At 40.5% G+C, this 253782-nt stretch overlaps 6 protein-coding genes across 15 annotated transcripts; 4 read left to right on the forward strand and 2 right to left on the reverse strand.

Annotated features, from left to right (window-relative positions):
- The first annotated feature begins 8041 nt into the window (after nt 1–8041).
- Nucleotides 8042–67909, forward strand: neto1l (neuropilin (NRP) and tolloid (TLL)-like 1, like). Of its 8 annotated transcripts, none has more exons than XM_061758805.1 (12): nt 8063–8776; nt 9175–9231; nt 9533–9667; nt 9790–10038; nt 43466–43507; nt 44660–44787; nt 53426–53508; nt 56217–56362; nt 59998–60111; nt 61098–61227; nt 61315–61725; nt 65207–67039. In XM_061758805.1, exons 1-12 carry the CDS (start codon nt 8749–8751, stop codon nt 65334–65336), a joined length of 1653 nt encoding a protein of 550 aa, XP_061614789.1. In that variant the 5' UTR covers nt 8063–8748; the 3' UTR covers nt 65337–67039. The 8 variants fall into 8 exon arrangements, with proteins under 8 accessions (XP_061614792.1, XP_061614791.1, XP_061614789.1 ...); XM_061758801.1 differs by lacking the exon at nt 65207–67039 and adding exons at nt 63379–63453; nt 67318–67909 and having other exon boundaries at nt 8068–8776; nt 61098–61725; XM_061758802.1 differs by adding an exon at nt 63379–63453 and having other exon boundaries at nt 8068–8776; nt 61098–61725; nt 65207–65345.
- Nucleotides 67910–68624: 715 nt separating this feature from the next.
- timm21 (translocase of inner mitochondrial membrane 21) lies at nt 68625–71985 on the forward strand. Of its 2 annotated transcripts, XM_061758642.1 has the most exons (7): nt 68625–68717; nt 68819–69128; nt 69305–69367; nt 69471–69568; nt 70156–70229; nt 71126–71231; nt 71742–71985. In XM_061758642.1, exons 2-7 carry the CDS (start codon nt 68846–68848, stop codon nt 71832–71834), a joined length of 717 nt encoding a protein of 238 aa, XP_061614626.1. In that variant the 5' UTR covers nt 68625–68717; nt 68819–68845; the 3' UTR covers nt 71835–71985. The 2 variants fall into 2 exon arrangements, with proteins under 2 accessions (XP_061614626.1, XP_061614625.1); XM_061758641.1 differs by having other exon boundaries at nt 68657–69128.
- A 136-nt stretch (nt 71986–72121) lies between these two features.
- si:dkey-118j18.2 (uncharacterized) lies at nt 72122–78994 on the forward strand. The gene is made up of 6 exons (XM_061758643.1): nt 72122–72579; nt 72656–72822; nt 74234–74315; nt 74403–74562; nt 76046–76178; nt 77383–78994. Exons 3-6 carry the CDS (start codon nt 74296–74298, stop codon nt 77574–77576), a joined length of 507 nt encoding a protein of 168 aa, XP_061614627.1. The 5' UTR covers nt 72122–72579; nt 72656–72822; nt 74234–74295; the 3' UTR covers nt 77577–78994.
- Nucleotides 78995–96038: 17044 nt separating this feature from the next.
- Nucleotides 96039–224336, forward strand: sema5a (sema domain, seven thrombospondin repeats (type 1 and type 1-like), transmembrane domain (TM) and short cytoplasmic domain, (semaphorin) 5A). 2 transcript variants are annotated; one of them, XM_061758495.1, is made up of 22 exons: nt 96039–96282; nt 135004–135212; nt 151743–151842; nt 154455–154500; nt 163986–164048; nt 171381–171479; nt 174780–174993; nt 176813–177098; nt 178162–178297; nt 181596–181800; nt 185504–185711; nt 187157–187274; nt 189123–189304; nt 189745–189888; nt 194103–194250; nt 202206–202431; nt 212329–212538; nt 214560–214730; nt 214920–215075; nt 216501–216545; nt 217946–218157; nt 223296–224336. In XM_061758495.1, the coding sequence occupies exons 2-22, from the start codon at nt 135065–135067 to the stop codon at nt 223413–223415; spliced, it is 3237 nt and encodes a 1078-aa protein (XP_061614479.1). In that variant the 5' UTR covers nt 96039–96282; nt 135004–135064; the 3' UTR covers nt 223416–224336. The 2 variants fall into 2 exon arrangements, with proteins under 2 accessions (XP_061614479.1, XP_061614480.1); XM_061758496.1 differs by lacking the exon at nt 96039–96282 and adding an exon at nt 117620–117635.
- LOC133470236 (cilia- and flagella-associated protein 45-like) lies at nt 165582–166658 on the reverse strand. Its single transcript, XM_061758341.1, has one exon. It carries the CDS (start codon nt 166656–166658, stop codon nt 165645–165647), a length of 1014 nt encoding a protein of 337 aa, XP_061614325.1. The 3' UTR covers nt 165582–165644.
- On the reverse strand, nt 167376–169196 carry LOC133470475 (uncharacterized). The gene has a single exon (XM_061758904.1). It carries the CDS (start codon nt 169172–169174, stop codon nt 168254–168256), a length of 921 nt encoding a protein of 306 aa, XP_061614888.1. The 5' UTR covers nt 169175–169196; the 3' UTR covers nt 167376–168253.
- Nucleotides 224337–253782: the final 29446 nt, after the last annotated feature.

Here is a 253782-nt window from a genome sequence, read left to right on the forward strand (position 1 = left end):
AAGTTGACAAAGAAGCCACCACATAAGAATTATACAGAGAATTCAGTGGCTATATTCTTGTTCACGCTATTCGCTACAAAGCACTACTAGCCATATACAGTACATCACATTAAAGTTATTTTATTTATTAAGTTGGTTTTTTTTAATGGCCTCACCTTTAAAAGCACAACAGACTTTGTTCTACTGAACATTTATAGTCAATTTAAGCCTTTTCTTCTTTTATATACTCTATAACTTATTGATCTACTATCCTCGCTGAGGTCAGCTTTTAGACCGACTTTCTCCAACCCCATTGTGCCACACTACCATTCAATTTGCTCTAATCAATGATATTATTTGCACTGAATGAATAACGTAGTGGGGAAGGAAATTGATTGATTCAGATAAAAGATCAAAAAACGTAATGTACACTGTATAGCGGTGTTGATGGTATAAGGGGAGGCAATATGTCGGGAGCCATCTGTGAGATTAATTATTGAATTAAGTGCCATATTGCAACACTTGGGCAGGCCCACATTTCTGCTATTAATCCATATGGCCCCTTGTTCAGTTTCTGTGTTGTTTTATTTCCAATATTTGAAGGCAATTCCAGGGAAATCTGTCGTAATTATTGCAAATGATACCAACATTATTTAAAAAACAAAACAAAGTGAACATTGTTTTCATCAAAGTTGTCTCCCTACATGAGCGACTGCTATATTCTTTTCATTAGGAGGAACAAGGGCAGCAACACAAAGTCGAGCGTCATTGCCAGATTATTATGTCCAATCATGTGCAGACAACAACTGTGTGCTCACGAGGACTTTATTCATCAAAAAATGCAAGGCAACATACACCAACCAACATCGGGACCCTTCTCGGACTTGCGGTACAATACGGCATACGGCCGGCGTGTGTGAATCAGAGTTATCGTAAAAACGTGGTTATTTATCTCTAAGGTGTAAATGACCAAAAAGGCCTTCACGTGAAAATGGTCAAATGTGCTAAAAAGTTGGGGAAAGCTGCCTTTACAGTATATAAACAAATATTTTCTATTGTGCTTTATTTGTTTATGTACCGCTACTTATTTATTTCAAGGATGGCCCCTTGGGATGCATCATTTCATTTTCAAGAGGGTCCTTTCAACACATACAGATAGTCACCAAGAATTAAATGAAAATCAAAATCATAATGCACATACACACCTACACACACAAACACACACATTGCTCCCCTAAGCTTACCCTCCCACCCACCAGCCAATATTTTACAATATGCATGCATAAATAGTGTGCACGACATCAAGACACAAGATCAAGAATTTTTGGAATGCCAGTGCTAAGTAAATGTTTTAATAATTTTGGAATTGATTCATTCTTTTAAGCATTATCAATTATGTGTGCAATTGCAATGCCTTGATTTTAGTGAGGTTAGCACAGTCATCAACATGAATGTAATTATACTAATAATTTCTTCAAGGGGCTTAAATAATATAACATAATATAAAGATGCAAAATACAAAACAATCACTAAACCTTAACATATTATATCATGAATATACAGGGCCAGCAACTTGCCACCACTCAAAACGACTTAACATCGTCGGACCCTGTTGGGTATTTCGGCTTCTCCCACATTCTAAAAACTTTCATCATAGGTGAGGTCGAAGACTCTACATTGTCCATAGGTGTTCGTGTGAGTGTGAATGGTTGTCTAAGGTTCGGGTTATATCCCGCCTATTGCCGAAAGTCAGCTGGGATAGGCTGCAGCTCACCTGCGACTCGAACGAGGACAAGCATGACATGCTGTGGCGACCCCTTAAGCCGAAAGAAAAAGATCTTCGGGACTAAGTCCACGCAACGGTCACTCGCACATGATTCCCTATCTCCTTGTTTTGCCATTGATTGTTCTGGCCTTTTATCTGAAATTACTTTCTTCGGGTTTGTGATTGGCTGAGAAGGCCTTAGGCCGACACACCACAAAAATAAAGAAATGTGTTCTCGCTCCTAGAGCTGCGAGAAAAGAATGCTGTCATTTAGTTTCTTTAGAGGGACTTCTCGAAACCTGTTCTCGACACATTATTCCAGTGGAACTCGCGGTGTTTTTGTACACTTGTGTGGTTGATCGTTTGAGAACGTCTTGTAAAGAGTTCTCATGAAGTATGAAATGTTCTGGTTGGAATTAACCAGTTTTTGCCACCTCCAGACACATTTCTCTCTCCATGAGTGTAAAAAGGCCTCAAGAGTTATTTTCTTAAATAAATTGAAAAAAGTTATCTGTGTGTACAGTATGTGAGCTTGGACTTATTTCTATCATCGTGAATAATGTTCTTATCCAGATGAAACTTCCTCTGAAGACAAGCATTAATTACGTGGGACGTTTTCCAACGCAACATCCTTGAGTGGCGTCAAAGTGAATTGAATGTATCAGAGCAAATTGAGAGGAAAGTGAGCTGCAATGTTTTAAGAGTTGAGGAAAACCACAGTCTTTTAAAGTCTCAGTCCATGGAAAAGGCCAGCTGGACTATAAAGTCCACATAGCGTTGTATGGGAGTGATCTGACTGCCAGTTACTTTGTCCTAGTGTTGCTTAAACACATGGCCATTGAAAGGAAATTCCATTCACCGCTGTTTCAAAATGTTCGCTGCAACAGTTTCACACATGACGCTGGAGGCGGACGGCTTAGTATTCTGGCTCGACTTTCTCAGCTCATCCAAATAAAACTGGGTCTCAGTGGCCACTCCAACTCCCCCATCAGGGGTGTTGTGTCATCCCGCAGTGGTTGCTTTACCCCCTGCCAAGTAGCTAATGAGGTCAAATCACCGATTACACATAGTTTAACCCAAGAGTGTGGGACATGGATCAGATCACAGAGGGCACGCCATCCTGAATCCAGGACACCCATGAAGTGACATATCACGGCTTCTGTCCATTCGGAGCAAGCTTGGAAATGTGAAAAGTTTGGAAAACAAAGGAGCAGGACCCAGCAGACATTTTGGTTCAAAGATAGGGCAGCTGCTCCTCCTGGGTTCAGATTAATTGCTGAACGGATCAGGACACAGACAAGATGCAACACTCAGATGACATTAGGATGCTGAATATGGGCCAAAGTCAACAAATTAGTCATTTCAAATTAGGGATGCTCTAATGCCACATTTCATTGCGAGTACAAGTAGGAGAACAGTACTTAGTATCAGTAATGATACTTGATAAATGCCATGATGTCTTCCAATTGTGATGAAATTGTGTTTTATTTTAATGAAATATTATATATTAAATATTGATTTGTGCTTATGGTGACGCTGAGTTCTCAGGTTAGATTTTTCCCTGGCTTTTCGCAAATGCCTGCTCTAGAAAATTGGTGGTTTCATCAGTGGTGGTTGTAGCAGGCCTTAGCTGCATGGTTTGTCAAGAACAGATCCTGTTTTGGGAAAATTGGAAAGCAGAAGTTGTACTACATGTTGGAGCAGTTTGACAGCCATAAACCTCCAAAAACTGGCGTTGAACAGAAAAAACTCTTGGCAGGCAGCAATTTTGCAATGCTGCTCCAGTGTTAATTGGCAAGCCATGGGAAAGGTAATGATATGCTTAGAAAAACTGCAAAACCTAAGCTGTCAAATGCTGATGGCCTCAATCTGTTCGAATGATACCTGAATTGAATTAGAAAAAAAGAAGTATACAACTTTTCAGTACTCTACCAATGCAATGGGGCGGTACCTGTTTGGTTGACTTTCGTGTAAAACTCTTTTCCATTCCATTGTTGTTTTGTTGATTTGTGTAAGCACTGGCAGGAATTTAATAGGAAACGTACAAAAACTGGAATTGTAAATCATCATCACCTTTTTTCCAGCAGCATGAGCAATATTGCACCTTTGAGCGCTTCCCCAGTGAGGCACGCATAAAAAACAAAACAAAACGAGATCATCACCCACGCTACCGACTGGATGAAAGTTCAACAAGATCCTTTAGAGCTGTGATTCTCAAACCTTTTACACCAAGTACCACCTAAAAATATACTTAACTCTCCAAGCCCCACCACAGTGACCAACATAGTCCTCAAAAAATATATTAAATATTATTGTAACCCAATGCAACATTAAGCACAATTTGAATATTAACACTGTGCCTAAATATAGGAAAATGCACTTACATAATGATTTAATTAAAATGAATCACATAAAAATGTAATGAAAATTGTACCTAAATATTTAAAAGCAAACCATTCTTAAAGCTTAAATGCTAATGTATTGGCCTTAAAAGTTAAATACAACTGAACTGTACTTAGAAAATGTACTGTAGGCATACATAAAAAGTACAAAAAAAATAAAACTGAAGAAAGAAATACTTAATTAGATTTAAGAAAATATATATGAACTCTACTGTAATAGTAAGTGCAGTTTGAGCATTAACACTGTGCTTAGATACTGTGGAATCTTAATTCACAAACATAATTCGTTCAGAAACTGAACCAAATCGCAAGCAAGAGCATACTATAGCCGTCAATATAATAGTGCAATCTGGAGAAATTGTTCTGACGTAAACTATTGCTAGATATTGATGAAAATTATTTTACATAGTAAGTTATACCTTAGTTTATGTGGGAGCTTATGTGATTGCAAGACTGGATAAGATTCACATTTGCGTTTTTACTTGATTGTACTGTAATTTGTTGACAGACCATCTCATTGTGATACAGAAAGGAAAAGACAGCACTGGCATAGCACAAAAAGAACAAAAAGTTGCAATGTGAACATAGGACAATCTCCTGAGGGGAAACTGTGCATGCTGTCCTGTAGGAATTACAGTGCAGTCTTTCTACACTTAAACCCATGATTGAGAACGTGGTCTCCAAGTTTGGTTCTTACATACTGTTTCTCATCAGGAACGTCCATTTGTCCTCGGCCTCTTTTGCTTCTCCCCCTCTATTCCCTCTTAACTCCCCCGCCACGCAGCCTCACTCCTCTTCCTCTTCTCTCTGTCTGTTGACCCTGTCCAATTCCTTGTCCTTCCATTGTCAGACGTCGTAACATTGTGTTGTGCTCCAGCTATATTTATACTTGCCAGTTGATGGTTCATGAGACTCAGAAAACTAATGGATTGTTCCTTGATGTGATGCTTCCAAAAATTCACTTTGTTAGAGAAAGTCGAAGTACTGTACAATAAAAAGTCTAATGGAAATGTACTGAAATATCGTTGACATATGACAACTTTTTCAACCATTTTGCATGTAAAGACATGACGAACTAATGTTTAAAAGTCGTGGCGGGTGAGACTGTTAAATAAAGACCCATTATAACACATTTTGTTCAACATGATAATGTATGAAACAGCATTACATAATCATTTACTGTACATGGATGTATTTAGATCAAGTACCACCTAAAAATATACTTCTCGACGGACTCCATCTACCGAAGACAAATTCCTTGTGTGTCTTGTAACATACTTGGCCAATAAAGCTGATTCTGATTTGCAACGTTTTAGTAGTTTTGAGGATTTCAGTTCTGATCTAAGAAATGTACCAAAGCAACTGAGAAAAACTGTAACGAGGACACCTGAGCATAAAAGTTAAATTGCTTACGGTCCATGAGATCCAGGTGCAGAGCAAGGATAAAGGCTGTCTGCGGCCAAAATATTCCGATGTAGCTAGAAGTCACATTGAGCCCTTGTTGCAACAAAAATAAACTACAAGATATTGCGAATGAACCAACAGCTTCATACATTGCTGTTGAGGCTCATTGGAGCTACATCATGACTGTTTACTGTCACCTGTTAAACTTCCAGGAAATCTATAAAGCTTGCGGTATCGGTAAGTAAAAGGTGCAGTTTATTAATTTCGATTGAGCCAAACAAACAAACAAAAAACAAGTAACAAGAATCTCATCCCTCCTAATATTTTATGTGTGTGGTGACGTTAATGAGCCTTTATGTTTGGCTAAACAGCTACATGAAGCTTAGTAATAAATTGCATTTAAGCAAAGAACATGGAGAGATAGATAGATAGATAGATAGATAGATAGATAGATAGATAGATAGATAGATAGATAGATAGATAGATAGATAGATAGATAGATAGATAGATAGATAGATAGATAGATAGATAGATAGATAGATAGATAGATAGATAGATAGATAGATAGATAGATAGATAGATAGATAGATAGATAGATAGATAGATAGATAGATAGATAGATAGATAGATAGATAGATAGATAGGCAGGCCACAGACACATATTGTGGACTCCCTTTTAAAAGGTTCCAGAAGTGCTATTCGAAACCCAAAAGTGCTGTGCCTTTGTGACATTATAGAGAAAGCAAAGCGAATAGGCATCGTGGTATTTAATTGCAGAGCTGGGAGAGGTGGGAGGGCGGGACTAAATCCCAAGTCCATTAAATCAGTCTTTGCAACAGATTAGCTGGAGCCTCATATATTAGAGAAAAATAGTTCTGGGATTTCCCACCCCCTCATGTGTTCACAAAGTGATCACGGCACCTGTGCGGTGTCCCTCACTTGTGTGAATGTTAACAGGTCAACCTCAGGGGTGCCATATAATTATCATTATTAATTATGGCTTTTCATATAGTTATACACAAACACACAACACACACAACATATTGATGGAGTTTTGAAATCAGAAGCTAAGGATAATAATTTATTCAGCTATTGTTCAAGTTACTGTAAAAAGGGATTTTAGCAAGAATCATGGAATTTGACACACAATTTGCTTTCACAAACCACATAAAATCACGTGGCGGGCCGGATCTGGGCTTGAGTTTGACACCTGTGAGCTAGACCATAACGCCGCTTCGATTATCAGTCTACAAATACAGTAGGAGTCCACGTTTCCTCATTCCGCAATTTATATTAATGTGCCTTTTGTTGAAATGACTTTCTTTGATTGGTTAAAATGTTATAGCGGCACCTGTTTCCTTGGCATCCACTCCAGGGCCGAGAAGTGTGTTTTCATTAGCTATTAGTGTGGACAGATTGCTTTTTGATTGTTTCTTCTTCTTCTTTATCCCAGCAAGGGGAAATGATTTGTTTAAAAAAAAAAAAAAAAAAACTTTGGTAGTCATAGCTTGAGACTAGTTCATTTAACGGTGTTATTTATTTTTTTATTTTAGCAGATTCCAAGTGTTGCGTGAATGCTAAGCAGAAACATTAGCATACAGGAAAAGAGATGGACACAGAGAGAGAGAGAGAGAGAGAGAGAGAGAGAGAGCGAGAGAGAGAGAGAGAGATTCCCTGCAATCCCGCTCAACGCAGTATATCTGAAGGTGGATACCGTCTGCTGGGTTCCAAGATTATTTTCGGAGCTCCCGACTCCCTCGGCCCCCTCGGATCAGCTTTGTCATCTGGTGGGAGAGCCGCTGTACTCTCTGGATGATTGGGGATACATCCCAAAAGTGACACGATAAATACTGTATCCCTGCTTGCTTTGCTTTAGCTCTCTTATAAGAAAGGGGCAAAGTGGAAATCTGAGGTTTCTGCTTATGATATGGTACGATTAGTAGACAATATGGACAAATGTTCAAATTCAAAGTATAAAACTCTTAGAAATTTACTAAGCAAGAACATACTGTAAAAAGAAATGATTCCTTCTTGGAAAATCCATTACAATGTATAGCCGCACATCCCAACATAATTGACTTTAAAACAACGTGTAGCTTTTCTTTTTCTAATCTTCCAATGTCCATATGTATTGTCCTAAAGTAATGCAATGAAACATTGCAGGATTGTATTCTCGTTCACTGCAGTTTCTTTCCTTGATTGAATATGGACAAAATTAACAATCTACTAATCACATATACTGTACACAATACAGTATACAGTATAAGTAAAAATCAAACAGTGAAAAAGTTGCTGAAACTGTATCTCAACAACCATTCAGGATTTCGCCATCTTTTGCTTTTGCTTGTTTATTCGTTTTCTTCCATCGCCTTGCTTGAGAAGACTTTTACAGTTTACATGGATACACGCACGTGCTTAGTCCACTTCTACCTCAACTCTTCACGTAAACTTTCCTGTTATTGTGCACAGTTTGATTTGTGTGCGTTTTTTGCTGCGCGCCTGTGAGCCTTGTGGTGCATTGGTCCGCTGTGAATGAACGTGCGCGCTTGGAGAAGGAGGAGGAGGAGGAGGAGGAGGAAGAGGAATAAGGGAAAAGGGGGGTCTACAAGAACTCCGCTTGGCTGCGGAGACTCTCACTCCACACAGTGCATCGCAGCAGACTGATGCACACACTCGACATCGCCGGATTTTCTGCAGCAACACAAAATCCACTAAAAAAAACAACTTCTTTCCCCCCCTGCAGAGGATGCGGAGATGAGGCTTGCATGGTTCTCTATGCTGCTGAAACCTCTCCTCCTCCTCCTCCTCCTCCTCCTCTCTTCCTCCTGATGAGGGGAGCAAACAGGACGAAAACCAAGCTGACTCATGTGTTCTTTTTCAAAAAGAAGATCGCAAAGGTGGAGCGATTAGAGCTGGGCTCATGACGGGACTATTAATCCTTTCAGTGCACCAAAGAGGTTTGGAAGCGTTTGGATGGAAAACGGGCGAATGTCTACTACTAGAACTGTTTTTGGTCTTGTATGAAGCCGGCGATTAGTTGTTGCCACACATTCTTCCCTAATGACTGCATTGAGGAGAGGATGAGTGGTTCCTCAGCGTGAATCACCCCCGAAACTCACCTCTTGTTTTCTCTCCTCAAGTACTCCCAAATCTAAATGGAATTAGTTGAGTCTGCAGGCGTTTGTGAAAGGAACAGACATGGTACATGGACACAGCTTCCATCACGGTAAGCGAACCATTTTTTTCCCTCGTGGTTTTAATTGACATAATATAAACTATGAATCTAGAAAGAGTTATTAGCTGGTTTTCACTCGAAATACAAATCAATTCAACAGATTTATGGACCCCAAAAAAATGTTGTCTCATAATGTAGTCTACAGTTTATATCATTGATATAGGAACATTTGCAGTACAGATTTTTATTTTAATTATTCCTATTAAACGTATGATATTGTATGTTTTGGTCTAAAATCGTATGGCATTTATTTTACTGATTTCAATTTCATTCTAAAGCTGTGATGTGTTCTGTGCTGAATCGACACTTCAATGAATGGGAAAATGATCATCATAATCACAACACATGGAGGTGACATTGTTCCATCCAAGCTATATTTTTCATTCCAGTTGTTGCAAGTCTTCTCCTACTTGGCTTGTCCGGCGCAACAAAGAGAGATACATCAGGTAACCTTCAAAAACCTTTCATTCAAGCATTACACCAACAATATGGAATTATGACCCAAATCATTTTGTGGTACTTGGCTTGTAATAAGGAGAAAAGTGTGTCTACCATTCCCTTGGCCACCCCATCCTACTTTAGCGGTCTATAACGTTGGTGGTGGACCAACTAGAATACCTGTCACCTTGGGTTAGCTTCCACGTGGGTGCTACATTTCAAAGTTGTGTGCGGTTCTTATTTCTGGGAAATTTTCTATCGTTCTACATGGCCCAAAATGATTTGTGACCCTTGAAATTTGTGTTGCAGTAAAGAACAATTCTGGTGTGAAGCCAGCAGGTCAGTGTGGAACGTGGGTGAAAGAACCAGAAGGAGGTCTCTTCACTTCTCCCAATTACCCAAACAAATACCCCCCAGGCACAGAGTGTGTGTACATCCTTGAAGGTAAAGCTCCTCTCTACTGTTTTAGAGATTAGTTGACTAACCTCCAAGGCACAAAGGAGCTGAAACAAGTTCAGTATCACTTTACCACTTCTTGCGGTCATTATTTCCACCATGTCTTTCAGCCCCCCCAAGGCAGTGCATCGAGCTCCATTTTGAGGAGAACTATTCGATCGAGTCCTCATGGGAATGTAAATTTGACAACATCGAGGTTCGCGATGGACCTTTCGGCTTCTCTCCCATTCTCGGACGCTATTGCGGTCAGCACAGCCCGTCGGATATCAGGAGTAGCGGCCGGTACCTGTGGATAAAATTTGTAACAGATGGCGAACTGGAGGCGGTGGGATTTTCAGCCAGTTACAACTTCACTGCAGGTACTGTAAGTCCACTTGTTCCTGTTACTGCATGCCTCAAAGCTGAATAACAAATCTGCCTGGTGTAGAATTATCGATTGCCTGTCTCTTTCCATTGGAAATATACTATCATTGGCTGAACGCTCCAGGGACTGGTCAGGCTGTTCTCCCGCTATCTTTCTGCATCTGGAGTCAAGTGTGGATGTGTTAGTTTGTAGGAAATGGAAAAAAAGCTTAGGCAACACTATCACCAAGCAGGAAACCCTTATGTGTTTCACAAATGAGTTTTGTTCCTCCTATTCTGTTTCCATTTTCACAAGGAAGTGCTGAATTTCTGTCAACAAATCAACAAAGGGAAGCAAGTCCAACTCTACCCTTAAGTTACCTTATCATTACAGTTGGTGCCTCCAAAAGTTGAAAAGTACTTCTGGTACCCTACACCAAGAAATGCCTACTTTTCTGCTTGGTGGGATCAGGTTTTAATGGGAGCAAACCTTGTTTTCAACAAGTTATGCTCATGTTTAAAAACATTCCTAATGTGTGTCGTATTTGGTTGATATTCTGTTACTAAGGCCATTGATGACAAGAGCATAACTGCAAATTGTTCCCTTCACTTCCACTTTTGTCTGGCTTTCATAACACTGTCAAGTTCTCTGTGTTTGAATCCAGACAAGCAGAGGGACATATATCAAAGTGCACCTCCAGGGGGATTTTATATGTGGGAAAATTTAAGTGCAATTTGTTTTTTTTTTATTTATTCATCATAAATAGCTGAGCAGTAACCCTATATGCCAGAACAACCCAGAAGCATGCTAGTGGGAGAAAAGCTACCCAGGTGGAATGAGAAGAGAGCTTTATCTTGAAGGTCTCGGTGAGGATTGGTGGTGATTCCTCTCCTCTCTTATGGTGACATTAACCCTGTGGGAATGGATGATGGATGTCACATTATATATTTGGAAACAGTAGCCCATATATAATAAGTGCTGTTTTTAGTTAGTATAGCATTCCAACTGTGAGAAGCACTATTTAGCTAAAGGGTGGTTATGTCATGCAGACAAGCCACCAAAGTCATATCATCCGCAGGGGATACATAAAAGCTGTTTTGATAATGACTTGCTAAGTGAGAGTGATGTGTCTAAAGCCTTTCAAAGAATTGGGAGACTTGTCGTGGTGGTTTTGGCACAGTGACGATGTGTGTCCTCCACAGCACAGGGACAAAGCAATTGTTGCGGAATATTCGGAACACTAGGAGCAGACAGGTCTCACTTAGATAGGTTACATTTTTGTGAGAGGATAAATGCATCGTGACTACAAAGGTAGACAGCGTGATGTAATTAAGGAATCGCTTCACTTTATGGTGAAAATTGTCTGGCATCTGGAGTGCTTTTCACCGTACCAATAAACACCATTTAATTCACAAATGCCCACCTCTAGTGGATGAATGAGAAGGGGGGGTGAGGGGGGGGAAGCAGTAAAGTTGCCATGAATCAGCTGCTTTTACTCTCCTACCGCAGTTATATGAAAAAAAACATTAAAAAAACACTGCTTTGTATTTCACTGCTCTGCATTCTGCCAGTATCCTTACACAGGATCGCAATGTACATTGCTATAAATCATCCTTATTTGTATCACCCATCACTAGTTTCTTCTTTCTTCTTGGAATATTATCACTTTGAAGAATTCACCTCATGCATTATTTAGTAGTTGGTTGTATATTTTCTTCTTCTGCATACATTAATTGTGCTGCTTTGTGTCCCTTGTATCTACACTTAGTACAAATATCCCCCTTTTTCAATTCCACTTGTTCGTTTGATAGCACAGCCTCAGCCTTTGTATTGTTTTCAGTAGTTTGATGATGCAAAAGAATGAAGCCGTTTTTATAATGCACTTGGCTTTTGTCCCACCGCGGGGTAGGACGCACGACGGCGGCCCGGCCCAACCGTGTCCATATTTGGCACTGGTTGCTAAGCGACCGAACAGCATTTCTCCATGCCATTTACTGTATACCTCTTGCTGTGTGAAATCACTCCCGCACCGTATATCCTGTTGGATGGGCCTTCTGTCATGACAGCGGCGCAGCGCCTCAATTGAACATTTTTCAATTTGAGCGACGGCACTGCAACGGCGAGCGACCCATCTCGCGCGTCGCTATGCGGCGTTTACACAATGCGTATGTTGATCAACGTCGCACTAAGTGTAGTGTAAAAAAGACCTTAAGTCGGTTCTTTGTCAGTAACGTCCCACCCCGGCTGAGGTCAGTAATCACAAGAGGCAGCTGTAGCTAAAGTTGCAAGTGGAGTTGATGGATCATTCATATATCCATCAATTGTCTGTACAGCTCTTCCAGTATAAGGTCTTGGGTAACTGAACACTGACATTGGGAAATAATCAGATACCATTCAGCAGTGACCTGTCAATCAAAAGAAATACAACCACAGTCATATCCTAGCCTACAGACGATGTAGGCTGTCTTTACTTGACCTAGCATGCTCAGTTTTTTTTGTGAATATGAGCATATTAGGGGCTTTCAATAAGGGACTGTCAGGGACTTCATTCAGGTTTACCTCACACACTAATGAAACACTCTCATTTACAAAGGCCATAGATTTCAAGCACATGCTGTACTTCAGGCAAGGCAAGTTTATTTGTATAGCACTAATCATACATATGTCAAATCCATAGCGCTTTACAGAGGAATGATTAAAAACTAGATTAAATTAAAAAGATGAAAAGCAAGATAAGCCACAACATAAAAGTAAGACCAATGAGGGAAAGACTAAAATGATAAAACACATTGACATTAAAAAAAAATGAAAGCAAGATAGTGAAATCTGTGGGTATTTATGCAAAAACAGGAGTGAACAGGAGTGAATACAGTTTTCAGACCAGATTTAAATGTACTGACCGTTTGAGCAGATCTCAGGTGTTTAAAAAAATTGAGGAGCATAGAAACAGAATGCTTCTTGACTTTTCGTTTTGGTTCTGCAAGCACTCAAGAATGCATGAGAGAGAAAAAACAATGGCCGACTGTAGACCCTTCTGAACCATGGTAAAAGTCCATTTAGGCCAAACTAAATGCTTCATAATGTTTAGTACACAGTAATGTATGTTTACTTGCTGCCTTTTTTGGTTAACAATTTAGTGTTTTGTTTCAGGTCAGTAAATGTAAGCGCATTGATGTCGGACATGGGTTACTTGAATAGACACACACACACACACACACACAAAAAGAGATATTGGTGCTGAATTGGATTTGGGCATTTAATACCTGCATTGTAAAACCAGAGTGCATGCGCCTGGATAAATATATAGTGGTTGGTAGGTAGGTCTTCTAAGGTTATCTGAGCTATTATTTAGAATTAGGGTCATGTGATATTTCCCCTCTGGCTTTCCTGTGTGGAGTTTACATGCTCTCCCTTTGCTTGCATGGGATTTCTCTGGATACTCTGGCGTCCTCCCACGTTCTAAGAACATGTTTCTGAGCATAACTGACAATTCCAAATTGCCCGTAGTGTTGCAATGGTAGGCTAATAGCTGAAGGATGGACCACAGCAAACGAAAGACGTTTGAACAAAAACAGAGATTTTATTTGAACAAAAAGAGCACATGAGTGTTTGACACAAAAAGAAAAGGTAATGAAAAACAGCGATGACGAAGGGTCATTGAAAAAACAAGAATGGGTGGATAGCAGTAAAAACGAAAGGTCGAAGGAAAGTATGGGCAAAGCAAAACAGAATCTACCTATATAAGATCGAAAAACAGATAACAAAAAAAATCACATTTATCATACAAAAATACAGCAGACCAGTCCAGGGTGTACCCCACTTCTCGCCCGAAGTTAGCCGGGAATGACTCCAGCTCACCTGTGACCCTAATGTGGACAAGAGATATAGAAAATGGATGTATGGATGGGTCATGTGAAGCACTGCTACTCAATTCATTGGCGCAATTCCAAGCAAGCTCCATCTGGACTTGAAATCATTATGGCATGAAATGAATGGAATTATATTTAGGATTACAGATGGATGAGACTATCATAAAGAGGCTAGGGCCATAAGATTGGACCTTGATAGGCTCAAGCTGGAAAACTGAAAACTGAATCGAAGAAATTGACTCTTTACTCTGTGGCGGTGCTGAGCACAGCAGCACCACTCCAAAGAAAGTTATTTCAGTCGTAGTTACTTCAAGTCCCTTTTGCTTTAATTCCCATCGTACACCTGGTATTTCAATGTGTGGATGGAATAAATGGAGTCCTTATGTATCCATTCCCTTTTCCATAATGAAAGAAAAAAAAATGTATTTTTGTTTTTTTAAGCGAAACCACATTTTCTTACAATAAAGTACATTCACAGCAAGGTCTTCCTTGCATCAATATTTGTGTCATTCAAGGTACATTATAAAGGACTCAATCAAGTTTTGTGACAAAGTTCTGTAATTGTCCCAATGAATACAGACCTTTCTTTGTAAACTGGATTGTCTAATTCTCCGCTTAACATTGTCCTACATTGATACAGCATGTGCGACCTGGTGTAGAGAATGCAATTCCATTTACCCTGCCTCAAGGCTGGTTGGAGTACAGCTCCACAGAAAAGACTTGGATTAAATTCATGAACAAGAAATGGAGACAGAAGTCCGCCTGTGATCTTTTTCGAGGGTATTCTCCCAAGATCTCGCGAGTTTGACTTGGTGTTTGAATGTGGGAAAACTTGTTGGCTACAAACCACATAGGTAGGCCACATACAAGGAAAACTGCAACACTGTTACTGTCTGATGTTTTATATATATATATATATATATATATATATATATATATATATATATATATATATATATATATATATATATAATTCATATCCAATTCTAGGGTTATAAGTAACTCAAGAAACAATAATGATCATTTAAAAAAATGGCTGCTATACATTCACATTCCCATTCATTCAGTTATGCTCGTTGTTGTTCTATGCAGAATTCACAATCACTTCTGCGAATAAAAAAAACCCCAAACATTTGCATAAGCCATTTTTATGTCCAACAAGCTGTTTGAGTCACAAACTGAGGGCACCATGTCCCTGGACAGAGAACTGGACAAGGAATTCATATGTTCATTTATGAAATTGATTCACAACTCTGTATTATACAGTATATACAATACTCTCCACATTGGAAAGGATAAACAGCACCACTCCTTCCCTTTGCTCCAATGTTTATAGTCATTACTTCTCCCTACAATTCCAGTCACATTCTCGAGAAGTTTTTTTTCCTGATTATTCTGAGCTGCCCACTGTTTGTTTCATTGTCTTTCCTCGACGGGGTAAATGTGTAGTTCTTCATTACTAGCAGTTTATGCGTGCTCCTCGTGTGTAATGCAATTTCCCCGAAGTAAAGCGATCAGCTTGAACGGCTTGGCAAAGATAAAATAACCTGATTTTATATTTCGCTCGACTTTTGGAAGTAAGAGCAGACTCGGAGAATGTTCCTGGCTTGCTTCATCAACTTCGTATTACACAAAAACAACAAAAAAAGATTCATTGTGGCTGACGAATAGTGAAGTAGCTCAGCTGATGATACCTTTCACTCCAGACTGTAGCTGTTTTTAGCAAATGGAAATTGATGGGGGAGTTAACATTGCAGGCACACCACCTGCAGCTGTGGAAGAGGGCTGCAGTACACCCCCAAATCCAAAAGTCTGAAAACACTACCTCCTTTCTTCTCCACTGGTTTCTGCTTCATGGATTGCGCACCACATCCACAAGACGAAGACTTGCCTCAGATTATGTTGCTCTATATTGTTATTACACAATCTCACCCACCTCCAAATTGAATGTTTTTGTTTAGGTTTTTTTTTTTTTTCCGACTCTGCATCTCTGCAAATAAGCACTCACAATCTAGCATTTTGTACACCCGCACAATTGAATGAGCAATACAATACAAGAGCTGCAATAAAATTTAAGTACATCAGTGGTGTTCCACTCCGATCCTGTAAGTGTCAGTAAAGCTCATTAAAAATAATGCAATATATGGCAAGCTTTTACCCCACATGTTCATATGCTGGATCTGGTGGCTCACCAAAGTGGACCACAATCACACTGTATTGTGGATTGTAATGGTAAAAAGTGAAAATGGATCCCTAAAACCTGACCTTTACCGAGATTTGCACCAAAACGACTTCCTTGGCCCATGTGCGCATCCCCTTTAAATGTTGGTCATGCAGCCACAATACACAATATAGGCAATATTTACACATTATGTAATAATGTGTTCCATATTGCTATAACAAACTGGGACACGCAAGCTTTGTCTTTCTAATGTGTCTCTTCCAGCTCAGAATGCAGTACAAGTTATTCTCAGTAAAACAGCAGCTCCTGTCCCACTTACAATAAACATTATAAGTAGGACATTTAATATAATATGAAAGTCATATTGAATATTAACTGTCTCAATTATCACTGGAATGATTGTAATAATCACTTATAAATGAAAGTTGTTTGATGATGTCCTATCAGTTTGTTGTCTGTCTTATCTGTGTCACACATTCACTTTTCGGCTTACCTGCAGAGATGATGCATGGTTTTTAGACAGTTATGAGACAGCAGTTCACCACTGTGAGTCACCGTTCCCTTTATGAATTAATTTTTTTTTTTTTTTGCTCAGCCCCACTTTTACTTCATCCGACTCTTTTCGCATCATGAGTCCATATCGCACCTTGCTCCCTCGCTCTCGGCAGTTAAAATGCAGCCTCGAACGTTTTCCACCTTATCAGATAACGAGCCTTCACTCTGGGGACAACCAGTCAGAGTTTATCACCTCTGTGGAACTTAACCCACCGTCCAGCAGTATGCCTGATATTTATTTCCTTTGGCTCTTTCGGTTGCTCCCCGCCAATTACCCTGCAGATCAATCAGAGGCTTGGCGTCCCACCTTCCTCTCTGGTGGTTTGTTAGCCAGGCCTGCTGTTCAGCCACAGATGTTGTGTGTTTGTGCTTTTTTTTTTTCAGTGGTGGACGGGTGCTGCTGTTGTACCTTCAGCTAATGTAAACCAATGTGGCTGCTGGGGTTTATTTGTGCTCTTGTTTGTGTTTACCTTTGCTAAAAAGCTGTGTATCTACAACATACACACACCATATGTATCAACCTGTACGGTAGGACGTGTTCATGTGCGTGTCTCGACTTTATGCACCTCCACAATCTGTCACACAATTTGGTCGCCATCCTTTGCTAACCCACACGGCCACAATAGAGCTACCTACTATGTATTCATGCAGCGTTTACGACATTGCGCACACCATGCGTTTGCGTTTTGCTCTCGCAACTGCATTGGAAATTAGCTCGTTGATGTGTTGTGCATTTTTTTCTCAGCAGGCATAACAGCTCTGAGCTCAGTGTTTGTGTGTTTTCATTAACCTATCAGCATGGTGGATCTTTGCGCTCTCGTGCTGCGATGCCTCACTCGTTGCATTGTGCCTTATGAGTCAGCATTGAGACTGAGATGTGTGTTTGTGATATGGGATTAAGTGGATATTAGTTTCCTTTTTTTCTGCTATGGCATGATTCCCTTCCAGGATAAACAACTTCCAGGAAAAAGTAGCAGAGTTGACGAATGTTTAGTTTTCATTATCCACACTTTGCTCCCCCATTTTCTTCCCTCCCATTTTTGGCAGCGACATGGACTGCTCATTGCTAGCTTATCATCTAAGAGCAAATGTCCGATACCTAAGAGACCTTAATCACATTTGCCATCCGGCTAATCCAATAGGTAATGGCCAGCTTTTGTCTTGCAGCAGGGAGAAAGATGCCAGTGTTTGTGGCCACACCATGATGGGATTGTTGTTAAATGCAAGTCATTCACCACGTTTCAAATGGATAAATCAGGAAGTGGAAGCCAAAAAAACAACAAACTTCATAGGCCACATCATTATGAACCAATCATGGGAGTTTGGAATAATTTATCCACTAAATATTGACTATGTGGACTACGGCGAACTATAGTTTTTAGTTGTAGTTTGGAGTATTGCGGAACTGCACTGCATCATACCGAGACATGTTTCTAATATTTTACAGTCACTTTATTCAGGTATAAATGAGGGGGGGGGGGGGGGGGGGGGGGGAGGGGGGGGGGGCAGTACAGTTCTGCATCACTGTTTGTCTTGGAGATGATGGCAAGCCATAAATCACTTATCATGGCTTTACTGTGACTCGCAATCAGAATCAGAGAGATTCTGATTCTGGGGGACGGTGGTCAGGTGCCCTTGCCCTTCCTCGTTGGGACTGGTCGGGGCGCTTCGATCGGGCTTGGGACCTCCCCAGGTCCTGGGTGGTCGGGCTCGTTGACTCGGCTGTTAACTGTTGTAATGTTACTGATGTTCAAATATCAAGACTGTCTCACCATTGTTCTGCTGTGGTTTTCACCCCAAGTCCCCCTGTCCACTCTGTCCCTTTGTCTGTCCCCCCCAAAACCCTTTTCTGTCCAGCTGAATTTTCATTTGCATTTTCCAGCTGCATTTTCATTTGCATTTCCAGCTGATTACTGATAAACATGGTGGTAGAGTTGCCAGGAAAACAAGACTACTTTTTACACCCACCTGCTTATTTGTTATCAACTGTCACTACTAAATAGCTCTAACAAGAAAGGCCAGATCCTTTATAATACAAGTATTTACTGTTTGTTGTCAGAAAGCTGCTTGTCCCATTTACCAGAGACGTCAGATTGTGCAATGTTTTTGTTTTGACCCTTTTCAGCTTGAAAGTGTCACCGTGAAACCTTGAACCCCGGCGACAATTGGTCTTCTTACCCGTCAAGGCTCATCCATCTGTGATTATTGAGGCGCAGCACATTTTTATTTCAACCATAGCCCCAATGAGTGTCCAAAGTCAATTAAGAGTGTCTCCCTCTGTAAGATGACGGAATCTTTCTGGCAGATTGCCAATTGTATGCACCCGTTAAAAAAGGTGGCAAAGTCAATTATCGGAGCTTGTTTTTTTTTTTCCACACCAACATTCTGGTTGAGCAGTATGGCCTTGCTGGCTTTTCAGTTTTCATTTGGCAAGCACGATTAATCACAGCACTGCTACACAATGAACGTGGCCACACACCAACTGCTGCTGCCTCTTATTATTCCCCCCACGTTGGAAATTGTACATCTAGAGGCAGAGCTGCAGGAAAAGAACAACAAAAAAACAAACAAAAAACAGCCACAATACCGCAATGTGCACATGTACAAGGGAATTGTCTGCTTGGCATAAGAGACCAAAATGACTAGTGGAATAGCACGATTGCTGTGTTGATAGCTGATTAAAGCATGTGACTACTCTATGTCCCCCTCAAGGCTTTCATTTGAATATTTATCGAGCTGACACGGGCTTTTCTCTGCACCGTCTATAAAAGAACACCAATTGGCTGATTATCTTTTGGCTTCTCTGACCATAACATGCAACACAGAGCAGCAGTTCTGGGCAAACTAACAGCCTCTAACGGTGTGGTGTGTTCAAAACCTTAAATGAAAGACACATTCCTGGAAAGCCCTTTTTTCCCTCCCGGCTTGCTTTTTATCTTCTTTTGTGCTTCAATGGGTTTTTCTAAATGTGTAACAAAATCTCTGATCTACGGTAGGGGGAATAGAATCAATTTTGACAAACTGGATTACTCAACCGTTCATCGTTATTGTTGCAAGGTGTGCACTCAAATAACTTTTGAAACAAAGTGCTACGACCTTAGGCACAAGATTATTTTTTTCAATGTTTGATGCAGCAATGATCACCATGCTGAGATGCATTAGCTGGAGTCTCTCCTTGTAAATAACAGAATAAAACCTTTTCTTTAGTGCAGTGTTTCCCAACCTTTGTTGAGTCAAGGCACAACAGAACTACTCCTCCTTAAGTCGTCACTTACCTTGGTGGAGCTAAGTTGTCAGGGGTTTTAGGCCCCTGGTAGAGCCACCCAGGACAAACAGGTCCAAGGTGAGGGACCGGACAAACCACAGCCACTATGAAGCCACTATGAAGAACATCCATCCATCCATCCATTTTCTGTACCGCTTTAGAACTGTGAGGCAGATGTGCTAACCAGTCGTTCAACAACGTTCTTTCCATAGAGTTGTTGAAGAACAACTCTATGGAAAGAAATGTTCCCTTGCCCGGACGCAGGTCACTGGCGTCCCCCTCTGGAGTCAGGCATGAAGGTGATGGCGAATGCCTGGTGGCCTGGCTTGCACCCATGGTGGCCTGGCCGGGTACGGCCCGAAAAAGACAACATAAGTCCTCCTTCCCATGGGCCCAGCACCTGTTGGGTGGGCCAACAAGTTTAGGTGCATTGTGAGCTGGGCTGGAGCTGAAGGCAGGGACCTTGGGGGTCTCTACAGGTGAAGGGATGAGTCCTGACTGTTGTTTGTGCCTGTGCACCGGACAGCAGCTTACTCAGATTACCCACCCTTTTTGGAGTGCTTGGAGGGAGTGCTGGGAGATTGCTACTGCTGGGAATGCCCTCATTGTGGGACTTCAATGCTCATATTAAATTAGCTTACCTGTCTTTGTGAGTTTTGTAGTGACTGATGAAGTTCTATGTCGTTGTTGTGTCTTTAATGCGCGAGTTGCAAACCATGCAGGTTGCCATTTTCTTTTTGCAGACTTCATCGGCAACATAAAATCCTTAAATCCAAATTGTATTATCTCTGGAGCTCCTTCCATTGTTGTTCATGCAGGTGGCTACGTCACGCTGGCAAGTGCGCAACAACACAGACTGTGTTGCCAGGTTGGCGCAAATGTGCCCCAAAACGTTTCTTACTTAATCATGTTGAAGCGGGGCGGGTCTTGCCGAGAAAGGGCAAAGGATTTCTAAGGATGTCTGTGAAATGGGATGTTCCCTTACCAGGTTGTCGCAATTGTAATTTGTTTCGTCTTTTGTAAAAGTCTTTGCGCTTTTGTTAATCTGTTTTCTAAAATGTAGAAGTGTTTTGGCTTTTGTTAATTTGTTTTCTGAAATATAAAAGTGTTTCCCAATTTGTTATATTGTTTTGTACTTCCAGGCCATTGTAACCCTGTCACCAGACGTACAATAAATACACATATCATGCACACTTATTAATTCCAGCAATAACTATGAAACGCCAGTAGGTAACAGACTGCAAACCCCTTCATGATTCCGTTTCTTCAAAGAGTGAGTAGTTTTACTATAAAATTTTCATATACAATAGTTAACTACGCTTTATACTTTAAATGACAGTTATCAATGTTAAAAGGTTACGTAAATATTGCCTGTCCAGTTAGTAAAAATTTGCTCACTTACCGTATTTTAAACGGGAAACAATGTTTTGAAATAGAACTAAGTGCATGTCAACCAGCTTCACGGAACATACATTTATTTTCAACTTTGGATGTTCCCCCGTAGTTTATTTATTACACACATGGATGGAGCGATCCAGATTTCACCGTAAGGGTTCTCTGATGTTTGAGTCTTAATGAGTCAATCAAAGCATGTAGGCGGGGGGCACTTGTCCAAGTTTAGTCCAGGGAACCATTTCCATTGTGGATGCTACTTCAATGTGCAGAAGCATACAAATCCACACTAATCCAGGATGGTTTGTAGCTTCTTCATTCACCTGATATTTTATATCCAAGCATCATACTGTATTTCAGAGCGCTAGATATAGAATTTAATTGAGATGTGGATCCTCACTTCTCAACCCTCCATATATTTTCTCCCTTTCTTAAATCATGCAAGATAAATTTGCTCCTCTTCTACGACGAGTGTCGCCCTTTGGGTAATACTTTAATTCAAATCTTTGCCAGCTGAAATGCTTCCCAGCTGAAATGCTTCCCGTGTTTCATATTTTTGTACTTCCTTCCTTTTTTTTTTTTTTTTTTTGATGGTTCTCACAAATATTTGTAGTTCATGTAAAAATAGTAGTCATGAATTCATAATAATGACTTGTAAATAGTTGTAAATATTTTTTTTATTTTTGGGAATACAGTGGTAAAACTTCAAGCAACTTATATATATACAATTTGTTTTTACAAAATAAACCTCGCTTCACATGTCTGTTTTTCAACACAGACAAAAATAATGTCGTAAAATCCAACAAGCTTCTAAAAGTGCTGTTTAAATCCATCATAATGCAAAAAAAGGCCATCCTCTCATCGAGAACACCTCAGTGAATTCATCTCCTCAGCCACGGAAATGACTTGGAGGGGTCATCATTCACTGAAATAAAGACTGAACAAATGAATCGGGGGCTTAGAGGAATTTAAACTGTCTCTAAAAACCTCATTATCTGTTTGCAGCTCAGATGAGACATAGACCATGACGTGGAAACCAGTCGAAGTCCCCAACTTCTGTCGTGCTCCGCTTTTAAAGAGGCGATGAGGCTTTGTGAAAACTTTAGAATGGAACATGTGAAGAATGGGTAGCTTTGGTGCTGCTTAAATATGAATTTGCACAGGTTTAGGGCTCCAGGCTACTGTATGTTTCTCTTGACACACTATTTGTTAAGCATCTAAGCTTTTGTTGGGGTTTAGAATATTGGAAATGGCCAAAAACAGATTTCTTTGTTTTTAAGCAATAAGGTGTCATACATAACTTTTTGTGCATCAATGCCCTTTATGAGCAGCATAACCTAAAGTTTAGCATGCCTTCCTCATAATTCTTAGGTTCTGGGTTTGAATCTCGGCGCCGAGCTTCCTGTGTGGAGTTTGCATATTCTTCCCATGCTCGCATAGGTTTTCTTCGGTGTGAATGGTTCTTTGCCAATACAGCCCTGCGATTGGCTGGTTACCTATTGAGGGTTGTACCCTGCCTCTTGTCAGCTCGGATGGACTTTAGCTCACGACTCGGATGAGGTCAAGCGATTTAGAAAATGGATGGATGCCCTTTTTTTGTTATAGATGGTATTATATATCCATCCAACCATCCATCCATTATCCGAGCCGCTTATCCTCACAAGGGTCGCGGGAGTGCTTTAGCCTATCCCAGCTATCTTCGAGCGAGAGGCGGGGTACACCCTGAACTGGTCGCCAGCCAATCGCAGTGATATTATATAAATATAGTTAATATTATAGAAATATGGCATTGTTATGCTTTTAGAGATGCTGCTGTACTCAACCACTATTGAATAGGAGTATGACGAATTTCAGTATTGCACTATACTGTATCGTATCTCACTGTATAGGATCAATATGTCAAACAAACACTGCATATCTAAACAATTCACCGCTGCCATGTTTGTTTTGTTTTGGTGAAAAGTCCCCAAACTCTGACCAATGGAGCTGATTACAGGTTCATTGTTTCATAAACCAAGTGCTGACAAATTTGGATAATGAGCAGAATGTTTGAACATGATGATTAACGGTAAAGGGTTATGTTGGTGGACTGAGTCTGATTGCAGCAGGTCAAAGTCAGGTGAGTAAATGAAACGATTAATTCGGTTTTCAAATATGACTGTGCTGCTTTCATAACATCATGAGCCTAGATACGAAATCCTGTGATGAATAGATTATCGGGTGTGGGTTGTTTTATTTTTATAATTGGCAGAATTTTAAGGGGAAAATCCCTATTCATAACTGATCATTTATTTGTTTATTTATTTAAATATACCGTAGTCTGGGTTTTAATTTTTTTTTTAAGCACAGCAAAACGGATTGTGTTTTCTTTTTTCATTTTATTAATAGTGTTATAGGTTTTCAATCAGGAGGCTGGAACCAAATTTGCCGTTTTGAACTCAAAATAGGCCATTTACGTGAATCGTATAGATCCGATGAGTTTTTCCCTGGGGCGGTCGCCGTCGCAGTCGTCATAGGCTGTTTCATACTCCTTGAACGCTGGCAGGTAGCGGCAACAGTACTTTTACTCCGTTATAATGATCTAAATGTCACTCACTACTTGTATTTATCAATTTTTGGTTATTTATCAACAATTTCTTGTATGAGACTATGACTACGACTTCCGCATTGGACGCTGTTTGCGCCAATCTAATTTTCGCGCTAATTTTCTCCGGGCACTCCGGTTCCCTCACACATCCCAAAAACATGCGTGGTAGCTTAATTGACAACTCTAAATTGCCCATAGGTGTGAATGTGAGTGCGGATGGTTATTTGTTTGTATGTGCCCTGCGATTGGCTGGCAACCAGTTCAGGGTGTACCCCGCCTCCTGCCCAATGATAGCTGTGATATGCTCCAGCACGCCCGCGACCCTAGTGAGGAGAAGTGGCTCAGAAAATGGATGGATGAATGAATGTTAAAATCAACCAAAAAAAATAATCTGCGGATATTTATTTTTTTGTCACCTTTTTCATGCCTTTGGTGTTTGCATGTCTGTTATCTGGTATATTGTATATTGTATGTTAAAGCAGAGTTCATTGTATCTGTATTTGCTCTTCACATCCCTAATCGTTTTGTGCTTTTTTTTCTTCCTTTCATTATCCTGCACGAAACAAAGTGAAGGTTTTCATTACCTCAAACTGAATTGACCTCTTTTTCCTGCTAATACCCCTTCTGATATCTGATTACAACTCTCACACCAGTGTAGTCGAGGCGCATTCACACCGTCGACCAGACCCGAAAAGCCAATTTGAGAAAATTAAAAATCTCTTTAAAGGATGTGCTTATCTCCCTCCTTTTCCAGCCGACATCTTTATGTAACCCAACTGATGCATGACCGCTTCCATTAAGGGCCGATCCCTAAGTTGGTATAAATACTCTTTTCAATTTAGATAGCCGCCATCGCTGAATGGGCCCCTGTGTTGGAGTAGCAACATCTCAGAGAATCACTCATTCCTCTTTTGATTAGGATGTTGTTCATTTGCTGAAGCTCTGACTGCATGTTTCAAAGAGTCACCTGCACTCATGTATGCTAAGATAGACATCACTCCATTTTAACGGTTTCTAAAATCGGAATGTGTGTAAATCTTTCAGCACAAAATCCTGGATGTTTTGTTATGTTATCTTCTTTATCCAATTCTGCGCTTGTTTACCCAAGGCAATGTTAAGGAAGCTTGTAATTATGCCTTCACACTTATCCTTCTGATGTAGACAGCCGAAAAGTTCCTGTGAGAAATAGATCACTTTTTTTAATCATGTAAAATCAAGAAAAATTGGATGAAAAAAAAGCTGTTTAAAGTTTGGTTTGGATCACTTTAATCATTATCATTAGCAGTCTTTTTTTAATTGTAAAAAATCATGTCTCTGTAGTTCTTTTTTAGGAATAATTACCCTGTTGTTGGACTGTTTCTGCCAAATCTCCATGTTGCCAAGGAATCTGTATCGTGACTACCATATCATTGCTGTCTGTCGCAAACCTGAACCCTAGAAATCGATACTATTTGTCACTCCCAACATGAGTTTGTTATAGTGACAGATTATTAACCAATCCATCATGTTAAAAATCACTCGTGATAACTCCTTAAATATGCCGTTTTTGTAATTTCCTGAAAAATAATGGATTTGTGGATGCGAGGATTCAGCACAACTGGGCTTTAGGGCCTACCTGGTTTGAATCCATCAAATGGGGGCCCCGAACTAGTCCAAGTATCACAGCTGTGAAGTGTTTGAACAAATCATTTCTGTTTTTGGGTTGGTACCCTTGTGCCTCAGAAAATTATAATAATATTGATGATGTATTGCCCTATAATATGGGGAATAGCGTGTCTGTCATTGCCATGGCAACACCTCATCACCTACTTCAGCAGCCCGTAACTTAGTTGACCAGCCCAAAAAATTCTCTACTGTAATGTTACTGAGTTTCTTGAAGCACATGTACACATTTGCCATGCATAACAAGTAAGTTAACCTCATTAGCTTGGATTTAAAAAAATATAATTGCTTAGCTGGAGGGGAACCTGGAAGTGTTGTATTATTATTATTCCTTAGTGCTTCCTTTTGGTCTTACATGCCCACCACATAAATCTGTTGAAAAGGGTTATTTTTTCCTCCCATTGCCATTACATTTGTCATGTGTCACATAGAAACTAATTTTGTGTATATATTCATACTTTTGATAGCGGAGAACGAACTTCAAGCCATCTTGAAGTGTGTTTTTATACGTGTCCATTTAGATTCAGTGTAACTTTTATGGATCCTTCCTGTCAGCAGTAGCTAAATGACACTGTATGACCTATTACAGCTGTAAAGCCATGTGACGTATAAAAATCCATTATGCGAATTGCGCTTCACATGGGTCACAGAAAGAGTGATTTGCATAAAGTTGATCCCGCCTCAATTTGATTAGCACAGTGAGCAATCGCCTTCCCAGCTTTGAACACAAAGTCTAAATAGGTATTAGTGTTATGATGACATCAGCGCCATTGTGTGTGACATGAACTAACCATCTCACGCTATTGTGCATAATAATTTGCACACATATTATGCAAGCTATCTTGTACCATATGCATAAAACCATTGCAATATTTATTTTGTCCATATTACCTGTACAATAGACTTTTAATGCACACATCTCACAATACGCCTTACTTTATTCTATTCTCTTCCACCTTATAGAGATTGGATCTATCTGTCTGTCTGTTTGTCTGTCTGGAAATGATTATTTTCACTGTGGTTATCGTTGTGGTTGTAACAGTGATTCTCAAAAGTGTGGTACGAGTACCGTTAGTGAGCTCTCTCGTGGTACTTGAAAGAATCTCTGAATTAAATATTAATAGAATGTACAACATTTAAAATGTGAAATACAGTCAAACATATATTTAAAAAAATTGTAGCTGTGCATACAGCTTGTTTAAACTTCTACTTCAGTATAGTACATTTTTCATGGACAGTACATTTTTTAATTTACATTTTTTCAGTAAAGTTATTTAACTTTTTAGTACAATACAATATATTTGCATTTATTTTATAAGAACTGTTTAGTTGTAGTCATTTATTCAACTACAACTTTTTTGTAATACGTTTTATTTGAATTAATTTTAGGTAGTTTTTAAATGTTCTTTTATATTTAATCGCAGTGTTAATGTTCCAACTGTGCATAAAGTTACAGTGGCTTAGAATAATACAGGTATACTTTTTTTCAATAAAAGTGATTTATGAGGAACATTTTGGCCTACTACATTACTGTATTTCAATAAAGATTCTGATTCTAAATTCTAATTGGATAATGGAGATGGTACTTGGTAGAAAAAGTTTCAGAACCACTGGTGTGGACCATCACTTCATTGTACTGAAATCCTTTTCTAATATGTTGGTTTTCTTTTGGAGCTGCTTGTGTTGGAGCTATTGGCGGTGCTCAACTAAAAGGCTGCCACAGTGATGCAGAAAGATCTAAGCGCTATGACTCATTGTCATAGAACACTGTTTCTTACAGAATGCTACTTTCAACATCAACAGTCTCACACACACATGCATACGCACACACACACGCGCACACCACAGACCTTGACACCATGTCATCAGATTAACAGAAAGCATTTAGTCGTTTATATCATATACAGGGAGTGCCTACTACTTTCCATCACCTGAGTCCGTCTGTCATTCGGCCAATATTCCAGTTTACTCTGTCTATAATCTGAACATCTCGCTGCATTTGCTACTTGTGATGCCGTTTGTGTCGTGTTACATGAGTGACCAGGCTGCAGCATTCCCGAGTGCTCCAGCTTCTTTTTTGTTTCGTCACACTTTAAAACGCTAAAACAAAGTGAATACTTTATCATGTTACAACCGGCATCCTGTACAAGAATAAAGGCTGTTTTTTTTTTGCAGCTGACAGTTTAATGCACGCAGTTTACGACGATATAAAAATGTGAAGAACAGCTAATATAGTAAAAGTACACAGACAACCTACACACACTGACATCGTAGCAACTTTACAAATATTTACTGACACAATACATTTCAGGAACTTCTCTTATTTAACAGCATGTTTAGGAACAAAATAAAACATAAAAAATTTTCAAGATTAAGACTCATAAATAAAATTCAGTGAACCTCTAAAGTCGAATGCCCCTAACACCGTACGAAAAATCTAAATATGCCTCCGAAGTTGGTCAATGTTGCAGAAGACATCAACATACTGTACCTCACGAGAACTCACTTTAGCAAGCATCAGAGGAAGAACACTGCGCCCATTTCACATTTTCTTTGGCTTTTTGTTCTTGATGGCCATTTTGCTACATTTTCTTGATTGACTATGGGGACATTCATTATTATTTAACCAATTTTTATCTAAAAAAAAAATTTATGTTGACTTTTGACCGCATAAAATACCATCCATCCATTTTCTTCCGCTTATCAGAGGTCAGGTCACAGCAGCTTTAGCAGGGACGCCCAGGATTCCCTCTCCCCAGCCACTTCATCCAGCTCTTCCGGAAGAAGTCCAATAACAGAACACCATTTGGGTTCTGATCGGGGGGGCGTTCCTCCCAATCACGCCCTTACAGGACTCACTGTCATTGTCCACATGAGCATTGAAGTCCCCCAGCAGAACGATGGAGTCCCCAGTGGGAGCGCTCTACAGCACCCCCTCCAAGGACTCCAAAAATGGTGGGTACTCTGAACTGCTGTTTGGTGCATAGGCACAAACAACAGTCAGGACCCGTCCCCCCACCCGAAGGCGGAGGGAGGCTACCCTCTCGTCCACCGGGGTGAACCCCAACGTACAGGCGCTGAGCCGGGGGGCAATAAGTATACCCACACCCGCTCGCTGCCTCTCACCGTGGGCAACTCCAGAGTAGAAAAGAGTCCAACCCCTCTCAAGAGGACTGGTACCAGAGCCCAAGCCGTGGTAGACTATATCTAGTTGCAACTTCTCGACCTCACACACCAGCTCGGGCCCCTATGGCCCCGCCCACAGGTGGTGAGCCCATGGGAAGGGGGACCTACGTTCCCCTTTTGGGCTGTGCCCGGCCGGGCCCCATGGGTGCAGGCCCGGCCACCAGGCGCTCGCCTTCGAGCCCCACCTCCCGGCCTGGCTCCAGAGGGACCTGCGTCCGGGAAAGATAAACCTAGATCCATTTGATTTATTCTTCATAGGGGTTTTTGGAGCCGTGCTTTGTCTGGTCCCTCCCCTAGGACCTGTTTGCCATGGGTGATCCTACCAGGGGCGTGAAGCCCCAGACAACTTAGCTCCTAGGATCATTGGGACACACAAACCCCTCCACCACGATAAGGTAAGGCAGTTAAGCATCTTAAAATTTCCCTTGACAAGCTTCTACAGGTTATAAAACTATTATGACCCAGGATCAGATTTTCTCCATTATTCAATCAGGGGGAAAATGATTTCAAAATATTAACAAATTGCAATACAGTCAACACCCCCACACAAATTGTGTCCCACAGATTGAACAAAATCTCAAAGTATGTGTTACAAAGACAAGAAGTAAAGTATGATATATCTTAGACATTCTTGCCCCTAGAAGTTGTTCTTGTTTTCTAGCAAGTGATGCGACCTCTTGCGTAATGTGCTAGTTGAGCTTAACCAGCATTAATCTCGTCATTTGGCTCTGCGCGCTGTGTCAAGCATAAATGGTATTTATTTCACTTATTTCCACGGTAGCGCTATATTTTAACTGTGAAATAATGCATGGGATAAAAGGACAATGAATGACCGCAGCGAGTGTAAGAAATGTTAACTCATTCACTGCCAGTTGTTTCCTCAGCAGGAAACCCCTAGACTGCCAGGCATTTTCGGGCAATTTCACTCATTTTTCAAGCCCCACAAAATATTGTGTACTATGACGATGTAAACACCAAAAACATCAGACTCTCTTCTTTCATCAGAAAAAAAAGTTTGTCTCTATGTTATACCGGTATTTAGTAATCAGCAGTCAAATACAGGCTACTTTCAGCCAAATCTGTTTTTGGAGGAAAAAACTGAGAAAACAGCCTTTTTATGAAAGCAGACAGATCAAGCAGAACAATGACTTCGACACCATTATTTTTTTTCTTTAGTGAAAATCTCAAACATCTGAACATAAAACAACACTGACAAGTACTTTTGAAAGAAAAATAATTGATTTACATGTATAACTATGTACAGAATTTACATTTGACAAAAATGCATGAACAAATGGAGCTCCCACATTTGCACTTTTTTCCTCCAAATTCTCCTCCTCTACCGTTTGCTCATTAGTCCAGGTTTCTATTACCTTGCGCATAAAATCTAGCAAAGTTTTATCCACATCTGGATTTTCTTTGGTGGTGGTGAATGGAATCTTGTGTGGTGGTCATTGTCCTTGCAACCAGTCCCTACTTCTGCTCGAAGCACAACTTGTGCAGTTTAGAAATATAACTATTACTAAAAAAATACATTGCTGAAATTGCTCTAGTAGCTTTCAATTACCTTTTTTGTCTGCACTGCGTACTGGAATGGGAGTCGAATGTCTGTTGGACACATAACCTTTAAGTTTTAAAAAATACATACCATTACTAGAGAATACTTTTTATTGATGACGTGTTTTGCAAGGGTAAAAAAAAAAAAAAAAAAAAAACACATTACTTTGTCGCAATCCTAAAAGACATTCGACTCACAGGTGTTCCATTATTGCAAGATGGACGAGCTGTAAATGGAAAATTCAAAGCAGTACTGGCAACAGATGTTACATTGTAATGTGAACTGGTGGAAATAAATAATATTTTTACGTAACAAGGATTGAAGGCGCATGTTTTCTCGCTAAATGAAGCTAACGTGATCTGCAATAGTTACCTTCGTCTTCGTCGGAGGAAGCTCGGGATGAAGCTCTGCTGCTTCCAGGCGAACCAGAGGGAGTTCACTCATCTGACGATTCCGGATCCCATTTATTCAAATCCTGGTCAGCAGACGATCAGCTGGAAAGCAGCCGAGAGCATCTTGCCGTATTTATGGCCCGGCATTTTGGGCGACAGCCTTGCAACAAAGCGATGGGCTCGGAGCGTCATCCTTTATTCCCCCGCATGATCTAAGGCGTCATTCCTGTCGGTCGCAGGAATATTTTTCTTGCCTTGGTGCAATACATTTCTAGTACTGAAAGCTTTTTTTTTTTAGATTTAGATTTCATTTCGTCTTCTCTCTTTTCCGCCATTATCTTTGTCTCTTCTCATTGTGTCTTTCACCCCGCCGGCCCGCGCCCTCCTTCTTCTTCCTCTTCTTCCTCTGAGGTAGGGACGTTCACCTCAAGGCATTGTTGCCCTCTATAGTGTGCCATTCCTCATTGCAGTTATCCAGAGACTTGACGATCACACATAAACTGGACAAGACCTCCCCCACCCATCCCCGTTAAAAAACGCCATTGACTTCTTTAGACGGCATTGGCAGGGAATAGATGGATTCTGAATGACGTCTTTTGACGGCATTGGCAGGGAATGAGTTAATGTCTGTTGGGGCGGGTTTGAGGTCATATCTTTTTGTTTTTAGTTATCAATGCTCAACACTTACAGACTTGTTGCGTAAAATAAAGTATGTTGTGGCGCCCCTGTGTAGAAATGCCGAGGGCTGGCATTTGGTGAGCATCCGTTTTGTGTTGGTGGCAGGCAAACGTCCTCCTGCCAAATAGATCTGAGACATGCTTAAAGCTGCAAAGACGAAAGGCCTCCAATTGGTTTGAGAAAAATAAAGACATTTTAACGCTTTTGCTCTCACACTTTCTCTTTATGTTACACTCTTTGGGTTTTATTTTCATAAGCAGCATGTCTGCATCGGGCCACCAATGCCGGCATATCCTGATTTTCGTGCATGTGCAAGGCTCACTGCACGTGTTTGTCAATTGGGCAAAACTGCCATACTGGGCGTTCCGGCACTGCTTAGGTTCATGCACCTCCCAGAGTGACAATTTGGTGGCAGAAAGTGGCTCTGTATTTACACCTGCTTAGACCATGTCTGGCACAAGGGAGAGCGTTGGTCTAACGCGATTTTGGTGAATTTGACAGGGGCCCAGGCAGACAAATACTGAGCTCTGCGGACGTATTCCAGTCGCCAGCGGTTAGGGCTGCAGCGATCGAATATTTTAATATTCGAGTATCCTACTAAAAACGTTATCGAATAATCGAGTATTCGGATAAGTTATATTTTGGGTGGTTAAAGACCAATTATGAATACACACACAAAAAAAAGCAATTTCACTTAAAAATGAATGTTGTTTTTATTTTTTTTGATAGTCAACTGTTTTATTTCTTAAATTCAGATTGAGCAGAAAACTGTATTTCTTGTCTAGAAACATTTACAGTGTGGCAAAAAAAAAAAAAAAACTGTTTAAACTTAGCATTTTTTTTCTTAGCATTTTCTGATGTAAGGACACTGGCCATGATATAAAACTACAGTGTGCGTGACTGTAATATGATGTAACATATTCAGGGTGATTGTTAAGCACTGTGAGATGTGTCTCATTTTGACAACTAACTATTTCCTGCCATTAACAGGCAGTTACTGTTTATACCAATAGTATTGTCATGCCCTGGGAAGTGGTCAAGGAAGAAGGGAGTCGCCGATGCACTTTATTGAACTCGCGGCAACACAGGAATATCACAAACTGCTGCTGTCGGCCACAACTCATGCCCAAAATGACTTTTCCTTACACTTAGATCACGCTACTCACCCCCGCCCACCCTCTTAAAGACGTGCAGACATTATTACTGATACAGTATCAAACTCAATTAAACTGGGAGGTCTGGCATTAAATTAGATAAATAAGCGGTTCCCAGAAGTAGAGAAAAGCCCTCAAGCATTTTTTTGTATTCGAATTACTTGAAGCATTCAAGTATTCGTTGCAGCCCTACAAGCCCTGATAAGATATGTTTTACGTGACATGATAGTGTTTTAGTGTTTGAATGTCATGCCTGATTAATTTCAGACCTCTCAAAGAAGCCCAGTTAGCTGGCTCAAATTCAAGTAAAAAAAAAAAAAAACCTGAATTCAGTTTGAAATTCCATTTCAAAAGTGTATAATGTTGAGTGATCACTGAAATGGAGTGTGTATTAAAGCACATAATGCTGGATGCAACAAATAGTCAAATTATAGTATATAGTATATATATTGTATGTACTGTATGTATACATGATGATAAAATTGCTGTAAAATCGGAATTTCTGTTTTTTACTCTTATACCACTGTTATTGTCTTTAGGTCAGGATGCAGGAACATATAGTGTACTTTTGGCCCACTCAGTTACTTGTTAATAAGTTGGTAAACCTCCTCCCCATTGTAGGTGACATTTGAAATGGACAATAAACAAAATGGACGATAAACAACCTTAAAGATAGATCTGTCTGAGCCTTAATCATGAATGCGAGATTGGATTAATGAAAATGCTGACAATGGGTCAAATAAAGTGGACTCTCTTTCTCTCTATCGCTCTCTCTCTCTCTTTAACGGTCTCTCTCTCTCAATCAATCGATCTCGATCAAACAGATCAATGCTAAACTAAAATACAAACAAGAGAAGTGCACAGCTCTTGTTGTTATTTGACTAAAAAAGGTCACCATGTCAAACCTGAGAAGTTAGGAACTGCTTCTGGACTTAAAGGATGGCTGCATGTCCCTAAAGTGTGCTCCTATTTTATTTAAATGATATGACAACATCAAAAATGAAATGAGATCACGCAGTAGATCTGGCAGATAAGACTATGTTTGTATTGTTTTGAGGGGATTTATGCGACCAAATCTTTGCTGTAATCATCCGGATTATAAAAACAAATCACTTTTTGTGTTGTTGTTATTGCGGTATTAAAGGACAGAAGAATTGACTTTCAACATGTTGCATTACAGTAATGTCTCATATACTGTTTCCACAGTAAGGTGGATAATGGTATGTTGAACATTGGACTGGATTTGGTTATTTGGTCTTCGTAACACATAGGTATACTGTGCTGGATTAGAAAAACAATAAATCAATCAATCAATAAATAAGTAAATAATTAAATAGTCTGTCAAATCAAGTCCAATACCATAGAAAATACATTTCAACACTTTACCTACAGTATTATATCTAAAATTACAATCACGTAAGACAGAATGGATCATTTTCACCATCTGCATTAATAATAGCTTAATATCCAGCATTTGATCACCCCTCAACAACATGCACAATGTTTCTATAGCAATCCAAATTGCTCCAATAATCGAACATTTTGTGTTGAGAGGAAATGTTTCTTTTAGAAGCTGGCTCCAAGAAGAAGAGTTTAATCCATTTTTAACAACAACAATAAAAGGAACTTGTTTCCTGCTTTTCTCCTCTGAAGATCTATATGAAAGGTACAGTATGTTTCCCCAAAGAACTGCATTGCGTATTGAGTATCCCAGTCTAAAAGAGGAGCAGATCTATTGCCATTAGACCTATCATTACTCTGCTTTCATTTAGCTGGATTGGTATCTCACTAAGGTGAGGCGCCAGAAGCCAAAAAAATCAATGGTATGGTATCAAGATATCAGCATCCATTCCAAAGCCAGTGTGCACCATCATGCACTCTAACGTATCATCTTGCTTGAGAACAAATACAATATGGACTATGCAGACTAGATCCACAATCTTGTCATGGGTCACTTCATCAGGTACAGCTGCACCATCGAACTGAACTTCATACAAGAGCCTTTAAGAAGAAAAAAAATGCTCAGTTTAAATTTTCCCTCAAGAAGATATACAGCCAAGGGAGGATCGTAGCACTTCTTCACCATCCAATCAGATTCCCTTTTCAATATATTACTTGATTAAGCCCTCACTGGCACAGTAGCTAACATCCGCATGCGCCACACTGACCATTACCTTGTCCTTCTTTCGTCCTCACACCCGAGTCGCGACATCTTCATCTAAAGTGGGTTTGGCTGTAGTTTATCACTCCAGCTGGTCAAATTGAACAAGATTGTTGGCATAGACATAATTGAGCCTCTGATCCAACCCCTGGTCCTTGAAAATTGAAAAACGAAGTCTGTTCCCCCTCTTCACTCGGTAACAGTGAGATGAAACACAATCTTGAGAAAGCAATCAAGAGTCTCAGACATTGTTTGTGGAAATGTCCCTTTATGTCGCTTCGTCTCCCTCGGTTGCACTGTGACGCACTTGTGCACCGTAATAAAATGGCTCAGCGGTGATGCTGTGTTGATTTATTGCATGGCTGCCCAAATAGAAGCTGGATGGAACGTGTCTGTCACTTAGACAGAAGCACCTGCGATACAAGGGAGCCACTAAGAGCTCCTCGAGGAGCTTGGTGCCCAAGATACCTTTTCTCTCCTCAACTGAAAAACCTATCATTCTGCCTTACTTTACAGTGTAGACTACCAATGCTCACATTGGGAATGTGCATATTGGTGGTTGGTGGTCTGCTTCCAGCCTTTAGTGTTGCCTCCCAGGAGCTTTCAATGAGGCGTACATTTACGGACTTGATCAATGGACTACTGTAGATGGAGAGAAACACACAAACACACGCACACACACACACACACTTTCGTCCCTCCACCTTCACCTTCATGGGGTGCTGTACTTAGTACAGCCTCCAGAGTGCGGAGGAAGAATGGTGCTTAAGTCGACGTGTATCAATCAAAACTGAGCCTTATTATTGTAAAGTCAGATATTATGTTAAATTCGGTCCCATTTGACTGTACTGTATACCTAACGTTTAGTGTATATGAGAATATCAGCAGGTTAATGAAAGACTTCAATTCAGTAAACACAAGGCGAATCTCTTAGGTTCTGATCCCAGTAACTGTAAACAAAGCTATATTTGTGATTACCAGGCAGCTTGTTTTTAGTGTGGAAATTGAAAGATTGGACATTGTATACTTCATACCATTTCTGCTCTATACACTGCTCTTTCTACTCGAAACATATCTTTTGTTTTTTCCCAGTTTTTTTTTTTTTTTTTTAAAGCAATATAAAGTAGAAAGCATTGCTACCAGAAAATGGGCAGGAATAAGTGCATAATGCTGTGCATTGTCAACTAGTCACCTCAACAAATGTGAGCTTCTCTTATTGGGATCAATAATCAGAATCAGAATCAGAATCAGAATCATCTTTATTTGCCAAGTATGTCCAAAACACACAAGGAATTTGTCTTGCATCCCCTGAAGCATGAGTTCACACACAAGGGCAGCGATCACATTCTATGACACTCTGCCCCCTAAACTGATATTTGTGACAACTCAGAACCTCCACTGGTGCATTTGGGGCTCAAGGGCGTGTTAGTGTTATGATCGTTTCAATACAACCCAAGGTCAAGCTTTGTCTTCACACAAGTGTGAAGAACAATGGCTTAAGCTCCCCTTGGTGAATACCACAAACAATGAAACTGATATCACCAGCATATTTTCCTGTGTTTCAATGTATAATTGGTAGTCGGTGTCGCCTTTAGTACAACATTGTGGTTCATATCGTTCCTAGTCAATGATAATCAATAAGAAACTGGCCATGACAACCGGCGTGTCCACACCAGTGCACAGCAGATCCTAATCCCTACCCCATTCCAAACAACCTGTTTTGTAGGGCTCTCATCGAATAAAGCCTAGTTGAAAATGCTTAATCTATGTTTAATCTATGTTTTTAGCCCTAGTATTAGGCAAACCGGCACAATATAGAGGAATATCTCTGCCAAAACCAAACCAGTCTATTGTGGATCAGCACCAAATTGGAAAAATGTATACATATCTACATATCTACTTCTTATTGGCTGACAGTGATCGCGCTGCCCATTTGTCAGCTCGCCAATGGCTAATTGAAACAGGATGTGGCAAAGCGAATATTGCCCTGCATCAAAAGCTCATCTTTATAAAAGTTGAGTGCTTTCATTCTGCTGTGTATTAACAGTGTTAGTGGTTTAGTTTTTTCCCCCGCTTCGTAAAATGCTTCAATTCGTCACCAGTGCAGACTCGGGAGAGGAGTCAGCCTCACTGTGTTTCCCATGTGCGTCGGATTTTCTCAAATCGTCAGCCCTAGCCCTGATTGATGACTAGGTACTTTTGATTGTGCCCACTGTGTTAAAGCTTATTGGCTTCCCAGTGACGAGGACTGGCTAAGTGTGGCTAAAGGTTTAGTCACGTAAACACATGTAATGCTGAGGCCAAGTACAGACAAGTGTAGCTAGAAGATTTTTATATGGTTTAGCCACATTGGCTGAGAGGTTTCATGACCCAGTTCCAACCCTGGCTGATATTTTTGGGGGAATTCAGCTCTTGAAAAATCCTGGATCTGCACAAAAATGTACCCTTAAAAATGTAATTCATAGGTATTAGGTATAAGTGGTATAGGGATGACCATTGGTTGTATTGGTTTTTCACTCACAATTTGCACTTGGCAAGGTAACGAAAACATTCTACCTACTGTAGATGTACTTCTTACCATGATGGAATGCGGATTTACACCTCTGTAAACTACAACTGCTGAGCATTATTATGTTTGTAAATGCTATGTTTTTGAAACCGCTCTTCAGAATTGAATCTTTGATGTGATTCATTGTGCAACGTTCCTAATGAATAGTGTGTGTATTTTGGGTGTTTAAGGGCTTTATGTACCCAATCTTTCTTTTCCCCTGTTTTCCTTCTCAATGCCTCATGTTCTCACTCTGTCTGTTGCAATACTACCTGTCGTGATTAATCACAGCACTGTATTAGCTTGATCTACCACTTAAGCAGACATTATTAATCAGATGCTTATTTAAATGTCACAGCGGAGCCACTGGAAAGAAATAGGACCACTGGGAAATTGAGTTTTGTGTGCATGAGAGAGATTTCTGGGATATTACAACACACATCCAACCCTGAGACTCATTCACTTTTTTTTTTTTAACTTTCATTCATTCAGAAGTGGAGCATTGGCGCTTACTGTTCAATTCCCAGTTAGAGTACCTCATGAATAAAACATGGTGTTTGGCCCGTTATACCATAAAACTGGTGTGCTTCTAAGGAATTTACTTTGCTGCCTGCTTACTTAAAAATATGAACACGTTGCAGATGGTTAATCAGTGCCTGATAATAATTTGAATGTCTGGCTGCTAGTGTGAATAAACTCTGCAATGCTGCGAGCGTGGTAAACTGGATTTTGAGCTGCAAGCTATTTGTTTCCCTCTGGAGGCTTTGCACGATGACTTTGAATATTTATGTTTGCCATATTTTCCTACTAGTGCACATTAGCCTCTGCTTATATGTTCATGTCTGAACAGTACGTGTATGGCAACATGGAAATCTGTGTCTCTGGCTTTAAAGAGAGCGTTTCCACTGTTGCAAAGGGTAAATACAGTAAGCTTCAGAAGATTACACTCTTAGCTGAGCTTTATGAAGAGAGCAGAGGGTGTGGCAATGTGTGGATGTGCTTGGATTTCCCCACAAGTGGAGGGAGGGAGCTGCATGCAGGGGAGCATGAATAGAATGGTATAGAACACACGTGCGCAGGCACACACACACACACACACACACACACACACACACACATTAAGGCCAGATGTCATCATATCACTCACTTACTATGCTGTTTTTGTACTGGAAATGCTATCATTCCTTCAGAATAGATGCAAGTTTTGAAGTTTAATATGCACCTCACGTCTTGCAGTGTGGCAAGGTAAGGGTTAAATGGGGTACTTGTGTGTTCACACATCCCCCATACCACTACCAACACACACACACACACACAAACACACACACACACAGTGTATAGGGCCAAGTGTCCATCGGCAGCTCTCGGGGCTCGGAGCGAATCAAAACGTGCAATATGATGTTTCACCTTCCCGGGGGCGCTAGACTTACTACAGCGCGTAAGAGGAAACGTGCTTAAGACTTTGATAGAATATGCGCAAGGCTAAGATACGAGAGGAAACGCCCACATTTTAGGGTTACTCCACTCAAAGTGAACTCGTGGCCAGAAGACGCGCATATGTTAGACTTAAGCGGACGGCAGAATAGGGAAAAGTGCGACGCTGCATGCCTTTTCTGATTTAAGCCCATAATGCAATGACAGAAACTGCCACTGCACACGTCTTTTGTAAACCATCAAGCTATGGGATTGATTGACTCAATTAATCAAAAATGGAAGAGAGGCAGAGGAAGTGATTGATGTTGAAATAGAGGGTTCCTCATTGAAATTCAGCAGCCCTCGTCTGAAAAGGTCATGGGTCGCACAAGTGGCATTTATAAGCACAGTAGCCTCTGTTGCCATGTAAGAATAGAGGTGCGTTGGTTCACGTGCATGTATTCCAATGTGGTGGTTCGACCTTGTGATGTCAGAGGGTTAAGTGATGCAAGCAACCAATCATAAATCTCTGGCAGAAGCACCACACATGACCTCAAGGTCGCTGTTTCATTAGCTGCCTTTCTCTTTGATTTTCTCATCCTTCATGCGCGTCTTCCTCCCTGCTGCACACATCACCCACATATCTTGGAGGAGGCTAATAGACTTCTGGAAGGGCATCCTTGCAAATACAAACACAAGAAGAGCATCAAACGTCATTTTTTTGCGTACACGCTTGCTGGTAACTTTATTAACTACACCGAGGAATGTCAAACAAATTTTTGTTATGGGCCACATTGTTGATACGGTTTCCCTCAGAGGACCATTATGACTGTGAAACCAAAACATTTTTTCATCACGTCATCGTATTATGCTCATATACTCATTGTTGGTAACAACAACAAAAAATGCTAGCAATATCTCACCATTATTATTTATCACATATGACGATTTTAAATTTTGGCTTAGATTTTAGCAAGAATCATGGAAGTTGACACAAATGATTTGGTTTCGTGGGCCACATAAAGTGATGTGGTGAGCTGGATCTGTTAAGTTAAGTTGCAACATTACGGGGATAAAAATGATCATTTTAAACACTCAGAACAAAGTCAGTTCTGATAAAGACACACAACAACAGCAGTGTTAAATGAATAACAAAATACGATAATACGTGTTGATGGGATAATAGTCAATTGCAGGGCATGTAGAGACAGACAAACATTCACACTCATTGAAAATGTCACTAAGTGGGAACTGAAGCCACAGTGCCTGCACAGAAGTCAAGCGAGTGATCCACTTTCTGAGACATCAAAATTACATCCATCCATTTTCTAAAGCGCTTGTCCTCATTCACACTCACATTAACCCCTATGAGTCGTTTAGAGGCTTTAGTTAACCTGCATATGTTGGAATGTGGGGAGAAGTCAGAATAGCGGAGAATACCAATACAAGCACAGGGAGAACAAACGCCACACAGAAAGGTCGAAATAAAGCCTCAAACCCTGAATCTCTGAACTGTAAGGCAGACGTGCTAACCACTCGGACCACCGTGCTGCCCAACACTCTGGATCTGGACTTTGATTGGCACTCTAAATACAACCACAAAATGAACTAATTGTTTCAGCATTATTATCTATAAAAAGCAATCTTCCTATTCGACGAGCAGCCCAATTAACAGATTTAAACAAGTAACATCACAGTGGTTGTGTCCACTTCTTTTCTACATCCTAAGTGTGGGAGGAGGTTAGGCATCGCTTGATGGAACTGAGCTGAAATCAGGCCAAGAATATCTACTTTTTGATTACAGCTTTTCGCCGGCTAGGCTCACATTGTCATCATTTTTTTTTTTTTTTTTTTTTTTTTTACTTGCTCTGCAAGTCCGCTGCGCACACACACGCACACACAAACATACAGACATTGACACTGTGACTCATGTCTTGACAGAAAAAAAGTTGAACATATACAGAGAAAAGCCACGTTGCTCCAGCTGTGCAATCAATGCTTTCTTCCACAATGGGCTCAGTTGATAGTTAGAGGATCTGAAGTTGACGAGGAACAGCCACATCTAATGCCTTACTGTGTTAGTGTACGTGTGTTTGCACATGATCTCATAGCTAACAGTACGACTGCTTTGTCAATGGACTGGAATACTGTACAGTGACATTTGCGTTTGATACTGTGGTTTTGATCTTACTTTTCCTAATAGAACGTTACAGTGTGATAAAGTGCCACTGTTGTAAAGTTTTCACTTTTATTGGATAATAATCAGAACTGGGATCATTTGCGTGAAATGCAATTCCTGGATACCACACAAGTATGCACTCTAGTGGATGTGAGCAGCATAGGAATGACATCAGAGGACTTTGATTGGCACTATGTACAGTAAGAGCTACAGTATCATCTTCCAGTAATGCCATGGCATAGTTAACACACTATTACTGTACCGATCTTACTTTTTTAGAATTTGAGCATCTCAGCATTCACACTTCAGATTCAGATTTAGACAACTTTATTGATCCTGGTGCAGGCAATTTGTTTACAGCTTGAAGGTCCAAGTGCCCATTCATCTTTAACAGACAAACGCAGAATAAACAACGTCCTACAGGACATGGCAACTCGTTTACGGGACCAGGTGAGAGAAGTGCATAAATAAGAACAATGAAATAAACACAATAAAACATAATCAAATCACATCATGTAAAATATATATATTTTTAAAGATTCAAAATTAAAAGATAAGTGATTCATTTAAGAAGAGTGGATCTAGTGTTTAGTAGCCTTATAGCAAAAAGAATGAATGATTTTGAATATCTGTTTGTCGTTATTAGGGGCAAACAGTTAACACCAGCCAGAGAGCATCAGGACAAATTCTGTGGCAAGAACATGTTATTTTTCTTTCATCATTTTTATGTTTTTTTTTCAGCCGCTTGTTTCTCCCAGTGAGAGCCCACTGTCTCTGTTTGACCCCAATAATTTTGGAGCACACAATGACAATGCTGTTCAGACAGTTTTTGTCTTTGACTGACATCCTATTGGACCCACAGATAAAAGAAAAGGTTAAAAGGCTAAAAGGCTTTCAATAAATGCATTTTACAAATTAAATTTTTCATAAAACAGTATCACAGACAGAAAAAGAGTTGGGTTGAGTTAAATGAATTCTTTGTGGACCCAGTTTTACGATTGCAAGTGTTCAAGTAATATTTTAACTTGGAATCGAACACAGTGCCGAGGTTCTGACAGCATATGATTCAACAAGCTCATCTTCTTCTTCATGAATAGTACTTGCTTTTGGTGTTTCTTTGTTCTGTCTAAAAGCGATGATTAGCTCTTTTTGGTTTTTAGAACCTTAAGATCTAGGGAGTTATCGTCACACCACTGAACAAAAGCTGGTAAAACATTACTGTGATCATTATCTAGCCTTTGGCCAAGAGTCTTATTATCAGGGAACTTCACAATGTGACTGCCCTCCTGTGATGTTCTACAGCTGTCAGTGTACATTATAAAAAGAAATGGTGACAGGACACATCCTTGAGGTGAACCTATAAATGAGAGCCTGGTGCTTGACATGGATCACTTCACCCGAATCTGCTGGACTCTGTCAGCAAGAACATCGAAAAGCTACAATAAAAGCTGATAAGGAAATTGAAAATAAGATGCAAGACGCTCGATTAAAATTTGGAGCTGCATCTTCCTAAAAGCAGAAGAAAAGTCTGCGAATAGAATTGGTGCAGAAGCCTTGCTCTCTCAAAGTGTGTACACTTGATCCAGAATAAAAAGCAAACTGTAAAGGGTCTAATTTGTCATCTAAAGGATAAGAGGGACCAACAGCTTTTATTACTTGTCCATTGTGCACCCTGCTTCTCGTCCAAAGTCAACTGGGATAGGTTCCAACTCATCCGTGATCCTAATGAGGATAAGCACTGTAGAAACTGGATGGATGGATAGATACTCTATACATAGAGGATGCACAGTGGCGCTGGCTCAAGGGTCGAAGTTTCTGTCAGGTAAAGACTACTTGAGACTCTTTGTGAACAAGATCAGGTGGTAATGGTCCAGGTGCAAACAGCGGCCAAGGTTCTTGATTTACTCTATTGCAATATTATACAAAATGTATGCTTCAAACCTTCTCCGTCAAGGTGACTTTCAAAACCTTACCAGATACTTCTCTTATCTCATGAGGCTGATAAAATGTATGGGCTTGGCACACTCCCACTGTGAGAATCTTCATGATGGATTATATGTATCGTCTTTAAATGCCCTCTACATTTTTCTGTAATACTTCTAACACTTTGCACCACTTTTTTTTCCCTATTAACCTAAAATGTATCAGAAAGAATTATGAATTGAAAATGAGGAACGGTTTGTGGTTCTACAGTAGAACAGAGATTGTGAGCCCTCTTTCAGGTCCCAAATCAGTGACCTCTCAAGTGTTCTAGATAAATGTAAAAAAAAAATTCTAAAATCAAAATCTTGTATAGAAAGTCTTCCCAAAAGACTGGCTCCTTTTATGGCTGTAAAAAGAGAACCTACTCCATTTTTCTATTACCAACTATCCACAGGTGCGTTCAGAATAATAGCTCTGTAGCTGTGTAATAGCTTATTAATTTAGCTAATTCATATTTTATTAATCTTCCTTATTTCATGAGGAGGACACCTGGGAAAACATAAAATTAACATATTTTTATTGGTCTGAATATTGTGCGGCAATGTGCGTATTAGTTTTCTATAATGGCACAGGAAATCCTTCCTGGCATTTTTCTATCTTGTTGCCTGACTGTGTTTCATAAGATCCTGTTTTTGTGATATTGCATTCCAGTTCAATCCCCCCTCTGCTCTCTCCTCAGATCCAGACTTTGCAGACTTGGGAGTACCACCACCTCTACCCTGTAGGTATAATTCTCTCTCTCTCTCTCTCTCTCTCTTTCTCTCTCTCTCACTCTCTCTCTCTCCCTCGCTCTCAAGTTTTTCTCATTTGCTAAGAAATATTTCTTGAAATCATCCTTTGTTTTCTCTGAACTGCAAGCACAAAACCCAATTTTCAAGCTACATCAGCAAAACGTCTGACTCAGTGCTCAAAACCAAACATTGTTGTCAAATCAGACCCCAAGTCAATGAAAATGAAAAACACTACTGAACAGTCATTACACACAACAGAAAAAAGGAAAACTCACTGATCAGAGCATAAAGCTGTAGAAATAATATTCATTGTTTACAATTGTAACGCATTTTGCAAAACATAACAGAAATCCTGTTTAAATTAAAATCATAAGTACTAGGCCTCCAAGTATAACGGAAAATGTATGTACTGAAACACCGTTTTGTGTACAGCACTGTATCGAGTCGTACTGTAAACGTACGTAATTTACAAAAAAAAGCAATTACATGTTCACCTCTCTGAATCTTCAGACTATGATGGACATTGTCAATCTGCTTAGGTTGAGCTGCACTCGCTGCACTCCCTTATTGTCACACCATGCAAAAGCACATGGGCTACGAAAGTTGCCCGTACTTCATGTGAAATACGCAATTTTTCTGTCTTATACCTATTCTCTCTCCTCTTTCTCCTCAGCCACCTCTTATGCTTACTCTGCCTCTGTCTCTTTGGTCATCTATCCATAGTGAAACTTCAATAACCAGTCCTCCCTGAACTGGCTTATATTGGTTTCTTGACATCATTAGTCACAAGTTGGATCAATTTTGAGTTGCTGTGTTTATGGTGAGACACCTGTGCTTTAATGGAGTTTCACTTTTGCAACCTGTAATTACCATTATCCAACACGAGTGCATCAGAATGCAAAACGTGTTTTAGTGGGTGAAAATACGTCTCAGAGTTGTGTCTAACCAGGTGAAAAGTGCTTAAGGATCTATCAAAAGGGTCACCAATTCAGCAAGTAGGTTCAGGACACTGAGCATTTGGTTCAGACAATAGGGTTTTATGTTTTAGTAACTGATAAATACTGTATTTAGTTGAACTGACAAGGGTGTCTTTGCCTTGTCACTGTTGTGTATGTGTGTGCGCGTGTGTTTGTTTATTTCAGCATGTCAGTACGACATGGTCGGTCCAGAAGGTATCGTCGAGTCTCATCAGATCACCAGAGACGGGAAGGCTGGCGCTAACGAGGCCGTCGACTGCAAATGGTACGTCCGGGCGCCGCCACGCTCCAAGGTGAGTCAGCTGCCCTTCTTAGTAACTTTACTTCACACACATACACTCGCCGCCCACTTCGCGAGGTACAATTGCACAGTAGTAGCCAAGTGCCATGTCAAAAACAGTTCCTGCAGTCTACAAAAAAAAACAGAATGGCACTCAGACCTCCTCCAAAGTTGAACACTCAGTCCATCCATCCATTTTCTATACCTGTAAGGTCTTTAATAAACTGATAGTTAAGTAGGTCAACTTAAAAATAGGAATATTGATTTATAAAAAATACATATAAATAAGGGCGGCACGGTGGCCGACTGGTTAGAGCGTCAGCCTCACAGTTCTGAGGACCCGGGTTCAATCCCCGGCCCCGCCTGTGTGGAGTTTGCATGTTCTCCCCGTGCCTGCGTGGGTTTTCTCCGGGTACTCCGGTTTCCTCCCACATCCCAAAAACATGTATGAATTGGAGACTCTAAATTGCCCGTAGGCATGACTGTGAGTGCAAATGGTTGTTTGTTCCTATGTGCCCTGCGATTGGCTGGCAACCAGTTCAGGGTGTACCCCGCCTCCTGCCCGATGACAGCTGGGATAGGCTCCAGCACGCCCGCGACCCTAGTGAGGAGAAGCGGCTCAGAAAATGGATGGATGGATGGACATATAAATAAGTGAAAACAAATCCTGAGTTTACACCATAGTTTTACGGAAAACTTTCATGAAAAATTGTTTAAAAGGGTTTTTTTATGTGCAATCCTAACAAACTTGATCAACGTGGTTGCAGTTCGCACTGATGTAGCACTGCACTGCATCATATTACAGTAAGATGTCTTTCTAATATTTCCCCCTTTTTGATGTTGCCATCTAGGTGAAATATTAAAAATCAAAATGTGTCATCTTTATTTGTTGTTGTTGGTTTTTTTGCATTGTTTTTGCTGTTGATATTCATTTGACAAATGATATCCTGAATGGTATTCATAAGGGTTATCATCAAGATTCTACAAAGTTGTTTTTTTTCTTTCATTTCCATTCAGCCTCCCAACACAAGCACTATGATGAGGGTCAGAGGGTTGCATCAGGAAACCTTGATATTACATGAGGGCTGTCTGCAGCTGTCAGCAGTATCCCAAAGTAGGAATTCATGGCCGCAGGGGGGCCTTGCCTCATTGAGGGTCAGACAGTTCGGTCGAAGAGGTTCATGTAGGGTCAATTCCTCTTTTTTAGTCGTCAGGAAGAACAGATGGAGAAAGGAAAAAGTCGTTGAGGCTGATTACATACCGTTGCTGTGTTCCGCTCCCCTAACACACACTAGGCATACTATATCGTGTGGGATCTACAACCCCAATTCCAATGAAGTTGGGATGTTGTGTTAAACATAAATAAAAACAGAATACAATGATACAAAAAAAAGACAAGATATTTAATGTTCAAAGTGATCAACTTGATTGTTTTTAGCAAATAATCATTAACTTCGAATTTTATGGCTGCAACACATTCCAAAAACGCTGGGACAGGGTCACGACTGGCCTAACACGAAATACTGGAAAAGAGGAGACACAGGAGTCAAAAAAGGGAAGCCAGGAACAGTGTAGCTTACTTGACATAAGTGGGCCGTGGTACCGCTGGATGTAGATGCAATACTTTAGCGAGGATTTCCTGGAACAGGCAGGCTTAAAATACCGGTGGTGTTGAGGCTGATTGGAGACAGGTGCTGAAAACAGAGAGGGGAGGGCGGGGAGAGAGAGGACGCAACGCGCCCTCCAGGCTACTATAATGGAACTGCAGGGAAGTATATGACACAGATACTTCGAGCCGTCGAAATATTTAAGTCCCCAGCGGTTATTACCAGTTCATTCTGTATACCCAGCATGGTCCTCTTCCGCACAGAGATGTCTCAGTATAGACTGTTAGTTAATTGCGCCACATTTAAAGCGAATGAGATGACCCGCTTTGATTGGTGGCGAAAGAAGTTGGCTGTAAACACTCCCACAGTGGCGCATCCCGTCCAACATCAGATCAATTGCCCTGCGCTGGTCTACGAAAGTACCAACAGCGGTCTAACCTGCCACTGCTGCACAGTTGCTCTGCCCGCTGTGCTGTATTTATGCCGTTCACTAAAATAGTTGTTTTCCTTACTTTGACGCTTACGAATGGAAATGTTCACCCAAGGACCTAGTACTAGATCCACAAGATTTAAATGGCGGTGCAGGCCATGGGATGTGGCTGGCAGTTCAAGTTTCACCACTGTTCCTTGGTTATGCTGCTCTGCTCTTCTGCACCTCCCATCTTCCAATTTTAATGCATTACACACACTCATTGTATGGGGGCAGGCAGGGGTGGGCCGAAGAGGCCAAAAGGCCAGTTGTGCTTTGCCTCCCTCCTTCCTTCTGCCCCGCCCCACCTATCTCCCACTGTTCTTTTAATGCTTCACATACTGTGCATGCTTTGGTGTGCTGTGCCGCTTGGAACGGAGGAAGGCCTCAGGTCAACATTCCACTATAGCCTTCCTGCCTGAGCCCCACCAGCCTCATATGTCCTCCAGTTTTATTACACTCCATTCCACTGAGAGCCACATGAACACAGTGCAGGGACAGGACAGCTGGGCGGTGAGTGTGGGCAGTTGTTGGCTTCAGGAGTGGCCCTGTGTCCCTCGGCGTGGGTGGTATCCTCTCGGCCGGGTACCACCAGGCTGGACGATGTGGCCCGTGCGTCCCTCTCAAATGGCTGAGGCAGAATCTGCTCGTCCTCATTGTGCCTGCTACGGACACCTCCATTGACTTACATGCATATATGACAGTGTTCATTCACTAGTAAATCTCCACAGACACACACCTATGGGATTTAGTTGCTTGGTATGGGGCCACTCTCTAATTGCTATGCAAATGCAATCTACCGTTTATACTGTTCTCTGCTATTGTTTTGCTGTTATTTCTCTGGCTGTGCCCTCCCAAATCTTCTTCTGTCTGACTGCATTTCTAATGAATACCCATTGCAATAAAAATGAAATTACCACAAATAAACAGAGAGATAGTACGGTATATCAAACTTCCCTGTTACACAACAAAACTGTTAAGGCATTAAAAGGTATACAAATCCACCATACTACATGACAAAACTGCCAAACACGACAGGTTAGTAAAATAAAAACAAATATTAAAAAATGAAACCTTACCGTGCTGTAGCCTCAGTTCTATTGCACATGCCCTCACATTGCATGATAGTGTAGCGTATACGAGTTAAATAAAACATAATTAATTTAGGAGAAAAGAATAAGCCGGAAGCGACGCCTGCGATACTTCCGGTTGAGCGTAATTTTAAATTTAATTTTTAAAATCAAACAAATTTTATCTAGTAAAGGGGCACCATGTCACTTATGTGGATAAGATTTTGGGAAAGTGACGAGAAACCTTTTTATCAGTCTCGTAATCTGAAGGTTTTCTACGCTTTATGATATTGGTCTTAAATAAAAACAATTCAAGAAGTATACAACAACACCACAACTCTCATTTACAGCGCTGTAGACTTTCCCCTCTCGTGTTGCTAATATTGCACTGCTCTACTACCACAGTGTTCCAGAAAGCACAGCTACAGTCGATAATGACATCTTATACCAGAGGCTCTAATTAACTGCACCAAAGAGCTCCAGAGAGAGCAAGGGAACCCCCGGAGTAAACCTGGGAATAGAAGGGATGAGCAAAATGTATAAGATTTAATGAAGCTTATTTGAAACATAATGTGAAGCAAAGGCAAAGGGATTTATTGTAGTCTTCCTCCAAAAACGTGGCAATACACAGTTGTCATATAAATGTAACTAATTTAGCACACCTTTAGTGTCTAAGGGTCTAATAAAAAGTCATTTAGCCCATGGAGCACATTAAATGCAAGTGTTTGTGTCATTTCCCTGAGCCTAAAAAGTAAAGGTAAGTTCCCAAGTTGTAAAAGTCAAGGGTACAAATGGAGGATCTTTGTAGGTGGCACCCCAGTGATGAGCCATTGTGCTCCCAAATGCACAATGGTCTACTTTGCTACTGTGAATCTGTTTGAATTAATTTTCTGCTGTGAATTTTAAATGAATAGTTTGTCAGCAGCTGTAATGGGCTGCAGCTCACCAGAACCCCAATGTGGACACCCAGTATAGAAAAGGTTGGCTAGTTAGCCAGCTATATACTGTATCTGCTCTGCTTTTTCTCCAACACCGTCAATATTGCCTCATTTTGTCCTCAACTGCCTGATACCTTATGCATATTTACGTGCATGTCATTCATCAGAAATATGAATCTTGGTTCTGACTGCAATGAACAGTGGGAACGCACCATTACTGGGGCCTTGTAGCAAAAGTGTCAATATATTCTTCCACCAGTCAGTGATGGATTCTGCTTCATTACTGGCTGCGGCCGAATCAATAAGCAGGAAGCCTATTTTCGTGCTTGAACCAATCTCTCGCCTTACCAATGGGTGATTGTATCTTTTTGATCCATTGCCATCATTTGGGTTTGTGATGCAATCTAAACTTAATAACTTATTTTTTCCTCATCCATGGTTCTTTTTGTCCACTGGCATGCTCCATTTTGAAAAATACCAGCTTTGTTTTTTTTTGTTTTGTTTTTTTAACCAATCTCAATATATACAGAAATACCACAAAAATGATTAAAATTATCTACTGTATCAATTTCTTTTTGGTATCAGAACAGCTGCAGAATCACTGGAATAACAGCATCTCTTTTCACCTTAGTGGTATAGAAGTGGAGGACTGTCCTTGACACCTTTTATGTTGTGTTGTACATAGCTTTGGTGCTAACATTGCATATATACAGTAGATGCACACAAGAAATATTTTGAAACATGGGGCTTGATCTTCGTGACAAGCGCAAGTCCAGTGCTGCACTTGGCGCACTTCTGTGTGGGGGCAGGTTAGACCGATTGTTTGAATTTCGTAGACGAGGGCAGCCGGCACGTTAAAAAAAAAAGGGTCTGTCTGCGTCTCATGGGCGTGAACACAGCTGGCTTTATTCGCCGCCAAACAAAGGGGGTTCATTTATTCCCTTGAAGTGAGACGCAAGGACATTCTCGCGAGGAGAGAGCAATCCGTCTGATGCACCCCACATGTCCGCTGAGCTCGTGGATCTGTCTGCCTGCACCTGGATCTAATTCACCACCGTTGGACTTAGACGTGCTTCCACTTGGCAAGGATGCGGGCTAGACCCGGTTTTGATAATTTCTCTGCCCAGCGTAGCCTCAGCGCATTTAAAATGGAACGTCTGCGCTGGTCTGGGCATCATCAGATCTGACCTCAGCCCTGTCCAATCGAAGCGGGTTCGATCCGCCTCTTTAAATCGGCGCAAATACTCTTGTATGGTGTTAAGAGAACTCGATGATCCATGCGTGACTGGAGTATTGAGCATTAGTGGTATCCCCTTTTTAAATTCACAAAATGAGCTGGTGAAAAATCGCCGGGGACTTAAATGTGTTCGTGGACCTCGTTTGTTGCCACCCCTGTACGTGGTATGATTTTTAAAAAATGTAATAATAATAATAATAATAATAATAATAATAATAATGTGTTCAATGAATTGACTTCTAAAATGATTGCGAGGGTTGAAATACATCTGTCATCCACCACACGTCAGAGAAGCTCACATATCTATCTGCCTGCATGTGCACCGATCAGATTCAACAAAATCGCGTTAGATCCCCCGTGTCAGATGTGGTATGGGAAGGCATACGTTTACACGGACTTGCTTACACCAAAATCTACCTCTGCCTGGCGCATCTCCAAGGGAACAGCCTCCCAGACAGGTCTGCCAACATGCAGAAAGTCTTGCGCTTGCACGAAAATCAAGATGCGCCACCATTTCCGCTCAGTCGCACATTGTGCAGTCTATGAAAATAGAGCCCACGTTGTTATAACAAGTTACTGTAGGTTAGCGTTCATACATTTATTGGCTTGACCAGTTTTTATTTATTGGTTCACTCCACCTGGAATTTTTGAAGGTATTCTATATTCAACCCATGTTCCCTACTATTTGAATTATTCAGATATGAAGTGAAAACAATAAGGTCTTTTTGTTGAGTTGTTAAAGAGTACATGTCTGTCCTTATATTCAATAGTTCTATTATTTACCACAGTCATCCCATAATTATCTAAGTGAATTAAAAGTAAACTTCACAACTATATTCTTTAAAAATGGCAATTGTTCCTTACTGCTAATCCTTTAACCAGTTTAACTATTACTGACATTGACTTTTTTTTTTTTTTTATCTTTTCTTTTTTACCCAATTCCTATCATATCAATGAGGGGGTTCACCACCACCTTGCTGAGAAACCAACATGCTCAGACTCTTAAATCCATAATGCTAAAAATTCAACAACATTAAAATGTAATATACTTAAAAATCCTTGCCGCATCGTTCCCAAAGGGCAGAGAAAATGTCTTTTGAAGCTCTTCCATCATCTTAAAGAACTAATAGTGATTTAATTCCCTATACTCGGTGGCGTTGTTTTAGGAATGTACACGCCATAGGCAAGACATATAATGCATGGATGGATACAACATTGCATTGAAAAGCAGCTCACATTAGGTGGGCCTGTACAAACTAATAGTATCAAGAACAAGAGCTGTATCAAAGATAGATTAGTTTTGATTGACAACATCAGAGTGGTATAAATTTAACAACATGTAGGCAGAATTTTGAATACACACAGCTCCTGTATTGGGTCTCCCTAGACTGCTTATGTGAAGCTAGTGACACAAATAATCCAAGCTTTGCTGACAATGCAATATGGAGTTTATTGACAACTAGTGTATACTGTATACAACATCACTTTTATGTGTGTGTGTTTTTTGTTCTGCTTTTTTGAGATCCATCTTCCTCGTCGTGTTACCGAAGTAATGCTGATATTGCAGGCTCCATTATCTAGCCCCATCTACAGCTTTCGTCTCTGGACATTTAAAGTGTCACATTCTCCTGTCACACTTGGTGAGCGGCTCTACTCATTAACCGTAATGATGGTGAGTTCGACGTGCAGCCAAGTGGAGCCACGGATGTGACTGGCCGATTTTGTCTTGATGAATGAGTCATACAGAAACTGGTGTAAGAAGGTAGTGTAGAGGCTTCACTTTCTGAGTCAGATTTTTTTTAGAAGTCCCTGCATTATTACTTAGAATGTAAGAACCACTGTTTTTACCTTGGTTGCTTGGTTAGAGTTTTGGGTAATTAGCGAGTGTGTTAGAGAGTTTGTGATAAATGTTTCCAGCTTGGCGGTGGTCTGCGCTCTACTGATTGCCATTCTTGTTCAACATTGTTTTTGGTTGACTGCTTTAGGTTAATAGTTTGTCTGGCCCACATTTAACAGTGGCCTCCGCTCTAACAGTCTCCCTGCCTCAATTATTTGCTGCGTGCATTGTCATCTTAAATAAATAAATGGCTCAAACCCAAAAGACACCTATTGTTTTTTTGCCCCTCAGAAAAAAAAAGTGGCATTAACTACCTTTACTATGCCATCTAATACGACCATGTATTATGGAAGATGTCATTATTACACCTTCACATCAGACATGGCATCTGTAAAGCCAAAGTGTAGAGGGGAAAGCGTTGCTGTATGCAGCACAGAGAAATCGGGAGCAGAACCTCCCAAACTCAACTTTGATCTAGAAAGTCAAAAATAATTGGCAAAAATACATTGATACATTAATATTAAAAACCTCTGATGTTTATTAGTTTTAATGTTGGCTCAACTCTCTACAGTCCTCCATTCATTCATATAAACACACATAAAAACAAACAACCATTCACACTCACATTCACACCTATGGGCAATTTAGAGTCTTCAATTAACCCACCATGCATGTTTTTGGGATGTGGGAGGAAACCGGAGTACCCAGAGAAAACCCACGCAAGCACAGTCCGGAGGGTTCTTTTCTTTTCTCAGTCTTTTTTGCCACCTGTCCCAGCTTTTTTGGAACGTGTTGCAGCCATAAAATTCTAAGTTAATGATTATTTGCTAAAAACAATAAAGTTTATCAGTTTGAACATGAAATATCTTGTCTTTGTAGTGTATTACAACATTACAACAAGCTGGCAATTATTATTTTTTTGACTTGAGTTCGTTGTCACATTTCTGTGGGGCCAATTATGTACTACTCGTGCACTCACTGTCGTTGTCTCGCCATGCTGCACTATTTGCATATACTGGCCACTCATGCCAGAGTAGCATCTGCTCCATTTGCACACTGATTGAGGAGTATCTGTAACATTTGCACAACCAACATTGTCCCAGATTATCGCACTACTCGTCACTTTAAACCGCATACACTCCTTGAAGTCTCAGCGCCCCTTGCACAATGGTCATTGCACCGGTCTATTGCGATATTAGTCATTCGAACTGCTCTAAGTGCTGATTCTGATTCTGATTCTGATTCAATGATTCTGATTCTGATTAAATTAAGATGATTCTGATTCTGATTCAATTAAATATAGGTTGAACATGATTTGCAAATTCTTGTATTCTGTTTTTTTTATGTTTAACGCATCCTAACTTCATTGGAATTGGGGTTGTATAATGTTTAGTCGTGTTTAATTCCAGGTGCTGACCAAGATTTTCATATATTTCATGTTAGAGAATCATGAGTGTCTGTGTTTTCCCCTTGGCCTTCCTTGCTTCATCCAGATCTACCTGCGTTTCCTCGATTATGAGATGGCCAACTCCAACGAGTGCAAGCGCAACTTTGTGGCAGTGTATGACGGTGGCAGGTAGGACTATCCATCCATCCATCCATCCATTTTCTGAGCCGCTTCTCCTCACAAGGGTCGCGGGCGTGCTGGAGCCTATCCCAGCTATCATCGGGCAGGAGGCGGGGTACACCCTGAACTGGTTGCCAGCCAATCGCAGGGCACATAGAAACAAACAACCATTCGCACTCACAGTCACACCTACGGGGAATTTAGAATCATCAATCAACCTACTATGCATGTTTTTGGGATGTGGGAGGAAACCGGAGTGCCCGGAGAAAACCCACGCAGGCACGGGGAGAACATGCAAACTCCACACAGGCGGGGTCGGGGATTGAACCCCGCTCCTCAGAACTGTGAGGCAGACGCTCTAACCAGTCAGCCACCGTGCCGCCCAGGTAGGACTATTTGAAAGAAAAATTCAATGTGGTCTCGTATGGCCTTTGTAATTGGTGCCTAATCATACTGTTATCACGAGATAAAAGCTCAGTATGTATGAGCCTTATTGAGATGAAGAATGTAATATTGTTTGATGTCAAGATAAGTCATCTTTTATCTTTTACCTGCACCCACTGATAAAACTTACTGTATTTTCATGACCACAAGGCGCACCGTATTAAAAGGCGCAGTCTCAGTTACGGGGTCTAGTTCTGTGTCTAACACATACAAAGGGCATACCGTATTATTGGGCGCAGGCATGGTAAAACATTCGCTAGCTTAAAACATACGGTAGCATGCGTGCACGCTAAAACAATGTTTTTAAAAAGGCAGCGGGAGCAAAACTGAGTTCGGTTGTACTTAATTGAAGTATTTAACAATGTACTCACGTTATTTTTTGATCAATCCTCATCCACAAATCTATCAAAGTCCTCATCTTCTGTATCTGAAATGAACAGCTGGGCAAGTTCTCCATCAAACACGCCAGGTTCCCTCTTGTACTCGTCGGAGTCAATCTCGTTGCCGTGTGGCTCCTCAGAAATGATGCCGGAATTTTATGAAAGCTCGAACAACAGTGCAAGCAAACACGTTAGCCCAGCATCCACAATCCATTCACAAATTGTGGCGTAACTCGCACGGCGCTGCCTCCTAGTCTTGGTAAAGCTGTGTTCGTCATCTGTCATCCATGGCTCCCACGCCGCTCGCAAATTCACTTTGAACGCCCTGTTTACACGGATGTCCAGCGGTTCGTCAAGCCTCCCCGAAAGATCTGGGTTATTGCACTCAGTCGAGTGGTGACTGTAGAGACGCTTCTCCTGGCTGTTCTTTGACCATTAATCCATTGCTCGAGTTGGTCTTCCAACTCGGGCCACTTAGCCTTGTTTGCACGTTTTGTTTTTCTTTTTTTTCTGCGGAAACTCAGCTTCGTTTTCTTGACTTGGCGAAGCTCGTTTTCCTGCTTCCTCCACTTGTGAACCATGGATTTGTTGATCTTGAATTCTCTCACGACTGCGGCTGCTCGATTCCCATGTTCCTCCGCGTAACTAATAGCTTGCAGTTTAAACTGTGCTTCATAAGTGTGTCTCTTCATAGGTACCATTTTCGGGGGTCCTTTGCCAATATATACCTCCTGAGGGCGTGCCTTTAGCGTCCTCTATCACACGCACCCTCTCCCCTTTGACGTCCGCATGCTGTCCTCAGTCACGTCCAGCTTCCTCTATATAAGCAGCCGCTCGGCAAGAAATGCTCCCAGTCAGTCAAGTGGAGCGCTCATTAAAGTCACACAACAACATTTACAGATTTAGGAACTCGGTGCACACATAAGGCGCGCCGCCTTATAAGGCGCCCCGTCCATTTTGGGGAAAATTTAAGATTTTTAAGTGCACCTTATGGTCGTGAAAATACGGTACTTTTATTGCTCAAAGACCTTCAAAACACTGCACCATCTGCCTTTAATTGCAACAGGGCCAGTCATTTATTTTGCACCTTTAGTTTATCGTAGGGAAAAAAAAATTTAAGTTAATTATCCCCGAAAAATACTGGAAATACAATTTGTTCCAACTTTACACGTCATAATACAGTCATCATAATACCGTAAAGACAATCGATAAATAAATAATTTTGCATAGTTCATTGTTATGTAATAATAATAATAATAATAATGAAAATCCAAATAATAATAATAATGAAAATAATGCAACATAACTGCTTTTTCTTAATCTAAAATGTATAAAACTATCAAAAATGTATAGTTAATGGTTAATTTTATGAAGTACAAGTATAAATGTTCATGGAAAGTCGACCAGTTAAGATAATTATCATTTGTTGTCTGCTGTTGTTTATTGTGAAAGACCATCAATTTGTTCAATAACTATTAATATAAATTGTCTTCAATTTGGAAAAAAAATCTTGCCCAACATTGGTTTGCACGCTTTTTTTCCCTCAGCTAAGCTTTTTCCTAAAGCTTTAATCAGCTTTACTTGCAAATCAATAACATCTTCTTAAGCTAATGTATGTTAAAATCAGATAAAGAATGATTAAGTGTGTGCTTGAAAACTATAATGATAACTATAATGAGGTGTATTTTATCTAGAGATCCGCAATATTCAGCTGTGATCACAAGATAGATTAGAATGGCATGCACCGTCCAAACCTCAGTAAAGGCTAAATTTGATCACTAAGGTCCATGCATTATTCACAGAAAAATTATGGAAAATAAGGTTTGTTTGTTTTGATATTATTTTATTTTATGATTTTTTTTAACAAATCCTCAAATTCTTATGTCACCCTAGTTCGGTGGAGGACCTGAAGAGCAAGTTCTGCTCCACAGTGGCCAATGACCTCATGCTGGTGTCGACTCTGGGCGTAATCCGGATGTGGGCGGACGAGGCCAGCCGGAAAAGCCGCTTCCGCATCCTTTTCACGACCTACCAAGAACGTGAGACTCTACAACATAACGACCCATGAACATGATCATTCATTCATTCTCAAGTTCCTGTAGACTAAAAATGAATGGGTTACTAATTTGGCACACCACAGAGAAGAGTTAAGAGTTAATAACTAAAAAATCACCATGTTCACCTGTCAACTTTCAATCGATTTCCACTACTATGACCTGGAAAAATTGATGTCACTTTATGACCTGGAAAAATTGATGTCACTTTATCCCACATCTTTCTTCTGCCTGTACATAACTACATGTTTGAGCTGTGAAAATATATCCGCTTAAAGCCTCTGGTGGCCCGAATATATCCCATCGTGTCATCACGAGGTTTTTCCACGCTGCGACAGCGGGGCACTTTTTTTCCCTCCTTGCTCTTCCGCCTTCTCTCTGTGACATGCGCCCACTCACGGCCAACAACAAGGCACTCTAAAGTGGCCACACCAGCCCAAAACTCCAGACCTTACGCTGGGTGCAAAGTCAGAATTTTTGATGTCATGCATAAGGCCAGTTCAAACTTTAATGGTTTGTGCACTTTCAAGGTGAAAATGATTTAATTCCTGACTGTGCCACGTCAGCGGCGTTCAACTGTAGACTGTAATGTGAAGGGAGTGTCAAACATGTACTGTTTGTGTCAGATACTTAGATAGCTAGATATGGATCGGAAACTAGTGCTTTCCATTTAGTTTAATTGCTAATCAAATAGAAGCATAAAATAAATAAAAAATAAAAAATGTGATGCCGCACTATTGTACTGAGAGGTGCCTGTGGGTGATTGTGAAGATTACAGTACTGACATAATTGAGCTCAGCTAAAGGCTATCACAAATGTAGCATACGTGACTGTTTTGAAAAGAGAGAAAAATGTGAGCTATTGTGTGTTTGTTTCCCATATTTGAGCCAAACACCTGTGAGAGATTAGAACACACTCACACACAGTCTTGCCTCTTTGCTTCATATTACCAGGAGGAACTGCTCGTAGTTTGAGAGAGGTTACAGAGGCCTTTTTTTTCTTTTTTTTTTGCAGGAAAAATAGATAAAATATATTAGAAATGCATGTATGTACTCGTATATATACCGAGGCAGCATGAATTTAAAAATACATATACTGTCAGTTCGGAACTCCATTCATGAACAGAATAGTGTGCAAAATACAACAGTAGTAGAATTTAGTATATAGACATGTCCATGAGATCATTTAGGGACTTGGTTGTGTTGTGTTGTGTTTTGAAGTCAGTGTCATCATTTTTCATGAGACCTTTTCACCAAGCAGAGCCAAGATGCACTGTTGCCACGGTAACACCTCTGGCTAAAGACCACAGCCTTTAGAGCAGCATCGCCAACTACTGAGCGGCGAATGGACATCTTCACCAACAAGTGACTCAGTCTAGGCTTCTGCTTGCTTCACAATTTTTGAACCAACAAAACAGTTGTTGGGCAATATGCATTGTTTAGTGTCAAATTTAAACGTGCAGCAGTTATTTCATTTATTCAGTGACAATAACTTTCACTCTTCATGCTGTAATAAGATTTAGGCGTGAATAGGTTCATACAGATATGATCGTGATTCATGAATAATAAGTGGACATATTTCGACAAGTTGATAGAATACCGCGCATCACCATATATACTTCAAATAACAAAGAATATATAGTGAATGTTATGTTTTTGAGAATATCTGTGAGTGAGAATATGACCATATCAGGAAAATGTTAAGTGAGGCGACTTTATTTTTCTCCAATTTGTTTAAACAAAGAACTTAAAGTGAAGCTTAGATGTTATCGTATGTGTATTAATGTAAGGTATTATACTGTAAATCCTCTCCATTTCATGAATGAAAGTATTTGGGGGGGAAAAAAAAACATCTTGAGCTTAATGTACTTGATGTCAGACGGATCTGCTGTATCCTTCAGTCCACAATATTAGGTACTTCTGCACTCTCACAGCACTGTCAAAGGTGACAAAGATTGTAATTGTCAGTTGTTAATAATAGAGGTGTATTCATTTCTCATATTTCACCCAGCTCATGCAGCAAATTCCGCAAACCAAAATATTAGAAACACCACAGCAGTTTGCTGGGAGCCAATGAATGATGGCAGCAATAAATACAATCTAACCCTTAAAGACCATCATAAGAAACTCTGTCCAGTATCATGGACACTGAACTAAATGTGGTCCAATTTATGTGCATTGGACTAAAACAGTCAATAAATAAAAGTGTTATATATAGTGATATTAGGACAGCGGTGCTCGCTGGTTTAGTAATGTATTTAATATAATCAAAAAATCGGGAGGTAATCCCGTATTAACCAAAATGGGAATTTAGCCAATTTAAACCGCAAAGCAACGTCAATGTTTCCTCTAAGGGCTTTGCTGCATAAACCTTGTTTTTGTTCCCAGAATTAAGCTCTCTCTGCAGACACTCCAATTATTTTCACCAGCATCTAATTTGGTCATTAATTTATGCCTCTGGTATCAACTGGGACGCACTTATGAGTTGGCAAAAGGTCACTTATGTGACTGTACGTCTTGGTATTAATTTGGTAGAAGATCAATGAGGATCACTCGCTGGTCTCACCCTGATCTGGCTTCATGAGAGGAGGGTTCAGTGGTGAAAAGCAAAGAGACTGGGCCCCCTCTGCTGGTTATTATCAGCTCGTTATCTGGCTTTTTGCTAGAGTCACAGAGTTAGGTATTTTATTGGATGTTTGGTTATTTGGGTTATGCTTGACACTAACACTGTTTGGATATGCACACAGCAAAATAACTTTTGAACGTTCACAAATTGAAGATATGGCAATATATCAAAAACATCCACATGAGCGAAGAGGTATTGTTGGCTATTTGTTAATTGGTTGGTTGGCGGGTTGGCTGGTTAGTTGGTTGGTTTGCTAGTTAGTAAAAACTATGCAGCCAATTTCAATTAGACTCCTTAAAGGAGAGGCAATTAATAACCCTTTAAACGTTGGTTTAAATACACACAAAAGGAATTTATTTGTATCTTTTTGCCATTTGAGACATGGTGGGACAGTGACAACCAGGTCACCTTGGTTTTATATTATGCTGCTTCACGATGATGTCGCCTGTAACATTAGCACACTGATTTTATGACCACGTCTACTTGATTGGTTGTTCCGCCCTTGCGCTGACATCAGACAGGCAGAATCGTGCGATGGCCGTCTTATAATTATGGCAAGGCCATGCTAAGGCAGGGAGGATAGGGTGAGAGGTTTGCTGAGGATAAGATGGGGAGACATGAGCACCACGCAAAATTTGGATGATGACAACAGGTTTAATTTGAGTTGTGAAGTGTGCAGATAATTTCTTGGACAAAATCCACACACATCAAGTGAAAGTAATAATAAAAATAAAAAAAAACAACAGATGGGTTTGGGGGGAGCAGACTTATTTAAAAAATCCAAAAGACTTTCCCTGAACTGATTTGCACATTTTTAAGCAGCTTACAGATTTGGGGCTGTTAATGAAGATGGGTTTGAAGTGGGGGGAAAAAAAGGTTTTTGGATAGAGTGTGCAAGTGAATGATATTGTTTCATTTTAGTTTTTAATCTCTTCACTTTCAGTACAAAAAGTGTGTCTAAGTGTTCCTCCATTGTGTGCCATCTCTATTTACAGCTCCATGTGATCCAGATGCCTTCTTCTGTCACAGTAACATGTGCATAAACAACACATTGGTGTGCAACGGCCATCAGAACTGCGTATACCCTTGGGATGAGAATCAGTGTAAAGGTGAGATGTGTTAATGCAACATCTTTAAGCTTAAACTTTAAAAAAAAAAAATTATTTGTATTTAGTATTTTTAGGTGTGGGCCTATACAAGGTGCCTTTTGCCCACGTAATTATAATTATTTCAATGTAGTGATTGGCACCAAAACACAATAAAGACTGTTTGTGTAATGCTCCACACAAACATGGAAGGAAACTCATGTTTCAATGTGTTATGATTGACATGCGCAGACTGATCAATTAAGAGTGAGTGCTATAACTGACCAGTGGCAGGTGTAGCGTGTGTAATCATTGTATACACTGTATATGCAGACTAACCAATTAAAATTAAGTTCCATTACCAACAAATCATTGGTACAGAGTATAATGACTGACATATGTGGCATTAGAGACTAATCAATGTATCCTACCAATTAGTGGAGCAGTGTATGTGTAATGAGTGACATGTAAACTGACCAATGAGGAATGAGTCCCAGAACCGACCAATCAGTGGTGTAGTTTCATGGATGAAATATGCAATTTGTTATCTTACATTGCAAAAGTCTAAAGGCCCACGACCAAAACAAAATGTCACAAAAAAAGTATATAAAGCATAATAAAATAATTGTGTTTACTGTACTCACTAAATTCCGAAGATAGCTGGGATAGGCTCCAGCACGCCCGCGACTCTTGTGAGGATAAAGCGGTACGGAAAATGGATGAAGATGTACATCGGTTGCACATGATTAAAATGTGTTAAAATTACATATTTTTTTTAGGCGAAGAGGGGTAAATTATGTCATTTTAATCATGTGCAACCGATGCACATCTTCAAATTAAGTACGTAAATGCAAAAGACTTTTTTCAGTGTATACGTAGTTGGCATAGATAGATTTAATATTTTTTGACCAATTAAGTGAAATTGGATAGTTTCCCAGCACACCTGATGACCTGTCGGCACACTAATGGTGGGAATCACAGTTGTAAAAAATGTCTCTGCCCGTGCACAGAGAAGACGAAAGCCAACATCCTGGACAACCTGAACAACACAAATGGGACCATCATTGGCGTCACCTGCTGCATCGTCCTTCTCCTCCTCATCATCTCCGTTATCGTCCAAATCAAGCAGCCTCGCAAAAAGTACATTCTGCGGCGTGAGGACTTTGACCCCACCATGTTTCAAGAGGTCTACGAGCCACCTCACTACGAGCTGTGCACTCTCCGTAGCGCCACCACCGCCGCTGCCGCCTCAGCAGACCTAGTGGACCTCGCGGAAGACTTTGAGAACTACCACACCCTCCGTCGTGCCTCCTCACGCTGCATCCATGACCACCACTGTGGCTCTTCCTCCAACCCGGGCTCTTCTCATATATCCCAGCTGTCCCTCAGCGGGCGAGGGAGCCGCGGCAACCTGAGCTCACGGGACGCGGCGGCGGCCAGCCTCCTCGCAGACCTCCCGCAGCCACCCATGTCCGTGCGGCCTCTGCTGCCGAGCGCGGGGAACCGGAGGAGCATCTTGGTCATGAAGCACAGCTACTCGCAAGAGGGAGCAGACAATGGATGCGACCTGGATGACGACCTGGATGAAGTTCCAACCACCAGCCACCGGCTTTCACGCCACGAAAAGGCAGTACAGCGGTCAGTATCCATAGATTTTTGATGAGAGAACACCAGCCCTAATTTAACTGTGGAATATTCCCATTTTATTTTGGATCATCCTCTTTTGTTCATCATTGTTCTTCCTTTAGTCTTCTTAAACAGTACTTTATTTTAATTTTTTTATTATTTTACCTCTCTTTACATTTTAAAATTGTTTTCTTGCTCTTGAATGCTCCTCCTCAACTACTTTCAAAAAACATAGGAGATATTGGGCATCAGTGGGAAATTTCAGGATGACGCTAAAATGCACTTCACATTACAGTTGAAATTCATGTTTCAGTACATTTTGCATAACTTGCAGTTCTCCAACAAGGAGCCTAACATTAAAATTACCAACAGGTGCTTGATTTATGAATCCGCCAATACATTTCCTGGATCAGTTAGAGTTTATATTTTAACAGCCCTCTTCAGCCATGCTGTTCACATCTTGACCTCAGAAGACCACGATGACGCATAACACTCAACAAGTACCTCACCACTGCAAAGCTTCAAATAGGATGTTGTCAGAGGGAAGTGCAACACTGAGCTTAGACTGTCACACAGTGTCATCGGCAGGTTGCAACAGCGATACGGAGAGACTGGAAGACTCACAGAAAGGCGTAGAATTGGACATCCTTGGAAATGTAAAAAAAATAAATAAATAAACACCTGTTGTCAATTTTGTTATTCAGTTCCTTGTAAGAGAACAGTAGGTTCTGTAAAAAAGTACTGAAATGTTAAACAGTTGGACATGTGTATTCAAATGTTTAGAGAGGATTCAATTAAATTGAACCATAAAAGTTATAGTGATCTTTGGGTACATCCTGAAATTTCACCCAAAAGCCAAATATCCCAAACCTTTTGTGGGTAGGGACACCTGCCCCGTAAACTTACAGCGAGTAAAAATGTGGTGTTAGTCGGCAGCTTTAACAATTTTCACTTTTCTAAATTTCTTTCTATTCACTCACAAGTGTACCTGTAAGATCTCTGCTCAAGTTGATCCCAAAGGCCTTTAATGGGCTAAGGATGGCCTAAAGGGTATTGCAACAAAGGGCCTTCCCTCGACTGTTGCTACAAAATTGAAATCATGGTCTTGTCCAACGTTTTTCTTGAAAGAATTAAGATTCAGTGAGAACTAACGGAGGGCAGTATAGCAGTGGTCACTCGCAACCCAAATTACGAGGATAACTATCGAAAATGTGTGGATGGACGGATGAGAACTAACGGATTGAGCACAGCCCCTCAATCAATAAAAAAGTGTCCCTATACTTTATAGGGACTCAATTAGCATCATGATAATAACTTTTCAGGAAGCAGCTGTAGATTTAATCATATACAAATCTTTTTATTTTTTATTTTAATACAAGTACAAGTTTAAAATTGACTGTTTGATAATAACAGAATCAGTGCATAATGTCAAAATAAAACTGCAGAAATTTTTCTACCGATAGAATATCATATATTGTTAGACATTTACAAAAGAAAAACACAATATTTTTGTTATTTTACTCCTGCATGCACTTTTCCTCACCGGTCCTGACTCGTGATATTATTACTAGACAACTTTGCATGCTGAGTCTGAACACACCAGCACATGTTGCATTGTGACGTGTCTGCAAAGTGACATTAAAGTACAGAGGGGTGACATTTCAGGTTCTGCCTCATTGGCTCTTTGAGCAAACATGAATCAGAGTACAACACAACTAGGGTCTAAGAGACAATCTCAAGGTAAGCCCCCTAATTCAATCATCTCTATTTTGTTGTGTAGTCATCATTTGCACAGTTTGCTTTGATGAATGTTTTTTTTTTTTAATGTAATTCAGTTTTATTTTCATTAAAATGGTTTTCTTGCTTGCAGCCGTCTTTCCCTTTTAGTGTGTTTGCTCGAATATGTGATGTTGGAATTTACTGCATGATTTGTTACGGTGGACAAACTCTGTAGATGTTTGATCTGCATAGACTTTTTTTTTACTTTCCAAGCTCTAATTCCATTTGTTACTGGTTAATACTGTATGTGTTAACCTCTTCCCTTCCCCCAACAGCAAAATTAATGAGTAACATGTAAAAAGTGACAAGATATGAGGTTTTATACTAAACAATCATACAGTGAGAAAACACACTACGTATTTAATTAAACCAAACCAAATGTACCCATCTTTGTATTTGAAATATTTTGCATAGATGGATGAGGAGAAATTGGGGAAATACTTTAAGACATTCCATCCGTTGGTGAAATTTCTATAGCGCTTATCCTGTTCAGGCTCACTGAAGAGCTGTTCTCAATATCCTGTAAAGTTCATTACATAGTAGAATGCTCTAGATCAGTGGTCCTCAAACTTTTAACATCAAGTACCGACTTAAAAAAAATACTTGGCTCTCCAAGTACCACCAATACGGTAGCATAGTAGGCCTAAGCGTTCATCAAAAACTGGGCAGAAGTTTTATTTCTTAAGAAAAAGCATATTTAATGTTATTGTAAACCACTGTAACAATATGCAGTTTGAACATTTCATAAAATAAAAACATATATATCATGAATAGTGACTTTATTAAATAACAATTGTACTTAAATGACTAAACAAACTGTTCTGAAGGATCACATGTAATTGTATTGTAATGTACTTAACACATTCAGTGCCACTGACTGCTTTAGAAGTCAAATATCCATGTTCACTGGGAGGGCTGGCACTGAATGAGTTAACAAATGTACTTTACTGGGTTTAAAAAAAAGAAGAAAAAGGTCAAGCCACTGTAACAATATGCAGTTTAAGCATTTAGTTTAGTTTTTTTCACGAACCACTAGAGAGAGCCCACATGCCACACTTTTGAAGTAACCAAAGTCCTTTGGAATGATATGAAATATCGTTTCATCAAAAATGTCAGGAATATGAATGATTTTCTAAATCTAAAACAACAGAAAATGCTAACGATCAAAAATGTTACAACTAAAAATCTAACACAACTTAGTACAGTCTTTCTTAACTTGTTTGTGTCATTTCCAACCAGCAAATTATCATTCATCTAAAAACAATTGACTTTTATCTTAAATTTGGCAAGGGTATGAATTATGTTGGGTTTAACCTTTTATACTCATCCACACAATCGTTGCGTAGCTTTGCATGTGTTTAGTTGTCTCATGAAATATAAGCATTTTGTGTGTGAAATAATGTGTTTGCTCCTCGTGCATTTTATCCTCGTGCATTTTTATACTCACTGGACACTTCATACACGAGCATATACAAGAGTTGTATCAAACATTGTACATTTACAAAATAATACAGATATCTTGTCAGAGAGGTATGTGTTTATTATTGTTAGTTTGTCACATATGCAGTCGTCACATGAGCCTGCTTTATCTTTTAGCATGAAAACAATGTTACGTCGCAACTATATGTGAACGTGTACGAGTGTGTGCGTGTCTTGTGCCTGTGTGTGCGTGCACTTATGTTCTACATTATGTTGCATTGTCTCCATTATGTAGACGTCTTGAGAGTAGTGCAATCCCAGATGAGTGCAAGAGGGCATCACTGATGTTACAAAGTGGAGTGGACACTTACACCAGCATGATGCTGAGGCTGAATGGACACTTTGAAACTATCCAAATGATGTGATCGTGTGCAAATATGAGCACAAAGGACTAGTTGAAAATACTTCATGTTGTTATTCTCTGAAGGAAGTTTGATGTGCATCCCACTTTTTTTGTTTTTGTCGCCATAGAAAGCACGCGGCATCTATGTCTTCTGACTAAATTTAGGATATTTGTTTCACTGTCAGTGATGACCAACTTTACATGATCTAACATTAAGCATGAATTATCCAAATCAGTAGTAGATTTATAGATTTATAGTTTTGTTCATTAAAATTGGAATATTTACTAACACATATCAATGTTAATACGGTTATTTTGACAATAACTATAAATCAATGCAAGGCCAAACTTTTGCATGCTTCTTAAATATCCATTGAAATATAACTAGAACATGAAACTATCAGAACCTCCACCCGCCCCCCGAGCCCAGCCTACTAATATATTAGACAGACATTCCAAAAACATTTGTAGAAATAAGATACATTGCATGCTGATTGCTGAAAACAATTAGATAAAGACCCAAAACTAATTGCTTTAGTTGTTGTTTTTTTGCCCTTTGACTTTTTTTTTCTTCTATATTTTTTGTACGTTTTTTTTGTTTTATAACAATCATCACAGGAAGCTTAATGTCTTTGTATCAAACCGGGCTTTTCTACTTGGGCAAAATAAGAATGTTTTTTTTAATGTTATTCAAACGATTCTTCAGGGCTGTTTTTTATGCTTTGTAACAATATTAATATTAAATAACAATAAAGCACCTTCTTTTTGTTGTTTTGTTGAACTTGTCTCTGTAGTAAATCTATCCTGCTTGCCTCTCATGTCTCACAGACATCATTCTTGGTTTTAAATGTTTGTTTCTTGTTTTATTTTTTAGGTATTCTACCAAACTGAACATTGATGGGTATTTTTATTTTAATCCAAAGTTAATCAAAAGTTGAACCTTGGTGTTGTTGGGATTATGAGGGTAAAACAATAACGACAGGAAGGGATCATCTATTGTCAAATTGGTTTTTGGAGTTAAAACCTGCATCATACACAAATGACTTACTTACACACAGTACAAAGCAAACATACTTGTACATAATATCCTAATTTATAAAATACACAAAAAAACATTTCTTTTTCTGCCATGTATCTGTAAGCATTTATTTCTATGCACATGTATTCTCGCATTTAGAGGAAATGAAAGTCTATAGACGCATAGTATTTCTTTACAAAGTGGCCTTCACTCCTGCGATTGGCTGGTGACTGGTCCAGGGTGCCCCCCCCACCTCTTGCCCAAAGTCAGCTCCAGCTCACCTGTGGTCCTAATGAGGACACGTGGTATAGAAAATGAATAGAGGGATGGTGGCCTCGAACTAGAATAGAAACTGGCCCACTTAGTCACCGAATGGGTCATCCATTTAATAAGTAGACACCTCATTTCCCCCCGCTAGGTGGCTGTAATTATCGGCATCACCATGTGTCACAGTAGACATCACAATAAAAGCAGACATGGCATCTGTAAAGCTGATGTTTGTGAAGAGAAAATGCTACTTGAATTAGCCGAGCAACATAAGAACAATGGGAAAAAAATTGGAAATGTTTAAAACTTTATTTCCTCAAATAATGGCCTCTGCTCTAATAGATGTTGTCCACTTGAAAAAAAATGAATACCTGCCATCATATAAAGGCCTTCATTTTTTACCTCAGGGGAAAAATTCATTTTGTGCTTTTTTGTCCCCCCCCCCCCCCCCCCCCCCCGTCACTTGACTTTTTGAAACTGTATGAACATACTCTCTCTTCCACGCCATGTGCTCAAAAACACACAAAGCGAAACAGTGGTTCGTCTGCCAGTAAATTGATGGAAGCAGATATCTCGGTTAAAATAAGTAAGTCTGGACCAATTCATCACAAGCAGGTCTGGCAGCAGATTGATTAAAAAAATAAAGAAAAGGAAAAAAGCGCATGCAAGGCTCAAAAAAGAATTGAGTTGAAGTAATGGTGTTTTCATTTCTCTACAGATACGTCAGACAGATGCATCATTCTTCTGCATCTTGCCAAGTTTGACAGCATTTGGCGGTCTCTCTCCCTTGTGAAACTTCAGAGAACTAATATGCCTGAGTAATGTAGTGATGTGATGGGGCGGGGGGCAGGGGTCTGTGATGTACGCATCAAGTATTTTCTTTGCTTCAGACCACACAGGTGTATTGTTCCTCTACCTGTGCATCACATTTGACAAAGATGAACTAGCTATGGAACATTGTTAAACGACTGAAACCAGAAAATACCTTTAATGTAAAGTTGTTCATTATGAAAAAAAAAAATAGAATCAGGTTTTTTAAAATCATTTTCATGCTTCAATTAAACGTTTCATGTTGATTTATAGGGAGCGTGCTGTGTGATGTCTTCACAGTCTTGAGGTTGATGTGTGAAACGAAGTAATGAATTTCATCAATGACCCTTTATTTACTTGGCATGTCTGCGCATTATAAATCCTCAGTTTGTCACTCTTTATCATTGCATTGTGTTTTTATTTGAGAGTCATTTCCATATTGATTTGATAATATAAAGAAAATGCTGGGCAGAATATTTCAATAAACAAATGTTTGCTGATTTATCGTGATGATTCAGTCACTCTGCAATATAACCACTCATTTTGCAATATATATATATATATATATATATATATATATATATATATATATATATATATATATATATATACACAAAGCTGAGGAAGCCATGAGTTGTTCTGTTCTGTAAATGGCAACAGGTGGATACACAGGTTTATCATACTGTCATCTTACTAATGGCAAAGCATTTAATTGTTCTGGCTGTCACTATACAATGCTGGTACAGGTGAAGAAAGATATATTTGTAATTATTTTTTTTAATTTAATTAAGTATTTTTAATTGAGTGAAATTGGATAACTACCCATGACACCCCTGATGAACTCTCACGCCACATTAGTGTGCCACGGTAATCAGGATGGAAACGTTATACAGTACATATAAATGTATATATACTTTATTTTTAATTGTAGTTTACAGTGACATAAAACTACATGAATGGTGTTTTTCATTACCTGACAGTGGCAATCAACCGAAACACTTCCCAAATTTACAGCGTATAGTTATGGAGTCCCTGAGGTGATTTGAAAAACGCTTTGCGTTCCCTCGCAAAAAAAAAGAAGAAATAAAGAAAGAAACAGAAAGCTGTGAGATCTTGTAAAAACTTTGCGACTTGGGTTGTTTGTTGTTAGAATGGTCGGATGGCATGTCTGTGACAGCATATGGGAAGTCGTATGCGCCTGTTTCCCCATTACAACTCCATCTCCCAAGAGTCCAAGTGGATGACGTCAAATGCTTGCGCCGAGATTGTTTGACACTTTCCATGGCGCACTTTTGGCCCAAGTAGTAGGTTAGTATCGTTAATTTGACATAGTATATATATATATATATATATATTCATGTATATAAGTTATATTAAGATACTGAATCATAATAATGGCGTACATGCAGATATCGAAAGTCCTTTATCGGATTTTAATGCCAAGAGCGACGCGGACGTGCAGATTTTCAGCGGGCTATTGGTTCGACCACACACACAGGACGGAGTCTCAGTCGACAGCGTCGAGACTGACCTTCCACGGGAGACACGAAGTCGAAAGTGTTGGGTGGAAATATCACGCTCTGTGCTGCTTTTTGCAATCACGCAGAGGTTTTACTCTTGACTTCAGAGCAAGAAATAAAAGCGAGGAGCGAGGCGGTGGACAGAAATCAGTATACAAATACCAGAGTGGGAGCCCAAAGCCATCAGCTACACACAAAGGTAAACAAATATTCAATTTTCGACACACTTTTGACTGAAGCCTCTCTTTGATTCAGCCTGCACGATCAATTGTCCAAAGTCAGAAGTGAATACTGTATGTTGTTAAAAGTCGTCATCACTTTTTTTTTTTTTTTTTTAACTATTTATTTTCTTATTTTTTAAATATATTTTTACAGTGAAAGAAGCTGGCCGAGATTTCACCTATTTGATAATTGTACTCATCGGGCTTGGAGTTACAGGTAAGTAGGGCAATGCAACAAGTAGACAGGAGATTGTCTCATATTAACAGTTACTTGCTAATTGCTGAGTCATATTTAATGAAGACATTCTTGTGTGTTTCAGGTGGTCTTCTGTATGTGGTCTTCCAGGAATTGTTTTCTTCCTCCAGTCCAAATAAAGTATATGGGAAAGCGTTCAACAAAGTCAGATTAGACCCAGAGGTACTGAACACTTTGTCATCTTAGAAGGACCATACATTTGTTGCCATGTAAGGTTATGTACATGTTAAGGTTAACTTCATCGTTTGTTATGAGGTCAGATACAATAAATGAGTGATTCTCAACTTGTGGGTCAGGACCCATTTCGGGGAGGTCGAGGACAGCTTGTAAAAAAAACATTAAATGTATTCCATTTATGATTTATTCGGAACAGTGCAGAGACGTACCAAGTTCCCACGTGGAACGTGTTAGAAACGTGACACGAAATGATTTTACGTCCGTGCGCTCTAGCCACTAGTGTACTCTGTAAACAAATACAATTCAGCTCAGCCTTTGGTTGATGGGCGTCATGGCAAGCAATATGCCTTTAGCGGTACAGCAAACTCATTTTAAATGGCATTTTCAAATATAATGCAGGATACATGTGTTTTCAGAGGTTATTTTTTTTAAACAAAAGATAAATCTTTATTGTTCTTAATTTCTATAAAAATGGGTCACCACTTTGCAACAATAGGAAAATGCAGGTGCCAGGGTAACACGAGTTGAGAGCCACTGCAATAGATTTATATTGTTGCTGATTGAAATTTCAGGTAATTGGTGCATTCGGCGAACCAATCAAGTGTTATGGTGAGACGACTCGTCGAGGAAGAAGACAGCAAGTCAGGTTGGGAATATGAATATGCAGGACATTCACTATGCATACATATCTTGTTAATGTCAGTTGTCGATAAGGGATGAAACGGTTTATAGGTTTACTGATAAATCGTGACAAAACGATCCTATAAGTGTGTGTCACAGTTTTGCCGACTTAGTGACTGCGTTGTCATATTAGTGCGTCGTCAGACCCTCTAGTGAATTTTTCCCCAAAACTATCAAGACTAATCTTTTTTCAAACTTTATTGGAGACTTGTGAAGCCTCTGAGACTCCTTGACAGGCGTCATCATAGCAGGAGATGTTCACCCCTCTACGTCCATAAAGCAAGTGCACGTGCACAATAAAGATGACAGCACTGACAAAGCCACAATCACAGCCACACTCACTGAGTCTAGTCATTCATGAAAAATACAGAACTGGGAATTATTCCTGAAGTCCAGGTTTCCCTGACTTCAGCCCTAGAGTAGCAGACAGCTCGGTCTTGAGCCTCGCGCAGGCATAACTCCTGCATAAAAAGGCTTGTGTTGACAAAAAGGTCCTTCTATAATCTTGAGTATAACAAACTTGGATTCAGTGTTGGGGCCTTTGTGAATATTGTCAGCTCAAATCAAATCAGCTTGAAATAATTCTTGGAATTGCACTTTGTTATGAATGCCATTATGTTTGTGTATGTAGTAGCCTGATGGAAAGCTAACATTTTTGATTGAATTGCTTTTGTTTGTTTACATATGTCGATTGATCGACCAAGTTTTTTTTTTTTTTCTCTCCATTTCTTTTTTTAATATTGTGTTATGATAATATTGGTCATTATAATCGTGAAATGCAATTTTCATACCGTTTCATCTCTGTTTACAATCGTTTTATTTTGTAATTTGCAATACATTCTGTGTGTTTTTCCACTGTAGTCATATGGAGTACTTGAAGGATGGACTGAAGCACATGAGACTGAAGTTTTACATAGAGGGATCCGAACCAGGCCTAAAAGGCACAGTGCACTCTGAGTCAAAAGAGGTTTGTAGTACTCCTCTGGTCTTGAAGAATATAAGCAATACATTTGGATATCATACAAAAGTTCCTTTATTTGAGTAGTTCAAAAAGTTAAACTCATGTTACACTGATTCCTTTTTGTATTTGGAAAATAGTTTTCAGGAGGCCTAGTCCTACAAATTTTTATATTAAAAATATTTTTGGTTCTTATGTTATAGTTCCATATCTTGATGGTGCATTTTGGGTTTTTGTTAGTTGTAAGCTATCAAAACCAAACATATAGAAAAAGAAATATTCCACTCTGTGTAGTACATCTAATATTAGCTTCACCTTTTGAATTGAACTACTGTAATTGAAATTTTCTGTGATATTCTAATTGTTTTATTGAGATGCACCTGCACATAATACTTTATGTAACATACAATATGTAACACATTATATTAATACACCTTACTATTTGTTATGTTATATGCACAGCTTGCATATGAGTGTTGTAAGCAATTTGTCACTATAATGAAAAATCATCTTTTACAGAATCCTGAATCTGGAGAATATGAGTTCCGCTACATATTTGTGGACATAGATACCTACCCAAGACGGACCATCATTGTAGAAGATAACCGATAAAAACAGCATCAAACAACAAAATGAGAGGACTACTCAGTGGAGATATTTCATTGGCAAATAATTGTAAATATTATGTATGTTGTAAATGTGAAAATAGCTGAGGGTACAAATGTAACATTGGTGATTAAAAGCATTTGCATTAAACAGGAAAGTATTTACTTGATTTAAATCACAAAAATGTGAGATTTTCATAATACAATAATGGCCACTTAAAGGCAACAAAGCGTCGACGGACGTACGAAAAACTAATAGTCTCCTGTTGTTAGTGCTTGAATCTGTGTTTGGCATCGATTAGTGCAATACCGACAATTTTTATTTTTTATTTTTATCAAATAATCAACAACGCCTTATACAACTTAACTTGCGTTTCATGTAATATCCGGCCACCGTATTTAGCCTTCTGAGAGCCTCGTGAATGTTCATGGTCCTTTGTTCATTCTGTAGAACGTTTCAATTTCTCGCCACGATTTTATCTCTTTAGTGTGAGGTTGTGCTGTTAATATGAATAAAAAATGACTGCAAGACTAGCGTTTGTTGGAAATAAACTAGCCGTTTTTGTTGTCTTCATAAAACGCAGTTATTCACGCGCATTCCTGTGGTTAAATCGAGCGTTTTCCGATTAACCCTGAAGGCAACAGCTGAATCCCAGCCCACTTGGCTAACAATAATGCTAGCCAGGAAAAACTACAAGACGAGTTAGTTTCCCCCCCACCCCCCTGTTGTTCGAAACTAAACATTCTGGCAAGTAAGTAGCTCTTGTTGTCGCGGGACTGCGTTGAAAATGCTAGCACATGAGGTCATTTTCAGGTGCTTCTCCGCAGAATGCTTGGGTGAACCGAGGCGGCCGTGGCAGTTTGTGGCCTGCTTTCATGGCATTTAACCTCAGCCGCTTCCTGGAGCTCCGCTGGCATCAATCGCATCACCCAAGAAGACGCAGCCAGGCTAACTAACAGTATATTGTGCTTCAATGCTATGGCACCGCATTAAAGTAAGTCCACCATATTTGTTCTGGGCAAAGTTTAGTGGTCAGGTCGCTAAGGCTGCTAGCTTGTCTTTCCCAACAGCTGTTTAAAATTGTTACTGTTGAGTGTCAAACCTGTATATTGTGTTCTTTTCATGTTTTTTAAATTAGTTATTTTAAAATGGTTTTAATGGCATTCATATTCAAGAATGCGGGGTTGTGTTTTTCTCGGATGGTCGGCTGGTGTGTTCGAGAAGGATTGGCTGTGATTCAGTATTTTTGTTGTTGTTCAGTCAAGAGACTTTCTAAACATTGTGTTTCTGAAAATGTAGGTGGAAGCTGTCCTAATACAGACATAATGCTTACATCCTCTTAGAGCAGGGGGTGGGCTAACGTTTGTGCTGAATGGCTACATTTAAGTTTTAGGTGAGGTAAAAATAAATAAATGTTTATTTTAATAATAGAATAATTTCAAGTGTTTATAATGAATTTCAAAATTATTTGTAACCAATATTTTGTCAAATACAAGAGATAATGAATGAACAAACTGAATGCAGTTTAGTTTACAAATTTTAAGGATAAACAAATATTACATGAATCTTGATAATGTAAAGCTTTGTGTGTCAAATTTCTTGGTGCGTCTGTTTGTGGTCCATGAACCATACTTTGCCCAACAATGCTCTCAGAGGTACTTTATATTTGCGAGGTTTAGGGGGTTTTCAGACAATGTTTGATGTATTTCACTGACTTTTACTCTTAACACGTGTAAGTTTTGTAACATGTACTATTGCTAAAAGCTTTTTAAATAAATAAATAAAAAACAGACAAAAAAACATGCTTAACATTAATAATTGAGGGATTTGGGGCAATGTTTGCCTGACACACACTTTTACAGAAATGTAATTTTAATTTCTTTTTACAACTGCTGTTGTAATGAGTTGCATTACAGATGGGTTAATTTTTTTAACACTGTTGAAGGTCACAAGTGTAAAAAGAAGTTAATCTGTAAATGTAAAAAACACAAAACACTACCGCAACATTGATAATGAGTAGCAATCCATATGGTGATGCTGGGTTCTAACTGTTCCCCTTGCTCTAGTAGTGTGCATTCCACATAGTCGTCTTCTTTTGTAATACTTTTGTTGGAGGGGGGGAATCAAGTTAAAGAAGAGTACTTAAATGCTCACAGTACATTCTTCAGAATAAGTGCAAAAAAAAATTCCGCAAACAGCTTTTAACACTTAAATCATTTTGGTTGAATTGCTACTTTCGCACATCCATCATATAATCCTCAATTTTGCATTGTCATTTCAGCCCGACAACACATCTCAGCTTTTCCAATGAAATTGCTATTGGTTGTGTAGTTATTGTAAAACTGACAACCCATAATGTTATTGATGTTGCTTCATTTGCTTTAACTAGTTGTATTTCCATTTAGAAATTTGCTGAATTATTTGTCAGCTATGAAAGCCACTGCCCAGTGATAGAAGTCCCACCAAAATGGAGCTGTACTGGTATATGTGCGTATAGTTAATAATATCAAAATAGATAATTAATGAGAATGAACAATGCACGGGTGACCTTCTCTGTCCTCTTCATCGTTACAGAGTGGTCATAGTGTTCATCATCATCAAGATCTTCTTCTACGTGTGCTGGTACCGCTCGAGACAGAGGCAGCTCGCCGCGTACCTGAGCAACCCCCGCAATACCCAGATAGTCATTGTTGGAGGGCGGGCATACCTCCATCAGATGTGCGAGAGACAGAGTGTAAGTCCGGACTCAAAAGAACTCATTGATGTCACATGCACAAGTGCTGTTATACCTCCAGGCAGTGTTTCTGTCGACAATGACAAAATTATTTTATTGACGCCCCTTTTCTTTTTCATGCTGACAGCATGACAGTGACAAGCAAACCAAGGCTCTTTGATCACTGAATCATGATGAAACGTGTGCCAGAATTCGTTGATGAGACAAGACTAGATGAAAATGTTAGTGGATGGTCTGTCTGATGTTCAAAATGCACGCTGTACAGCTATAGTTTTCAGTATATTTATGGTTTAACTAAAGTGGAACCTAGGTTTACAAATTTATTTTTGTACCGAATTGTAACGTTTGCAAACCAAGGTAATATTTCCCATTGAAATGAACGGAAAAGCAATTAATCCATTCAAGCCCCAGAATGAATTTAGTTTTTACATTTTTATCGGTATGTAGTTAAAAATAAATATAGTTCAGTATAAAAATAAGTGGAAACACATTATCATGAAGAAATAACAGTGTGCTCACTAGACGATCACTGTGCAACATCTATGGCCCAATGTTTTTGCACAGTGACTTATGGACATTCTATTGATGATGTAATGACAGGGCTGTGAATTGGGTCTCTGGCAGTGTGTGCCGAACTAAGCCCCAGCACTAACACTAGTATCGAAGCAACGCTGGCACCTGCTCAGTGAGCAGCTATTTCTGAGGCCCATCCGGCTTTACTTGGGTGATTTAATATTTGAGAGAAGCGTATGAAATTTCCAATTTAACGCATGCACTGCCAGCCTTCCCAGTTAACATGGATGTTTGACTTCTAAAGCCGTCAATGGCAGTGAATGTGTGTTAAGAAGTTTATGAATTGCTTTCTTCTGTTTTAATCACATGTCCAGTTGGATTTTTTTATTATCTATATTTTAAGAACACCATTGCCTTTCCCTGCACATTACTGTGTCTGAGGAACACCAGTGAACAGCAACAGACACCATCATGTGTGTCTCATTTAAGGCATTTCCTGTATGTCTTAACCTTTGCCCACATTTCAGTAGTTCTGACTAATGGTCCCAGTCAGTGTTAATTTTTGCAGTACTGGTGCTGAATTTTGGAAATGAAAATCTTGTTAATCAAATATACTCTAAATAAATGCCGATATCCGTCAAGTTTTTTTATCTGTTCATAAGTGTGGAGTATTACAAGTACAATCATCTTATTCCACCCCAAGAATGTTATAGACGCTGGCTTGTCAAATTTGCAGTTTTGTGGCTTGAAGCAAAGTGTTGCAAGAACATTCAGTATTGTAACAAGAAGATAAAGAACAGGATGCGTGCAGTAAAAACAACCTAGCAAATCCTCTAATAGTGTTCTCTCATTTTACATAAATATTTCAGGCATTGTATAACACATGTATGCCTCTTTATTGTGTGTACTTACTACTACTAGTCCATGTGTATGTGTGATTGACTTTTAAATATTTTCTCTCTCTCTGCAGCAAACCTCGCTCTGGCCAAGCTGGTACGGCGTGCCCGATGACCTGTCACAAGAAGAGCCCTCCACAGCGCAGCCACCTGCTCTATCCTTCTCCCACCTGGACATGCCACCGCCGTATGATGCAGTCTCTGGAGGTAGCACACCCACTTTCGCCTTGAAGCAGGAAGACCGATTTAGTCTCCTGGCCCTTTACAGCTTTCAAAATACAGTACAACTACACTTGACCCACATTTGAAGCTAAATAGCATACCCTTGACATTTCCAGCAAAAGTAAAATACTTGGAGAATGGAATCGATACGTTGTCATCTGCAAAATCAATAAGTGTAAACTAGGCTTTACACGATCAGGATTTCTGGGGCCGATCAGCGAGTTTGAAAAACCGATATCTGATCACAAGATGGAGCAATGTGTCTATTTAAATGACCTGTTCATTTATTGTATATACTTGTGTACTCAAAAAAGTATATTTACAATGAATAATGTATCTTTGTTTTCGGATGAAAAGATCCCTATAATTTATTTCACAATGATCACAATCTGTTCACACAGCGTGCGGAATCTCACCAAATTAAAATGGGGAAAGAGATTTACTCATCATGAAAAACAAAACAAAAAACAAAGGTCCTCCTTCCATTTTGACTTGGTTATGACAAGCCATGGGATCTGATTTTTTTTTTTTTTTTTTTTTTTTTTAATATATATAAACACCAAAAATTACAAAATGTCAGTATTGTATAAATATACATATTCATGATTTTCATGCACAGCCATGGTCTATAAAGAAGAAAGCAACTCTAAATTACAAAATTGCACTGTTGATCAACTTACATTATATTATGGTACTTGTCCATATAGCATAAAAACATTTACGTGATGTCCAGTGGGATGCATTGTGGTAGTCTATGACCTTGATTTCCCAGTTCTCTCACATTTGAGCTGTCACGCTGTGTTTGAAGCTGTCCACGATCTCTGCTCACTTTTGCTGACACCCTGGAGGCGATATGAGTCTAATTGATTTGAGTCATAAAAGTCAGCTTCTTGGTTCAGCTGGAGAGATGAAGAAAAATGAATCTAGTCTTTGTCCAGTAGCAAAATATATATTTGTACTCATCACAGTCATGGGTAAATGACACCAGAGCCCTCAGAGTATTTGTTTTTGTTTACTTCAAAGCTTGTGTCTTATTTTATTTGAATGGAGAGTATTTTGAATGGAGAACAAGACTGGTAGTTTTTGATTGTGTTATTGTCGTTGTTTTTATGTTTTGTGTATAGCTGCGGCTGTTGTGAAGGCTCTATTATAAATGATGTTGTTATTTTCAACACTCTTTCCTTTTCAGAGGATGACCTGAAGCCCCCTCCCTACAGCGAGTGTGCCCACGACGACGAGGCCGATGCATCTCTGCCCTCCCATCACACACCTCTCATCTCTGAGGGAGGGGACTCTAGTAGCTCCGAGGCACCGCCCCCTTACACGCAGTCTCCCCTGCCACAAGCCCAACAACAACAAGGCTCAGCAATCCACACGGAGTAGTACTCCGAGAACATGTCGGCCTAGTTGAATACCAATACCAGTTTGCCTTTTCCCAAATACTGCCTTGCTACCTGCAAACCTCAGGCTTGATTAGTTGGATCACACTGCACACGAGCTTATACGTGTGTGTGTTCAGTGTTTTTTGGAGCCCAGTTTGGTTTGTCTTTTTCCTATTTTTAGACATCTGATGATTTTGGTCGTAACGGATGACATCAGCAAGCCCATGTGCCTCAAAACCTGCCCGTAGCAACCACGAGCGTGACAGCTCAGATGTCAAAGCTCCAGCAGAGTCAGACACATGAAAAGAAATACTGTTCTCACTTTCAAGTATAGCACGAGTGTAGTGCATTTCATGCCTCTTTGAACCTTGTTTGCGGAAATTGCCAAACACAAGACCATTCTTCAGTTCCACTTTTGGCTGAGACATTTTTTTGACAGAGTGGTTTCTTTCAAAGCATGTCAAACGCAACAAATCCATCGAGAAGACAGATTTTAGGGCCAATTATTGCATGAGAGGGCATCCAGAATTATTGGTACAGTAATATGGTTTTGCCTTTATACATTACCATAATGTTTGAATTAAACTGTAGAATCTCACCTGTAAATGAGGAGACATTTTATACATTTCACAATTTAAAAAAGGTCCCAGATGTCTTAATCACTCGGTGATAAATTTTTTTTTTTGTCTTTCTAATTTGGCAGGATTGTGAACAACAGTTTTCTCTGTGGTGTGTCAAATTTAAATACACTTATTTTCACTTTGCAGGGCCTTTAAATCGATTGTGGTGGTGTATAGAGACAAAATCATAAAAACTCTTTGTCCAAAGACTTCTGGTCGTAGCTGTTTGTTTCACGCAACACATTCAAGCTTTCAAAGTACTATTTGTCAAATGAATATGCTGCAACATATTCTGATGACTGATATTGTGACTTTTGAACTCAAAACGGGAATGAAAATACATGGTTTTATCTGTATCAGGAGTGGTCAAGGGCTTCTACTTATTTTATTTTTTTAAGGTCATGAGCATTTTAAATACTGCAAATTGAAAACAAACCAAAAATGTTTTAGCAATTTATAATCCACATGTGAGTCTACCACAGGCTTGTACGCTCAATATCTCATTACATTACTATTACCATGCTATTTGCTTTTGGTTCACTGCCTTTCAAACTAAACTTTGCTTGAAGGTCTGCCCCTTTTTTCTTTTTCTTGTACTATACCGTTTTGTATTGTGATGACAAATTCATCTTTGTGGTCCTTTTTTAAAATGTGAGGCCTGCGATGAGCAAAATGTAGCTTTGAATGCAGCCACATGATGCACAACTGATTCGTATCCCATCGTCAGTGTTACTGTCTTATGTCACCTGCATCCACTTGTACTTCCAGTTCATTCCTAGTACAGCTCAATTGAATTGAATCTTGTGGCTTTGTGACTTATGTGGGTGGTTTTTTTACTTTATTTTTTTTGGGGGGGGGGGCTGGGGGTGCATCTTCTGCATTAAACTTGTTCATAATACTTTATTTAGTTTGGTTGACCATTTTAGAAGTAGCACATGGTGATATACACTACACTGCCACAACACTAGCTGCACCTTTTTCGGTTGATTCTCAATCACCCATAGCAATCAGCAAAGGTTGAGTCAAAGATCCTGGACTTGTCTTGTTTGTTAAAACTGTAAAAAATTGAATCCAAAAGGCTTCTTCAGTAAGATTTTAAGTGTGGCGTGTCCCTCTTTACGGTCCCCGGGCTTTTCAAGTGGCGTGAGAGATTGGAGGACAATGTTGTAAGCAGACGATAGGTGATCGCGCAAACCTCTGTTTAAAGAGTGCTTTTCTAGTTTGACAAGCAGTATAAGGTTTTTTTGCCACCCATCTTTCAAACCAGCAGTTCCCCAGAATTGGGACCTCGTTGTCCTCAAATGTCCCATTCATGCAAATTAACTACTGACTGGACTGAAGAAACTGGTCTCTGATGTTTTACCATGCATTTGTGTAGAGGTCGCCTGGTATGTCCAATGTAGAGGTCATTGCACTCCGCACTGCACTCACTACATAAACATTACTGAGTCTGCGTCTGGATTTCGTCCTTAGGTTACACCAGCCTTTGCATTTCCTTCCCCTTTAATGTTATATCGTAACAATTCAGTACTGGTATTACATTGTTCTCCAATTGACTTCATTGACTTCAGTTTACAGGGTTTTTATAACTCACCCAACACCCCAGAATAAATCTGTCACGATAATCTTTGGGAACATCAGATAATCAGACCTTTGGTTATTTAAACTGGAAGAGGGGAGTGTGGATCAAAATCGGCCCAGTTATCGGTATGTGTGTACGTTTTTGGGATTGTCTCTCAAATGTAGCTAATGCTGCAGTGCAAGTCTCAAACACCATCAGCTTTGATGATTCAATTTCTGACCGTGTCAGCGCCTTATGTTGTGACCAACGCATCTATAATACCAACTCTGATGAGCTCCCCTTGTATTATAGCTCAAGTTCCAATAGAAATACATTATCTATTCATCCATTAACGCGTAATTTATCCAATATATTTTACGGCATTTAGGTACCTCAGTTGCTGTTGCATTTATGTAGATGCTCCACTAGAGGCCAGTGTTGCTCCATTGGCTATTTACAATTTATCCTGTTGCTTCGCTCTCATGCTGCCAATGCATATTTATTGAATGAGTCTCACTCTTGATTACCTAGCCGGCATGACAAAAAAGATTTCTCTAAGATCGAAAATGCAGGTATTCCAAATATTGTGGCTGATGTTTAAGTTAATCTAAATTACTACTTTTTTTTTAAATAGTGTGATGACCTATATTTGAATGCATAACGAAAAAGCTTTTAGCCTTTCATTTAGTGAGATCAGCAGGCCTCGAGTAATTGTTTTCATGTGAAATATTTGCATTTTGAGAACACAGCAGCGATCCATCTTGTGAATTGCTTTACTAATCATAACATTTCGCCATGCTAAGCAGCCGCATAATGGATAAAGCACACTCAAGTATATTTATTGAGCCCCTTGCAGCATTATTGAGGTCCCACGTCCACATGTAAAATAGAAGCGCTCGAGGTAGCGTAACTGATTAGTTACGCTGTGTTTCCTGTCAGAGATGTATTGCACCCGCAGACCTTGGCCGCATACAGTACGTGCACTAGTTGCCAAACTTTGAGGGGGTTATGCAGTGGCTGTGGGGAAAAGCCATATCTTGTGATCTTAAGATTGAAGCTACATCATGTGTGAAATGAAGAGCACATTTTAAAGGTTTTAATTCCCTGCTGCATAGGCCATCACCATTTACATGCACATCATATATTGTTGTTGTTGTTTGAACAGCTGCATTGTTTTAACCCAAGAAGTTGGAATGGTGGTTGTTTGAGGGAAGTCCCACAGCAGAATAAAGGACTCCCCAGCGGGGATGGTCTCCAGTAGCCCCTCCAAAAGCTCCCAAAACGGGGTGTACTTTGAGCAGCCACGCAGCTCACATTGACCACCTGACCTCCTTGGCCCCTCCCAAAGGTGGTGAGCCCATGGGAAGGGCTGTTTCTGGCCAGGCCCCAACGGGTGCAACCCCAGCCACCAGGTACACACTTCACATTTCTGTTGCCTGTTACTTTTCTTTCTTGGTTGGTTTTGTCTTCTGTGGCTTGGTTTACCGAGAAACCTTCCTATCATCCGTTTGTGCAGAAACTATTATTCAAGGATCAGGAACAGTGGCGAGGGTGCAAAAGAATATATTTTTTTTCTTTCCTTTTTTTCTTTTAATTCAGTGATTCATTGAAATTGCCATCCTTCAAAGTGTCAGAATGAGTTTTTGGGCTGTGGTTTTCTTGAGAGTGCTTTGACTAACCAGCTGTCAAAAAAAATTACGAGGGTTCATCTTTTATTATTGGTTCACCACTGAGGGCTTTGTGGTGATGGCTCAAGGGTAAAAAACCACATAGGCTTTTATTGAAACGTTGTAATGTGCAGTGTGGTTTATTATTTGTGTTGTCCCTGCTTATTTTTTCCCCCTGTCAACCCTTGCCAAATCATGCCATATTTTATACGAGAACGGCGCTTTCTCTGTCCCAGGAGTCAATTTGTTTTTTGCTCCAAATAGAAAGTTGCGACTTTGTGACTTAAATCCTCCGGTGCCTTCGTCTTAACGATGAAGGGTGAAAATGAGAAATTGTCTCCTCTCGGAGCACCTGTCAGCTGTCACCACAGTGGCCTGTGGAGCAAATCATCCATCTATGCCAAGACTTCTCTGTCAGCATTTTAGCTCCAAAAACTGAAAATTGAAAATACACGTGAACAGAAAGATGTGGAGAAGGAAGAGAAAATGTTTTTTATTGGTGGCGCAAGGGAGCCTGTTTCTCACCATAATTCATTTAAATGTTCTACTAAAACTACCAATGAATTCTCGAAGATAACAATATACCCTAAATTTAAATATAGCGAAAACATTTGTATTGCATTTCTAGGTGTTTCAGTCCAACTATCTGGCATCCTCAATGTTTGTTGAGGGCGTTTTGACAGCCATTTTATGCTGTACTGCTCCGCCAAACACTAACTTCCAATTTCATTGTTTTATTCTAACGAGACAGTGCACATAAATGAACATGTTCATTATATACAGAGAACTCTATTTGGAAAAAAAAAACCTTGAAAACAATGCCATTGTTAGCTTAACACTAATTTTCATCCGTGGTCCCCCGAATGACTGTTGCAGCATCCAACTGTTGCCATCTGTAAGCCTTTATTCACTTTACAAATAAGGAAATGGGCAACAATGAGCTTGTAGTGTGCATAAAAATTCCATCCATCCAATTTCTGTACTGCTTATCCTCACAAGGGGTCGCGGGCTTGCAGGAGCCTATCCCAGCTATCTTCAGGGGAGAGGCGGGGTACACCCTGAACTGGTCGCAGGGCACATAGAAGTAACCAACCATTGCTAACCATTGCATCCATTGCGTTGGAGTGAACGTTTAACAATGAATTCACTAGAGAGAGACACTCTACAACACAGCTGTCAAACCCATGGCCCGGGGCCAGATCCGGCCTGCCGCATCATTTCGTGTGGCCCGCGAAAGCAAATAATATGCGTCGACTTCACGTCTCTTGCTGAAATACCAAAACTGCAGATTGAGATATTGCCAGCATTTTTTTTTTTCCCCTCTCATCTCATGTTCTTCTCTTGACGCTCCCTTCTTTTGGAATAAGTGCTGCAAAAAGAGCCAAAGAAAAAGCAAAACATGCAGTTAATCCTTTTGATGCTAACTGAACTGAGGTCCAGTTGTTTAGGTTTTGTGTGACTTTAGAGGGACATTCCCATAAATGGTGGTCAAATTCCAGATCTAGTATGTTTACGTTGCTTAAAAGGGACTGAGAGCTCGTCCCATTTCTCAGTTTTAGTGGGGGTTCACAGCATTATTGAGTCCTAATGTTTGTGTCATGTTGCCAGGGAGCTTCTGGAGCTTCTTCAGAAAGACTTTTATTGACAGCTAGTCCGACCCATTTACATTGTCCGTGCAGAATTCCACCCTGTGTGCCAACACTGCCATCGCAGCTATCACTGGGACAACATGTGGATTGTATTAGTAGGAATGTATTCTCACTTGACAGCTCTACAGCTGGACCATGTGTATGGCCGAACATCTGAATGGCTCTTAATCAGTTTGACGGTGCTGTGATTCTAACTTCCACTGCCAGGGTTGACTTTCGGAACGTTTATAAGAAGACAGCCAGGAATTGGCTTTGGGATTAAAGTGCGTGTGCACGTGCGAGTGTTTTCAGATCAGCTCTCTATCACTGTAATTGGAACGGATGAGTCCAGTCCTACACCGTCTCGGTTTTCCTTCATCAACATGCAGATATGAAGAATTGTCTAATAACACATAAGATGAAAAGACTCCTGCCTTTTGTTTTCCTCGACCTTTCACATCTGTTTACAATATTCAACAACATGCCCAGAGCAGTCGTGCTGTTTCTGTTATCATTATGTGTCTTGTGCATGCGGTGGGTTTGAGAAGGGCTGATTTCAGTCTGATTGGATGCAGACTCATTTCATGTCTTCGCACAGTCCACCAAATGCCATCACGCATCCAGTGTGAGTGAAGCCAGATCACACGCATGCGCACACACACACACACACACACACTCACGTCAGGTCTTTTGACTTCCATACCTACATTATCTGCAATGCTTAAATTGAGTCTCTTCCATGCACAAAAACAAAACCTATATTAAAACTTATTTCCAAGGTATAATACACAAACAGCTATGACTGCTGACTTCCACTCTTCAGGGAAGACTTTCTACAGGATTTTGGTGTGTGTCTGTGCAAATCTTTGGTCAGTTTCCCTAAAGAAAAAGGTTTTTTGTGTTTGAAACACTGAGTATTCTCATTAGATTCCTTTACTTCATTCTTTCCCTTTCAAATGGGCCTTTGCGTTGTCTGGCCCAAACAACGAATCGAAATGAAAAGCACTTTGCGAAGGCATAACAACTGCCAAAACCTAAGTATTATTTATTCATTTTGCATTTCACAGTTCTTGGACAAACATCACAACTGTCACGTTAATCTAATATTCTATTGTCTTCTTAAAACAGTCGAGTACAGAACACTCCCAAGTGAAGTTAACGTGAATCTAAGCACCACTTCCTTCCTGTATGCGACAATTTCCGATCAACTCTGCAGCCGGCTAAATCCTCCTCCTCCTCTAAGCTAACTGCGAACAATGTGCTTTATTTCATTACACTGTAAATCCAATCTCATGCTTCACGCTCTGCGCAGGAGTTAGCAGGCAGTGTGAATGAATGGAATGACACGGGTAAAAATGTCAACTCCTTCAATGGTGATGCCAGTGGGTCACTGGCATGGACGGCTGAGGGATTCTGAGCAATTACCTAATCAATTAACGGGCTGATTGGCCTCTTGTAGCTCTCCTTTTCTCAAGCCAGAAGTCAGAAAAATGTACATAAACACATTAAATACGTTCTAGTTTTCATTTTCTTCTTTTTTTGTGTGTCCTGTTAGGTCAAGCAGAAAGGAAGAGCTGTGTCCCTTTTCTGCCGGAACAGTTTTACTGTGTCACAGTGGACTTTCTTTGTATTCTGATGGAAATGTATTTAGAATTACATGTGACATGCTTATTAGATTTAATAGACGTCTGACATTATTTGTAGAACTTCTACCTTTAATGAAACCTGTCTGGTCATAGTGGCTTACCTTTTCAAGTCTTGCTGCAAGAGCTTTCCAGATAATCTTGATATCTGCATTAATCAGTGATACAAGCCAATAATTAGTCGGTATAGTGTGGTCTTTGCCTGATTTTTAGTAGTAATTTGATCGCAGCTGTGTTCATATGGCTACTAATTTGACCTTTATCTTTTATCTCGTTGAGTGTTCGGAAAGATAGAGGCGCTAGTATTGGCCAGAAGATTTTATGCCTCTCATTGATTTCCTGAATGGTTGTTCATTTCAAAGAATGTGCCTTTGAGCTCACGACCTTTTGTTTTCACAAAGATTTTTTGTTGGAAGTGTTCAAACTTTGCAATGATGGGACGTGGTCGGTTTCCTGGACGGGGGCCTCCTAATCGATGAACACGGTGAAAGGTAATCTTGTCGACTGTATCTTGCTGCTTCAGCGTGGACGTCATGAACCTTTTAATCTGCGCCTCGGGGTCCTTTTTCGACGTTTTCTAGAATGCCCGAGAAAATGAGATTGTCACGCATGCTTTGTGATTGAATGTCCAGTGTAGCTTCTTTGATGATTTTATACTCTAATCTGTGAGTTTTTAATTCTGCTGTTTCTGACATCATGTTTGATCGGAGAGCAGCATTATCTAATCTTAGCTCCTTCACCTGTTGCTGTGTAAATTCCGAGATGTTTTTGAGCTCAGTGATTTCTTGGCGAAGCAAATCGAGTGTAATTGACAATTTCTTGTCAATTGAGAGGAGGACACTGGCCTGCGTTTCTGGCAAACCGAGCAAATCTGTCGAGATAGACGAATCTGTCTTCTTCCAATTCAGCGGCTGCTCAGTGCAGGAACTGGGATTCTCCATGACAGACGGGTTAGCATTGCCGTAGCTGTCGGTCAGAATCTCAATTGGCTCTCTCCTCGTTATCGCTGTTAGCGAAGCTGATAGAGAAGAGAAAAAAATTAAGCGAGAAACAGACAAAGAACGTTTGTCTCGTAGTAGCTGCTTTTTCCGGGTCTGTGCAAGAGGCAACGCCATGTTTTCGTCTCCGGAAATCACGCAGTCTCTCGCGTTGTCACAGCATGCTTGCGTTCCCCGACAGACGATCTATTTTGCAATATACGCAGAGCACTTGGTATACCGGCACAATCTGAAGGATTCAATCCAAGAACAACATTAGAATATTTTGTCTCTTTGAAGATGGCACCCAGTTTTGTTTGTAAGGTACATACAGTATGACTTCAGCAATATATGATTTTTTTTTGCCTGCATTATGCAGTGGTGTGCTGTTGTGTACGGAAAGGTGTTGCTAAATAAGATAACCAAAAATAATAAGAAACAGCCCTCAGTATGATGAAGTGCAGTTCTGCGTATGAAAGCCGGTGAAACTTGGACATGGTCAGCCTGCGAATTTGTCTTCAGAGAAGTCTTTCATCACACCTCCTTCACATATAAATAAAAAGGCATTAAATATTACAGAATTCTTCACATCTGTAGCCATGTGCAATGTTTGCAGCTGCCTGCTTCTAATGGTGTAACAATGACTTTCGTCGAATGACTCATAAGTACCACAAAGGCATTGTTGCTGTAGAACCAGTCAACAAAGAATAATAATGTATACTAAAGCCTTTGTTAGGTTCATAATGCTATAGCCGATACATTAATAAATCTACTAATACTCAAAATTTTACATCCTGATTGCAGGTACCAAATAATGTTTATTGCACATTTTCAATTATATTGATTGAGAATAATCAAAATAAATCTGCGATTTAACAAAGTTTTTTTGCTTAAATATAGATTTTGTGGGTACGGTGGTTGACTGGTTAGCACATCTGCCTCACATTTCTGAGGACCGAGGTTCAAATCCCGCCCCCCCCCCCCCCCCCCCCCCCCCCCCGGGTGCAGTTTGCATGTTCTCCCTGTGCCTGCGTGGCTTTTCTCCGGGTACTCCGGTTTCCTCCCACATCCCAAAGCACCTTAAAGTCATATTCAACTCATTTGACATTACCCTTAAAAATGATGGGCTGACAGACATGATTTTTAATGAGTGAAACATCGATACTCTCATTTCTTGAATACATTTATTGCAAATGACTCATCTTCATTTCAATCAGCACTTGCAGTACCTTATCTTGAGCAGCTCGCTGTTACCAGCTGTTCAGTTGTTTACTTCCAACACTGTCAATAGCCAACCTGACTTTTCTCTGTATCATATGGGGGAAGTTTACCAGCCGCTTTCTCCACCGTAAACCCAACAAAGAGCCTCACTTTGTGTCGTACCTCTACTGGAATCTTACATCACATTGCTGTCCGCTCCCAATAGCTGTTTTTTTTTTTATTCCACAACAGAAAACGTATGTGAATTTGTGAATGTGTGTGTGTGCGTGTGTGCGCTCGAGCGCAAGCACTGCACACTATGAACAATAACATTAGCGCAGATGCTATTACTAACATAATGAGAGGTATCCTGGATGGAAAAGCTAGAATAGAGACAGTGCAGGGTCATTATGGCAACAAACAAAATGGAGTGTTTCTATATTATTACAATGAAATGCAACATCACAATTTCAAGCCTGCTGTTTTAAGGTAATACTACTGAATCTGAATCAATATCATCTTTATTGAATACTGTTAAATGCCAGATTTTTGTTTATCTGTATGTATAGGGGTTTGTCACAGATAAAAAAAAAAATTATAATAATAAATTAAAAAAATATATTTTAAGATTTGAAAAATCCTTGTGTGTACAAGGCCTTAGGTCTCTTTATTGTCATGCACAATTAGCCCCGTTTAAACTGATATCAGTTCAATCATTTGTGTTATGTGATTGTAATACCGTATGCTGTCTTTTCAACACAGTCTGATGTTCCACATGGAATCATTGCTTTCATAGGGTCTTTACTTCACACGAGCTCTTTCCATTCATCCCTGTCGCACTACCTGATGGAAGTGTTGGGCTATTTGCTTTCATCTTATCCAACAATGACAGACTGGAAAAGGTGGAATCTGACTCACTGAGGTCATCTTCAAAGCCAAAGCGTTTTCACCCCATTTTTACATTTGCATTTAAACATGAAAACAAGCACTTACACGTAACTAATTTTGTTTTGATAATCCCACACTATGCAAGTCAATTCTATACTTAAAATAAAAAATAAAATTAGGATGTTTTTCTTGCAATATTACTTTATCCTGGTAACATTTTAATAAAATAAAAACATTCTCTCAATAATAACTCATTGTAAAATGTACTTTTCTTTAGTATACAAACTATTGACTGTATGGAGTGCTTGCTAAATCAATTTAGTGTAAAATCAAGTGTTACATGGTTAAATGAACAAGTGGCTTATTGCAAGCGCCATTCATTTGCAGTCTGACAAAAGATAAGCAGAGCTGCATTGAATTTTGTTGAAGTTTTCTGACAAGCAACACATACTTGATTGCTCAGGGAAATTGTCCACGTGGTGATTGTAAGGCATCATTTTGTTTTCTGATGTGTCTGTTATTGTCGCATGCACACGTACTATAATTATTGACAAAAGTAGTTTAGGAGCTTGGTGCTTCCCCCATGAGGGAAAATAGAATCCACGCTGTCGTGTAGCGGCTCCTGCGTGCTTAGCAGTTTGCAGTCACTTTTTTGCATTTGGGGCTTTCAGTGCAGCCACCGCTAGCTCTATCCCTAGTCGTCGTAGTAGCAAAGTCGCCCTTGTTAACACCTTGCTCTGTTAAAAATATGATTATTTACTTAAAAGTATGTTTGTTTTGTAAAATAACAATTTATTCTCCTAAAAAATACTTTTCTTCTTTATTGTCAAATATTAATTTTCTCATAATATTATGGCTAGCCTTGTAAAATTACATTTTCTCATAATTGCGCATTTTTCTGTTCAGTGTGTCTGTCATATTCCCTTGTACCAAAAATTTCCGCTGTAACATTGAATCAAGATGACCAAAACTTAGAAATACTGTATAACTATAGTAATAACAATAATACATTCTTCTCCCAACAGGACAATTACAACACAGATAAAATATCAATCAAATATCAAATATATAAAATTAAGAATTAAACAGTTTGCATCAGACCACCAACTATCCAGGACAACAGAACAGTAATGGCAGAATAACAGTGGGAAAAACTGTAGGAACAACAATCAAAGTAAATAGGTCTCTTTACAAAGGAGGGTCTTCAAGTGAGTGTTAAATTGAATACGGAGTCCATGTTACTGATATCAGGAGGGAGAGAGCTCCAAAGTCGAGGAGCAGAAGGTGCTGGACCCCATGGTGGACAGATGGGCTCGAGGGACGGTGTGGCTGATGGAGGAGGCAGACCTGACAGTCCGAGTGGGATTGTTGATGCGGAGGAGGTCAGAGAGATGTGAAGGAGAGAGGTTGTCATTCGTGGCCTTGAATGTGCGGCGAATCCCTTTATAGTTAATACGATGTTTGATTAAAAGCCAGTGGAGTTAACTTGGTGGAGAATGGGTGAGATATGTTTAGTGTATGGGGTTCTGGTGATGATGCATCCGGCAGAGTTTTGGACCAGTTGGAGTTTATGGATGAGTTTATGGGGGAGACTAAAGAGGAGGGAACTGCAATAATCCAAACGGGATGTAACAAGCGTGTGGGCCAGGATGGTGGTACTATGGTACTGTTATGCTTGAGTGTTGGGTGGAAGTAGACGGATAGGATAATGTTATTGATGTGGGTTTGTAATGACAGGGTCTCTGAACCTGAAGGGAGGGGGAAACAAAGGAGTTGTCGATGGTGTAGGTGAAACTGGGATGTTTGGCAAGTAAGGATTTGGAGCCGATGAGGACAATTTTGACACTGGTGAGTTTGAGAAAATTGGAAGAAAACCAGGATTTCATTTCCAGGAGACAGGCATAGAGGGTTGCGGGCGGGAATGTGGAGGTGAGTTTGGACGAAAGTTAAAGCTGGATGTTGTCCATGGAACAGTGGAAGTGAATGTTGTATTTGCAGAATATATGGCCAAGTGGGATCAGGTAGATTATAAACAGGATAGAATCAAGGACTGAGCCTTGGGGAACACCAAGATGGTTGTGATGAGAAAGTTTTCAGTCGAATGAACCAAGTACGGTCATATGATTTGAACCAATCGAGGCGTGTGTCAGATGAAGTAATGGAAGCCAGTCTGGCGAGAAGGATGGTATAGGAAATGGTATCAAAAGCCATACTCAGATAACCTTCCTTTCTGAGTCATAAAAGACGTCTGATTCCAAAGTACATACATTCACGTTTACTTTAAAACACAATTCAACTTCCTCAACTACACTGCTTGGCCCAGCACCGTCTTCTAACCTTGACGCTGCGAACTAAGGCAAATTAAAATTAATTAACTTGTCTATTGTGGCGCAAAAACAATCACCCAAGTGTCCCCTTCTCTTGTCAATGTGGCTCGTTTCTCCGGAGAAAAATGGCTAAGATGTCACTATCTTTTGCAGCCGATGCCTACAGAACAAGTGTGCAGATGATAGATGTCTGTATTTCCAATTATTTCTAATGAGTTCCTCGTCCATATTGCAGGCTCATTAGGAGAGAGGGGATCTCTGCATTACGGAGAATAATAGGAAATGATAATACCCCGGTAATGACTGGATAATTGTCTTTTAATGCACATTCAGCGTGCTATTTCGGCCCTGCTGATTCTTTTATGTTTTCCTTTATGGACCAGTAAATGCCTGACATATACGGTACAAGTCATCTGTGTGAGATCTAAAGAGACACATTGAACCAAAGTAAAGTATGTTACTCGTATGGCGACACGTTGACCGACTGGTTAGCACATCTGCCTCACAGTTCTGAAGACCCGGGTTCAAATCACCTGTGTGGCCTTTCCATGTTCTCCCCATGCCTGCGTGGGTTTCTCCGGGTACTCTGGTTTCCTCCTGTATCCCAAAAACATGCAGGCTAGGTTAATTGAAGACTCGAAATTGCTGGCAAGGGGGCGCGGGACTACGAATCCTGTCTGGTTCGCCGCTGCCTTGCTACATAACGCTTGTGGGGCCAGACGGCAGAGACACTGTAGACCAAATAACACAAAACACAGTACAGTTCACGGGAGATGTTTTTTTTTTTATTTTATTTTTTTACTTGTGGGCATAGGTTGATAGCTAACTGCATGCTGAACTTGTAGAACTGGGTCAAGTTAGTATGAATAAGGAAATGGCAATCTGTCGAATTGCCAGTGCATGAAATACGGGCGCTTGGTGTTCATATAGTGGGGGACGGAACTCATGCCAGAAAGTATACGCCCAGCAAAAACAGCAAAAAAAAGTCACCGCAATTAGAGACGCTAAATAATTAATACAAATTCTATTTTTAATTACTTAACATGCTCGCCTGTGCATGGATTTTAGGATGACTGAACTGTAATTGTATCTTTGAGTTTGTTCGTTTCTTCGTTGTGTTCCTAAACACTCGTTGCCATAGATAAAGTATTTTAAGTTATTTTATGTTTATGTAACCCTCTGCTTGTGGCTGCTGGATTCAGTCTCAAACTGACTAATTCCCTTATCATGCCATTCTCATTGGTTTTCTTGTCAACCTCTCCCGCTTTATTTTTAATTGGATCACTTCTCTGGCAGGCATTTCTGTCTCGTTTTTATTCATTGACAAAAATATCAATCCACTCCATCATCGTCTCCGTCCCCGTAAATAACTTTTTATGTAGTCATCTCGTTTTAGTCCGAAAAGGAAAGTTATTGACAATGACTACGATGAAAACCTTTCGGCAACAAAATTAACACTGCCATAAAATTACTGACTGAGAAAATACTATCTCCATGTAAATGACAGATATCAGCAAACAGCACTCTTTTCCTTCAACTGCGAAAGCCCTTGTGGGTTTCAAGTGACCGCATATGTGATTGTCCTGTGCAGGCTGCAGCTTCCTTAATTTGACATTAATTAAATCTCCAAACTTCCCCTTGGGGCAAAGACCTCACGCATCCAAACGTTCAAGTCCCATGACTGAATTTTGCAAAAGAACAGATGAACTCTCTCTGGTCCTTCACGTTGCCCACACACCGATGGCAATGGAAAGACTGAGGCGCTCTTCTTTTAGGTAAACATCACAGAGCAAAAGGGGAGGACAGAGACAAATAGCACGAGCTAGAATTTTAACAGGAACAAAAAAAAAAGAAGACAAGAAATATGACCCCCCCCCCCCCCCCCTGCGACTAAGCTGCTCCATTCCATTATGTCACTCAGTCCATTTATTCACTGTTTTTGAAAGCCGAGGCACCTGAAACACTATCATGCAGCTACTGTATAGAGCACAACTGCATTGTTGTTCAGATCCTTGAAGAAATCAATGACAATCAACAACGTATTTTCTCAAACATTTTGAAATGAGGTGGCACGTTGGTCGACTGCTTAGCACATCTGCCTCACAGTTCTGAGGACCGGGGTTCAAATCCCGGCCCCGCCTGTGTGGAGTTTGCATGTTTTCTCCGTGCCCGCGTGGGTTTTCTCCGGGCACTCCGGTTTCCTCCGACATCCCAAAAATGTGCGTGGTAGGTTGATTGATGACTCTAAATTGCCCGTAGGTGTGAATGTGTGTGCCAATGGTTGTTTGTACCCCACCTCTCGCCCGAAGATAGCTGGGTAGGCTCCAGCACGCCCGTGACCCTTGTGAGGATAAAGCGGTACAGACAATGGATGGATGGATGGATTTTGCAATGAAGGAGTTACAAGGGCATATTGAAATGTTAATTATATTCGTTATATCAACAGCAAATGCCTTCTTGAGGTATCACCTTACCGTGGTGGAGAGGTCTGTGTGTGCCAATCAAACTAGGAGCCAAGTTGTTGGGGGCTTTTTGCCCAAGGTACAGTCTAGATACTCATTTGGATTTAATGCAATGTAGAAAACGTACAGTTTGCTGGAAAACCATTACAAGCACAAAATGCAACATTAGCAGTGTGGTCCATCATTGTTGTTTTGGCTATGATGTCCTTGCACATGCATAAAGAAAACACTTTTAGCAGTATTAACCACTTTTTTCCATTATATTTGTAACCTTGTGTCTTTTTTTTACTCATAAAACTTTATTCTCTTCAATTTTCCTTTCATCCATCCGTCCATCCATCCATTTTCTGAGCTGCTTCTCCTCACTAGGGTCGCGGGCGTGCTGGAGCCTACCCCGGCTATCTTCGGGTGGGAGGCGGGGTACACCCTGAACCGGTCGCCAGCCAATCGCAGGGCAGATGGAAACAAACAAGCATTCGCACTCACATTCACACCTACGGGCAATTTAGAGTTGGCAGGGGATTGAACCCCGGTCCTCAGAACTGTGAGGCAGACGCTCTCAGCAGTCAGCCACCCTGCCTCCAATTTTCCTTTCAGTATGGCCTTAATATTTCTTTGTGTATTGCTGATGAATTAACCGCTTAATAATTTAATGCTGAGTTTAACATTTCCCTGGTGCCACACATACTTCCAGTAACAGTTATGGCATCATTGTCCAATCCTTCTTCAACGGAGCGTGACAGTGAAAGTAGACTGTGTGGACTTCTCAAGGCCGAGGTCGGTGCTGCAGGAGCCCCATTGTGAAGCTGAGGGATGACGTAGCTTTGTGGCTGGAATGGCTCATTGAGCGTGGAGCTGAAGATGAGAGATGCCTGCGCACTTTCACAGCTGGAATGGCCTTTGTCATTCTCCTTGTTTTCACTTGCTTCATGCATCCCCATTCTCACTCCGCAGCGCTAAGGGGAATTTTCTTGAAGGTGTTATCCGAACAACTTAAAGATGAGCTCACGGCCAGGGACGGACCCACCTCCCTCGAGAATTTAATTTCATTAGCAATAAAACTTGACAACCGCCTCCGTGAGAGAGCTTGTGACCGAGGAACTACGACATGTAGTTTCACTCCACCCACGAGGGCTGCGCCTCCCATGACTCTGCCGCGCACTGAACCCCCTGCCACTTTCTCTCCACCCCCCACTGGACCAGAGGAGCCTATGCAACTAGGCATGACCCGGTTAGACCCGCAAGAACGACTCCGCCGCTTCACTCAGAGGTTATGCATCTATTGTGGACAGCCTGGTCACTTTATTGCCACCTGCACTCTGGCGCTGATGACAATTTCATCCACGAGGGCTTGGCGTGTCAGCTCCAGCTTCCCCTCCAGCCCCTCCCATCCCCTAAGAAGGTTACGGCCGTGGACAGACGACTCATCTCCCCTGTCACCCACCAAACTGTACCATTCAACCTGCTCATTTCTGGGAATCACCGTGAAACCCTCCAGTTATTTGTCATCCCTTCCCCTTGGACGTCACTTGTCCTCAGCATCCCTTGGCTCAAATAACACAACCCTGCCTTAGATTGGACCCACTTGTCTATCACTGGTTGGAGTCACTCCTGTCATTCCCACTGTTTTCTTGCGGCCGCCCCGTCCTCCAGCACACCTCAGCCACCAGTAACACCTACCGATCTCTCCCGGGTTCCAGAAGCGCATCATGATCTATCTCCCGTGTTCAGCAAGGACCTCGCCATCTCTCTCTCCCCCAGCGCCCCCTATGATTACGCCATGACCTCTTGCCAGGAGCCCCTCTTCCTTTCAGCCGCCTCTTTAATCTCTCCCATCCCAAAAAAGAGGCGATGGAAAATTATATCAGTGACTCCCTTGCTTCAGGACTCATCCGGCCATCTTCTCCCCCCGTGGGCGCTGGCTTCTTCGTGGAAAAGAAAGCTACCACTCTCCGGCCCTGCATTGATTTCCAAGGCTTCAATGACATCACGGCAAAAAAACAAAGCACCACTACCCCTTATTGACCCCTCTTTTGAACCCATCTACGACACCCAGATTTTCACAAAATTGGATCTACGCAATGCATATCATCTTATCCGCATTAGCGAGGGGAATGAATGGAAACTGTAGTTGTCATGCATGTTGTGAAAATACTCACAGGCTTCAGCAATGTTTCCAATACAAATGTATGCAACGATATTAGAATTTAACTTGCACGTTGCCGTGAATATTTGTTTATTATTTCACATCTCTAATTTCCTTTGCATCTCCCACAGCAGGGGGAACGCGTGTGAAAGAGCGGGGTGGCTCACCCGCACTCGAAAGCTGCAGGGGAGGCCACTCACATCACCTCCAACGTGGGAAGTTGCCACTGAAAAGGACCCGATTTGAATTTATATGTGAGTGCGAAGAATACAGCGCTTGCACTGAAGCGTGTTGCCTTATTCAACAAAGAAGTGTACTAACAGGCTGCTACTGATGCCGCTGTGCACAGCATCACACGCACACACTTTGCGTTGCAGCCCTAAAGCTGTGTGTGTACGAATCTTGTGGAGTGGGGAGCCTGATGGCGGACCATTCACTGAGGGATAAACCGGTAATTTAAACTGAGGATCCTGAGCTCAGTAACTCCACCAGGGACGTTGTTCGCATTGTGCTTTTTTAGTAGCAGGAGTATTGAAAATCCGTGTGACGCTTCGATGAGATGTTGGACTAGGAACAACAGAGACATTTGGTGCAGACAAACTACTAACATTGCAAGATCAGCTTTTACTTTCCTTCTTTTCTCTGTGTTGCATGGATCTCGCTGACAAAATTCCAGATGAGAGATTTGTGGTTGTCGATAGGCCCCGAATGGCAGCAGCGCTTCCGTCAGACCGCCCCAGGGTAGCTGTGGCTGGAAAAGTTTGATCGACAACCCCCACCCCGCCACCCCATCAACAACTATGTTTTAAGGTTTGAACATTTATATCAGAGATTGAATTACATATCAAGGTACATACCACAATTTAGCATTACTATATTTTAAAAACAGTTATTTGATTCGTTATTTGACACAACACACTTTGACCTCGTCGAGCTTTTATTTCGGTACTTCCGTCTAGCTGGGCTTGAATTTGCATATTAGTGAAACATTCAGAGTCAACATTGCAAACAGCACCCCATGTTATGCCTTTTATTTCCAGATTGCACCCATCTCACCAGTAGTTGCTCCAGTGGTACTAGCTGGATGAGCTGCTCCCCTCGCCCACCAAAAGGACAGCCGTGCGCGGCTGCTGAGGACGCGCCGGGAGGAGACGCGCATCCCCCCACCCTAACCCACAGATCCACGCGCACAGGCTGCACTGATGCGCACGCCCGACATCGCGCCCCTCCTCACCCGCGCACTCGCTGGAGTAAAGTTGTCTTCCTCTCCTCTCTCTCGTCTTGGGTCTTCCATACACCTCCACTCCTCCCCTTCCTCTCCTCGGGGAGAGGCACATTGTCTTTGGCGCAGTGTCCGGTTTCAAGCCATGCTGCGCGGCGCGCTCTCCCGCGTGGCTCAGAAATAGAAGCAAGAGGTCCGGGAGGAGGTTCTGCTGAGAGACACTTTGGCTGAGGCTGAGCTCCTGTCCCGAGCACAAACTGAGGATATATGCATATTTATCTCTGTTCTTCATCACTGCTCTTCTCCGCGGACGAGACACGCAGCGTGGATCTCAACTAAATGACTGCGAGTTGACCAGCTCACCTGGTAAGAAACCCATTTCCAACATTTAATCCTCCTTGGCTCTTTTTTTTCTTAGCATGCTAAATATTGCGGCTGCAATTCCTCTCATATAGTTTTACCCATTTACTTTTTATACTTGATTTAAAGGTGCACGTGGTAGAACTTGCAAGTTCCCAAATGACATACATTTCACTAAACAGCCACACGTAGTCAGTCTCAAGTCCGTTTTTTTTTTTTTTTTTTATAGAAGTTTTTAAATAATGCATCGCCACCTGTGGCCGCTTGGTGGCACTGGGAGAGTGCAGCCTCCGCCAGCATGTTTGACCCACGCAACAAATACTGTTTGGCTTCTGCTCCTCTTTTTAATATCTTATGATAGCAGAGTACAGTAGGGTCATGATAAATTTGAATGAGAGACAGACTCAAGTACTAATTGGTATGTCATGGAAAAATAAACATTTCCCACTGTTCCGTATTGTGGCTTTAACAGCGTTGTGGAGTGCTTTGCTTTAAAGTATTCATTTATTAATTTGCTTTATGTCTTTCAACGCTGTTCTGTGTTTGATTTCTGTTCTGTGTTTTGATTTACTCTGTTCTGCATCCAAAATGTTGTTGCCTCAACAAATCTAGTGTGTAATTTCACTCACAAGATTTCTTTGCATGCGGAGACCCACTTACGGGGCTCAACATAAGAATCTTTCCCGTTGTGCCATAATGCTTCCGTCTTGTTCGCTTCTGGAAAAAAAACAACAACAGTGTGTCCTCCACACCAGATTGAATGACTTCACTTGACCTATGTGAATGGCACCACACATGAGGCCAGGGCAGGTCACAGCACGGGAGCACACACTGGATGACTGTTTCAATGTGGTCTGTTTATTTAAAGAAACTTTTGTAGATGTATTTTTGGAACATAACATCCTTTGTTTTTTGGTCCCGCATTGTCCTTGCCGTGCTCGTGACAGTTATGATAGACACAGCCTGCACTAATATAACAAGCTCAGACCCATGAGGACGCTCCAGACCTACAGCCAGATGGTGGAATTACTTTAGACTTCCAGGATCCTGCGCCTTTATTAGATGCTAACGCTCTCCAGGGAAGGAGCGGAAAAATGCAAAGTGACAGTGTGAAATCACTGAATGAAAGATGTCAAAATATGAGAAATCAACACGCCTCTCCTGGATGATTGTAATGATCGTTACAGCCTCACATTCCTTTGCATTGCGTCTAATCAGCATGATGGATATTTGAGTCCCGACATAGAAACACAGCAATTAGTTTCGCCGGGAGAATTCCTTGATGACGATGACCCTTGTGGCCCGAGTGGGCTTTGCGGTCGCTATGACAACCACATGAATGACGAGCCTATTGTCGCTGACCTTTGTGAGATGGCTTTCCCTCAGGGGGGTTCCAGTCCTACTGGGAGTGAAAGTGGAGAGGGATTATCACGCACATGTAAACTACACAGTCATTACCCTCTGGCCCCCTCAGTGCTCTTTTAAGGTATTTGGGTGGCTTATTTATCTGACATGCACCATGGGGCTTTGGGCTTTTTCTTAACCTCCACACTCACAACACACACACACACACACACACACACAGTCCTAGCCTTATCACTGCGCCAAGGAGGTTGTTTTCATCTTTTGTTTGTAATGGTCCATTAGCATGTGACCGGTTTTAATTGAACTCAGATTCACTTTTCTAAAATGTGAGATAGAAAAGGTATTCAGTTCATGAAACTGTCACCACAATAAAGCAGTCAGGCCCATTCCTATGTTGCAATAAGTTCCAGTTCTGATGTTATGGTTATCATTTCACTTTTCGCCTTTCTCGGTGGTGACAACCTTTGTTGTCATCATTTCATAACATGACTTTTCGCGTGATGTCAAACCCCAAATTTTGACTTTTACTGTTGAGGCATATTTCTGACAGAAAATCTTGGTAGAACTCCAAATTGTATCACTTTTTTTGACTTTGCCGATGCTACCATACACTGCGCAACATTTTTAGTAGCTTTTGCAGCTCGATGTGCTCAGGCGTCATTTTGATCATCACAAAGGCAAATAATTTAAAAGTCAAGTTTTTTGCAACATTGTTGCCATGTAAATGTATTCCTTTCACTTAACTAGGTCAAGGGGTGTGTTATGGATCCAGCAATGGATCAGATCTGCATTAGATAGCGGATAAACATTTAAAAAAATTTTTTAACTGTAATACACTCTACCCTCACCCTCTACCGTTATCTGGCATTATGTTATATTATGTTTGCCCTTGTCATTGTTGTTTGTTCTGTGTAGTGTTTAAGTTGCATCAGCCAGCTACGCAGTTTTCATTTTCATTAGATCATTGTCATAAAAACGTATTCAATCTTAACTGCTTAACCAACTTTCCATCAAACTTTGAATTGAACTACATGGAATCTCTTGTTGCAGAGTCTCCTTAAGTAAAACCAGACAAAAGTTGAAGCGGTTTGCCACTTCCTCCCTGCTGTGCTTGCTCCCATAAGCTGCCATTCTCTATTTATATCGTACACTATAACCGCTTTGCCGTTATCTCACCCCTCCCCTTTTCCCTGCTGCCACTGATGAGTTCATTCCACTTGAAAACACTTATTCCAAATATCTTTCCTATGCCACAAGCACTCTGTGGGGTTGTGTGTTCATTGACGAGAATAACAACATATTTGCTATGTTTCTATAAGGGAAGAAAAGCTGTCCGGTTGAAAGCAAATGGGTCTCTCATCCTTGCTGTTACTTAGCAGGATAGTACAATGTTGCCACAGTGACCGGTCCATCAGTGGACTGCCCAGCCATTAAACTGGTGTTCTAGAAAGGCCAGAGTCCGAACAGTTGCCATAAAGATTGGTTGGAAGCTATAAAGTACCTCCTCTTCATTTACACTCACCGGCCACAATATCAGGTACACCTAATGGGGTACAGTAGAAGCTCTGTGTGAAATAAAGATTCCCTTTATAAAGATAATAATGTTCACTGTCGATTGACACGTGTATGAGGTCATTGGGGTTCATGGTTCCAGCAAGGAAGCGGATTGTATCCAATGTGATGCTGGCTGCACTATTAACTCAGTTGTCACCACCGTGTCTATCCAAGAGTAAATGTCTGTGGTTTGTAGCAAACATGTCCATATGTCACGGAGAATTAGCGCCACTTAAGCAGCATTGACCTGCCAGCACTGTTACAGCGTTGAAGTTCTGTCCCGCACTTGACAGCTCAACCTTAAACTCCCCTTCAATAGCAGAGGAATCTGTCTTTGAACCAAGATTCCTGTAAAGAGGCGGAAGGCTCTATTTGGGTCATCATTAAATAATCCCTAAAGCCTCTTTTTCAGGGGAGGATCAAACCAAGAGGCTGTTGGAAAGGTTCAAGAGAAACTGATCAAAACTTGCAACAGGTTTTTGTCAAGATGATGATGCATTTTGTATTGATTGATTGATTGATACATTACATTGTATCAATATTAGATAAAAAAATAAAAAAAATCCGATGCATCTCATTGGTAAGCTATTTTTAGAGCAGGCCTGGGGGGCAACTCATGTGGTCCTTTGGGACTAACTGGTGCTAGAGCAATGGGCACATTATTTAAGTCAATACAGTCATTGAAAAAAAATCATATAAAGATAATTATGTACAACTTTGATTGATACCCTCAAAGAGCTATTTATTTAACATCATGGTTTACATTATTTCTTTTTTACATGACCTGAGTCAAGTGGAAAGTGCTCATGTTTGCTTATCGACAAAATGTGTGTGACGTGCCAGTTTGAATTAATAAGGTCAAACACTCCTGTGTTCTCTTCCCTCTTTTTTTGGGTGTAAAAGGAATAACTTTAAAACCCAAGCAACAGAATCATTTGATAGCAACACTTGACTAATAGATTTCCCTAGACACACAACAGATTTACCCGCTCCATAATTCACTGAGGTTAAAACGGGACTGCCTCCTGAGAGACTCTAACATGTGGTGCTGTGTAGTCACTTCAATTAGCAGCCATCACCTTGAAAAGCAAGCAATTCCTTTTGCATTCTTGTGTTTTTAAGCAAGTCTTTTTTTCCCCTGCACATTAGAAGAAGGGTTAGTCTTTCGCGGATTGACATTTTAGTCGCCCCTGACTCAGGGGAGTCCCTGAGACGAAGCGTCTCATCTTTATAGAGCATATCATTACATGATAAGGAGCCCTTTTTGATGTGATGTGTTTAGAACTTTGTCTGTCGCACCGCAGCAAACCAGAAAGCCGCTCCAATTTGATCAGTGAGCGTGTGTAAATAACCCCCCCCCCCCCCAAAAAAAATCCTGTAATCTTCGGCAAATTAAAACATATGACTTGACTTTGAAATCACTACGAAATGGCTAATCAGAGCAATATCCTCGGAAGAGAAATAAAAGTTGTATGAGGAAGCTTCCCTCAGCAGATGAATGGGGAAAGGAAATTGCAAAGCATGCTGCATTCGTTTTATCCCACCCCAATGCCGAAGTTTGCGATAACATCTGAAAGATAAAGCGGCTCACTGGTTGTGATGCAGGAAAAATGGAAGGCAGATACAGTAGGAGATTAAAGGAGAGTTCGAGAAAAGGAAGATTGGACAGCAGTGATAGAAGTGTCTGAGCAGATAAACAGACAAAAGGGTAGAGCTGCCTCTTTCTTGAATGTAAAAGATGCAGAAAAAGGATGTTAATCCTCCCGTACTCAGAGGATAATATCTGCGGTTGTCAAGTTGACACGTTGTCCCGATCAGGCTGGAGGGAAATTCTTCAACATTTGAGCATGAGTTTTTCTCAAGGGGCAGCAGTCTAGCCCATCCCTGATGTAGTGCAAGGGCAAAGAAATAGACAGGATAGCACCCAGCGTCCAATGATAAATGGAGGAGAACGCTAATCGAAAACAGACAAGAAGAAGAAAGTCCAGCTTGAATCAAACAATGATGTCACCTAATTACAAAATTCAAATTTCGACTCCAGCCTTTTGTGTGGAGTCGGCATGTTTTCCCCAAATTTGCGTATGCCTTCTGCGGTTACTCTGGCTTCCTCCCTTCCTCCCTCAAAAACAGGAATATTATGATAAGACTCTAAATTGTCCATGGGTATGAATTTTTGTTTGAATAGCTGTTTTTGTCTGTATGTGTCCCGCAAATGGTTGGCAATCAGTCCAAAGTCACCCGAAATCATCTGATATAGGTTCCATCTTACCTGCAATCCTAATGAGAATAAACACTGTAGAAAAAGTATAGATGCACTATTGACCCCTTTTAAAATGATTGTCAAATTGACATTTCACCAAGACCCACCCACACTCATTACTTTTGCTAGTTCCATCCTGCTTTCAGATCCAACATGAAAAGAAAAAAAATGAATGGCCCTAAAAGCAGGGTCATGCTCTCGTTATTGTTAAAATTGTGGAAAGGCAATAGGCTTATACAAACATTACAACCAAGAACATGTAATTAGCCTAGTTAGCTTAGCTGGCTAAAACTGCCACGGACAGTTAACCTCACCTTAGCAGCATAACGTTAGCATCTTGGTTGATGAGCTAACGACAGCATCTAATTATTTCACGAATAATGCAAATACATTGAGGGATGAAAGGGATTAAAACAATATGGAAATATAGAAAACAAAAATAAATAATCCAATTCAGTGAACCACTGCTTGAAAAGTGGTGGGCCATTGTTCTGTGCTGCACTGTGATTGGCCAGTCTGCTCTTGAGCCGAAGTCCATTTGAAAAGCTCTTTTCCAAAACGTTATGACTGCATTTAGATTTTTGTGAGAACAATAAAATACTCAGATCTGCACATTTTCTTTACATTTGCATCTCATTTTAGAGTATGCGTTGGCTTTGGCAAGATACAAAATATTTTTTATTTTTATTTTTTTAAGTTTATCGGTGTTTATCTCATTTCGTGAAAGCACTCCTTGCTTGGTAGTTATATGAAAGCTTGTGAATTTAGCAAAGGGAATTTCTAATATTTCTGGTGATTACGGGGGGGGGGGGAATGTGCTTGTGTGATTATTTTCTATGATTTGCTTACAAAATTTTCCTGAGCACACTTTAAAAATGCAACATCTTTATGATTGACAGTCTTCAGCACTGTGCATGCGACTCATTTAGAGTTCAATGCTGTGCAATGCGGTCATTCCTGTGAACATTTTTTAAAGTGCGGTCTCTTACTGAGCCTCGGCGATAAGTCCGCCTCTTCCTGCAAAACAAAGTAGAGGGATACAGATGCGTGGCGATGCCAGCACTCTGTTTCGACTACTCATGAAATCTGAGAATCTTTCTATCCCCTCGCCGAGTTGTGCTGACTTGCTGCCTCCATGGCCCTGCTGGGACTGATGTGGACTGTTTAAAGCTTCTCTTGAGTTAAATGTCTCCCTCATAAGTTGTCCTGATGTGGAGAAAAATAGTTCATGCTCTAGTGAAGGTTGAATTTTGTGTTGTTGTGTGATGCCCCAAAACAAGAATGGCGCAATGAAGCCTGCAGCGTTACATAATGATTCCACAGAGACTGACAACAAAGAGGATATGAACAAAGTAAATTGACATTCATTGAAACCCACATTTAAAACCAGACAAGTATTGAAGACCATAGCAAAAATGTATTTAGATATTTGAAAGAAACAATTTTTTTTTTGCAATATTATACTTATCATATTATAACTATCATGCTGGGAGATATCACACACCGCCCATACGAACATATGATTAATTTTTCATCCTGTTTTCAAATGCATACGAAGTCTATTTCGGCTGGAAACAAAGCCTTTCCATTTTCACTTTCTCAGGCTATTTTGACCCTAGCTTGACCAAATCTGACCCCTCCCTCGACCAGAACTCAGCTGCCACCCTTCTATGAATGAAGTAAAAAGCACAGACAAAATAGTCCTCATTTGCTCATCTTCATCAGCAGGGGTCTTAGAATGGAGAAGGTGATTGCCAAGCTAACTTCAATGTGAAAAGCTAAGATCAAGTTCAATTAATATAGAAGACTAAATGGCTTTAGTTGCAGCTGTTTTTCAAGGTTGTTTCTCACTCTAGCTGACATACACAGCGAGGAAGGAACTCCTACGCAGCAGATCTATTTCCTTCAGACTCGACCTCGCGCTTTGCTGCAATGATCTTGTTGTTGAAATCAGTGAAACCTTGTAGCATATAGAGCCATTTTGTCCTACTTCCCCTGAAGGCTTTTTGGGGCAAAAAGTTATCCCTTTACCCTATCATTTAAGGGTAAAAGGAGTGTCTTTACTTTTTGTTGTCATTCTGAAGGCTTACAAGAAGGGAAATTATGTTCTGCCGTAATGTGCAAGAGAATACATTTTGTTCTTTTTCTCTTTCTTTGTCTTGCAGCTGGATATGATGAACTGGAATGGCAAACACTCTTTGTCTGTCCAGCTGTCTGTGTAACGGTGCCACTATAGTAAGTCAAATGGCAACAAATTGAAATAGTATATAATAATCTCATTTGCGTCAGATTAAGCACTTTTTATTATTTTATTATTTTTGGTTTTTTTGTCCTGTTCGGCTGTTAGGTCAAGCAGAATGGAAAATCTGTATCCCTTTAGGTTTATTGAGAATCAGACTTGATCAGTCGAACAGAACTAAGTTTCTAGAAGGGAGAGAGAAACAAAGACAAAAGACAAAGCGCTAATTGTAAACAGGATGAGAGAAGTAAATCATTACATTTTCGACAACAATGAAACATTAAATATAAGTGTTGCATGGGGATGTAGTGCTACACCCTGTGAGGGAAGGACAGGACAAGATTGAACAGGAGAAGAAGCATGCAGGACAAGGGTCGTGAACCCAACAGTGCAACTAAAGTGTGGTGGCATTAATTATGTGAATTATAAAAGTCTACAGGACGAGAGTATAAGTGAGGGGATATACACGCGATTGGCATATTCACTTTACTTTGAAAGGATGTTGAACCTTAAAGGAGTGCCTCATGAAACCTTCCCACTTCCACAAAGTTCTACGACTTGTCAGACCACAGAACACTTTTCCACTTTGCATCAGTCCATCTTAGATGAGCTCGGGCCCAGAAAAGCCGGCGGCATTTCAGGGTGTTGTTGAGAAATGGCTTTTGCTTTGCATAGTTGAGTTTCAAGTTGCACTTACGGATGTAGCGCCGAACTGACATTGGTTTTCTGAAGTGTTCCTGAGCCCATGTGGTGATATCCTTTCCACATTGATGTCGGTTTTTGATGCAGTGCCGCCTGAGGGATCGAAGGTCACGGGCATTCAATGTTGGTTTTTGGCCTTGCCGCTTACATGCAGTGATTTCTCCAGATTCTCTGAACCTTTTGATGATATTATGGACCGTAGATGATGAAATCCCTAAATTCCTCGCAATTGTACGTTGAGGAATATTGTCCTTAAACTGTTCGACTATTTTCTCACGCACTTGTTCACAAAGAGGTGAACCTCGCCCCGTCTTTGCTTGTGAATGACTGAGCAATTCAGGGAAGCTCCTTTTCTACCCAATCATGGCACCCACCTGTTCCCAATTAGCCTGTTCACCTGTGGGATGTTCCAAACAGGTGTTTGAGGAACATTTTTCTTTTTTTCCACCTGTCCCAGCTTTTTTGGAACGTGTTTCAGCCATAAAATTCTAAGTTAATTATTATTTGCTAAAAACAATAAAGTTTATCAGTTTGAACATTGAACATCTTGTCTTTGTAGTGTATTCAATTAAATATAGGTTGAACATGATTTGCAAATCATTGTATTCTGTTTTTATTTATGTTTAACACAATGTCCCAACTTGGAATTGGGGTTGAACAAGAAATAAAGTATCTTTGTTCCTCTATTTATGCCAGTGAGGCATTAGTGACAGACAGAACAAATACATGCTCTTCTATTAGATGGCAGGAAGTACATACAGTAATTACTGTGCATCTAATTTTTGTGACATTTTTGTTAGTTGGTGTGCCAAGAGATTTTCCAATTGTAAAATATGTGCCTTTACTCCATAAAGGTTGGAAATCATTGGTCTAGTCAGGTCATGTTTTCTAATCAGTCAGGTCAAACCAACATTGCAACATGACAGAAATAATGGGTGCTAACTTACTGTAATTGAATTACTTTATTGTAATTAAATTACTTCTAAACTTAAGAGCATGATTCGACATAACCCCGGCATGTTTACGTACAACCGTTAGTGCTAGCACTAGCTTGCTAGGCTACATAACATTTTGTTGCCTGCTTGCGAGCCGTATCGTATTAAAAGTATGTGAACATACCTCAAGCAAGCCTTAAATAAACGTAATCTCCTGAGCACCGGACGGGTTGTTTTCCCCATTTTGTTCTTATAATACACGTGTCGCGATGTCGTCGCCACGGTAATGAGTGTATCCGGTCGCGTTTGAGATAAAGCCCCGTGATCATAAAAGACGGGATGCAAAGATTTTATTGCAGTCGTCTGACATCACAATCGTGAAAGACCAAATTTGTGTTGTAGTCTGATCCAGGCATTACGTGTTGTCTGTCTCAGACGTGTTGTCTGTCCCACAGCGCCGACGTGATTTAAAAAAAAAGAATTTTATTGGCTGTCAGATATTTACAGTAGTACGTCAAAAGACACGCAACAAGGCTAAAAATAAACTAGCTTTTGGATTCAAATATACTGTACACGATGGCGACGTGGAGTAAATCTCTTTTGCAGAACCGATCAATGACATCATTTATCGGATTGACGAATTATGACATTAAAGCCAATCAGCCGATCATCATAAAATGCAAATTATCGGCCGACACCGATCAAGCCGACCAGTCTAGTCAGTCTAAAGTCTAGTTCTAAAGCATCTTCTTTTCGCCACTATTTTCTGCTCCTTCGTCCGCCATTGCTTTTCGCACCATTCTGTTTGTCGAAGTATTGTGTGACGTTTGTCGCCTTTTGATGACGTATAGATCTGCTGAGCATGGACTGACCACATTGACTGCAGTTGCATCGGATTCATATCTGATTTATATCCACATACGAAAGAAGCCCTGGTTGGCTTTGGAAAACTTTAATTGTAATGTTCAAATTGACATGAAACAATTATTTACATGTCACATTCTCACAAATCTAATTGACCTGCAGTATGAAATGAACAACCCAAAAAAACCTACCTTGTGCTTTGCATTTGGCAGATGTATGAAACATTCCAAGAGTTGTAACAACCTAAAGAGGTGGATGATTTGTCTCCCACGCTGTACATCACTCAATACTGAAAAGTTCATACAACACTTCAGTCATCGCAAGAGGGCTGTAAATGCTTTTTCTTGCCCTTCCATCAATTGAGGTGGGTCAGCGTACAGGGTCAAGTGTGCACTTTTATGGTCTAGAATTAAACAACATATGAACTATTTCCCTCCAAACACCCACAGAAGCGCCATTTTAAAAAAAAAAAAAAAAAAAAAAAAAAAAAAAACAACTGTAACCCATCCTCATCCCCGTCCTAATGGAGTGAATTAGCAGCATTCAGGCTGCTGTTCTACACAGTTACCATTGTGATAATTAGTGGCTGGAAGACTACACTTAGTTGTTGGTAAATACGTAAAATATGAAAGGAGCGGAGTGTAATTGCTGCGAATGTTGGTGCAGAATGTACCCAAAGGATAAACGTCTTTCTTCTGTTTGGTGCTACGCATTGTGACATTTTAGGACTTGTAAGACGTCCACACACACACATTTATCATTCACACACACTCTTTGAATGAAAAAGAAACTTGATGGGATGATTGATGCACTGACTCTCGAAGCCAAGAAAGCACATGTGCGACAAAAATGAATTTAGGCATATGACTAATCTCTACAGTATATATGCAGTAAATGGAGCTTAGGGCACCACATTCAAGTTGGACCTTCTGGTTTCAAGTTGGTAGGAGTAACTGAGATGGCGCTGAGTACACCTTCGAGCCACATGTGGATATGTCCCAGCATGCAAAACGCCATCGTCATCATTAAAGGCGAGGGTGGAGGGGATCGTTAAATCATTATTTATGTGCTTTCTGCTTTTTGTATCGCCTCCAGACTCAGTCGCACCATACAGACACTCACTTGGAAGGCCTCAGAAGAATAACACAATTGTATGAGCCACCAAGTGGGTTCGGGCTAAAAGAAAAAAGTGGAGAAATTGACTCCCGGGCAGTTGTAAAGATGCCAAAAAGTGTGTTGTAAAAGTAGTGGTATTCACGTGGCGTTACGTGCTTGTTCCACAATGGACCTCCAGTCCTTAACACATTAAACCCATGGTAATGGGACACCTAGTCTTTACTAGGAAGTGAGAAGGAAACATAATATGTAAGACATTACATAAGATTTTACAATTCTCCCCATTCATCAGCAAGATGTTGGCCCTATGATAGCTATGATAGGAAAATACGGCCATTATTGTTTGGCCTCGGTGCAGAATTGCTTCCAGTGCTTTGATTGCTTTTTGTTTGAACTGACAAATAATAGTTTACAGGTACATTTTAGACTAATCCAGAATTTTATTTTACAGCAAAATACTTTGCTTTTTTACCACTATGGTGATTAGCAAAAGGATCATAAAGGATAAGGATCTTATCCAATTTCCTGATGGGACTGTCTTTACAGACAAAATCTTTTTTCGTGCAGATTTTAGCAAATTTTTTGTCATATCACATCTTTCTACAGCGGTGTAATGAAGGTGTGATTGAAAAGAAACAACTGGTTGAGGAGTTCAAAATTAATGAGGGAGGATTTTAAACAAGCGGTTGAGCTGTGTTGCCCCTTGGCAGCCCCCCCACACACCTCATGGTGTTTCCTCTCCATTTATAAGAAGGGCATTGTTGCTTTTCCAGCTGTCGCTGACCACCTCTGATGTGCTCCCCCATGTTTTCTTCTCCCTGTTCAGTTATTCCATAGGACCACGTGCATTCACAGGATTGTGGAATTGTTAGGTGTATGCTATTTTGAGCCAGTCCTCACTTCCCATCCCTCCATTCATCTCTTTCTTTCCTTCTGAACTCATCATCTTTTAATCGCCTCCATTATCTTCCTCTCTGACGGCTCATTTTGTTCCTGCCTAACCTCTTTAAACATCCCCACTCCTCAACAATCTCAAGCAACTCGTTTCCGTCTTCTCTTCTCATCCTTTTTTCTTCCCATCCTTCCCCAAGTCTTCTTCATCATCCAGCTTTTCTCTTCCTCTCATTCCAAGCAGCTGCGCACCAGTGAACTAGCTCAAGTGACCCAAGACGACCTACTGGCCTTCGCTCCTTTCTTTTTTCAGCACATCCGAGTGAGTCTGTAGGCCGTTTATTCAGCTACTTCCCGAGTTGAGAAAAAAGAATCCACAAAAAATAAATCATACATTAAATTTTTTTTAGAATAAAGTGTAGTTTGATATATACACTATTTGATTGTGATGGAAATTGGCATACCTCTTGTCTTTGCTTCTGCTTTTCCACCCCTGTTTTTTTTGTGTGTTTTTTTTTTTTTTAACAATTTGAAGCTACTTAATAATCTTGGTTATAGGACAATGTAAATGTTCAAATACAGCACAGCTTATAGGTAAATAAAATGGATTCTGTGCATTTGGCTGGCGACAAGTCAAGGGTATTACCCCGCCTCTCGCCCCCAGTCAGGTGGGATAGACTCCAGCTCATCTACGGCCCGATCAAAGACAAACGGAAAAGAAAATGGATGGATGGATGGATAAAATGGATATGAAGTGAGCAACATTTTTCAAGTGCAACCAGTCCAATATATTTAGCCACAATGCATCCATCCATACATTTTTTTATTGTGCCTGTCCTCATTAGGAGTAAACTGTGGACTGGTTACCAGTCAGGCAGGACACATATAGACAAACAACGACTCACACTCACATTCACATCTACAGACAATTTATAGTCTTCAATTGACCTAACATGCTTGGTCGCCGCAAGCATGGGGAGAAAATGCAAACTCCGCATTACACAGGACGCCTTGAGCTGAGATCCGAACTTGAGATTTTGTACAAATAAATGACAAGTCTCAAAGTAAAAAGCACATAAACGCAAAAACGTCAGGCACATTGACACATAACCCTCCACACATGTTGGAGGAGACATTTAAATACACAAAAGGCGGTGCTAATACAACTCGCACTGAAACGTGTAACACCAAGTGAGACAAGTGAGTAGGGGTTTGCGCACAAAGAGGCTGTTCAGCTCTAAGGGATATATTTGGGTCAGGTAGACAGCTGTGCACACACAATACACACAACCACACACACCCCCTGCACAGACAAGCCTTGAGCTCGTTGAGCAACCACACAGACAAAAACACACACATGCGTCAAGAAACATCTGTTTTCGGCCTAGAGTCGAGCCCAGAGCCCAGACCCCAGGCATAAGTAACAACAAGAGGGGAGAACTCGCAGTAAATAGACTCAACCATGCTTTGGGCCAGTCCAGTGTTGTGGAAATGTAATGACACAGAGTACGTGCAACCAAAATCAATACCTGCCTCATATGCGAGAATATTAAATTCAGTTGGCCAAAATCCAATTAACTTTGTTGAGTTTGTATTGTTCTTGTGTGCACGTCACATGAATATGCATTGTGTGCAAGGGGGAAAACTTTGGTCGTCTTTGTTTTTAATTGGAGCAGCAAGAGGAGGTAGAAGCTAAACATAGAGTGTATGAATGTATCGCAGCTAAAAGTGATGCTATCTAGCTTTGATGTGGAGCCAGCAAAGGCGTCACGAAACAACTCAGTGGTTCACAGCAGATTTAGCCCAAAGCTTAAATTAGACCTGTCCCAGCAATAGACGCAGGCTTTACTGTCTTCTGTGACACTTAGTCACTCGGGGGAAAATGGTGGCACTGCTATTCGTGGTTAGATACTGTTGCATGTGTGCTCCCGACGCAATATGTATTCGCATTGCACTATTTGATGTCCTTGTATGAGAGGAGACAATACACTTATACCTGCTCTCAGAACAGGATTTCGTAGAAAAAAGCAATCCACTCTACTGATTTTTCTTTTTCTTACTTCTGTCATGCTTTCATTGCCCTTGCCTTTTTTGTTAGCAGGATTACACTAAAACTACATGCAGATTGGTGATTTAAACAAAACATTACATTCTGGGAAAATCTGGAAAAAAGTAGACAATGCAGTATTTTTATTAGCAAGAGTTTTTTATTTTTATTTTTTTTAGTCGTGTTTATCAAAATTCAGGCATATTCACAAGATTGGTCACCTATATAACTGTATAGAATCTTTCTATGCGGGTAGGTCTGCACGATTATGGCCAAAATGATAAACACAATTATTTTGCTCAATTATTGTAATCACGATCATTCCTCATTTTAGGGAAATCATCTCCATTTCTATTACACTACTTTTCAACAAACAATATGGAAACTGTTTTCAGTGCAAAATTAATCTTCAAATAAGACTAAATGACTGATAACAAATTAAAATGTACCCAAAAATTTCAAATTGACCAACTGAATAAATATGCTATTGCAGAGTGCAATCACAAATGTTCAACTCAATGGAAGTAAATACAGTTTATGCATAAAAGGCAATAACGTTTGGCTGCAAGCACCGACTTTTCATTTGAAAATATAGTGAATTGTCAATGGCTCCATTGTTCCGCTTGACCATAGGTCAGTTGTGGTCGCATACTGCAAAGAACCCGACAGTTGTGATTTCCCTCTCTATTTACTCCCAGCGTTTTTCACTGCAGTCAGGCTTGCCTCCTGTCAAAAAGACAATGTCAAGCCAGCTGCTACAACGATTGCTCATACCATGCATGCCGGCAAGCGCCGCGGGGACCAACTTCAAAATACAAGACTCAAGTATTGATACATTGGACAAAAATGTCATTTTAAACATTTAGTTTGAAGTTGGCCCTCACAGTGCATTGTTGGCATGTTACCATAAGGCATAGTATGAACAATAGTTGTGGCAACTGGCTTGACTGAGACTTTTCATCTGCAGGCTGGCCTGACCCCAGTCTTTGTTCATACAATGTATTTAATGCCACTTTGGAAAAATAATCGCACAAGGGGCTCGGATGTTTTTTGTCCAGTGTTTTGTCATTTTTCTACAGTTTTTTCTGATGGCTGAACAGATTTGTTGTGTTACCTTGCAGGGCAGACAACACTGCTGCACTCTTTACATACAGTATGGCTTCTTGTTTCACATCACTTGCCATCAATCAAAACATGTTCAGAAAACGTATGTTGATCCCTTTTCTAGGCACGAGCTCCTCACCACGATGCTCCTCGTCTCCAATTTTTGCTGTACTTGTTTCTCTTGGCATGACTCATTGTCGTAATCCCACCGAGAGTGACTGAAGCTTCCACTCCAGGGTGCATTGGGTGCCGCTTGCTTGTTATTCAGACAGCTTGATGAAGTATTAACCACACGTTCACCTCCTGGTGGTTGGCTGACTAGGTTGAGTAAGCACTTCATATGCAGCTGTGCAAAAATAGCGGACGATCAGGTAAATTTAATCGTGGCAGCCAAAATCGTGATCGCGATTAAAATTCGATGAATTGTGCAGCCCTGTTACTGGTATAAAATTTGGGGTTGTATTTTTGCAGAAATAGGCAAGCACATCATACTATCTTTTTTTAAAAATTTGGGAAATTGTAGTGTTTTCGTGGCATAATGTTCTGTTTTTGGTCATCTGTGTCATAACCTCCATATTTGTGGACATGTATGATTTTACATATCACTAGCCTCGGGCCTTAACCTTGTATGTCCAAATTTGGTCAATTTCATATTTTTTTCACAAATCGATACTAGTGGTCAGTCCCCTTGTGAGTCTGTTATTTTTTTTTTTTACAAATAATTGACCAATATAAAGTGTTGAAAAATCTTTTACGATGCAATGTTAATGGCTCAACAAACATGCTTGTTTTTTTTGTTTCCTGGAAAGTCATGCTTTTGGAGGTATAAGCTTTCCGCCCATCGCCAGCTATATATTTTTTGATTAAAACAGTGCACTTCCAACTTCCTGATTATCACAATCACAGCGTAGCCCTCAGCTTATGGTCCATGAAAAAAAAATGCAACTGTTGATTCGTTTTAGATTTTCCCATTCCCAACCGGGTGAGAGTGTACCCCGCATCTCACCCGCAGTCAGCTGGGATAGGCTCCAGCATACCCGGGACCCGAGTGAGGATAAGCGGTCCGGAAAATGGATGGATGGATTTTCCCATTCAAATCTCTTAAATATGAATGTCTGAAATGAAATGTCACACACCCACCTGCTACTTAAGCGCTGCTGAGTGTTGCAAACTTCACACAATTTTAGTGCACAAGCCTCCAAGCAAGGTTTACAGGTTTTAGTAATTACATTTCTGGAGTTTCACCTACACTGAAATCATGTTAAGTATCGGGGATCAGTGGAAATGAGCAACTTTATAAGTCTGATCTGTCCTGAGTAAACATACACTACATACTGTCCATAGTTCTGAGGCAAAATTATTCAAGTGACTTCTTTTAGTCACATTTGTTTGGCACTGTTAGGTGTAATAACTTTCCTCCAATGACTTTAAATTAGTTGGGAGAGCTGAAAGTCGCATTTTAATATTGTGTGTGTGTGTGTGTGCCTGTGTATGTGTGCGTGTGGCTGTGTGTATGCCAAACACGAGTCCCTAATAAATTATTTCATAGTTAATTTCAAATTTGCCACAAGGGTGCTTCAAAAGGTGACTTTGTGTATGAAATAGTAAGTAATGAGCATAAGCTATTAAATTGACTACAACTGGAATGCCGAACATGCTGCATGTAAATAAGTGCATATACAGTGTGTGCGTATATATATATATATATATATATATATATATATATATATATATAAAATCAAACTGACTCTTATATCTGTTTACTGGCCTTGTGTGGCCCTTTTCAATAAAACCTACTTTACATTCTGCACAGTAATGCGTCCACCCGGTGTGGCACACTGATGATTTAGGGCGAGGTAGTAGAGTGGATTAAGTGTGGGCTTCACGCTTTCTGCCTCATGCCTCTGAAGGAGGGCATAGTGTCATCGATCACTGCGAGACAGTGTGGAAACATTAAAGTGAAATGTGATTAGTAAGAGTGCAGCGTGACATGTCACGGAATCAGCAGCGATGACACCCTCAGCCTCCATTTTTCATGCCTCCGATGTCACTCATTCTGCTTTGACAGAGGAAACTCGAATTGTTAAACGCGTCTCCCTAAATACCCTAAATGAATATTTATTGTTAGTCTAAGTCTTTGACCCCAATTTAAAAACACTTTATTCCCAATTTTGCTGCAATTTGCTGCCTTGCAACCTCTTTGTGACCTTGTGGTGATTGGCAGCAGTCACCTACCTGCACAAGCAGCTTTGTCGCAGTGTTTAATGAGCACATGTCGAAGGTCATTAAGCTTATATGGACCCAAGCATATGTGATAAAGGCAACTATTGATGTGGGGCTGCTGATTAGCGATGATTAGAGGGTGGCATGGCCCACTCAGTGGAGTGGTTGTGTCGCAACCAGAAGGTTGTGGATTCGATCCTGAGTCCTTGTGACCATGTCAGTGTGTGCTTGTGCAAGATACGTGACGCCGAGTTGCTCCTGATGCCATTGATGTCATCGGTAGGTGTATGAGGAGACAATGTTGAAGTGCTTAGGGTACCTTGAAGGCAGAACAGTTTTATACCGCTGAAAGCCCATTTTCTATGATGAAGTAAAGTTGTTTTAGGATTTTCACCATCTAGCCGAAGCATTTGTGCCATCTCTTAGTGGGAAGTAAGCTTCAGTGTGCTTTAGATATTGTTTATTATTTGGTTGCAGTTTACCGTGGTGTAGAGCAACACTGCATCAGACTGTGTGTAATTATTTGAACTGCTCATAGAGCTAAACGCTGCGCTCAAAACTCTATATGCTCAATCATCTATAATTTATTCAGTGATTCATTATTACAGGGGTGCTCTCTGAAATATTGAATCATTGAATATTTTATTGAATATGTTCATATAATTCTTATATGGATTCTCAATATTTATTGTAGGTGTATGGCATAATAACTTAACTCGACACAATTTTATTTGAAGTCTATAGCGATCTCACAAAACCCGCAGCTGTCACTAAGGGCTGTACACAAAACACAAAACCGATGTTCTCCTCCAAAGAATGTCACCGCCAAAAACAATCCATAATGGGCCCACATGGCGTACTATGAACATTAAATGACAAAAAATGGCGGAAAAGTGCAAAATAAAGAGTCAAATTAGCAGAGCTCTTTTAACAGGCTACCAACTCAAAGGTGCCATCTTTGATCCCCACCACAATGAATTTAAATTAGCATATTCCAAGTTTATTAATGAACAGCCATCCAGCCATAAGTTTTCTCTTCCACTTATCCTCATTAGGGTCACGGGTGAGCTGGAGCCTAACCAGCTTACTTTGGGCAAGAAGCGGGGTACAGAGAAACAACCATTCACACGCACATTCACACCGAGGGATCATTTAAAGTCTTCAATTTACCTAACATGCATGTTTTGGGAATGCGGGATAAAGCAATACCAAGCAAGGCCAGAGTGTAGATTCGAACCCCGAACCTAACCTAACCTATAAATGACCGTAACATACATTAGAATATAATTCAATCAATCCTTGTGAGAAAACCTTTACAGGGCCGCATTGATGCAGTTTAATGTGAAGATTTTGTTACTGTTGCCCTCTACTCTCGCTGTCTTTCCCTCAGAGAGTGTTATGCTGAAGCGATGCTACGTGAAGCAGCCTAGGCTGGCATTGCGTCGAAGCAAATGCAATTATGGCCTCCCAGTAGATTCCTAATCACCCTGCCCTGATGTTAAAAGTTCTTTTTAATGGGTTTTGAATTTCAAAGACACAGCAGCAATTCACTGGCTTCCATTTTCGCGGCATGCAAATAAGCTTATTATCTGGCCATTTTGAATGGAGACTTCAAGATAAGCTACTGACTTCATTGTAGCAAGGCCCCCAAAGACACAGCTTTTAAGCGAAAAAGTTACGAGAAGCATGTTTATTTAGGACACCTTTATATAGAGAAAACCTTACATAAGTTGTTGTTGGAGCAAATGTATCAGTAGGGTGTTTGTCATGATCTCACACCTGACAAAGTGCTAATTTAGTACTTTTATACCATGTGATCAGCAAAGATATAAAAAAGCAGCAACAAACTGTAAAATATAAACTTGCTTAGGCTTGCAGAGTCCAGCTCTGAACAGATGTGCATGTGGATGAGAGGCTGGTAAACAATTTTGGTTCTAGTTAATCTCAAAGGTGTTTTCGACTTTAGGGCTTTGAAGTTCTTCCATGCCAAACTTGGCTTCTTGTTTTGTGCACCGGGGCACGGTCATGCTGTAAAAGAAAAGAGACTTCCCAAAAGTCTTCCCGCAGAGTTGGAAGCAGAATTGTCCGAAATGTCTTGGTAAGATGAAGCATCAATTAGAGCTAAGTGCTCTAGGCCTTCTTCAGGAAAACAAGCCTCTAGCATTATCCCTCATCAACCGAACGTTTCAACTGGCAAAATGCAGTCAGTCATTAGACTACCAGATGGAGAAGCGACATTTAGTCACTCCTCAGAAGACATTCCCACTGCTCCAGAGGCTGTGACTGCATGCTTTGCTCCACTCCATCTGATATTTGGCGTTGTGCTTGGTGATGTAAGGCTTGCATACAGCTGCTAGGCTGCAAGCCTTGCAATCAGTGAGAAGGTTTGGAATTCTTAAAGCTTCCACTTTACAATTTGCTTGGTATTTCTAATAGGAAACAAATTCTGTGAAGCATTAAAGGGCACTGTTTTCAATTGAAAACACGTAAATCAAATGTCTATTTGGCAGTTTGCTAACCCCAAAGCTGCATTTTGGAGCCTGTCAGTCAGTGAACATATCTTAATAATGTTTTGAGAACTATACTGTTAATGTTTCCATCTAAATGCTGAAAGTGTAGCAAAAGGACCTCACCTTGTTGAGAACATGTCCATGTAATAGTGTGCACATGCAGAATGTTTGAGGTGTTCACTAAATGTAAACATAGTGAAAGCAAATACTTGAAATTACATTCGTACCTGAATAGACATTATAGATAATAGATATGATACAGCATCTACTAAATCAGAATTGGGAATTGCAGTGTAAATCCAGCCTATAGAGTTACGACCCATTATGCCTTTTATTAATGTCGAATCAGTTGGTTGTGCTTCCTATTTGTATCGCAAGACTGAAATCATGAACAGTGCAATTAAATGTTTATGCGTCTCTTTCTTTCCGCTGGAGTGAAACCAGACACATAAAAAGAGTTCATCCAAAGTTTGGCTGATTTTATTGCCCTCATATGGGAAAAGAGACATAATAAATGCTAATAAAATGTGCAGGTTTTGTATAGTATCTAGGCATCTCCTGTCAGAGTGGTCTTAAGTCTCCTCAGTTGCGTGAAGGAGTAGGAGGAGGCGAGACGAGAGGTTCCTACATCTGTTTACTTGGTCGAGCAGAGATGAGATCACAGCGGGTGCTTGCTGGCTCGGTCCCCAACTCTGCTCCTGTCTTGTTCCACGTTACCCTTGGGATACAGTTTACTGGAGATGGAGACTCAGGCAGAGCCGCACGCACGCGTGCACACACACACACACACACACACACACACATTGTGCCACTCTCTGTTGTTAATGGGACAATTTACAACTCAACAGACACGTACAAAATACACGTGAACACGGTCATCTAATTAATTGGTTCCACTGGAGCAGAGACCTAATTTACTATCCCCTCTGTCACATTTCTTCAGTTTATACTCCTCAAGACAACTTCCTTATTTATGGCTCTCTTCCTATCTGACGCTCCTTGGTGTACTGAAGAATATGTATGTTTTTTTTTTTTAATCTGGCAAAAAGATGGTGGTTGTTGTTGTTTTTCCAGGCATTTAATTACCGAGCTGTAGGTGTTGGCAGTCGGTTGAGCTTGTTATCTCAGATGTGCTGATTGCAAGCAGCATGTGAGAAGATCGACTATAGAGCACTTGTGCTTGCTTCGTGTCTCCCTTAAGCTTTGACCAATGAAGTGTCTGATGAGCAAAGAAAACGTGGTGGACAATGTTTTCCGTGTTTTCCTTTGCTGCTCTAGTTTTGATGTAGACTGAAAAGAAAATAAATTAACACATTTACATATAACATTTACTATAGAAGGGAAAACACCTTTCCTCAAATAGTGGCTGTCACTTTAAATACATTTGATACTCCAATTATTCACCGGCTGTGTCATCAACATAAGACAAATAAATGACTACCAAATCAGGTCGTTACTCTCATACCTCAGATGATAGACACTTTTATAACAGCTGAGCCCATTTGAGCTGCGTTGTTAACAAAAACAGCAGCATTGACCAACGTCTCAGGTGAATATAACTTTTGAGTCTTACTGTATGTAATCAATGAGTTCCTTGCACAGTATTATGTAAGACAATCTTGTGTGCCGACAACTTCTTGGTGATCCAGTCGCTAAGGCTATTTTCAGTCACGAACTAAATTATTTCTCTACTTATCTTGCCTAATGCTTGTTTATCAGGAGGCATGAGTTATTATTATTTTTAGACATGATCTTCGAACCACAGGGCTTTTCTAGCCAATACTCAAGATTAAAGATAGAATAACAACAAACATCCAATCTGGCAGTTGGTAGAGTATATTAATATTTTAGGACCTCCCTCACTATGTGGCAGCACATCTTTACACCACTGCAAACTTCAACTTTACTTTAACTTACTTTAACTTTATATAAAGCAAAGTTAGATTCTCATCTTAACAACAGTTTCATTGAAGAATTATTTTTAGCTGTCTCTTCGTGCAGGTGGTGACTTTCCTACTTCAGTCCATAAAAGGGCCAATGATGGGATTTTTGGTTGCTAGATCCATTGAAATTAAAAAGAATCAGAATCAGAAGATTGTCATCAATGTTGGAAGCACTGAAGTCTTCTGTGCTGAGTCTAAAAAGATTCTCAGGACCAACTCTTTTTACATCACACCATTTAATTTAATTGCTTTGATAAAGTCCCTTATATATTGTAGTTAGTTCTTGTTATAGTTCTCTGAAGCATGGCCAAGTACGGGCATAAAATTGCACCTGTGTTAATTGAAGTGTCCACTGCTATGCACTTTTTCAGCGACACTCAAGAGAGTGGCGGGAAAATTTGGGTACCGTAAAGATCTATAAAATAGGGCCCAACTCATATATCATATTCTAATATGCCCTAAGGGACCCTTGTCAGCGCAGGTCCCCTTGAATCATCATAACTTCCCATCCCCATGTGGTACCATGCAGCGAGTGTAATGAAATACACAACCATTTATCCATAAGGAACGTCATACATCATTCGCTCTCTTATATTCCTTAACCTCTGAAGCACATTTGATTGATTAGGATCTTAGTAATTTGGAGCATTCCGTGCATAAAAGAAGAAGGCTCTCGGCCTTGAAAGACTCGTTTTCTTTTACACAAGTCTACATGGCATCAAGGACTATCAAGGTAGCATTTCAGTGCTCTTTGCATTACAGTAAACCCTCATTTATCACGGGGGCTATGTTCTAGAAAACCTATGCAATAAATGAAATCTGTAGAAGCGACCACTTTTATATATATATATACATATATATATATATATGTATATATATACATGCACACATATATGTTTTTAATTAGAGTACTGGAGTAGTACAAAATCAAGCTTAATGTTGCTCTTTACTTTGTTCCTGTAGATATTGTTATGAGTGTGTGCATTAGCTATTCATTGGGCGAAGGTTGGTATTTGTGAATTTATTTCACGAAACTCTGACTGTGGTTTGTGTTTTAAAATTTGGCTTTCCGGTCATGTTCTTTGTATTCTCAAGTAATTAGATGAGTTACCAAATGTATGACTTGAGATTAGTCAGTAAGTTTTATTTTTCTGCAGAATAAGAGCACAATTGACCCGAAGTGAGTCATTGCTTCCACATTAAAATCATATAGTCAATGAAGCTAACGCTATCAGAGATGTGCAGGTGGCTAACTGCACTACACTGAGCTACAAAAAAAAAAAGTACTAAATCCACAATAAGTGAACCGTGATATAGTAAGGGATTAGTGTACATCGCCATCTCTTTGGGAAGTAGCTGGTGCCATGGTTGCCTCGTTATTTGCTTTGCGTTTTCTGCACACCGGCGTCGAAGGCAGGTGTGCATGTGTGACTGGCAAATCTGTCCGAAATGTGCGCTTGCTCAACAGCTGTAGACAGTGATAGTGTAATTCTGCAGCCGGTGAGACGTTAACTTACCCGTTAGCCAAGCATGTAATTAAGCTTTAAAAATGTCACCATGCACAGAGGTGGGCTTTATGTACCTTATCACTGCAGCCCCATGTTGGGTTGAGGGGATGCACTGATTAATGTTTGTTTGCTGTTGAAAGTTCCAACTCCTCTTCTTTTCCTTTCGGCTTGTCCCATTAGGGGTCGCCACAGCGCGTCATCCTTTTCCATGTAAGCCTATCTTCTGCATCCTCCTCTCGAACACTAACTGCCCACATGTCTTCCCTCACGACTTCCATCAACCTTCTCTTTGGTCTTCCTCTAGCTCTCTTGCCTGGCAGCTCCGTCCTCATCATCCTTAACCAATATACTCACTATTTCTCCTCTGGACGTGTCCAAACCATCGAAGTCTGTTTTCTCTAACTTTGTCTCCAAAACATTGAACCTTGGCTGTCCCTCTGATGAGCTCATTTCTAATTTTATCCAACTTGGTCACTCCGAGAGCGAACCTCAACATCTTCATTTCCGCCACCTCCAGCTCTGCTTCCTGTTGTCTCTTCAGTGCCTCTAATCCGTACATCATGGCTGGCCTCACCACTGTCTTATAAACTTTGCCCTTCATCCAAGCAGAGACTCTTCTGTCACATAACACACCTGACACCTTCCTCCACCCGCTCCAACCTGCTTGGACCCGTTTCTTCACTTCCTGACCACACTCACCATTGCTCTCGACGGTCGACCCCAAGTATTAAAGTCCTCCACCCTTGCTATCTCTTCTCCCTGTAGCCGCAATCTTCCCCCACCACCCCTCTCATTCATGCACATATATTCTGTCTTACTTGAGCTAATCTTCATTCCTCTGCTTTCCAGTGCATGCCTCCATCTTTCTAACTGTTCCTCCACCTGCTCCCTGCTTTCACTGCAGATTACTATGTGATCTGCAAACATCATGGTCCACGGGGATTCCAGTCTAACCTCATCTGTCAGCCTATCCATCACCACTGCAAACAGGAAGGGGCTCAGGGCTGATCCCTGATGCAGTCCCACCTCCACCTTAAATTCGTCACACCTACAGCACACCTCACCGCTGTTGTCCTGCCCTTGTACATTTCCTGTATTATTCTAACATACTTCTCTGCCACTCCAGACTTCCACATGAGGCATTATACATATATGGGTTCACAGTCATAAGGGCCCTCTGAAGGAAGTCATAACTACAATGTGGCCTGTGGAAAAAATGAGTTTGACACCCCTGCATTACAGGCTGATACCTGCTTTGCTTTGATAGAGGTTACCTTGTCTCTGTGGCTTAGGTAGGCACGGTGGTGGAAAAGTGGTTTGTTGTGACACCTGGCTCCCTGCAAACGCCCCTCCCTTGGCACTGAGAAGCAGCGCTGACACCAGCCTGAAGGTCTGGTTTGGGAGCCACTGGCTCAGCACTCCATCAGCGGCTGGATCAGCCACAGGATTTTTCACAGGGAGACACAGTGTCATTAAACATGTCTTAGCAGCAGGAGCAGCATCTTGGAGGGGGTCGATGCACACATTTACAAGGTTCAGGTCATGAGAAGGAATGTCAGTTGTCTTTTCATCATTGAGTAAAAAACAACTGACTTCAAAGTGTCACACGCAGCCTGTGATTGAAAACATTTAAAGGTAAAATATCATCTATCAGTTTCCTGTGCTGCTTACCATACTATCCACTAGTTGTTGTTGCAAGTGAGCTTGTGCCTATACCAGCTGACTTTGGGCGAGAGGCAGGGTACTGGTGAAGGTGACAGTTATATATATATTTTTTTCTTTTCTTGACTTTGCTTTGATTGTGGATAAGTATTTAAAATCAACTCCTCTCATTGAACAACATAAACATGTTGGTAAACATTATTTTCCCCCCACACCATCATGGAACTGAGGGATGCACAATACAGTGCAGAAAACCTTTCCATAAATATTATGGTTTTACCCAATATAATGCTGCAATTTTTTTCACTCTACATGAATGAAGTTCCTGCTCATTGAACAATCTGACAATGTGCAAATGTCAGGTTTATTCCATAAATTAATGTTAATTCCTATCAAAACTTAACATTGTCTGAATTTTGCAACCGTACCACAGCCTCAGCCATGTCAGGCACAACTAGAGTGGGTACGGAAAGTATTCAGACCCCCTTAAATTTTTCACCCTTTTGTTATAATTGCAGCCATTTGCTAAAATCATTTAAGTTATTTTTTTTCCTCATTAATCTACACACGGCGGCACGGTGGCCGACTGGTTAGAGCGTCAGCCTCACAGTTCTGAGGAGCGGGGTTCAATCCCCAGTCCCGCCTGTGTGGAGTTTGCATGTTCTCCCCGTGCCTGCGTGGGTTTTCTCCGGGCACTCCGGTTTCCTCCCACATCCCAAAAAACATGCATTAATTGGAGACTCTAAATTGCCCGTAGGTGTGAATGTGAGTGCGAATGTTGTGCCCTGCGATTGGCTGGCAACCAGTTCAGGGTGTACCCCGCCTCCTGCCCGATGACAGCTGGGATAGGCTCCAGCACGCCGGCGACCCTAGTGAGGAGAAGCGGCTCAGAAAATGGATGGATGGATAATCTACACACAGCACCCCGTATTGACAGGGAAAAAAACAGAATTGCTGAAATATTTGCAGATTTATTAAAAAAGAAAAACTGAAATATCACACAGCCATAAGTATTCAGACCCTTTGCTGTGACACTCATATATTTAACTTGGGTGCTGTCCATTTCTTCTGATCATCCTTGAGATGGTTCTAGGCCTTCATTGGATTCCAGCTGTGTTTGATTATATTGATTGAACTTGATTAGGAAAGCCACATAGTTGTCCCTATAAGACCTTACAGCTAATAGTAGGAATGGCAGAGGATGCCCAATCTAGGTGTGAAAAACTTGTTGCATCATTCCCAACAAGACTCATGGCTGTATTAGCTCAAAAGAGTGCTTCTACTAAATACTCAGCAAAGGGTCTGAATACTTATGGCTGTGTGATATTTCAGTTTTTCTTTTTTAATAAATCTGCAAAAAAGTTTTACAATTCATTTTTTTTCTGTCAATATGCGGTGCTGTGTGTAGATTAATGAGGAAAAAAAATAACTTAATTGATTTTAGCGAATGGCTACAATATAACAAAGAGTGAATAATTTAAGGGGGTTTGAATACTTTCTCTACCCACTGTATATTACAACGTGTTTCAATGCAGAGATTTAGATAATAATGATCAGATTTGCTTGACACACTTTTGTTTGTTTGTTTTGTTTTGTTTTGTTTTAACAGTGTTTATTATTTTGATTGTAATGCAGCCCTATGGGGGGCACAAGCAAGTGCAAGCTGTAGGCCGGTCCCAAGCCTGGATAAATGTAGAAGGTTGCGTCAGGAAGGGCAAACGGCTTAAAACTTTGACAAACAAATATGAGCATTCATCCAAAGAATTCCGCGCGTGGACCGCGATCGGGCGTGGACCGGATTAGCAACATCTGCCACCGGTGCCGTTAACCTGCAGGGCACCGGTGGAGAATCAGCTACTGTGGGTTGAAGACGAAGGAGGTGGAAAGCGGGTTCTTTGGAAGAAAGAGAAGAGGAAAGCACAGAGCCTAGTACTGAATGTGGGGACTTTGAATGTTGGGACTATGACAGGAAAATCTCGAGAGTTGGTTGACATGATGATTAGGAGAAAGGTTGATAATATTGTGTGTCCAAGAGAGCAGGTGGAAAGGCAGTAAGGCTAGAAGTTTTGGGGCAGGGTTTAAATTATTTTACCATGGTGTAGATGGGAAGAGAAATGGAGTAGGGGTGATTTTAAAGGAAGAGTTAGCTAAGAATGTCTTGGAGGTGAAAAGAGTGTCCGATCAAGTGATGAGGCTGAAACTTGTAATTGAGGGTGTTCTCTATAATGTGATTAATGGCTATGCCCCACAGGTAGGATGTGACCTAGAGGTGAAAGAGAATTTCTGGAAGGAGACGAAGTAGTTCTGAGGATCCCAGACAGTGAGAGAGTCATGATTGGTGCACATTGTAATGGACATGTTGGTGAAGGAAACAAGGATGATGAAAAAGTGATGGGTAATCAGAATCAGAATCAGAATCATCTTTATTTGCCAAGTATGTCCAAAACACACAAGGAATTTGTCTCCGGTAGTTGGAGCCGCTCTAGTACAACCGACAGTCAATTTACAGAACACTTTGGAGACAGAGACATTGACAAAAAACAATTGTGCAAAAAGATGCAGAGTCCTCTAGCACTTAGAGCAGTTTGAATATCCAGTACGGCATCCAGGAAATGAACTTGGAGGGACAGATGGTTGTAGACTTTGATTAAAAGGATGGAAATTGCTGTACTGAACACATTTTTCCAGAAGAGGCAGGAACATAAAGTGCCCTACAAGAGCGGCGGTAGAAGCACGCAGGTGGATTACATCTTCTGCAGGCCATGTGATCTGAAGGAGGTTACTGACTATAAGGTAGTGGTAGGGGAGAGTTTGGCTAGACAGCATAGGATGGTCGTCTGTAAGATGACTCTGGTGGTGGGGAGGACAAAAGCAGAGCAGAAAACCATGTGGTGGAAACTGAGAAAGAAAGTGTTATGCGGCTTTTCGGGAAGACGCGAGACAGGCTCTCGGTGGACAGGAGGAGCTTCCAGAAGACTGGACCAATACAGCCAAGCTGATCAGAGAAACAGGCAGGAGAGTACTTAGTGTATCTTCTGGCAGGAAAGGAGAGGAGACTTGATGGTGGAACCTCAAAGTACAGGAAATCATACAATGAAATAGGTTAGCTCAGAAGAAGTGGGACACTGAGAGGACCGAGAAGAGGAGAAAGGAATACATTGAGATGTGACGTAGGGCAAAGGTAGAGGTGGCAAAGGCCAAACCAGAGGCATATGATGACATGTATGCCAGGTTGGACACTAAAGAAGGAGTAAAGGATCTATACAGGTTGGCCAGACAGATGGATAGAGATGGGAAGGATGTGCAGCAGGTTAGGGTGATTAAGGATAGAGATGGAAATGTGTTGACTGGTGCCAGTTGTGTGATGGAAAGAATACTTTGAGGAGTTGATGAATGAGGAAAAGCGGAGAGAAAGATGAGTAGAAGAGGCAATAGTGGTGGACCAAGAAGTGGCAATGATTAGTCAGGTCAGCCCTGAGCCCCTTCCTCTTTGCAGTGGTGATAGATAGGCTGACAGATGAGGTTAGATTGTAATCCCCGTGGACCTTGATGTTTGCGAATGACATTGTGATTTGCATTGAAAGCAGGGAGCAGTTGGATGAACAGTTAGAAAGGTGGAGGCATGCACTGCAAAGGAGAGGAATGAAGAGTAGGCAAAGTAAAAACAGAATATATGTGTATGAATGAGAGGGGCGGAGGGGGAAGAGTGAGGCTGCAGGGAGAAGAGATAGCAAGGGTGAAGGACTTCAAATACTTGGGGTCAACATTCCAGAGCAATGGTGAGTGTGGTAAGGAAGTGAAGAAACGGGTCCAAGCAGGTTGGAGCGGGTGGAGGAATTTGTCCGGTGTGTTATGTGACAGAAGAGTCTCTGCTCGGATGGAGGGCAAAGTTTATAAGACAGTGGTGAGGTCAGCCATGATGTACGGATTAGAGACAACAGGAAGCAGAGCTGGAAGTGGTGAAAATGAAAATGTTGAGGTTCTCTCTATGAGTGAGCAGGTTGGACAGGATTAGAAATGAGCTCATCAGAGAGACAACCAATGTTCGATGTTTTGGAGACCAAGTTAGAGAGCGCAGACTTTGATGGTTTGGACACGTCAATAGGAGAAATAGTGAGTATATTGGTAGAAGGATGATGAGGATGGAGCTGCCAAGCAAGAGAGCTAGAGGAAGACCAAATAGGTTGATGGATGTCGCGAAGGAAGACATGAGGGCAGTTGGTGTTCGAGAGGAAGATGCAGGAGATAGGTTTACATTGAAAAGGATGACACGCTGTGGCGACCCCTAACGGGACAAGCTGAAAGGAAAAGTAGATCATTGTGATTGTAGTTTTCACTGGTGTTGAACTGAATCTGATTTTTGTTCAGGCTTTTTTTTTGTTTGTTTGTTTGTTTCGCACCTCTCAGTATCATGTAATACTGCTTTATTATATTCAAATTGCATTTGTGTCGATATAGCTCTTGTGTTGGATCAACTGGATTGTCGGCCTACAGGTGTGCCTAATGTTGCTGGCATTGTGTAAAAATTATTTTACAAAGTTAGATGTGTTGGGTGCATGCACTTGTAGAGCACACTCCTAACCTCTAAATTGACAAGAAGTGGAAAAGAAGTGAATGTTTTTTAAAAGTCTGTATAGCGAGAGTCCCCCCCCCCACACACACACCCCCGTCCTCCGACACACACACATACACACCACCACACTTGGTATAATGGTTTGAAGTCAGAGGTCATATTGAACTTCTTCTAGCAGTCATTGGGGGCCACGTCATGCTTGTAATTGCTGTCTAGTGGCGCGTGAGAGCTTTTCACAGGCATGTTCGTCACTTTTTCTTTTTTTCTTTCTTTTTGCAGCATATTGCTTGTTGTTAAATTCCTTGCCTTATGTGGAGTTGTTTTGCACGTACACAAACACGCACACACAGTTACGCTATTACTAACCACCACTACCTCAGCGAGAGAAAGTGAGCTAAGTAAATATAACAACAGAATTTGTGAACCACCTGGGAGTTTAGATGGGCCTCAGGGTGGGAAAGTCCTGGCTGCTCTAAATGAGCAAGACAGTGGATAATTGTATGTGTGTGTATTTGTGTGTGCCTGTAGGAATTTGTGCGTGTGTGCGTGCGTGTCTGTTCATTTACTTGAACGTTGCATTTCCAAACAGCTTGGAACCCATGTGTGCATCCAACTGAAGCAACTGACATTTGTGCTGTGTCATGTTTCTTCAAACATGCTCACATAAGCGCTAATGTGTATTGTCAATAATGCTGGAGAGTAAAATTGTGTTTGTGTGAGGGAAAAAAGTGTATAAAAAAATACCAACTGTTCGTGTTTGATGAGTGATTCCGAAGCCACACTGAGCACAACAGATAAGGTTGTGAAACAAACAGACCATCTGATCCAAGAGAGCTCTTCAATCCCTCTCTTGGAGAGGCACAAACATTTTCCCAGAATTAATTTTCCCTCTGATGTGGGGGGTCGCACAAACGGCCCTGCTGGGCATCGACAGATGAAGATAATCATCATCACTCCATCCTCCTCGCTGGCATGTTCCAATGAGCCCGCCTCAGTGAGGTGTCATCAAGTGTAGTCAAAGCATGATCACCGTATTCCTGCAAATCGGGTCCGTGGACACTTATTTACTCAGCTGCAGGTGTGAGGAGGCATACATTACAATTTATGTCGAGTGAAACAGGTGTTTAAAACTAAATAATTGGACTACTATGGACAAGTGAAACAAAACTCAAGAATTCAAGTTGTGTTCTTGGCGTGCAACACGGGAGTTTGATATACTCCCTCTGCGGTTATTTGCATTGTGATGGACCATTATTCAAAATGCAGATTTTTTCTGAGATTGGTGCATTTGAAATGCATGAACAAACCAAAGCACACTTTAAATTTGAACATATTGAAAATTATGTAGCCAATGCAGTGTGTAGTTGGACAGTCGGTTTGTGTGGAGCACTCCAGCTATACTTAAACGTGAAGGAGAGCATGTTTTTTTTAAATTCTGTTTGAAAGAATTCACATTTAACACATTCACTGCCATTGACAGCTTTAGAAGTCAAAGATCCATGTTAATTGGGAAGGGAACTATTTCACATAGACATTTTGATGGACAGGCATAGAAACAAATGACAACAAATGATTAAACATCCATCCATCCATCCATTTTCTGAGCCGCTTCTCCTCACTAGGGTCGCGGGCGTGCTGGAGCCTATCCCAGCTGTCATCGGGCAGGAGGCGGGGTACACCCTGAACTGGTTGCCAGCCAATCGCAGGGCACATCGAAACAAACAACCATTCGCACTCACAGTCATGCCTACAGGCAATTTAGAGTCTCCAATTAATGCATGTTTTTGGGATGTGGGAGGAAACCGGAGTGCCCGGAGAAAACCCACGCAGGCACGGGGAGAACATGCAAACTCCACACAGGCGGGGACGGGGATTGAACCCCGCACCTCAGAACTGTGAGGCTGACGCTCTAACCAGTCGTCCACCGTGCCGCCATGATTAAACATACAACTCATCATTACGCTATTACAATGAATGTAGTTGTAGGAATTAGTGGAAGACTGGATCCTTGTCATTGTTTGTCTTTAACGAGCCAGTCCCATTTTGGGATAATCTTTTTTTCTTCAAAAACAAAAACTTTTTGTCTTTTAATACTGCTGGGAACATGTTTGAAGTGGAATCTCTCCTGGTAGTTGTATTGTAAACAAACAGCAAAAAGTGTGGTAAGATCGATATAATTCCCCAATGAAATCACAGCTAAAACGCTGTAATAGCTAATTATCAGCGCCTCTTTGATCAACTCAGTAAAATGTTTTGTTCAGTCTCTCTGTGCTGCCACGGTGGTTGAGGACATTCAGGACTCCGCTCTAGATTATTGTAGCTAATTAGTTTGCTTGAACCACCGGTCAGGCATTTTATTGGTCTGGCTGGAGAGCTCAGCTTTCATGTGAATGTATATTTTATATTGTAACGGCATCCAAACTTCAAGTGCAATATGATGTTTCACCTTCCCAGCGTGCTAGACTTGCTATAGCCTGTGTAGCATGTAAGATGAAAAGTGCTTAGGTGGATTGGAAAATATGTGCTATCCTTGTGTGGTGGGAGTGGGTATGCAGTGCCAAAAAAATAATTTGAGTTTAAATGAGCGAGCCATTTGGGACGTTAACATAATCCTAAATGCAGTGAAAAGCAATTAAAGGGTAGCCACCACACCAAGCAGCTAAATCATGTAGGTGTGTGTCAAAACGGAAACATGGAAGTGAATCACCAGACTATCACACATGCACATTAGTCATCAGAGGTTTCCGCAGTTGCTATACAGGCACAATAAGTGAGGCTGGACTCGCCCTCAACCATCCGAGAGGGATGTGTGGGCCAAGGGCCCCCACCTCGGGAGGACAGCACCCCTGCTCTGCAGGCCTCACCAAAGCACCCTGTCGAAGCCCCAGGAGGAAGACCACCACCACCCGCCCGAGAGGGGTCTGGTAGAAACCCAATCCCTCAGACACTATTTGAGGAAATACTGTAGCTATCAAAAATGTCAATAAGTGTCAACAGAAAGGAATGAGAGATTTATATCAGTGTTGACAGACATCACTTGCGTGACAACCAGTATTTTGAATTCTAAGTGCATTTTACTTTCTCCTGTTTTGGCTCTTCCTGGAGATGATGAGAATGAAATTGTAACTTGTGTGAAGTGTAAAGCAGAAATATGCGGTTCCTTTAAAGACAGTGGTGTCCCGAGCCCCTTTGTGTGTCCAGCCAAGAAATGCCGCCTCGCACGGATCAGAGGGCAACAAAAACAATGGCAGATTACTGTGCTATATTCTTAACACTCGAAACTAATGGTTTCCTGACATCTGTGGTGTTTAATTGCAGTGACACTGCTGACAAAAAGTTGCAATTCCCTCAGGAAATTGCATGTGAATGCAGGAAATGTCAGCGTCCACAGCGGTGGCTTGTTTGGTTTGTTTGTTGCATTTGTTGGAAAGTTCTGACTCCACCAAGACTCGCTTTACTATGATGATGCCGCTAGAGCATTATTCATGCAGTAGCTGTAAGGGGGTTTTTGCTCTCTGACTCCCCCTGCAGTAGTGACTGCTGTGAGAGTTTAGCATTCACACTAATGCAACCATATTTAGTATAACAAAAATAATGTTGTTTTTTTTCTTCTGGATTTCTACTTGTGTTAATGGTTTGGATGAGTTAATAAATTGCATATTCCTTATTCTATAAAATGTACTTTTTGGTCTAGTACTCCGCATACAGTTGCGTAGTGTAATTGAGTGATGACTGAGAGCAAGAGGCATAGCACCTTTTTCGGTAACCTAGATCGGTTGGGCTCTTTAAAAATTCATAATAAACCACAAATTGATCAGAACAGAGCAGACAGATAGCAACAAACTACAAGCGGCAATATCCCTTCTTATAAACAGGCATAAACAAACACGCTGCCAACGAAATTCACCCCCACAAGCACTTGCAAACTCAAAGTTCCTCTGTAGCCTCTTTGTGCGTTGCGGCCTTAAACAAAGTCTGGGTGGATTTTTACTAGTGCGTGTCGTGTCTGGGTGCAGGGCATCAATCGGCAGTGTGGTGCGACCTCGGCCTCACACTCCCGTGTGTGTGTTTGGACACTTGAGATGTGTTTGTATGCCCGCCTGCGGTCCCGTGTGTTGGTGATTGTAACGAATACAAAGCCAACATTTATGCAGGAGGTTCTTCATTATATACATTGTAATTCAAGCATATTCATATCCACCTCAGACTAAATCAATAGCAGAGTTAATGTGATCCTCCCAACTCATTACTGCAGGAAGAATTCATTTGATTGGTTAGCTGACGCCTCGACTTTCAAACTGCCAAGATAGAGTGTGTGTGCACTTGCTTTAAGCAGCCATGGGTCCCATGAAGTAACGTATACATGCACAATGATTCTGTTGTTTTTCTTGCGCACTATAAATTAACACTTATGATGTTTCCCATCATAAGCCTACTGGATTTTGCATTGTGCTCTGAGGTTTGCTTGTAGCAAAATGCCCTCAACGTCTGTTTTGCTTTCCTGTAAAAGTAACTGCACTAAAGGGACATGAAACCCCGCTGCAATTAAGTTCGAGCTCGCTAAACATTTAAGTCAAGAGGAACTTGCTGGGATATTAGTCTGGGATACATTAACTGCTGCTAATGTTTGCATGGAGCTGGTGCTGAACGTTGTGTTGTGTGTTATGCTTTGTATCATTTCAAGATGCATGTCTGTGAGCGTAGCCAAAATGGGCTAAGACTTCTTTGCTTGCAGGAATACTTAATGTACGCTGAGATGTCCCTGATACATTTAAAAGGAGAACATCATGTACACCAACCTCCGCGTTGGTATGCCCTTTGCTACTGCTGAGTGATCCATCACAGTGTCCTGGGGTTGTTCCTGTGTGCATGTCTTGTGTGTTTGTCAGGTTGTGAAACAAAGCTGGAGTGGAGCTGTAGTGGGAGGTGAGCAGGGAGAGGCTGGAGGCTTGTACTAATATGCCCTGGAGATGATTTGAGACTTTAGACTGCCTAAAAGTGTAAAAAGCTCCCCGTGTACTCCTTCAGGGCCAGTCGTGGCTGAAGACAAAATAGGATCCACCGCAGATTAGTTTCGGAGCCTATACGATGAAAGCTTCAGTCTGTCAAGACTAGACCAAGGACTTTTCTGTCTGTCCTTTTCCGTACACACACAAGGCAAATGTCTGTCTGTTCAATCACACACTATAAAGACATATTTCAAACATCAGTTTGTCCATTTAAATACACACACGATGTAACCATACTGTATCTGTTCATTCACATAGACACATGAGATAAACGTCTTCTCATTAGCATACACTCAATGTAAAACTCTCTTTCCATTCGCATCCCCGCATAATTGCAGGCGAACAGTGCGTTCGTCCACTCACATCCATATATATTGCATCAATATATCTGTCGATTCACGTCGCAATGCAACAGCTGTTTTAAATTCAAATACACACATTATGGATGTCACTGTCGCATACACACAACTTAAATATCTGTCTGTCCCTTTCCCATCCACACATCTATATTGGGCAGTCACATAAAGACATATGTTTAAAATCTGTCCATACCATATGCAAATCATATGAGCTTCTATATGCCCATTAACATACAGACATAAGAACATGCGACTGCCCATTCACAGCTATCCATTTAATTACGTACACATTTACACTAAATATAAATATCTTCAAACGTTCATATACACACTTATGTAACTTGAATACAGTAGCTGCATGTCCATTCAAAGACTCGCATAACTTGAAGGTCTGCCTGTCCATTCACCTAAACGTAAATTTGTGCCTGTCTTTGACAGACACGGAAAATGTTTACAGATCTCTTTACTTTCGCATAACTTGACTATCATAATATCATATCATAACATATACATATATGCCAGGGAAGACAAATGCCAGACTATCTTATGTTTTATAATAATATCCTATAAGATGATCCTCTGGTCTTAGGTGTTTTAAGAGCAGTGTTGGGGAGTAACTAATTACATGGAACTAGATTATATAATTTAATTTCACAATGTATGTAATTGTTATTCATTACATTACAGAAAATGTGTAATTACATTTCAGTTGCTTTTGGAAATTTCAATGATTACAATTTTAGTTACATTTGAAAAATACCAGCAAAACCTCTTTTTTTCCCCCCGTATCACTTCCTCTTTCTAAAGCTGATGCTTGTGATTGGCTCTCTCTGTTCATGTGCCATTCTGCCATAGTCTCAAACATGACATATTTTTTTCAAAATATGACCTCGAAGCGCCCCCTTGTAGTGCAATATATTAGTTTATCTGAGATTGTGAAAAGATTAGACTCATAGTTACACTTTTAAACACATAAAAGAACATTGACTTTTGAACAGTTTCATCTTTATAATTTTGGACTTTTTATGGAATATTCACCTGTCTGGGTTGTCATATGAAGCGTTAATGTCTAAATTGTGCACATATTGCAAATGCCCCCCACATCACACGATACAACACAAAAGCATTGTGGGAGGTGTTGGGCAGTTAGGGCTAGCAGTAACCACAGTTAACGTAAACCTTACTGTACCCTGAAAAGTTAAGACACTGCACAGTGACTTACTAGAAAACCAATGTTATTTCTTCATCAGAAATTGTGATTTCGCCTATTTCTAAATTGCACAGTATTTATTTTTAACCACACAATGATCAAAATAACGGAAACATAACGTATTCCTGCGGCGGGAACAGATCAATTTCAATTCCATTTCCATTGCAATGGGAAACATTACCTCAGTTTGTGAATGTTTCGGTTTGAGAACGGGGTCATGATACAAATTCAATTCGTAACCCGAGGTTCCATTGTACGGCTTATCTCCGACAAGGAGCTGAGCGGCGAAATTCACAGCCGGTGTTTCAACCAAAACATTTCCCGATTCGATCAGAATTGGTATTCAAACAGTCCTCTTCATCATCCGCATGATGTGCAGGCGTGTGAGGTCGTGTACAGCGCACCCGGAGTGCAAAGTCAACAGAGGTCTCAGCTCACTGGTTGCTCTTAGCTTCGCCTCACATGCGGCGTGTGAGTGCCTCACTTGCATACGGCCACATCCATATTAACGCAACACATTTAGTATCTAAGACTACACAAGACACATCCACCTCCACTTTAGGTCATAGCTCCTGAAATGCAAGCACTTGGATGGAGTTGCCTTGGCGGCAGGAAAGTGACTTGCTCCCTTCCTTGTGCAGCAGCTGTCTTTTTGGTGTGGAAAAAGAAGTTAAAGACTGTCAGAGAAACCAGCCGATCGTGTCGGGGTGAGATGAAAGGGAAAAGGAACAGAGGCGACATGCTGTCACTTACTTTCCCCTGAGCACATGACAGGTGCCCAAACATTTCTCTGTGGTTAATGAAAAACCATATAGCCACACATGCTGTGACCTTTGCTCTGGACTTTAATTCCGTCGCCCCAAGGTCAAGACGCTAGTTCATTCGCTCCAAAGGCAGGATAAAGATTTCATTCAAGGAGAAAATCAAATCATCACAGCAAACTCTTAGCATGACGTTTTGGAAGCAGTAGTAGTAGATGCTTTAGCCTCGAGCTGAATTGATTTCATACCTCAGAGAAAAGGAGAGTTCTATTTCTCATCTTTGCAGTTGCACCATAGTTCACTGCCTTTCTGCAACAAACATATCTTAAATAAAGTTTCTGCTAATTGGTAAAGTTGCAGTTACACACTTACAGTTGTTTTATGGACCAAGGAATATTGTGTTCTGGATTTTACAAAGCACTGCTTTTTCCAATGACCGGACTTCAGATGAAAAGCCAGTTTCCCTTGCACTGAAATAATGAGAATGCCTCATAAGTTCAGCGACACAATGCATTAGCAAAATCCGCCTCCTGATTACTTTGCGCATCCTCTTCAAATTTCATTTCTGATCCTGCCATAAGGCTGCAAGGAATAAAGAATCCTCTCCAGGAGGCACATTCTTGTATTCCACGCTGCTTGAATCAGTCTTCGTAATGGCATCACACAAATGATTAAAAAGCTATGATGTGGACGGTCTAGACTGCTCATCATTTTGCTCCTGTAAAGAAAGAGATCATGAACAATTGAGCAACAATTGTGCAGACCGCTTTGTTGTTCTGAGGCTTAATGATGCAAGAATTAGTTGAATGTCATCACGACAGACAGCAATTGAGGGATTCATTGCAAATGAAAACCTAGTGGACTGTTCAGCTTTATACTAACCTTCACTTACCACAACATTTGATACAGTACATCTGCATATAAGGACATCCATTGCAAGAAATATATCATGAATTGTCTCTTACAACGACAGTAGGGCTTAGATTTGATTGAAAGTGTAAGCTACAGTATATTGTAGCAGTAGTGGTAGTAGTATGCAATGCACATTATGATTCTGAGGGGTGTTTCTACCTTAATGTGAGTCATTGGCAAATTTACACAAAATCAGAATTTCCAAATATTTCTTGTAGAATTTAATTTGTACACCAAATACTTTAAAACCAACATGTTACATGTTAAAATTACTTTGGTGACTTATCTTTAACAGACTTGAATGGAAAAAAAAAGGAGTCCACTGTGCCTTTGTACTATAAATGCAAAACAATGTTATACTGTTATTGTCTGCCTATATTTGTACGTTCACATAATTATGTTTAGAATTTCAAGAAAGATTTTCCCCAAAAAATAATAACAACTGACAGCTCACCTTTTTGAACCCGGAAACAGGTACAGGTACAGTACCTGGCGAATGTCTCTTCCTTGTGGGTCACAAGTTACAAATTAACCCATTGCTTTGACTAATAAGGAAATATACTCAACGAAAGAAACAAACAAACATGCACACAGCACAGGCTAATGGTTGCCTGTCATCAGATAAGGCAAATCTTGTGAGAGATAAGACACAAAGATGCACTTTAACTTCTTGGAAGACACTCACACACGTGGTGCTTGACGTACTGCAAACATTTATAGATGTCAGGGATCACTGAAGCCTGTTTCTCAGCAGAATCGCGCCACTCTGTCTTTTCTTTGCACCTCCTGACGCTTTTCTTAAAGGATATAGTTTTTGCTGCTTTTTAGCTCCCAAACTAAATTCCAAGTGATAGCTGTGATTTTACGTTGCTAGAGTGGAGGAAGCTTTTCAGCAGTCTGATCTGATTAAATGTGAAAGTAACCCTCTTTCTAACCCAAATACGTCGTCTTCTCTTTGGTCTCCCGTGGATTCTCACCAGGTGTGTCTCTCCGATGCTCTTGGCGCCTGAGGAGAAGTGAGCCTAGCCCCCGCGGGCCCTCATGGGACGCCCCGTTAGCCAGCATGCACTGCTGCTGCTGCAGTGCATGCTGCTGCTGCGGCTCGAAGGCGTGGCCGGTAGGAGAGGGCCGGTGCTGCTCCCGGAGTCGCCGTGTCACAAGACAGAACACCCGATCATCCCCCACTCAGGTAACAAAACACACGAGAGGAAGAGTATGATAGGATTTTGCCGACTTCCCAGCCTACCAAAGTAGGGATGGCAATATGGTTGTGGTATAATTAAAGTCCCAAAAATCCTTCCCTTCTTTCCTTCTGAAAAAAAATATGGATCTTTCAATAAAGAAGTATTAAAGTGCCAGGTTGGAGGAGGTATCAGATTTGACCAATTTTTAGGCAAAGAGATATTGATGCACCAATATCGCTTGATATCACTCATGATATCATCATGATCACTTTTGATATCACTCATGATGATCGGATGTATTTTTCCAGTAATGTTTTTGCCAGCTGACTTATTTGAAAGAAAATAGTCCATTTTTGAGAAAACAAGTGTACCGAAAAGAAAAAAAAAAGTGCATTCCCTTTTTGTCCGATTTTTAAGTCTCCAGATATCGGCCAGTCTTCTAATATTCATGTAGACTGTGGTTGCTTGATATTGAATTTTACTTTGAGCAATCTTTAGTTGGATTAAGAGTTGTGTTTAAGTCGCCTTCCATTGTAATTGTTGAATTAGCTGTTTGGTCAAGTTTTATTGAACTAGTATTGAGACTCTTGTCTGTCTGCTGTTATAGAAAGCTGAGAAAGTCTGATTGAATTTTAAATCAGTGAGACATTTTTGCAGGGATTCTGACATTTTTCTTGTATGAAGAAAATATCCGATTTTAATTATGCGATATATCGCAATCTTATTTTTGCTTGTGAACGAATGCCTTTTACATTCCATGAACAAACAGTTATGTGGGATATATTAAAGATGGGTGCACAATTGTTTTATGTGAGTAGGTAACGATCTGTGCATGTGTACAATATCCTGCATGTCTGTGTGGGGAAGAGCAATAACTCCTCAACAATGCGCGCTGCACACTTTTGTTTGACTACGTTGGAGCATATTCTTCACACAAAATGCCTTTCCATTGCTAGTGAATGTCATTCTTCATCCTGAGAAAACAGAAACAGTCAAATATGACCCTAACGAGCTGAATTTAACATTCAGTTTCATTTTGTTATTCTTGAATGCTTGTCACTCTAGTCTGCATTAATTCATTTAAAAAAAATGTTTTTTTAATTTTTATTCACCACAATATTGTTGTGAATTCTTGTCTCCCAGCAGCTGATTACAAATGTCTGAGTTTTTTGGTTAATTGAGTCCCTTTTGAATTCCCCTTCTATCGCTTCTATTACACAGGAGATGCAGTTATCCTTCTCTGTTTATTACTGGGCTGTGCAAGTTTTCCAATGCGTATATTCTGCATCCAATTTCACTGTCCTTTACCCTTCATCTTTCTTTACTACGAACAACTAAACTTGAGCGTATCCATTACAATCAATGCAGCTCTGTCTGCCGAGCATGAAGAAGCATTGAGCTGTTTTCGGTCTCATAAGCATCCCGGTCAGTTAATCGCATTGCAATTAGTTCCTTTGAGAAATTGACTGGAAGGCAAAGTAATGTGTGCAGACATCTGCATGCATGCATGGACACTCCTTTGATGACTGGCTGCTTCAACACGATGCACTTTCTGTATAAAGGACAGTTAATCAGATATGGCGAATTGTCGTGCAAGTGACTATTTGCATCACCTTGGTTGAAATATGTGGTAATTGATTGACATTGTGGACATCATATCAGGCATGGGCCAACATTTTCTGTGTAAAGGTGAGGGTATATTGGCTTCCTTTGATCAGAATGACCATCTGGTTCTTGTATAGCCAAATTTTACAAAAACACGAACGATTAAATCCATGCAACGAACATGTTTTTTCATTAGTTTTAGCCACGCTGTTGTCCTTACAAAGTGACTATATAGGATTTTGTCTCTGTAACTCTCTTTTTTTCAAGGCGACAATTTAAAAATGTCTGCGACAAGCTTTTGTCAAGCTAGTCGTCTGCATTACAATGTTTCAGAAAGGGAAGTCACTTGAAAATGATTGTGGCTCTTCGCCCAGCCTTGCTGGTCATGCGGAGAGACTCAATGTGGGGGCAAATATGTAAATTACCCGACTTACTACATCACGATTTGGCAAAATTCACAATGTCTTGCTCACAGAAACATTTCCGGCCGATAACAAAAGATTTATTTTACATTGACGATTATCTAGCTACCTACTAACTATTTCTTACAAGTAATTAATAAGTCAATTTTCACACGTCAATTTACATGTATATTTACAGTATGGTAATATCTGACACAAGATATGGGAGGTAGCTTTAGTCAATGTCGAGTTGCAAAGTAGAAATTTCAACCCATCTTCTCCAAACACTCGCACATACGAGCTTTTTTTTTTTCAAAATCTGACGTGTTCAGACGGTAAAAATAGGACAATAAAGCAACGATTCACCAGCTGCCATTTTAGCTGTTTTTCTTGACTGCATATTTCTTAAATCGGTCTTTCACTTTCAGATGAATGCCTCAATGTAGCTATGCTTCCCAGAATCACTGTTTCGGATATTCTGTCTTGTAAACAAGCTTTGCCGTGAACAGTTTTTAGTGGAACTGTTTTCAATTAGACTGACAGAGGTATTTACAAGCGAGTGAACTGTCAAGTCAATCGATGAGATAACCACTGTTTCCTCAGCTTTTACTAACTAGTAACTTGGACATATTTGAAGGTTGTAACTGTCCGTTTCTGTCCAGGAAGGAACCCTCATAGGTTTGAGAGTGAAATCACTATTCTCTCATGATGCAAGGTGGAGGATATGAGGCTGTGTTTTAATAAGTGTCCGGTTACTTATAGTTTCAGATGCCACAAAGGTTTAGCATGGGCTTCTCATAGGTTTTTATTTTAGGTCTGACCAGGTCATATGTAAGATTTTGAATCGTATGGCATGTGGTTAAAAATGAACTGAACCATTGTGTCTCAGACCAACAGAATTGAGCCTGTAGAATATATTTAAAGTGGTTTGAAGAGGAACTGCTATTGTACAGAAATCAATCTCGTATTTTTTAAATTTTAGTGGCTTCCTCTCTTTAGTACAGCATAATGTAGGATTTGCTATTTGAGTAATGTGGATATCACAAACTCCAGAAATGTGCATTTTTGGCTCCACTTGAATCTTTCAAGGGATCAAATGATACAACGTTGTATTTAATTGTGTAGCAGGTCTGTTGAATTATTTAGTCTTACTCTATGGACAAGTAGCTTGCGACATAGGTTGCTGTCAATTGAAAACCTTTGAGCGTTTTTTGTTTATTCCCACCATTGAAGACAGTCAGTCTTAAAAGAGAGTCACCTCATTTGTGTCACATGAAGATGCCAATTAATCTTTGCCTTCACTGTTAAATCATGGCCTGATGATAGCGTTCGTGCAGTTCAAACACATCTCACGATTCCAAGTTGTAAAGCATACAAAGCTTTTTCAGACCAAATTATAGCCTTTGAAAAAAAGGCCCTGAGTCATAACAAAATCTGCAGACACACACACGCACAAACACACACACACACACAGGCATGAGTGATGAGGAACCTCGTTAAACCAATTACGCATCTCTTGCCCTGACCTGTTGTATACTGAAATGTAATCCTTCTTTTTCAAGACTGCATCGCCATGTTGTCATGGCTCCTCGTAGGCTGCTTGTTGAGACTATATTAAGTATTTCGATGTGGCACGCTAAAGCCCAACGAGCGTGATCCCTGTGGATAGTGATGATCGGGACCTACTGTATCTGATAGTTTGGGTTCAGTTGGTTTTGTGAGTCTAGCTAAGAAAATGAATGCCATCTTTAAGCCGTTTGCACTGGGACACAATAGCCAGTATCCCGTTAAATTTTGTATTTGTACTCGCAGTATTTGGAAATGAGCTGGCACAAATCTGTTTATTAGTACAAATCCATCTGCTGCCACCTCACTATGCATTATCACTCCACTAAGTGATCACCATTGAACCTGAGGTTGTACATTTCTGAATTGGACCAAGATTTTTGGGCAACACTGAAGTTGTACAAATGTTCAGAGCTTGAACCCTCATCCCGCATGGCATTAGGTGAGATGTCAGCTAATGTCACAGGAGTACAGTAAGCGTAAAAGAATGAAAAACATGAAAGAAAGAAGTAGAGCCTACACTGGAACTTATAGTACATGATATAAATTAGCTCCTATTCATTGCAATAAGGTATGTACTGTATGCCCCACGTCAAGACAATTACAAGGGGTCCTTGGTTTATTGAGTTCTGTTCCCACGGCGACAATGTAACCTGTATGTAAGTAGGAACTAGCTCTTTGTGCACCGATCGTAACCTCAAAATATCATAACTAGAGTCAAGAATTGTAAGAAAACACTTCTAGCCCATGAATACAAAATGCCACGTGACGTTTCTAACCTCGTGACCTCTATAAACCGAGGACCCCTGTAAAAGTTTTAACAGTGATTAACTATTTTTTATACTCTTGTAAAAATCAAGAATGTTGACGCGCATTGCACCGCCATCATCAAAGACCTGTTCACTTCTTAACGTTAATAGCATTTCACTTATTTTTAAGCTTGTATGACCATTAAAAATGTTAGTCACTTGAAACATCTCCTGTATGGTTAATAAATGGATTATTATGACCCTGGCGTGGATTGTTTCTATGGCTTTCCATTCTCCTATGGCAAAACCTTGCTCAGCATCCCAGAATGGATTAAATTCAACTTTAGATATTTCACTGTATTATACAGAATTTGACTATGTTGTATTTGAAAGTGTGACAGAAAAAAAAAAATCAAGCATGATAAAACATGAATCCTTCAGCAAGAGGTTGTATTATTAGTTTTTCAACAGGGTGAAGGTTATTTTGTCTACAATTTTCACAAAACAAATCCAAGGTTGAAGCTGAAACTTTAACAATACAACATCGAAAGAAATTGATAAAAATCATCATGGGGAGGTTCGCCTGAGTGCGTTCAAGGAATCAGTGTTCAAGTTTCTCTCTCTCTCTCTCTCTCTCTCTCTCTCTCTCTCTCTCTCTCTCTCTCTCTCTCTCTCTCTTGGAGTCTGTGGCTTGCATGTAGAAGGGTGTGCCTCACATGAGTCTTAGCCCACTGGTGACTGTGGTTTTGTAAACTTGGCACAACACTTGGCTGAGAGAACTGCTACTGTGGTGCAAGGATGCTATGGACTGAATACTGTTCTCATTTTTTTCACCCCCATTTTATGGTGGTTTTTCAAACATAGGGTTCTGAAAAGGAAGTGCACTGTACGACTCCATGCATAACATGTGTTTATCCGAAAGGTGCACTCGCACAAAGAGAGCTCTCAATATAGCTTCAGCTGAGGTTAAGCTTAAATGTATTGTATAGCCAGTCTTTTGTGGCATTATTGTTCAAGGACCTATATACAGGAAAAGTGCAAATTATGTAGAATGTCTTATTGCAGCTCAAAGCCCTTATTATATTAATTAACTGTTTTATTTAACAAGGGTTCTTCAGTATAAGTCTGAAGAGTTTTAAAGGTTGTAAAGCGTGTTGTAAACAAGGCCATGGTGTCTCTAAGGACAAGAGTTTATAGTTTTACAGCCGAGGACTAAAGTTCAGATTTCATCTTCTCTCAAACTGTGATCAAAAGCAATAAAACGTTGCTATTGTTCCACATGTCCTAATTGCTCTATTTGGCTTAAGCGCAGTACATACCAATTCTTAACAACAACCGATTGTTATAATGTTAGAGACCTCACACAAAAAGTTGGCAATCTGTGTTCTTACCGCTCTTGTAGTGTGTAATATACAGTACTCGAGATGAGCAATGCATCACACCGCACACATAACCATATCTCTACCGACAATCGGGATTCTCCTCCCCAAAATCGTAGGAATAAGACTGACCTGCGAAAGGTATTATTGTGCCACAGACCATCCAGACTGCCGGAAAATACAAAGACGAAGGACTCGTAGAAATAGAAAAACAAGAAACAAGGCTAACTGTTAGCTTAGCTAGTAACGACATTTTGGTGGCAAACTTTTCTCCTTGTCATTTTTATTGTGACTTATATAAACTCTCACTACAACCAGTTGCTGCTCAATTTGTGTCCGGCAACTTTGCAATTGGCAATCGTTCTGTTTCACCTCTCACAGAGCCTGTGCGCTCAGCAAAACTAGGTGTTCCACACGCATAAGCGTTTGCATTCCTAAGCGTTGAACCGCTTTTACATTTACTTTTGGCAGCACACTGACCTTTTTCGAAACAGATTGGGTCGGAAATATCACTCTAAACACACCCCAAACAAATAGTCGGTCAGCATGATCTTTTAGAGACGTCAAATAGCCGGGCCTTTGCTGCCTTTGATCGGAACAGACAAAAAAATACCAAAATGATCCTCGATTATCAGTATGTCCATACCTCGCTTTAGTCATTCATGTTCTCATCATGTTTGATGTCTGTCAATAGACATCCATTCATCCATCCATTTTCTGTACCGTACCGCTTATCCTCACGCGGGTCACGTGACGAACTGTGAGGCAGATGTGCTAACCAGTCGTCCACCGTGCCACCTTCAATTAAATTATTATTTCATTTTAAATAATCACTAATTTTTTTGTGGCTTACAAACAGAGCTGCAGGGCTGCGAGCAGATGTGTGGCAGGGTTGTAGCTATCATATCAAAATTGGAGGGGAGGGAGAGTTGTTGCTAACGTGATCATGCTCTCGCATTCATCTGCTCCTCTCCACAGTGGCGAAAGAACTTATAAGTGGGGTGTGTTTTCAGCACATTCAGCGGTCACGCCCACAGCATTCAAGAGCTGGAAGGAGCTCTCTATTTTTCACAATTTTGGATCTTCATTTTACATACTTGACGATTTTTTTTTTTTTTTTAGGCATTCAAATTAGGCTGGCTTGTTAACAACACTCTTCTGTGTTGTAAATACATTTGATTTTCACTTTAAATAACCTTTTCATGATCTGATTCACTGCTCCCTCTTCTGATTCATTCTCTCACATCAACATAATTGTAGTATTCCCAAATTTCTCGCATTGAGTGCGAGAAGGGACGGGCAGCAAACAGAAGCAGCAGAGGCTAACGTTAGCTGCTCCTCACAAGACACACCACTTTACCGTTCATGAGTCCTCCCAGCTGAAATGAACCATTTTGCATATTTGTAAAGTGTGTTTAGGTAGTCTCAGACAGCCTTAATTTGATTAAAGCAAATTTAGTACTAAAGGTTTCTCATCAAAATATATTTTCTGAACATTTATGACATATATATATATATAAAATTTAGATATTTAAATAAATGAAAACAAAACATCTGCAAAACATTACAAAAGCCCAGGACCCCCCAAAACTACCAAAGAGAGATTTGGTTGGTGAGTCCTCTCGTCCTTCCCCATCACCTTAATACACATTGAATTTTAATATTCCATCATACACTTGTCTGTGGCTTGGTGGTGGCTTGTTTTGCATGATTTACTCAGTGCCCCAGGGCCAAAGCGGAGCCGTAGAAATGCGAGTGTCAGGACTTTTAGTTGTAAAAGTGGCTTGTTTTTCTTGTTCGAAATAATAGAAAGAAACCTCGACACGCTCAAGGTCTTAAATGCCCTTAGCGTTTCGATTTTGCCCGAGTGAGCAGGTGCTTATTTTTTCACCTTTACATCTGAGCTGTTTCCTCCCGTAGACTTCGCTGAATAGTTGCAATTCTTCTCCCGCCCATTACCACAGAGCTGTATTTAGAGTGAATTGACTGTTCATTTCTGTGTGAGTCTGCTGCCGCACTCTATTTGAACCACTCCCAGAACAAAAACATCCACACTTCAAAATTGGTTCCATATGTTGCCGTTGTTACACCAAGCTGAAACTTTGAGCTCTGCCAGATCAGCGTGGCCTCTAATGCCGAGTGCAAATATTTATCCATCCTGTCTTTTTGTCAGCCGCTTCATGTCAGAACCGGGGAATAACAAATGGGATGTGTGCAATGAGGTGTTCTATTTTGAGGAGGAGGGAGACAGAGGTTAAGGGGATAAGATGGAAACCGGTGCCAGGGGGATGAAGGGATTTGCATGCATGTGCATGTTCTTTGGTTTCATGTTGGCACTGAGCCCTGCCCCTGTTTTTGGAAATCTCACCCCAGTGATGGTGTGTCTGATCCTGCCTACGTGTGAGTGATGGTGCCTTCATCTCATACGCAACCAGCACACTAATTCAGGCAACTATCTTACATGCTCGTCTATGATGTGATTAAATTCTGTGCATTTACATTTAACACACAAGGAATTTGTCTCCGGTAGTTGTGTTTTTGGGACATACTTGGTAAACCGAGATGATTCTGATTCTTATTTATTGTAGTGCTGATATGATGAACCCATATAACAGGCTCAGGAAATCTAGAAACAACGGTTTTAATTATATTTATTAGCTTGGGGGTTGTCCTCTCTTTTCCTTTGCTACTGAGTTAACGATAAGGTTGATTTGTTTGGCACTGTGTGGGATCATAAATATCTCCCCGGGGTGGCCTTACAAAGAGCCATTTCAACCCTGCACGAGGCACATAAATATCACAATACCGCACATTTACATGCCTGTTGTAAAACCAAACTGTGATCGGGTGAAGTCCCGTGAATGGAATGGCCCTTTGACACCGATTATTAATGTTTAGTATCCTTGGCATGATCACAATAGGCTATAAATCCTGAGTGCTGTACAATTAGGACCTTTTGCCCCCTTTGCACACTTCAACAAATACCATGTCTTCTCTCATTCTTTTACACAAAAAGAAACACACACACACACACACACACACACTCTCTTGCAGGAAGTGGAGGAATGAGGCAAGGTTGGGTTCTCCAAGCCTGTCGTCTCTCAGGTGGTGTCACAGAAAAATTTGTATGCCAAGAATTTTCTTGAGAGCAGGAAGAAAAAAACAAAGCCTAGTGAGGTTTAAAGATTGTCGTTTCTCCCTCCAAGACCAAATCAGCTGGAAGACATTCAGACAAATTAAATATTTAGGATGAAATTGACTGTGGTCTTGCTTCTAGGGATGCTAATGAAAATGCATTGTGAAAACTGAAGCCAAGATGCCAGGTGTATTTTGTTGAAAGAAAACAAGGGAAATATTGGACTTGTTTGGTTTCACAAAGCTGGAGTTCGGTCCCAGTGCATGAGTTGCGGCGTGCAGGTGCTGTTTGGAAGTTGCCAACCCATCGTTCTATTTGTCTTTGTTTGGACTCGCTCAGAACGCCGGCATTTGTCACCGGAACACACTTCTGTTTGTGCTTGCTTTTGGTGCTGTCAAGGGGGAGCATGCTTTCATTCGAAATGTTGACAGGTGCGCCCGAAGACGCAGACAACGCGTTTTCCAGTTTATTCAGTCTGTCATCTTGCTCTGTTCTAACCTTGATGGAAAGTTCCTTCACAAATTTAATAAAAAAAATAAAAAATAAAAAATAAAAAAGCTCTTTCAAAGTTTGCTCTGTATAAATTTAGATTGCTGGGAATACAAGTTAGTTGAATTTCTGGCCCAAACACTCAAAACAACTTCAGATGTACTTTCTCCTATCTCAGAGGATAATTTTTGTTGCAGACTACACTTACAGTAAAACATTATTATGCCTATTTAGGGTTTGATGGGCTTGTGACTCGGATGGTATCCTCAAAATGCTAGTTGAAACTGGACTTTTACAGCTTTTACTGTGGAAAAGATACAATTACAGCGTTAATTAGCCTCATGGCCCTTTCATAGAGCTTGTAACAAAAGGTATATAATGGACTTACTTACATTATAAAAACAATGTATAGAATGTAGAGCAGTTGATTATGTTGAGCAGGCCTCCTCTTTTCCCCCCAAGATATTCTGTTAATGATTGAAAAAGGACGTTTACCACTTCCAACAGTATACAACAAAAGAAGTTTTAAAAAAATACTGACTGTGATGGAAATTTAGCACAACAGGCTGCTACATGTGTTCAGATTGTTTTTGTCTTTAGTATTGGTCAAGCAGTTATGTGGCTCATTGACCAAAGTTATTGCTGTACATTATGTTTCAAGTAACTAAAACCAATCATGTTTGTGATAACAAGGCGACTTATGTTTTGAATTAGCGTGACAACAGCTGCAATGTTTGTCAGAAGACCTTGGGCCTGATTTAGTATAATCCCAAATAGCTGGCACTAGATTTCTTGTTTACTCTAACAGATTGTGCACACTCTTGGTGGGCATTTTGTGCATGATTTAATAAGATGGTGATCTTTTACTAAGATCCAAAATAGCGGGTGCTAAATTGTGTGTTCACTCACAAAAAACTGGTTGTGTGCGCTGTTGACAACAGGTATAAAAGTGGTGGAGACCAACACATTTAAAAGAGGGTTTGGGGGTTTATAATATATACATACGTGCAAATCATTTGCCTTTCAGCGAAATTTGCCGTTTTGAACTCAAAATAGGCCATTTACGTGAATCGTATAGATCCGATGAGTTTTTCCGGGGGTGGTCGCTGTCGTTATAGGCTGCTTAGTACTCCTTGAACACTGGCAGCCGGATCTATTCCACACATCCACCATCCACACACAGATTATACAGTAATTGTGAATATTACTCCGCGGCGGACTAATATGCGAGCGCATTGACCTGAAGTTCCTCCAGTGCACTCGGGGCCTGCTTTGGATTTGGCACAGGAGTTGACGAGACCAGAAAAAACACTTCCGACACATCTGCTGTTAGGAAGTTTACTCCGTTACAATGATCTAAATGTCGCTCGCTACTTTTATCTATCAATTATTGCTTATTTATTAACTATTTCATGCACGAGACGAAGACAAAGATTGGCTGTTTGCGCCAATCCAATTTAAGCGGCAGTGACGTTTAAGTCTAGTTCACCAATCAACACAAGAAAGTCACATAACCTCACACAACGTCTTCTATTGGGCTTCCCGGGCATCGATATTAACACGAAATATGCCAGTCCATCTGATTGTCATGCGTACGTGGCCACCATTTTGGGAAGGTCGTCGTTACCAGTAAGGCAACAGCGCACTACTCTTGTTTCATGTATTGTAGTATTTGTCTGGCACTGTCTGCCCAAACGTGGATATTTCAACCCACTTATAACTTTAGAAAACACCGTGCAATAAATTGCAAATGTTTTGTTGTAGTTTTGACTGTGTATACACACAAACACAGCAACATCAGAATTTGCACATTCACATTTTATTTAATTATTTTATTTTTTATTGATATTCATGCTTTAGGTAGTCACTGATGGTGTAGTTGTACACTCGCCTGACTTTGGTGCGGGCAGCGTGGGTTCAGTTCCCACTCAGTGACGGTGTGAATGTGAGTGTGAATGGTTGTCCGTGTCTATATGTGCCTTGCGACTGACTGGCGACCAGTTCAGGGTGTAGTGCGCCTTTCACCGAAGTCAGCTGGGATAGGCTCCAGCGCCCCGCGACCCTAACCAGGATTATCGGTGTTGAAAATGGATGGATGGATGGATGCTTTAGGTACATTTTCATGTCTTTCCAGAGATGCTCAATTGGGTTTAAGTCAGGGCTTTGGCTGGGCCATTCAAGAACAGTCACAGGGTTGTTCTGAAGCCCTCCTTCTGTATTTTAGCTCTGTGCTTAGGGTCATTGTCTCGTTTGAAGGTGAACCTTCGGCCCAGTCTGAGGTTCTGAGCACTCTGGAGAAGGTTTTCGTCCAGGATATCCCTGTACTTGGCCGCATTCATCTTTCCTTCGATTGCAACAAGTCGTCATGTCACCAAGGCTCTTCTCCCCCGATTGCTCAGTTTGGCTGGACGGCCACCTCTAGGAAGGGTTCTGATAGTCCCAAACGTCTTCCATTTAAGGATTATGGAGACCACTGTGCTCTCAGGAACCTTAAGTACAGCAGAAATGTTTTTGTAACCTTGGCCAGATCTGTACCATGTCACAATTCTGTCTCTGAGCTCTGCAGGCACTTCCTTTGACCTTTGGCTTTCCTAATCAAGTCCAATCAGTATAATCAAACACAGCTGGACTCCACTGAAGGTGTAGAACCATCTCAAGGATGATCAGAAAAAATGGACAGCACCCGAATTAAATATGGGTGTCACTGCAAAGGCTCTGCATTCCATACATCTGCTCTTTACAACCATTCCCCTTTCCTGTAAGGAATACATTACAATGACATTATTATTACAGTACAGAGAATATTGCCACAGCATTGATCCGCTTAACTCAGGAAACTGTTGCTCTCGTGTGTGAGACAGCATGGAAACAATATATGGCACCTTGTTAATCTAATTGACCCTGTCTGCAGTCGTTTATCCATCTTGTCACGTGACCACTCAGATTATTTATAACATAACATCGTGGAAAAATCTTATCCGAAAAACACTGACATGTTCTCTACCAGTGTCTCAAGAAGCTCCTAAAACCATCCTTGCTCAAATTTCAATGGAAATATCATTTCATATTATTAATTTTAAATTTCTATTTTTTTTCTTCACCACCGGTAGTCCAGCAAACCAGAAACACTGATCAATAAATCTATACCATCACTGAACAATTAACCCATACCAGTGATTATTTGTGATGTCACAAACCATGCAAACATTGTACTACTACTGTAGTCTACTGTACATGTCATTCATTTCACACGCTAATAGATTACCCTACACATCAGTTTAGTGTAAAATATAATGTAGGCATAATACACTTTGTTGGCATTGTTGTCTTGTTAAAATGCCACTTATGTAATAAAGTGAGAAAGTCAGTAATCATAACATAATTGCAAGAGCCCTCCCTAGAAAGTGTTATATTTTTGGAAACCAAAATATAATCACATCTTGGTTCATCCACGTTTGCAAAGAATTATTTGACCATATTAACACACACTTTTATTCTATTAACACACTTATTTTTGACTGTGTCTACTTTTTAAACCCTATTTGAGAATCTCGCAGTTAGCATTAAGTTTTCTTTTCCCTTAATTTAAATCCATCTACAGTATATTATATCAACTTGTTGGCTTATAACCCAAAACGGACAGACTGATTTTCTCCCTTTTCAGAAATAGCTAAATTAAATGTAAATTACTTACAGAGTAGAGAGAATACAATCATGATGATAATTAAATAACTTGCTGAGCTGTGCTACAAATTATGCAGTTTACAGGCTTCTTAACACAGTGGACGAGACCTTTGTGTGAGCCATTAAACAACAAACATGCTTTACTTTCTAGATGCACCACTGAAATGAAGCTTTTTTTTTTTTTTTTTTAAATCATAATAATAAAATTTCTACATAAGCCAGCACATTGTTTGACTTCAATGCTGTTAAATGAATAAAGACAATTTGTTTTGCAGCCCCAATCTAAAAACATACAGTTGTGGCATGATGAGTTATGATGCATACAGATCGATGGTGAGATGAATGACTGATTGAGTTCTCTCAGTTAATCCTATCAAATAACCAGACAGCAGACAGACTGTCCTCATGGCAAGCGACCTCCCTGGACCTGTGATTGGTTTGGTCAAGGGTTAATGGATCGGATGCCATGCCACCAGGCTTATATATCATTGTCTGTCTGCGGCTCTGTCCCTATGTCTTTACATACGCAGCTCAACATTTGCGAAACATATGTAGAAGATGCATTTATACATTCAATCAATAACAACTGGATTGTGCAAAGTAAAATTTTTCGAGGTGAGCTTGAAACAGTTTGTCAATTTCCCTTGAGAAATGGCCTGAAAATGTCATAAAAACAACTTTAATAACAGAATAAGCAAGTTCAAGAACAGATTGTGCAGTGAAATTTTTCCGGTAAAGAGACTTGAGAGGTGGCAAGAGCTGGGTTCCAATCCAGTACCCAGCCTTCCTGTATGGAGTTTGCATGTTTTCCCCGTGCTTGAGTGGGTTTTACTTCCCGTGCTTGAGTGGGTTTTACTTCCTCCCACATTCCAAAAACATGTTTTTTAGATTAATTAAAGGCTCTAAATTCTCCCTAGGTGTGAATGTGAGTGTGAATGCTTGTTTGTGCCCTGCCCTGCCTCACGCCCTCCGTCAGCTGGGATCAGCTTCAGCTCACCTGCGAACCTCGTGAGGAGAAGTGGTATAGAAAATGGATGTCTGTATAAAGTTGAGAAAATACTGGTGCAGCTCGTGAAATTAGATAAGTTTGTTTCATTCATTCAATACAAAAAGGAAAACTCAAATTATACAGATTTTTTAACACCTGGGAAAATACATTTCAAAAGGCCAGGACCTGCCTTATTTCTAAAATAACTTCTTTGTAATATTCTCATTTCTTGAGATGGTGAAATACAGGTTTTCGTTAGCTGCAAATTAATATATTAAAAAATAAATCATGAAATATCTCACTCTGTGTGTAGTGCATATACTGTATGTGTTTAAAATACTTAAATAGGGGCTAAGCGCAACCAGTTTCTGTATTAGGGAAAACAGAATAAAGCACTTCTTTCCAACTCGTGTAAATGACTCCAGAAGACTGGAAGCAAAGCAAAGCAAAGCGAATTTATTTATATAGCGCATTTCATACACAAGGTAACTCAATGTGCTTTACATGATTAAACGCATTTAAAAACAAAGAAAAAAAACTGCTTAGAGACATTTAAAACAAATATCATTTAAAAGTGGAAATGCTCTAGAAAGCATGGGAAAAAAGACGTTTTTAACCTGGACTTAAAAACATGCACACTTCTGTTGGCAACTTATTCCATTTGTGTGCAGCATAATAGCTAAATGCTGCTTCACCATGTTTGCTTTGGACTCTGTGCTCCACTATTTGACCTGAGCCTGTCGATCTCAGAGCCCTACTGGATTTATATTCCATTAGCATTTCATTCATGTATTCAGGACGTAAACCGTTTAGTGATTTATCGACCAATAGCAGAACTTTAAAATATATTCTAAAGCTGACTGGAAGCCAGTGTAAAGACTTTAGAATTGGAGTTATATGTTCTGACCTCTTTGTTCTGGTCAGAACCCGAGCTGGAGCATTCTGAATGAGCTGCAGCTGTTTAATGCTCGTTTCAGGAAGTCCAGTCAGAAGACCATTACAATAGTCAAGTCTACTTGAGATAAAAGCATGGATGAGCTTCTCCTGGTCTGCTTGACACATGCAAGCCTTCGCCCTGGATATGTTCTTTAGATGGTAGAAGGCAGTTTTATTAATTGATATGACTGTTGAAAGTCAGGTCGGAATCTATCAGAACACCAAGGTTTCGCTCTTGGTCCTTGGTTTTTAAAGCGAGTGACTCCAGGTATTTACTAACAGCTATCCTCTTTTCTTTATTGCCAAAAACAATTATCTCAGTTTTGTTGAAGAAAGCACCTGTAGGAACGTTAAACATCTACAATGTCTTTTGTTTTACACAAGATGTCTTCAAGTTCTACCAAAGATGACAATGTCCAATGTTTAGGCTTGGTTCGTGTTTAGATATACAGTATCATATCATATTTGAATGAATAAATGATATATATGTATTAAATATTTATCCAAAGACACCAACCATGAAGAAAAAAACATTCTTAGCAAGTTCGGGTTCAAACCCTAATGTCATCAACCCCTTGTTGTGCTAGTTACCGCGACATCCACAGGAAGTCCGCTCACCGGGGTTTTCCGGGTTTGTTAACATGACGTTCTGCATGTATCGGATTGAACTACTGAAATAAATTGTGTTCCACAATATTCTAATTTATTGAAATGCACCTGTATGTGAAGGTTAATTGAGCGATACTGCGCAACTCCCCCTGCAGCTAAGTGAGGTTAGCAGAACATTAGAAAAGGCTCTCAGTATAGAGTAATAAACAATGTTAAATGACCTCTCTGATATTGTCAATCAAAACTGGGCATTATCTTTGTTGGATCTTTGTTTTTTATCATTGTTCTTGGTCTTTGTACAGGTGCACCTGACATTTTGGATGCTATAAGTATACTAATAATGTTCAAGCAGCATTCCAAATGTGTAGCTGGTTTAAACGGTAACTCTTTGTACAAAGTCTTCAACTTTCAAATAGTAATTACTGCTGCTTGTTTAAGGCAGAGGTATAAAATTCATCATGAAGTTCATCCAAATTATACCACACTTAAATATACTTTGTCCTGCTGCTCAGTGGTTCCTTTTAGATTACTGCAATTTCCTGTGGTGTAATTAGATGTTAAAAATGTTTTTTTTCTTTTTCTTGTTTTTCTTTGCCTGAAATAACACTGTAATGAAATGCTAATTTGCCATAATCATTGACTTGGATGTTGTTTTTTTAGTCCATTCCTGGTTGGTCTCATGCTGTGCACTTAGTAAATAAACAGTGTATATGTATGGCATCTTTGAAGGATTCTCATCCTTTGTAATACAAAAAATATAAATGTGTCACTGCTGTTGTAAACAGAAGTGCAAGGCAACATCTCTGAACATAAAGGAACATTATACTGCATCAAGATTTACAAAGACCCATAGACTTGTTCATTTACTTTGGATGTGTCTAGAGAAAAGTAGCGACAACACTTTGAACACAGTTAATACATCTGTCCAGCTGTCTTCTGCCATCTTGACACTGATTGGCTCACTCATGTTGCGTCCTGTGTTGCCATTGGCAGGGATGGAGCCGTGGATTTTCCGGTTCAAAGCAGAGGGCACGGTGGATTACTCCCAGTTGACCTTTGATCCCAGCCAGAATGAGCTGATTGTGGGTGCCAGGTATGTATACGTGACTTTGTTTTTTCCCTTTAATGTCTTTTCTGCTATGTTTCCCTTTTCCCTGTCATCGTTTCGTATTTTATTCAATGGTACACTGTCTGAAATGAGCTTGTCCAGATGTCTTCAAAAGTCCAAGAAAAATGACTTTTGCTGGATCGTTAAAAGTATATTCCCCAAAGGTGTATTAGGGCCACACCAAATAGATAAAAAACAAGATATAAATTATATTTGTAAAGGCAGACTTTTTGAGAATGTCAAAAATTCCACACAAACATAAACCCAGCAGACTGAGAACAGAAGCCACTCTCTTCAGAGATATATGCCATATACTAATCAAGTAATATAATGAAATATTTGAATAAACAGTTATGGTTAGCAGATATGATAAAAGATAAAAAGAAAAAGAGTATAAGAGAGAATAAATATACTATTTCACTTCATGGAGTTATTTCTCAGTGACATAAACCTTAAACCATTTATACTCATGATGGTGATAATGTGACAAAACATTGACTATTGCGTTGTTTGTCAAATTTGCAGAAGTGTAAATATTCTCAACAGTCATTGTCAGTTTTACGTATATGCTAATACCACATACCCATCTTTATTTTCATAAAATTGCACCTTTTTCTCGTAATACTATGACTATTCCCTTGAAATTAGCACTTTTTTGAGGATATTTTTGTAAAGTTAATATTGTTCTCTGTACTGTAAAACTATGACATTTCTCAAATATGACCTGAAATTATGATTGAACTGTAAAAATGACAGCTCGGTTTCAAAATATCATTACTTATTCTGGGACTTTACAGTTTTCTTAATATTTTTTCTTTTCAATGTGACCCTAACAGCCTTTTGTAAAATTCCCATCTGTGCATCTTTTATTTTAGCTAACATTGCGGTAATCCTGTCAATCTGTGGGATTAGGGCCACTCAAAAACGTCATCTAGTTCAGTCCTTACTCACCGCCAACTTTGATGTCTGGTGAGTGTCTAATTATAAAAGTTGATGTGGTTGGGTAGATGGCGGCAAACCGGGTTAGACGTGGATGATAATGGAAGGGAGAAGGGATCGATGCAAATATCAATTTTGTACAGTAAAGAAATCAGAGGCTGCATCGAGACGTGGTTGATAGCCTCTCAGGAAGATTGATAGATCTCTGTGAGAGCATTGGTTTATAACGATATGTGTGTGCAAGCCCCTGTGCATGCACGTAGGGAGTCTGAAGCTGTAGTGGCATGTGGAATAATGAGAAAATGTCTGTCGTTGATATGGAAGAAAAGTTAATGTACGAACTGCTAGCTGTTGATGTTTTCATGGAATTCATTTATTGCGACTAGAAAATGGAATGTTAAACCGATTCCTCCTGTATCATGATTGGTCTTTGGAGGACAGAAACGTGAAATATAAATCATTTAAAAAGCTGCAAAGAGAAAATGATAGTCGTTCTCAAGGGTCTCCCTCTGCTAATGCAGCCACCCTGATACATTGTTGGTCTATACAAAATTATTTCTTGCGAGGATATTTATAGGAATGCAATCGCTCTTGAAAAGTGGCATGTGCCCATGAAATCATTCTTTGAGAAGGTGGGTTGAGAGATTCGCTAATGCAAAGTTTCCGACAATATCTTTCGTTTTCATATATTCCTACCGATTTTTTACTTTTTAACCGATCTCTAAAATGTGAGAGACCCCACGTGACAAGGAAAAAATCGACAAGTCTGCGCTCTTATACAGCATATAGTAAATAGTGTGTAGTGTACACGGCAGACCACACACAACGATATCAAAGAAGAAGAATCATTCGAAGAAATAATTGAAGCTCGGCTAACTGTTAGCTTATCTTGTATATATATATATATATATATATATGTTTTCCCTTTGTCAGTTTTATTATGGTGAAAGACTTCTTAAACATGTTGTACAAACACTCAACACAACCACCTCTGTGTCTGGGAACATCGTTCCATTTCATGTCCTGCCTCACCAGAACTCCTTGTTATCCATGCACATAAGAATTTGCCACCGCAAATATTAAACAGAGAACTGGGCATTCATTTGCTAACATTAATGGGAAGGGGGCTAAAGGTAGGCTCTATGTCTATACTGCTTTCGTCACTTACGGTATGTTCATATCTTGTTTAATGTCTTTCAATGGACATACTCTACTAGGTGATGTTTTTCTTTTTTTTCTTTTAGATTTCTATTTCTTTCTATAGTACAAGCCAAGCTTGGCACGTACCTTTCTCTCTCTTCCTCATGACATTTACCCTGGAAAGATTTAAAAATTCTCAAATTGGTCCGATTGTCAGAATGTGTGTGAGCAGATCCTAAACACTCCGCCTGATAAACTACTTTTATTCATTTCCAAATTAATGTTTAAAGATTCTGTCTGTTTCTGCAGTGGTTTGAGCTACTGAAATCTACCAATGCAGAGGCTTATTTGAATTTTCAAGTAGAGCTGCCCTTTTAAATATGTTTACTTCCTCGAAATATTTACCTCTGAACTTCCTGTTTACTTCTGGGAATAGAAATCCCCTTGGAATATTCCCCTATTCATGGATTTATCTGGGATACCATACATTACCTCATATTATCCTGTTTTCCTTTCAGAAATCATCTCTTCAGGCTCAATCTTGAGGACCTAACACTGATCCAGGTGAGTGCAAACACTCCTCTGCCGTCTCACTTTCTTCATTGTTCTCTTTGGAGGAGCCTCGGTTCTGCTCGCCTCGCTTCCTGCCTCCCAACAAACACTTTGCATGCAGGATGAAGTTAGCTGGCAGCCCCAACAACTTAAACCTGTCACGGTTAAAAAAAAAAAAAAAAACGGCTTTGCATTTCACACGTCACAATGTCTTTGCATCCGCTGGAGTGACAGCTGGTTTGGTTGTAAGCACTCACAAGGGAGGGAAAGAATTGCTCTAAAATCTTCTCACTGGTAATACCCTTGATGTTTGAACCTAATATGACTTATATTCTGTGGATGGGCTTCGCCTGGGTATTAACGAGGTGTGCAATTTTTTGGTGGTACTATTCTGATTAAACTTTTTTTGCGCTTGCCCCAAACAGAAAGGAAGGCTACTAACTTCAGTGCTACCTTTTAGACTTAGCCTGCGGCAACATGTTCAATGACTATTAAGTTGAATAAAGTTTGTGTCTATGCTGGTCTATTCTATCTAACTGGCCTGTGAAACCTGCTCAAAAATTTGAAATCTTTGACATATTTGAAGGTTTAAAAAAAAAAAAAAAAGACAATAATTACTTTCCCTGGTAGCTAGTTCATTTATGAATGAGTAGTTTAGTTACTAATTCAATTATTATTTGGGAATGCAATTAGTTTTAGTTACCAATTACTTTTTTTAAAAAGTGTGCCCGACACTGCTCCTAACTAGCTACCTAACATTTAAACAACACAGCGTCTTGGTTTCTTTGTTTGTCTTGTAATACTAACCGCGGCACTTTTTTTTTTTTTTTTTTTGCCACAACAATATACCGCATTTATTCAAATAGCGGGCCCTACTCAAATAGATGCCATGCTGTGGGATGCTTCGTTCGGCTGACCACATATTGCAAACAAGTTCTCATTTTAATTAAATTTGGGCAAGAAGTCAATGGTCACTGGCCAATTGCAGGGCACATAGAAACCATTCACACTCACATTCGCACCTATGGACAAAAGAGTCTTCAATTAACCTTGCCTACATATTTTTGAAATATGGGAGGAAGTACCCACAGAAAACCCACAAAGGCCAAGGAGAATATACAAACTCCACATAGAAAGGCCAAGATTCAGGAGATCTAGGAATTATTTATCTCCACTGTTTGTTCCGAAAGGACATTTCCCCTCATTCTTTATGTATGAATCGTAATGAAAAAATTGTATGAAAGAGCATGATTGTGTACAATTTGATGCTGATCCAAGTTAGGCTTGAGTGTGCTATTCTTTTTCAACAATAACAACAACTACTACTACTACTACTTCTACCCTTCAGAGAGTGCATGCACAGAATCCAATTCAACTCCCCCACAAATAGCATCCATCTCAAGAAGTACTCTATAATGAAAGAGTGAGGGGGCTGCAAAACAGTGTCAAGCCCAGAAGCAGTCTGGAGGTTGGTGCCTTGCTCGAGGGAAGGGAACTAATATCTTTCCAGCAGCCAGTATTCTGACACTATTATCTTGTATGTTACAATGTAACTTTTTTGTGCTAAATTGAGCCTTGCATGCACTTCTGCCCCCTGCTGGGCTAAACCTTTGAGGGCCTGCAGTGTTCGCATACAAACATTGATAGATCCAAGGTTTGTTTGTTGGTGGTAGCAGCATGATTTCTTTGATACGTAGACAGACGCTGATGTTTGCCATTTACACCCCGGGAGAACCAGTGGAGAGATTGAGAAAGAGGCAAAAAAAGGCAACAGGGAAATGAGAATGGCTGAATAGAACAAAGAGAGAAGAGTGGGTGCCATGTAAACACAAAGCTGCCTGGAAAGCAAAATGAGAAAAATGACGAAATGACATAGGAAGCAAGGCCAAGTCTGGTGGAAAGGAGGGAGCTGAGGGTGGTGTGAGACAGACAAAAAGCTCTTGCAGTCTTTTTTGGATGCTCACATATGCTTTGTGAAGATCCAAGCTCTATAATCATCCAACCTTCTTTAATCCGGGATTCAATGGGGAGATTTTCAGCAAGCCTATCAATCAATCCTTCATTTCGAGACCACAAGCTCATCACCTAATCAAACAAAAGTTTAAGTTAAGACCTAGTCTAACTTCTGTCTATGCTGGTCACACCCAGCGGTGATGGCGTTTTCCAAATGAATAAAAAAGTTGCTTGAAACTTCGAAATGACCCAGGCGCTCGGCCCTGCTTTGCATTTGACTGGAGCTGATTTTCCATGTCAGGCAGAAGGCTGACTGCAACTACTGAATTTTAAAGAGCACAGGTGCTCTTTTACCTTCTGAAGTATTTTCAATCCTTTTGTGGTGTCTATTGTGCCTTCAAAACAGGAATACATGCATTGAAATTTGATTGCCTCACTGGCTAAATTCACACATAACATACATTTGTGTTGACCTTTCCGTTCCGCAACATTGTTTCGCTCACATTTCATGTGGTGCTAATTGATCGTATGCTCATAATCGTTTTGCACAAAGGCTCTTATTGTCCACGTTAGGTACGCATACAAAAGTAGTATCACAAATTCTGCCATTTTTAAGATATTGTTTATTTTTGTCTGGCACTGAGATAAAGTGAGAGTTATTTTACACGTTTATTATCGTAGATAACCCAACACTATTATTTCATTTCTGCTTGCTGCAAAATGATTGTTAAGGTGATTACCCAGGCCAATCAATTCCCAATGTATTTGTTAAGGACTTTAAAAATGATGCTTAAGATTGCGGTGAACATGAGCATGAATAGTACACATATGATGTATATAATATAGCCATGAAACCTTTTGTCACATTATAGCAAAATACGGTATATCTTATGTAGCTTGGTGTGTTGAGTCCTTTTCAGATTGGTATTACGTCATGGATGATTTAAGGCATGGGTGTCAAACTCTTTTTTTTTTGTCTCGGGCCGCATTGTAGTTATGATTTCCCTCAGAGAGCCGTTAGAACAGTGAAACCATCCATCCATCCATCTTCATTACCGCTTATCCTCACTAGGGTCGCGGGCTGCGGGAGCCTATCCCAGCTATCTTCGGGCGGGAGGTGGGGTACACCCTGAACTGGTCCCCACCAAAATTATTATTATTATTATTGTTATTATCATTACACAACAAATTGAAGGATAACTACTTTTGAAATCAGAAGACAAGGATAATAGTTTGTTCAAGTATTGTTTAAGTTACTGTAGAAGATGGGTTTGGTAACAGAAAAATGCAATATCTCTACATTATTGTTTATTATTGTGACAATTTGGAATTTGGGTACAGAGTTTAGCAAAAATCACAGACGTTGACGAGCATGATTTGCTTTCGCAGGCCACATAAAATGATGTGGCGGGCCGCATCTGCCCCCCGGGCCTTGAGTTTGACACCATAATTTAAGGGATACACTTCCCTACCCCGTTAGAGATTGACTGAACCCACTAATTATAATCTTGCTATTAAGTGCCAGCCATGCTTGGTAATCATAAAACATACAGAAAAAAAGAGGTAAGAATATCAAAACATAAAGAGCAGAAGCACTGAAGCCATCTGAAAACTCTTAAACATTTATTGACCATATGTCTGTTTGGTCCTATCTTGGTCCTCGCATAAGAAAGGTGGTGAAGATTTGACAGGGGAGGTCTTGGCCACATGGGAACACATACAAAATTCTAAACTGTATTTCAATATTATAGTCGTGAGTGTCTACTCAAATGGAGTAGCAATGAAATCTCTGAAGGTTTGAAGTGGGAAAAGTTAGACCCTGGTCTGTGAGTCAGTCCTCGCTTTTTTTCTTGATGATTGGAGTTGACATCTGCTACTTTCCATGTTTTTATTCCCACAGCCTGTAGTGGCTTTTCTCTTCCTGTCAACCTTCACCCTTGTCCTCACTTAATCAGTGAAACACTGCCAAGAGCAACCAGCATGTACTTTTCTCCTTGCCCTACTTTAAACCCTTTAAGGTCAGACTTGAAGAAACAAAAATGTAACTGTAATTTGTGTGTCTGTAATATGTGAAAAAACGTATATCAGTATTTTGGAACCAATTGCCTTAAAAACACTGGCTTACACCTCAGAGACAAATCCCTCCTCTCACATCTGTTCCATATTGTCCCTCATTCCACTGCCGAGCCTACACTCATCAGTCAGAACAGTCGGTACCCCAGCACAATCTGTTGAAATCCAATACAAAAGCTGTAAACAAAAACAAAAAATGTTTTTAGTAGTATGGTATGTTTTGAGGGCAGCATGGTGGACTAGTAGTTAGCACTTCTGCCTCACATTTCTGAGGTTCGGGGCTGAAATACCTGCTTTGTCCCTCCTGTGTGGAGTTTGCATGTTGCTTGCCTGGGGTTTCTCGTGGTATTCTGGATTCCTCCCACATTCCAAAAACATGCATATTAGGTTGACTGAAGACTAAATTGTCCATATGTGTGAGTGTGAATAGATGTTTGTTTATATGCGCCCCGTGATTGACTATATCTGCCCTTCTCACCCAAAGTCAGCTGGGTTAGGCTCCAGCTCATCTGCCACCCTATTGAGGAAAGGTGCTAGAGAAAAATGGATGGATAATACATTTCGCTGAACACTTGCCCCTTCCCAGCAAATATGAGTAGCAGTAGAGACGGCATTTATCCGTCTGTCCCTTTCAAACAGAACTTACTGAAGCAGGACATTTGTCTGAAGTGTAGCCGTCGCAGCCTCACGCATTCCGATAATGCGCGGTGACATCTGCGCCATGTCTGGAAAAGTGATGACGGCTTTCAACGCGAAGGGGGGCAAGCAGTGAGTCTCGGGTGTTAGACTTGACACTCTGGTCGCACCACCGTACACAAGCGTTGTTCAGCCCCTGTTCGGCCACTGACACTATGTTGGATGGGTAGTGCGAAAGGGGCTAGTAGCCTCTGATGGAGGAGATATTATTATTATATTAATATTAGGAGATACATAACACAGTTGCTATTGTATTATATACTGTGCTTTGTTGTCGTATAGAGACGCGCTGCATCAAAAGGTGTCTCTTCATCACACCGATGTCATTTTTAGAAACACTACAGCAGGAGGAGGTCGTCAATGTTCAGAAGTGCACATCATACAGCTTTCAAGCAAACCTGCAATCTTCCAATTACATGACACACGCTTTTCCAAATCCCTACCTAATTGCAAATTAGGAGAAATTATTGGATGTTTTGAATGAAGGCAGACCATTTTAGTCCCAATTGCACTCTTGGTCTAATAGCACGCTTCACACTTTCTTTGATGATGACCCTGAAAGCCATAACTGAGGGGGGGCTGAAAGAGTGTAATGGGCAGCTGCAAAAATCATTTAATAGGACCCATGCTGAGCGTATTTCAATAAAAGTAAATCCATTAGAAATGTGTGGTTCTCATGCTCAATTCTTAATTCTAAATGCAGCCAAGAGATGGTGGGCCATTTTATGCTTCTAACGTCATGGTAAAAGTTTGGGAACATGGCCCCAATGCACAAAACGTTATGTTAGTGATTTTATGATTTTAGTGTGAAAGAACTTAATTTGTGAGCCAGCAGGCACTGTCACAGGTCCGACGTCAGTGATGTCTGAACTTACAAAATCTATTCTAAACAAATAATTGCTAACAATTCCCACAGCCTCACTCCAAAATCTTGTTGTATAGACGATGATTTGAGTGGCAGTTCAGACTTCACGTGATGTTGGTCAACCCATTTCTTTTTTCTTTCCAACCAATTGATTCGAATAGTAAATATGATGGCAGAGCATCAAGATTGTACCTGTGAAATTAGATATTCACCGAATCCAGTCCAAGCTGTCTAGCTTTCACTCACAGCAATGTGTCTTTTAATGATAAGACATGCAGTCAGACAGCTGGCAGCAGAGCCTTCTTCCATGAGCCTTCTACACTCATAATACTGCCGTTTTACAATTCAGCTCCTCACTCATTCACTAACTACTTTGCTCAACCCACATTGCTGCCTTGGTTCTGACAGACTTCTAAAGTAGTCTCTCCCTATTTGTTGTTGTTTATGCCCTGCCCTTGGGTTTAAAATCATCTCCCTGTGCCCAATGTCTCAATAGGTGTCTGTAGATCACCCACGGCCTCTTAGCAATCACACCTCAGGATAAGACTGACAAGACACTCAAGTGCAATGATGAATCGTGACTGAGAACTGTTTACACTGTGTAGTAGTGCTGGAGTGACGCACATCTCGGGATGTTTTTGTTATAACACTCTGCCTTGAGGTTACACCTATCCTTATGTACCTGAGAATCTCTATTCACAGCAGGTGTCTTGTATGAATGTTCCATTTAGACAACTATCTAATAAAATAACTGACTGACATAACTAAATGAACTCACTCTGTGCCATCTCGGTTTTATTCCCACCTTCCTGCATGTCTGATTTACAGCCATTGGTCGGCTTTCCAGGAATTGCTCATGCAATCAATCTTTGGATGGCCTCCTTTGTCAATCAATTTAGCAGCGTGACTGCTTACAGGTTATGATGCAATGTATCACTTGCTTCTGTAAATGCTTTTTTCTCTCTCTCTCTATGTATTGGGTTAAAAGTTGCATTGAAAGAAATTTTACTGTTTGGTTAAAAATATTCTGGAAGAGAAATGAAAATGAAACACTCGAGTTTGTGAGTTGGTATAAGAGTTAAATGGAAAGTACGCCTATTAAAATTAGCATCGTTTGCTTTTTTTTTTTTAGGGCACTGTTTTCTTGATCATCAGTATTAGTGTAATAAAGTTACATATCATTTAAAAGTCATACTTTATGTCAGGCTATATTTTTCAACTTAAAAATAACAAAAGTACGGTAACTAATAATAATGATTACAAAAGAAATGAGAGACATTACCAGCAATGCATAACGGACTACATTTTGTAAGTAACTTGCCCAACACTGACTAAAAATGCAATACTAGATTGGTAGTGACGCTGTCTTTACACATTAAAAACTGGAAGTGCTCTATTGCAAGTATTTAGAAATATTTCATGATGCAGATTCATTATAGAGTAAAATAAAAAGCTGGACAATAGCAGGTAGTAGCTCATTCTGTAAGGACTTCAAATTTCAAAACTGTAGAAATAAGTAGTTGTTGGAGAGATGCTAGTCTGCTTGCTGGCTACTGTCGAGGTACCCTTAGGCAAGGCATCGTCCTCACCGCCCTAGCACAAGTGGTGCAGCAGTCTTGGCCCACCTCTCACTCTCTCTCCTTGCATGCCTGCATGGCATGTGATCTGGTTCGATGTGAGGTGTGCAACACATTGGAGTGGGAGTTGAATTTCTGCTTGAGGGATAGCAATGAGTGTAATAAATTCCAATTAAAAAGAATGATGAGATTGTAATGTTCCCTAATGACATCTAGATGGTAGGGCAATCATATAGGGGGTAGTTGGCTGGCAGACCAATCTGAAAGAGTTCCCATCCTAAATATACAGTCGGGCAACATGAGGCATCCTAAAAATTGACTTCTGATGATAAATTGCAGCATCATAACAAAAGCCACCACTTTGCTTTGAAATCCCAAAAAGCCAGTTCTGCTGGGTCTTGACTGTGCTGCTGTGTGCGGTTCACGTCTGTGAGGAGTCGGTGGACTGCATTGGCCACAGACAGAATATCCAGTTTACGACAGGAATTTGAATTGACTCGGTCACAGTGAGAAGAGAAAAAAGCCAGCCCGCATTAATATGCAATAGCCTCTTTAAATGGTACCAGACTCTCTCACCTTTCTCCTCAATTTAAGCTCCTTCCAAATGCTGACAATATATGAATATGTAGACATTCATATGTGCACTCGCCAGCCGTAACGTTTGGTACACCTGCACAAACTAATGAGAAAAGGCTGGTTTGAAAGTTTACAAAGAGCACTCAAAAACCACAAGTGAAATATTAAACAATCACATACTTTAATTCAAAATTCAACATTGCTCATACATAATGAATAATGTCCATATTGGATTGACATGACCAAAACCATTGTCATTAAATGTGCGCTGTCGCCAAATTTAAGGTGGATTTTTAAAAGATTAGAACCATGATAAGATAAAAGGTTGATATGTCAAAAAAAATGAATCCAGGAAGTTGCACAAACACCCAGAACATAACATCCTAAGCAAATGTATATTGTTATATATTGTCTTTATGTATCACTTTCATGAGTGGTTTTCCAATATTTTGCCAGTGTCACACTGCCAAATGAAAAGAAACCCCACTGCAAACTACAACCACGATAATAAACATCCATCCATCCATTTTCTGAGCCGCTTCTCCTCACTAGGGTCGCGGGCGTGCTGGAGCCTATCCCAGCTGTCATCGGGCAGGAGGCGGGGCACACCCCGAACTGGTTGCCAGCCAATCGCAGGGCACATACAAACAAACAACCATTCGCACTCACAGTCATGCCTACGGGCAATTTAGAGTCTCCAATTAATGTATGTTTTTGGGATGTGGGAGGAAACCGGAGTGCCCGGAGAAAACCCACGCAGGCACGGGGAGAACATGCAAACTCCACACAGGCGGGGCCGGGGATTGAACCCGGGTCCTCAGAACTGTGAGGCTGACGCTCTAACCAGTCGCCCACCGTGCCCAATAATAACACTTTGTTAAATTAATACCTCACGAATTTGAGTATTATTACTTTGTAAAGTTTGTAAAAATGTTTGCTACTCCTCAGTGAGTGCATCTGTGTGTTAAGCCAAAGGGACAGACAGTAAGCAAGGGGCTTAAAAGACACATTTTTAAACTCCTGTGGCATTCTCAACGCCTCTACTGACTAGTTCCGTCTGTCACAGGCAAGCGATCTCAGTGGCGCCATTGTCCTTAGGCTAACACTTATTTCACGAGTAGAGAACTTTATCAACAACAGCTCCCCAAGAGGTCACTTCGAAATTAAGTGGCAGAAATTGGAGCAGGCTGGTGTTTTCGTATCTTCTTACACCCTCCCAGCCCTTATTCTGCTATTCTCGGCCTGACATGTAAATCACGTTGACATCCTACCCCTTGTGTGTTATGCTTCGAAATATTTTCTTTTTTTTACGCTTCTTCAGGTCTGTGCTGGTTGGCATGCACTTTAATTGGATTTTGTGTCTGTATTTAACGTGGCTTAGAATCTTGTGTGAAGTGCCTGAGTATGTGTGTGCTCACACCTGGGGCTGAGGATGGTGAGAATGTAATGACAAATTCATTTACCGCTAGCCTTTTTCACATAGAGATTAGTGATGTAGGCAGCTTATGAAACTCATCTGTGTAGGTTTTCCTTTTTTTTCTGTGACAGTGAGTTCTAGCCTTCTTTAGTGACAAGTCCTCATATTAACAAATGTAGCTGGTGCGTCTGTTTTAAGCGTCGGCCATTGTTTTGTTGGTGTTCTCAGATGCTTTATCCAAGTGCTTCACACTGACATGATGATTTTCTTTCCCCGTTGATGTTTGCTAACTGACAATGGTTTACTGGGAGTCCGATTATACCTTTCTTTCTCCCTGCAGGAGGCTGAATGGCACTGTGACAAGTTCACCAAGGGAGCCTGCTTCAGCCGAGGAAAGTCTGAGGTATGTTTTGTACAAATGGAGTGAAGTCCAAGCATTTCAAGTGTCACAAAGAAAATATCAGTTTCAGAAATGTACTGTAAATGGTCACTTCTGGTTTATGTCAACTGGTCAGGAAAATGGTCCTGTGCTAAGCATTCATTCTCGTATTGTGATGTGTCTTACATTTCTGTTTAGTAGCTGACATTTTAGTCCCTGTTGATGCAATCACTGGGCATGCTACGTCATTATATGCAGGACTTAGGTCATGATCTCTCAACTGTCATGCGGACATTGGTCAGGATGACCCTCTGCACCAGTTGTCTTATTAACAGTATTACATGGTGCCAAGTACATATATTGTTTTATGTTGAATAGGAAAAAAAATCACAAATATTTGGGCCACGTTTTACATGATTTGTTGTCAGTCCTCGTTTTTTATTATTCCCAGTATGCATTCACTGGTCGCACTATTAGGTACTGTATGTCTACAATGAGTGCAGCTTTAATTGTCTCTACACTGAGAGTACAGACCTTCACGTAGGCTTGAATATTTGTGGGCTCATGATAGCAAAAAGAAAGTAATTTATTTCAGAATTTCCTCCGGATCAGGGGGAACAAAATGTTTTGTGAGCCTACAGTAAAATGAGATTTGACAGAGATATTGTATTTGAACATTTTAAAGAGGATTTTCCCTGTCAGATTTAAATTGGTGCTTTGCCGAAACAGTACAGCTTGCGGAGTCAGTATATGAATTCACTCACGTCCACAAACATTTGCGATACAAAATCAATTCAATGGAAAAAAGCTATAACAACAAAATCAAACATTCATCTATGCATACATACAGTACATATACTCTGTTCAAGAAAAGTAGTGAATTAGGATGAACCGCACTATCAGGTTTTTTTTTGGATATGACTTGTCTCTTCGAAACAACACACCAAATATGAATATATTTGCTTTCATTATAAAATGTTTACAATAATGCTGGCATTAAACATACAGTACATATATACATACTAAGACAAACAAAAACACAACCTCCTCCACTGGTAGAGGTAGTAGCAATAAGGTCACGCAAAATAATAGGTCACCTCTTTGGATGTTGCAGTACAGTTTCACACCACTGTTAACCACAATAACAAAAGTTGTTAAATTAATACCACTGACAGTGTCAAACAATAGTATCTTTGTAAAGAAAGAATTGTTGATACTCTTAAATCAGATCTTGTCAGGCTTATAAGTGTAACAAGTGTGGTTTTGACTACATCTTCAACATCGTTGTGTGAAAAGATAAATACCATTCCACACTTTATAAGATAATCAACGATTGCCTCAGAGCATACCACATTCTATCATGTTACACATTTTCCCCTATTTACTGCTCGACATTTCACACTTTTCTAAGCAAAATCACCTGATTTTGAGATCAAATGTAATGAGGTTGCACATTCTTAATTGGCAATCTTCAAATTGCTTCTTGTCTTTGCTTTTTTTCTACTTCCTTCACCGATCTGTGTCACTTCTCTTTAGTTACGGAGAAAGATGGTGGAAGGGTGTCAAGGCAAATTGGGTGTCAGTGATGATGTCTGTAAAACATATTGGGGCAAGGGGCTGTCAGTTTCCCTCTACTCCTTCAGCTACATCCTTCATGGAGATTGGCGGTAATGCTGGGAATGGATTGAGTGGATCTTCCTGCTCTTTATGCTTTTTATTAGAGCGGTTTGTCCATCTGGGTAATTGATCTAATGTATCATGTGCACGGTAATGGTATTGATTGGGGTTAGCTTCGTCTTCTTTGGTCTTTCTCCTTACATACCTGCAGTATTTTTCTGGGATCCCGCAAGCCTTGAGTTCTTTAAGTCTCTCCTCTTTAAATTCATCCAGCCACCGATTCTTTTCCTGTATCGTCTCCCTCACTTTGCTGACCTCATAGAGCCTCTCTTTGCGCTTGTTGAGGGCCGCCTGCTCACGTTCCTTCACCTGCTCCTTGATGCTCTCTAAATGTGCGTAAGCGTCCCTCAAACGCTTCTTCTCCTTCTCCTCATCTTTGCGTATCGCCTCCTGCGTGCACTTTAGCACTCGGTCGAACTCGCCCTTTTCTCTAGAAATCTCGATAGCCTCACACCGCTTTTTCCACACAAGCTGCTTGTCACGCTCAGTCTGGATTTTACTATTCAAAATCCACCTGTCGAGCTTCTTGATTTGATTGTCCTTTTCTATCAAAGCTTTTTCCCTCATGTGCTGATAGCGGTCGTAGGCCAGCCTTCTGGACTGCAACTCACTCTCCTCCTCATGCTTGATAGCGAAAAGGTCATTCTCAATTATCTGACGCTTTCTTCCCTCAGCAGCCTTTATGTCCTCTTTCTTTTTTATTGCCGCTTTTCTCAAGACCTCCAACTCCTTATCAAGAATACTCGGGCCCTTGGCTTTTGCAAGGATCCGGTCATGTTCGGCATGTGAAAGACAGATTTTTTTTACATGGAGCTCATCGCGTGGGACTCTCACATTGTATATGAAGCCTTGGTTGCAGATTACGATTGTCTTTTTTGGATGCATTCGTATCAAAGGAACCCTGTGGTTGGACTCCATCCCAAATAGACCTCGATCAACCTGAGAAATTGGGTCCATCGTGCGGTACCGACTTTGTCTCCCTAAAGATGAGGAAGCTACACTCATGATTCCGTTATTTTTTGTTCAAGGCAAACAAAAATATTTGTCCAATTTTGTTTTAAAAATACAAATAAATTCTTGTCCCATCTATTCATACAAATATGATGTCAACACAAAGACCAACATGTAAAAAATCACTACTTTAAATTAGAGCTGATTGGTGACATCACAATTTGAGGACACACTCAACATCATTATGACGTCATAGTTTTCTTTGTAACTGAGCGGCGACATCATGACAGGATTTCCACAAGATCTTTTGGTCTTGCATGTGTTTTCTAAAATACAACCACATGTTCACATTTTTTGTGATTCGACGCTTGCTGATTTCAGATGAGCAACAATGCATCAAGAGCTCCACATGCACAGACGGGAGCAATTTTTACTCAATATTGTGCCAGAAAGAAAAGTTCCAACTTTTCCACCGTTTTTATCAAGATGGATGACAACTGAATGGAAAACAGCTTTCTTGGAGTTTGGTTAATCAAACTACATGATATCAACTTAACGAAACCAAATATCCCAGAAAATCGACTTCACACGGTGAGGAAAATGCGATGACTGATCTTCATGAATATTCTGCTTTGCAATTATTCCTCCCTCAACGTGTCATGCTGTGCACATTTTCTTTTGATCAATGAAATATTCTGCTAATAGCAACTAAACAGCAAATAACTTTGCTCCAATATTCCTCAAGTCATTCTCTTTAGTATAAAATAGTATTTGTAATAGCCTTCAGATATTTGGGAGAAAGAAGTACAGAGAGAATGGAGAAAAGACACTGGAAGGATTGTTTTAGTAAGTTTTATTACCACAGATATTTGCATAGGTTTAGGCACTTTGACAACAAAAACGCACAAAAAGTCAGGTGATGTCATGTGATTGTATAAATGCTCTGTTAACTACGGGCCAATCAGATGCACAGGTAAACATGTAGTACTACATACTATTACTACACTACCTAGCACCAGCATTAAAAGCAAGTAGGGGTGGGCGTCGTACAAAATTTTATTGACCTACCCTATTGTGGCATACCTTTACAATCAATAATTGCTTTTATTGTACTTCTAATGGGATGGGAACATCTCTAAATGTTCTGATTCTGTTTTGATTCCAGTGTTGTATCGAGCAGAATAATGGTGTCTGGAAGAGTTGCCGTTGAGGTGGTCTGCATGGATGTTGCCTTTTTGATTTCATGTAAAGATCACTTGAGGCTCAATTCTACACACACAATTTAGAACGATCCATCAATTAATAGTATGTCAGTAGCCTATCCCTCCAAGCAGCCTGTACTGCCGATACGAGTCAGCAGAAGAGAAAAACATCAATTGAATCAAGATAATACTGTACTTGAATGGGTCTTTGGTCTTCTTGTGATGAAGGACTGTTATCCGGGTTTGATAAAACTGCCATTATGGCAGCCATTGTTTACAAACTTGCAGTCATTTGTCAACTTCGGAACCATGCTTGTAGCTGCCTTGTCCGCAAACTGGTTCTTGGTACTGTGTGCACCTTGGTCCTTCAAATGGAAATTGCTCCATGTTGGTCATAGATCATTGTGCATGGTACTGGAAATTCTTGGATTTTGCGTCATCTTCTGCGGTCTTCCTCTTTGCATAACTACAGTACTTGTCCGGAATCCCACAAGCTCTGAGATCACTCAGCCTCTCCTCTTTGAGCTCATCGATGCATTTGTTTTTGAGCTGAACCTCGTCAGACACGTGTTTAGCCGTGTTTAGCCTCTCTCGACGCCTGGCAGCCGCAGCGTGCTCCTTTTCCCATATCTGCTCTTGTACTGCCTGTAAATGGAGGCGTCCCTCCTCCCTACGCTTCTTCTCCCTCTCCTCATGCTTGATGAGCTTCTCCTGATGACACTTGAGCTGCCGCTCAAATTCTGCCTTCTCTTTGGAAAACCCAACAGCCTCGCAGTGCTTTTTCCATTCAAGTTGGGTGTCTAGCTCAGCCTGGATCTTACAACGCTCAATACACGTGTCCAGCTTTAGAATCTGATTGTCCTTTTCCATTTGGGCTTTACACCGCATGTGTTGATAACGTTCAAAGTCCTGCTTCTTGGACTGTATGTCAGTTTGTGCCTCCTGTTTAACAAAGCAACGGTCCTTCTCAATCATCTGCCGTTTCCTTTCCTCTGCAGCCTTAATTTCATCTTTTTTCTTTTGAGAAGCCGCCGCCTCCTTCGCCAAGAAACTTGGGTCCCTGGCTCTTGCGAGGATTCTCTCGTACTCAGAAGCTGAAAGACTTATTGGATCTTCACGCACCTCCTCACGTGGAACTCGGACATTATAAATGAGGCCTTGGTTACAGATCACAATTTGTTTTTTGGTCTCGTTTTGATGGGAAGCAACAATAGGTTTGTTATCTGATTTGGAAGGTTTCTGTTTGCTGCTCATCCCAAATAGACCTCCATCCAGTACGAGCTTTTTCTCCTTGACGTCGAGGAGCTTAAAACCACACATAAAAACCTGATAGTGATATGGGTCGCTGAGGGACAGCGCAAAGAAGAATGGATATGGTCAACCATATTGGAGTAATGAGAACACAAGTTGAAAACCCAGATGGAAAGCATGAAAGTAATTGCCTGACTTGTTTAAATGTTGGTGACATCATAGAGTTGTCATTGTGACATCATGCAGTGGCTCTGATCAACAAATGGATAAAAAAAATAAGGCATAGAGTAATATTATAAATGGTACAATAAACTTTAAAAGAAAAAAACATTTCTACTCAGTTATGGAACAGTATTTGTTTTGGGAACCATATGTGGTCAGGGATTGCTCTTTCCTTTCAGCACATTACAATTGTGTAGAGGAGCAGGCTTACAGAAGTGATGCAACGAAGGTAGAAAAGTTTTGTGGAACAATTTCTAAAATTCAGGGTATTTCACTTCAGATAACTGAGAATGCCTCTGCTAGACAGTATTGCTCCAGCTTTTGTCACTAACAAATGAATGCTTTATCTTAATTTTGTATCAAACAGCTGGTTTAGAACTAAATTAAACTTAAAGGAAAGCCACCAGCTTTGATCCATGCTTGAGTACATCAACCTGTATTTAACTTGACGGGAAGGGTGGTTAAGATCCTTCACAAGCAGGCAGAGGCTGTCCGACAAGGGATAGTTTTCCTGAATTACAGTCCAACCCTACCTCAGTCCTTGAGAGTGAAATTGTTTTCCTCACTTCCCCAGTGAGAATAAACTCATGCGGTTTACACTAAGAATAGCAATAAATGGCTTCCTTTTCCTGCTGCTGACAAGCCTTTTGTGGTTTATCTGGCAGACTATACTCTCGTAAGCTATTGTAAAGACACAGTGCCTGTGATTAAGTAAAATTAAAAGCCAGTGTTTTTTCTTCCCTCTAATGCACTTATCCACTCTTATCTTGTATATTTGATTCATTTCTACCATAAGAAAATGTCTTGTATTGAGTTGACAGAACCTGATTGCTTTGTATCCAACAAATCTATAATAGCCTCTGATTTACAATACAGTCATGGAACATTAGTCGGGACGTTTTCGTAAACAAGACTGTGAGCCTGGTAAAATATTAACTGTGCCATTATTTATTGTAGGACCAAGCTGTTGGAAAGACTTGCAATTATATGAGCATAATGTACGTAACTGGCTGTTTTCAAGTAGCACAGATATATGGGCGTAAACCTACCGTAGTGCAGTAGTAGAGGCAGCAAATATGGACCGAGCATGCGTACATGAGCACTAAAAAAAAACCAACAACATACATTTCCTATATTTAGCACCAAGAAATGACAAATTTTATGAGTCAACGTCCATCTTGATTGGAAGGAATTAAGGCTCCCCTCTGCTACAGACCATTGTGGAATGGTGGAGTGTAAGCGTGGTGTGGGCTTGTACTGTGGGCATCTCAAAGTGCCTTAGACAAGATCAGCTTGACACGGTTTTAAATGTCTACAAAGGCCCCCTCACCAATCCTTCTCAAGACGAGAAGACCCTGATTAAATGAGTGTATCTGGGGGCAAAAAAAACAATCGCACTCTTGACATTGATTGCCGACCACTGTTCCATTTGTCGTGGGCTTGCTGATGGAAAACTCCACCAAAACTTCCTTGAAAGCCTGACGGCAAAGTTCCCGCCGACAATCAATCGTTCAATAAATCAATCACACCGTCACCCTGCTTTATTTCTCGTGAGGCTCTCACTAAGTGGTTTGCTGCAGGCCTGCGCCAACGTCTGAACGAAGGAGTAAGTCAACAATAGAGCGGTTGTGTGTACTTAACCGTAGACCAAAATAGAGCAAAGTGAATTGATTCATGTAGGGGGCAGCAAATTGAGAAGAAACATGATTGAGTGAAGTATACGAGGCTCCACTTTTATTTCACTTACTGACCATTCAAGACAATTTTCTAAACTAATCCTGAGTGGTGTTCTCCTGCCTTGACTGAGTTTTGCCAGTTAGCTACCTGACTCAGATGTGCTTCCTGTTGACTTGAGAGGTATTAGAATTGATCGTACAATGTCAAACCTGACCACGTTTCAGAGTGGCCCTCCTACTGCTACAGGTGTTTTGTCTCTTTTGGAAGCACAAAGTGTAATTTCGTCCCTGTGACTAATGCTGCTGCTCTTCAGTAGGTAGTTATAGGATCGGCTTCCAGCTGCTAACATCCACCGCTCTCTGGTGTTTTTTTGCAGGAGGAGTGCCAGAACTACATCAGGGTGCTGCTGGTCAATGGAAACAGGCTGTTTACCTGCGGCACCAATGCCTTCACTCCCATCTGCACCAACCGAACGGTATAAGCAACAACGTAACCTATATAAACCTTTACCTTCGTCAATGCAACAGGCGCGGACGATGCATGTACATATTTTTCAGAATGTGAATATCCCCACTCTGTAGGAATAAAAACAACAGGTGACACTTTAACCCAAATCCAAGGTCATTTTAGGTGTCTGGAAAAAGTAATTTTATAAAGATTAAGCATTGACTGCATTTGAAATTTTTGGTTGGTTGTTTATGTTGCAATATTTTCTGATGAATGGCTAATAATACCATGTGATATGTAGTGCAACTGGGGGTCTTAAGATAATTAAAAAATGAATCCAATTAAGTTCTTTGATTGAAGAACCTACCTTACCTTCAGATAATTACTCCCAATGATCATCAGTCCTTATCTTGTTGGTGAGCCTGTCTCATTGAGACATCTAAATTTTTAAAAATTAAAATCAATGTTGCAGGTTTAAAATGATGTATTCATTAATTCTAATGTAATCCAGTAATTCCACTCTTCTCATATGTCTACAAATCCTCCACAAGTCCATGACATTGTTCTTAAAGGGTAATTAGTCAAATATTTCACTTGTTGTGTTCCAGCACAGAACAAGGGCAACACAAGATTAGGCTGTGCATTAACCCTGCTTTGTAACTTTCTGTGACACCTTCACTGAAACTAAAAAAAAGTCTACGACACTCATAACATGTCGCTTTGTAACTATCAGAACATCGCAACATTTATTTAAAATCCCAGTGAAGTCGAGTACAGAGCAGTATTCTAAATGTGCTGCTATCGTATCAAAGTCTATATCTCACAATGGGAAGCTTTCATAAGTTAAAATTGTGATGACATTTCTTGAAGTGAAAAGATGTTCAAATGTCATGACATTATTTTTTGCTACATATCATCAAATGTCATGTTTACCCACTGATCGTCTGATAGCGCACAGTGAACATTAAAGTAAACAAACCAATGATGGTTGTACACAGGGAACGTTATTACATTTGACATCTGTTTAATGTGACTGATCTTCAACCTTCCTTCTTCTGATGATGCTATGGGTGGAAAACGGATTTCACAATTCTCCTTGGTTTCACAGGGACTTTGTGTACCCCTGCATGACCTAAATAGTATCAAACGGTGGCCTTTCAATGATTGATTGACTCCGTCCGAAAAGTACGCTATTAACTTGGTTGTAGCAGTGCACTTGCATTTCAAGCCAAAAAGATCTTTTTTTAGAGGGACTAAAAGCATCCTGTGACCGACCTATTGTCACCGTTTCCACCATGGCCTATGTTCCCAGGAACGCTATGGAAATCATGCGAGTGCTTCAAGGGAAACCAAAGACGATAACTATAGGTTTTCAATATTTTGGATATTTTGGATGCTGTCTGGCCCATCATCATAGGCTTACTTCTCGGGTCCACCACAATGAAAATGTCTCAAATCAAAACATTACAAACATACAAGGAGCTGAGGACTATCTGAAAGTGTTCAGAATGTCATGCCGGCTCGGGCCCTGATGTAACAAGAACCTTTTTAGAGTTTTACCCACTGATCAGGGTACTTTGAGGGGGATTACCCAAGAACTAAATCTCGACCATGATTTCCATGATAACCAAACATTGGTCCTTCTTGAAACTACCTTTAACTTTGGTTATTTTAGATATTTTTGGATATTTTTAGTAAATATGTGAGCATATTTTATAATGATCCAATTGAAAAATAAACACTTGACGGTGTTGTATTACAAAATTAATGATAGTGTAGGTTACACCACTGCAAATGACATCCACAGTAACTAGCATTACATTGTATCTCTTTAAATCATTACTATTATATCTTTGTCTTTGACACAGTTTATTTCTGTATTTGAACTTAATTCGATTATTCTGAAAATTTAATTGTTCTTACGTTTGGTATATTGTAACCAAATCGTTGGGAGGAAAAGAAAATGAAAACCGGATTGTAACTGATCTCAGTAAGGCGCGTGGTTAGGTTTTCTGTCACATTGTGTCACTTAAAATTCTCAGCAGCACCAAACACAGCCCAATTTCTGTTTTCCAAAAGCCTTTATTATGGGCTTTTAGAGACACCTCAATGTCCTTGTTGCACATCTTACGGCTGCACTATAGATGACTCTTATATTCACTTCCTCTTGGTTATACAGCTGATCTATCATTGCGCTTCCTTTAAATGGCCCAAAACTGGCTCGTCTGTCCCACAGGAGGAGTCGAGTCAATAGCAGGCTTTCATCTCAAGGCAGCCGGGCATACAGAACTGCTCTGTTTTGTTGTGGTTTGGGTGGAGCAGACACAGACGGAGCGAAGGCAAACCCATTCCTATCCCAATCGGAATTTGGCTTAAGAACTTGCCTTTTCTGCGTGTTGAGTGAAGTGCAGGCAACATCTTTACTAAAAATGTGTGAGGCTGGAGCAAATTCAGCTGTGAATGGGTCGAGGTGACGAGTTGAACTAACACTGGACATCTTGCGCCACCAGCACTGAGTCGTACATGTGGAACTTTTGACTGGCAAGTAATTGGATCCAAAATCACTCCTTTGAATCAAGGCTAACTTAAATGAACTTCCCCCAAGCTGGTCCCTTTGTGTTGCATTAACATGAAAACTATTGCATAAAACATCTAGGAGCTATGGCATGGTAAGTGAAGGTTGTCAAAGTTAAGCCCGGGGTCAAGCTGTACATTATTTTTATATTGGGCCTCTAAAAGATGTAAAAGATGTGGTTGAGTGATGTTTTAAACAAATAAGCAGTTGCACTGTATCACAAACCAAGCAGGGAACACTGACACTAAGAAGACCTTTTTAGGAGCGTTGGAATTATCACATTTTACGATATCATTGGACTTGGCAGCCACTATATTTGTGTGGTTTATGCTGCTAATTATTCCAAAGCTGCCCTGTGATTATGTTTCTTCCTTTTCATGCTTTGTATTCATATCTTTTGTGTCTGCTATGCGAACCAAACATAATGTAATGATGTTTTTTTTTGTCTGCCCCATTTGCATACTGGCAGCAGAAAACAAAACATTGCCAAAGCTTGCGGGTTTTAATGTTGCCCTTTGATATGCCGTCCTATATTTTCCTGCCAGCTTTCTGCAATGATCCGTTATTTAGAAATATGTAAGAAATATATTTCATTTACAAGTACATTGCCTCTTTGTTTCAGCTCTCTCAGGACACTTGTCTTAAAAAGACAAATAATTTTGTTTTTGCAGTGTCTTGGGAATGTCTGTGTCCTGCCAATGTCCACTTGTTCATTATTTTCCATTCGCTCACCCCCATTTTTTGTTTCTGCAGCTGACCAATCTGACCGAAATCCACGATCAGATAAGTGGAATGGCTCGATGTCCTTACAATCCCCTCCACAACTCCACCGCACTCATCACATCCAGCGGCGAGCTTTACGCAGCTACGGCCATGGACTTCTCCGGGCGAGACCCAGCCATCTACCGCAGCCTGGGCGGCCTGCCACCGCTACGTACTGCCCAGTACAACTCCAAGTGGCTTAATGGTAGGCAGGTGTAGCTAATGGAATGAAAACATTTAAGTGCTATTTAAATAGGCCCGAAATTATGTAAACCATAAAAATCATGCACGTTTTTGGATCGCTATGTTTATAAAAGTCTCAGTGTTTGAGTGATGGATTCCAGTCCACACCTTAAATTTTCATAAAGATGTTATTTTCTCTTCATGGGACAAGACTGAAGAAATGACATTTAAATGTAAATATAACAGTGTAAATTTACTGTTTCCTCAAAAGAACTCAACAAACTGCCATTAGTGTCGAAACCGTTGGCAACAAACGCGAGTACACCCTGAAGTGAAAATGTCCGAATTAAGCCCAATTAATCATTATCAATCCCTGGTGTCATGTGACACAGTGTTACAAGGTCTCAGGTGTGAATGGGGAGAAATGGTGTTAAATTTGTTGTTATCATTCTCACTCTCATACTGGTCAGTGGATGTCCAATATGGTGCTTCCTGGAAAAGAACTGTCTGAGGATCTGCAAAACGTTTCAGTGACCACACAAAATATTGACACTTTGGGCACAATTTGGACATTTTCACTTAAGGGTGTACTCACTTTTGTTGCCAGTAGTTTAGACATTAATTATTGGGTTAAGATTTATAGTGACTAATTAACATGTCCCATGAAAGAAAATTATTCACGAACATGTAAAGGACATACTCAATTTTGTGAGATCCCAACAAAAAAAACTAGAAAGTTTCTCATTTGTCTTGTATATCCTGTCAAACATTCAGATGAACACAACTGGGGGAGACCTACAGTTTTGCGGTATGTCTATCAGTTTTTGTGTGACACCTGGAAATAGCCAAAAATCAAAAGCAGTTGGCATTAGGACTTCTCTTTTGCACAGTAATGCAGTTTCTTAACAGGATTGTATCTACCTAAGCTAAATTTAACAGTAGGTAAATTTATAATGGTAGTTGTACTTTTCAGTGGTGTAACTACTGTATATCATAACATTAGATATGCTTTTTAAACAACCTAATAATGTGAAAAGTGATGTGATTTATGAAACACTAAAGTGGACAGGTGTAATGAATGTCTCTTAGTTGAAGGATTACTTTCCTCACCTAATTCATTAAGTTGGAAACGAGCCTTTTTTTTTTCTTTCATGTCCGTCATGTATCCAGGAGCATACAGCTATAATTTCTCAGTTTTTCCATAAACATGAAAATGCACTTTAAAAAAAATTTCACCTTGGTGCATATTTGAGAGGTTAAGACAGTTTAGAGGAAGAGAAGTTTTATTTGGTCTGCGAGTCTCATCAGCAGATGTTTTTTTTTTTTCTTCTTTGCTTTCAACACCTAAGCTAAATTGGAAAAATTTGAAGTTACTATGTGCTACTACAACCGCTGGGAAAATGGGTGCTTAATAATTAATTTTACAGTGAGTAGATTTTTTCCCCTCCTGCTTCGCCCTCTAAGGTGCCGAGGATAAGAAGGTTGAAGTGAGGAGGGAGGGGCTGCTACACTTCCATTTAAACATGAATTAAATCACTGCCAAGGAGAATAAAGTGTGCGGTTAGAATCTAATAATGTCATACATAAAAGATGAACGTTGTTGCTGGGGCGGTTGTCGCTGGGGTCACGTGTTTTTTGACAGGGTGTAAACTATTACGCTTCACCTCTTCTGGCCATTTCTCATCTCAACCTTTAAGAATGAAAAATGAGTTTTCCTATTGGAATGCAAAGCCATTAATAACACAGCCAGTAGTTATTCACCCTGATCACCTGCTGTTTTGGTGTGTTTACCAAAACCAGACAGTTTTCTAAGAGCATTCTCGCCTCTCCTCTTGCAACAGAACCAAACTTTGTGTCGTCCTACGATATCGCCAACTTCACTTACTTCTTCTTTCGGGAGTATGCGGTGGAGCACGACTGCGGTCGCACAGTCTTCTCTCGTGCCGGCCGTGTCTGTAAGAACGACATCGGCGGCCGCTTCCTCCTGGAAGATACGTGGACGACTTTCATGAAGGCCCGGCTCAACTGTTCCCGGCCAGGAGAAATCCCCTTTAACTACAACGAGCTGCAGGGCACCTTCTACCTACCTGAGCTGGAGCTACTCTATGGCATCTTTACCACCAATGTGTGAGTTTTATCAAGATATAATATGTAGAGCATAGACCACCAAGGCTAAATTGGATTAGCAACAAATTGTGCATGACTGGATTTTGTGCAAGAATTTTGCATTCACTGAGACTGAGACTATTTACACAAAGAACCATTTTGCAAAAACAGCCTTGCTCTTAATCCTTGTCTTGAATAATGTTTTCATTTTTTTTTCCCTTGACGATGCCCGACTCATCCACACAAGTTTTATGGAAATTGTTTTAGTCATTTTTGCATAGAAAAGGCTACTATAACTAACAATGACCAAGAAAAACAAGCCTTGAAAGAACTGATAAATTAGAATGGTACTTATACAGAATAGTATAGATGTAAATTTCCTCATTTATATTTTACACAAACAAGCAGATAAACCGAATAACCATAGATACAAAATTACAACATACGCTACCAGCTATTTTGGGGGTTTGTTTTAGTGTATACGGGAGAAAATCAAGGGGTTGATTTTATATTGCAATACTTGGGTCATTTTTCCAACACATATTCAGATACTCACACACTTACTGAAAGCTGACTAATCTATTTATATTCAATGGTTCTCCATTGCTGAAAAACAATGTTTTCCCAAGGTATTTGGAAACATTACCCCTGCAGGCACTAAGTTTAATAAACAGCCACGTCATATTCTAATTCATGTGGGCTAAGGCCAAGTCTGAGCGGAGAATGAAAACTGTCCTCTCGGTCTTTTCTTCCCCTGTAGCGGAACGACATTTGGGCATGTTGAAAGTGACAGCTGGAAAAGCCGAAGTTGTATTTCACAGTGGAGATGTGTGCAGTTAATCAAACAAGCCACACAGTTTAATTGTGTCCTGTTCTTGAGTTTACGAGCCAATATCGGCCGTCGTTTACAACGGGGTCTGACCTTCCGAGTGTGTTTTATGTGTATTACTGTCTCACAGCTATGCTAAATACAGAGCAAAGAAACAAAACAGTTTGTAGCTTTAGTAATTTATTTCTACCTCTCATCCATCATCCCTCTGTCCTCTCACCCCCGTTCCTGTATTTTCCTCTTCCTGACTTTCAGAAACAGCATTGCTGCATCTGCTGTGTGTGCCTTCAATCTCAGTGCCATATCACAGGTCTTCAACGGACCCTTCAAGTACCAGGAGAACTCCCGCTCAGCCTGGCTGCCCTATCCTAATCCCAACCCTGACTTTCAGGTAAACAAAAAATAAAATCACAATCAGCAACTATCTTTTCAGTAACCAGGCATTATTTGTTTCTTAAATAATAATAAACCTGTCAAATTAAATACGATAATATGATACATGCACTTGTCATGTTCAAGTCCAAACAAACTTTACATGACATTTAATTAACTACATCCCTCTATTTATAGAGTCGCTTCTCAAATAAACTTACTGGTGCTCTTTACATTTTGCACCGTCATTGATTAGAAATGTTTCCTCGCTTCCTCCTGAACTTCTATTAACTGTCCTTGTGTTGTTCTACACAAGCAGCACTGAGCCACTTTATCCTCACGATTTATTACACAGAGGTTGAGGGGGATGTTGTATTAGCAGAAGTGGCTCTTAAGGGGTGGAGTTTAGCAGATAATCCTCACCGTTCTCCATGAAGGATTGAAATCCCTCCAAGGCCCAACTGCCAATCAGTGAGACGTCCCCTTCCTTCCCTGCCATACATGTTCCACCATGCACACGTGCTCTGCATATTTCCTGCAAGCAGAAGCAGAATCAGGATGTTCTACAAGAAAAACATTGAATACAAATTGAGTCACATGGAAAGCCACTCAGTGCAGACACACTTTTAACGTTTGCTAACAGGCTTTTTGAGTGAAAGTCTTTTCGCTTCTAGGAACCCAATTTTCCTTCCATTCAAGACTCGCAACATTGCCCCTTTCTCAGCATACTGTGGATACATCCCTTAGAGGACCTTGCATTGCCATCTCCATCTCCCCTTAAAATTGTCCACAATAGCCGATGCTCACCACTGGGCCGACGCGCAGTTTATCTCAGTTTCAGTGACATCATCATCAATTTGTCAATGCTGCAAGATTAGATTTACGAGTACTTCATCCCTTTTTACACATGAGCAGACATACACGTCGTTAAAATCAAGCTTTCTCTAGCTTATGTGAAAATATCAGGTTATAGACTGCTGCCAGATAGAGATAATTAGAAGTCTGTGAACTAATCATTCAGCACACGCAACCTGATCGTTAAGTTAGAGCCTAAAAATTTGTATTTGTTTTACTGCGAGTCATTGTACTAATAGCATCTGTGCTGGAATAGGCTTTCTGGCTCGTTTATTATTGTAAAGACACTCATAATAAATATGTCTCAAAAGTTAGATGAGCCAAATACTCATGAATATTAGTATTTATTTTATGTGTTTCAAAATGAGAACATAGAATTGATTTTCTAATTTTTGTCGTCGAGTCAAGATTAATTTACTTATTTCGAACATGTACATTGGTTGCACATGATTAAAATTACATATGTTATTTTTGATTTTCGAGTAAAAGGGGGGATTACATCCATTTACCACATTTTGATTATGTGCAACTGAAAACTAAGGGCTTTTTTTTCAGTGCATCTGTCATCTTTTTTCATTAACCATGTGGCTGTCAAAAAAAATAAAAAATAGAGCGTGACACAATTTTTTCACTTTTGTTTAAAAAACTATTGTTGTGGTTTGAGTTTACCCCACCGTAGAATTTTAAAAATACAAAAAACGGTATGGTTCTGCCATCTTCAATCTCAATGAGTCCTTGTACTAAGATAGGGACAGACAAATAATATGGAGCAGTTTGAAAGGGCCTATTCAGTGGGTCTTTCTAACAATCAGTCCCAATTTCTGCTAGTATTCAAATATTTCATCATCTGTTTGCAAAGCCAAGCCCTTGTGTAGTGAGCCATTTTTCAAAACATGCATTTCCAATGCCATTATTCAATGGCACTTGCGATCTGAGCAGAGGACACAAGGTGAGATGGACACACTCGCACACACTCAACCAAATGATGGTTCTGTCCCTCACCTCAACTGGACTGAACCTGCAAACTCACACATCCATCTTTGTGTATCCGCTCAAAGGCGTCACACGCGCCTCGTCACGATGGCAGATATGTAATCATACAGATCCCCATGTGCACAAGGCCAATCTCACCGAGCGATAACCAATATCGGGAGATGCTATAATATGATGTGCGTTCATACAGTGTGTCTCTTTGCTGGGAGAAAAACAATAAGAGCAGGCAGGCATAAAGGCTTGGTGCAGTCCCTCACGACGCTCATTTCCCATCTGCTGAAGTGGTGAGGGCCATGATCCATTGCCTATCACTGGAAAAGCTTCCATGATGCTCATCAGTCAGTCCACGGAAGGCCGGGAATTGATCCGTATGAAGTGCTGTTGTTACTGTAGCTAGTCACTTAGAACTAATCGCCACAGTGTCCAGGCCCAGTTAACTGTAACCTAAGTATGGTTAGCCTGAAGCAAATCGCAATTCATTATACGACTGGCTTTTCGAGGAGAATTACAAGAAATACAACTACAACATTAGGTATACTCTGCACATACATTTTCATGAAATGCAATATGAAAGCTCATAATGCTGATGGATAGTTGTAATAATAGAAATTCTACACAAACAGCTGTCAGTATGATGATGTGCCGGTCGACACCACTGCAAAGTGCAATAATACATTGAACAAAAATATAAATGCAACACTTCTGTTTTTGCTCCCATTTTTTGTGAGCTGGACTCAAAGATCGAAAACTTTTTCTACATACACAAAAGGCCATTTCCCTCAAACATTGTTCACAAACCTGTCTAAATCTGTGTTAGTGAGCATTTCTCCTTTCTCGAGATAAACCATCCCACCTCACAGGTGTGGGATATCAAGATGCTGATTAGACAGCATGATTATTGCACAGGTGTGCCTTTAGGTTGGCCACAATAAAAGGCCACTTTGAAATGTGCAGGGTTGGTTTATTGTGGGGGTCTCGGGGGGAGGACGGCCAGCATGCAGATGAGCTTCTCTGAGACGGTTTCGGACAATTTGTGCAGAAATACTTTGGTTATGCAAACCGATTGTTGCAGCAGCTGTCCGGGTGGTTGGTCTCAGAAGATCTTGGAGGTGAACATGCTGGATGTGGAGGTCCTGGGCTGGGCTGTGCTGGTGGGGTGTAACGTGTAACTGATAAACAACACTGTTAAGGTAATACTGTGGTTCCCTTACAGTGTCAACCGCAACTTAGAAATATCTTTTCAAATAAAGATATTAAGCGATTCAATTATATTGAGTAGGTGTATCTAATGAGCTGGTCAGAATTGTCTCGTCGCTTGTCTTTACCTCATTTGAAACTTTCAAATCGACCATGGCAACAATGTTCATTTTTCGTCTTGTTTCGGCACACAGTTTCTGCCTAAAAAAGCACCATGCATGGCTTGGCATATATAGCCGAATTTGCTTTTAACATTTGGTCTGTCTCCACAGTGTGGCACCATCGACTCAGGCTCCTATGTGAACCTGACAGAGAGAAATTTGCAAGATGCCCAGAAGTTCTTGTTGATGCATGAGGTGGTCCAACCCGTGGTTCCTGTGCCCTACTTCATGGAGGATAATGTCCGCTTCAGCCATGTGGCCGTGGATGTGGTGCAGGGCAAAGACATGCTCTTTCATATCATCTATTTAGCCACTGGTAAGTTCACACCAGATGTTTATGCATTTTTAACTACTTTAACTCTAAAATGTGACAAGGCATAAGTTGTCAACATGTGGGGTAGATATTTGATATTGATAAGGGTGAGTAGCTTTAAGTTTGGTAAAGCCTCGTGTTCTGGTTGAACGCTTTCAACACAAAAACGTTTTGCTGCACCCGCGGGGTAACACCCACACCTTTCCAGATGAAAAGCCTCAACAGCCACACTTGCCCCACTGTTACTACACAACCCCCTCATTTTCTATCCCTTTTTTATTTAAACAAAGAAGCCAGCTATTTTATATGTATGCAGATGATATGAACTTCTACACCAGTGCACGCTACAAAAACAGTGAGGAGCACTGTTAAATAAAAAAAAAAGAAACAGCATCTTTGAGGCACATTTTGTCTGTTGTACAGTATCACAATATGATATGAAAGTGTAGTAAATGATGTCATTATGTGTACATAAGCACATAATTGATGGAGTCATGCATACATAAACCTTGTTCTATATCATCACTGTGCAATACCACACCATGAAAACAACCATGAAAAGCATTGTGTAAAAAGATATAAAAATAAAAGGGGGAAAAAAAAGTCATAAGTGATTATGAAGATGTCTCGCACATATTTTCAGTCTCAGTGTGTTGCCAACAGCAATCAGCACACTGTTTGATCCCTCTATTATGACAATATGCTCTGACAGTCAGAGTATAAGTGTGGAAAGTTTTATCAGTGGGACACCAGATACTCACCAGGCATCTGCTTTCTGTTCTGTACTAATTTGTTCCACATACTGTAGCATGGGAGGGGATCAAATGTAGCAAACTCAACCTTAATTATGAAGTTGGGAGCGTTTAACACTCTAGTGTTGTGTTTTAACAAGGCACAGATAGAATGGTTTTTTTTGCAGGACATTGTAGGGCCAGGAAGTGGCAATGATTAGTAAGGGGGAAGTTACAAAGGCATTAAAGAGGAGGAAAAATGGAAAGGCAGTTGGTCCTGATGACATTCCTGTGGAGGTATGGAAGCATCTACGAGAGGTGGCTGTGGAGTTTTTGACCAGCTTGTTCAATAGAATTCTAGCGCGTGAGAAGATGCCTGAGGAAAGGTTTGCTGGTGCCCATTTTTAAGAACCAGGGTGATGTGCAGAGCTGTGGTAACTATCGAGGAATAAAGTTGATGGGCCACACAATGAAGTTATGGGAAAGAGTAGTGGAGGCTAGACTCAGGGCAGAAGTGAGTATTTGCGAGCAACAGTATGGTTTCATGGCTCGAAAGAGTACCACAGATGCATTATTTGCCTTGAGGATGTTGATGGAAAAGTACAGAGATGGTCAGAAGGAGCTACATTGTGTCTTTGTAGATCTAGAGAAAGCCTATGACAGAGGACCCAGAGAGGAACTGTGGGACTGCATGCGGAGGTCTGGAGTGGCAGAGAAGCATGTTAGAATAATACAGGACATGTACGAGGGCAGCAGAACAGCGGTGAGGTGTGACAGACGAATTTAAGGTGGAGGTGGGACTGCATCAGGAATCAGCCCTGAGCCCCTTCCTGTTTGCAGTGGTGATGGATAGCCTGACAGATGAGGTTAGACTGGAATCCTCGTGGACCATGATGTTTGCAGATGACATTGTCATCTGCAGTGAAAGCAGGTGGAGGAACAGTTAGAAAGATGGAGGCATGCACTGGAAAGCAGAGGAAAGAAGATTAGCTCAAGTAAGACAGAATATATGTGCATGAATGAGAGGGGTGGTGGCGGAAGAGTGAGGCTACAGGGAGAAGAGATAGCAAGGGTGGAGGACTTTAATACTTGGGGTCGACCGTCAAGCGCAATGGTGAGTGTGGTCAGGAAGTGAAGAAACGGGTCCAAGCAGGTTGGAACGGGTGGAGGAAGGTGTCAGGTGTGTTATGTGACAGAATAGTCTCTGCTAGGATGGAGGGCAAAGTTTGTAAAACAGTGGTGAGGTGAGTACGGATAGAGACAGCGGCACTGAAAAAACAACAGGGAGCAGAGCTGGAGGTGGTGGAAATGAAGATGTTGAGGTTCGCTCTCGGAGTGACCAGGTTGGATAAAATTAGAAATGAGCTCATCAGAGAGACAACCAAGGTTCGATGTTTTGGAGACCAAGTTAGAGAGCGCAGACTTTCATGGTTTGGACACGTCCAGAGGAGAAATAGTGAGTCTATTGGTAGAAGGATGGTAAGGATGGAGCTGCCAGGCAAGAGAGCTAGAGGAAGGTTTATGGATGTCGTGAGGGAAGACATGAAGGCAGTTGGCGTTGGAGAGGAGGATGCAGGAGAAAAGTAGTACCATTCCTTACATGGAAAAGGATGACGCGCTGTGGTGACACCTAATGGGACAAGCCGAAAGGTAAAGAAGAAGTAGGGCGCTGTGATCATTGTGCGGACACTCCTGAGTTGTTTGGTCGCTATGAAACTTTGAAACACCACCAAGCTCATTGTTGTGCATTATCAGTCCCGTCCTACCATCACATACATCCTATTACCTATCCTACTATAACATCGTGCTATAAATTCCTAAAGAGAATGTAAACTCCACATAGGAAGGCCAGAGCCAGGATTCGAACCCCCAACGTTCACCAAGGCGATATTTCACACACACTGCAGTTTTGCTATTTTACACATACACACACAGATTTTCTAACATCTTAACCAATTTTTATCTGAGACCCCATGCATGGCATACAACATAATATATGAACAATAAGCCTATTGGCTTATTGTTCATATAGTGTGTTGTGTACTCGGAAAAGAACAACAACCTTGGCGCAGACTACAGAAAACGGGATTTCTGATCAGAAATATAAAGCACACTTAACATTTGTGGTTGTTGGCCCCATTTGTTTTCTGAGCATGTTGGGGAATAATAATAATTGCTAACAACTCACACCCCGCAGGATAATTGCTAAGGATAATCTTTAGCCCCTTCAGATAATCAGGCCACTGCTGGCTTTGGTCAAAAAGGGGAATCTGGTCCAAAATCATGTTTACCAGGCTTTTCTGGGCTTTATCTTGAATCCTTTTTTTTCCAGACGATAAATAAAAGCTTAAAGCACCATTCTTACTCCAGTTTTTTTGTATTTTTTTTTTAGCCTGGTTGAATTCTTTAGCCCTTCAATTTATGAACATACTTGCAGACAATTATGCACTTCCAATTTGTTTGTGATCACAATGCTTCACAAATCCTTTTGACCACCATCCATCTAGGTTTTATAGCACAGCTGCTCTAAATTAATATCACTGGTAATTAGTAATTACCAAAACCTTTTTTTTTTTTTTTTTTTTTTTTTTTACATTTCTTTAATGCTGTATTCTTATTACATCCCTCTTATATGTACTGTTTTACGAACAGAACATTTTGTAGTGGTTAAATGTTATGCTTGATTGATTTATTGATTAACTTGTCAGCGAAGCCCAGTGAGTCAGAATTTAGTTTAAAATTGCTCATTTCTGTTCAAAATGGTAAAACATTCAGGCTCAGTGAAATTGCAATTCGAGTCCACTTCTCAGTACTTACCAATATGATGCTGGATTGTCTCAGAAGTGCTCTAATAGATTTGGTACGCACTGTACATTGATAATGTAGAATTAGTTAACAAAGATGGTTTCTTGTCCTATTAAGGAACAAGTTATTTCTTTTTTTTTATGACCAAAAACTCATTTACTCTCTCCTAGATTACGGCACTATCCGAAAAGTGCTCTCCCCTCTGAATCAGTCCACGGGAAGCTGCCTATTGGAAGAGATCGAGCTGTTCCCAGCCAGGAAGAAGCAGCCCATCCGGAGCCTGCTGATCCTGCACAGCCGAAGCGAGCTGTACGTGGGCGTACGAGACCAGGTCATCAAGATCCCCCTGAAGAGGTGCAGCTACCACAAGGGCAGAGAGTGAGTACATGCGCAAGCAAAACCATTTGTCTCAATGGAAAGCATCCAAAGCAAATGTGGCACAGCTCTAAAGGTTCGTCGTCTTCGGTAGAATGCTCTTATCTGAGAGGGCCAGATCAATGTTGGTCAGGGGCTTAAACTAAGGCCAAAAAAAACATACATCAGCTTTTATGTGAGCAACTGGACTCCTCCTGTCTTACTGTCTTCCTCCTAAATTGCCACACACATTGGGCTGGTGCAGCTGTGTGTGGTTATCAGTCATATTAAGTTCCTCTGTCAGACTGGCAGCCCGTCAAGTGTAAAACCTGAGACAGAGGACTCGGTGTAAAGACTCCACAAGGGTGGGAGCCATCCATCATCACATACTGGAAGACTCACAGCATTCCTTGTTGAGCACACAACATCCAGTTTTTCATGAGAATAAGAGTTAAGGCCTTTTGTCATAGCTGCGGCTTTGTGATACGTGCTTTTGTCGTTTTGTTGTTGTTAGGGGGGGAAAGCCATTTGGCGGGCTGTGCAGAAGGATTCGCTGATGAGTGTTAACTCATTCTCTCATTTTCAACCCCTTTATCCTTATCCCAAATGATACATTTCATAAGTTTCCCTCATAATTGCTAAATCCACATTCACGTATTTGGTTTCTCACTCTGCATCTTGACGACCTTATTATCATGAAAACCTACAGAACAACTTGGACTACATGTTACTTGGGGCTTTCAGTGACTCACATAGGTCATTATGATGCAAGTCTGCTTGAATGAAGTTGATATGATTTTGTTAGTGTTCTCTCATTGTTTAATTGTTTAGCTGATAAACTGTACTTGTTAAAGTTTTGCGACAGATTAAGGTTCATCAATTGATCTTAATCAAAACTGCTTAGTCCCCTTTGAATCTTGGGTATTTTCGACAATTTTCTGCTCCAGCATAGCTGTGCCCCAGTGCACAAGGCAAGGTCAATAAAGACATGATTGGATGCGAATGCTTTGGAGAACTGCATAAAACACCTTACGGGTGATCTACAACCCCAATTCCAATGAAGTTGGGACGTTGTGTTAAACATAAATAAAAACAGAATACAATGATTTGCAAATCATGTTCAACCTATGTTTGATTGAATACACTACAGATATTTAATGTTCAAACTGATAAACTTTATTGTTTTTAGAAAATAATCATTAACTTTGAATTTTATGGCTGCAACACGTTCCAAAGAAAAGCTGGGATAACTTTAAAAAAAGCCCCCTGTATGCAAGGCATCTACGTATTAGACACTCAGAATAAATCAACATTTTGGGGGGAATTTGTGTTATGCTCTAAAGTCACCTTCAAAAGGCAGTTTTTCCTCCCTGCTCTTTTCCTGCATGCATTATGTAATAGGTGAATTAAAATTGTTTAAAAAAAAAATAAAAACAAGTGTACTTATATTTGATCTTTTCCAATACAAGAGCATGTGTGGGGGCCAGAGACCCTTATTGTGGTTGGGACCTCCTCCTGAAGAAGTGCACCACCCTAGAGGAAAGCGCCAGAATGAGCCAATGGGAGCAGAGCATTACAAAGTGTCCTGTGAGTACCCATCTAATTATTTAATGCTGCTTTGCTGTGTTGGAAAAAGTCATTCAATCGCCACAAAAAATCTAATCCTGGCAACCACGTGAGTTTATGTTGCTCTGAAGTCATTTGATTTATTCCGAAAATCTGACTTGGCAAGTTATCCTTTCCAAAGAAATGCATCTTGGAAACAAACAAACCAAAGTTTATTGGAGCCACATGTCCCCCACCAGCGCGTTCTCAATCATTCACCTCTGGCTGCTCCTTCCTTTCTTCAAACTCTCACCCTTTGTGGGCGCTATATCTGCTAAATATGTTTTGTTTCTTGAGAAATATCCAAATGTGCCATTTTCAAGAACAGCGGAGGCTGCTTCGTGCTGTGTCCCATGTTCACAGGCAGGTTGTCAGTCTCAAATGTGTCTTTAGGCAAGAATACATACAGCGTGCACATAATCTCACACGATTGTCATGGCAGACAACCTTTATTGTATGGACTGACTTGAGCAGTTGTTCAACAGCCCGGCGGCCCCTTGATACACTTCCTCATGGGCCCCCATGCATAGAAAATGAGGGCATTTTGCATAAAACCTGTGGCACTTTTTTATCCCGTAACATTGAAATAATTCAATTAAACGAGTGTCTATTCCGTGCATGCTGTTGAAATGATCAGTATTCACGCACAGATGTTGGTAATGATAAACTGACTTAATATACATACATACAGGTTTGTGCATGCATAAACAGATATATGTGCATAAACCCAGTAGGATTAATATGGTGCCATCCTGTATATACAAATTTCATTTGGCATACTGCAGGGAAATTTGTCACACAAGCGCAAAATGTTTTGCTTACATTTGCACTCAGATTTAAAATTATGGTACTAATTTAGAACAAGAATACCTTGACACGCTATGGCAGGGCATTATTTTTCTACCTGGAACTTAATCTGATTTAATCCACCTCTTAATATCACGTTGTAATTATAGAAACCATCAACACTTTACAAAAACACAGTTTAGAGTATAACAGCATACAACTGTGCCATGTGCACCATCCAGAGATGCTGATTATTAAATGTATCAATGTGTGCAGATCGCTACAAGTGAGCTTTGCGAGACGAACGGGGCTTTCAGGTCACCACATATTACTGCCTATACCACACATCGTTCCATTATTATTTATAAATCTCTGTCAACCCAGAACAATTTATTTCTGATTGAGAATGCACTGTAAAATTTTGTATGCACTATTGCTGCATATTAACAAATACTGTCTGGTGGCCACAATCTTGAGCTTCTAGGCCACACACACACACACACACCAAAAAACATGTTTTTCTTATCAACCATGCGAACAGCAGGTGAAGAAGCTTTCGGAACCACAATTAAAAATATCTTTTAGATAGTAAAATTGTTATGTGCATATCTGAGAGCAGCGCGTCACGTCAGCTTGCCTAAGAAGCACATAAGTAATTCATACTTGCAGTTTCATTCAATTTTGTTACTCCTTCCTATTATGCTGGCTACGTTTATTTTCTCACATTTGTGTGCTCCCATGTGTGTCCGTTCCTCGCATTTTGGAACATCATCATCATCATAGTCGGGAGACCATTTTCATATTGCACACAGCTTCTTGGTTACTGCATATTTGCCTGGCAGCACCTGACTAATTCTAGATGCCATAGATGATTTGTACTTATTTTTTGCATCTACTGAAATTTAGGAAAATTGAGTTCAAGTTGTCGACTCTACAGCTTCTGCCTGTGTTTTCCTGCCAAGCAACGCACTCCCAAGGCCGGTTTCTAGGACAAGATGTTTTTTTTATTAAGGCTTTTATTTTTATCTGTTTCATTGCTAACAGGTCCGCAATGTAACAGTCGATGGAGGTTTTGGTGCTTGGTCGGGTTGGTCCACTTGTAGCCACAATGACGGTGGCAGCGCAGGGTCCTGCCTATGTCGGACACGGGCATGTGACAGCCCCGCCCCTCAGTGTGGTGGGCAGAGGTGTCGTGGGAGCAGCGTTGAGGTCGCCAACTGCTCCAGGTAAGTTTTGTCTGTTATTACTGTCCGTAATAATGTTAGTGCATCAAGACAGAAATTATTAGGCTCAAAACAGTTTGCCAGTTTATGCGGGATTGTTGTGTGTTTAATAGGATAACAAATGTAAGCCAATTATTTGGCATTGCACACACTGACAATTTAAAGGAAATGTTCTTTGTGTTTCCTCAAAAGCTGCTTGCTGTCTGTTAATAACACGAAAACAACCAACAAGATGACATTGCCAATTATGTTATGAGCTCTCTGGCCTCTTTAAATAAATACATTTATAAATAATTTTGTTTATAGTTGTTCTTTATTCACATTCCACACCCCTCATCCTAAGAAAGAAGATACTGATACTGAACAACATGAGTCTTACACAGTATTTGACAAAAAGCATCCAAGCTTCAGCTGCTAACAACTTTCTTTGTGCGTCTCCATAGAAACGGAGCCTGGACTCCTTGGACTTCTTGGTCTCCTTGCAGCACCAGCTGTGGTATCGGCTTTCAGGTTCGTCAGCGCTCCTGCAGCAACCCAACCCCTCGCCACGGAGGGCGTGTGTGTGTGGGTCAGAACCGTGAGGAGAGGTATTACAAACTTTGATTTGCATTTGTAGAAATATAAAGCACACTATATGATTCGTTATAAAATGATTTCATGCATTTGACAAACAAACAAGTCAATACTATCACATAATATGAACAAAAGAGCATGATAAATACATGGCACAAATGGACAGAGCCATCTTCATCCATTACATGAGGGAAATTGAGCGCCTGACATCATTACAAATTAGACAAAAGAAGCTTATAGACTCTTTTTATACCTTCTTTTTCCTCTAAACCCATTTTCCTCATGTCCCTCCTGGCGGAGCAGTCCTTGAGATTTTCTCTTCGACTGCAACAGTAGCCTAGAGCAAAACACACATTGTGACTGGCCAAACCCTGGTAACTCGTGACCTAACAAATACAGCGGGAGGCCAAAGGCAGGTTCTGCCGCCCACCTCTGTTTTTGTTGTCTTCAAGCCTCAATGGCTTTTTGTTCTCATTTTCCCAGTCTACTCTCAGTACAGATACAGCATTTACAACACATCGAGCCAGCCGTTTGTGTGTGCATATTTAAAATATATATATATATATATATATGTATGTTATTTGTGTCTGTGTGCCTGCGCATATGCCGATACGTTCGGCAAGGCAACGTACCGAAGCGAAGAGAAAGGGTCGACATTTCATTTAGAGTCCAGACAGCACATCGAGTCTGTTGTAACCTGCACAGACTGCAAAGCACTTCACCCATCTTTCAGCACTCAGTGATTTTTTTCTCATGCTGTGTGAGGCTGTGTGAGATTCCAACAGGCTCGCCCTGAATGTTCATAGTCGCCAAAGCTTTTAAAGATAAAGCAAATGTTCTGAATCCGAGCAACCGTGCGCGACTTAAATGTGGCAGGTTAATGCCCAAATTGATGAACCTTTTGTTAATTCTTACCTTGGCTTACATTGGCAGCTTTAGTAACTCATTAACTGCATTGCAGAGAGGGATGGACAGACACAACTTGTTTTGTTATTAAAGTGAAATTTGAAGTTCTAAATCCGCTCAAGCTATTTTTTTATTGGTACAAAAGCGGTGTTTTGGGGCTGACTTATATCTGCGCCTGTGTGTGTGTGTGTGTGTGTGTGTGTGTGCGCGTGCCTGCGTGTGTCTTATTGTAAACCTGCTAATCTATGGCGCATGCAGACGATTGTGATCCAGTCTCCCTTAATACTTCTCCTCTTCCCGCCCCCAAGTACCACCATTCTGTCCCACTTCAAGCACGCAGATTAGTAAACATGAAAAAGATGACCGCTTCAAGGATTATTTTCTCCAATCAGAATATTCAGGAGTATCGCTTTTGATTTCCCATGAATAGCAGAGTATTTGGTAATACTACAATGGAAAAGATCCAGCCAAAGCATGGAAAGCTATTCCAGCACTGACGCTTTCCTCAAAAGGCAGTTAAGCCAAAACACAACAAAACAGTCATTAAAACAGTTTTATAGCATGTATAAAAGTTGGTAATTATATGACCGTAATAAGTCTGACAATGTTATTGTAAAATAACCTGAAGTGCCATTATCTTCAGTGGTAACATTTTGCAATCAGAGCAAAGTTTTTTTTAATCGTCTGTGTTTGTGTTGTTGTCCATCCATCCATCCATCCATTCTCTACCGCTTATCCGGGTCGGGTCGCGGGGGCCGTAGCTTCAGCAGGGACGCCCAGACTTCCCTCTCCCCAGCCACTTCATCCAGCTCTTCCGGGGGGATCCCGAGGCGTTCCCAGGCCAGCCGAAGGATGTAGTCTCTCCAGCGTGTCCTGGGTCGTCCCCGGGGTCTCCTCCCGGTGGGACATGCCCGGAACACCTCACCAGGGAGGCGTCCGGGAGGCATCCGAATCAGATGCCCCAGCCACCTCATCTGGCTCCTCTCATTGTGGAGGAGCAGCGGCTCTACTCTGAGATCCTCTCGGATGACCGAGCCTCTCACCCTATCTCTAAGGGAGAGCCCGGACACTCTGCGGAGGAAACTCATTTCGGCCGCTTGTATCCGGGATCTTGTTCTTTCGGTCACGACCCACAGCTCATGACCATAGGTGAGGGTAGGAACGAAGATCGACCGGTAAATTGAGAGCTTCGCCTTTCGGCTTAGCTCTTTCTTTACCACAACGGACCGATACAAAGTCCGCATCACTGCAGACGCTGCACCGATCCGCCTGTCGATCTCCCGTTCCATTCTTCCCTCACTCGTGAACAAGACCCCAAGATACTTGAATTCCTCCACTTGGGGCAGGATCTCATCCCCGACCTGGAGATGGCATGCCACCCTTTTCCGACTGAGGACCATGGTCTCAGATTTGGAGGTGCTGATTCTCATGCCAGCCGCTTCACACTCGGCTGCGAACTGCTCCAATGAGAGTTGGAGGTCACGGCTTGATGAAGCCAACAGAACCACATCATCTGCAAAAAGCAGAGATGTGTTGTTGTCATTTACATATAATATTTTTTACTATTATTTGGTCGATGACAGGTGCAGAGTTTGCCGTCTTCAAGCCACATGAAAAGCAATGTGCTGGTTTTGTTGAATTTGTTAAATTTACACGCCTTTGTGGACATTCCTGCCTTGTGGTATGAAGCCTTTGTAGCTATTTCAGTTTGGTGGCGGGGCTCACTGCCGTGGCATCTTTGGTGCCTTCACATTTAATTATCCGCTTCTAACTCAAAGGACACTGTCATAAGTCAAGGACTTTCATTCATGCACAAAGTGTTCACTTTGCAGTCTTGTTACTGCATTAAAAAAAAAAAAAAAAAAACACATTTCATTTTTCACTTTCACTTCATTCTTTGTATTTCTTTGTTTTTGAAGCAGTTCAAGAAAATATGTTTAGCACGATTTAGATTCAAACAAAAAAAAATTTGTATTGTATTTTTAAAACAAAATTAAATGTTTTGGGATTAAATATCTTTGTACGATTCACTGCGGTTGTGCAGTGATGTTAGTACTTCTCTAAGGGTGTCAATCGGACCTAAACAGTTTTGTCTTAATAATGTGTGTTTAGATCAGTGATTTCCAACCTTTATGGAGCCGATGCACATATTTTGCATTTGAAAAATCTCACGGCACACCAACAAACAAAAATGCCCCAAAAAGTGGATAAATTAATTATTGTATGTACTTCCTGCCATCTAATAGGAGAGCATTTATTTGTTTTGTCTGTCACTATGCCTCACTCGCATAAATAGACGAATAAAAATACATTATTTCTTGGAGATATATCATTTTTTGAGCAATTAAGTAAAATTTGATAATTTCCCACGGCACACCTGAAGAGCGCTCACGGCACACTAATGTGCCCCAGCACACTGGTTGAGAATCACTGGTCTAGATTGTTACTAGTGAGTGTACGTGCAACTTCCCATGGCCTTGAACCGGATAAGTCAAGAGAGAAAAATGGCTCCCAAGTTCTTGATTATTTCAGGTCCATTCCAGTGCTTGAATTTACTTTGCTAGAAATGTTGTTGTATATAACGTTTTTTCTCTCTCAGGTGTTTTAAACTAAGCAATAGTATTCTACTTAATAATACTGGGGAACAATTAGAAACAAAAATTATGTTGAGTTAGATTTTTGTGTTGATTAAAACAAAAATTGGCATGCTGATTCCAAAATTGCAATCAGTTGTTTTTTCTAGCACGTCAAGTTTACCCTCCAGATAAGCAAAATTCCACTGATTAGCTGTAGTAAGACTTGCCAGCTGATTACCATTGGACTCACCTACAGCTACGTGGCAATTTGTTTGTGCAGTCCCAATTGAGAGTGCGGTGAGAGGTGTGTGCAGCTCTCAGTAGGTCAATACTCTCAATATCTGCAAACAGAAAGCAGGGATTTGTGCTGGCTTTTCTCTTTTAACTTTGTAACCACGGGCCTACCGTTGTAAATTATATTTCTTTAATATGCTGTTTATTTACATAGATACATTTTTCATATTGTTTAAGAAAACGGGGATCCTATAATTCAAAAACTTGACGTGATAGAGAGAAACTGAGATCAGTTTTGGATTCTGCACCCAAAAATTAGTTAAAAACAGCTGTCAGACCCAACTCAACAAAAATTGTGTTCCCCAGTGTAATAATCCCTGACTTCCACCTTTTTTTTTTTTTTTTTTTTTTTTTTAAATGGGGGATGCGGGGTTCTTGTTACTACCAGATCATGATGTCAGTCATATATAGAACATATCACCTGCAGTCACTCTGTTGTTTTTCTTGGGCAGGTACTGCAATGAACACCTGCCCTGCCCTCCTCACGTCTACTGGTCGGCCTGGTCGGCATGGGAACGCTGCAACGTGCCTTGCGGCGGTGGCATTCAATCCCGGCGGAGGACCTGTGAGAATGGCAATGAGTGTCCTGGGTGTGGCCAGGTAAGTCATGCCAAAACAAACGAAAAAAAAAGAAATTCCTTCAACCGGCCATCAGATGCACTCGTCCGTCTGCTCATTGTTTAAGGTCTCAGTTTGCGCTATTTGATGCAGTTAGCAGTTTCACTGGCGATGGAAATAGAAAATAATCGCATCTCCTGGTCATGTTTATATTGCGGAAGCATCTGTGTAATATATTGCTGGGAGCTGTTTTATACCGCAAACACAATAAGCCCGATATTAACAGGTTTTGCTGGTTCAAAAACAAAGGGATGATGCCCAGGTCAGGTTGAACGATGAATTCTATTGTTACCAGTGTGATGTGATGATCACATCATCTCTGCTGCTTTTATCTCAGAAATGAAATTGAGATTTGTGAATGTCCTTCCCTCCTTGTCCTTGAGTGCCTATCTCACTGTTTTTTGTTATGTTTTGTTTTTTAAGATAGAAGCACTAATGGATGCAAATAGTTTCATTGTTGCTTCTGTGTGCCCCAATCAGCAGGCCCTCTTTGATCAATGTATTAATCATGGATGGGGTTAGACCCCTTATTTTTACCTGAATATTTATTTTTTGAATATTACAATTTTTTTTCTGGTATATTGCAATTTGAAAATCTAATAAAACGGACTATTATGGCGAAATCTAAGGAGTAGGTAAGATCACCTTTAATCCTGTGCACAGAACCTGTTTACAACATGTGGCAAGACTGCATACTAATTCATCTGAGTCCATGGTCAGTGCTGCAGTTTTGGGTCGCAACAATTTAGACGGACACAGTTCAAATGGGAGAAACGTAATCTTTAAGTCACTACCTTTTTTTCTGATGTGAAAGAGGAAATGCAGTCACTCAATTAACTTCTTCCACCGTCTGACTGTAACACTCGACAACGCACCCCAACCACAAGAGACACTGTGGTCGACTAAATTAACATTCATGAAAAAGTCCACCCTAAGCATTATCTAATGGCCCGTTTGATAAGATGAAGAAAGTTACTGCTGTATTTTGAAGCTTCCCACATGGCCTTGCATACTGATAATTGACCATGACGTGTTAGTTGCTACACAACATTGCACAAATGGAAAAGGCACCTCCCCATTTATTTGCCATTTAGCAGTCACATCATATCGCCCCTCACGTTCTTTCTCTCCCCGATAAACATTATATATCAAAACAGCCATATCAAGGCATCAGCCATTATGTTCTGATGTATTCTGGGAACGTAATGATACTTTACAGTATACAAATGGACTTTGAGTGAAGCTCAGTGTTCAACATTGATGTTTCTCAAAGTGGAAAGTCTGGACTGTTTTGAACTGATGCATTCTCCACACTTGGGAGAGGCACCTTATCTTTTCATGCATTTTATTATATGCACTAAAATTGCCTCCCCAAAACTACAAGCATAAAGATGTCCTGAATGACAAATTGAAATTCAGGGGGAACCGAGGGATCTAGCGAAACATGTGATGATGATTTACAGTAAAAGGTTCAAATGTCCATCTTACTGCTTTTGTTTATATTGTTAACTTTGTGTTGGTGGTGGGACTGTATTCAAAACTAGAGCAAACTATTTGGAGGTTTTGTAATAAATGTAATTTAAAAAAAAAAAAAGAATTCTTTCAGACTGATATGTGGTGAAAAAAAAATCTATTAATGTACTGTTTTCAGAAAATATTGCTATATTATGTTTTAATACTCAATACGGGAAGCCTTTGTGATCTCATTATCCACAACTTCATTCCACAATTTCCACTGATGCCGACCAAATTTGTTTTCCACCTGCAGGCAATTACTTAGACATACAAGCCTCATACAATACCTGTTGGTACTCATGTTATCTCTGGATTTGTGGATATAAAAGATGCCATTCAGTTGTACATCAAGTGCTATGCTCTGCTGAGCCAAGCAGTGATTCACCACATGTACTCTTAACATGTATGAATAAGCCCATCACTGCTTGAATAATGACACAAATGGCAAACATTGGATGAACAGACAACAAATATTTGTCCAAACTATTTTCTTGCTTCATAGGAGTCTGATTCAATGAACTTTTATAATTATGGACAATTGAAAGGTTCTATAATAGAATGTGAAAGCCAGTCGGAGCTTTCTGTAGTTCAGCCCTGTAATTAGGTTTACCTTGTGTTGCAAATGATGCATGGTTTGATAAAGGCTGATTGTGAAAAGGTTCCACTAATGAAGGTCATCCAAGCAGCCAAACAAGCAGGGAGGGATCTCAACTTATATTTTAATTATTTATGCTGCAGTGACGTCCAACTCGCCTCACTGACAGTCAAAATTGGTTCCTCGCAGCTCCTAAAATCACAGCCTGCCTGCCCGACATGCTGTCAAGAGAAGCTAGAGGGGTAAAACTGATATCTTAACATAGTGCAATAATAGCGACAGTGTACAACCCCAAATCCAATGAAGTTGGGACGTTGTGTTAAACATAAATAAAAACAGAATACAATGATTTGCAAATCATGTTCAAGCTATATTTAATTGAATACGCTACAAATACAAGATATTTAATGTTCAAACTGATAAACTTTATTGTTTTTAGCAAATAATCATTAACTTGGAATTTTATGGCTGCAACACGTTCCAAAAAAGCTGGGACAGGGTCATGTTTACCACTGTGTTCCATCACCTTTTCTTTTAACAACATTCAATAAACGTTTGGGAACTGAGGACACTAATTGTTGAATATTTGTAGGTGGAATTATTTTCTATTCTAGCTTCAGCCGTTCAACAGTCCGGGGTCTCCGTTGTCGTGTTTTACACTTCATAATGGGCCATAATGCGGGAGCACCCTCGCGACAGATCACCAAATCAAACATTGCCACCACGGAACACAAGTATGTCATATCTCAGCTCCTGTTAACAACTAGATTCATGTAGAACACCACATTTTGTATTGTTTTTGGTGTGAGGAATTAATTTCTGGGTATTTTTCCATTTTAAGGTCATTTTCAAGTTCAAAGGCTATTTTAGTCATTTATGTTCACCCTAGCAAATGTCTTCACTAGTATTTTTTGCAGTGTCTCCAAACCCATGGAGATATGGGAGCATTGATTGATTGGGTTCAGGAAAACCAATTCCAATTCACCACATCGCAAATGCTGGTACCTCAACATTGCCATGCGCTCCCCCTCTTCCACACACTCAGTGTTTGGAATTGGCAAAAACACTCCACGGAATGCACGGGCCACCTTTCATGAGCTCACTAACAGCCACTTCACCATCACCCAAGACCGGACCAGCCTCACACTGGACTCACTGCATATGCCACATCTTTGAGCTCTGGACTGTACTCATATACAGTAAGAACTGCAGTGCAGACTCACTGAATGAAGCAACGAGGCTCATGACCTCAAGTCCTTGGACTCAATCACCCTGACCCACCGCCCTCATTTCCAGCATGCGAAGCGTGCCGGGCTCACACCAGCTTTTGTCCAGAAGCTATCCATCTCAAAATCCCCCCCGAGATTGCCGACCCCAGTGAACGGGGCTGGTAATAGAATGCCAGAATCAGAGTGGGTGTCATCGGACAGATCTGGCAGGTGTCAGCCAGACGTGTGCTACTCCTCCATTGTGGCTGGTCGACTGTAAGTGCCATAAAGCCCGACTCAGCTGTAGCCTATTGTGCAAGTGTGAAGGGGGCTGTGATAATAATGCATGAAAGTACAATGAAACCTAGTTTAACACAAAAATCATGTGTTTTTAATAAAATTGCTGGCGGCATGGTGGATGACTGGTTAGCACATCTGCCTCACAGTTCTGAGGACGCGCGTTCAAATGACATTGAAATGGAAATATGACTTCAGAAATAGATTCCTCACACCAGAAACCATGAACAAATTGGTGTCACACATGCTAACAGGAGCTGCGATATATGCTACAATATAGACTACAATTATATTATTTATCTTTTTGCATTATTACTTATCTTTTGTTGGAAATGTTTTGTATTTTTAATTTTTTACGTCTGTACTGGTGAAGGAGCTGCTTTCAAGCTCATTGTACGTGTATAGTGAAAGAAAAAAAAAGCATTCCATTCTATTAAAAAGTCTGTAGTATTACTGAAATTCACACCGGTGCTTCCCCTGCAATGAAAGGCCATCACAGAGCTCTTTATGCTGCTACAATGTGACTGCTGCGAGTCAAATTATTTATCAACATTAATGCTTGTTTTAAAAAAATGCTCCATTGTAAAGTGCTTTCGCAGCAAATAGAATTGACATTTTCAAAGGAATCGGGAGGGCTTGGTTGGATTAAGTGAATGATTTGTTATAGCCCACACACTTACGTTATAAAATATTGTACTGTTTCCAGTAGATAATCAAGTACAGAATCAATGACAGAAAAATGACTGGAGCAGCCATGGCAAGATAGCACTTACACAAGCTCTATTTAAATTGGTCTGATTTCATCCCGGCGGCACTGTGGTCGACTGGTTAGCACATGTGCTTCACAGTTCTGAGGACCAGGGATCCCTTGCACACGCAGTTTCTCAGAGAATGACAACTTGCGGTGTCCGGTGCCATTTCCTGCGAAGAAAGGGAATTATTGTTCAATTCACACCCATGGGCAATTTAGTCTTCAATTAACCTACGCATGTAAACGTATGTTTTCTGGGATGTGGAAGGAAACCGGAGTACCCGGAGAAAACCCACGCATGCACGGGGTGAACATGCAAACTCCACACAGGCGAGGCTGGATTTGAACCCGGGTCCTCAGAACTGTGAGGCAGATGTGCTAACCTCTCACTCACCGTGCCCACCTTACTTATTTGTGTTTTATTTTAGATTAAATGGAACAATTTTGAACACCAAGCGTGGTTTTTCGGCTGGAAGAAGACAAAGCTTTTCCCACGAACCATTCTGACAATGTCAAAGAATTCTCTTCAAGATGGATGGCTGCTGTTGTTGCTGCTGTACCTTTTTTCCACCTTATATCAGTCAATAGCTCAAGTGCAGTTGTCTTTACCATTTCTCTATCCTCCCTATAGTCTTTTTTTATGTCATGTCATCATCAGTGGAAGTTGAAAAAAGAAAAATTCTAGTTTGACAAAGTTAGGCGTAGAAAGTACAGATGCGTAAGATTTTCAGTGTGGGCGGGTAAAATCACTTAAATACAGCAGTGAAGTATGTATTAGTACTTTGTCACTTCCCATCACAGGTGAAAAGAAGGGCAGTTTTGTTGACCTCCAAATTGCGCTGTGCTGCCGAGTTGTTGAAATGAAACCTAAGTGACATGATATTTGTGTAGGCCAGCTAATGTGGGTGTTTATTTTTACATGATTCGAGCGTCACAAGTGTTTGAAAATACGAGGACATAGACAACTGGATAACAGCAGCGTCCATCATGAAGTCACACACAGGGGGAATTCTGCGTTTGACAGAGTGTGTTGCGGCTGACACTGCTAATTAAACTGATGTGTCATGGAGACTCGAGGAACGCTCTGTCGCCATGGACACGATGATGTTAGATAAAGCCTCTGAAGAGGATTAGTCACACTAATATTTCACATCTGGATTTGTGTCTTAAAGGTCACAGAGCCAGTGTGTGTATGTTATTATGCGCCAACCTCAATGCCCAACAACAGAGCCATACCGAGAAGAAGCATAATTAGTGTAATCATGGTGGGAGGTTAGAAAAGGAAGACTCGTTATTATTCGCCTCCAACTAGCCCAGCACAATGGAGTACCACAAACACACACTTAATGGGGCAAAAAAAAAATACAGACGCGATATGAACACTGGCGCCCACTTGAAGTGTGTGGTCCCAAAGCATAGCTCCTTCTTTCTCGTGGTTCTTTGTGTTTCTATTTAAAAAGAAACATGTTCTTACTTGTTTTAGATTCATAACAGGGGTCATGCTTTGTTTTAAAGTCAAAATGGAAATGATATTTAATTTTAGTTCGTTTTTTTTTTGGTTGTTTTGAATGCAAAGGACATTTTGGTTTGAATATTACAGTATAATCGCATGTGGTCTGACCCACCTCAATAAATTGACTTTTGACTCACGGAAAAAATCATTTGTGGCCCTTTTAAGATTTGAATGTGAGTACCCGTGCTCTAGGGTATGCAGGGAAACCTCTGGTATTCCACCACTTGCTCTGCCACAAAGCTTTTTAAGTGGGTTCTGTATTAAGTATACAGTGACCATCTCGCTGGAAACTACGTATATACAAGCAGGAGTTAAGACGGAGTCTCTTGAGTCAGTGAATGAGGTTTAGCTTTAAGCCCTGTAATGATCTCCTTAGGCCTCTGGATGGATTGACATGAATCCTTTGAGAGCATTGGGGGTAAAGGCATACCGGACAAGTTTCATTAAATATTTACTGTCTGGCAACCATTAACAACTCACAACACCCACAGATCGCTTACCTTTATCTCCCTTTTGTCCACATATGAACTTTTTCTTGTTGCTATGGGCGCCAGAAAGACATGAAGGTTGTCTTGCGTGTCTGCGTGTTGCTGTGTCTGATGATCGCAGATCGTTGGCTCCTCGTGCTGAATGATATTAAATGTTAATGTGTTGAGGCGATTACGGCGATAGATGGAAAGAGGCAGGAAATGCAGTGGACGTGACACGCTCGTTCATCATGGACACAAACAGAATCTCAATCCCACCAGTGTGTTTTTAACCTTGGCTATCTAAGAAAGAGAGGACAAGTGTCTCGATTGGAAGAGCCAAAGAAAGATGAGACAGATACAAGCTGGGAAAAGAGGGACATGAATTGGGGAACAAGTTATGAACTGTGAAAAATAGGACAAATACAAAGATGGATGGAAAGAGATCAAGAGAAGTAAAAGTGAAGATGATGAGTGGTGTATACACACTGGCCACATCATTAATAGACATTTACCAAAACAAGCTGCTATATGTGATAAGAAAATAATGTTTTTCATCTTTAGACTTGATGCAATGGCATGTGACCTAAGGTAATTCTGCACGCCTTGTTCCATGTAACGAAAACGATAGTATTTTTCTGAACACAAGGCAGCTCCTTTCAAATCTTCAAATCAGTTTGAACTGACACTGGCAGAGAAATATTAGAAAAAATAATTATGGTTGTTTGCATGTTGCATTAATATAGAAATTAACTGCATCATACTGAGAGGTTTTTTTTATATTTGGACGATTAGAAATATGAGTATATGATGCAGTTCAGCAACATTAAACGTTTTTTTAATGCAAATATTAGATCCCATTTGATTGTGTAAGTGTATCTAATCTTGTGACCGGTCATACCGCTCTATCTGCCGGGCTCTTATCTTATTTTTCAAGGTCTGGCAGTCACTCAAGGCGCATTCAGCATAAATAAACAAGCCTGCAAGGCGAAAATGGCAGTCAGTCTTCCCCTTCCTCTGGCATGGAACTGCCTCGATGATCTCCTCACTATAGTGATCATCACATATACCACCACAAATGTTATTTTCTGACCACTTGTCCTAATGGAAGCTGGTGGAGGGAATTTCAGGCCATACGGCCATACATTGTCACGACGCTCCTGAATGTGATTCACACTTCATGAGCTTCAGTGATATGTTTTTCATATTTATTGCCAGATACAGACAGGAGAAAGCGCCTCATTTCCACCTCTGGCCCGAGCCAGCCAAGTGGATATTTTGGCACGGCAGGTCTTTACATCAGCGGCATAAACCAACCAGAACCAGAATTCGTTGGCTTTAAAGGATGAGCAGCAATGAAATATTTGAAAGGCCTGTTTGTTTCTACTACACCAAATAAGATGTTTCATATCACATTTGCCACTCTGTTTTGGAGCATTTTTCTGGTGTTTTATGAAGCTTGAGAAACACGGCAATAAGGATTTCTGTCTGAGCTTTTCATGCTTAATTGTCACCTTAATGACTTATCATGATCTTTTCCTGCTTACAAATGAACTCACTGCATAGAAATGTTTTGTCCTCTCATCTGCAGGAGTACCAGTCATGCAACTCCCAACCTTGTCCTGACCTGAAGAAGACCACTCCCTGGACGCCTTGGACACCGGTTAACATTTCCGACAATGGCGGCCACTACGAGCAGCGTTTCCGCTACACGTGCAAGGCTCGCATCCCGGACCCCAGCCTACTGGAGGTGGGCAGGCAGAGGATTGAGATGCGCTTCTGCTCCAGCGACGGCTCTACCGGCTGCTCCACTGATGGTGAGAAGACATTGTTGTATTTCCCACTGTATGTTTACTGGCTTGGTGCATCTCCACAATCCTTCTGTGCATGTTGTGCACCAAATTGTTCCCTTTGCTTTCAAACTCTTTTACTCTCTCTGTTAAAAAAAAAAAAATAGCTCTCATGTTTCAGCTCCTGTCATTTATCAAGAAACCAAAGCATCAGACATGTTAATTAACTTCCAATCCAAAATCCAATTTTTAGATTATAACTCCATCAATCTCTGCCAAGATACACAATGTGGGCAAAGGTATTGAGAGCTCTTCTTAATTAATCAGTGAGAGGTTAGGCTCGACCTAATAATGTTTCCAAATACTACTTCTATGCGTCCAACTTTTGCCCCTTTGACAAGGCATGCTTCGGACTTGACTTGCTGTAGTTACATTTCCGCTGGCTAGACAGGGGATTCCAATTGTGCTCAACTGACACGAAATGGGTGACGAAAATTAATGGGCCAACCTTTTTTTTTTCTTTCCTTTTTTTCCCCCTCTTTTTAACTGATTAACAAATAGCACAAGACAAAGATAATGACATTCAAACAAACTTTTTTTTAAAAAAAGGGGTAAAATGGGCAAAAAATTAGCCGATTTTAGCTGATCTTCCTCTGTTGTAAAGTTAAACAACTATTAAAAGACAGTGTTGTAAAAAAGTCAAATGTTCTGCCTGTAATTCATATCTTTATTGTTGCAAGTGTTAAGGGTATCAAAAACTAAGTTATTTAATTATTTTTATTTTTTTAATTAATTGACCCATTAATCGGTTATCTGAATTTGATTCTGCCAAATATCAGAATCGGCATCATCTCTGGACGCTGCAGTTTTATACGCCGCAGTTTCCACTTTGCATTTTCTTGCTGTGGCCAACACCCAATACGCCAGGAATGCAGGAGTGTGTCTTTTTCAGACTGATGCATTTAACAGTGAATGGTGTTCACAATTCTAGAGTATTTTGTACACTAAATTGAGGCAATTAGTGCCGAGCCGAGCTGGTAAGCAGCATAACACTGCGCTTATTCCCATGAGGCCTTCATAAACTAGACTCTTAAGCATTTGTACAAAGAAGGGGCAAATTGGCTTGTTGTTAAGTGCAAGGATTAATATGGGAGGTGAAACATTGCACCGCAGTCTAAAAAACGAGTTTGTTTGTTTGTGTTGAAACATAAGGGCATATTATAATAGCCTGTTCTACTTTGAGTTAGTCTCGCTGGTCCCTCACATGTCCCATGCATCTTGGCTCTTTCTTTTTCCTGCTTCATTATTCCATCTTATGGGTCTCCTCCAATGCTGTCATGAGCACCTTGAGGGTTTGCAAGGACCACCACCGGGCACCTAAAAAAAAAAAAAAACACTTGTCAGTTTTGAAACTTAAGACCTATGACAGTCATCCACTCGAGAGCTTTAATTGTCTTATCTTGTTCCTCATTACCAGGAGCGTGTGTGCGTGTGTGTGTGTTTCATTTGAATTTGCCACCAGAAGCCTGACGTCAGATCCCTTTTATAATCACAGCAAGTGACAAAAGAGGATGGCAGCATGTGTCTCACTTGTAGGATGAATGCAGCCTAAGGGCTATGACAGGCGAATTCCCCTCAGTGATGTTTTGGTTTTTTGTGCAAGGAAAAATGTGAATGAGTTTATTAAGGGGCATATTTTAATAAAGACTGACTTCCTAATTGAATCATTGGATTATATTTGTCAGACATTATCCACTTAAGTGTCCTTTTGGCTATCATTTATATTCCCTTAATACTGGCCTTCTAACCACACAATTATTTAATAAATATTAATACCATACATCTGCTTCATTTATGCTGGAATCATAAATTATTTTATTTTTAATGGTATATGATAACCAGTCATTCCAGCGATTAGTGGTTTTCTAGTTTTATCTCCCTGCTTGAATAGGGTCTTAAAAGATATTACACATAGAAGAGTACTGTAGATATATATATATATATATACTTTATTGTGTGCTTGTAAACATCTCAATAACAATGTGTCTGCTTAAATGAAATGTTAAGGCAACTGATGGCGGTAAAACCTGAAATTGTAAGGGCCATTTAGTCGCTCAGAAGTCTGAAGAAAGTTATGTGCAAAAAAATAAATTAAAAAAAGACACCATAAAAGCTTAAGAAATATGATAAGTATAGAATATGTGTGGAGTGTGGACTAATAATTTTAGTGTAGTTACTCGAACAGAAGGCGGCTATTTCTAAAGAACTGCCTCCAGTGGTGTTTATTGCTGTCGACACAATACGAGCTAGGACAGAGAAACAAGGTGTGAATCTCTTTCAGAATTTTATTATTCACGTCTGGTGACGGACTACTGAGTAGAGCCTAAAAAGAAATCATTTCTTTCAGTCCCATCTCGCAAATCCGGAAGGTGAAATCAAATATACGGGCTGGTATGCAAATGAAAATAGATGTTTATGAGCTAATTCCATTCACGGTCAGTAGTGTTTCAAGTTTATGGCCTTCATTTTCATTCCTCATTTGAAGCCGATTCATTACAAGGTTTCTCCTTAACACAATGGCTGGCTGCTCCACTCATCTCCCATCATGCTGTCTTGTTTGGGATCTGCTCTGCATCACGCTTCTCAGCCAGAAGTGGGTGTGCTTTTACACATGCGTTTATCAGACATCATGTGATGTGCTCATCAAGAGAAAAAGCGAAAGTATGTACCGTATATAGCATTTATTGCTCTTGACTTAACGTCAAGATGCGTATTCATCTTTATTACAGGAGTTAAATGATAAATATCTGATTCATAAAAAGCTTTAATGCCACATAGCCTGCTGTTTTACCTGAGCTGGCTTAATGATAGCAATACTAATATCATTACTAAGAACGTATCGCGACTTAAAGCACAGGTGTCTAAATCAAGGTCCAGGGGTGTACTAATTTGGCAGATTCTGTGTAAATTGCAAAAGGAAAAAAAATGCAATTTTTCCTCACTTTAACCAGTTTTTGAGGCTTCATTTTCACCATATCCATATATAAATTCGACAATAGTTGTATGCTACAACATCTGGTTGCCGCTATTTTCCATGACTTCTAATTTCAAATTCAGTTTGTTAAAAAAAAAAAATTGTTTTTTTAAAGTGTAACATTGATGAGGTGATTATACATTTACTATATAGGGTTTTCTGTCATAAAGGCCCTCTGATGGAAACCCTAACTACCATGTGGCCCATTCTGACAATGTAATAATAATCAGTATATGCTCAGTTATGCTCACAGTAGCACGGCAACTTCATTTCATATAAATATTGGACACTTCACTTGGTACACCTACTCAGAATAATGAGACCCAATACAAAGGCTGTATCAAAAACACAAATCAAAATAATGCAATTTTACAAAGAAAGTTAAATAACAAAAAGTCAAGAAGTTGGGAAAATTAAGATGTAATGGTTTGTCATTTTAATATAATAATAATGACAACAACAACAACTTTATTTCTTTAGCACCTTTAAAAACATGTTTGCAAAGTGTTTTAACAGAGCAAGTAGACACACACACACACACACACACACACACACACACACACAAAGAACTGTAAAATACCCACATCTAATCATATAAAAACAACAACAAAGATGATAGAGAAGCCCCAGGCAATGCAGGAACCCAAATAAACCCATCTGAGACCAAGAAGGTTGATGCGGAAGTTACATTTTAAAACACAAGAAGAATTTTTGAGGTACATTAATAAGTGATAATCATAAAAATAAAATAAATGAGTCAAGAAATCCGGCACGCTGGCCGACTGGTTGGCGCGTCTGCCTCACAGTTCTGAGGACCGGGGTTCAATCCCCGGCCCCGACTGCGTGGAGTTTGCATGTTCTCCCCGTGCCTGCGTGGGTTTTCTCCGGGCACTCCGGTTTCCACCCACATCCCGAAAACATGCGTGCTAGGTTAATTGACAACTCTAAATTGCCCCTAGGTGTGAATGTGAGTGAGAATGGTTGTTTGTTTGTGTGCCCTGCGATTGGCTGGCAACCAGCTCAGGGTGTACCACGCCTCTCGCCCGAAGATAGCTGGGATAGGCTCCAGCGCTCCCGCGACCCTGGTGATGATAAACGATACAGAAAATGGATGGATGGATATATATATATATACACACACAAACACACACACCTGAATGGCATACATGTTAGCTTACATGATTTTTAAAAAACAATCATCTAGCTTTTTGAATACACAGTATAATATATTTAGGTTTTCACACCCCGCGCTGTTTGAATCCAACAACCTGTCAGTCCCTTGTGGGCCTCAAACGAATAAAAAAGCTTCAGTCATAAGTCATTTTGTGTGACTACAGGCCAACCCACAGTATAAATGATGACTATAAAAGCTAATATCCTTGTCTGATTCAATCAATAGAAAGGTCATCATATAGCAGCAGTAACATTGGTCTTAATGTTTTGAAATTCGACCTCAGTATATTTTATGTTCTCAATTGCGTTCGCGAAGGCCAGCATGGTGTAAGGGAAAAAGACGCAGCAATGTCTTTGGAAGCTTGAGAGTTTATTCTGTGGTCGGCTCTCTTTAGTGAGCGATGGCTTCATTGTTTCCCCTGGAGAAAGTGTGGGATGTCAGCAGGCTTGATGTGTTTCACTTGAGCTGATGTGCTATCAGGGCCAAGACCCTCTTGTGGGCAACAGATTACTTTTCTACACAGCACAGACTTAGTGGACGCATGCCAGTGCTGACAGATGACAACCGCGGCGCTATCCTTATTGTTCTTTGTTTTCTCTTTTGCTCAGCCAGCACACTTCATTTTATATGGCTGATTCACTTTTATCAAGAGAGAAAAAGGTTTAGCTTACAATTGTGCGTAGTTTAAGTTCTTTATCACAGGTCTTCTCCAATGGAACCCTTCTTTAGAACTGCATAATTAGATGAATTGAGTAAGTATACATTGGGCTTACCGGAATGACTCATATATTTCAATTATGATGAACTGAATTAATTGTATTATGATTAATTAGGAAATTACAGTGGCAAGTACAAAGACAAACATAATGCGTTCAGTAATCCTGGCTGACCTCCAAGTTTTTCTAATTTCTAAATAATTGATTGAGATTGACTATAAAAGGAATTTCCTTATTATGCGTTCCGACTTTCATCAATCATAACAGCAAGGGGAATGTTGCAATGTCACACTATTATAAGAAATTGAGTACTCTGCAATAATCTAAAATAAAATAAAACTGTTCACCTGGAGAGGTAACACAAAGGTGTACTGGCATTTTAAAGGTATTGCTGCATCTGTCAGGAGGCATCTTGAGTGTAGTCATTTTTGTCGATATCCAATGTTTTTATTGTTATTTGATACATCCGCATGGCATTTGCTCGGTAAAACTGATTTGTGTAGCCAGCCGTTTTCCTATACCCCAATTATTTCTATTTTTTTTTATAACACCCTTCCTTTTGTCCATCACTGGTTCACTTCTTTGGTGGTGTCAAAAAAATGCACACAAAAACAAAAGGCAAAACCTACTTTGGTTTTAACCCTTGATACAGTATGTGGTGATGAAATGCTTTGTCACACATTTATTTTATTTCAGTTTTTTACTTTTGATACACGTTTTACAGAATCCATCTTGGCACTGTCTTGACTGGTGTTTGGTGTTTAGGAATAAACCTATGTCATGTTTTCTCACTTTGTTGCAAACATCAAAGACTGGAAACATCCAGTCTGAAAAAGGTTGGGAGAGGAAAATGTTGTTTTTGACAATAGCACAAACAAATCTGACTTTTTTTGTTGTTGTTCTAGCACCAACAATGAGGGTGGTGTTTGATAAAGCTGGCAAAGGTGATACATAGGCAGTGGACAATCTTGAAAAATGTTCTGGAACTGACTGTTTATGACACGTGCAGTCTACAAAGGTTGAGGTCATAATGACCTCTTCATGCTTTGCCATTTTACAGGTATACCTTGAAAACCATCAAACTGAGGGCCACATCTGCACAGTGCAGTCCAAGTGCAAATCAATAACATTTCAAACGCATACCTTTGGTTTAGAACTCAGATTTATTCCCTTGAGCATCTGTTTTCAGACGATTTCCATGCACCTTTAGATACTGAAATGTTGTCAGTTGTGTTGAGTTACTGTGCAAGTTCTTCAAAACACTTGGTGATGCGTTCAAGGGCCGACCGTCTGTCAGAAGCTGAGTTCAAGCGATTCCCACCAGACGATCTAATGGACCGCATAAACAATAATCCAACATATGAAAAGAATTGCTGTGTTGGCATTGTGATTTAATATCCTTGATTTCAGACGTTGGCTTTGATGGAGCCCATATGTGATATGAACCTAATGGTCTAAAAACAAAAATACTAAAGTGGATGAGCAGGCCTCCAATGCATTGTAATGTGACCACCACCAGCTTACATGCTGTTGTTTTTTTTTTTGGGGGGGGGGGGGGGGATCCTTTGAAGACCAAACTGCTCAGATGTGTTTAGAATGATACAACATTGAGATTTTCTTTCTATAACACTCACAAATTCAAGCAGCAACCAGTAACTGGATGAAATGTTGGTCCATTCTTATACCACATCAAACTAACTAGATGATTCTAAATGACTGCTTTTTCAATCCATTCAGCCAACCATTTTCTTCCACTTATCTGGGAAGCAGCAGGCCAAGTTGGCAAGCCCAGGCTTCCCTGTTTTGAGTCACCACCATTATACTTCCACCAGGGGGACACTGAAGTGTTCCAGATCAGTTGTGAGACGTAGTCCCTCCAGCGTGTCCTAGGTCTACCAGATGGACGTGCTCGGGAGGCGTCTGGGATAAATGCCCGAGCCACCTCAAGTATACAGTATGTACAAGTAAAGGAGCGGCGACTCTACTGTGCCGTTCAATATGTGGGTCTGGATGAAACTCAGCCCACCTACAAAGGAAATACATTTCTGCTTGGATTTGCGATCTTGTCCTTTCTGTCACCAAAGCTTGAGACCATAGGTAAAGATGCGGAGAAAAGGCGATCAATAAATCTTCACCAAGACAGTCCAATACAGCAACTGCATTATTTATGGCATTGCATCAGTCCATCTATCAAACTCACCATCAGTTTTGCCCTCAATTGTGAAAAAACAAGACACATGAACACACAGGTAGGACTTGGCTCAATTGCACCATTCACCCCTTTTCTCACTGAGAACCGTGGTCTCAGATTCGGACATGCTGTGTAGCATCCCACAGCCTCATTACCTCATCATCTGCAAATAGCAGAGGTGAAATCTTAGGGACATCAAACTGGAAATCCTCAACACCTTGAACAAGCCTAAAAAAATCTGTCAACACAGATAATGAACAGAACTAGTGAGAAAGGTCAGCCTTGATGGAGTCCAACATCCACGGGAACAATTTTGGCTTTATTGCTGGCAATGTAAACCAAGCTCCTACTATAATTATGCAAGGACTGAATGTCATGGGTAGTGGACCACTGACCCCATAATCCTGAAGTATAGAACGCAACGAGGGACATGATTGAATGGCTTTTCTAAGTCTACACTCTCATGATCAATAGGCAGTGGCGTCTCGTGGGTGGGTGACCAACCCAAGTGGAACTGTAGCTTCCTGGATTCTTCTATAGTCCGTAAAGCCACATCCTGTTTTGTTTGTAGCAAGAAAAGCTCCATATTTTCTTTCACTTCCCGCAACGACCAGGTGTCCTATTACTTTTGTCCACATCATGTATTTCATGGCTATTTGTGAGTCTGTTCTGTTAATTAAGCCCCTGTGCCCTTTTAAAGAGTTTTAATTGCTTTCTCTTTATTTGGCTCTTCGATGAAAAGCTTCCCTTGAGGAGGCTGCAGGCTGGCAGATCTCAGGTCAGCCCATGGATTACTGTTGCATAGTCCCACTCTGGGCAACCACAGCACATCATTTAATAGCATGACACACACATGGGAAATGGTTGTGCTGCTCTGAATCTAGGACACCGCTTTCTCACTCGTGGGCAAACAATATGCGATGTCAATCAAATCTGTTCATAAATGAAGTTTTGTCAAAATATCACAATTCGAAGGCATTTGTATTTGCCTGTGTGGTGCATTACAGGAATGGAGGGAACTTTTATCCATTTGATCTTAAAAATCATTTTTTTATTCTCTGTCCAGCTCATCAAGGGGACACGGATTCAGTCTCTTGCAACTGTATGTGAAGCTCGATAGTCGCTGCCAGTTTGAAAGTGAGAATCACGTTGTTTGTTTTGGCATTGGCAAGTAAGAAAAGGCCACATTATAGACATTTTCTACAATACTGTAGTTATCTTGAAAAGTACACATTTAAATGTAATTTCAATACCTAGACTCCACTTATATATAATATGTCATGTTTAGATTCTTTTTCCCAACTTGATGTAGGCCTACGCTATTCCATTTTCAGTTCCATTTTAGTTGTTTGTAGTTGTAGTAATGTAGAACTATTGCATCATACTGAGAGCTGTAGCTAATAGCTGGGTTCTAATGCATTACGGGAGGGAGAAACGCAAAGCGTTCGATAAATACCCGTAATAAAAATATTAGAAACAACTCTCCTGATGATGCACACTGCTGCAAAAATATACAATTATAATAATTAACCTTGTTAAATGAATACCTCTAACATCATTAGCATTTTTATATATGCTCCGACTAAACATTTTGATACTGGCTCTAATTTGTGCAAAAACATTGTACGTTGTGGCCAGTGATCATCTTGTCATACCCCGAGGAGGTTAAACATTGCGTGTAAAGTGACTCCCTTATGACACTGCTTATGTTAACGTTTGTAAGAGTGCATGTTTGACAATAAGAAGAGAGGTTGCTGTTATGTAAATGCTTGCATTAATAATGCAATGCATAATAATGCAACTCGCCAACAAAATCAGCACAAGCGGCCGTTCAATATCCGGGCCTTAAAGAAGTCTGGATGAAGAGTATCAGGTCACAGCTGCAGGCGGGTCAGTCAGTAGCACTGCCCGCTTAGAATCGATAAAAGAGCACATGCCTCGACGGGCCCTGTCGGTGCTCACGCCAGCTTGTGAGGTGATGGGGCTGTGAGCTGTTAAGGTCGGCCGTATGAAGAGGTTGAGAACGAGTGCAAGGTAAACTTTACTCCGTCTCCCTGAGAATACAAAGCAGCGCAAATGCTGGAAAAGCAGCCGGGCCGGTAAGGGTAATGAGTGAGGTAGGCAGACGTAAATGGCAAAAACAAAGAGAAGGGGCCAAAATAAAAGGCCTCGATTAAAATGAGAGATGATGATGGAGAAGATTAAGAGTAAGGAATCTGTCTTGTCTGGATTATTGTCTGTAAAACTCGAATGTGGCTAAGTGTTGAAGGAATGACTCATCTGACAATGGCTCGGACAGTCACTGTAATTTCTTTGCAGGTGATTATCATTCACTCAAACAGATGGCTTCCCATTCAGAGAGACCACATGATTCCTTCCCCATAGCGCTCAATGCCTCTCACTGGCAGAAACATTTCCACAGCACTGATTAATGCACGAGGTAATTATAGTTTAATAAAAAAAAATTACACTTTGCACATGAGAGCGTCAATGATGAAAACTGCTGTTTGATGAACATGAGAAGCCGCAGTTATCTAACTGAATCCATCTTCAGAAAATAGAAGTTGGGTCTGTGAGGAGACTGTTAAGACTGCATTTGTGCAGTTGTTCCGAATCCATCATTTCTTACAAAGTGGTTTCATGACAAATAGTTTTAAATGTGATTTAAATAAACTCATCTGTCTTTTCCATGCTTTAGGTGAGGTTCTTCATCTGGGGAAGATCTCTGGATGCACCATCAATGGCGGCTGGTCCTTGAGTTTTAAATGGGATTTAAATAAACTCATCGTCCGTCTTTTCAATGCTTTAGGTGAGGTTCTTCATCTGGGGAAGATCTCTGGACGCACCATAAATGGCGGCTGGTCCTCGTGGTCTTCCTGGACCCAGTGCAGCAGAGACTGCAGCCGTGGCATCCGCAGCAGAAAACGGGCTTGCAACAACCCAGAGCCCAAGTATGGAGGTCAGACCTGCCAGGGAGCTGCACAGGAGTACCAGGAGTGCAACACCACCCCTTGTCCTGGTAAGGGATACACACCGGATATAGACGATAAAGACGTACCCCACTGGACATCTTGTAAATATTTATTAATATCTTCAAATACACAAGTACACAATTTTAATGTAATTAGCTACTGTGGGTAGAAATAGAAAATGTGACAACCATACACAAAAATCCTGAGAGATTAGCTGTTTCATCAAAACTATGACCAACTAGAATGTCGCTCAGTAGCACGCAATCATCTCAGACCGAACTGTTTGTGATTCAGTTGTTTAGCAGGCTACGTCCTAACTGTTGTTTGCATAGAACTGTAAATTCTGTCCCTCTGAGAAGCAATTACTTACCCTCATTTGCTGTGCTATCCAGATGAATGCACACTTCCCCACCTCCAACCTAAGATATCTTTTTCCCCTTGAGTAAGGGATAAAGAATCGCGGTGCCAAATGACTTGCAAATCTTCTGGAATCACAAAAGAAATCAGACAACGGATAGAAGCTGTGATGAAAACTCCAATTTACACCACAGAATCAAAGAGGCCATCCCTGAGGCGCTCCTCTTTGTAATTACATAGCAGATAAATTATGCTGCCGGCTATGGCAGACCTTGTTCGGTTGTGAAAAGCCCTGAGACGATGCATTTTCGACACATGGCAAAAGTATGCATTCTAATGAACAGAATCCTTTGCGTGATGAAGGAAGTGCGCAGTCTAAATGGAAATTCTGTATGTTCGGCATCAAACGCACAGGTCTTCAGGGCGAAGCAGACAAACAGTATGTTGTACTGGATGATTATTAATCTCAAACCCCCTTAGAGAAGGGTTTAGGTTTCTTGCTAATAGCCTGGCTGAGCGTGTAATCTGCAGCACCCTCAATCTGTCTTCCTAAATGCTGCCATGCTGGAAGTAAGCAAGGGAGACAGGGGCGTGAGCAGCCATCAACGCTATTTTTACAGCCTGTTAATTCAGTCCGTGGATGACTGCAATTGCACGCGCATTTTTGGTGCCGGAAAACTTTTCCGTCTGATGCTAATACGTGCAGCACATATTGTGAAGATGTAGACTAATCATATCACATCTATAGTGTGGCGCTCTCAGGTTTAAGCAGCAATGAATACTAATCCATCTTCTAATAGCGCTCGTCTGAAAGTGAGACGCGATTTTAGGCATCCCAGCAGACGTAGCGTAGCGTGTGATCCTCCGTTGTCTGATCCTATTCTTTTTAATTCAACACTTTGGAAGAGGAAAACAGGTGTCCTGCCGACCATCCGTCTGGTTTAGAAACAAATGAATCTTGTGTTTTTCTCACAACTTTGCCTGAGATGAGACGATCCGTCATGGAGGGCCGGGAATCGATTTGTGCGTCACTTTGAGATAGAGAAATTACGCAGAGATGACAAAAAGCAACGGCAACTTCTATTACCTGCACAGAGCTGCGAAAGCATCAGCGCGTCTTTAAAAGCACTTCTCAGGTGATTGGCAAAGGATATTGACTCACTTGTAATTGACCAGGCTGCCCTCCTAATTTTTATTTTTGCATTTAGCAGGAATCTCCTTATCTCTTATTGCCTGCTACATTACACCAACACATTCTAACGAGATCCAATACAAGAGCTTTACAAAGATAATAAGGCTCAGTTTTGACCCCGTCCAAGTGTTATTACGTTAAGAATATGTTTGCAATTTTGTACCTACAGTATGTTTGGGTTACCATATTAAGCAACTTAAGATGGGCAAATATTAAAACCAGACCTCAATATGATGGACTACAACCACAATAATAAACAATGTAATATTGTTACCGCTTTCAAAACTGAGCCTTTGTTCGGTTTGTTCAGATATATAACCCTTTGCCTGTAGCTGGACTACCACAAAAACCCGCGCAAGCACGGGGGGAAAACTAGCAGAGTGCCCATTTTCATACACACTTATGCACTATATACTGTATGAGGAGCTCTTCATCATCATAATATTAAGAAGAAGAAAGTTTTAACTGTTGTCAAAGGGCTTTATAATAGAGTGAAATGGTCTCGCCTTTGTCCTTTAGTGGATGGAAGCTGGTCCTGCTGGTCTTCATGGTCCAAGTGCTCTGTGACGTGCGGAGGAGGCCATTACATGAGGACTCGAACTTGCAGTAACCCCCCGCCTGCTTACGGAGGGGACATCTGCCTTGGGCTGCACACTGAAGAGGCACTATGCAACACTCAAGCCTGCCCAGGTGCAAACAAACACCCCGTACACACTCACACACATACACACAAATATCCATCACAGGTTCCATTGCTTATTCTTTTCAGTCACTCTCAGCCATGTGGAGCTCAGTCATGCATAACCAATACATATCCAAGGACCCACACAAACAAAAACACGACACAGTTGTGGGATTTGCTATGATTTTTGTTTGCAGAGAGTTGGTCCAGCTGGTCCCAGTGGTCCCCGTGCGACTCCAGGGGGCCCCAGTTGCGTGTCCGTCATTGTGATGTCCTGTTTCCTACTGGAAATCAGTGCACAGGGAACAGCAGTGAGAGCAGGCCGTGCGCTTCTGACTCCAACCTTATACCAGGTACTCATGCACACAGACACCTAAACAAACATAAAAGCATTGAGGATCCATCCTTCAGTACCAACGTTTACATATGCCACAACAATCATTTAATTTATTTAATGATAACATACATTATTTATCTCGCTCTGGGCACTTGTGCGATGTAAAAGGTAAGATTCCGCTATAAAAGATTAGTCAAGGCATGCAACGTCTGTCAAAAAAGTTGAAGAAATGGCACCACCAGCCAAATGTACAATGTCTTTCCATCCATCCATCCATTTTCTCCCGCTTATCCGAGGTCGGGTCGGGGGGGGCAGTAGCTTTAGCAGGGACGCCCAGACTTCCCTCTCCCCAGCCACTTCATCCAGCTCTTCCGGGGTGTTTCCGAAGCCTTCGCAAGCCACCCGAAAGACGTAGTGTCTCAAGCGTGTCATGGGTCGTCCCCGGGGTCTCTTTCCTCAGCCAATAATACTGATATTGGAGCCCGACTGATATGGATTTGAATAGGCCGATGCTCATTCCGATATTTGGCAAAATAAAATTTCAATAACCTATTAATCGGAAAATTAAAAAAATATACAATTCATAAAATAACTTATTATTTTGCTCCCTTAATGCCTACAACAATAAAGATGTGAATTACAGGCAAAACATTTGACGGTTTTACAATACTTTGTCCTTTATTATTTGTTGAACTTAACAGGGAGAAAAATGTGCAAGAATTTGCAGATTTCTTTGTTTTGTTTGTTTGAATGGCATTATGTTTTTCTTATATTGTAATGTGTTAAAGTGTTTAAAAAAGTAGCTGATTTTTGCCAATTTGAAAAGGGCTAACATCGGTTGATTAATCAGTGGGCCGTAATCGATAACTGCTTAGACAGCCATATCACTATTGGCAGAGAAGTAACATGAAACACGCATCTGCATTGATTTCTTCCACAGCGAGATCATTAAAGCAAGATTAAACATATTAGTCATAAACAACTATTTTAATGCCAAAGTCTAAAAAAATGTATTACTTTGCACAATTCGAGCTCCAGGCTTCCATTAATCACAAGAGTAAACAATTAGCTGAATCAAAGCTTTTTAAGCATTCTGTATTAATTAGCAAGGATATAATAAAAGTCTTACAGAATTACCCATTCTCGTTTATCATCAATCCCCTTTAATGGGAAGGCTTGTCAATTAGGGTTCATTAGAAATGTCTTGTACTTCATTTCCGCTAATGAGGACGTCTACTTTTCGTAAACCACTCCAGGTGCCACCACGGCCATGATTATAGCGTGCAGAGTTTTTTCGGTAATCTTGATCATATTGAAAGCAGCTTTCATCTCAGCATTCGCCAACGGTGATATAATTTGTCACGCGAGCAGGGGCGTGTTTGTGCTGGTTCCGGCCCTAATTCTGATACCCTTGCCTTTTTTTTTTCTCTCGTTTTATCAGAAGTCTCCATTGCACGCTCCAGCCAAGAGGAGAGACGCTGTGGAGGTAAAAAAAATAAAAAATAAAATGCATGTGTGTGAGAGAGAAGCCTACATATGCAGCATTAATTTGCAATTCTGCTTAAATGAATAGAAATCCCACTGTAAAAGAAGAATTGAAAGAAAATGCTGATCTGATAATATCTCGCAGTAGTCTGAATTACATAGTGTGCCACACACACACACACACACACACACACACACACACACACACACCTTCTCCAGTAATGTATATACTGCAGTAGCACTTAAAATTCAGGTGCCGAAATCCTGAGTAAAATGTACCATAGCTACACAGTTACAGTTTGAGGGGATCAATAAAATCTCTTTTAACCATGTTTATTCCGGCAACAGCTGCAGGAATGCTGATGAAAGTGCTCGAGTTCATAAGAAGCGCGCAAACACATGCGCGAGTGTGTTGGTACGCGACTGGCAGCTGGTAGTCAAGGAATGGGAGGTCACAGCCAAGAACTCAAATTGCTGCTGTCAGCTCTGCCATGTTGATTTAAACAGGAAAGTTAGAGAAGAGTGGGGGGGGGGGGGGGGGGGGGGAGAAAAAAGCTCTTGACAAAGTTACAAGCTTTGCTTTTTTTTTTTCAAAATCTACAGAATATTTTAAAGAATTGTCTGCAATATTACATATGCAATAAGTAATAACCTATCATGTAAATGTTGTCAGCCGTGAGATGTGAAAACCTTGGCAATTTAGCAACTCCCATTTGTCTAATGTCTAAATTCCGTAGTAAGTACTGTAAACCAGGGTTATCATCGTTTTGGATTGTTCATTATAGTTAGCTTTTATTTTGTTTTGGCATTTGATTTTTTAATTCAGTTACTTTTACCTAATTTTTAGAGAGGTTTTTTTTTTGTTTTAATTAATAAGGGGTATGCCTTGTGTGCAAGATTTTAAAAAGAGCATCGTAAGTATTGTGCAATAAAAACTCAACAAAATATATCATTAAAAAAAATAACAAGCAGGTGAACAGCCATCCACAAATTAAATCCAAATGCTCTATAAATCCACAGACTTTGAAGTGTAATAAGTGCAGTGCATGATTCTGCGTCTAAGGTTACAGTAGATAGTTGAAAAATGCTTGTGGCTTATTTAGCGTTAAAATCAACATTGTTTCCAAATTTCCAGGTGATTCTGAATGGGTTTTTTTTCAGGGGGCGGGCATGATCAAAATGCCTAAAACACTTACATTTTCAACAGGCCAAATACTCACTGGTGAGTTTTCTGTCATCGTTAGGGCCCCAAAAAGGCAATTTGTCAAAATAATGAATAATAAAATGCCGATTATGAGAGGGCCTTCCCATCGCCGAGTGATCGGGCTCTAACAAAGCCATCATTAGTGTGATTTGCCACTTCAGCTACCAACTCCCTCCCTCTCGTCCACCTCCATTCAGACTTCAACCTCTTCCACATGATTGCCGTGGGGCTCAGCAGCTCCATCCTGGGGTGTCTGGTCACCCTGCTCGTGTACTCGTACTGCCAGCACTACCAGCAGCAGTCGCACGACGCCACCGTCATCCACCCCATCACCGCCGCGCCGCTCAACACCAGCATCACCAACCACATCAACAAGCTGGACAAATACGACACCGTGGAGGCCATTAAGGTCTGTACTTGATGTTTTCTTAACATTGGCTGTGATGAAGTACACTTCCTGCTGCATGACTCTGACTGTCACACTACCCCCTGCAGAGTGCTGACACCCTCTAGCCTTGTAACAGATTGACAGATGTTGCGTGCACTTCTTTTCATGTGCTCCTCTGGCGTTTCACTGTCACTTTGTTCTATGTTGGCGTCAAACTTCTGCTTTCTCATAATATATTCATACGCCTTGGGACCGTCAGGGAAACACTCACACTATGTCTTGGAGATCTCGCCCCTTATGACAGCTTCTGAGCAATATCATTGTGTAGTACCACTGCATTCTTAATTTTTCAAAATATATATATTTTTTTTTTGTTAAGACAATTAACCCATGGAGGACTTTATTGTGGCAGGATTTGGCTTCGGCCTGTCATGCATGTATAAAGGACTTTTACGCTAAGCAGTTCAGACCATTCCAGCTTGTTATAGTATTGTTCGGGATCATAAATCCCGATCTGGTTTTGGATGTGTAAGTGATGACAGTACAATCTGTCAATGAATTCTGCAAAAGCGAGGAGTCAGTAACCCACTAACAACAATGGAAAAACAGACGTGGCAGTTGTCTTTCAAGCAAAGTACAGCAATGAGTCTACACCCATTAGGTACATACAGTAAAACTGGCACATGTCAAGCTGCAATAGAAGCTTTTCCATTGACAAAGGTGGGTACAATTTCTGTTATTTGGTTAGTCTGGGTTCCAATTGTACCAAGCCAAAACCACTGCTTTGACTGTTTGGGCGAGCATATTTTAATTTTCATAATTTTGTAATTTTAACATACATGCTAAAGGTAGCGTACCCTGTTGAGAGCTTAAAACCCGACAGTCTCCACTTGAATGTAGCAGTCTATTCCGTTGCTGTTCTCAATTTCCCCTTGGATAACATTTGTCTCCTCAAGAAGTTGTTGACATTTCTTTTTCCCCAATTTCCCACATTGCTATTTTGAAGTATAGCCGTGTACACTTGAGAGAAAGCATGTTAAAAAGTGTTGTACCATACTGCACTGTACTGCTTAGTGGAAACAGGGCAAATGCACATTCTTGTCAGTGGTATTTAGATTATAGCTCTCAGGTCTATTCATTTTTAGTTGGAGCATCTCTCATACGACCCCATTTAAACAAAAGTGTTGCAAGCCCCTTTGCAGTAATGGTTACATAAATGAATCAGAAGCCCTGTCTATGATCTCTTTTCCAAGGTGTTTGGTGCAGTTGAGGCCAGTGTTGTGTAAGATGTTTTTTCACAGCAAATGTATCCAACCATGCCATTCAATCAGGCTTGAACAGAAAGAGACCTTCCCCAAACGGTCCCCAAAGTTAAAAACATTGTCCAAATGAAATGTGTGTCACAGGACTTTTGACCATATAGTGTACTTAATCACATATCACTACCTTTATTTTTCTATTAACTGATACCTTGCTGTATTTTAGATCTGCAGTGATGACCTGGAAAAAAATAGATATTATTACATAAGATACATTTTATCAACTAAAAAAAAGTGAAGACCCAGGGGCTGCGTTAGGCAGAACAGATCATTTGGCTCAGCACAAACGTCTCCAAGAGTAATTTCATCAAGGTATGAAGGTGTCAGGAGCATTCATCTGTCATGCAATTAAGAGTGAGGAGCATAATTCGCTCTGTTCATTTGCAGACGGAGGCAGATATTAATACAGACAGTCCACACCTTACAAAATTGCAGGAAAAAAAAAAAAAAACAAAGAATGAATATTTTTCCTCAGGCTTGTTGTGCCTGCCTTCCTAAATGGGTTAAATTATTAAATACACAAAGAAACAATACGCCTCCTTTTGAGGTTTTGTAAGACTGATGAGACCCTAATGCTTAAGTTTACAATAAGAGCTCATACTTGGATGTTAATTCACAAAGCATCATCATCCTGAGCAAAAGGAGAAACTGCATACTGGTAACTTGGTCAAGTGCTGTCCAGTAAATAATAACGAAGCAAAAGCATCGGTGTTGTTTCCTTCCTCTCCTTGCAGCCAGACGTTTCGGTTCTCATGCCCCTGGACGAGCCCGCCATGCACCAGCCTGTCTCTGCTAACATGGGGGTGTCTATGCGGGGCCTGGAGATATTCTACTAACCACTGACCTCTCTACAGCATCTCACCTCTCGACCCCCCCCCCCCCCCCCACCCCCCTGCCCCTTCCCAACAAATTCTCTGACCAAAACCGAAACCACTACTTTCCTCTTCCACCCACACCGCGCCCCTTCCACTTCCTGTGGCACTTCCTGTGCGTGACAGGTTGGATTACAGACTCTTGTTCATGTTCCCCATACTCAGAGGCTACCCACCCTCCACCCGAGCATCATGAACGACTCTCACGCCCTCCCTCACCCCTCCACAGCTTGTGAGATTGTCTTTCTCTTGGCGACTGCCTCCATTTGCATGTTTCTTTCCATGTTTGTTGCTCTTGTTTTGTCCTTTTGTGTATTTAATTTGATGTATTGATGCATTTTAAAATGCTCCTCTGTTCATCACTAATGCCAGTACAGCTTGAAGCAATATTTTAACTAATAACTCCTTTGGAAAAAAATAGAGTCCATGTGATTGTGAGATAATAATAATAATAACACCCCAAAAAAATGTAACTCCTATTGTAAATATAATGTACACACCTCAGTTCAAATGCTAAGTTTTTGTGATATATATAAAAAAAATAAACCATTGTAAATCATCAAGGCATAACCTGTACAACTTAACATATTTTTTAGAGGGGATGTAAAAATTAACTACTGTTATAACTTGGGATGAGTCTCTTCAGAATTAAGCAATCACATTTAAACTTAACTAGGAGTCAGCACACACCTGCCACCATTTAGTCCCTCTGATTAATCCCAAATAACCTTCTAGTAGACTTTTCCTGACTTTTTTTTTTTTTTTTTTTTTTTTAAATTAATTGAAGCAGAAGCCTGAAGGTTTTGTGCTAACACTAACTGTTATTTGGAACTGTTCATAATTCCTTCCACCTTGTCTAATGCCCCAGTTCCAGCTAAAGAAAAACAGCCCCAAAGCATGATGCTACCACCACCACGCTTCACTGTAGGTATGCTGTTCTTTTGCTGATGAACAGTGTTGTGTTTGCGCCAAACATGTCTTTTGGAATTATAGCCAAAAAGTTCCTGCTTCTGCTAGAAAGTAAAAGCAACAAAATGTCAGGATGGTGGAAAATGTTTGGATATTTTTTTATCTTGGTCTCATTTTTTCATATCACAAAAATCTGATATTTGAATAGGAGTGTGTTATCACTGTATTTGCTAAATGTACAAACTTTCAAGCAATGGTTACAAAAATGAATGGCCGATTGTAATACTAGGTAAATTAAGTCCTCTTTGTGTTGGTTAATTGCAAACTACTCGTCTTATTTTAATTGCTCCAATTCAACATTATTATCCTCAAAAATGCATTTGTAGTCCTTTTTTTTTTTTTAAATCAGAACAGTGTGATAATGTTGTTCAGTCAGCATTACAACAGTACAATTAGTACCGCGATTGCATCATTTAGACGCAATTACATTTTCCATCACATTACTGTGAATGCTTGATTACTAGGATTCAGGCAATCTTTCAGCCAACGCTTTCTAGGTGAGGCAATGCTCATAATTACCCGAGTGCAGCTGTGAAGGAGGAGCCAAGGGGCCTCTGTTGCGGTGATGCAGTACAGTAATGTCTGTGGGGGCCAACAATGTGTTGACCCAAATAAATGCGTTGTTTTTTTTTTTTGTTCCACCCCCCTCAGTCCCCTCGTTCCCTATCAGTGTCGGTAGTCTTATCTGCGGTATATGCAACGTCATCAAGTGTTCAATTACACAAACCCTCAGCACATACTCCACCACAGACGATATGATTCCACGTTTACAAAGGTCACAGAGATGACGGCCGCGTGACTCTTCCTTCTTGTTAACATTGTTTTATCCTTTGAAAGTGCTTGCAGGCCATATAAACGGCTAAAGCTGGTTGTTAGAGATGACACAGACCAATGCACAGTAAGCAATTCAACCACGTGGTGACTGCGTTTTTGTTTTTTTTTGTGTGCGAACCTTGTTCCCAATGCCCTGACATTGCTTTTTTTTTCTAAATGGATGTTTCATTTCATGCCTTTCAGTTGCTTGACTTTGTTTTGTTAGGGCCACACTGAAAAGAAAAAGTTGGCAAATCATGACAAAAAAGACGATTTTGGGAGGAAAAAGTCATAATATTATAATAATAGTCATATCATTACAATGACAAAGTCATAATATTAGACTTGTAATATGTTTAGTCAACTTTAGATATGACAAATAATGAGGTTGATATTAAAACATGGTTTTATGAGAAAAAAAAGTCTTACTGTATTATTACAAGAATGAGAAAAAGGAAAAAAACTTTTTGCACAAATAAAGTCATGGAAGTAATAGTAATTGTACAAGATACAAGTTGACATGACTCCAAAAAAGACATTTTTATGAGAGTAAAGTCATAATCTAAGATTTGTAATTTGATGGCAAATTGACCCAAAAAATTATTTTGTTCTTATGTTATGTTCTTATGTCATTTTTCAATAAATGTCATATTACATAAATAAGCTGAAATATGTGACTAAAGTTGAAATATTACGAGAGAAAAAGTTGACCTATTACACCTTAAATGTTTCATGAAAAATTGGAAAAAAGTCATATCAAAAAAGTTGTAATTTTACCAGATTTAAAAAAAAAAATGTAATAAGTAATATAAGACTTGGGTGAGGTTAAAATTAACATTATGACACTACAGTTTTATGAGAAAAAAAAAGTTGGATGCATAATATATATGAGAAAATGTGGAATACCATGAGAGTAAAGTTGTCATATTTTTTAAATGAATTTTAATACTGCTAGAATAAAGTCCTAATAATTCAGGAAAAGAATAAATTTTTACAATACAAAAAAAAATATTTTATGAACTAAAGGTTTTTTTTTTTTTTGTTTAATTTATTTATTTTTACTATTTTTGACTTTTCAGTGGAGCCCCTGGTGCACCTTCCCATCTTTGAGCTGAATAATTTTTTTAATCATCACAAGGCAAACGAGCGCACACTAACTCTTCTCTTTCTTGTTTTGCTCATGCAGGCCTTCAACAAAAACAATCTGATTCTGGAGGAACGACAAAAGTACTTCAACCCACAGCTCACTGGGAAGACTTACACCAACGCATACTTCACCGACCTCAACACCTACGATGACTATTAAACAGGAAGATGCCAAATTCCTGCCCTCCCACCCTGACTGGATTTTTCTGTGTTATATATTGAGATTCGTGAAACCAGGCGTTGGGCTCTCTGAGACTGGCAGCAAAAACACAAACTCCTCATCATGCCAACAGAGGGAGCGGCCCACTCTCTCAGGTGCCTTGCGGTACGCTCGGAAAGCTCAGTTCCCTTTGTGGGAAATGGACGACTGGGTCTCCCCCTGACCAACAATCCGATGAACATGAAAGGGGAATCGGTTTTAACTTTCCTGTGACTCCACGTGAAGAGTGCTACATTTGTAATGAGGCACACAAATTCTGCTTTGCATGACACATCTGATGTCTTCAGTTTGCATGACAGCATTCCATTTGTTTTATGTTTCTTTCTAAGATGACTCGCAAGAATCAGGATGTAGATATTTGAAGTTAAGTTAGTTGTTTTCTGTTGCAGGCTCATGCAACAAGATGTTGAATTGATTGCCTACAATTTTGCTATGTTTTTCCTATTTACATTTGTCTCAATTGTTAAAAGAATCATTTCCGATTGTGTATTCTGAAGAGTAACTGGCAGTATTCACATCAGCCTGCATACATTTACTCAGTACATTTTGTATTTTTCTGTAAAAAAAAAAAGAAAAAAAAAGAAAGAAAATGTTAATGATAACAGTGTTTACTATTTTTTTGTCTTTGTATTTGTGGCGCAGGATGTTAATGGTATTTGCTGTACAGATGCAGTGTAGCAAACACTATCCTCGCCAACTGGAGTGCTACCCGTCTATACTGCAAGATGAAGTCCAGTCATCAAGAGACATTTATGTTCATAACCAAATATTAGCTTATTCAGTGGTTGAGTTGCAACTAACTCTTTTTACATGTCTGCTTGTGTTGCTGTGCATAAATTAAAAGCTGCTTCATACACAATATGTACTTGTCGGAGTGTTGTGTGTTTACACTTTCAAGTCAACAACTTCATTTGGCACACAATGAATACAATGAGTTCAATTAATACTTTTATTATGACAGAGGTTTTTCTAATGGTTTGGTTGACTCATTTGGCTATGTAAGAGTTCATTTAACACTTTCACATTCTGTTCAGTGTTCCACTATGAACTACTATCACAATAATAAATGGTACATTGATACCGCTCTGACCAAATATTTTGGTAATGGAAGAATCTTTGACACAGCGTGTGTATTAGGGAGATCTTTTTGCATTGTGCAAGTAGTCATAATGTGGTCAGTCAGTGTATTATTGATATTTAATGTAACAAAATATCACTAGTGTTAAAGGTAACTAAAATATTAGAAACACTTGTCAGTATGATGCAGTGCAGTTACACACCACTCCACACTATGAGGAGCAGTCAAAAAGTAATGAGCCCAATTCATTTTAACCTATTAATAATGGATTTTTTCCCCAGAATTTTTTTATAGTTTGTAGTTTAAATACTTGTGTGAAGGTTTATTTAAAAAAAAAAATCCATTTTCCATTTCCATTACAAGTTCCGTAATGGCCTGGCCACGCTCTTCCCCAGCCTTTGTTGCTTTTCTTCTACAAAAGGCATCAGGTCAGAGGAGGTAATGAAAAGCCATTGTCACCATTCTCAAAAAAATTTAATGGAGAAGCAACCACATGTGGCGGAACGAGGCTGGTTGAGGGTAGAACCAGTACAATGGAATAGGGGCATTTGTCTTCTGGTTGGCTTTGGAATGCCTTGGGATCCCACCGAAAGAGCTGGACGAAGTGGCTGGGGAGAGACAAGTCTGGGCTTCCCTGCTTAAGCTGACGTCCCTGCGACCCGATCTCTGATATGCGGAAGATGGATGGATGGACGTCATTGTTGGATACATTCATTTGACCTTGTCCTGTAATGTCCAGTGATTCTAGCAGGTAGCGCAGTAGGTACAGTGGTACATTGAGTTGACTTTGGCTGTTCTGTTTTTACTCTGCTACTGCTCTGAACCCTTCTTCAACCGTGAGTGGACCGAAGAAAATAAAAGTCAACAGTGAGTGCTGAGCAGTGTTTCCGGTAACACGTTACTCCCAAACTGCGCCATTTTGGGAAACCGGTAAAGTAATGCATTACTTTCCCCAGGAGAGTAACCAGACTGCAGTTACATTTGAGTCATTAATGTTCCTCAGCAAGTCGTGATTTGGTGCTGATGACTCGAAAGCTCACGCTCCAGCCAATCATTGGCATTTGATCACTCACAAAGACTGCTGATTTCTAAATAAGGGAGTAAGAAAGGGATTGGGACATGATTGTGTTTAATATAGAATGGAGTACTAAATACTTTTTCACTGAAGTCCGGTCAAAGGCTGTATGTCTAATTTGTTAAGAAACCATTCCGGTTTTCGAGGAATATAACATCAGCTGTCACTTTTCTACCGAGCATGCTGATTATGCTAACAGCCAATCAACGCTGGAACTGATGGCTACGGCTCAGCGGTTAAAATCAAGCTTGCAGGCTCAACAAAACACCTTTATCTGACAAACTGCCATCTAAGACTCAGTCACACAAGACCCTGAAACAGCACCACGGGAGGTGCAGGTGGAACTGATTGACTGTCTTAAAAGAGAAGTTCAACTGTCAAACTGGATGGGTTTTATGCTTCATTAAGCGCAGACAAATTTCCCAAAATCCGCAAGATGGCACAGAGGATGCTGGTGGTTTATGGCTCTACATATGTGTGTGAACAGATTTGTGTGTGATGAACACACATATGTAAAATTACAAGAGACGATCTACGCGCAGCAACAGTTTTTGCCGTGTGCCAATTCGTCAGTCACGTGATGCAATGCGGGCGTTGTTGGGTGCGCCAGCGCAGGAATATAAAGAGGCCTTAAAAGCACAACCTACTGAATTTCACGAGATTGGCATCCATGACCTTGTTTATTGATGGACAGTCGGTGTTGAGAAAAAGGAGATTATATTGAAAGGCAGTGATGAAATCCCCCCTTTTAGGGCCTTGTTTTTATGTGTATATTGCCTTTCTATTGCAATTAATAAAGTTAGAGGAAAATTGGGCTCATTACTTTTTGACTGCCCATCATACAAACGCAATGATAAACGTTTTGTTAAATATCTGATTGTGTCAATCAAAACAGCCTGAATATCTTAATATTTTATAGTGGTGCAGCTCAATAGACTAAAATATCATGGACAACAATTCATTGAAGTAGTTCAGTTCAAGTCACTGATGGTGTCGTGGTACACTTGCCTGACTTTGGTGCGGGCAGCGTGGGTTCAGTTCCCACTCAGTGATGGTGTAAATGGTTGTCTGTGTCTATATGTGCCCTGCCACTGACTGGCGACCAGTTCAGGGTGTTGTCGGCCTTTTGCCCGAAGTCAGCTGGGATAGGCTCCCTAACCAGGATAAACCAGTGTTGAAAATGGATGGATGGATGGATGGATGGTTCAGTTCAAGAAGTGAAACTCAGTGGAATGGTAGTTAGCACATATACCTCATCGATCTGAGGCTGCGGGGTTCGAATCGGGGCGCTCACCTCCCTGGGCGGAGTGTGCATGTTCTCCCTGTGCTTCCGTGCTTGGAAAGTTATAAAATGGATTCACTACACAAAGAATAAAAATGTCATGATTTTGTTTTATTATGGCTTAGCACTAACAAGAACACCAAATTCAAAATCTCAAGGTAATTAGAGTAGGTAGTACATAAGAAACAAAATTGGGTAGGAATTTGCCTTTTGAAAAGTCTTTTCCTTTGTGTTTATGAATCTCTATGAGTTTTTTTAAACTGAACAACTTCAATTAATGAACTTTTCTACAATATTCAAATTTACTGAGATGCGCTTGTATATTATTAGTATATATTATGTGCAGGTGTGTGTAAAGTTTTTGGTGCCTGGGAACTGAATGAAAGTAACGATACAAAATCCAATCAGTTTTATAACACCAGTAACTCACTCAAAACTTGAGCAATAACATTTATCCCAGGAAGTCTTGTGCAGGCACTGCAACGACATATCATAGTGGTGGAAGGGTGCCTGAAGGATATAAATGGCATGAGGCAACAGGGGGAAAAGGGAGAGGGAAAAGAGGGGAGCTGGGTATTTGGTGAGGTCGAAACCCTTAATGTGTATGATGGTGCGTAATACCATACACTGTGATGTTTTCCATCAACCTTCAACCTGACGTCCCATCTATGTGCAGAGGGTAATGGAAGGGGCGTCATTAATCACACTGCGGTGTGGCTGCCTGGCGGTGGGGGGCATAGCGGGAAGGTGGGGGGTGCTGATCCAGCCCGATGTACATCCCATCTCCGCCCGGCTCCACAGAATCAATCTCTTCGTTACCTTGACTTCATTGTGGTTGCCTGAGAAAGCAATACAGGCGCCAGTCAGTGTGTGTTGGAGCTTTTTCTATTCATGTTACTTCACTAAATGACATTTTCCACTGTTACCTCTGCACTGACACGTCGAGGAATCATTAATGGTAAAATGTATTTCGACAATGTTCACTCACGCTCCAGCCTGGAAAGCAGGAGTGTGTCTTTTTGGCATCTTTTGACATATTAGCAATCAGGAGGCAAATGTTTTTTCTCCAAGGAGACACATTTGGGACTCGTAAAGATCACCATTATAGGTCAAACGAGAAGATGTCATAGATGTCATCCACATATGTCTTTGAAGGTTTCCAGGTAGCTGCCATTACATGATGGTACAGCACTGCTTTAAACCTGTCTTTCACGCATGCATGCATGCACAAAGTGAGTCCTACTTGTTTTCCACAGTTTTTAACAATGTGTTAGAGAATCAACCATTTCCATGCACGCTTTATTATTCTTGTCATATGGAGTGAAGCTAGCGAGTGCTTTGACTTTCAATATTTGTTTACCTGCCATGCCTTCAAAGATTGCTTGCTTGTTGTCGGCAGGGGGATTGTGCCTAAAACGAATACGTAGTTAAAATAAGGTGTTTTGGCAGAGGTCTGACTTATTGTCAAACATATGGCCCGTGGGACAAAACCAGCTAACTCGGGGATTCAATCCGGCCTGCAGGACGAACGTGAAAATGAAAAAATACTATACCGACCCTGTAGTTATGTCTTTGGTTCAGAGTTCTATCATTTCTGACTGTCTGTGAGGATGATTCCTGACTTGTGATTGGAGGAGAAAGCCAAGGGGGTGGGTGCGAGGTTAGGGAGAGGGAGCGTCAGTCAAGGGTGTGTCTAGACCCTCTGGAAGCCCCAGGCAAAAAGGACTATGGATTCCCAAACTCCCCCAAAAAAAGATCAGCCAAGATCTCGTGGGCCCCTTACTAGTCAGCAGAGCTCATCAGGGGCCCTCGGCATGAGATTTCTGACACGTTGTTCCTGCAGTGTCTAGAGCAGTGCTATGTTTGTCATTGAAATGGGCCGATGTCAGCCATCTCTCGGGGCCCCCTTCAGGCAATTGTTGAGGTTCCCTACCCTGTTGCGAGGTCTCTGGCCTGCGTGCTTCATGTTGTTGTTTTAGCTATGTATTTTTTATGTACGTTTTATGTATAAGGTTTATACATTTACAGGGGGGCAGGGGACTACTTTCTTACAATAATTATTCATTCTAATAATTTCTGATAATACAAATAGCTCTCCCTGCAGTTTGCATGGTTGAGGAGTCAATTTAGGTTTCCAGAATTATGATGTACATGTAGAAAATGTAGTGAAATTAATCCCAAAATCTTAATAAATGGATTTTATTTTAATGTGCAATGCCATAATTTCAAATATGTGTGATTTAAAGTTACAGTCACTGTAATCAGGTATAATGCACACATGTAGATGATAACTGAAGCAAATTCAACGTTGTTTTTTTTTAAAATAACTATGAGGTTGTTCTTAATGTTTTGTAAATGGATAGTTCATTCGACATAAAGATTTTCCCAAATACTTACTGATGGTAAATTACATTAATCATCCTGTGATTTTATTGGTCCGTGTTACTTGACATCAAATTAGGCTGCATGTGACCTCTGAACAACAATAAGTTTGACACTCCTGTTCTAGATTGTTGTTTAACTTGACAAGGCTGATTCCTATTCAGTGCGCTTTAGTGACCACGATTGACAGCAGCTGGTAGTTTCTTCTTACAAGTGTAAACTAATCATTTTTTACAGTGCTCATTGGACCAATGCTTAGAACAACAAGTACAATGAAAGTCCAGTGTTCAATTCAGGTCTCAGAAGGAGAATTATAGATTAACACAAGTCTCTTCTAGACCACTATAGGCTCATGCAATACAATGCACCACACTTACAGATGCAGTGTTCAAACTGATGGTGGTGTAACCATCCATTTCTAAATGTCATCCCTTTGTAGTGCTTCAAAATCACAGTGTAGACAATCTGTATTCACTGTAGCCTATCAATGCAAATATTGACCCACAAAGTGTCAGTATAACGGGTAAGAGCTTATGCTCAATTTCAATGGCTCCTCTTGACTGGCACCTACGTCATGTGATTCGAATGTGAAATAGATTCATTTAAAGGCCTCTCCAAACAGGAGAAGGCACTCAACACAAAAACCATTTTGTTCACGAGGCGTTCAGGAGCTAGGTTAATTAGCAGCGTGCATACAGAGCGGCTCAGGAAGACAAACAAGATGAGTGAGACTCTTCCTGTCAGTTTGGTAGCAGAGTGTGAACGTCACATTAAGCACGGCTTTTTACTCTTATTCTCATGGATGAATGTGTTTTAGGCTGTTTTTGTTTTTTTGTTGCATGATTAATTATTAACTAACTATACAAAATCTATTCTCTGTGGTAATTCGGAGCCATCTGCTGGTGCAGACAAATATGGCTATTTGTCGGTCGGGAAACAGCTGAAGTTAAGACTTGGAAGAGACAATTTAAGCCTAGACTGTTCCATAATTAATCTGGTCATATTGTCTTAATGTGGATGAGCTGGGACAAGTGAATTGGGTGGATTAGTCGTTTGTATGTATGCCTCACAGTTCAGAGGGTGAGGGTTTGTGGAGTTTGCATGTTCTTTCCCCCTGCTTGGGTGGGTTATCTCCTGGTACTCTGGCTTCCCTACATTCCAAAAAATATGTATGTTAGGTCGATTCACGACTCAAAAATACTCTCTGCCTCACCTTGTGCTTTTTTTATCTGAGGCTTTAAGCAATCAGCAAAACAAAATATGTAACACACAAATATTAAATACATTTGCCTGATTATGGAAAATTTGAGTTCATTTTCGAAGTGTCTGAAAACTATATTGGCGACATGAAGAGAGACAGAAAGCAGCACTTGCCAATTACAAGCCTCCTCAACTCAGTTTAGCGAGGTATTGCGCATTCTGAGGTGCGGTTGGCTGCTCGCTGCCGCACCTTGAGTCTCACCCATGTTTTTGAACAAGAGATATGTAAATTCAGCAATTTTGGCTGTGAAATCATGAACATTGATTCAAAAAGAAAATCTAAATCAAGTACAAACCAGAGAAGTCAAATTGAAAATAATTGTATTTAAATATTTTATTATTATTTATTATCATTATTATTATAGGCATCTGAGGCTCTGCCTCCCCTGACCGCATGTCCCTTGTGGATGAATAGATCATTTTTTGTTGCCATATTAACCAGTACACTTATTGGCGGCTAATTCTGGATCTAAAGCAGCCATTATTATTTTTTGAATGTCATCTCCAATGAAAATTAAGCATTTTGCGATTGCAGTCTAATCATTCTCTCCAAAAAGAGTCACATTTGTTATTGTTGTAACTTTGACAAAGTTTCTTTGTTGGCCTGCACAAAATGTCCCCTCTGCCCTTGCTTTGTCCCGCCATCCAGGAGGGCTCACTCAGACTGATATATGCGGGTCGATAGGAAGCTGGCACGACACTGCAGGCTCTGCCATGCCAGGCTGAAAGAGGATGAATGTCACTGTGAGCCCTAATGTCGCTTCAGAGATGCCATCGCTGATTCCACCCGAGACATCTGGAATCCCAGGTGCTGGTCTGGCATTCCAGGTCTCAGCTGCAGGAAGCCAAAAGAAACACCGGCCAAAGCCTCACTGAAGCTTATCAATGCCTCCATGATACTTCATGGAGCTATTCACCCCAGTCAAAGCGGCTATTTAGGTGACAAGAAGCCAAGATGGCGGATATCGGCGCGCTCCAATTAGCCTCCGTGTCTCCGCCAGGTTCCTCACAAGCCTCTATTCTTCTCCTTGGGCCCAGCTGCTCTGGCTCAGCTCTCCCTCCTCGGTATCAACGCACAGGGAGAACAGAAATGCTCTGTCAACTAGAGGACCACCAACAAAGAACAGTGAACACTCATCAAGGCCCTATCAGGTGCGGCAGCCACTTTCAAAGTGCTGTTGTGTTCAATGAGCAGAGCTGGAATTAGATTTTAACCGTTTATTCATTAAAACGTTGCTTGGAGGGAGTTCTTGTGGGAAATCATTCCAAATCCCAAATCATTTATCATGAGAAAATGATGTATAAAATATCCATCAGAAATTGAACATTATGCATAGATCTGTCGCAAAAGTATTGTCATAATTTAAAATAGATATTCACAATAACATCACTCATTGTGTTTATTTCGTATGCCTTTGCTTTAATTGTAAAGAATGGGAGCTAGTGTTATTGTCATTGAAAAGTTGTCGTTGCCATTGAGTTGTTCCATTGTCATAAAAACAATCGGACAGGTTTGTAACTACGGATTTTTTGTTATGTCTCTTGTCTTGGATCTCATTAGATTGCGAAGGGGTAACTAAAGTGTCCTGTGAATGTGTTTTACAGTGTATCACGCGTTGTTCGCCCGGCGCACGGTATATGTAGTAGTGGACAGCACGTCTGGCTCACAATTGAGAGGTTGTGGGTTAAAATCTCAGCTCAGGACCTCCCGTGTGGAGTTTGTATGTTCTGATGCTTGATTGGCTTTTCTCTGCTTCCTTCCACAACCCAGAATCATTTATTTTAGGACAACTAAAGACTCTCTGTCCACATGGAAACGGAGCAGATATTTTTCTTATTTGTTTTTTAAATGTTTTACATCAACACAGACTAGTTTCAAGAAATGTTTGTCCACACAGAAATTCTTAAATGCTTTCGTATATATGCCAGGCCTGAAGTGGCGCTGTAACGCTTTCGCCAAAAACAGAGAATGAGACGCACGTGCGATGTGAACATATAGTACTCACAACAATGTCGGCGAGCGGGGAATGCAATGAGAGCGAGAAATGAGACATTTGTGTGGAATGATGCCACGCGGGATCTTCTGCTTCAGAACAAAAGTCCACATCACCGCTAAGGTAAAGAACGTCCGACACGCTAATCCACCATTGTTGACGTAAATGTTGGCAGTGTTTGCTCACGGTCCCGCGAGAAACTACATCATCGTCTCAGGAAAGTTGTGTATGTGTTTTACACACTGAAACACAAGGGCAGTGTTTTGAGATTGATCCACTCTGGGACTTGGTTCCAAAAGTTATCATTTTTGGGCCCCCAAAATGGCAGCCCCATGTGGACTAAACGTCAAAACATTAAGAAAACCTTTGCGGATACACTGAAACGTGTTTCCGTGTGGCTGGGCGCCTCACTCAGTGGTCAAAGGCCTTTTCACACTGCACCTCGCACAGTGTAGTGCACTGCACACCAGGCATTCATTGTGGTTGTGCTGCTGGGGCCCAGCGCCGTGTGCCTTAGTCTGGCTGCGCACAACGTAATTGCAGCGAAAACCATGTGCAGTGTGTAAGTGAGCGCCTTAATTCTTTCACAAAGTGTTTGGGTTGGGTCAGCACATCGATACCACAGTGACGTGCGGTGAGGTTCATGATTGGTGAGGCACTGACTACGTCACATGACTGACAGTCACGAGACAGTCACAGTCTGCAACTCGATGAAGCTCAACTCAACACTGCCACATGCTGGTTGTGGCACCGTACATACTCGACTCCACTGTGAAATTTTAGTGGCTTTTCTGGTCGATAAGAAAGACTAAATGTCACACGCTTTCATTAGATATATTAGACAGTCTGTTAAACGTCAGTAAGTGCAGTACATGTGTGATAAAACGTATATTATTGGCGATGTAATGAGGAAACACCAATATCTCTTGTGTGAAGCCACGGACCAATCACAGCCTGCCTGAATGGATGTGTGCGTGGTCTCTTGAAGCATCATGCGAGCAATGACTCAACGTGACTCGGCGCTGCGCTTCCGATGCATTTGAACAGGAAATATGAAACTTCAGCTATTTTAAAGATGAAATCATTGAAATTGTTGGATTGAAAAAGAAAATCGATGTAAAGCACGGACCATAGAACTAAAATGGAACAATTTAATGTAATCATAAGGTTTTATTTACAATTCACATGCAGTGGAAAGGAAAGACCACCAGGGGGCAGTGAGGCTCTGCCCCACTTGACCGCATGTCACTGCTATACCAGGACTTGTCTCCATGCCAGCGAAAAAACAGACAGCCTGTTACTGTGTCACTCAGATGGCATATTGTTGACACTTTGCCAGCTGTAGGAGCCTTGATTGCTCAAAAATAGCGTGTTCTAAGTTCGCTGTTAAAGGAAAAGTGCACACTGAAAACCAGAAGAATGGACTGAAAAATGTCCATTCATTGTCCCTCCTATCAACACAAGACCCAAGTGCTAAATATGCTAGGAGAATTTAGCTGTGATGAATATTTCCAACTTGAAATGGCATTGGCGGCACGGTGGGCAATTAGTTAGCACATCTGCCTCACACTTCAGGGTGCACCCCGCTTCTCGCCCAGAGTTTGCTGAGATTGGCGCCAGCACGCCTGCGACCCTAGTGGGTATAAGCGGTACAGAAAATGGATGGATGGATGACATTGCGTTATCAGATGAAGCATAAGAATTTTGAAGAGACATTTCCTAAAAATTCAGAGGTAAGAACAAGGAAAAAAATGCACTGAAATCGTCCGATTAAAGCTGCGAGCAAGATTCTTGTCACATCTATGAGTGCTCACTTAGAGTGGTGTAAATTTTGGGTAAGTTCAAGAAGCCATTTTGTATGCAGAAATAAAAGAATGCACGACTCAAGTGATGGACAAGGTGAACAAAAGAGGAACTACAGCTAAGCAAATCCTTCTCTTAGTTTTATTAAGTATTTAGTTTGTCAAAATAGAATTGGGTGGCACGGTGGGCGACTGGTTAGAGCGTCAGCCTCACAGTTCTGAGGATCCGGGTTCAATCCCCGGCCCCACCTGTGTGGAGTTTGCATGTTCTCCCCATGCCTGCGTAGGTTTTCTCCGGGCACTCCGGTTTCCTCCCACATCCCAAAAACATGCATGAATTGGAGACTCTAAATTGCCCGTAGGTGTGACTGTGAGTGCGAATGGTTGTTTGTTTGTATGTGCCCTGCGATTGGCTGGCAACCAGTTCAGGGTGTACCCCGCCTCCTGCCCGATGACAGCTGGGATAGGCTCCAGCACGCCTGCGACCCTAGTGAGGAGAAGCGGCTCAGAAAATGGATGGATGGAAAATAGAAATGACATTTTATTTTAGTATGTATTTTTGTTGTTGTTTTGAATTTATTTTAAATACAACAGTATCATCCCATGTAACCTGACTGACATTAATAAGTGGAACTTGGAACCATTAAAAAACACTGTACCTATTTTTCTTCTTTAAGATTTGTATTTGACTACCCTTGATTAAATTGCCCATTGGTGTGAATGTGAGTGTGAATGGTTGTTTGTGTATATAGTACATGCGATTGACTAGCAAAGAGTCTCGGGCGTACCTACCCACGCAAAATTCAGTCAGGATAGGCTCTAACTCACTTGTGACCCTGATGAGGACAAGTTACTGGATAGATGGATGAATGTTTACATGGCCATGCAAATGTGTCTCTATCTACTCTGCCTTGATGTATCACCGCTTGGCTCAGTTAGCCAGTGAAATATATTCCATCTAGTTTGGTGGGTTGTGCAGATTGGTGGTCTCCAGAGGATGGGCACACTGACGACCCCCACTTGGCCCTGTCACTAAGAGACTGTCTTTTAGTACTTTTAGCAAAAGTCTCACCGTCTATTTGATGAAATATCACGTCACATGATAGAGAGGTTCATGTTCCCCCTTGGATTAATGGCAATTGCTCCAATGATCCCTTGATTCCCCCCCCCAGCACCACCAGCAGGTCACATTTTCAATTTCACCTGTGAAATATCAACATCTACAAGACTGATTGCTGCGGTATTACAATTTTGTCCCTAGATGATCCTGGATAATCAGTGAGGCGGCTGAGCAGTCACCACTGATATGCAAATTTAAAATAACATTTAGATCACTGAGTGAAGAAAAATGGTTATGATGTATTATTTTCTTTACACAATTGCCAATGTAGTTTAGAGGAACCTCTTCATTATCTATCTTCATTATAGGGTCACGTGTGAGCGGAAACCTTTCCCAGTTGAATGGGTGAGAGGTAGGGTAACATTTATTTATTTCTAATTAGCAAAAGCATATTCATTCAAAAAAATAAGAAAATCACTTGAAAATGCCGCTCAAAAATAGCTGAACTAAGCTCCACCACACCCACGACCCTAGTGAGGATAAGCAGTACGGAAAATGGATGGATGGATGTTTTGTTGTTTAAAAGCCTGAGAAGCCTTGAAAGAGGAGGTCAATCTGACCCATTTCTTCATCTCAAAGAAATTGTTTTTAATATGGAATGTGACAGTAACAAACCTGAGTGTCACGAATGAGCTGACCATTTTGACACTGGAATGAAAACAAAAGGAAAAAAAATGCTAATAATTTTTTTTTCTAACATATTTTACATTAGAAACATGCACCAAGGCAAATGATGGAGAAACATAAATAAGGCGGGAATAATGGTAAGACGGGTAAACATATATAACATGTAACGTGTGACGTAAAAATGACTCAAATAAATTGTAAAGTGTGGAAGTCAGTCAGGGATGTACCCCGCCTCTCCTCCAGAGTCAGATAGGATAAGCGCCAGCTCACTGACTCTGAAAAGGATAATCGGTATAGAAAATGGATGGACGTATGACTTGTAAAAGAAATGAATCAAATGTACTTTTAAGACTTGGGTTATTCAGAAGCAAGTAAAGATGCAATGTGTTATTCGAGGAGGTGGACGGAAGACTAACGTACATCATATAAGAAATGGATGATGTGTTAATATCAACCTCCGATAGATGATCTGAAGATTGATTAAGAGATTTGGCTATAGTATTTAGATATTATCTACCTTGTGATTTATTTTGCGGCTCTAAGGATCATCACTATTTGGTGTCCAGTTGGCTCATAATTTATATTCAAAATAAGTCATGTTTGACGACTTAAAGGGTAACTGTAGTCTCCAGTGTGTAAAATACATCAAATCTGGCACTCGGGGGATGTCATATGACAATGAAACAAACGGTTTTGACAAATATTTCCTGACTTTGTGAATCCGCATTGGTTCTGTCTCATTAGCGTTACACTGGAGGTCAGTGTTAATGTTTCTCCTCACCTGCTGGATGACAAATGAGCTTTTCACAAGTCACCGCATGAGTAAAGCAGGAGTAGGTTGGTGCTGGAAAACAAAAGAAGGAACTCTTTTTGTAACTTTGGTATCTTTCCCGGTTTGCTGCTTTTTCTTTTTCTTTTTTTATGCCTCACTGGCATTGTGAGATGTATAATTGAATATCCCTCCAGGGTGTAGTTTGTGATTAATGGAAGCACTTCAGAATACTTTAGGCAGGGAACACGTGCGGGACTTGAGCTTGTAAGAAAATTGATTATCTTTAACTAGAAAACAATGCAAAATGAGGAAGTGTAATGACTGGATACATGTTTAACTCCACGCTCATTATGGAGTGCTACAAAGCTATCAATTTATTGTCCGAGCTAAAATTCTGCTCCTTTTATACTGAGAATAAAACACCTCCTAAAGAAATGTCAAAAATCGTATTGACAGCAAAGTGATTTTATAAGGGGTGATTATGTATTTTAACTCGTGGCATCACCACTTCACCAAGCCACCAAATTATATCTGTCAATTAATGTAGCAGATCAATGAATTTGGTGCATGCAGCAGACAAATGGCTAAACAAAAATACCCCACCACCCCCACATCAACTACATCGATGAACATTGATGAGGCGTTGGTGTTTAGAAGCTAACACTGATAACATTTCTCGCCAATGCTAATCTGTGCAGCTCTGCCTACCTTTTGGCTTCCACATGATCGTGCTTCCTTGTAGTCCGGGGTCTGGACATCACTTGAAAATGGTGGATATTCGCCTTATATAAATGATTAATTTTGCTGATTTGTGACATCAGAATTTAGAAAAATCCAGAACAGCTCGTCATTTTCGGAGGTAGGCAGCTACAAAATGTTTGTCACGAGTTTCTGGGTTTTTGATGTCGCGGTGTGGAGGCGAAAGTGGCTCCAATGCAGGAAAGCAGGAGAGGCAAGCAGCAAAACAAAGGCACGGGTAGGGGAATGAAAAATACTTAATTTAAAAAGTCCAAAATACAACATGAACAAACAAAGTACCACTCACCACCACAGGTGACGGGCAACATGATGCGACCCAAGACAATTGAAAGGCACACTGAACAACGAGAACAAGTGAACAGAACCTATGAACTAAATACAAACATACTGGTGAAACATTGAGGTGCACCTCGCCAAGACACAAGTAGATGGAGGAGGCCAATTGGCTGTTACAAAAGGGGAGCAGGAACGATGAGACCAGGTGGAGACAAACAATCATCGCCACCAGGCAGGGAAGGTACAAACAAGAAACAGGAAAACAAACAAAACTCCAGCTAACATGAAAAAAAACCCATATCAGATCAAAACAATGCAAAGCAAATCCATGAGGTCAACACAAACGGAGATCACGGCAATATTTACTTTGTTGTTTAATTTCACACTTGACGGGTGGGCAAGCACTCCACAGAAAGATTTGTATACAGGCAATAAGTAAATTCCGACAGAATTCAACAGCTATTTTATTTACACTCAACAATGTATTACAGGAAATCACTTAGCGACGTGTATTTGGTGTGTGTTTCTTTGTCGCCAGAGAAGCAAAAAACTACATAAATTAAAGCAGCTGGTTATTTTCCATCAACTGTCCTTTCTTTTGACATGGGCATGAGCGTGGACACATTATGGTAGCTGTATTCAATTTGTTCCAGAAATAACAATCCTAGTCTACTTCTTTACAGCTAACAACTGGACTCATGCTCTACTGCCGCTATTTAACCAACTCCTCATTTCCTTACCTCATTAAATCCATCTTGTCTACTAATGAGCCTTGTGATGAGCTATTGATCTAGGACAAGAGACAAGTAATTAAAAAAAGACTAAAATAAACGATTTGCTAAAAAAGGTTGTAGGAAGTAACAAAGTACAAATGCTACATTATTGTACTTCAGTAGATTTTTCTGGTATTGGTCCTTTACTTAAGTATTTATTTTTCTGACAATATTTATTTTTACTCTCTACATTTGAAAACAGAAGTCTGTACTTTCAACTCCTTTGTCAATATACTTTGTCAATATCGGCTCAATATTTTTTGCAACCTCAGTGGATGACAATGTGGGATACAAACAACATAAATAAAGTATAATGAACCACAGCTGAGATTTTGATTGCTTGATTGGGATTTTGGGGATTTATAGCTAAACATGAACCAGCGAGCATTAACAACATTGACGCGACATATCGTGAGAAGCAAAATTTGGCCCTATTAGAGAAAAAATGATTTTGTCAAGCTCCAAGAATGATTTGTGGCGTATGCGTTGTGTATTGTGCCAGCTGAATAACTACAAGCTTATAATCTACACACATACATGTTTTCTCCATTGTTATCACAAGGGGTACTATATATAATGGAATGTAAATATGATTACTTATATTTCTTTTTAACTTTTGTACTTAAGTATATTTCCGAGTCTGTAAGTTTAAAAAAAAAAAAAAGTGTACATAGCCCTGTTTAAATGTGAGACTTTTGTGATTTTGAAATGAGACCAAGGTAAATAATTTAAATGAATTGAATTACTTATTATACAACGAAAATTAGGCTGCACGGTGGACGACTGGTTAGAGCGTCAGCCTCACAGTTCTGAAGACCCGGGTTCAATCCCCGGCCCCGCCTGTGTGGAGTTTGCATGTTTTCTCCGGGCACTCCGGTTTCCTCCCACATCCCAAAAACATGCATGAATTGGAGACTCTAAATTGCCCGTGGGTGTGAATGTGAGTGCGAATGGTTGTTTGTTTGTATGTGCCCTGCGATTGGCTGGCAACCAGTTCAGGGTGTACCCCGCCTCCTGCCCGATGATAGCTGGGATAGGCTCCAGCACGCCCGCGACCCTAGTGAGGAGAAGCGGCTCAGAAAATGGATGGATGGAAATAACTAATAATGTAACATAGTCGTGACGGGCACGTGCAACAGAGGATACGTTTGAGCAAATTTTGTTCCTTCCATTTTGGATGTTATCAGAGCTGCCATGCCTAACCACAGTTGTTGAGCTATGATGACGGAAAGGTTTAATAAATGGTCAATTGGCTCCAAAATGTATTAGAGCATGTGTATTCACCGGTTCCTAGTCTACTTAGAGGTCACAATGTGAACACAAGTGTTAATCGGTTATTAATCGAGCTTGATAAATGCTGGCTAACAAATGATAATTTACTGATGAAAGACTTGAACCTCTCAAATGAGGAAAATATCAACAAACATCACCAAGAATCAGTCTTACTTAGCAAACTCCTCCTCTGCACTTTGATTTGTTATTAATGATGACGTTTTTCATTTCCAGAAGAGGATGAGATAAATTATGAGCAAGAGTGAGTGATGAAGGTAATTAGAATGGAGGTTGTCCTATGGTAACCTCTGCACTTCCGCTTTCTCCAGCCCTTTAAGGACTTTGGACTTTGACTTTGGCGAGTGGACGGCAATGAATGAAAGATTAATAACATCCATCCATAGTTTGTGATGAAGCTATGATCATTAGTGAAGCTTCCCACTTGGCTGGACTGTCATCCTAAAGGAGACGACAGTGGTGTAATTTATTCATATGTCACGATGTGTCAAGAAAGCAAAATGATATCAAACGATGACATTTAACTTGAGCAAGGACAATCAACTCAAACTGCAACCATTGTAAGGCTCCCATCTAAAATCAGCAGAATACATTCCAGTTCTTGTTTGACATCAAAGAATTTTATACAAGATAGAAATATGGACTTTAATTCATCCATTGTCTATCACTTCTTCACGGTTACTGGTGAGCTCAAGCCCATCTCAGTTTTCTTTGGGGGAGAGGTGGGTACACCCTGGACTGGTCAGCAGTCGATAACGGGACATTTAGACAAGCAAATGTTCACATGCCAAGGCACTGCCGTGCTAACTGGTGTTTCTTAACAGCCTGCTGGAATTGACTTTGCTTTTAATCATCAGTGCAATGTCAAGACACCATTTAGTAGAAACAAATGCATTCGTAATATTTACCAGACAATAGCGTTTCCTTCGTCTCAGAGGTGCAGGCCAGTTGATGTGTGTGTTCACAAAATGTCTGCTGTGTGAAATTATTCATTCATTTTGTGATAATGTCATCGTAGTTCTACATAATGGTCTCCTTAAAATGCTCAAAGTATATGAGTGTTATATTTATCATTCATTTGGATGACTGATTTTTGACTGATTGTGACGTGTCTTGTAGAAGAGCTCTACCCTAAGTAAGCAGGTGGAGGAGGCTGTGCAATTACAAATAATATTTTTAAGGGCAACACGCGTTGAAGCATTTATGGTCTGAGGGCTCATCATGTGCTTAATGTTGACTTTTCCTTTCATTCAATTTATGAAATCTAGTAGTAGTAGTATTTTTTTTAAAATTATTATTAGATATTTTTTTGTATTATTTTGATTGGACTTTGACCCTGATACTGTTCTGGCTACAGCACTGCACAGGTTGTTAACAGCATATGCAGCTGTTTACACATATGGGTTTGTGAAGAAACCCTTAAAGTTTGTAAATTTGTAAATACAAAGTAAAGTTAAAGAAATTGCCTCTTTTTATCCAAGTATTTAGCTAGGCTAATTGAAATCTAATACTAAACTTACTTGCAGTCAGCCATTAAACTTACTCTAAAACTTACTTAAAAAGAATCCATTCATCTGACTTTACTTGTTTAGTACTTTAATTTGGCTTCGAAGTTTACTTTAAAAAAAAGTGGCAATCAATTTCTCGACATTTTTTAAGTATACTGAACTAGTTCGAATTTACAGCGTAGTTGCATGCTGTTAAATTGCAATTTTGTACAGTCTTGATAGCTCCTATAATTACGATGTGATAGTATTTGTATGAAGAGGTGGACTAAGTCTGTTAAGTCTGTATTGAAGTCCCAGGTACTAAGGGCCATATTCACCCTTTCACACGTCTCTTTGTTTAACGCATTTTACAATCCAGACTTCTGACACACCCACTGTGCATCCATCCATCCATTTACAACACCGCTTATCCTGTTTCGGGTCATGGGGCGCTGGAACCTATCCCTGCTGACTTCGGGCGAAAGGCGGACTACACCCTGAACTGGTCGCCAGACAGTCACAGTGCACATATAGACACGGACAACCATTCACACTCACATTCACACTGTCACTGAGTGGCAACTGCACCCACGCTGCCAGCATCAAAGTCAGGCGAGTGTACCACTACACCATCAGTGACCCCACTGTGCATAACCTGCAAATTTGTATGGAACCACCAAAGAGGCGTGACTCAGTGAAGTCTGAGGCTGGCTGTAAATCATGGAGCATGGAGTTTCCTGAGATGTGTGAATGTCACCCAAATCCATTGGAAAAATAATGCACAACTTGAAATATGAAAACACCTTACGTAGTGGATGTGTAATTATGGGACGTGCGCATCGCTCCGTCTAACACACTACACTTTGAAGGAGAAACTTTTATTCTGTATGAAATAAATCCTAAAGGTAATTTAATCAGAATACTGTGCTCATGACTGAACGCATGTTTGGAGGTCCATCAATACAAAAGGAATAGATCAGCAGTACCCAAGCTTCCTTGCAAACACGGAGTCACTTTAAAGTATTTGACGACCACCATAGATGCAAATGATTTAATAACGGCAGCTCTGGCTCAGTTTGTAGAGCCAGTCCAGTCGTCCTTGGGCTAGACACTGAACCCTAAATTGCTCCCAGTGGGCCTGGCAGCGCCTTGTATGCCAGCAGCCGCCCATTGGTGAATGAATGGGTGCATGAATGGATGAATGTGAGCCTCTGTAAAGCACTTTGGGCACCTTGATGGTGTAGATCACTACAGTGCACTCCATTAACCATTTCACCTTCACAGGGCACTGTACTTCTGCGATTGGCTGGCGACCAGTTCAGGGTGTAGCCCGCCTCTCGCCCGAAGATAGCTTGGGTAGGCTCCAGCACCCCTGCGACCCTAGTGAGGGTAAGCGGTACGGAAAATGAATGGATGGAGGGCGCTGTACTTACTATAGCCTGTGGCGTGCGGAAGAGAAAGTGCTTAGGTGCACGGGAGAATGCATGCAGCATGCACGCAAGGCCAGATTTGGGCCAGATTTTGGGGTTGCTCCACCCAGAGTGCATACCTGACACGTGGGTGCGGAAATGACAGATTTGAGTGGATGGGAGAATGCGTGAAGCCACAAAAATGCACATCTGCGCACCTTTCCTGACTTATGCACACGGGAGAATATGGCTCTAAATGCACGGCCCTGTGACTGAGTTCTACTAGTGGTTGTTGTTTTCATAGTTGTTTATGTATTAGTTTTTATAGTAGTTCAGTGAGTTGTTCAAGATGATTTTTTTTTTTCTGTAAAGATGCATTTTTTTTTTTATGTGGAACACAAAATAAAATGAGTACCAGGGAAGACTGCTACAGTATGTATTATAATCCAAAGCCTTCTTCATCCACCATTGGGCCCACTGTTATAGGAGAACCTGGAGAAAACCCACGCAAGCATAGGGAGAACTCCACACAGAAAGGGTCCAAGACCTTTGACTGACGTTGGCAGGCGTGCCAACCACATGGTCCACCATTCCTCACTTATTTATCTTATTTTTTATTTCACTGATAGGCAGTTTTAGTTGAGTATGAGGCATGCTGGTTCCATTATGAACAACAAGTTACGAAATTATGCATGCACCATTACCTTAGTAAATACAAAATGGTAGTTTTTTTTTTGTTTTTTTTCTCATTGGATTGTGCAGAGGTGCCTCATGTTGTTTCTGGTGAGTGTATTCAGTGTGTGTCCGGACCTGTGCTTCTCTGTAAGATTTGCAAGGCAGTCCCATTTGATCCCTCCCGGAACAAATTGAGATGCATCACACCTGCAGTGCTCAGCGGTCCAGCAGCTCAGTGAGGCCGCGTTGTGCTGACCGGAGTTCTTGCACACACCTACACAATGGACCTTTATTCCCAGCCGCTGCAGGGAGGAATGGAGTTTTAATGTGTTTCCTGCATGCAGGGGTGCATCCAAAATAAGGGGTGAAGGTTTATGCAAGCGCTTTTATTTTTGTACATGTAAAACTTGGCTTTATGTTGGCAAAAAAAAAAAAGTGTCCAGCTTTGTGAGTGTGAGCAGTGCACAGGATGATGCTATATGGGTTTTAGACCCATAAACCTCTGGGAGCTAACCAGGGGGCTTTGAATTCATCAGATTGATGTTGCAAATCCCCTTGACACACACACACACACACACACGCACACACGAAAAGCTTGTTTTCAGCCTCCGTTGCTCTCTTTCTCCTTTCCTCCTGCCCTCGCTTCTCACCTTGTTTCACGATTAGATTGACTTGGCTTTGTTTTTGGGCAATGCAGCTCAAGGCAAAAGAACACTATTAAGAGGAATTGCCTTTAACCAGTGATGACGGTCATCTCGGCAGTAGTGGTAAGCCGTGGGATATGCTGCGTGTATTGCACCTCCGCTTTGCAGTGACGTTGACCTGAAGTTCATTCCAGTTACTTTTATTTATTTGTGCATCCCCTTTTTTGCTTCCTAAAGTCGCTTCTTGGATCTGCCTTTGATACAGCTGTGACATTGAGGTGTCATCTAAGTCCTCTCGGTATCAGCGTAATGGGTCTCATAATGAGCAATGGCCACACTTACAAAGTGAACACAAGCACTACATCAGCAGATTTACTGTATGCATGTAGGCACTTCTACCATTTATTCTTCACCCCTTGGCTGCTTTCCATAGGATTTGTATCAATTTGTTCTCATTTTGCCTCTTCCTGTGTTAGTGGCATTAAAAAAGAGGGAAATAAATGTTTGTCTGTATATATGAGAGAAAGGAAAGGGTGAAAAGTTTCTATCCAAGTGGCAGGAAGGAAGGATCGTGGCCCGCAAAATGAAAACGCCAACCAAATGAGGACGGATCAGGGGCCTGAGCGTTAGCCACCCTGAGAAAGACGGATAGGACTGCTCATTCTGAGAACACGTTCATGAATACACACTCAAGGACATGGTCACATACACAATAACAGGCTGCCTTTTAAGAAATAGAGATATTGAATAGATAGAGAGGCTCAGTCTTTAGAGGGGGACAACAATAGATACAGTATATTCTCTGTCATAAAACACACAGCTTTACACAACTAATGCCAGCATTGTTTTTTTTAATCTATTTAGAGAGAGAAAAAATATAGTATTCATTCACTCATCTTCCATACCGCTTATCCTCACTTGGGTCACGCGCGTGCTTGAGCCTATCCCAGCTATCTTTGGGCGAGAGGCGGGGTACACCCTGAACTGGTTGCCAGCCAATCACAGGGCACATATAAACAAACGACCGTTCGCAGTCACAATCACACCTACGGGCAATTTAGAGTCTTCAATTAACCTACCATGCATGTTTTGGGGATGTGGGAGGAAACCGGAGTGCCCGGAGAAAACCCACGCAGGCACGGGGAGAACATGCAAACTCCACACAGACGAGGCCGGATTTGAACCCGGGTCCTCAGAACTGTGAGGCAGACGTGCTAACCAGTCGGCCCGCCGTGCCGCCTAAGTACAGTATAATTAAATAAAATACAATTTAAAAAAATAATAGGAGCAGCATGTTAATTTCGTGGTTAGTGCATCTGCCATGCAGCCGAGAGGTTCCATGTTCGATACTTGACTCAGGCCCTCCTCTGGGGATTCAAATCTCAAAATGTGAGGCAGATGTGCTACCCACTATACCACCATGCTGGCCTCTGTGTTAACCATTAGACTATATATTAGAATACACTCAAATTTGAAGTGTCAATCAAAACATTTTCATTTTAAGAGTTGAATTTGTAGTGGAGATTGTACAGCTGTACCTAATGTAGTGTCCCTTGAGTGTCGTTTTATTGTACTCTGCGCCCAACACGGATCAAACACGTTCAGTTTTTATTTGCTCCCATGGCTCGTTTAATCACCACAAAGTGTAATTTACTGCGTGTGACTAGAATACATCTTCCTATAATGCTTGTGACTGTTGACTTCCATCCAAAAGAGGTTGAGGGAGCAAACTCATGCAGCTGAATGATAGATGTACAGTATCAAGTAACTCAAGTGGTGGTGGTAGCCCCGTATTGAACAACAGGATATCAATCAAGCTTTTTATATATAATGGCAAAACGTCAAGCAGTTCTCACACGGTAATGCTATTATTAAGCCCCGCTGGGGCAAAAGGAGCACGAAGGGGTATCACCTTATTCAGCAAGAATAGATGTGAACTACAGTCCTGATATTACTGCGAAAACAAAGAAGTTATTAATATGGATCCATGCATGTGTGCTGTCCACATTTGTTGGGACTCTCCAAAGGTGTGACTGTCGCCACTGCCATTCTATTCCCAGGAGGTCTGCTCCACATTTCATTTCATTTCAAATCAAGCTGGGAACGGCAAACATGATGTGATTTGGGCCCCGTCACATGGTGACGCTCTTACCATTTTCACGTCCAAAGAGCATTTGGAAGGAGGCCAAAAGGACACTTTTGTTTTTAGAGGTTAGCCTTTTGAGGTGTAAACGCCCACTGTGACCAACTGTCATCTCACAAAGTAAAGTGACATTTAACTGTGGTGTAAGGTCATACAGAACACTTGAAATGATAGTTGAGTCATCCACAAGAAAGGGTAGTTATATCCTTTCTGTACATGTATACCCAATGTTCATTAAAATGCTACAGATGATGCTACAAAGTCGCTAGATTTGTATAATATTGTGTTCCCACACAATTGTCAGGGAAATGAATAAAACATTTTTTTTTTTTAAAACAATTGAAATGGTGAATGCATTTGTCTTCTTTTATGTTTTGACACATTCTTGTGTCCTTTCTAGCCAGAAGATAGCAATTCATCCATCAGCCATCCATTTTCTGAGCCGCCTCTCCTCACAAGGGTCGCGGGAGTGCTGGAGCCTATCCCAGCTATCATCGGGCGAGAGGCGGAGTACACCCTGAACTGGTTGCCAGCCAATCGCAGGGCACATACAAACAAACAACCATCCGCACTCACATTCACACCTACGGGCAATTTAGAGTTGTCAATTCACCTACCATGCATGTTTTGGGGATGTGGGAAGAAACCGGAGTGCCCGGAGAAAACCCACTCGGGCACGGGGAGAACATGCAAACTCCACACAGGCGGGGCCGGGGATTGAACCCCGGTCCTCAGAACTGTGAGGCAGATGTAAAAAATATATATACTTAATTTCAAATCTGGCTGGAATAAATTTTGGGGGAAAAATCTATACAGGGGCTACACGGTGGATGCGGTTAGTGCGTGTCTGCCTCACAGTTCCAAGGTTGAGGCTTTGAATCTCAGCTTCAGCCTTCCTGTATGGAGTTTGCATGCTCTCCTCGTGTTTGCATCAGGCCAAAAAAAAAAAAAAGCATTTTTAGGTTAATTGTAGAATTTAAATTGTTGTTAGGTGTGAATGTTACTGTGAATGGTTGTGTTGTCTGTATGTGCCCTGCAATTGGCTGGTGACAAGTCCAGGGTGTACCCCACCTCTTGCTCAAAGTCATCTGGGGTACGTGCCAGCTCACCTGCAACCCTAATGATGACAAGCGGTGTAGAAAATGGATGGCTGAAATATCCATATGGTAGTTGAGAGCGGAGCCTACTAATAAAATGATCAATAATATGAATTCAAAAGGTGACATTTCCCATTGCTTTGGCTATTGCCATGGCAACATCTCATCAGGGACATTAGTCATTTCCCCTCGCAGTGGGTCAAGAAGAAACAACATCCCGAGGCCACAACTACAGCAGCAATAAAGGACAACAAGCAGCTGCAAAGCGCCGGGAGAACACTTTACATCAATCCGTTAAGAAGCTGAGCAAAGAAATGTGCACAGTGTACGCAGAAAGGTGGAGCACAAGAAGCAAATTAAGGCAAAATGAAAGAGTCACACAGGAGGGCTAAAGCAATGAAGAACACAAGCCCATGAGGCCAACAGTGGGAAGCAGCGCGACTTCAATTAGGAGAAGAAAGGAAGGAAAGATTGGGCCTGAAATGTCCTGTTTGAAACAAGTCACGTCACATGACCTTCATGTCACAATTTTCTAGTTTTGTATTCTGTGCAGCTCATTTTACATCCGTGCAAGGACAAAGATGGGACGGTCATTGTTGCAAAACCAGAAAATATCATTAATTGCGACAGTGATGAGATGGGCCGTGAAATGACAACAACATGGCTACAATTTTGACCTAAGGAGCATCAGGAGCAGGATTATTCCTTATGTCAGAAATGGAGCTGGTGTAGTGTAATATTCTGCTCCTCAATGTACAATAAACATTATTGGACTCCCCGGACAATCACAACTGTTTTTTTCAGTGTCAAAAAGACCCAGGTACAGTATGTTCCTGAGCTGTAAAAGTGTACAAAACCTTTCAGGGTGCCACCCAAGTGACAAGCCATTGTACCCGAGTAAAGCTGGGGTACAACTGTGTCACATACAGTAGCTCAAATGATACAATTCCGAGTTATGAGTCATGTATATAACTTTTTTTGTAATATATTTGAAAGTGTTCATGAGCAGTGGGTGGCTGTCAGTAACTTGTTTGGCGATTCCACTTGGTGTGTTTTGCCGTAGCTCCAGTAGTTTTGTATATGCACTTGTTTCAAGTGTTCAGTAAATGTAAATATTCACTGTGATATTGGATATGGGCCACTATTCAGTTCTATTCACAAAGTACATGTAAATAGACAAAATGAATTACATGTAAATGGACCGTCTTTTTTATTTTATGTTAAGGCTCTCAATCATCATTGGTAACTTGGATTTGCAATGTACATCTAGCCTAATTGTACTATAATGCGCTTTTTACTATTTCATTCTGGTGGAGACGTCTGGTGAGTTTTCTCTCATCTTCTTACCGCTTAATTGGAAGCCTTTAACTTCACATTTACAGTAAATATACTAATAAAAAGCAGCCATAAAGTGTACCGTTTCGTGTCAGGTTTTACTTCCAAGTGCAGCAATCAAAGACGCCCTGGTTCTTTCGAGTGGCCATGTGCATCAAAGTGCGCTCGGAAAAACAAACTCCCGCTTCAGTCCACCCGAGTAAAGTGAGCGGCTCATTTATCAAACCCCGGTGGGCCGATGGAGGGTGGGCGTCACAGTCAGAAAGGCCAATTAACAAGAAGACCATTGTGAGGACATAGAAGAGGCTAACCATTAAAAGAAAGGAAGTTGTGGGTAGGACACAGCCGCATCAAAACAGGAAATACTGTATGTCTGGAGCTTTAAATTAGTTTTAAGTTTACCTGTGAGGATATGTGTCTCAAATAATGTCTGACATGTCTCAAATTCATTTTTGTTGAACATTTCAGCAGCAGAACAAGATCTTCAGGCCCACGAATTGATGCACATTGAGATGTCCTGTAGTGAATGATCAATAGAGCACAGAGGTTATTTGCTGGGTTGACGTGGTCGGGGGTACACTGGTAATTTTGTGGTAGACACTTCATTTCTTGTCTTTTCACAATATCCTTTTTTGTATGACCCCAAATAGTGGTTGTGTGAAACTAACTCCCTGCCAATGAAAACCCTCAATCTCAACTTGATGATGATTTTTACTTTTTAAAATAATGAGATGATCTGAAATTCCTGTTAAAAGTATGTAAACAACATTTTATGATGCCATGTTTATCATGATTATCTTCATTCAGTGACACAACTGTCCTTCAAAACACGAGACAAAACATCATACCACCCACATTATTTGCACTGAAGATGAGCATCATTTAGTTTTATGAATCAAATGCCAGCAACCTTGGCTAATGTACATAATGACTGATTGCCATAAAACGATGAATGATGCTGGTTGGAATGTAAACTATCCACATGATAAACTGATTATGGGTTTTTTTAGAGGTGAGAGGAACATAAGTATTCGCTTGTCACAGGAGACCAGAGAGGAAAATAGTGGAGTAACTCATTTGTTTTTTTTTTCAATTCTAAAGATACACAACACACAGTGATGCCTATTAAAGACAGATGTTCTTTTCAAAAAGATTCCATTTTCATGTCATTTCAGTTTTACATGCAACATTTCATGAAACCTATTACGGCTTACACATCTTAAAACTGATACCATATGCATCCTGCATTCTGACTCCTGGATAGGATTACTTTATTTTGAACCACAGTACAATAGTACATATTTATCTACATACCAAACCAAAATCAGCAATTGGCATGTGCGAAGTGGATGCAGCCCGATGATGTTTTTGGCAGATGCAATACTGAGTTCACCCAGTTAGTAGATCAGCTAACGTCACGTCAATCAAGTCTGCGCCAGTTTTTGTACGTGCAAATTTGTAATAAATATGGCCATTAGAGACTTACAAGACTTTGCTTAGGGTGAATTTAAAGACACTTTACTGTACATTCCAGCACGTAGTCAAACATCAAACAAATTTCTTACAGAAACTGTACAAGGTGTCAAGATTTTTAGAAACAGATATTTGACAAAATTGGTTTTAGCCCAAAATCTGCGCTTTTAGAATTTTAATGTATTTTTAATAGCTGCTGACTCTAGGGAATTTCTTCATTCTTACCTGAAGCATTGAGTTTGCAGTGAAGGTCCTTCTCTGGAGTGGTGCCAGTCATTGATAAATATTGCAGAATTTACAACTGCCATCAATTAGCCAGCATAGCTTTGCTCAAAACTATGCATGAGCTCATTTGAAGCGAGAAGTGGTCACACAAATTATCAAACTATTTCCTGTTGTTACAGTCCTTGTTTGACTTTTCTTTGTTTTGTTTGTTTGTATCATTATCTGTATTTCCCTCGTAAGTCTACCATGCTGCTTGTGTCGGAACAAATCAGCTACTTATCTTCTAAGCCATCCTCTTGAAAAAAACAAAAAGATAACGTCCTTCCCAGCTATGTCCTTCACTCAACCTAATTGCATTTCAATGCATGCGTTTACAGCATGTGTGCATGTTGCTATAATGGGGCTTAGACAGCACTTCATGTCGAGTTTGCATGTACCCCCTCAAGACAACGAGTGATTAAGGGACTTTGTAGAGCTTAGTGGTCGTTTTACACAGTGATCCTATGCCATACTGCTGTTAAGAACATACCTTATTATCCCACCTTGGCTTGTTTACATTGAAGATCCCAAGTATAATAATATAATAAGCGTACTCGCTATTTTTGTTCTCAATAACACATACTTGTATATTTTTTGAGAGAGCGAGAACTCTTTCTCACGCTTAGCCGCTAGTGTGAAATGGTCTTACAACTGTTTGAACCTGCAAGCCTGTATGAGTATAAATGTGTGCTGCAGACCTTGTGTGCAGTGTGCGTTTAGGCAAGATCAGTGAATTAAAAGTGTGCAGGCAGTGGTGACCTTGACACACCACAGCCAGCAACATCTGAACAGCTCTGAAGTCAAAAGGGGGACAACTAACTATGTAACTGCATATTTCAGCCATACAACATATTGCACTTTTGACAGTGTAGTTATCCACTTTTACAATATTTTTTCTGAAATGCATTCATGGAATTTCCATGGGATGTCCACTTGAACTAAAACTCCATGGATTCTGAGCGTTACCACTGCCAGTCAAAGTTGAACATTCAGCACTTTGTTTTATGTGTTTTAACTACTGTACATCAGTGCTGCATCTGCTCGACAGCTCTGTAAAAAGAATGCAGATAACCCACTCCAGAAACCAAGCCTGTTTCTCATCTTTGGGAATAAAACCTTAAAACACACCAACATTAAATTTTAAACACTATCTAATTTTTTTTACTTTTTAAAGGTTTTAAAGAGAAAATACAGTTTTGGAACGTCCAAAGTTGAATGCCACAAAAGTGGTACAATTTGAAGTCAAACAAAATGTTCTACAAAAGTATGCTACAAAATTCATCCATCATCCACTAAACATAACCCTTGAGCATGCATAACATGAGCAGATTTCATAACCGTCAACTCAGTGAGCACCTAAAGAATTACTTCCACAAGTGTGTTTGGCTTTTTCCTGCTTATTTTTAAGAAAGAGAAGTGTGATGATAACTGTAGATGCAGAAATGGAGTATATTGTGATGTACAAATGCATTACCAGCACAAACCCATGAAACCACCACAAAATACAAGATATGTTCCTATGCTGCATACCTGCAAACAAATGTGCAACATCACTATGAATGCCAACAATACCTATAAAGCACATCCAGGTGACCGCATTATGGGTCCTTCAGGCTTTTATAAAGCTACGTAGTTTTACATTATTTTAGTGTTATTAATATACACTGGTTAATTTCCCTTTACACTTGCATGGTCGCTATGAATGTTAAAATGAACATTTGCCCTGTCGCTGGAACTAATCTACTTTTTTTTTTTTTTTTTTTTTTTTATTTCCTATGGGGGGAAAAAAAAATCTTTTGAAATTCTAGCAACTTGGAAAACAACCAGAATCGCAGAACATATTGTATTCGATTTTGGAGGTTCTATTGTATTAGAACAGCAGAAGTAAGTTGGAATGAGGTGATTTGGGTTTCTTATCTGCAATGGCCATCCTAATATAAAAAAGAATTTTCTCATTTCCTTCCGGTCACATTTCTCACATTTGAGGGCAATGAGGATCCTTATGAAGGTGAAAGTGCTGTTCAACCACTTGGAACTGACTGTGATTACGCCATTCATAATGAAAGGAAATGGAATGAGATTTAAAAAAAGAAAACTTGAAATCAGAACATCATACCTCTCCATCTTTAATCACCAAGGTATGATATGAATAAATAGATAGGTAGATATGAATAAAGACTAAATTGACGAATCAGTCAAATTTGGACTGACCTTCTTGGTAGAGGTAGTCTGTATTACTCATTTAACATTGATTTTAAAGCCACAGTGAACTGTTTTTGCTCAGTCAATCTGTAAATGTAACCATTTCAACTCTCAACGACGGCTTAATTTAAGGCTTGTCTCAAACCTATTTTAACTGGACGTTAAGTTTTTACAACTCCTGTTAACCACTGTATAATAAAACTAAATAAAACTAGTCCCCCATCAAAGACACCTCTTTTTTGAGACAGATTGTTCTAGAAAATTTAGGTTGAACTTCAAACTTACCACGTACATTGTAAGAAACAAAAGCATTTGTGGTATATGTCTGGTCATGACATTTTATCGGTTCGGCCTAAACCTTTCCAAGCTAACCCCAGTACAACCTGCATTCAAAATTCAGCATTTCGAAATATAATAAGTGTTTAGATACTGTCAGTGAGGTATAAAGTTAGGATGATACCATTATGTAGTTTGTTGTGGTGTTGAACTGCATTGAATGACACGAAGACGGTTTCTAATATTTTGGGTTATTTATTTAGCAAAATGAAAATATTTGTAAACAACTCAGTATGGTCAGCACTGCAATCATCAATCACAACAAAATAATACCATTTGTTGTCATAGCAATTAACAGTACACTGTAAGGAAATGCGGTTAACTGCATAAACATAATACTGTAGCAGATTTACAAACCTGATGATTGTGCAGGCATTGGCCTACATTAGATAGAATTTAGATAGGGAGCTAGCTTCAGTAGTAGCTATCTAGATGGAAATGTTCCTATTCCCATTTCCTGCTAAAGCTTCACTAGAGTCACTCTCACAGAGCAAAACCAAATGAGGTGGGCATTCTGTCACCAGGCTGATTAAATTCCTAACTTCCTCGCCACATGTAGTACATTGTGCACCATGAGACTACAGAGTGCCAAGCGGGTCTTGTGCTCTTCAGCGAAATAAAGTGCCCCTCTCCACTCGTCTACTTCAACACTTTCATAATAAGAGTCATTAACAACAGCACACATCTTTCTGCTTCATTTAGCCATTCTTAACAAGGGGCATCTATCACTTGGGTCTTACTGCTCTCCGGTC

Source organism: Phyllopteryx taeniolatus, chromosome 20 (assembly GCF_024500385.1).
Source record: "Phyllopteryx taeniolatus isolate TA_2022b chromosome 20, UOR_Ptae_1.2, whole genome shotgun sequence".
NCBI lineage: Eukaryota > Metazoa > Chordata > Actinopteri > Syngnathiformes > Syngnathidae > Phyllopteryx > Phyllopteryx taeniolatus.

What these genes read in the sequence shown, in the direction of transcription:
- timm21 (XM_061758641.1), top strand. Translation starts at nt 68,804, where the DNA reads ATGGCGTACATGCAGATATCGAAAGTCCTTTATCGGATTTTAATGCCA. An exon ending in GCCATCAGCTACACACAAAG is followed by an intron (nt 69,129 to 69,304) that starts GTAAACAAATAT and finishes ATATTTTTACAG; the next exon opens with TGAAAGAAGCTGGCCGAGAT. An exon ending in AAGTCAGATTAGACCCAGAG is followed by an intron (nt 69,569 to 70,155) that starts GTACTGAACACT and finishes TTGAAATTTCAG; the next exon opens with GTAATTGGTGCATTCGGCGA.
- LOC133470236 (XM_061758341.1), bottom strand. Translation starts at nt 166,658, where the DNA reads ATGGACCCAATTTCTCAGGTTGATCGAGGTCTATTTGGGATGGAGTCC.
- neto1l (XM_061758800.1), top strand. Translation starts at nt 8,749, where the DNA reads ATGGTACATGGACACAGCTTCCATCACG. An exon ending in GCAGTGTATGACGGTGGCAG is followed by an intron (nt 53,509 to 56,216) that starts GTAGGACTATCC and finishes ATGTCACCCTAG; the next exon opens with TTCGGTGGAGGACCTGAAGA. An exon ending in TTTCACGACCTACCAAGAAC is followed by an intron (nt 56,363 to 59,997) that starts GTGAGACTCTAC and finishes CTCTATTTACAG; the next exon opens with CTCCATGTGATCCAGATGCC.
- sema5a (XM_061758495.1), top strand. Translation starts at nt 135,065, where the DNA reads ATGGGACGCCCCGTTAGCCAGCATGCACTGCTGCTGCTGCAGTGCATG. An exon ending in AGCTACCACAAGGGCAGAGA is followed by an intron (nt 185,712 to 187,156) that starts GTGAGTACATGC and finishes TTCCAATACAAG; the next exon opens with AGCATGTGTGGGGGCCAGAG. An exon ending in GAGGTCGCCAACTGCTCCAG is followed by an intron (nt 189,305 to 189,744) that starts GTAAGTTTTGTC and finishes GCGTCTCCATAG; the next exon opens with AAACGGAGCCTGGACTCCTT.
- si:dkey-118j18.2 (XM_061758643.1), top strand. Translation starts at nt 74,296, where the DNA reads ATGGAGCTGTACTGGTATAT. An exon ending in ATGGAGCTGTACTGGTATAT is followed by an intron (nt 74,316 to 74,402) that starts GTGCGTATAGTT and finishes TCATCGTTACAG; the next exon opens with AGTGGTCATAGTGTTCATCA. An exon ending in AGATGTGCGAGAGACAGAGT is followed by an intron (nt 74,563 to 76,045) that starts GTAAGTCCGGAC and finishes CTCTCTCTGCAG; the next exon opens with CAAACCTCGCTCTGGCCAAG.
- LOC133470475 (XM_061758904.1), bottom strand. Translation starts at nt 169,174, where the DNA reads ATGTGTGGTTTTAAGCTCCTCGACGTCAAGGAGAAAAAGCTCGTACTG.